Genomic DNA, 288,358 nt, shown 5'->3' on the forward strand with positions numbered 1-288,358 from the left:
TGATTTACTTGCTAAGCATACCTCTTCGTAAAAAAAACAAAAAAGCCCTAAATAACTGAACAATTAAGAGCTTACCATACTTAATCTCTTTGCGTCAACAGGTGTAAACTGGCCTAGGCAGAGTATACCCCAGGGTATACTTTGGCTAGACCAGTTTGTATTCTTTGGCTGGCGAGTTAATCTCCAGAGCCAGTTACACCAGTAGTTGTATTTAATAAAGTGGCTGCGAAATGTATGTATTATTAAAGTAAATCAAAGCTTACCTCTCATTTTTGCTGACACCACTTGGTTTTGGGCAGATGATGAGGTACATTCCAATAGGGGTGCCACACTGCCCTCATCTTCTGAATCCTCTCCTTGTACACACTGGCTTCTGGGTACAGAAAAACATTATTTTTATATATATTAATTTTTTGACTTAAAACATGAAGTAATTGTCAGTAAAGCAAAGTCTGGCTTTGAATGAGGGGAAATGATTTGAAATGATGCTGTCTTGAAGTTAATACTTCAACCTCCAAATGACTGTTCAATATGACCATCTTACTACACGGTTAACTGCCTACTGCACTGGCACAGAAACATTAAAACCTATCTTGATGTGTCACTTGTAATGTAAAGGATAACTGCCACATGCTTTGTGCCTCCACAAACCAGTCAAGTTGAACTTTACAGACATATATGTCCAGAGTCGTATCTGTATTAAAGTCTTACCCTGACCCTTTAAGTGACAACACAAGTGAGTAAAAACGAGATGTTTACGGGTTGCAGCCTTCGTGAAGCCCTTTCAGACTTAAAGGAAGGGCCTTCTGTGCTGTCCTTATTTGAATCAAACAGAGCATCAGAAAAAACTGGTATTCTATCCATCAGAAAAAGGAAGAAAAAAGTATGACTATCCATTTAAAAAATCAGTTACAAGAAAAAGATTTTGTTGAAAATAGACTATAATAATTACTTGTATTCAGACTGTCAGAACTGTACCAATAAGCTCTTTGTCCTTCTCAACTTTGGAACAACGTTGTGCTCAAAATGCCCACCAGAATAGTTTTTCATGGAATCCTCATCAGTTTCATCCACTATGCTCTCATTTGAACTACCCAGAGGCTCATAAACATCTGATATTCTATGCATCTGCAAAAACATAACAGAGTGATGTCAAGGTATGGCTATCCATCACAAAGAAAGCATTTTTAAACTACATTCTATTGCCATAAAAAATAAAAGTGTCTGAGAAATAGCAGAATGTTTTCTGTACTCCTTTTCTTTCTGACAACCTCATTGCAGTGCAGACTCAGAAGCTGGTCTTCTATACAGTCCTCACCTATTTCATCACTTAGGGGATGATCCACGAGGGGCAACTGCCATACGATTAACATCTAAATTCAGTTAAACATAACGTAAGCAGTAAGTAACATGGGTTTAATTATGACAGGTATTTTCCCAATAATATGCAGAGGTACCTACAAGTGTCACAATGCATTACTGAGGGTTAGAATGCATCAAATTCAAATGAGCCTTTTCAAACATGCAGCAGCTCAAGTAGTGTAAAAATATACCTGCAATTATCAGAGTTTAAATCATGTCATGCATTGCAGCAAGGATGTGAAAACACCTAAGCTGTGATCCATACGGAGGACCCCATGAGGGTCAAGACTAGAAACAATGTGAGTGTGTTATGTGAACTGGGCCCCACATGGTGTGTACTGGGAACATTTGTGTGTGAGGCTCACAAGAAGTTAAGGCGATAAAAGCATGAGTGTGTGATGTGAACTGGGCCCCACATGAACTGTCCTGGGAACATTTGGGTGTGATGCCCACTAGCTTCAAGAAGTGGAGTAGAGAAATGTATGAGTGTGTGATGTTAACTGGCTACATGAGGACAAGATTAGAAAGGTGTCAGTCAGAGGAACTCATTTCCTTAAAACTGAAGTCTATATCATCACCCTGAATGAAAGGCCACATCAGACAAGCAGTTTGAATTCCTCCTATCTTGGTAATGGAACTACATAGTGTGCAGACCAACAGTATCTACATTACCTGTGCATAAGCATCATCTTGGTCTGAATCCTCATGTGAAGCACCATGTATGGGGGACATCTCAGGCTCTACTGCCACAGCAGAAGCCATCTTGTTTGTTACCTGCAATTTAGATACAAACAAAAAGCATTAAGCACTGACATCCAACATGTTCTATATTTAGAAATATGCACATTACTAAAGTTTATGTGAAAACCATGTTTGAAACAGCATAAACTGAAAGCTACATGTAGAGCATCATCTTCTCCAGAGGTACCAACAAGTGTCACAGTGCGTTATAGATGGTTAGAATGCATCAAATTCAAATGAGCCTTTTCAAACATGCAGCAGTTCAAGTAGTGTGAAAATATACCTGCAATTATCAGAGTTTAAATTATGTCATGCATTGCAGCAAGGATGTGAAAACACCTAAGTTGTGATCCATACGGAGGGCCCCATGAGGGTCAAGACTAGAAACAATGTGAGTGTGTGATGTGAACTGGGCCCCACATGGTGTGTACTGGGAACATTTGTGTGTGAGGCTCACAAGAAGTTAAGGCGATAAAAGCATGAGTGTGTGATGTGAACTGGGCCCCACATGAACTGTCCTGGGAACATTTGGGTGTGATGCCCACTGGCTTCAAGAAGTGGAGTAGAGAAATGTATGAGTGTGTGATGTTAACTGGCTACATGAGGACAAGATTAGAAAGGTGTCAGTCAGAGGAACTCATTTCCTTAAAACTGAAGTCTATATCATCACCCTGAATGAAAGGCTGCATCAGACAAGCAGTTTGAATTCCTCCTATCTTGGTAATGGAACTACATAGTGTGCAGACCAACAGTATGTACATTACCTGTGCATAAGCATCATCTTGGTCTGAATCCTCATGTGAAGCACCATGTATGGGGGACATCTCAGTCTCTACTGCCACAGCAGAAGCCATCTTGTTTGTTACCTGCAATTTAGATACAAACAAAAAGCATTAAGCACTGACATCCAACATGTTCTATATTTAGAAATATGCACATTACTAGAGTTTATGTGAAAACCATGTTTGAAACAGCATAAACTGAAAGCTACATGTAGAGCATCATCTTCTCCAGAGGTACCAACAAGTGTCACAGTGCGTTACAGATGGTTAGAATGCATCAAATTCAAATGAGCCTTTTCAAACATGCAGCAGTTCAAGTAGTGTGAAAATATACCTGCAATTATCAGAGTTTAAATTATGTCATGCATTGCAGCAAGGATGTGAAAACACCTAAGTTGTGATCCATACGGAGGGCCCCATGAGGGTCAAGACTAGAAACAATGTGAGTGTGTGATGTGAACTGGGCCCCACATGGTGTGTACTGGGAACATTTGTGTGTGAGGCTCACAAGAAGTTAAGGCGATAAAAGCATGAGTGTGTGATGTGAACTGGGCCCCACATGAACTGTCCTGGGAACATTTGGGTGTGATGCCCACTGGCTTCAAGAAGTGGAGTAGAGAAATGTATGAGTGTGTGATGTTAACTGGCTACATGAGGACAAGATTAGAAAGGTGTCAGTCAGAGGAACTCATTTCCTTAAAACTGAAGTCTATATCATCACCCTGAATGAAAGGCCTGCATCAGACAAGCAGTTTGAATTCCTCCTATCTTGGTAATGGAACTACATAGTGTGCAGACCAACAGTATCTACATTACCTGTGCATAAGCATCATCTTGGTCTGAATCCTCATGTGAAGCACCATGTATGGGGGACATCTCAGGCTCTACTGCCACAGCAGAAGCCATCTTGTTTGTTACCTGCAATTTAGATACAAACAAAAAGCATTAAGCACTGACATCCAACATGTTCTATATTTAGAAATATGCACATTACTAGAGTTTATGTGAAAACCATGTTTGAAACAGCATAAACTGAAAGCTACATGTAGAGCATCATCTTCTCCAGAGGTACCAACAAGTGTCACAGTGCGTTACAGATGGTTAGAATGCATCAAATTCAAATGAGCCTTTTCAAACATGCAGCAGTTCAAGTAGTGTAAAAATATACCTGCAATTATCAGAGTTTAAATTATGTCATGCATTGCAGCAAGGATGTGAAAACACCTAAGTTGTGATCCATACGGAGGGCCCCATGAGGGTCAAGACTAGAAACAATGTGAGTGTGTGATGTGAACTGGGCCCCACATGGTGTGTACTGGGAACATTTGTGTGTGAGGCTCACAAGAAGTTAAGGCGATAAAAGCATGAGTGTGTGATGTGAACTGGGCCCCACATGAACTGTCCTGGGAACATTTGGGTGTGATGCCCACTGGCTTCAAGAAGTGGAGTAGAGAAATGTATGAGTGTGTGATGTTAACTGGCTACATGAGGACAAGATTAGAAAGGTGTCAGTCAGAGGAACTCATTTCCTTAAAACTGAAGTCTATATCATCACCCTGAATGAAAGGCCACATCAGACAAGCAGTTTGAATTCCTCCTATCTTGGTAATGGAACTACATAGTGTGCAGACCAACAGTATCTACATTACCTGTGCATAAGCATCATCTTGGTCTGAATCCTCATGTGAAGCACCATGTATGGGGGACATCTCAGGCTCTACTGCCACAGCAGAAGCCATCTTGTTTGTTACCTGCAATTTAGATACAAACAAAAAGCATTAAGCACTGACATCCAACATGTTCTATATTTAGAAATATGCACATTACTAGAGTTTATGTGAAAACCATGTTTGAAACAGCATAAACTGAAAGCTACATGTAGAGCATCATCTTCTCCAGAGGTACCAACAAGTGTCACAGTGCGTTACAGATGGTTAGAATGCATCAAATTCAAATGAGCCTTTTCAAACATGCAGCAGTTCAAGTAGTGTGAAAATATACCTGCAATTATCAGAGTTTAAATTATGTCATGCATTGCAGCAAGGATGTGAAAACACCTAAGTTGTGATCCATACGGAGGGCCCCATGAGGGTCAAGACTAGAAACAATGTGAGTGTGTGATGTGAACTGGGCCCCACATGGTGTGTACTGGGAACATTTGTGTGTGAGGCTCACAAGAAGTTAAGGCGATAAAAGCATGAGTGTGTGATGTGAACTGGGCCCCACATGAACTGTCCTGGGAACATTTGGGTGTGATGCCCACTGGCTTCAAGAAGTGGAGTAGAGAAATGTATGAGTGTGTGATGTTAACTGGCTACATGAGGACAAGATTAAAAAGGTGTCAGTCAGAGGAACTCATTTCCTTAAAACTGAAGTCTATATCATCACCCTGAATGAAAGGCTGCATCAGACAAGCAGTTTGAATTCCTCCTATCTTGGTAATGGAACTACATAGTGTGCAGACCAACAGTATCTACATTACCTGTGCATAAGCATCATCTTGGTCTGAATCCTCATGTGAAGCACCATGTATGGGGGACATCTCAGGCTCTACTGCCACAGCAGAAGCCATCTTGTTTGTTACCTGCAATTTAGATACAAACAAAAAAACTACTGAAAAGTACTGAAAGTAGAGAAATGTATGAGTGTGTGATGTTCACTGGCTCCATGAGGACAATAGTAGAAAGATGTCAGTCAGAGGAACACATTTCTTTTAAGGCCAACACTGTCTACCTCGCACCATTACCTGTGCACAAGCATCATTCTGGTTTGAATTCTCATGCAAAGCACCATCTATGGGGGACATCTCGATCTCTGCTGCCACAGGAGAAGTCTGCTTGTTTGTTTGCTGGAATTCAGATACAAACAATAAAACACTACATGCTGACAGACACAATTTGCTCTTTTTCAGAAATATGCCATTTTTTTAAAGTTTAGCTGAATGCTTATCAACAAGTCACAATGCATTATGGAGACAGACATAAAGCAGTAGCTGTCGTGCACTAGTTCACCAATTTTTACTTTTGCAACACATTTTTACACAAATTAGCAAAAACAAAGTACCATTTTACGCCAATCACCGTAGTTGTACTCAATTTCAGATCCGATTTCTATTTTTTTCACAGCAAATAGACACATATGTGGTGTGTTGTTTACTATGATTTTTTTTCATGATGCAATTTGGAGATCTGTGATTGTCATTCACTAATCTTCCAAGAGAGCCGTCTTCTTTTGATGCATCAATACTAAAAATGTAAAAGAAAAATGTTTAATTCTAAAGTGTGCACCTATTTACACTTTTGTTATCAATTCCTTTTAATATACATGTTTTAACAGTGTGACGAGAATAAGATACTATAACATACCAAGTCTCCTTGATGACAACTTATGTTACAGACTTAAACTAATTTATTAGACTAAATTAAGTCTATTCTATGTGTGATTACAAAGATTGTTCCTGTTGTCATTCATTAACCATTCAAAACCTTGTTTGAGATTGCAATCAAAACATAATTTCTGCAAAATGCAAAACTTTCTTACCCCCAGCGACATTTTTGCCATTCAAATTCAAACAGAAATGTACTCTGTTTCTCCGAGTAGTGTCTGGACCGGCATTCTTCAACTGATAAGAGTTCACCTCTGTATTCCAAGAGGAAAGCTCCTGGTTTAATGGGCTGGGTAACAAACACTCCTCTTCCTATGAGGACATAATTAAATACACATTTAATTGAAGAAACACTTAGTTGTCTAAACTTTTCTAATAAAAAAATGACCCACAGCTCATAAATACTCTCTGGCAGAAAAGTCTTCTGTTGTGTGTTGCATGTGTGAAACAGCAACATCGGAGGAATACCAGCTGGGGATTCAGCGGTTTTCCTCTGTTGTGTATGTGTGAGAGAGGCTTGTTTATATAAATACTACTGTAGATATTTTATACTGTGCAACTGTGTGGTGTAACATGCAAAGATTCACTGTCCCATACCTTTGTTACTATTAATAAATCTTTCTATAAATCCCGGCTTGTCCCTCGAAGACAGAATATATGATGTTGCATCATCAACAGGCTGTATCCTGTTCTTCCTTCTTGACATTATGGCTCTGTGAAAATAAAAGCCAAAATATTACACAGATTTTGCACAGGTATCTTATAAAGATACCTAAACTTATGAATGTATGACCAATAAAAATACAATACCACAATATTATACTATAATGAGGAATTTTCTTTAACCCCTGAAAACAGTGTGCAACGGCTGCAACTAATGATTATTTTAATAACTGAATAATTAATTATTTGCATTAAAAAAAGGAATACAGTTTTAATTTTCACTCGTGTAATAAGAAACGGAACATTAATTAAATTTCACAGTGCGAAAAAGTGCCCAAATATCCCTGAGTAAAAGTACATACATTTAATCACAAGTATTCTAATGAAACTACTCTTACAAATACAATTTATAAAAGAAATACACAAGTACATGTAATAGAGAAATGTAGTGCATTACTACCCATCACGGGAACATAGTGAAACTCAAACAAAACTGCCATGTCACTCAGCCTGCCATAATATTTTACTAGATTTTGGTAGTTTTGTAGTACAACAACATTCATACATTTGCACATGGCCACAGAACCTTACCTTAGTAGAGGACAGTGGCTCTTGAATGGACTGTGTAATGCCACACTTTCCTACCTGTGCTAGACTTGTTGATTTATTGAGATTATTTATTAGCTAGTTTATTTTTATTTATTAGTTTGTTTATTATTTATTATTATTATATTAAATTAATGTAATCTCTTGTATGAGTTTATCAGTACTTTAGTATTTTTCTAATAAATAATTTATAAATAATTTATAAATAGATATAAATAATAAATCCATAAGTAATACAGAAATAAATAAATCATTAGTTTATTATTTAATAACAAATTGTATCAAATTAATTAGGTAATTATTTAAATAATGCATTATATTAATAACTCATTTAATGAATGAATTAATTAATTTATTAATGCAATTAATTAATTAATATTCTATTAATAATTAATTTAATGTAAATAATTTTTAAAATTTATTAATATATAGTTTTATGATTACATATAAAGCATAATGAATGGGTAATACATTAATGAATGAATCCTAAATAAATAGTCAATATTTATTTAACTATATATTGATATATCATTTTAAATATAAATTTAGTAGTTTATCATTACTTTGTTATTTAATAATTATTATTTATGTATTATTCATTATTTTCAATTTATTATTGTTATTGATATTATTATCATTTATCATTATTTAGATTTTCTGCTATTATCTAGTATCTATTATTGCTATTATCTGCTATTTTAGATGCATATCTGTTGGATATATATCTGGTTCAGTGAGCTTTTGGACACTCGAATTTTCCTTTGGGGATTAATAAAGTGTTATAGGAGCAATGTGTCTGCAGTGGCCTACTAGCTGTTAGCTCATTTCTCATCAGTCTGTCCTGCAGAGATGTTTTTCAGTGTCTTCCTACTTTTAAATCTACCTTTTCTGTCCCTCTCAACCTGCTGACCAGCAGGCAGATGGGTCCTCCCACAAAAAGAGCCAGGTTCTGCTTGTGTTTTTTTCCCTGTTAAAGGGGTGTTTTCCTTGCTACTGTTGCCTTAGGGCTTGCTGTGTGGTTTCAGACATATGGGTTCTGTAAAGCATCTGGAGACAATTTGACTAATTGGTGCTATATAAATAAAATTGAACTGAATTGAATTAACAACTCATGAATGGTAGAGCTAAATGCTAGCGGACTAGCGGCTAACCGCTAGCGGGCTAGCGGTTAGCAGCTAACGGGCTAGCGGCTAACACCTAGCAGGCAAGCAGCTCCAGCTAGCAGGCTAATAGCTCAAGGGGGTAACAGTAACCACTAACTTTTAATCTAGAAAAGCCCCTGTGTGGTACTTTATTTAGCATCACCGTTGTTGTTCTTGCAAGTAACTGGGTACAGAGGACAAACATCATCAAAATGAACAAAGTTCAACTTAAACTTACCTGTTTTGCACAGCATGGCAGGCCTGGAGTCGACAGACGGAGATGACGTAGTGAGTGTCATATTGCAGGGAGGCCCCGCCCACATCTTGTTCCATTGGCTGAGATGATACACACTTCAGGAAGTGTGTGTATCTGCTGCAGTACCACGAAGTGCCACCCGGGGCTCTCACGAGCACAAAAAAAGTTACACACTTTTACACACTTTCCAGTTTTTGTTACCTTGTGGGCCATGTGAAGAAAAAGCGGGAGGCATATCAGGGGAGTCTCCTGAGCTGAAATAAATTGAAATCGGTGTGGGGCCCACCATTTTGGGCCCCACACTGTCGCTGGGCCCCTCACTGTTGGTGTGCTCCTTGCCATTGGGCCCCACCAAGTAATAAATGCAAGTGCACACACACACACACACACACACACACACACACACACACACACACACACACACACACACACACACACACACACACACACACACACACACACACACACACAATAGATAAATCAAAAAAATAAAAGTCATGTATTTTTGCAACAGCAGGTTCTACAGGGTTAAACATGTTTTGAGTAGTGCTTGAAAAACTGTAAATAATCATGAGGTTTAAGAAAATGTTCACAAGAGGTTCATTGGAGAAATACAAGAATACAGCCTAAGATTTATGGTCTATGGTCAGTGTAATTTATGGCATAAATAAACACATAAATCTGAAATAAATCCTTAAATAAATATATAGACAGAAGTTTGACTTCAGCTTGCACCTTTTCAGTCTCCTTTAAGAGGACTGTTTGGCTGTTTTTGTGTATATTTGTTTGGTTTAACGTGCTGCAGATTGAAATAAAGCTTAACAGTGATTATTATCTCTGTCCTCAGACAGCAGTTTGCGTAAAAGAGGTCTGACGTGCAACAACGGGGCACCGCAGGAGGAGTATGTGACCTCGTTTAGAGCTGAAACCGTTTTTTGTTTTCAACTGAAGCAGAAGATCCACAGACTCTGGCCACCAGAGGGCGGGCAACGGGATGAAGCTGCTGACCTGCCAAACCGACAGCAGAGTGGGCCGCCGATCCTCCACCCACAGCTGCCTCTCCACAGTCCCTGTTTACTCTGGTCGTCATAACAACTTTGTGATGACGAGGCGGGGGGTAAGAGGAGACGGGAGGGAAAAGGCCAGAGGAAGTGTGTGGGCTTCTGCACATCCAAAATGACCTCACCAAGTTTAATTATCACATCAGCCGGCCTGATATTTAAAAGATCTTCCTCCCAGCCTGGAAGCGTTGCCCCCCCGCCAGGCTCCTAAAGGTGAAACCTGCCTGCAACAGAACAGAAAGAAACTGCATCTCAAAGGAACACGGTTTTATTTCAGGACGGGTCGACTCTTAATTCATAAAAAGCTAGACTTAAATGAAATTACAATGTCCTTCACAATAAAAGTCCTCTGTGAAAGAAAACACAAACATCAGTCAGTGTTTCTTTAACCCTCATGTCGTCTTACAGGTCAAAATTGACCTGTTTTAAAAAATATTTTCACAGCGAAACTTCTGATGTCCACATTTTCAACATTTTTGGGAAATCTTTGAACATTTCTTTGGTGGAAAAAAAGAAATGTAAAAAATTTTTCTCAAGAATTTTCTAAAAACAAAACTTTTAAGGGAAACTTCCAAGGAATTATTGGGATTTTCTTCCTGAAGGTTCTGTAAATTTTCAGAAATTTTTTGCTGAATTTATTCAGACAAGGAAACAATATTTTTTGGTGCCTGTAAATGAGGACAACAGGAGGGTTAATAAATCTCTAAACTGAAGCACACAGACTCTTTTTATCTGAAAATGGTTGGAAACTGCTGTTAAAACACAAAAAACTTGACTGTATCTCCTGAGTGTCTGCAGTTTCTGCCTCCTTGTGACACTTTTTAAAATTTCCTGGTTTTGATTCCAGAAATCTACACTCCAACTGTCCAAAAACACTAAAGATTCTTCAATTTTCCTCAACAATAAACCAAATATCTGATGAAGGCACGAGCTCTTTTAATGGTCAGTCCTCCTTTCGCAAAGTTACAAAAACTAAAGATTCAAACTTCCATCGCCGCCTCGCTAGATTTTAACGTTCAGCGTTGTGCTGCCTCATATCAGAAATATTCATAGATTAATAAAATAAACACACACAAACAAATAACAGTCACAACTTTCCTCACCGAGTGGGAACATAAAGAAAAAACTCATCAGAAACACCTTCAATCAGTTGTAATCCAGAAATAATCCACTCTACAGCTGAACCTACTGACAGAAAATCAATCAGCAATAGTTGTAGTAATTAATCAGTTCTTGTTTTCCCAGTTTCATCATCATCATCTTTGGGTTTTTGACTAATCGGATGGTTCATTTTGCATCTTTGCCACCATTTCTTGGACTAAACACTCAATTATTGATCAGGAAAAACCAACATAAACACTCAAAATCTTAAAAGTAGCTCTGAGAGGATCTCATTTAATGAAATTACTGAAATAATGCTCACTAAGCTGCAGCCTTCTTCCTGTTTATTCCTTAGAAAACTCACAGTAAGGCAGCGAGTACATTCACGGTTCTCCGTTTCCACAGAGAACAAGAAAAACACGCAGCAGTCGCAGGAATAACGATCGGAAAACATGGAAAGAGTGAAGCGAGGAGTCTGGTCCTGGTTTTAGTTTTATTACCGTCAACAAATCCCATAAAAAAGAAGAAAAATCAAGTCCAACAGAACGATAATGAGCCTGAGATGTTGTTAGATGTTAAAAAGAGCCTCAGACAACGTATGATTCAGGAGAAAAACTTTTATACCTTAAAACATTTGACATTTTGGTAGAATCTATTCTTCATTCACCCCATAATTCCCAGTAATTCCCTGTAAATGTGTCGTGATTTCGCTGTTATTTTGCAGTTAAACATCGTTAATTTTTGTTTTATGAACGCATCTGTGAACCCGAATCTGTTTACCGACAAGCTGTGAAAACAATGAAGCCAATTATTAAGAATTAAATCAATAATAACAAAAAGAAACTTCACATTTGTGACCATATTTTCTTCTTAAATTGGAACTACGGCAGACGGTTACTTCTGGTCTGTTTTATGGGATTTATTGACGATAAAAAAAAATACGGAGCAACATCCAGCTTCTCCTTTTTCAGGATAATTCTGGTTAATTTCAACCAACAAAACTGCACATTGAAGGCAGATATTTAGCTCGTTAGGATACTTAGATAGTTAACAGAAGTCAGATTTACTGTCCCTCTTCTCTCCTGTTCTTTGCACACATTGAAATAGCACTATGTGGATAAATCTGAGCATTTACAGAGCAAGAATATGCACAAAAACTGTATTTTTCCCAGCACACACGTAACATGGACAGCTAATGCAGGAGTTCCTGAACTTTTCAGCCCCAAAATAAGTGAAAATTAACTCATAATAATGAACCAAATATGCCTTCTAATGTTTTTTTAATTTTATTTCACTGCTAGAAGTAATTTTGGCTTCTGCTTTGGGGAAAACGAAGCTCGATGGTCGTGAAATTCACTAAATTTGTTTTAGATCGGAATTACTGACACATTTTTTAAAAATATGCTTGAAATAAACCAGAATTCTCCTTAATTCCTCAGAATAATGCTGTAAAGCTTTGCAGTCGGTGGCTGTGTCACGTCTCCTACATGTGGAGTGACGAAGACGAACCTGTTTGACATAAAAAGGCTCCTTGAAATAATGAACTAAGATTGAGTGAATGAGAGGCTGCTGTGTCACCTGATCACTTCCCTGCTTCTTTAGAATTCCTCTGCTGACGGATAACCTAAATGAAAAACACTCAGAGTCCAAAGCGAATACTCGTCCATGCAGGAAGCCGGTGGAGAAGCACTCAGACGACACCAGCAGCAGATGGATGCTGTGGATCCAAGGTTGAAGGTGATCGTTGCCCCTCAGAGGAATTAAAGTCTGCCGGGACCAAAGTTTGTCTTTCTGTCCTCAAACAGAGAGTCCCAGGAGAGCAGAGAACAACCTCCAGCCTTCAGGTCGCAGGAATACCCAGCAGGACAGCAGTGCTTGGAGTCCGAGCAGCAGACGGCCTGAAGGAACAAACAGTTCTGCTTCATTAGAAGGTGTTTCATCAAACCAGACACTGCTGCAGGACGTCCTACCATCCTGGAACTTCTCATCAGTCCCAGGTTCATCCCTGAGTGTCCTAAAACATCAGTAGTATACTAGAATATATGCACGGATTTACATTTAAGGACAGGTACTAATACAAAGCTGCACATTTTTCCTCTGAAACCTAAATTCTTGAACTGTATTTGTGGATTTATCTGTAAGTTACAGGGTTTAGATGCTGTGTTTAAGTAAATAAGTCAAACTGCAGGCTGGCAATTGCAATTAGAATTGGTTTTAACAACAATTTTCCTGCATAAATGAATTTTAAAAGCCTCCCAAAAAGCTTTAGGCAGTTTTAAATGACAAAATTAGAGAATAAAAAATAGAAATCTATATTTTTTTTACCAGTTTTGTTAATCTATTCAAATATAACAGACATTTCTGTTGATCTAAAGTGAGAAATAACAATAAAATGCACAGATTTCTGTTAAATAAGGCGACACTGACTCATTGTCTTGACTGTACAAAGCTTCCTGTCATGTGGAGTCACTGCTCAAAGGCTAAATTCTAAGCTTTGTGGGTTTAACTCAGATTAAATATCACGTTATATTCACAAAAATCCAATCTTGTCCTGTGCGGCTGCATGTTTCCCTCCAGGCAGATGAAGACTAAGACTAATGTTTAGACGTGTAGAAGAATAACGGGGCAGAAACGTTCACTGAGCTGCATCGGATCATATGTTCACATTTTCCACATTCCAGCCGGCTGAGTCAGAAGAGAAACCATTTCAGATCACATTTCTACGGAAGACCGAGGTCATCCGGGTGGGTTACTGAGCCAAAACAAACTACGGATGCTGCACAAAAATGAAGGAAATGCAACAACGTTGTACTCTTCAACTTCTAATCATCACGCCTGAAAGCTGAGATGCAGCATTTTTCATAAGACGCAGGAGGAAATAACTTCTTTTTACAAGTTTCTATCATGCAAAAGATCTCCAGAGTGAAGCTAATGGAGACAGACATATCTAGCTTTGTGGGGAAAGATACAGACACTGAATAAAGCACCACAGTTAGCCACTAAACATGACTTCATTTTACTTTCTTATGAGGAAACAAACAGCATAATTCCCATAATGGGGCATAACTTTGTACTATAAAGCCTTTTATCTATTTTAGGTTTTTGCAAAATTCTGTTCAAAAGTTAGAGAACAGCAATCTTGAGGACTCTTTTGGCTCATTTTCAGATTCAATAAAGCCAAATCTGTGACCCAAGATGAGACACGGCTTCACCGTTTCAACCCTGAATTAAACAAAAAATGGAAACACGTTGGTTCTCCACCTCTAAAAAAGCTCAAGCAAACAGTTCAGTCATAGCCGCCAGCTCTGCGATCGCTACATTATTTTGATTATTTTAGTTATTTTTGCAGCAAAATAAGTATGTTCTAGCCTAAAAAAATGAAAACAATATAAAAAATAATATAAAAAATGCTAATTAAAACATATTAAAAGAATATCAGATCAAAATAAAAAGCGCTGGGCTCTGATTGGCTCCGCGACTGTAGCATAAGAGTGTTAAGAAAGGTTAATAACAGTGTGTGAAAGGTTTATAAGAGTGTGGGGAGGGTTTATGAAGCCTTAAAATACATACAAATAATACAATAAATAAATAAATAAAATCGCCATGGGGGGGATCTGGAACGTAACCCCCATGATAGACGAGGGACCACTGTACGTGGTTTTTGTTTCCACTGCTAAGACGTCGTTTCCCCACCTCTACAGCGCTCCTATTAAAAATGCTCAAACATGTCACGTGTTCGTATGAGACACTGAACGTACCTTGGAGGAGGGGCAGCAGCTCCACTCGGTGTCCGACACCTTACAGCAGGTGTCTCTCTTTGGGCAGTGAAACTCCCCCGTGCCGTCACATGGTACGTCCGCCTCGTCCTCAACGCCTCTGGGCTCGGACTGTACCACTCTGCTCTGAGGGAGGGGGTAGATCAGCACGCTGCTGTCGTCCTTCTTCTCACATGTTCCCGTCTGCATGTTGCAGGTGTATCCCTGAGGACAGCAGTGCTCTCTGTCAGCACAGCAGACCGCCTGAAGACAAGAAGGACCAGGACATCATTTAATATCAGCATGTTGGGTTCACAAGTAGAGGATTTCAGCAGTTTAAAGATGCTGCAAGTTATTCTGACCACTGGAACACATTTTATTTAGATTTTATCACATCATTAAGTAGTGGAAGGAGTAATTAAAGCCTTTACTTGAAGTCCCTCTCTGCTCTTGATTAAACCATCTTTGTGCATTAAAGTTAGATATTTAGATTGTGTTCCCATGAAAACGATTCCTTCTCTCGTTAAAACGGCCTAGATGTAATTCTACACAATTAGGACTGTAAATTTATTCTACAATTACAGCCATACAGTTTCAAACCAGAGACCAGTTCTGAAGAAAAGTTGACAGGATTGGTTCTTTAGATTTGGAATGTATGAAACCCTAGAAGTCTGAATCTGAAGTCAAGTTTATTTGTATAACACCCTTCATGTCCAAGACAATTCAAAGTGTTTTACATAAAACATTAAGAGCATTACAGTGAGGTGCACATAGTGAAAAGATACCGTGCAGATTTCATGCATAGGCATGTGAGAAAAGAAATGTTTTAACCTGGATTTAAAAGTGTTTACATTTGGTGAAAGCTTAACCTCCACCTGTAAGACTGTCATCAGTCTAAAAAAGAAGAAAAATGATGTATGAAAGCAAATTAAAAAAACATATAGCCATATTAACAAGGTAAAAGGCATGATTTCAGGGCCGTTAATAAAACTACACTGCAAATATACTCCATTATGAGAAAAGGTCTTGCACATAATTCCAAGCCAGAGCAGCAAATGTTGACATTTTAAAAGGATGAGACAATGAAATCATTAATAAATGAGGTTTTATAAATCTAAATTTGCAAAATAGCTAAAAATAAATGGTCATACAGCGACTATGCTACAATGCCGATAGTACAAGTCCTTCCAGCAGACTAGCGAACTAGAAAAGTAGTTTAATAACAACAACTGCATGGTCCTAAAGCAAATAACCAAGTCCTAAAGCAGCAGCAGGAACAGGAAATATCTGAGCAGAGTAAAAGTACCTCCAAAGTACTCACAGCAGTTACAGTCTAGCTCTGAAATGTTTTAGTAAAACTACAGTTCTGGGAACAAAAACGTCCAAAGTCTGCAGTTATATGAACAGATTCAGCAGCAGATCTTTAGAAAAATGTATTTAGGAAGGAAAACAAAAGTGAGAATAAAACCTAAACAAAAGCATGGTTGCATGACAGATTACAGTCAGTCCCACTGTTCTGTGTAGCATGTTTTGTATAAATTAAATATAACACCATGTGTTTTATGGAAAGAAAACGTAAACATTATGTTGTTAGTGAAGGACTTCATAAAACAGGGACTGAGGAGCTACAAAGAATTATATCATAATGGACCATTCATAACAGAAAACTGATTCTCAATCCCAAAGTAAATCTGTTAAAGGAGCTTTAATGCAACGATTAAATTAGATCAGGGGAGTCAAACTCATTCTAGTTCAGGTTCCACATTCAGCCCAATGTGATCTCCAGTGACCAGTAAAACCACAGCATAATATCCTATAAATAACCACAACTCCTAATGTTTCCTTTGTTTTACTGCAAAAATGTTCACATTTAAGGAATTATCTTTTTACAAAACATTATGAACAACCTGAAATTTCTGAAGAAAAATAAATTGAATTTTAGCAGCATTCAGCCTCAGTTTATCATTTACACATTACAACTTCCAGATCACAGTTTATCTACAAAACGGCACAAAACATTCAGTCACTGGTATCTGGAACTGACTGATGTAGTATTTTACTTTATGATCAAAATGACAAAAGTCAGATTAAAAAAAGACAAAAAAATAACAAAAACAAGACAAAATATTACATAAATGAGACACAAAATGACAAAAGAACAATGAACAATCTAGTATTTTACTTTCTGATCAAAACAACTTGTCATGGTGTAGAAATGATTTTAAATTTATAGTTTTACTAATTTACAATCTGCAGTTAATGTCTTCTCTGGAATTTTTACACTTTGAGGGCCGGATTGGACCCTCTGGAGGACCGCTTTTGGCCCGCGGGCCTCATGTTGGACACCCCTGCTTTAGAGAGTTGAATTAAATCCTGACATGAATGTGAAGTGGTTGACGTACAGACCTTTACCAGAGGGCAGCAGCCCCACTCTCCTGTCGGCAGCTTGCAGCAGGTCGTCCCTGAAGCGCAGCTGCTCTTATCGTCGCATTTAACATCGCTGACGGCGCTCGGCTCCGTCAGAGCGGTGAGTTTGGCGAACCAGGGAATCACCTGGAGGCCCTGAGAGCAGGAGGAGCGATGAGGCTGGCAGGCGTGTCCAGCGGGGCAGCAGTGGTTTCCATCTTTACAGCAGACGGCCTGATGGGAAACAAAGGAAGCATTCACACTCTCAAACACCTTCTAACTGGACTGAAGTCGGAGAATGCATTGCAAAAACTCTAAGTCTTACCAAGTCTGTTTGTCTTATTTTTAGTCAAAACGTCTCATCCCACTCCATTTAAGATAAATTCACTTAACTAGAGACATTTCAGCAGATGGAGGGACTTCTTTTAAGACAATACATCTTAAATATCTTAAGTCAAACAATCTTGAAATTATCTTGTTTTGAGTTGAATTTTACAAGAAAACTCAAAATACGTTTAATACATCTCAAATTAGGAGGTTACATGAAAGCAAAAATCTATTTTTGAGTGAAAAACTGCTACTTTTTTTTTTTTGCATATCTGACTTATTTTAAGACACCTAAGCTTGACAATCCTGATAAAACAGAGCTTAAAATAAGTTTTCCCGGCTCCTTTTAAGACCTCAATATTCTAAATATCATATCTTATTTCAATAAATCTGACCAGGCCATTTTTAACTTGTTCTATTGGCAGATTTTTTCACTTATTTCCAGGTAAATGTTCCTTGAAATCAGCTTGTTTTTCTCGTTCTGAGAGGAGCATTCTTCCAGTGTGAGCTCACGTTTGGCAGCGGGCAGCAGCCCCATTTGTGCGTCTGGTCCATGAAGCAGCAGGTCGTATCTCTGGGGCAGCTGGTCTGGGCGTCACACATGTTCTTGGCAGGTCCAGTTGGACCGGAAACAGCCCGACTGGACTCCGTCTGCAGGGCCGGGACCTTCTGCAACCAGGACAGGCTCAGGTCACCGGGTTTGTCACAAGTCTGCTCGGCCACGTTGCACTTATAGCCTTTAGGGCAGCAGTGCTCATGGTCATTGCAGCACACGGCCTGGAAAAAACAGCGATTTATCACCGACTGAAACACTTCAGCGTGTCAGATTCACAGTTCAACATTTTTAAAGTGATTTTATGCAACACAGAAGCCAAAGAATGCAACACGGTGCTGAGATATTCCTGCTCTACTTCAGTCCTTCATCTGTTATTTAAGCATCAGAGTGAACGACAGAACTTAACACAAACATGCAGTAACATCTCTGATTTTCTACTGTTCTGATCCACTTTTAACTATTAACAAGAGTTCTGCAATTAAAGCATGAAACACTGGCTGCAGGATTTTGTTAGTAAGTAAAACTAGATATAAACCAAGTAAAGCCTCTTTAATAATGACCAGAATCAACTGCATTAATGCTCATGTTAATATTACATTTTGTTTTCATGGAGCAATGTTGCAGACATTTTCTCCCCAGCTAAAGGTTGCCAAAAAAAACCCCCAAAAACAGAAATTCCTCAATTTATAACCAAGAAACATAACTATAGGCTGATGTATGTTTTTTTCCTGCTGGCTGTTTATTAAGACTGTTAAATTTTATTTTTTGATTGCATTGTGTATTTTCTGTTCTTATGTCTGTGATGGACCCTGTAAAATTGTTTGAAAAGTACTATACAAATTAACTTTATTACTATTATTGTATGTGAGAAAAAACGCATGCAGTGAACAGTGTTTTTTTCTTTAAAAAATAATTTTAAAATTGTTTTAAAAAACAACTTGATTGTCAAAATGGTTGCATTTTTTGTTTCATATCAATCCAGTGTTAAAACTATTCCAGCTAAAAAACAAAAATCATCTAACTTCTCTGCACAATAAAGTTCAGGAGTCTTGCTTCAAGAAGTCAGATTATATCGTGCAGTTTTTGTTTTTTGTCTATGAAGCACTTTGTAAAGCAGTTAGAAAAGCGCTATAGACAAGAAGTTTATTATTATTATTATTATTATTATAACAAAAGAGGTAGATGTGTGATAAGGCTTTGACAATAAAATGAAGGTAGTTAATTTTTGGGATTAAAATTGTTGCATTTTTTTGCTGAGTTTCACATCCATCTTGCATTTCAAATTATGAGAAAACATTCAGGAGTTTCGCTTCCAGGACTCTAAATGAACCTGAAATAACTGCAGCTGACAGTCGATGGGAGCAAACAGACTCTCAGCTATCAGCACTCCAGAACACGCCTGTTTCATGTGACCAACACGTGCTCAGAAAGCCCTGAGACCGCCGTGGAGAAGGAAGCTGACCTGAGGTAAAGGGCAGCAGGCCCACTGTCCAGAGTTCTTCTTACAGCAGGTGGTGCCTCCCGGACACATCGTCTGCTTGTCGCACTTCTCGTCCTTCGCCTGCGAGGTCACGGCGGACACTTTAGCCAGCCAGCGGAGGGACGGAGAGGATCCGGACGGGTCGTCGCAGGTTTCAGCCGCCAGGTTGCAGACGGTGCCGTGAGGGCAGCAGTGGATGTGATCGTCACAGCAAACAGCCTGGAGGGAAGGCAGAACGTTTTTAGGGTTATTAAAGCTGGGAAGTGCAAAACCAAGCAGGTTAACGACCTAAATGCTGACTCTTACTTTGTGTTTCATTAAAATATAATTTAAATGTTTGTTTAGTTTGATAACTGACATCCTGCAAAAAGTAAATATGACTTTAACAAGTCATTTACAGTGGTAGAAGCTTGAACTCGGAGAGCTTTAATGATAACATTACAATTTAAGCCTAAAGGGGTAAAATATTGGAGTATGTAGATCTAGTATGGAGAAAGGGATATGCGCAATAGTGATTAAGAGAAATGTGCAATGTTGTCATGTGCAATAGTGATTAAGAGAAATGTGCAATGTTGTCATGTGCAATAGTGATTAAGAGAAATGTGCAATGTTGTCATGTGCAATAGTGTCAATGGAAAATATGCAGTACAATTATGTGTTATAGTGTCAGAAGGATATATGTAGTGGAATCTTATGTTATAGTGACAGAGGGGTGAGTGTAGTATAGCAATGTGTAATACTGATAGAGGGATATGTGCAACAGCAACAAAGGGATATCTGCAATGTAATTAGGGATGTCTGATATTGGCTTTTTTGCCAATAACAGATATGCCAATATTGTCCAACTCTCAATTTCCGATATCAACCGATACTGATATATGTGGACTGTTTAAGTAATTTTCGGTAACATCACACATCTCCTGTGGTGGAATTAACACATCATGCCTACTTTTATTGTGATGATCCATTGATGCATTCTCAAATACAACAAGGCTTTGAAATGTAAACATTGTCTGTGCAAAATAAGAAAACTACTTCAACTTAAGTTATGGATAAAAATGTCCTTTTTTTTTGTTGTCTCAAACAACAGTTCACACTCTCCCTCCCTCTATGAGTCAGTAAATGTCACTGAAATCCAGGAATTATTTTATCAGCTTTCATGGTAGGCAAAAAAGACGATAATGATATTGACCAATATTACATTTTTATGTCAATATCGGGCCGATATTATTGGACATCCCAAACATAATCATGTGTAAACATTAATTAATTAGTGCTTGGTAGCTTGCCTGGTCCCCCAGCTTTAGCTGGTTTGTGTGCACTATGTGTTATTGCTTGTTGCTCATTTTTCTTCTTCGTATGTCTTTGCTCAGTTGTGATTTTATGTTATTTGTAATTTTTAAAAATGTTTTAACCTGCTAATGGGACTTCAGATGGAAATTAGCGGATGGCTACAATCTCTCGTATTTACGTGTAAATGTTCATTAATAACAACTGTCCCATTTTAAAAATAAATAAAACATGAAGACATGGACATGAACATACAGTATGTGTACATAAACATCGATGTGCAGTGTTTGCTCTGCACAGGCTTTTGTTTACTTTAAAGTTTCAAACAGCTTTTATTGTGATATTTTAAGTAGTTTCTTCTTTCAATTACTTATAATTTCATTAAGTTAAAATGACGTTACTCTCAGAGGTAAAGTGGACGAAGATTCAAAGATTTATAGAAGACGTGCCTAAAAATCATCACGACTTTCTTGACCTTATTCATGGACAAGAAAAATGCTCATATTTCTCTCCAGTGCAACATTAATGCATTTAAACCTGTGTATTACGAATATTTTATGTAAATTAAAATACTCAGCAGAGTCATTTAAAATTTTTTTTTTGAAATAGAAGAATCTGTGCAATATCAATGTCTTGCTACATATAGAATAACCCTGTTCAATATTGTTATTTTTTATATTCAAGGGAATACATGTAATATCTGCATTTCTACATATAAAAGAATCTGTACTATATCAACAGTACTACATTTGTTTGTTGTTTTTTTTCCTCTACTCTTTATTATTTGAGCTATATCCCTTTGCTGCTGTAACAATGCACATTTCCCTGCTGTGGGATTAATTAAAGGCTTAATTTATCTTAAAAATGTCAGTGGGAGTAAAAGAAAAAATAGTGATCAGAAAAAAAATGTTTAAAAAAAAAAAAAATTTAAATGGCTAAATTAAAAGAACAAAAAACAAAACTGTTGGGTAATAAAAATCACTGTCATTAGGTGTTGTTGAATTCTGAGTTTGAAGCAAAAACACTCTTTTTAAGGCCATCAGTTTTCATTATTTTAACTTGGTGTCTGAGAAATCACCCGGTCTGGTAAAGCAGACAGCTCTGGGCAGGACTGCACCTGTGAAATTTTGGCAGAAAAGTTTGTACATTATTCTCTCATGGATCATGTTATATATTTAAATAACGATATAAATATGTAATATAATCCATAAGATGCCCAAGAAAAACAGCCACAGAAGAGTGACCTGAGGCAGAGGACAGCAGGCCCAGGCTCCGGTCAGCGTCTTGCAGCAGGTCGACTTTCCGGGACACGACGTCGACTTGTCGCACTTGTTGTTGTCGCTGTGGAGGGGGAAGACGGGCGTCTTTCCGAGCCACGGCACCACGGCGTTCCCGGTGGGATCGTCGCATGTGGAGGCCGCCAGGTTACAAACGGTGCCGTGAGGGCAGCAGTGCATGTGGTCTTCACAACACACAGCCTTCAGGAAGCAGGAAAACACCAAATCTAAATTACATATTTATCATTCAGCAAATTAAATGAGTCCTAAATAGAATGTGTGAGCAGGAAAACTCACCACTATTAATGATACTAGAATACCAGACTGAACAAACATTTCCATAAATCATATTGACTCATATTTTCTACATGATTGTTACAACAAAACAAAATTCCCTGAGCCTTACAGAATCACAATTAGACAGGAGAAGCTGTTAGTTGAGATAAATGAGAGCTAAAAATTGCAGAAAAAGGATGATTTACCATCTGACAAAGATTTGTATGGAATGGAAATGTAGTCCAGTAAACACCTAAATGAAAAATATGGATGTTTTCTGTCCATTAGTCAGAAAGGCAACATGTTATACAAGCAAAATATCTTAAAACATCAAAGATAAAACCAAAAAAGATTAACTGATTCAATATTTGGCATTTTAAAATGAAAAATGAAGAAAAAATCTGTTAGAAAATCATGATGAGATGAGGGAGAGGCTGTTTGTTGAGATAATTGACAGCTAAAAAGTGCAGAAAATGGACTTAAGATCAAAAAAGAAACATATTATAACCTAAATCTACAGATCTAAATAGACAAAATGTAGTGAAATAAACATCTAAATGTGACGTTTTCTTTTCATTAGTCTGAAGACATGTTCATGGTAGAAAAAACTATGTTTTTCCTGCAGTGTCTCGACTGAAACAAAAAGCATCAAAGATAAAATCATGACATTTTTGGATTTTTAAAGTGAAAAATCATCACAAAATTGGTTAATTTATATCTTATAAGTCTGACTAATCCACTGACTTCTTCAGCTCTATTTGTTCTAAATGCTGGGTAGTTTCATCTATAACAAAACATCACATTTAATATGCTTTTTTTATGTGTCCTGCAATAAATCTTACTGACTTTTATTTCTACACAAGTGCTGCAATAAAACTAACTTCCCAGAGTCTTACAGAATCATGATTAGATGGAGGAGAGGCTGTTAGTTGAGATAAATAGAGCTAAAAAGTGCAGAAAAAAAACGATGATTTATGAACTGACATCTCATGGCAGGGTGTAACGATGAAGATGTGTATTACAGTTGAAATCTACAGACGCAAACAGACAAAATGTGGTCAAATAAACACCTAAATATGCATTCTGGATGCTTCTTTTTGTCATATGACATGGAAGCAAAATATCCTCAAAACTGATCAGTGCTTGAATAAAACATGTTTTTTTGCCTGCAGTGTCTAGTTTAAAGAGAAAGTATTAAAGCTGGAAGCGGAAAAAAGATAAAATCATGAAATATTGTGCTTTCTAAGAAAAATCCTCATAAAATTAGTTAATTAATTCATTCTAAGTCTGACCAATCCACTGACTGTTCCAACTCTACTTGTTCTCAATGCTGGGCAGTTTTATCTGTAACAAAACATTTCTACATTAAATCAGATTGACTTTTATTTCTACACAAGTGTTGCAATAAAACAAACTTCCTGGAGTCTTACAAAACACCTAAATGTGCATTTTGGATTTGGGTTTCCTTTCTATTATGTGACATTTTATGGAAGCAAAACATCCTAAAATCTCAATATTGATCAGTGCTTTAATAAAACATTTTTTTTTTGCCTGCAGTGTCTTGTTTCAACGAAAAGGGATTAAAGTTGGTACCGAAAAAAAGACAAAATTATGACATATTTTGCTTTTTAAAATGAAAAATCATCACAAAATGTGTTAATTTCATTTAAATCTACTGACTGTTTCTGCTTTATTTGGTCTTAGTCCTGGGTAGTTTAATCTATAGCAAAACATCACATTTAATAAGCTTTTTGTATGTTTTCTGCATTAAATCAGACTGACTTTTATTTCTGTTGGAATAAAACAAACTTCCCAGAGCCTTGCAGAATCATGATCAGAGCTCACTGATGGGAGGATGATTTACAGTCTGACATTTCAGTTCAAGTAAATTCTGTGCAGCTGGACAGAGAGGAAATTCTCGTTATGATTCATGTGCAGCAGTTCGTGGTACCTTCGGTAAAGGACAGCAGGCCCATTCTCCTCCTGGAGATTTGCAGCAGGTGCTTCCATCAGCGCAGGCCACAGAGTCGTTGCAGGGAACAGCGTGGACTGAAGCATAAACAGACCTTATTAGAAACTGTAAACTTTATTTAAAAGAGCATTGCACTGAATTCACAATGGAAAGTTTTCTTTAAACAAAAGGACCTAAATCAATGCAGGGAAACCAGAAATATGTTATCTTGCTTTCAGTCCACACACACAGTTATTTGTTGTTAAAATCTGGAGCCCAGTATTACCCACGATGCAACTTGATCACTCACAAATGTTGGACGTTTCTTTGTTGGAGCTTCAGAAATGGTTTTAAATTCTACACAAAGTTTTATCACAGAGGTCTGGAAAAAGAGCTTGGGTCCTTTACTCAGCTAAAAGTAAAATACTCAGCTACAAGTAAAAGTTACTCCAGTCAAAAAAGTATTAAAGTGGAGCTCAGTTTGAATGATTGAGATCAGAAAAAAATAGTTTTTTGTTTACCATGTTGATTATTTTATTCTGCAGACAATAAAAACCAGAATAAGTCCAGTGACCATTTGACAATGCTTGTTTAACAATAAACACATTAAAATTCAAAAATTAGGTATTAAACACCTAAAGTGTCTGAATTTGCATTAATTTCAACGTGTTAGTTAAAGTTGCTCTATATTAGTTAAAATTGCTCTATATTAGTTAAAGTTGCTCTATATTAGTTAAAATTGCTCTATATTAGTTAAAGTTGCTCTATATTTATTAAAGTTTCTCTACATTAGATAAAGTTGCTCTACATTAGTTTAAGTTGCTCGATATTAAAGTTGCTCAAAAATGAGTTAAAGTTGCTCTATATTAGTTAAAGTTGCTCAAATATCTTCATTGGGGGAAAAAAAAAGACTTTTCTTTCAAAAATAAGGACATTTCGAAGTGACCCCAAACTTTTGAACAGCTCCACCTGCTATTATTTACAGCTCGCTTTATGTCCCAACATGCACTGTAGATTATGGCACTTTCCAAACTATATACAGTCAGTTAAATTTGTCACAAGTGGACTCCATCCGATCAAGCTCTAGAAACACGTAACGGATAATTAAAGCAAAAAGTAGCGCATATTTAGCATCAACAACAACATGAGCTTTTGTCTTTGAGGTCAATAATTCATGATCTCAGTATAAAAATAAGCAAAAGCACTAAAACTCACAACTATTTTAGGAAGCAATTGAAAACGTTCAGTAGCTGCACCGCATTAAATAAAGGTTCTGGAGACTCAATTAAATATTTACAGAGTTCGATCACAGGAGCCTTGGATACGCTTCAGATGTGCAGAGCAGTAACTCCTGTAAACAAGTCGTGCTTTCAGAAGTTTCCCTTCATCTCACCTTTGCTCGGTGCCGTCGGCTCCGTCACAGCAGCGAACGTCTTCACGGCCGTGGAGGTTTCCTGGTGGGTCGACACACAGGTGCTGTGGATCAGGTCGCAATGGGTGCCTGCAGGGCAGCAGTGGATGTGATCTGAACAGCACACGGCCTGCAAGAAAACAAGAAAACAACCATCACTGATTCCTCTGAAGAATCCCTTCAGCAATGAGGCTGATTCTGGTTTTCTTCAAGTGTCGTGTCAGTTCTTTAACCCCAAATGACGCTGTTTTGATTTAAATAAATGTGCAAGTCATAATCTAAAGTTTCTGGGATGACGCTTTCTACTAACTGTTATTTAAATGTCTCTTTAATGTGCATCTTTGTAAAGAAAATGCATAATTATTGCTTCACTAATCAGTAGTTCTTATCGTTTGTACAAAATTATTCTGAAGCTCAAACTTAAATGGAGTCACTGTTATTTATGCAGCACATTTAAAGCAACAGATGTTGAGCTAAACTGTTTCCCAGTAGAGAAATGAGAATAATGCTGCAAATTTACTTAACAAGTTTACAGATAAAGTTTATGACCCTAGAATATTAATGTATTATATTTACCTGACTAATTTTAATATTAAGGCTTTTTTTTCGGATTTATCCTTTATATCACTGTTGCAGTCTTTTTTAAATTCTATTTTTGACAGTTGTATTGTCTGTTCTTTAACTCGACTTCCAAGAAAGCCACACACAAGAATTCCTATGCGCCTAAACTGCCTGTTTATGTGTACAAACGGCAAATAAAAATCTTGAAGACACAACGTTGTATACTAAATCAAATTACCTGACTAATAAAAAATAAAAGTTAAAAGTCTACAAAACCAAACGGACCAAGCACTTGGTATCAGTGGTGCTCCTGCACTTCATAATTACATGACCAAACAAGAAAAGCACTCAGAGCGCAGTCCTCCTCCAAGGCTGCTCATTCCCCACATGGCATTGTCAGAAATGCAGCATGTATTTATTTATTAGTTACTGATGATCAGAAATTACAGCAACATAGAATGTGTCCATTTAATATAGATGTACCCACAAACTACATGACCTTGCTCTGAGCACAGGCGTGTGTTCTGCATGTTTACGTTATGTACAGATACCGAATCACGTGATCTAAATATGTAGCAGGCGGTGGGAATTGATGGGATTCAGAAACACCCCCACAATTTAACCAGTTGTTTCTTGGATCATTTCTGATGGATAAGTCCTGATAAGTCCTCAGCGGTGGATTTGTAGTGGCATCACAATCATGTGATCATCAGCAGGCAGCTGACATAGTGTTCACTTGTTGTCATGGTTACAGTGACGCCGTGCCGCTATCTGGCAATGATACAGAAATCTTGAACAAATCTGTGGATCCAGACTATAAGCTGCATCACTGACAAAATCTAATCACTTGGTCCTTGTGTCATTTCTTATCTTCCCTGAAAATTTCATCCAAATCTGTTGGTCTGTTTTTGAGTAATGTTGCTAACGACAGACAGACAGACAGACAGACAGACAGACAGACAGACAGACAGACGCCGGTCGTCACATAACTCTGCCGCATTCCTTGGCGGAGTAACAACAGCTCTTGAGCTAAGCTGTTTCCCATTCGAGAAATGAGATCAATACTGCAAATTTAAGTACTTAACAAGTTTACTGATTAAGTTATGATCCTACAGTATTAGTTATTATATTTACCTGACTAATTTTAATACAAAGGCTAAGACACCATATTGTATACTAAACCAAATTACCAATGACTAATTAAAAATTTCATAACACTCTCTATCCCCAAGGTTCGCACTGCCTTTGGCCGGAATTCCTTTCGATTTGCTGCAGAAATCGATTGGAATTCCCTCCAAAAATCTCTGAAACTGTCATCTCTTCCATCACCTTACATCTTTAAGCAGAAGCTGCAGCAGAACATCTTGTACATCAAATCAAAAAAGGGGTTTAATTAATACTTTACCTCACACAAAAATAAAAGTTTCACCCAATTTCAATATAAAATGCTGCCTTCTATCTCTAGGTTGGCTTGACTTACGCTGGGCATCGGACAGCAGCCATATGTGCCGTTGGTCATCTGGCAGCAGGTGGTCTGATCAGGACACACCGATTTCTGATCTGGACACACAACTGACAAGACAAGAAGTCAGGAAAAAAAAACACTGATCAATAATTTATTTTTCAAAACAAAAACTCTGCATTTATTCTACCATCAAGACGTAACTAAATCAGTTAAAATGCTCACTGTCTTTGGGCGCAGCGGCGATCTTCCTCATCATCGGCACGTGACTCTCGCCAGACTTGCAGACGCCGCGCTCCAGGTCGCATATTGTGTTGCTAGGGCAACAGTGGAGATGATCGCTGCAGCACATGGCCTGCACATGATTCAAATGTCACACACAGAGGGGAGGCAAAAAATGTTTACCAAGAAAATGCATGATTATTACAACTAAAGACAAAAGGGTGTCGCTATTACCGCATCCTGAAATACTCCCAGGAAGAGTGATTTCTGCAGCAGTGAAATAAAAACTGCACAAACTGACTGAATTTTTTTATTTTAGGAAGTTTGTGCTGTTGCATCTGACTGTACATGATCTGTGCTCCAGAGTTATATTGTAGTATCTCAGCCAAAAAAAATTCAGGCGCATCGGAGAAGGACGAGCGAATCCAAAGGTTTCAATAAAAACTCCTGCAAACTAGTAAATAGTCGCCTGTTTGTTTGTTGCCTCATAAAAGTCTAGCACCGAAACACTGAGCTAATTAATGTCTACTTGCCATTTAGACAGTGTGCTGGAACATGAAATATTGTAGTATTTTCCAGCCAGTACACTTATACGTATTTACAAAGATGTAAGTAAAAATTAAGTGCTGCAGTTCCTTGAATGGCCACTAGAGGCTGACTCCAAAAGCGTCAATCCCCATAGACCTCAATGTTAAAATGACAGACTTTACAGCATAAAAAAACATGTTTACGGCCTGATACTAAGAACAGTTTTGGTTTCTATAGCTAATTTCCTTATTTATGACTACTGTAAAGTGGACAAATATTTAAGTCAACCCCTAAATTATATTGAGGTTGAAAGTTATGCAAAATTAAGGCCTCAACCACAACACTAAGCCTCACACCTGGTCTTTACAGAACCAGTATGTGACAACATGGAGAGTTCATCCATGTTTATATACATTAAATGACAATTATATGGCTTGTTACAGTAGCTATTTGTTGCCTGACAAAAGTCTAGCACCAAAACGCTGCACTAATTAGTGTGTCCTTGAGGCTTAGACACTGTGCTGTAGTGTGAAATATTGTAGTATTCTCCAGCCAGTACACTAAGACGTGCGCTTACAAAGTGGTAAAAAATTAAGTGCTGCAGTTCCTCGAATGGCCACTAGAGGCTGACCAAAAGTGAGTCAATCCCCATAGACCTCAATGTTAAATGACCAACTTCACAGCAGAAATAAACATGTTTATGAACTGATACTAAGAACAATTTTGATCTCTACAGCTAATTTCCTTATTTATGACTACTGTAAAGGGGGCAAACACTTATTTAAGTCAACCATTTGAATTATATTGAGGCTCAAAGTTATGCAAAATTAAGGCCTCAACCACAACACTATGCTTCACATCTGCTCTTTACAGAACCATTATGTGACAACACGGAGAGTTTGTCCATTTTTTTATACAGTAAATGACAATTATACGACTTGGTACAGTAGCTAGATTCTCCACTGGGTGCCTTTCAGTACTATTACAAAGATGTAATTTAAAAAAAAACCCACAATATATAGCAGTGATTTTGCTGCAACTTGTGAATGCGGGCGAGATTGTGTGTCCCGCTGTGAATGTAATTTAAGATGTGATCTCTTAGTAGCTTCTGTAATTTCGTTATCCAAGTCACGTTTATTGAAAGATTCCTCATTTAATCCTGATTCAGGTCACATGAATTACTCTACAAATCATCAAATATCTCCTCTACTGGTGGAAAAATGACACCTCTTAGTGTAATTGCTCTAAAGCTGGTGATGTAGCAATAATCTTTAATTGCCACACAAAATACTGTACAGAAAAATGCTTAGGTTTTTATTCTTATTAGCTTTTTGCATTGAATGTGCGGCTCTTGATCTGATTACTATTTTGATTAGCAAAGATAAACATTTGGAAAAGATGATTTGGATCTGATATTTCCCTACACAGCTGACTACAGTTTATGCTTTATTTCCATTTGACTACTCGACTACTGTGACTCTCTATGTAGGAATCAGTCAGTCGGCCTTATTTTGCCTGCAGCGGTTTCAAAATACAGCAGCAAGACTCCTCTCTGATAGCAAGAAGAGAGAGCACATCTCCCCAGTATAGGCTTCTCTTCGCTGGTTAGCAGGATTGATTTTAAGACTCTTTTTGGCTGGCTTAAAATCACATTTCTGCAATGCTCACATCCTTTATTTTTCTCATTTGAGTGCCTTTCATCCCACGCACCAACAAAAAAAACAATAGCGATCAAACATTTTCTGTCACTGGCCCTCAATTGTAAAATAATCTGCCACAAACGACTACATCTTCCACTACGTTGTTGTCAGGAAAATCCTCACAACGCCACCATCCTGCAGCACAAAATTAATCTGAGCCTACCACTGAATTACAACGCTTTAGTTTCATTTTATTCAGCACAGATTGCTGTGCTCCTCCAGCTAATTCTGCCAACTTCCTCTGCAAAGTTCATATGAAAGAACAAATCAAAGATAAATAAACTGTAGAGCTGTTAAACCAATTTTAAAAATATGCTTGCTCTGCTGTCTTATAATATCTGTGCATTTACTACTTTAAACACTCAAAATATTTATAGTTTTTGTGCCAATCCTTGTCTCTGCAGCCCACAAAAATAATTGCCCTTACTTGATTTTATCGTTTAATATACCTGGGTTGACATTTTTCATTTCTATGGGCTAAATCATTCACATAAAAGGCAAAAAATGTAGGGCAAATTACATCCCTTTGCTTTAATCCATACGCAGAAGGAAACCAAGAAGTCCTGAAGTTATTTATCTGCAGATCATAAAACTGGGCTTTTAAATGTTCTCGATCGATACCAGAACACATTAATTTATTCTCTAAAAGGTCTCTATTGATCCAATAAAAGGCTTTCTTGGATTCAACAAAACAAGCAAATGTATTTTTCTCATTTCTTAGTCCTGCTCTCAACACAAAAGCTTTTCCTAAAACCATTGTGTTCGCCCACTGACATTCTAACAATTACCTCCATCAGTGACAATATCTGAATACTGACTTCTAGGCTCAACTTATTGACATTTATTCTATATTTTTTTCCACACTGATGTGGAAAAATGCTATTGAATGACAAAAAAAGGTTAAAAAAAACTGTATCTTACATACATTTTGTCTAAAAAAATATATAGATTTTGGCTTCAGCAGATTTTTTTCCCCAACCAATATATAATTAGGTGGATAAAACACTAATTTAAATGTGGCATTTAGTCATTAAATACTTTTTTCATAGTATCTGCACAGCTAATTAAGTGTGCCAATACATAAGCACTGAAGCACAGTTATTATTATTTGTTAGTCTTATTATTCTTGTCATAGTTCAATTTTGGTGGCATATTTTGTCCCTTAGCTTTGAGAAAACCTGTAAAAATCTTATATCAAAATGTGGGGCTCGATCAGGAATGATGTGCTATGACTTTTGGTAGCAATTTGTCATACGTCTTTTACAGAATTTGTAAAAAACTGCGTCTAACTTCCCCATTGAAATGAATAGGAAGTGGGCCGGACAACTGCCAAAACCAGCCATCTTAGTTCTTGTAGTTCTGACATATTTTACAGTAGAAAGTTCATTTAAAGTTTAAATGGGTCACAAGGCTTGTACTACTACTCCTTTAAATTTGTGTTTTCATATCATTTATGTTTTGTTTTTTTAAAATTTTTATTTAAATTACATGTTTTTATACATATTTACATGCAACTCAAAAATGGACAAACAAGAACATACATATGACAAACACAAACAAATATACAATTTGGCAACACGACAAACTCATGGCATCATCTAAACCCACATAAAGAGGAGAGGTACATTTAAAGATAAATTAGAGAACAGCAAGAGGTTATGAAACATGTTAAAATATGCAATCCAGACTCAAATATCACTACATCTCCACTTTCAATTCAAACAAAAACATCTCCCCCAGCCTGTTAAATATGTTAACTCAAATTAAATTAAAATAAGCAATAACAGGAGCCCATAAATTCATAAAGGAACCTAACTTCAAATGGAGTTTTGCTGTTATTTTTTCCATTAAATCCACTTTCTTTAATCTCTCTCTCCAATGGTGGAGTCATTTATGGTTTTAACGCAGTCGGAGTTTAAGTTTTATAAATTTGTGGCAAATGCAGATTTTCGATCAGGTAGAGTGAGCGACTTTAAGAGTTATGTATATTTATATTGTTATTAATAAAAAATTACAGATGCAAAACTGTTACTATTATGTTCATTATTGGTTATTCTGATGATGCTTTTCAGTTAAATAAATACTAGTGTACTCTATACAATAAAAACAGTCAGACTAGTGGAGCATAACCCCAAATGTATTCAATGTACAAAGATGTAAAAAAGGAAAAGCCTCCACCGACTATTCGATTCTGTTTTACTTTATTTATAATAGTTGTATTTACCTCTGGGAACGGGCAGCAGCCATAGTCTCCGCTGGTTAGCAGGCAACATGTGTAACTATCTGGACAGATGCTTTTCCCACCAGGACACGTCACTGAACCGACAGAAGAAACTGCAGAAGTATGAAGATCAGAGAAAGTCACTGGTTATTAGCGCAGCGTTGTCTGCATAGAAACACAGCGACAACAGAGTGGCTGCAGCGACTTTTAAAATGTTACACGAATGCGCCATCATTAAATCTGACGGCGTGTTTGAAGGCGTTTATTTACACCTGGATCGGTCGCCCTCCTTCTCGCAGGCAGTTTCTCCAGCATGGGGAAGGACTCCAGCGAGGCAGACACACACTTTGAGTGAACAAGATCACACTTTGTTCCCTCTGGGCAACAGTGGCGCTTATCCTTGCAACACACCGCCTGCAGAGAGAGCAGAATCACTTCTGACAGTCAGGAACACTGCTCAGTCAAGGACACAGTTTCCTGCACATAATGGAAAAGTACAGCAACGTGAATGCAGACAGTGGAGGAGGATGACTCACGAATATCCATGGAACTGCTAGAAGATAAACATTTTAAATATAAAATACAGATTATACTCATTCATAAACTTTGGAGATAGATTACAGTCTCGCAAATGAACATAAAATAGTGAAGAAAACTAAATTACTGTCGGGTCATTGGACATAAATTATTAAAAATATGAAGCAGATGCATCTTTTTGAGTCGTTTTATTATGACTATAACCTGAGCCATGCTGGATTTTTCATATTTTTACAATGAAAACACAAAGCCTTTTGATAAAAAATGATTAAAATGTGGTTATAAACATCCACGATCAAGATAAATGCAGAAACATACACTTTCCAGTGATCTCTGCTTAATAAACTAAAATCAGCGTAATTAACTTTTTGGTAATTTGTAACCTGACATTTACACTTCAGCTGATACATGCTCATGACTAATTTGTCAATCAGGCTCTAAGAAGAAAGAAATATTTAAATGTATAACAAACAACTTAAGCCTCTAAGAGTCTCCAAGTAGTTTTCTCCTTAATTCCTAATTATAATTAAGCAATTTGGTGCAAGATGGCACCCATCTGAGTCTAATTTTACATGACTATTGCCCAGATGTGGATAAATATTACACCAAAGTTCAGGTGCCAATGCGATTATTTTTAGCCATATTGATGTTCAAGTAGCAATAACTGGAAAACTTAAAAACGTAACGGATGATTCCCAGGCAAGATCTGAAGCATCCTTTCTTATGAGTTCTGTGTGGATTAATGATGTTTTTTTCATATTTATTTGCTCTCTGTTTTTGTTTGCCTTTCAGATCGCCTATGTCTATTCCAGACCACATTCTGTACAGTTTAAACTTGAATCTGAAAAGTGATTTATCAGCCACATCCTGATGAAATGTGAATCCTGTTAAAGTGGAACAGATCCGTGCCTTCCGTAGCAGCATCAGACACTGCTTAACAGACCATGTAATGCGTTTCTCGGTGTAAAAAGCTCGGCGTTTGTGTTCAGCTGATGATTTTAGGTGAAATGGTGTTCTAGTATTAGTGTGAGCATCACCTTGGCTAATGGACAGCAGCCCCAGGAGTAGTCAGGAAGCTGGCAGCACGTGGTTTCATCCGGACACTCAGACTCCTGGTCCGGACAAATGACTGCCTTTATTCCCTCTGCGAGCTGCAGCACATCACAGCCGACGCATAGCAACGACAGGAGGCCAGAAAACAGAGGAAGAATCGCAGAGTTAGACGGGAATGAACAGCTTTCTCCCCTACAAATGTAATCACTGTAAAACATCCAATCTATTACACACTGGCAGTGTTTCAAGTTTGTAACTCATGACAACGTATTTCATCGTAAAACCACAAAAACCTTCAAAAAAACACAAAAAAAATGATTAAGCAGATCAATTGAATGATTATTCAACCAACACAAAATGAATCACAAGCTAGTTTGAAAAGCATTTATTTGTTAATGTATCTCTTTATTGTTTTATATGATTTCAATCTGAATGTTTTAGATCAGGGATGTCCAACATGAGGCCCGCGGGCCAAAAGCGGTCCTCCAGAGGGTCCAATCCGGCCCTCAAAGTGTAAAAATTCCAGAGAAGACATTAACTGCAGATTGTAAATTAGTAAAACTATACATTTAAAATAATTTCTAGACCATGACAAGTTGCTTTGATCATAAAGTAAAATACTAGATCATTGTTCTTTTGTCGTTTTGTCTCATTTTTGTAATATTTTGTCTACGTTTTTGTTGTTTTGATTCTCGCATTTGTCATTTTTGGTCTTGTTTTTGTCGTTTGGCCTTTTATTTTTGTCGCTTTGTAATGTTTTCCTCTCTTTTTGTTTTGTTTTGTGTCGTTTGTCTAATTTTTGTTGTTTTGTGTCTCGTTTCTGTCATTCTCTGTTTCATTTTTGTAATATTTTGTCTTTTTTGTTGTTTTTTGTCTTTTGTCTGACTTTTGCTTTGTTTCTCATTTTTGTCGTTTTGTGTTTCCTTTTTGTCTCGTTTGTGCTTTTTGTCTTATTTTTGTTATTTTGCATTTTGCTTTATTCGTTGTTCTGTGTATTGTTTGTCATTTAGTGTTTTTTTGTCTTGCTTGTGTTGTTTGTCTACTTTTTCGTTGTTTTGATTGTCACTTTTATCATTTTTTGTCTCATTTTTGTCGTTTGTCCATTTTTTGTCACTTTGTAACTTTTTTGTATCTTTTTGTTTTGTTCATGTCATTTGTCTAATTTTTGTCGTTTTGTGTCTCGTTTTTGTAATATTTTGTTGCATTTTTTCTGTATTTTGTTGTTTTATTGATAAAGTAAAATACTAAATCGTTGTGACTAAATGTTGTGTTCCTTTATAGACTCTCTGTGATCTGGAAGTTGTAATGTGGAAATGAAATTTAATTTATTTTTCTTAAGGAATTTCAGGTTGTTCATAATGTTTTGTAAAAAGATAATTTCGTAAATGTGAATATTTTCAGAACGTATTTTTCTGCACTACAACAAAGGAAAAATTTGGAGTTGTTGTTATTTATAGGTTATTATGCTGTGATTTTACTGGTCCGGAACACTGGAGATCAAACTGGACTGAATGTGGAACCTGAACTAGAATGAGTTTGACACCCGTGATTTAGAGCTTTGGACTGTTGGTGTGGCCAAAGAATAATTTAAAGATGCCACTTTAGGGCTTAGTTCAGCTCTTTTAACGGCATAACCTAGTAAAAAAAACTAATAGATGTAGCCCTACAAACAACATACTGCAGATTTTTCTATTTTCATGCTAAATCATACATCAAATTTTACCTTTATAGCACTTTTTAAACAAATCAAATGCAATTCAAAAGAGTTGACAGGCGACTGACAATAACAGATAAAGTGCAGGACGGAAATAGGGATGACGAGATGTTATGCTGTCATCCTGTTTAAAGAGCATGCTCAGCAGATTCCCTATCTATCTGCCTACGAGGTGATGACACAGTATATTGTGTTTAAAGGTTGTGTTTTGACACTGATGTTACATAAAAGCTACTCATTCAGTCACTGGAGGCAGTAAAGTTTACGGAAATCCCTCAAATTAGTTTGTAACAGATGTATTATGAAATGTATTCTTTTTACTGTCTTGGATATGTATTTAAAATCTTTTCGTAATCAGTGTCAAGTAATTTTCATGGCTTTACAGATGAATGTATTGAAGCCTGAACTTTGTTAGTTTAAAATATCATGGGTTAAAATCAAGTAAAAGTCGAGTTTGATCTCATGTTGGCTCTAAATGAACGCCAAACACTAAAGCTACTATAAATTATCCTCATGGGAAATTAAAATCCATAAAATTCATGATCTGATAACCATTTTGCCTAAAGAAAACACACAAAAACATTATAAAAATCCACTATGGGTCATTTTACTGTCATAAAGTAGTATAAAGAATGTATTTGTTGTTTGTTTTTGTGTATTTTTTGTCCCACAAGCTTGTTACAAATCCAAAGAGCAGCGGAACCCAACAAAGACTGGACAAATCACACATAAAGACTGTCCTCACCAACCTCTACAGATTTTTTTTTTTGTCTTTGACAGCCGAGGAGGAGGACAAACCTTGTGACTTGGCACATAAACTAGAAAATACAGCGAACAAACAGAGATAACAACCAGCTGCTTGAACTATTTGCAACAAAAAATAGCACATAAAAGGAGATAAAAAGCTTAGATCCTGGATTCAGAAGGAATGTTGAGCCGACAGAGAGAACCAGAGGCTGGTTTAACTACTGGTGCATCTCCTTAGTTTGAAATTATTTGGTAAAAATCTTTCTGAAAACAACTGACAGTTACTAGATCTTTAATTATCACACACTGCTGGAGTACTTCCATTAAAGACAGCTTATTCTGTGTGTGATTTTGAGTAAACAATAAAGAAACACAATGGTGAACAAAAGTCCAACGCAGCATAATGTATTTATGTGTTTTCTGACCTACATTCTCCAAACATTCTCATTTGCACGTCTAAAGGTTGAAGCAGAGAAAACAATGAGTGCCTGACACAGTTAACCCTCGTGTCGTCCTGTAGGTCAAAATCGACCCGTTTTAAAGTTTGAAAATGTAGGGAAAAAAACATATTTTCACAGTGAAACTTCTGATGTCCACATTTTCAACTTTTTTGGGAAATCTTTGAACATTTTTTGGTGGAAAAAAAGAAATGTTAAAAAAGTTTCTTAAGAACATTCAGGAAAAATCAACCAAAATCCAGTGAATTTCACTGGATTTGGCTTGTTTTTTTGTGAATGTTCTTAAAGAAAATATTAGAAGTTTCACTGATAAATATGGAATATTTTTAGGATTTTTTTTGGAAGATTTTTACTCACTTTTAAAAAATATTTACAAGAATTTTCTTGCCAAATTTTGGGGATTTTTTAAAAATAAAACTTTTAAGGGAAACTTTTAAGGAATTATTGGAATTTTCTTCCTGAAAGTTTTGCAAATTTTCAGAAATTTGGGGAATATTTTTTGCTGAATTTCTGGATTTTTTTCATACAAGGAAACAATATTATTTGGTGCCCGTAAATGAGGACAACAGTAGGGCTAAAAGCACCATTGATTTGAATGCAAAGGTTGACAAAAACAGCCCAAAAAGGTCAAAAAAGACAGAAAACAAAACCTAAGAACCAAAAGAGGAACGTATCTTAGTTTTACCTGAGGGACAACTGGGGCCTGTTGGGTCGGGAGTTGTGTCATCCAGGGCAGGGAGACAGTTTTATTCACACATTTCCCATGAACCAGATCGCACACCGTTCCCTGAAAGCAGCAGTGGAGGTGGTCTGAGCAGCACACGGCCTACAGGCGGTGGTGACGAGATGACAAAGTTTACTCAACCAAACTACAACGTTTTGCAAACCAGCAGAAAATGATGTGCAGAATCAATCAGTGCAGTGATGTTTTTGCAAGTTTTGGCTTCTAATAGAAATGATGTGTGAAGTTAATACATCCTTTTTTGCATTCTCATACACAACTGTGAACAAAAGTTTTCAGACATTTAGTAAAGACCATGTATATCACGGCAGTCCTATAACTCTTAGTTTTCTGGGATGGTATCATTGAAACCCATGCATCTTTGTCACAAAAAAACAGTCATGCATTTTGGTTCTTTCATAGATTTAATACAGGTCTTCTGGAAATCTGCTGGGTCAAAAATATACATACAGCAACTCAAATGGTCAGTTCTGCCATGATAGTAGACTGCTATGATATACATGGACTTTACAGCACTCGTACTGAGTGTACTGTACATAATCTACCCTCTTCTATACTCATTGTACTATCCTCTGGTAATGAAGTAGACAGGAATGGTGCAATATAGCTCAACTCATGTAATTCACCCCTTGTGCAACAGAACAACTGCAACAGTTGTGGTGAACCGGAGAGCACAAAAGGCCTGCTGCTAAAATCTGTACTGAGCCAAATCACTTGAGGAGACCTGCACACACCAAAGGCTCAAAATACAACAATATTTTTATTCTCATATTCCCTCATTGAAATAATATATCTGTCTCCATGTTTGATGTCCCACTTTCTTTGTTGGTGTTTTCCTTCTGTACTTAACTTCAGTGCAATTTGAGGTATTTTTACTTGTGTATTTACACTTTTATACTACTGTCTGTCCTTTTGCTCTCACTGTTTACCAGACAACTAGTTAATAAAAAATAAAAGACTTGATTGGTAACAAACTGTGATGCACTGTCATTGACCAACTACCACAATATAAAAACTAGCTATAACATCATCACACCCTGATACTAATGACAGGGCTCCAGACTGGGACCAAAATGGTCGCATTTGTGATCTTTTTGTGATCGCAAAAACTTGCAACTGGTCACATTTCCACTGATAATACAACTGATTAAAAATATATTAACTGATAAGGCAGAAGATATGCACGTCACAAAACGTAGCAGTATTTGGTTACGCCACCAAGTGGATCCTTTTACCATTAAATATTGGCGTAACCAGAGGAGGCGGTTACATGGACAATCAGCAGTTTAATGTCGGTGGGCAAAAAAGCATTAGTGGGTCAATATATAATTGAGGGATTTTTAAAGTCCATCGGATATATCTTCATACATTTTTATTAAAAGTAAAAAAAAAAAAAAAACAAACAAACAAACTAATGTTTTTATGTTCATTATGATCATGTCTTTACAAATTCCATAATTATTTATTGTAGAAAGAATCATTTATTAATAAAAAATGACTGGATATCACTAAAATGTCAACTAAATAACCAATTTACCAATTTAATACCAACCACCTTCTAATGAGCTAAACAATAATAAAATGAGCTGACTCACAAATAGTTTGGATTGTGTTCTTTTTATTACGTTGAGATAATCATGACAGATATTTCTTATTTGGCAATATATCAAATTTTATATGGAAAATAATAAATTGTATCTGTGTCTGAGAAATGACTTTTAACTAAGTTCCCCATTCCAAAAACCCCTCTCCAGGAAGTGTGTTAATTCCAGATCACATGACCTGCTTCATATGATGTCATTTCCTCCTGGAGAACAGACTGGCAAGACTCCAAGGTTTTCTGACTTATTTAATGGAAAGTAGTCAACAGGTTTACTACGATATCTTTAGAAATAACTTTACATTGCAATTTTACTCAATTGTCTGCAGAATATTTTAGAAGAATCTTTCTCTAAAAATGCCACGTGGTGTTTGATCGATGTTGATTTACGGCCTGAAAACAGCAAAAACATCAACTATGATAGAAAAAGTCCCGCAATTATATACTGACCCAGCAAACAATGGGTACCATAACAAAGACTTCTGTGATGGTTAATGCTTTTAGCCAGTGCTCAAACTCAACTTGGACAGCAGCTTAATAACTACATGGTCAACAAAACTAAACTGCTCATGCAGAAATTGTCACTTCTTCATTTAAAGTTGCGCTTTAGTGGAAACTGTCAGTTGCACCTCTTTCAGGTAATGGATAATTGACTGTTAACTGATAATGCTGATAATAATTTAAATAATTCATTCCTAGGACAGACGTAAAGTGAACAGTAACTCACGTGTGGCAGCAGACAGCATCCGTATCCTCCCTCGGTGTTCTTGCAGCAGGTGTTTTTGTCGCCACAAATGCCTCCATTGGGACAAACCAGCGCCGAGCTCAGGCCCAGCAGAGCCAAACACAGAATCCCCATCTGCAGCGTCTGAACACAGCAAACAGAGGAGAAAACTGTCAGCAGCGTAGTACGAAGCAAGGCGGCCTGGCAAAACAATCTTATCGCCTGGTTTCAGGGCTTTATTCTGGCTGCCAGGAACCACTACATCATTGTAAAGAAGGAAAACAAATGCAGGAATGTGCAGCAGATCTGACAGCATTCCACCTGATAAACTGGATTTCAACACTAAACAAAAGCAGCTCCTGGAAGTAAAGTTCATGTCCCTCTTATGTATGTAGAGCTCTCATATCTTCAGTACTTCATGACCTAAACAGCAGCAATATAAACACTACAAGTCTCTACATTCAAGATTTAACTAGCTTTAGTTTTTAGGGATGCAATTATTCTCATAATACACAGATGTTTTCTCTCAAGTAATCATTTAGAAACAGTGAAAGAAACAGGCCAGTACTGTTTCACTAACAGTCTAAAACCTAGATATTCTATTTTTTTTGTCATATATGACAAGGAAAAAAGCGAATTGCTCCATTTGAGAAACTGGAACCACAGAAAACTTTCGCTTAAAAATGACAGTTAACAAATTATAGAAATAGTTTTAACTAATGGTGTAGCAGATCTGGTGAGTCAGAACAAGTTGTTCATTAACTACTTTACTGCAAAAACTGCACAATTTAAGAAGACAAACAGTATCTGTTGGTGTACGGTTTAGGATATTTAATTTGCAAAAAATTATAACTGATCAGTAAAATGAATGAACAAGACATAATAAATTAAACACTCAACTGAAGTCACTTCATTGCTGTTCATGTGACTGCAGTAAGGCAGAAGATTAATGAATTTAATCTTATTGTTTCTGCATTTTACTGCTGTTATTTTGTGCTCAATATTGCTTTCACTCTTTAATTGCTGTTAAATTAAATATTATCAGAGATGTAGTCATCTACAAATGATAAAGCAGCAACGGTGAGGTTCTCCACAAGACTTTTAGGTGATAAACATTTCTGAAATCACTTTAAAGTAGCTTCAAAAGCATAAACAATTTATTACAAAGAAAGTCCTGCTGTTATTGTACCGTTAAAATATCACATTTTAATTTCAAATTGTATGCCCTGCTTTATATTTCATCATGTGTAACTTTTTTGGTTTCACATTAACAATCCTGGTTAAATCATCATTCGTGCATTGGATTCAGCATTTTATCTCTGAGAAAACAAGGCATTTGTATGTTAAAATGACTCCACAAATGGGATTCACTGAAAAAAACAACTCTAGATTAATTTTAAACCAGCTTTATGCCATCATTCCTACAGCTCGAGCACACCAGCTCACCTATGAGTCAGTGCAAATACAGTAAAACTGCATTACGCTACTCAGTGACAAGCTGTAATACCGGAATAATTCAGTCACATATATTTAAAATGGAAGATGACAACATTTTAATTTCAATGCTTAAATGCTCAGCTCTAGTACTGACCGCTTCTAGCTTATAACAAAAAAAAAAAAAACTCCACATGGACAATTTGCAATTTAAGTCACGCTCCAGTTTAGTATTTACTATGATTTAAAACATGTGATACTCCATGAGATGTCGTTAAAATAGACTGTCACACCAGAAGGACGGCATTAAACCACCGACACAACACTTTAAAACCTGGGTTAGATGCACTACATTAACATATAACCTAAACTGCTGCAAATTTACTATTAATTCTGGGTGAATTATTATTTTTATGTAATTTAAAGAGACTTCTGATCAAACAGTTGCATCAAACCACTCAGCTATTTTTACTGCAGCAGCATAAAATATTAAAACAGAACAGTCACATTTTACTAGAGAGAAATATAACATACAACAAAATAATTATGTGAAAAGAAAAATTACAAGTCAAATTTCCCTTTTTATCAGCAGGTGTAACCCTGGAAACGCAGGCCTTCAGAGTTAGCATCGGGGACAGGTAAATAACTTTGCATTTAGGCAGCACCTAATAAAAATTCAATAAAACGTGTAATAAAATTTAATTTATGAAATAAAACTGATCAGAAACAGTTGAGATAAGCTGAAAAAAGTGGACGCAGGTTTATAGAAAAATTAAAAACGCTAAAAAAAGACAAATAATGAGGAAAATAAAAGCATGTATGAGATAAAATGTATAATAAAATAGAGCATAAATCAATTAAAATTAAGCTGATAAAAGTGCAGACAAGTTTCAAAATAATTATGTGAAAAGAAAAATTACAGTCACTTTCCAGGTCATAATTTCCCTTTTTATCAGCAGGTGTAACCCTGGAAACGCAGGCCTTCAGAGTTAGCCTCGGGGACAGGTAAATAACTTTGCATTTAGGCAGCACCTAATAAAAATTCAATAAAACGTGTAATAAAATTTAATTTATGAAATAAAACTGATAAGAAACAGTAGAGATAAGCTGAATAAAGTGCACACAGCTTTCCAGAATAATTAAAATAGCTTAAAAAAAAAAGGTAGGAGATAATTAAATTAAAATTAAGTTAATAAAAGTGTAGTCAAGTTTTATTAAAGTACAGCAGTTTATGCGAGACTTCATACCACCATTGATTACTTAAAAGCAGTGGAATAACTTCAGTTTAATCTTAAATTTTTAAGATTAATAAAAAGCGAAATTGTGACCTGTTATTTGACCTGGAAAGTGACTCTAATTTTTATTTTCACATGATTATTTCCACCGTAATGTTACATGTCTCTCTAGTAAAATAACTTGTGACTGTTATATTTTACGCTGCTGCAGTGAAAGCAGCTGAGTGGTTTGTTTAGTCAGAAGTGTCTTTTAATTATATAAAAATAATTAATTCACCCAGAATTAATAGAGAATGTGCAGCAGCTTAGGATATATGTTAATGTAGTGCATCTAACCTGTGTTTTAAACTGTCGTGTTAGTGGTTTTACAACTGAATACTGATCTTCTTGTGTGACAGTCTATTTTAATGACATCTCATGGAGTACCACATGTTTTAAATCATAGTTTTAACATATATGACCGAAATATTCCAATATTATAGCTTGTCACTGTAAAATTTAGCAGGAAATAAGTCAGTTTTTGATTTTTTGAAGCTGTCCAATTTGCTCTGACGCATTTAAGAGGAATTTTTAGACAGTTGAGCACCACAGATAAGTGTCAAGTGAATTTTTTACAGCAGATATGTCATGTGAAGCAGGTGAGACAAAGGTTTAATTAACGTTAGCAGCTCCACCTGTACTTCAACCTGCTGTAATGAGTCAGAATGTCAGCTGAGAAAATGTCTGTTGAAGCTTTAAGTGTGATGTTTTGTTGCTGACCCATTTAATGAGCAATTGAAATCTCTACAAACAAGCTAACACGTTAAACAGGGTTTCTGCAGAAATCAATCAGTCAAATTTAATGCTATTTAATGTCATTTTAATGCTGTACTGTAAAATTTTAATGCCATGACCATGAACTCAACAAATTATACAGGTTTGTTGTAAAAGATGGTTTTTATATGAAAACTGTCCCTACATTTCACTATTTCTGAATCCAGAAACCACCCTTGACCACCCACAGGCTGCAGTCATTCTCTGAAATCCACATTTTCTGGACATTTCTGCTGGAATTTCCCCATTTCCCAGCTCTCCTCCACCTGGTCCAGCCTGACAGCCACTTTAATACTCCTCTTGTCTTCATTTACAGGCACCAAAAAATACTGTTTTCTTGTCTGAAAAAAATCCAAAAATTCTGCGAAAAAATTCCCCAAATTTCTGAAAATTTGCAAAACCTTCAGGAAGAAAATTCTAATAATTCCTTAAGTTTCCCTTAAAAGTTTTATTTAAAAAAAAAAAAAAAATTGGCAAGAAAATTCTTGGAAATATTTTCAAAAAATAAGTCAAAATCTTCAAAAAAATCCTAAAAATATCTAAAGTGATTACATATATATCAGTAAGACTTCAAATATTTTCTTTAAGAACATTCACATAAAAATATAAACCAAAATCCAGCGAATTTCGCTGGATTTTGGTTGAATTTTTTCTGAATGTTCTTAAGAAACATTTTTTTTTTAGCATTTCTTCTTTTCTACCAAAAAATGTTCAGAAATTTCCCAAAAATGTTGAAAATGTGGACATCAGAAAGTTCACTGTGAAAACATTTTTTCTCCATATTTTAAAACTTTAAAACGGGTCAAATTGACCCACAAGACGACACGAGGGTTAAAAACATGCAGTTTTTGGCAATTGTTCCCGACCGGCTGGAACAACGATCACAATGCTTCGGCATGTTTATGCAGATGCACAAATCTGATGAATCGCAGTCTACAATTATATATTATTATATTATTATTATCAAACATTTTCTTGAAAACTGCAGAAAGAATTCTTAATGCCACTGAGAATAAAATGTAGTGCTTTTTAATGAGATTTAAGGACTTAATTTTCGCAAAATCAATTTAATGACTATTAATGCTTTTTAATGCCCTGCAGAAACCCTGTTAAAATTAGCTTAACTATGAAGATGTCTGTACTTTACCATGTTAGCAGTAGCTTGAGATGAGTTTAGCTGTTGTCAACAAAGAGCACTGAGCTGCATACTCCTCTGACAGCCTGAAAAACAACCCAAAAATAACATTAGTCGATGTAAATATGTGGGAAAATGTCGGGTAACTTTAAAGAAAAACGTCGCATTAAAGTTTAAATACTACCTGCCGCCCGACGTCCACTGAAACGGGCGAGCTAGCAGGCTAACTTTCATTAGCTGGCTAATCCAAATAAACACTTCAGGTTAGCTATGCATGCTAGGCGGCTAACAATGAAGCTAGCCGGTTTGAATGACTTTTAGCGGATGTTTATTCGTTTATACGCAGAAAACTGGAGGGTTTTTCTTACCTCGCAGGTCTGTTGAGACGCGTCCCAGTCGTCACATATGTGTCGTGTTTAATGCAGCTTCGGAAATACAAAGCAAACACTGTCTGAGGGTATTTTTGCTCTTTTTTTTGACTCACAATTCAATAATCACATGACACGGTGACATGTGACTGCAGCTCGGTGTGTTTTTAAAGGGGAAACGCTGCAGCCGGCAGTGATGCAGCACATGCACTGCTGCACAGGCACGAACTGCATGCAAAATACACATAAATACTGTATATGTGCAGGAGTTTTAAGTGCTTTGAATTTAGTTTTCACTTAGGGATGCAATTGAGTTTTTTCATGCTAAATTATGACTCTCAGAATCAAATATTGTTCTTTTAATCTCATTACATTTATGTGACAGCTTGTAGTGCGTTGCAATATTTTTTTTTAAAAATGCACACAAATGTTCAATTTTGCTATAACTTACACCATAAAAATGTAAATACAAGCAAAACCTGAAACAATCACTCAAAAGGCTGAAAATTATGTATATTTCCTGCAAAATTTTCATGGTTCCAGCCCTTCAAATGAAAAAAAATCATTTTATTTTCCTTGTCATTGCTAAAATATTTATAATATAATATAATATAATATAATATAATATAATATAATATAATATAATATAATATAATATAATATAATATAATATAATATAATATAATATAATATAATATAATATAATATAATATAACATTACATTACATTACATTACATTACATTATATTATATTATATTATATTATATTATATTACTTAGAAATATTCCCTAAAGTCTGGACACATGGGAAATCTCATTAACTATATGTTTTTTGCCTCCACAGATTAAATATGGCTATTATAATAAATATATACATATGATTAATAATCTAATATATCTTAAATTTAATATATTAAAAAATAATATATTGAATAAAATGTTGTTAAAAATTTAATTTCTTGAAAATATGCATTTTGCCTGTGTGTCCAGACACCCTATATTATTATAATATTGATAAATCCATCCATCCATTATCTATACACCACTTAATCCTCACTAGGGTCATGGGGGGCTGGAGTCTATCCCAGCTGACTCAGGTGAAGGCAGGGGACACCCTAGACAGGTCACCAGTCTGTCACAGGGCTACATACAGAGACAAACAATCACTCTCACATTCACACCTACGGGCAATTTAGAATAATCAGTTAACCTCAGCATATTTTTGGACTGTGGGAGGAAGCCGGAGTACCTGGAGAAAACCCACGCATGCACAGGGAGAACATGCAAACTCCATGCAGAAAGATCCCGGGAAAGCCGGGACGTGAACCAGGGATCTTCTAGCTGCAAGGAGAAAGTGCTAACCACTACGCCACTGTGCAGCCCATATTGATAAATGAATACATTTATTATTTAGAATATATTTATTTCTATTTTATTTTTAAAATAACTTTATGAAGTAAATAATAACAATAAATCACTATAAAAACTGATTTGTTGTAAACTTGTACAAAATATTCTATAATTATAAAATTTGCACCAATTAATATATATTAGCACACACATAACGAAGTCTATGATAATATCATAGTCACTAGGTGTATTTTTCCTGCATCATTAGTACTTTTAACTACATATTACTGATTGTATTTCGACTCTTTTACTTGAGTGATGTTTTGCGTGCAAGACTTTTTTCTTTTGGAGTACATTTACAGCAAATCAGTTTTACTTAAACTTACTTACTTTAACGTATTTTTATTCTGACAACTCAAAATTTGTTGTATTCCTGAGTTCTAACTTATCAGTAAAGGGTTAGCAAATGATTTATTTATTATTAATAAAAACATTTGTAAGAAGATTTAATAAAACAATTTTTTAAAAATAAACTGAAATACTATATTTTACCTCCTAAATCCTGGTTTTCCTTTTAAAAGTTCCCACAAGTACCGTTAGAGTTACAATAATCATTTACAGTATAAATTCTGCATCAACTTGTTGTAGTTTAACCAATCAGAAGTTGTGATTCTATAATTATTCATTATATTAGTGGGTCATTAATTATTTAAAAAAATGTTTTATTTCTATTAATTTAAAAATTCTTTGTTGTGAAAATTAATCTTTAAGGTATGTAAAAGCTGCTAAAAATAGCTAAAATAAACATTGTTTACATTAATAATATAATGAGATTATAACTCACTGCAGGTTGCTTAAAACATCTACAGTCATGACTAAAACCTCTTCATAAATCAATATGTTTGCATGTGAGAAATATTTAAATCCAGAGCTTCATGCTTTATATTGTTGTATTCTTCCATTAAAACGTTATCAGCTGCATTAGTTTGGATGAAGAGGTTTATTATTTACGACTATGACAGTAAAACTAATGAGATATTTCAAAATAAAACCCCAAACACAGACCGTGGGAACAAATTTATTTCTATGTTGTCTCATGTACAGAAGGAATCAATTTACAGTTTACAAACAACTGACCAGGTTCATGAAGCGAATGGTTTACTGCACAGGATGAAGGCCTACAGTTCAGTCCTCCGGAAGTTACTATCAAAATCCAACAAAACGGGCCTCCGGTTTCTAAAGTGTCCTTCAGTATTCAGACAGAATACTCTCCGAAACACAAGTTCACAAAATCTAGTGAGAAATTGCACAACTCATAATAAATTCCACATCTGGTCCGGAAAAAAAAACGTACATTTACAGCAGTGGACATGACAGTTCAGCAGGAATCGTTTCATCATGGCGGGGTTTTTCTTCAGACTTAACATCACATTTTTAGCTTTGTACTGTAGGCTACTGACACAGGCCTATGAACAGCAAGCAAATGGTGAAAACATGTCAAGCGCGACTTTTATACAGCCTTCGAGATTTCCCCTCCAATGTTTTCACTTCAACCGATTATTCTGCAAAAAACGACGACAGAAAAGCCTTCAAGTTCACAGTTGCGTCATAGGCAGTGGTGATGCTAGGAACAGCGGGAGCGTGTTGGTCAGTATGTTATTGTTGTAAACATTTACGACCGGAAGTGAATTTTGTTCGAGGTGGATTACAGGGGAAGAAAAAAAAGTCAGTGTATCATCTTCAGTTCATTTGGCAACACAGTTCAATGCATTCAGCGAGTCACAATTTGTGCCAAACGTTGTTGTCTCAAAAAAGGTCTAGTTTAAAAACACCCTATTCTACATGTTACATGCACATCGTATACACATAAAATCTCATATAATTCATCATACCATTTACAAGTTTGGTGAAAAAAGAGGATAGATACAAGAAATTAAGATATCCAAGGATGTAATAGCCACAAGAAAAGTAGTCAGTTTTGGCAGGCATGCTCCCCAGAGTGACGCGTGTTGTTGTTACCACGATGCAGTGTGCTTATCAGTGCCTGCCGATGTCAACGGCGAAGTGTAGGTGACGCCTAACTGCATTTTTTAAAAAGGGACCGGCATGCCTATCACTCGATCCTTTGTGAAAGAAGGCACTTACAGGAGAGAAGTGGTACAGGCCCTGTCTGCAAACAACCCCTGTGGATCTCTTTAGGATATTCTGTTAAATAAGTAAGTCTTCAAGTAAAGTGGTGTTTTTACAGAGCCGCATCTGTTCAGACTTACCCATGTTTCTTGGCGATTGGGGGTTTAAACTACTCAGGAGCCCGGGGATCTGTAGAGGGGGGGCTTTTGGTGCCTTCAGTTTATTTCATACATTCATATGCATGCAACCTTTCTATACCAAATGGTCTTTCAAATGTCTGGGCATCTATTTACACAACAGAAATTGCAAAGTCTCTGCTGGCCGAAAAAATTCTCAACAACAGGAGAAAGGCAGAAATGCGTACTTTTGGCAGAATTGTACAGTAGATCACTGCGATAAATCAATGACAAGAAAGGATGACAGAGAGACTTGGAGATAATGCTCAACGATTCAAATCATTACTATCTGAATAAGGAAGTTACAACACATGAACACAGTACAGGAGGAAGAGGAAATCAAGTACATCCCTGAAGGAGCAAAATGCAAGTCGCACGCTGGAATTTATGGTTTGCATTATCCGTTTACAGGGGCTTATGACAAAATCAGGTATAGGTTCTGCACTTATTTGGGCTTTTCCTTCAAGGAAAACGTATCCAAGTGACAGTTTAGGACAACGGCTAGTCAAGAAAACACAAATTTCTACCATCAACATGAGCTTGTGAGTAGAATTAGTCCAGGAAATCTAATTCACCTACATACCCACCAATTCCATAAAAAATGTCATCTACTTCCAAATTCTTGGTAAGAATCAATCAATCAGTTATCAAATTATTAGTAAGTGCTCTATTCTTATATTTTGCTCTATAAAATGGCTATTTCCACAGTCAGTATATGCAATGGCTCAGACGATGGTTCAGTGATGTGACAGGTGACAAGGTTCACAATAAACTGGACAGATTTCAGTCTACAATAGATCAACTCAGCGGAAACCAGTGGGATTGACTGACAGTGAGACCACGAGAGTAATTAGTGCGACAGCACCTCACCAGAAACACAAAGGTAAAACGACAACCTGAAAATGGACCAGTGAAGCAGTGGTTGTGCTTATTCAGATCTCTCTCTCTGTGAAAACATCACTCGTCTTCCATGTTTGTCTAAATAGACTGTTCAAGGTCCAGTGCTCAGTTCAAGAAGCTCACTTCCTGGGGTGAAAGACCATCAGAGGCCTGTCCTCGATCTTCTGCCAGGGGCTCTTCTTGTTCTCGTCTTTGTCGTCGGGATCGTCCTCGGGACTGGTCATGGAGTCGCGGCGGTTCTCGCTGTTGCTGCTGCGGCTGCTGTTCACACGACTGCGTCCTCTTCTGGGGATGGTGGACCCTCTGGAGGATGGACCTTCATCCAGAAGAGGGGTGAGGGAATTCTCCTCGGGTGAGACTGGGCGTCCCTCGCTGCTGCTGGGTTCGCTGTGGTCAGGGTAGGCCAGTTTGGAGTAACTCTTTCCACCACTGCTGCTGATGCTGTGGCCCTTCCGTCCTCCTGTCCCCCAGCGTTCATCTTTTCCCTTTCGGTTGGCTCCAGCTTTTCGTTCTTGGGACTCCAGAGGTGGCTCAAGGTTGACGTCTCGTGGGACGCTGCTGGAACCTCCAAATCCACCACCACCACCGCTGAGGTCATTCCCGACATCAATGTACGAGTGGCGCACATGAGCGTTGGCACGTCCATCCAGGGAGATGAACCAGGCCCGCGGATGCTGTTTAACACCCAGTTCCAGTAGCTTCTTCTCAGTTAGAGCCTGAAGTTCCCCGTTCATCTGAGCCATGGTGGAGTCGTTGAATAGGACAGGGATGGTCACGGGTCCGCCGGAGGAGTCGGACGCCCAGCTCGGTTCCTCAGAGTCGTCGCCTTGGGATCCGCCTTGCTGTTGTTGCTGCTGCTGGCCTTGTTTCTGGGAGTGGTGGTGATGGTGCTGCTGCCCTCCACCCATCTGGGCACCGTCTTTGTCTTGTTCCTTTGAGTCCTTGCCGTCTTTGCCAGAAAACTCAGACGGCAGGCGCATGTAGTGGGCCGGGATGACCAGGGTTGGCACCATGCTCCGGTACATGTTTTCCTTCATCTGGTCGATGGAGCTGCAGAAGATGATCTGACCCGGCTGGGTGTTGAGGGATGTGGGTCTAGCAAGGCTGTCTGCTGCTGCCGCTGAATATTCCGGAGGTTTGTCGGACTGACTTGGCACATAACCTTGGAAGCGAGGTGGGGACGGGGGATCAGAGGAATATCCTCGATTGTCGTTGGCATTGTGGTGTCTGTGATAGTCAGACTCCTTTCCCTCTTTGGGGCTGTAGCTCCGGTTGTAGTCGTCATGCAGCAAAGGGTTGTCCAAGTTGTTGGTCTCGGTTGCTCGCGTAACCTTCATAGGGAAGCTTTCACCTCGTTGGGAACCTGAATTCTTTCCCTTGGCGTGTCGTAGCATGTGGGCTGGAACATGCTTGGTTAAGTCCTCCCTTGAACTCTGGTAGTCTCGAGACGGGGACATGTCAGATTTGTCATTGGAGGGGCCTGATTCAACGTGGCCGCCACAGATCAGGTTCAGGCGTGAAGTGGACGTACCCTGGTCTCTCTTAGCGCCGTTTAGATTGGACGCATGGGGCTTGCCTTGCTGTCGACGAGGTTTCAAGCACTTCCGCCTAGAAAGTAAACAGAAACTGAAGGTCAGAAATAAAACAAACGGTTGCTAACTACTTGGGGATTAGAAGAAAAGTCTAATCAACGAGAATCTAAAATCATATCCACATTCATGCACGACTGTTTGCAGGGATCACCCGCAAATCAATTCTGTTATTTTTGCTACCAATAGAAACCTAAAACTGAGACCTGCGCCTACGCTCCCCACACCTGCAGTAGTAGAGCAGCACGCAGAGCAGGATGAGCACCAGCAGTGCCAGTGAGCCCAGGATGGAGAGCAGGAACAGGGTGTGGTAGGTGGTGATGTCCCTCAAGCCTGGATGGGACAAACCCAAACCTGCAAGGTAATCAAACAAAGAAAGTCAACTCTAATTCATTTACCTCCACAGCACACTATTCTGACAGGACTACATGGGCAAAACAAAGTTGAAAATGGAAGTTCTACGAATAAACCTTCTAGGTTTCATTTGATTTGCCCAATTAAATCTGTGAAGGTTGGTTCAAGTCAAAGAGAAACAAAGACTTTCAGAATTTGGTTGAACATCTAATCTTGAATCACCTGGATTGAGGAAACTCTTACATTCATGATCTAGTATTCCATTTCCACGAGGACTTAAACATATGATGAACATATGCTTGTATTATTGAAAGCATTGTCTACCAGTTGGTCTTTCCACCGCTTTGGTCTGGACTGTTGGATGAACTGCAATGAAATTTATGAATCTGCTCCACCAGAATGTCAAAATGTTCACTCTCTGGTGGATTATCTCAATTGCTACATGGAAAATTAACAGACATTCATGGTCTTCAGAGGATAAATTCCACTGAATTACACATTCCCTGAACTTTCCTGTAGTGGCTCCATCAAGTTTGCGTTATTTTATGAAATGTACCCACAACCAATGAACGTAGTGACATTAAATTTAGCAAAAATATTCATACCCTCCCGAGGATGTTTAATTTTTCATCTGGTGCCATCATCAGGTCTGAGTTTTGGTTCACTCAATCCTTTAGTTTCTGACTAAATACCGATCAAACAGTAAACAAACACACAACAAAATAAAACACAGGCATTTTTCACCAGTGTCTGGTTAGTTTTACGTAAAAAATACTACCTACGTTTAGTCAAAGATCAGGGTTTGGTTAAAACAGAAGACCTTTGTTGTCATGGTCAGAATAATAACGTGATTACTTCAGTTTAAAAATCTAAAACAAACAACACTCTGCAATGTTATCAGCCAATGTTTTGTCAACCTGTCCATCTACCTCAACCTCCTCCCACTGAGCCTTTATGGCTTTATAAGTCACCCACTTCTGTACCCTCACTGGAGAGTACCGTCACAATGGAACATAACTTTAGGCAGTACAAGCTGTACTGAGACTTGTTTCTATTCTTCTAAGTAGTAGTCAACCCTTAAAGAATGGAAGAAGAAGCAACAGTACTTAACAACTTCATGAAAGCACCAAATAAAACAAGCCTTCATGACTTCTTTGAATTATGCGACAACATCTGTCCCACAGTACCAAGAGGAACATATGATGTTATTAAACTGAAACACCCTGAAAATATAGATATCTTCAGGGCATAATTTAAAGGAACCTTTCATGGAACTTCAACCTTTCTTTGGTCCCAACTTCAATAAACAACCAGTTCAGTCTACATTTATGTATCCCAGCTGTTTTGTTCTATGAATTATGAATTACGGTTTTATGGTTCATGACTCATTCTTCTTTCTAAAAATACCTCACAGACACATCTTATTTTATCTATCCAAATGGTTCCTTCAGTCCCATGTAGTCTAAAGCCTGGTGAAGATTAACTCTCATGTTGTCCTGCAGGTCAAAATTGACACATTTTAAAGTTTGAAAATGTGGAGAAAAAATATATTTTCATAGTGAAAACTTCTGATGTCCACATTTTCAATATTTTTGGGAAATCTTTGAACATTTTTTGGTGGAAAAAAAGAAATGTTAAGTAAAAGAAATGCTGAAAAAAAGTTTCTTTAAGAACATTCAGAAAAAAAATCAACAAAAATCCAGCGAATTTTGCTGGATTTTGGTAGATTTTTTTTGTGAATGTTCTTAAAGAAAATGTTAGAAGTTTTACTGATATATATGGAATCACTTTAGATATTTTTAGGATTTTTTTGGAAGATTTTTACTCATTTTTTGAAAATATTTACAAGAATTTTCTTGCCAAATTTGGGGCATTTTTTTAAAAATATAACTTTTAAGGGAAACTTTTAATGAATTACTGGAATTTTCCTCCTAAAGGTTTTGCAAATTTTCAGAAATTTGGGGAATTTTTTTGCTGAATTTTTGGATTTTTTTCAGACAAGGAAACAACATTTTTTTGGTGCCTGTAAATGAAGACAACAGGAGAGTTAAGCAAATAATCAGGTAACATTTCAAAAAGCAATGGCTGTTCAGCTGCATAAATTTCAATACAAAACAATAGCAACTCTGTTGGAAGTTGCAGATTTTTAAATAGGACTTTTTGAGGCGTAAAACAAACTCTCTAGAAGTGCCTTGATTTAGACCCTGATTGCTGTGATGGAAACGCTGCTATATGTTGATTCTGTTTTCTCTCTGGGCACAAAAAGGAAGGTCTGTTGGCACAACGGCAACCCTGGAAATTAAAACCAGCACAAACGCCAGGGTGATGAGATGAGAGACGAGCTGAAGTACCTGAAGATGAAGGAAATGCAGCCAACCAGTATCCCATCTGAGGAACCACCACGTTCCAGACAAACTGAGCTCCGTCCTTTTTGATGTAGCCGGTACCGTTCCGAACCCACAACCCTGGAGGAACGGAAATAACCATCAGCGTCAAAATAAAACCTCACGCCAACATTTTGGACAACATGCTTGGAAATTCTAGCAGACACGGCTTTCTATTCCAGCCAGCTGTTACGTAACGTCGTGCCAGTTCTGTTCCTCCATGATTTATGTGTTTTGCTCACCCGTTTTAGGCTGATACATCCAAGCAGGTACGCTGGTGGCCATCCTGTTCCGAGTGTCGGACGGCAGCGGCACAGAGATGTGGATGGGATCTGAGACCTGGATGGCGCTGCCGTCTTTGTCAAACAGCTGGATGCTGACGACTGCCAGCGCTGTCAAGTCTGTCCACCCTGTTTCTGCACCTGACGGGGAAAATATCAGCTTCAACTCCTCTTATTCGTGCTGTTACAGGATTTTAGGGAATAAACTAGCCCTGGTGACTGTTGTATTCCAGCCTATAATATAAAACACTCAGTATTTGAGGCTATGGCAAGCAGTACAATGAGAATTCTGACACTTATTCAGTGTAATTATTGACAGGTGGAGTGTCACATTAGACTTTTTTTGCAGGAACTACTACACTTTTTATGTATTGTAGGAATTTAGAGGTCTTGTTCAGATACTTTAGTGCCTTCTACTGCTACAACAAACAATTATTTTTACTTATCAGCAGACTATTCTTTAATAATCAATCAGTTGTTTAGCTTGTAAAATCCCAGCAAGTGTTAAAAAGTGAACAATATTATTTCATAGACATTCAGTTTACTGAACAAACAGTGGAAAAACTGGTAAATCTTCACATTTGGAGACGCTGGAGCCATCAAATCTGTATATATATTTTTAAAAATAGATAAAAACTATCAGGTATTGAATTTATAGATTTATTAATTTCAGCTCTAGTGCACTCTAACAATCAGGGAGGGATTTTGGAAAAAAAAACCAAAACAATCTCGTACCCTTATATTGGTAGAATTTCATTAATTTTCTGTAATATTTCTATAAACACACATATTTTTGGCAATTTCAGCTGCTATTTTAAGTATATTCAGCTACAATAAATGACATCAGTCCTGCTGAATGAAAGTTATCATATTTATAGAGGTGTCAGTTAAACTTCTTGGCTGCAGATTGTGTTGCTTTTGCTTTAGCCCTCCTTTTGTCCTCATTTACAGGCACCAAAAAAATATTGTTTCCTTGTCTGAAAAAAAATCCAAAAATTCAGGAAAAAAAATTCCCCAAATTTCTGAAAATTTGCAAAACCTTCAGGAAGAAAATTCCAATAATTCCTTCAAAGTTTCCCTTAAAAGTTTTATTTAAAAAAAAAAAAATCCCCCAAATTTGGCAAGAAAATTTGTGTAAATACTTTCAAAAAATGAGTAAAAATCTTCCAAAAAAATCCTAAAAATATCTAAAGTGATTCCATATATTTCAGTAAAACTTAAAATATTTTCTTTAAGAACATTCCCCAAATAATCAACCAAAATCCAATGAAATTCACTGGATTTTGGTTGATTTTTTTGTGAATGTTCTTAAGAAACATTTTGAACATTTCTTTTTTTCCACCAAAAAATGTTCAAAGATTTCCCAAAAATGTTGAAAATGTGGACATCAGAAGTTTCACTGTGAAAATATATATTTTTTCCCACATTTTCAAACTCTAAAACAGGTCAATTTGACCTGCAGGACGACACAAGGGTTAATCAGTGGGGTGTTTTCTATTTTAATCCATGGTTTAGCGGCACTAATATAAATGTGATGGACAAAATGAAGTGAAAATACACATAATGCAGTTGAGTTATTGCATTATTTGGCTTCAATCCACCAAGAACTGGGTGTGAAAGACTTTTTCTTCATTATATACAATGCAGACATTGGAAATAATGTACATAATTACACCAATATATGATTTGTTTAACATCTCCTTCTCAAATCGTGGAAATTAAGCTGCTTCTATGACACTTGCAGAACATTTTTCTGAGTGTTTCTACCAGAATTTATTCCAATTCAGCCACATGAGCAGGTCTGAGAGGCTTTTCTACATGAAAATCATATTGAAAAAACAAAGCATCGCCATGAAGAAACCAGAACAAACACACACTTTTAGCCAAACACTGATTTCTTAGACAGACCTGAGCTGTTGGTCTCTTGGCCCAGCAGAAAGGGGAAACCTCCGATTTCATACTGACTCCTGGCGGTGGTCAGGGAGGCCGACAGCGCCGTGTAGTTGGAGCTGGACGGCAGCTGAATGGACTTCCTCTGGAGCTGCACCAGCGGCTGGTTACGAGCTCCTGAAAAAGAAAGTCTGTCAACGCTGCAAACACCTAAGGAAGGTGTAAAAACGCTGCTATTTTAGTATAGAGGTAAGAGGAGGTAGCTGGGTTTGGGAAAACTGTGCTGTTGCTATGGTTTTAGCTGCAGCAAATAACATCTGAATGTTAACCAGTAGAAATCTATGGAGGACTGAACATGCAGGACTGAATCCATCATCACTCTCTGCTGGAGACAAACTAATTTAAGATGTGATGAGAAGAATAACTGAAGGGTAAAAAAAAAACAAGGTTCTCATCATCTAATGCAGGGGTGTCCAACATGCGGCCCGCGGGCCAAAAGTGGTCCTCCAGAGGGTCCAATCCGGCCCTCAAAGTGTAAAAACTCCAGAGAAGACATTAACCGCAGATTGTAAATTAGTAAAACTATAAATTTAAAATAATTTCTAGACCATGACAAGTTGTGTTGATCATAGAGTAAAATACTAGATTGTTCTTTTGCCATTTTGTGTCTCATTTTTGTAATATTTTGTCTTGTTTTTGTTGTTTTGTGTTTCCTTTTTGTCTCACTTGTGTTGTTTATCTACTTTTCTGTTGTTTTATTTCTCACTTTTGTCATTTTTGGTGTCTCGTTTATAATTTGTCCATTTTTTGTAACTTCTTCGCCAATTTTTTTGTCTCTTTTTTTTGTTTCGTTGTTTGTCTAATTTTTGTCACTTTGTGTCTCATTTTTGTCATTTTGTGTCTCGTTTTTGTAATATTTTGTCTTATTTTTGTTTTTTGTCTGATTTGTTGTTTTGTTTCTCATTTTTGTCGTTTGATTTCCTTTGTTTCTCGCTCGTGTCTTTCTTATTTTTGTCGTTTTGTTTTGCTTTATTCGTTTTTTTGTGCATTGTTTGTGTCATTGCTATGATTTTAAAATAATTTCTAGACCATGACAAGTTGTTTTGATCATAAAGTAAAATATTACATTGTTCTTTGGTCGTTTTGTGACTCATTTTTGTAATATTTTGTCTTGTTTTTGGTGTTTTTTCTCTGACTTTTGTCGTTTGTCTCATTTTTTGTTGTTTTGTGTTTCCTTTTTGTCTCGCTTGTGATTTTTGTCTTATTTTTGTCATTTTGTGTTTCGCTTTATTTGTTGTTTTGTGTATTGTTTGTGTCGTTTTATGTTTTTTTGTCTCGCTTCTGTTTGTCTACGTTTTATCATTTTGTTTGTCATTTTCGTCATTTGTGGTCTCATTTTTGTCATTTGCCCATTTTTTTGTTGCTCTGTTGCTTTTTCGTCTAATTGTTTGTCTCTTTTTTGTTTTGTTTCGTGCCATTAGTCTCATTTTTTGTCGTTTTGTGTCTCATTTTTGCTATATTTTGTCTTGTTTTTGTTGTTTTTTGTCTTTTTTTCTGACTTTTGTCGTTTTGATCATAAAGTAAAATACTTTTTTATTCATTTCCAGAATTCTAAATGTTTTTGTATTTGTCGACACTCTGTGATCTGGAAGTTGTAATGTGGAAATGATAAACTGAGGCTGAATGTTGTTGAAATTGAATTTGCTTTTCTTAATAAATTTCAGGGTGTTCATAATGTTTAGTAGAAAGATAATTCCTTAAATGTGAATATTTTCAGATGTACCTTTTCACATTAAAACAAAGGAAACATTAGGAGTTGTGGTTATTTCTAGGTTACTATGCTGTGATTTTACTGGTCACTGCAGATCAAACTGGGCTGAACTAAAATGAGTTTGACACCCCTGATCTAATGGGTCTAAACTTTGCGTTTTGGTCTGATAATCCTAAAATCAAGATACAACACTATAAATGAACATGCATGACAGATAAAACATCCAGAAAAATGACCGTTTTTCCTCACCTGGTGACCCAGACAGCACCTGCAGGACGTCATCGTACAGAATGAGAGTTCCAGGCCTCTGAGCGAGAAGGTACAAGCTGACTGATGCGTACACTAAAGGAGGAAAAGATCCAACGAAATCAGCAGATTTTACAGGTGCAGCACCGACGATGCAGAGACAGAGTTTCATTTAAGACTCCAACACTTCGGCTAGTTTATTGAATCTCTGCCTGAAGGAACAGACTCACATCCAGGCAGTAATAATGCCTCAAATGTCGGCCAAAATTGAAAACCATGAGCTCTACCGATCAGAAACACGCGGGATAAATTCAAAATACAGTATATTTCCTTCTTATTACCACCAGGTCAGAGTGAGATCTGAATGCAGTGCCACTGATGTCATTAAATCTGAATTTAATCTATAATTTTCGTAGATGCAGCTCCACAAACACATCTATTTTAATGACCGTAGCACCAGACAGTCTCTTAAATTCAGACATTTAGAAAACCTAAGATGCAACCTTTCAGAATTTGGTCAAAACAGCAGCACCAGGTTGTATTTTAATAAGAAATACGAATGATTCTTTTACCACCAGAACCATGTGAAGAGACAATAATAATGCAGTTTGATATCAGTTTCAAGATCACACCGGCCAAATATGAAAGTATGCTGGAAAATCACAAAACAGCAACATCGGAGACAATTTCGTATTATTATGTTGTAATTTTTAGTATTTCCCAGCAGAAAATAGCAAGGAGTTCTAGAATTTCATAAAATTATTGCAACCTAGACCCTGATTAATTCTAGAAAACTGATGCCAGCAGCAATACGTGCCACTAGAAACTGAATTTAAATCATTTATGTTTGAATCTGAACTGCTTAAATAACTGTACTAAAAAACTGAATTTTTATAGCAAAATATGAATAATTATAGTACAAATTGAATATCTAACACATTGCTGTAAAACTGTATGAACTGAATAACTGCACTAAAAATTTAATTGGAATTATAAAAATTTAAATTGTAAAATTGAAACTTAATTCAGTTCCTTTAAAATTTTATGAACTGTACGTTAGAAATTTTGCGAGAGGAATTCAACCTGGAGTCTGATTAGTGCTAAAAAACTCAAATGGGCAGCAATATGTGCCGCTAGAAACTGAGTTTAAACCATTAATGTTTGAATTTTGAACTGCTAAATTTGAATAACTGTACTAAAAAAATCGAACTGGAATCATAGAGTTTGAAATTGAATTTGTAAGATTGAAACTGAATTCGATGGCTGTAAAATTGTATGAACTGTACTCTAGAAATGCCATTAAATTATTGCAACCTGGGCACTAATTAGGGCCAGAAAACTGATACTGGCACCAATAAGTGCCACTAGAATCTGAATCTGAAGAATTTCTATTTGAATTTGAGGTGCTAAATTTGAATAATTATAATAAAAACTTTTTATTTGAATCACATAACTTTAAACTGAACTTGCAAGACTGAAATTGAATTTGGTTTCTCTAAAATTGTATGAACTGAATTCTAGAAAATTCCAAAATTAATGGAAGATGAACCCTGATTAGTGTCAGAAAACTGACGCCAGCAGCAACATGTGATACTAAAAACTGAATTTTAATGATTTATATTTCAATCTGAACGGCTTAAGTTGAATAATTATACTAATATAAATGAGTATGAATTGCTAAATATAAATAATTGTAATAAAAAATGGAATTTGAATAATAATTTGCAATTCAATTTATCGGAATGAAACTGAATTCAGTTGCTGTAACATTTCACAAACTGTACTCTAAATATTCGATGAAGTTAATGGATTTGAGTAATTTACATTTGGATTTCAATGACAAAATCTGAATAATTGCACAGGAAAACTGTAAGACTGAAACTGAATTTGGTTGCTGTAAAATTTCACAAACTGTATTTGCAGTTTTGACAGCAGCAAAGACTTGTCAGACTCTCTAACAACAAAAAAATGGCATCATGCTTTATTCATGTCCCTTATTCCGTTTGAAAAGTGTGGAGAGTGATTTGAATTCATGCATCTGAAGAGCCAGTGACAATCCTGAACGATCATTTCCTTTGTGTGTGTTTGTTCCTAGGAGAAAGGCTTCTCTTTTTTCTTTTCTTCACTAATGTTCCACTTAAATATGTGTTTTTAGGTTTTTTAGGTTGTTTCTCTAAAAAACTAAGAAAAAAAAGAAAATTGATGGATCATCCAATCAAAATGTACTTTTTGCTCAGATTGACGCTCGCTCTTAATATGATGATGAACTTTCTTGAGTGTTTGCTGCAGGACTGATGTCGACAGAAACAGAAAAATGATTCAGCAGCTTCCTGCAGCATTTGTAGAGGGCAGGACAACACCTTTTGATAATCACATATGAAAACATTTTGTAAATGGCATTACTGCCAACATGAGGCAAAAGAAAATATCCCCAACTTTTACTCATATATAATAAAAAAAAAAATGATTAGACTACCCTTGTTTTCTTCAATTTCCTGTTCATTTTAATGCCTGGTGCAACTAAAGGTACATTTGTTTGGACAAATATAATGATAACAACAAAAATAGCTGATGAGAGTTTAAGAGTTGATATCAGACATTTTCCATGATTTTCTTGGTTAAAACCAAAATCCCTTCAGTTCTTCCATCAGTAGCTCTAGCATTGTTCTGCCAAAAACAGTGCTTTTAGGATTCCATGTTTTCTTTTCTGTCTGTTTTAGTCACATGATCCACACAGGAGTTAGTACTGATTCATAACCATTGTTTCTGATGACTGCATCCATGCGTCTTGGATGTTCTCCACCAGCTTCTGACATTGTTCTGCTGTCACAGCAGCCCATTCCTGTTGCACTAATTCTAACTAATTTGCTTTGTTTTTGGGCTTGTGGTTCTCCATGTAGTGTTTGATGATTTTCCACAGGTTTTCAGTTGGATTTAGATCTGGTGATTGAGCAGCCAAGGCATGGTTCCAATGTTCTGGTTCTCCATCCAGGCTTTAACTGACCTTGTCTTGTTGGAAAATCCAGTCATTGGAGGCAGGAAAGAGTTTTCCACCTGATGGAAGAACACTGTTTTCAAGAGTAGCCCCAGACATGACCTGGTTCATTTGCCCTGTTCCACCCAGACTGAAACTGCCCCAGATGGTCACTGATCCACCCCCATGTTTTACTGTAGGGGCAGACAGTCTGGTTTGTAGCTTCTCCAGGCTTCCTCCTAACCAGTAATGTGGCTGGAGTGGACATCAACTGAAAACTGGATTCATCCCTGAAGAGAACCTTAGTCCAATCATCAACAGTCCAATCCCTGTGATCCCAGCAAAGAGTAACCAGCTTTCCTCTGCCTTTCCTTGATGAAGGGCTTCTTCCTGCCCTGTGGGACTTCAGACCAGCTTCAACAAGTCGCTTTCCAACTGTTCTTGCAGAACAAGTCCCATTTCTCCACAGTGTCCACTCATTTTTAAGGTTCCTGAAGGTCTGATGACGATTCCTGACAGGAATGGATGAGTGACGGTCATCTGGTGGTAGAAAGACGTTTCCTGACCAGCTAGCAGTTTGGTAGAACCATGTTGGGCTTGTTTTTTCTTGGTGGAATTAACGGCTGTCTTGGAGATCTTCAGTTTTTTCTCTACCTGTCTCTCACTCACGATGGTTGCCTTTGTAGCTTCACATAATTCTCTAGTTTTAGACGTTATATGAGAGCTGACAACTTCTGAGTTGTGCTACGGCTTGAATGTCAGCAGGAAACCACTCTAGACCTTTGGATGTGCTGCTGATGACATGAAATGGCCTCTTATAGACCCTGAAATACAATGAAGCTGAAGCAGGTCAGATAGGACACAATAACGTATTATGGAATCAGCTGCATTTATGGTCGTGTTCATTGTGTTCTTCAGGTAATAGACCTTTAGTGGTACCAGAAAACAAGGGTGGTCTAATCATTTTTTCCATGACTGTATATGATACATATTTACTCCTTCTCAGGTCTTTTACAGAGCAGTGGAATCCATAGAAGAAAATAAAAAGAGCTGTGGACTCACGTGGGATGCGGCTGGAGTGCCAGGGCACCGAGTTGGTGACGTAGTCCTGTTTGGAGGCCGTGATGATGACCCACGTTCCGGTCCGGTACTGGAAGTTGACCCTCACCACGCCATCGCTGCCGGCCCGGCTGGACGCCAGCAGGGTTTGGTTTCCGTGGACTTCCACCTGAGCGTCATCCAGCGGTGACAGGTCGCTGTTGTCAAACACCTGGACTTTTATTTGCACCTCTGGAAGAAAAAAACAAAGCAGAGATTGAGTCAAATATGGAGTTTTTCTGTTTCATACAAGTACAAATGGAATATTTTTGCGTTTTAATCATAAATCAAGTTACTGTTCTTGTTTTCACTGTTGTTCTAACTGTTCTCATTGTTGTTTTTTATTATTTAAAGTGCATATTTAAATGTCCATTTTAAAAGGGACATCAGAGACAGTCACACAGATTCAAAAAACCTGTATTTTCGGTCCACGTGATCAAATTTTAATGCGTAAAGTGATGTACATTCTTGGAATTTATACAATTTGAGTATCAACATATGGAAGAAATCAATGCTTATGTACATTTTTTGTTCAGTCATTTTTTTTAGCTGATATTCTTAAAATATTTGCAACATCTGTAACACAGCAAATTAAATTTTTATGGTATTGTGTTGTATTCATCAGTGAATTACCAATTCTGCAAGTCTAAAAACCCCAAAATATTAAATCTACAATGGTATAAAACAGATATTTTGGAGGATCAAAGCCTCAGAATCAGCTTCATCTGTGTCGCTGGGTGGAAAAACGATCCGATTCCCAAATGGAGACAGAAAAACAACAACGGGGGAAATAAAATGGTCAGAGAAATGGTGATGTGGCAGAAGAGATGCAGCTGTGCAGGTTGTTTGAAGTCTATTTACAGAAAGCAGAATTCCCCCCAGAACACAAAGGAACACTGAGTCAGAGACCAGTGATTCATCCTCATATCTGCCTTTAATTTCCTAGAAAAGCTTTGATACGGAGCTGCAGATTCAACGACAGTTTAATGAGTATGCTGGGACACGGTGACAGTCTTAATTAGTTTATGTCAAGATAATTAATCCCATCGCAGCCCAGTTCAGTCTGCAGCAGGTCAAGAGAAAAGGGATAAATATTTGATTTGGGTTAAATGGAGCGATTCAGTTAAAGAACTTCAAGAACTCAACTAAACTCAGATAACTTTCTCTTTAACAACTCATTTGTTGCATTTAGTTTGATGTTCCAGACTCCTGCAGGCTGTCTAACTCACAAAAATACATTTATTTGCGATGTTTTGGTTCCAAAACATCAATGTACTGAAGGACAAAATTTAATAACATGCAAAAAGTTACAGAAAAACGTCTGTAGGTCACAATCAGACACGTATCCCCAAGTTGTTTACATTAAAATGGTACGAATACTTAAAACCTCCTAAGGCTCAACTGCATTCATGAAAAACATCCCCAAAATCTGGCAGCAGCTACACATAGGTGAACCTACAATGTTGTTTTGGAGTTCAAGCCTTCTCCTATAGCATTAATAGGGAGTTCCAACTACTTCCTGTTTAAGATGGCCTCCCTTTTTAGCAAAATGATGAAGTTCTATCACCAAAATATTGCTGGTTAGACATTGTGCATGAGTCTGTTTGAAACTTTTGGATGTGATCTCATGAAATAAATGTGCAAAAACCTTGTTTTTCTTGACATTTGGCCTGCAAAAAACCATCTAGCTTGTTGTTTTAAACACCCAAAACCTAGATTTGAGTTCCACTTTAACCCTCATGTCGTCCTGCGGGTCAAAATTGACCCATTTTAAATTCTGAAAATGTGAAAAAAATATATATTTTCACAATGAAACTTCCACATGTTCAACATTTTTGGAATTTTTTTGAACATTTTTTGTGCAAAAAAAGAAATGCTGAAAAAAAAGTTTCTTTAAGAACATTCAGAAAAAAATCAACCAAAATCCTGTGAATTTCGCTGGATTTTGGTTGATTTTTATGTGAATGTTCTTAAAGAAAATATTAGAAGTTTTACTGATATATATGGGATCACTTTAGATATTTTTAGATTTTTTGGAAGGTTTTTACTCATTTTTTGAAAATATTTACAAGAATTTTCTTGCCAAATTTGGGGGATTTTTTAATAAAACTGTTAAGGGAAACTTTTAAGGAATTATTGGAATTTTCTTCCTGAAGGTTTTCAGAAATTTAGGGAATTTTTTTGCTGAATTTTAAGATTTTTTTCAAACAAGGAAACAATATTTTTTGGTGCCCGTAAATGAGGACAACACGAGGGTTAAAAGTGGCATCAGAGACAGTCTCACAGATTCTAAAAACCTGTATTTTCTGTCTGTGTGTTCAGGTTTTGATGCTTAAAGTGATGAAATGTGTCTCAGTGGGTGATGCTGCTGCTGGTTTGAGTCACTTCCCATAGATGTGGATTATCATCGGGATGACGGAGACGTCTGCAGCCCTCAGACACACCCTCCACAAATCCAGCCATCCTTCCTCCTTCATCCTCATGTTTTTCAGCTTCCCCCCGGAACGTTCTGTTTCTCATCTCCGCCTCTTGGACGGCGTGGATGTGGGTCACGGCGGGGATGTTTCCATGGAGACGCTCCGACTCTCCAGAAAAAGCTGCTTGTTGTGCTTCTCTGTCCCCCGAACGGCAAAACCCCTCCATGAGAGCACAACTTCTGGAAGCTGACGTTCACGTAATCAGCAGCATGTATGTATGTGTGTGTGTGTGTGTGTGTGTGTGTGTGTGTGTGTGTGTGTGTGTGTGTGTGTGTGTGTGTGTGTGTGTGTGTGTGTCCGCTGTGTGGTGATAAACGCTGTCATCCATTAACATAACTGCTCCAATAAAGGCTCTGCTGTGGGTGGATGTGAGGAGAGGATTTCCTCAGTCTGGGCTCGCCACTTGAAACACCGAAGCCTGAAGCAGCTCCATTGACAGGAACACTGAGAGGCACTGTGTCTCGGCACACAGAGTCTGGGAAAGTTTCACTCCCTCAAAGTGCTTCAGGGTTGATTCAGTGCAGTTTAACCCCATAAAAACTCAGCGCTGCCGCTTTATTAGGCCGAGATAAATCAGTACGAGTCAAATCCTCAGGCAGGAGGCTGATAGTTTAGTAGAATTTGTGCATCTGTGTGTAGTTTATGCGCTTTTCTTTACATATAATCAACATATACTGCTGTTTTTTCATTACTAATCAATAAATCAAGTCATTTCTGAATTAAATGATCAATTATTTGGTTTAAAAATTGCTAGAAATGAGTGAAAAGCTTTGGAGAACTAAAAGCAAACCCCAAGAAACTCGGTTTATTGTCGTAAAAAGGGCTAAAAGTTGTGAATTTTTGGTCTCACTCTGTAAAATGTGCAGGTTTCTTTCAACAGTAGTGGATTTGGTATGTTTTTTAAATGATTGTAGGTCAGTAAAACTCACCCGAGGTGTCTATTAATTAATGACTTTCTCATTTAAGCAGCAGCTAAGGAAGAAATTCTAGTTCTAACAGACAAAATTTCCCTAAAAGAAGTGGTTGAAGTCGTATTAAGTTCCTTTACATTAAAGTAAAAGTGGAAATTACTTACACATTTTGCTTTACATATTCTACTTTTACTTTGAAAATATTGTTAATTATAGTCAAGTAAAGGACCTGAATATGACTTAAAGCACTTGTTTAAGGGCAATTTTGCCTTTTATGACCTAATTTAATTTCACTCTCTATAGATTTTGCTCCTTAGCTGCTATTTAAATGAGAAAATCCTGAATTAATTGATGCCTCAGGTGTGTTTTGGAAACAGCGCAGCACTTCTACTGACCTGCAATCGTCATTAATCCATTACTGTTGAAAGAAAACTGCACATTTATAATAAATTGTAGCAAAATATTGGACTTCAAACTCAATCCTTAAGTATTAAGATTCCCCACTAAAGTTACATATACCACAATAAAGAAATGCAGGATGAGTATTATCACCAACATGTACTTAAAATACAAATTAGTTAAAGGGCATAGAGTGCAGGATGGTGACAACTGATGAGATTTTTAGTCATTTTTTGTCCAAACTATCTCAATCTATAGTTTTTTCTGAGCTGAATATAAGAAGAAGAAGTAAAATTGCTTTAATAATGGCTTAAAAATGTCATTTAAATCACATTTTAACAGATAAAACAGCTCTAAAATACACAGTCAAAGTAGTAGGATGAGTTTTATCAACAAAATGTGCTTCAAATATAAACAGATGATGAAAACTGATGACATTTTTAGTTATTTTTGTCCAAACTGTTGTGATATACTGTATTTTTTAACCAATTATATGCTTTTTGTTATAAAATCTGATTCTGTAGAGTAAATACTTTATTTAAGGTGCTATATAAATAAGATTCCCTACTTAAGTTAAAGTAAATATACCACAATAAAGAAACGTAAGATGAATATTATCAACAATATGTTTTTAAAATATAAACAATTAAAGTTCATAGTGTGCAGGATGGTGAAAATTAACATTTCTAGTGAATTTTTGTCCAAATTATAGTAAAATATTGTATTTTCTGAGCTGGATACATGTTTTTGTTTTGCCATGTAAGTAAAATTGCTTTAGTAATGATTCAATAATGTAATTTAAATCACATTTTAACAGGTAAAGCAGCTCTAAAAAAAAGTAGTCCAAGTAGTAGGATGAGTTTTATCAACAAAATGTACTTAAAATATAAAAAGAAGGTGAAAATTGACAATATTTTTAGTCATTTTTAGTTCAAATTTTCACATTATTTTGTATTTTTTTAACCAATTGCATGCTTTTTGTTGTAAAATCTGATCCTGCAGAGTAAATATTGTTCTCACATGAGTATAAATCAGCTAAAAAAGCTCAATATTTCCTTTTCGAAGCAGTGCAGCTGCAGGATGAAGCATCTGAATGAGTAAATGCATGAATTCCTGCAGTCTGTCTGAGCATCCAAGCATCTCTCATCAGACTCAGCATCCGTCATGCAACCTAATTACATAATGCCCTTCAAAATGCACACAGCGACATAAACACGGACGTTTAAAGGCTGCATCGCTGCTTCTCTGCTCAGAAATGACTGATAAAAGCAGAAATGTGCAGCTCGGAGGCTCGTTTTTAGGACTGGAGGCCTTCAGATCAACAATGACAGCATGAAGGCCTGACAGAGCAGCAGCGCATCTGTAGATGTGATCACCTCCAGACACCAGGGTGGCCTCCCAGCTCCAGCACAGCTCCACCACAGCTCCATCACAGCTCCACCACAGCTTCACCACAGCTCCAGCACCGAACAATCCACCGATCTGGAGCCGAACCAGCGGCAGGACCCTCAGCAGGAGCTCCACTGGACCTCCTCCCTCTGAGGATGTCTGCTTTCAGCGACGCTTTTTGTCGACAAAAGCCGTAAAAAGCTCCAACCACTCCCATCTCCTCATTGTGCTGCATCCCCCCCTGACTCACCGAAGGCTCCCTGGTCTGGAACGGATTTGCACAGCGCCTCCCGGACCGCGCACACCGACAGCAGCAGCAGCAGCAAACGGGAGAAGCGGAGGTCCAGCATCCTGCAGCTACATCTCTGGTCCAGTCCAGGCCTGTGTCCCTCCGTCCCTCCGATCAGAGTCTCCGGGTCTGAATGGAGCCGAGATGCTGCCGACGGTTCGGGCTTCGCCTTGTTTTTATTGTCTGAGCTGCTGCTGAGGAGCTGTGGCGCCTCCTGCTGGTCAGAGGAGGAACTGAGGCTCAGCTGGACTCCAGTGGGGGGAAAATAATAATAATAAACAAAATACTACTACTACTACTACTACTACTACTACTACTAATAATAATAATAATAATAATTCAAACATTTTCTGTAGTGTGGTTTTGAATTTATGAGGCTGCACACACTGATTAAACTGAAAAAACAGAGCCCATGTGCATATTTATTTTTTAATTGCTATTTTTAAAATATTTTATTATTATTATTTTAAAAATATACATATGCATAAATATAAAATATATATATGTATGTATATTGCAGATAAGATTGCCAAAAAATTTGCCCATGTGCATATATTTTTAAATATTATTTTAAAAAAATACATTTTATTATTATTTTTTAAAATATACATTATATCAAATAACAAAAAATAAATAAATAAATATGGATAAGGGCAAATTTTTTGGCAGTTTTAATCAGTGCATGCAGGCTCATAAATTCAATGGTCAGAATTTTAGATTTATACACAATAATATTTTAAAATAAATAAATAAATAACATTTAAAGTATATATATACTGACATTTAAAGTCAATTTAAAAACAAACAACAACAACAAAAAACAAATACGCATTTACCTGGGTAATTTAAATCTTAATGTTCAGATCTGCTGATATCATTTATCATATAAATAAGTTTAAAAATAATTTAAATATTAAGGCTAGGGACCTACAATAATTTTTAATGATTAGCATAAATAATAAGGCCTTACAATATTCTAAATAACAAAATCACTTGAGTAATTTAAACATTAAAGTTAAGACTCTACTGTATTAATAACTATAGGAATTTCAGGATTAATAAAGTTTCATCTTATCTCATCTTATTTTATCTTAATAAAGCACTTGTTGATATTGATAAGAGCAGAACAGTACACTGCAGAAATAAAGTAGTTTTTTTTTATGGTAAAATTCTGGCAGCTGTGGTCGCCAGAACGCTGCCGTAAAATTACAGTAAAACATTTTCCTCATTTATGGTCAAGAAATGTATTCATACTGTTGATTTTATGGTTAAAAAATGTGCATACTGTGAAAAATAAAGTTTTAACCTTAAAAAATATTTGTTTTACTTGAAAATGTACATGAAAATACTGTATAAAATATTGTTTGATTTTTTTTAATAAATATCACAGCATTTTTCCATTATCAGGACAACAGTTTGTGTATTTAACATTTATTAATATAAATACTGTAAATGCAAAAATTCGGGTTATAGCTGTCATAAATATTAAAGCATCTGTTCGTTATTAACATAAAAGTACATCAATTTGACTGGTAACAAACTGAATTTTTACATGAAATAAATACAAAGATATTGCTTGTTATTACGGCGTGTTTCCATTATCAGCACAACAGTAGGTACATTTAACCATGAAAAACTGGATTCTTTCTAAGAAATAAATGCAAAAATTCCAGCTTTGAATGTTATACACATATTAAATATTGTGCAAGAGCAGTAAAATGTTCAAACTGGATCAAACTGTTTTAGAGTTTACAGATTTTTACCGTCATGATTTGACAGTTTTGCATTTTTAGAATGTATCTTGCAAGTTTTACATATAATGTTTGTTTCATTTTTATATAAAATACCATAAAACAACCATCATAAGGTTTTTTTGTGGTGTTTTTGCTGCTTTTTGCACCAAGATCTCAGTAAAGTTGATTATAAATGAACCAAACACTCATAATATTTGTTTTTCTGGGCAGAACGGTGTTGATCTTGTTGGGTTTTTTCAAAGTAAAGCAGCTCAGTTGGAGTTAGTTTTGCTCAGACGTCCTGCTGTGGTCTGTTTCTCGCATCAGGCCTTAAATCTAAAGGAGGTTTTAGTTCTGGACTCCAGGAGGATTTTTCCCTTCAATCTCAACGGCAGCAGCTGGTCGTCATATTTATCATTTTTATTATTTAATTAAAAATTCACATTGCACAGGGATTTTTACTGCTGGCAGCGGCGGGAGGTGTTTGTAGATTTATTGTTGGAGGAAAAAAGTTACACACTTTGGCTCCATGGTTTTTCATTTTCATCACAGAAATCCAATCTCCAGCCCGTAATGGTTTTTCAGACCGACGGTCTCCTCGGAGTGGCTGCTTTGTTTTGGAGAAAAACTAAATTAAAAGTTAGAAAACTCGCTGCTCAGCTCATTTAACCTTTTGTTTAAGGTAAAGAGCAGTTTTCAACACAGTATAATTTGATTATCAGCACATTTTTAGCTGCTGAAGCAGTTTCAAGTGTTGAATTTGTCCAGCATTTTGGTTTAAAACAACAAATCTGCAAAACTTCTGTTGTTTAGTGCAAACAAACACATACTGAGATATTGCTGAGATGCTAAACCGAGATTTTAAACATATTTTAAACATTAGAATTGTCATCGAACATATCATAGTGATGCCTGTAGATGCTGAATTTTTATTTGTTGTCAATTTCATATGATTTATATGCTTTAATATTAGTCGAACAGTGCTGCTAAAGTATGAATAATTCAAAAAATTTTTAAAAAAGAAGTGAGAAAACTGAAGAAGAAAGTCACATTTTTAGAATAAAACCAACAAGAAAATGACAAAAAAAGAAGAACAAAGTACAGTAAATATGTGTTTTTCTGTCTGTGTTTCATATAATAGGTTATGTCAAGATTATTGTCACATTCAGCGATATTAAAGTCTAATTTATTAGGCAGAATGAAACAAAAAAAACACAAAACCACCAAGAAAATCATGAAAGAAGAAAAAAAGTAGTAAATATGTGTTTTGTTTGGCTTGAATATCAGGTGATCAGTGCTGCTGAAGTATGAAAAATGGTAAAATTTTTAAAAAGAAGTGAGAAAATGTAGAAGAAAGTCACATTTTTAGTATAAATCCAACAAGAAAATGACAAAAAAGAAGAAAGAAGTACCGTAAATATGTGTTTTTCTGTGTGTTTTTCGTACAATAGGGTGTGTCAGGAGATTTTTTTTTAGTATTCAGTGATATTAAAGTTCAATTTATTCGGCAGACTGAAACAAAATACTTAAAAAGACCAAGAAAGTCACAAAAACAACAAAAAAAATTGGAAGAATGTGTTTTGCTTGGCTTGATTATATAGTGAATAGTGCTGCTAAACCATCAAAAAATGGTAAAATTCAAAAAAAGAAGTGAGAAAATTAAGAAGAAAGTCTAATATTTAAAGTAGAATACAATATAAAAGAAAGAAAAATGCATCTGTCTCTACAAGTTCAAAAATATTTAGATTTTAGCTTAATAATGACTCAATTTTTAAGCTATTTCCAAGTAAAATGAACATACAATGTGAGTTCTCTGTGTAAACTAAGATCATCCCACTGTGTTTCTATGTTTAGTCCATTTAGACCAGTGGTTCCGTCATCATTTTGAGTTTGGGTCTGTTATTTCCTGTTTTATTTTGTAAAGCTTTCTGTCCCTGTGTGTCTCTTCTACTTTTACTTCCTGTTTTTGCCTCCATTTGCTTCCTCTGTGATTAATTTCACCTGTTACTCACCTGTGTCTGCTCTCCCCAGTAACTTCTCTTTATAAATTCCTGCTTGTTGCTTTATGTTTTTGGTCAGTTAGTTTTGTTGATGTACTTCCTGTTTGCCTCCATGATGCTCTCCAGCCTGCATCTTCTCCTTGGTCCTCTGGTTGGTTTGTGATTGTGGATCTGGTTTTCTTGGATTCTTCGTGTTTGGATGTATTTTTCCCTGGATTTCCGGCCGCTTTCTGTTCATCCACTTGCACCACCACAGTAAGTTTGTTCTTCTCTCTACAACCTGGTTGACATGTCTCCAAGTGGCGCCGTTGATGTGAAAAAAGTCCCAAGTAAGTAATAAACCAACCAAAGCTAGATGTGGTTTTTACCCCCAAAACATGACAGAGAAGTGAAAGAGAAAACACTATTTCCACGATGACTGGGAGGAAGAGTTCTTTTTTTACGACGGTGAAAGATAAACGCGGTGCGACTATTGCGTCGGCAAAGCGGCAAAATGTGGAGAGACTTTACTTTAGCCGCTACAAAGCTTCCATGCTAACTAGCCACCTGCTAGCTCACATAGACTGTATGCGCACTACGGACAGGAAAACCCAGGACTTAAAGGCAGCTTTGGCATCTGCTACGCGGCGAAAAGTTTCTTCGTGGAGAAAAATGTACCATTAGAAAAGCTTGTTTCAGTGAGGACTGACGGGGCTCCTCCATGACGGGTCGCCATGCAGGCTTCATTGTACGATGCAGAGGTGATCCAGACTTCCCAACATTCCTACATTACCACTGCATCATTCACCAGCAGGACATATGTATGTACAAAAGTGGCAGGATTTGATCATGTGATGACTTGTGTCGTGAAGATCATAAATGGCTCCAAAGCCAAACAACCAGGACATTGAAGGTGCTGCTGGAGGAGCTGTTAGCTGAACATGGTGACCTGTTACTACACACAGAAACCCCATGGATCAGCAGGGACCAGTTTTGCAGCGTTTTTTGTCACTGTTGGGCGAAATCGAAGAGTTGATGCAATCCAAAGGGGAAGACACCTCGCTGCTTGAGGACACTGAGTGGATTCTTGACCTCGCATTTTTAACGAACATCACTGGGAAACTGAACCATCTGAACTGTGAGCTGCAAAGTAAAGGTAAGACATGATAAGCTCTGCAATGCCAGGCTTCCCACTAACACACATTTACAGACAAAGAAAGAGGTAACATATGTTGTCATTCAAAACACCGTGCCATTACACAAAAATGTGAAAAATAATTTGTTGAAAACATGTAATGATTTGTTGTTATGATCTGTTAAAAATGTTGCAATGCTGGTGAAAAATGCTGGTGATTAGTACTAATGTGATAGGATTCATTTCAAAATGTGAAAGAGTTGATTTTTTTCTTACATAACTGATAATTTGTACAAACATGGGACAGAGTTCATGAATTGTTCAAAAATATTACAAAGGTAGTGGTTTGCACAAATGAAGCATGATTGGATGACAGTTAATGATTTCCTAAAAATGTTACAAGTGATAATTTGCACAGAAATGTAACTGGTGTGATTTTAAACAAAATGCTGCAAATATGCTGATTCATACAAAACTACCAAGAAAGATATTTACAAAAGTTTCAGAGATGGGATACCTCTGACTTTTAAATATTGGAACAGATTTCCATATATATGTGTGTGTGTGTGTGTTTCCTACCGTCGTTGTTGTGGAAATCGTTGTTAATAATTATTGTAAGGAATAACTAACATAAACGTGATCAGACAGTCTCTTTAATCAATCAATCAATCAATCTTTATTGGTCATTGCACACTTTCATATACAACGAAATTTCATTTGTGCTGCCCTGCCAATGACAGCTCCGGCTGCTGCGCAGTGCTGCATGCACCTTTCTTGAGGAAAAAAGAAAAAGGACATGTTGGGATCTGGGTAGGGATAGCAGAGGGTAAAAGAAAAAAAAAAAGGCTCGTTGTACCAAATGAAACCTCCAATGTTGGGGAAATTCAATTTGAGAAGGAACCTAAAAAAACATATTACATATTATTTTCATCATTATTATTGTTTAAAGATGATGGCGCAAGTTTACTGTTGAGGAAGTTTGTATCAAACAAGGTGTCCTTCGTACTACTCAGTATCCTTGAAGTTGCTCTCAGGTTCAAAAAAGTTGGTGACCCCTGCTTTACACAATGCTAAGCTACATGCTAAGCTAGTTAAAAAGTCACTAAAACTAAGCTGCATCAACATAAAATGAACAAATAGCTGATAAATGATAACTTAGTTTATCTTTTTTTCATGCTGCAACACTTTGTTGTGCGACAAACCAACCAAAAAACCTCCTAAATCTCAATTTATCATGCAGACCTGCGAACTGATTGGTCGATCCAACTCACCTCCCACCTGGTGGACCGCTACAGAAAGTCTAATCATATGGGAAAAGTTGCTTCATCCAATCAACACTGACTTTATTAGACCTGCTTTGATCACTTTCTGAAAACATTGCTGGAAAATGGACTTAAAGTTAGACACACCTCTCATTATCTTTCATGGTAAAACTAATTAGTTCTTTATTGCATTCTTATCTTTTTAATGTCTTTTTAATGGCTTCATAAAGAAAATGGGTTTTGGACGTTGGCCAGCAGCAGCAGGGATCAAATTAAACCAGATTAAAGCTGCTGCTGACAGATTTTAACCAGATAAATACACAGATGAATGTATGGACTCTGTGAAACTGAAACCCATAATTAAAACGATGTCTGTACATGAAATTCCTCAGATCAGGAGGCTACGTCCAACCAGGAGAGCTCAAACAATCGGCCACTGTTCTCACTTCATTTTACAGATAGAAGCATCTGATGTCCCAGAAAAGTCCAAATGTTGAGCAACAAAAAGCAGAAACATGTTTTAGAGAGTGAAGGAGGATTTAGAACATCTGGAGGAGAGGATGAACATGTTTAACATCTTGTTAGGATGGTTTTCTGACTGAACACATAGAGTTGATCCAAAGCAGATGCTGTTTGTTCAGAGAGAAATGATAACAGGGATGAAGGGAAGTTGATACAAGGAAGCTGAGGAAATGTCAAGACTGTAACTGAGAGATCACTACATTTATTACACCCACACTCTTTTAGATTATAAAAACATCTGTTGAAGTCTCATATCTACAATACTACCTGTTACTGTTTAGTTGCAATGTTAGACTGAGTTGTGCACTGTGAGGAAAAATAAATGTTTTAAATAAACTGTGGAAATATGTTGAAATATTGTGAAATACTAAAACATTCAAAAACTGTAAAAACTGTAAAATAATGATATTTTTACCTGGTGTAAATACAGTAAAACAATTTATTTTATGTCATATTTTAAAACAAATTACTATTTGTCTATATATATATACACACGCACACTATTGGAATAAAATGTTTTATTTTTAATAAGTAACAGCTTATTAAACTTGCTGAAAAATTCATGTACAACTATAATCCTATTTAAGAACTCTCAGTATCTTAGGTTTTATTGTTCAACATGTTCCTCCCAGTATGAAGGAGTCATTGTTTATAAGACAAACAAAATCAGTCCAGTAGATCTTCATCTGACCAAAAAGCATGCAAATATTATGCAGATTGTTTATTTTTACTATTCTGTCTGTGGGTGAAAACATCTACTCCACTCCAGTGTTTGATCCTCAATATGTTCCAGTACTCATTTATTTTCATTTTCAGATGTTAAAATTGCATGAAAACTATTTTAAAATTCTGAATTTAAGCCTGAAAAGAATCAACGATCAAACTTCTGTCCTGTTAGGTTTCTTTCTTGATCCAACACAGAGAAGTTTAAATGACCAACTATAAATATAACTGCAGTCACCTTCCAGATATTTCAAAGAGGCAACATTAAATTTCAATTAAAGTTCATAATTAGGTTTTTTTTAATCTCCTTTTTGCTCCCAGATATCCTCAGAAAAGGACACTTATCATTGCTATGAAACATTAGCTGCCAGACAAAGTTTTCGACTCTGTTCTAAACAATATTTGGATAAATTCATCAGTAAACACAATTTATTCAGCTTGTGTTCATGAATCAAACCTCCTCTCACATTTTTTATGACTGTTTTCTGCTATGAAGTCCAGTCTGAGGCCAAATATTCGACCTCTGACTTCAACATATTAACATACTTTGGTCATGAGGCGAAGCGTTCAAGGAAAACCCAGATGAGATCATGAGAAAGATGAGATGGTGAAGAAACAACAGAGTTAAAGCAGCATGTGGTTATAATGCAGTTGGAGTGCATCCATTTATGAACATGTAGATCACAGCAGTGGGGAGAGAATCTGAGTGTAAAGGTGCAAAAGTTACATCAGCTCTTAGAAAGCGTAAAAAAGAGACATTACTGAGAGTTTCTGCAAAATGATGGAAAACATTGCAATCAATAGATAAAAGGCGACATTTTTTTATTCAGCCTCTAGAAACAGGTGCAGTTTGGTTTAGACTTTGAAAATCCTGATTTTTAAGGAAAAATATGAAGTTTAAAAAAAATCTGCAGGTGTAATATAAGAAAATACCAAGAGGGATTATAGGAAATGTAAGCTTGATTGGTTTTCCTGATGTTTTAGGGATTAAAATTCCAGCTGCATCTGTGTATGTTGCTATTTTTAACTACATTAATCTACAGCGATGCATCATAGTCCATAAGATCGTTTGTGGCATTAAAAACTTTTCTCCAGCTCGGAAAACCAGCTTTCAGTCAAAGCATTTTCCAGCTTTAAAATACCCTCCTGGGTTTTTAAAAAAAATAGTTTATTTAGCTTAAGAAGTAGGAGAATTTTCCAAACCATTAGAGGAACACTTAATCCTTTAGTTTATCTCAGAAATTGAGAATCTCCACATCTGGTTTTCTCCTGTAATCTGAAAGGTAACTAAAGCTTTCAGACGAACCTAATGGAGCATGAAGTGGCATTAAAATTTGAAATACAAGCACCTCAAACTGTACTCAAGTGCAGTACTTGAGTAAATATTCTTATTTACATTCCACCACTGGTAGTTATTGGAGCTTGAGGCACATCGGTGACTTTGGAACCATTTTAGTGGAATTTCTCTCTTCCAAGTCATCGAACTTATAGTGCAAGAGTTAAATTAAATTAGTCTCGCTGTCACTTGCAATTTAATGCTTAATAGAACCTGTTTGGCTTATTATATTTACAGAAGTAAGAGCACAAGTAGAATCTGTTATATACTGCAGCTGCTATTTTAGCTTAACCCTCGCGGCGTCCTGTGGGTCAAACTGACCCCTTTTAAAGTTTTGAAATGTGGAAAAAAAATATTTTCACAGTGAAAACTTCCACATTTTCAACATTTTTTGGAATTTTTCAAAAAAAAAAAAATTGGTGGAAAAAAAGAAATGTTAAAAAAAGGTTTCTTCAAGAATATTCAGAAAAAAATAAAAAATATTAGAAGTTTTACTGATATATATGGAATCACTAGATATTTTTAGGATTTTTTTGGAAGATTTTTATTCATTTTTTGAAAATATTTACAATTGTTATTTTTTAATTTTTTTAGAATTTGTATTTTTTCCAAATTTGGGGATTTTAATTTTTTTTAAAAATAAAACTTTTAAGGGAAACTTTTAAGGAATTATTGGAATTTTCTTCCTGAAGATTTTGAAATTTTTTTAAATATATTTGGGGATTTTTTTTGCTGAATTTTTGGATTTTTTTCAGACAAGGGAACAATATTTTTTGGTGCTCGTAAATGAGGACAACAGGAGGGTTAATAAAAGAAACCTTATCACTGGGTTACTTTTTGAGAACATATTGTCTTATATTCCTGTTGCCCCTCTTAAAACAAGGAGGATCTTTAGTTGTTTTTACCCACATTTGGCCAAAACATCATCATGTTAGCAAATCTACCCAAATTCCAGATGTGGATGCCATCTGTCTGGATGTGGTTTCTGTGCATTAGGAGCTGTGCAGCTACTTGTGTCTGTTCTTTGCATCACTATCACGATGGCTTTCTAACCGGGTGCCTCCGAGGATTCCCGTCATGAGTCTGCTGAGCGTAAGGAACAGAGGTGAAAGGCTGGCGTTCACCTGGGCAGCAGCACTGAGGCTTTTCTATCAAACTGTCTCTTTGCAGACATCAGGATTAACCGGAGAACATTTGTCTGGTTGAAGTACTGCAGATTAAAGCAACAACAACGCAGCTCCTTCCCGCCAGTGTTCATCAGCTTATATTTAAAAAGATAAAAACAATATTTACAATACAATATGTTCCAACATGTGAATCCACTGAATAAATAAAACATTCATGTCAATTTGTGCAATAAGAGAACAGACTGGAAGCCCTGAAGTGCTCAAAAAAAAAAAAAGAAGTGCTCATGCTTGGCTGAAGTGGAAAAGTTGATAAAAACAAAATGTGACAAAGTGCAATGGAAACAGATTTAGTGGCTAAATCTTGTTTTTTATGGTCTAGTGCACTGGATAGAAGAATCCTAGTCTCTGTGTGCTCAGCTCTCAATATTCACAGAACAGCAGCAAGCAGAAACAGAATCATTTGCATTTTCTTGTGCAGAAATTCTGGAAAAAACAGGTAAAATTACACTTATACTTCCATATTTCTGAACCAATACTTCAATGTACGAGCCTGTAGACGGTCTTTAAGTCAGTCATGGATATAGCCAGATCAGAATATTTACGTTAAAAGAAGGTTTTTCCCTTCCATAATCCCTCCGGTTCATTCAGGCCGTTCTTCCTCGCGTGCTTTCAGCAGAAATGATGGGGGACAAAATCCACAGCCCAGCAGAAAATGTGTCAGCCGTTTTAGAATAAAAAGGGCTGAGTGGGGACCCACATTTCACTTTTCCCCTGGGCGCTGTGCACATTTTATTAAACCATCGGGTCAGTTTAGGACTCTGCATTACTGATGAAGTGCTGCTTTCATTTCATTGGGTTATTTAGACTCGAGTAAAACTATAAAACTGTCAAAAAAACTTGCTGTTGGTTGAACAAAAAAAATGGCACGACATTACAACTCACCCTGGATGCACATTTTAACAATCTGTAACACATAGGGATATTTTAATTTATTATAATTAGGATAATATCTTTATTTAAGGTGGCACAGTGGCTAGCACCGTTGCCTTGCAGCTAGAAGATCCCTGGTTTGCATCCCGGTTACGGTGCCTGGGATCTTTCTGCATGGAGTTTGCATATTCTCTCAGTGTAACGTTGGTTCTCTACGAGGTTAACTGGTGATTCTAAATTGTCCGTAGGTGTGAATGTGAGTGTGCTTGGTTGTTTGTCTCTAAGTGTAGCCCTGTGATAGACTGCTACCTGTCCAGGGATCTTTATTTAAAAAGCATCTTTCCAAAACAAAGTTACAATGGAAAATACACTAAATATATAAAGGAACATACTAAAATAAAACCACAGTACAAAGGATAAGAGGGGAAAGAAAACCTATATTAGGCAGCAAGTGTCCTCAAAGTTGATGTTAGAAGCAGGTAAAATGGGCAAGCGTAAGGATTTGAGCGAGTTTGACAAGACAACTGGGTCAGATCATCTCCAGAATTGCAACTTTTATGGGATGTTCCTGGTCTGCAGCGGTCAGAATCCATCAAAAGTGGTCCAAGGAGGGAACAGTGGTGAACCAGCCACAGGGTCGTGGGTGGTAAAGGTTCATATGATGCACGTAGGGAGGGAAGGCTGGCCAACAGACGAGCTACTGTTGCTCAAACTGCTGAAGAAGTTAATGCTGGTTCTGATAGAAAGGTGTCAGAATTCACAGGACATCTCAGTTTGTTGTGAAGACCAGTCAGGGTGCCCATGCTGACCCCTGTGCAGCACCGAAAGACCACCAATGAGCATCAGAACTGGACCACAGAGCAACGGAAGAAGGTGGCCTGGTCTGATGAATCACGTTTTCTTTTCCATCACGTGGATGGACAGGTCGCTTACCTGGGGAACACATGGCACCAGGATGCATTATGGGTAGAAGGCAAGCCGGTGGAGGCAGTGTGGTGTTTGGGAAACCTCGAGTCCTGCCATCCATGTGGATGTTACTTTGAGATGTACCTCCTACCTAAGCATTGTTGCAGACCATGAACACCTTTTCATGGAAGTGGTATTCCCTGATGGTTGTGGCATCTTTCAGCAGGATAATGCTCCGTGCCACAACACAAGAATGGTTCAGGAATGGTTTGAGGAGCACAACAACCATTATGAGGTGTTGACTTGGCCTCCAGATTCCCCAGATTCCAATCCAGCATCTGTGGGATATTCTGGACAAATGAGTCCCATCCATGGAGGACTTACCTCGCAACTTCCAGGACTTAAAGGATCTGCTGCTAACATCTTGGTGCCAGATACCACAGATCACCTTCAGGGTTCTAGTAGAGTCCAAATACCTCAGCACGCCTTCAGGGGTCTAGTAGAGTCCAGATACCTTCAGGGATCTAGTAGAGTCCAGATACCTTCAGGGGTCTAGTAGAGTCCAGATACCTTCAGGGGTCTAGTAGAGTCCAGATACCTTCAGGGGTCTAGTAGAGTCCAAATACCTCAGCACGCCTTCAGGGGTCTAGTAGAGTCCAGATACCTTCAGGGGCCTAGTAGAGTCCAGATACCTTCAGGGGCCTAGTAGAGTCCAGATACCTTCAGGGGCCTAGTAGAGTCCAGGCCTCGATGAGTCGGGTCTGTTTTGGCAGTAAAAGGGGACCAACACAATATTAGGCATGTGGTCATAGTGTTACGCCTGATCGGTGTATATGTAATATAATCTTAAATTTCTGTGTATGTTGCTTTAAAACTACATTTAAAGTGAGGTAACTCAATGAAGTGGCTCTAACCAGCTCAGTTGGCTCCTCTCCACACAAAGGTTGTTCTTTCAGAGTTTATGTTCATATGTGAAGGTTGGATTGAAGGCCAACTGGTAAATTTAGCGCTTCACTTTCCAGCTGAGCTTCACTATGATGGTCCGGTACAACATCTGCATCACTGCTGACTCTGCAACAATCCATCCATCAATTTCCCTATGAACAAGACGTACAAGTGGATGGCGAAGGTCACAGTCTGAATGTAACAGCATCACATCATCTGCAACAAGGAGGAACCCAACGCGGATTCCTAAACTAAACGCAAGATCCTGAGGAATACATCAAACAGGATCAGTTACGAGGGACAAAATTGGTCTTTGTACAAAGAACAAAACTCTCACCAAATCTGCTATAATATGGAGTTAAACAATTGAATCCTTTCCATCCCACAGTGATCTTTCGTTAAGTTGTGTTCGATCTTTTACCGCCTTCTTCGGCTGCTTTTTGAGACCATTTTACCCACAGCTCTGCACCTAAAAACCCTGTTTTCCGAGTGAATTTTAATCAACGCTACTTGTGAGAAAAATTTTAATCTTACTTTTTTTGAGCTCCCTTGGACGTCAACAGAGAAATTAATGAGATCGTTAAGGCGGATTCGATTCTATGGAACGTGTAGCCGAGTGCCAGATGGTGGAGGCAGAGTGGGGGCAGGAGAGAGAAGCGTTCGACTTGTATTCTCCCATTTTTCTTTGTATTTCACATAATGAGTGAAGCAGTGTGGAGGTGGGCAGATTAATGGAGCTGTAACGAGATAGTGAAGGCACATCCTGGTGCTATATTCAGGTCAGGCACAGTACAAGAGAATCAATGAAGGGAAAAGAGCCTCTGCGGTGGAAAAAAAAGGCAGTTAAGTGGCGCAAGTTAAACAGATGCCAAATTAGTTTCAGCATGCTGACACAACTGCATCAGAATTCATAGGGAAAATATTATTAGTGCTTCGGGGCAGTTCTAGTTAAGTTCTGACATGTAAAATGAAGCAGAAACGTCTCCAACTCTGCATCATTTCTTAGTCAATAAACAAACTAAAGCAGATTATTGACTCCTTTTTGCAAATTCAGGTTGCAACATAAATCTAAGCAGTGAAGCAGCATTGAAATGGCACTCAGATGGATTTAACCCTTGTGTCGTCCTGCGGGTCAAAATTGACCCATTTTAAAGTTTGAAAATGTGGAAAAAATATATATTTTCACAGTGAAACTTCTGATGTCCACATTTTCATTTTTTGGTGGAAAAAAGAAATGTTAAAAATGTTTCTTCAGAACACTCACAAAAAATCAACCAAAATCCAGCAAAATTCGCTGGATTTTGGTTGATTTTTTTTGTGAGTGTTGTTAAGAAAATAGAAGTTTTACTGATATATATGGAATCACTTTAGATATTTTTAGGATTTTTTTGGAAGATTTTTACTCATTTTTTGAAAATATTTACTAGAATTTTCTTGCCAAATTTGGGGGATTTTTTAAAAATAAAACTTTTAAGAGAAACTTTTAATGAATTATTGGAAGTTTCTTCTTGAAGGTTTTGCAATTTTTCAGAAATTTTGGGAATTTTTTTGCTGAATTTTTGGATTTTTTTCAGACAAGGAAACAATGTTTTTTGGTGCCCGTAAATGAGGAAAACAGGAGGGTTAAATGACTCATCAGAGGTTTGTGTGAAGCTCCTTCCACTGTCATGAATACAGTCTTGAGCCACCTGAGTGGGAAGTTTGTTGAATCATCAGCTAATGCAGCTCAGCTGGACTCTGCAGGCTGCGATCAGAACCAGTTTTATTACAAAGTAGGTTTTCACGTCCACGGAATTTGAGGTAGTGATTTGATGCATAGCAGTAAATGCTGACAAGTAGAGAATAAAAAAAAAATGTTAAAAGTCAAATAAACAGCAAGTGGTGCAAATCCAAAGAGTTTTAAGTAATAAAAATGTTTATAATGTGCAGGAAAGTCCAAATTAATCACTTGAATGTGCAAATTCCCACAGTATATGGTGTAAATAACTTGATCTGAAAGCTGCCATGTGTTCACACTTGTGCATGAATCTTCTTTTGTGTTTGCACCTTTAAAGAACAAAACGATTCAAAAGGAAAGCTAGTGCTGCAAGTAAAAAAAAAAAGACAGAAAAAGTTTTAAGTGATAGAAATATTTGCAATGTGCAGAAATGCGCAAATTATTCACCTAAGAATGTCCAAATTTACAGCTGGCAAGTGTTCACTTTGTCTTGCATCAACCTCCTTTTGTTTGCACCTTTTAAAGAAGGATAAAAAGATTTTAAAGCAAAGCAAATGTTAAAAATCAAATAAACAGCGAGTGGTGCAAATCCAAAGAGTTTTCGATAATAAAAAGTGACAGGAATACTTAGAATGTGCAGGAATGTGTGTAGTCTTCTACTTGAAAATGTGCAAATTTACATGGAATGTGTTCTAAATGACTTGATATGAAGGCTGGTTAGTGTTTTCTCTCTCTCTCATGCACTAAGATTCTATCGTTTGCACCTTTTTAAAGGATAAAAAAAGATGTAAAACGAGTGCTGCACGTCAAATGAACAGCAAGTGCAGCAAATCCAAGGAGTTTTAACTGATAAAAAGTGACAGCAATAATTTAAAATGTGCAGGAATATGCAAACTATTCTCTCAGATGTGCTAATTTTCATAGGATATAGTGTACACAACTTAGCTTTTTTTGCACCTTTGACTCCTCCACAGCATCCATTCACTGCTTTAAACTCCTCTGTTGCTTTGTGTTGGTTTAGTTTTAATACATCTCACTTGATTTCAGTAAATCTCTTGCAGTAGCTCCCTGTTTGTCACTCTCTGTGTACCTACGACGTGTAAATCAACCTGTAGCTGCTGTTCACCTGTAGCAGCACTCAGGTAGAAGAAAACATGGCATCAGAACGAAGTAAAGTGTCAGAAATCAGATTGTTGTTGTGAGTAAAGACGAGCTTTATCAGGGTGAAATCATGGCTGGACTGAAGGTTTCTCAGAGAGCACTGTATGGGACTCTAAAACTGGATCAGATGGATCCAAAACACAATCAAGTTGAACAACCGTCAGAGAATCGATGCTTTAAGCTTTGTCCACTGAGAGACAGAAAAGCTGAAGAACGCAATCAGTGAAAAATTCAGTCAAAACAAGTCCGTCTAGTCGTGGTTTCAGAGGACGAGGAGCTTCTCTGAATGATTTCTCTGGAGGGGAATTGAGGCCAGACGCTTGGGTGGGCTGAGACGGAGCTGGATGATGGAAAAAAAAGAGTTTTATTTACTGCTGAAAGCCTGTTTAGTGGCAACAACAGAATGCATGGAAAGAGAAATGGGTTCTACGCTCTAAAACTTAATTCACTTTCCCCCCCCCCACTTGGTTAAATGTGAGGTTGCAAAATAAAAAAGTCAGATTTATTGATTTAGATAGACATTTTCAGTTTAACATAAATTTGATGAGATGGATTGGTCATAATAATGTTGCTTTAAATTAATATTGTGTGTAATTTCAACACAAATTTGTAAGAGTTAAATACTACAATATACAAAAACACAACTGCAGTCCAATTTTGTAAGACAATCAGACAAAATGTTGTTGTTCAGTTATTTAATTTATTAAAAGCCACTACATGAATGACAACAAGATGGGAAAAAAGCAAGGAAAACTTCTGATGTCCACATTTTTGGGAAATCTTTGAACATTTTTTGGTGGAAAAAAGAAATGTTAAAAATGTTTCTTAAGAACATTCACATAAAAATCAACCAAAATCCATTTGGTTGATTTTTTTGTGAATGTTCATAAAGAAAATATCAGAAATTTTACTGATATATATGTAATCACTTTAGATATTTTTAGGATTTTTTTTGAAGATTTTTACTCATTTTGAAAATATTTGCAAGAATTTTCTTGCCAAATTTGGGGGATTTTTTAAAAAAAAAAATCAAACTTTTAAGGGAAACTTTTAAGGAATTATTGGAGTTTTCTTCCTGAAGGTTTTGCAAATTTTCAGAAATTTGGGGGATTTTTTTTTTTTTTTTTTTGCTGAATTTTTGTTTTTTTTTCAGACAAGGAAACCATATTTTTTGGTGCCAGTAAATGAGGACAACAGGAGGGTTAAAGACATGCTGTGATTGCATGGAAGATCATCCACCAGCAGGGGGCAGAGGAGGGCTTGAGAAGTGATTTTGTGCTGATGGTGACCTTTGTGTTGGTGAATTTGTGCCACCACAGAATAAACGTCTTGTGAGATTAGTGTGACGTGTCATCATCCTCCATCAGCCCCTCTGATCCTCATGCGAGTCGCAGTAATCAGTGTTTGATGAATGCGATGGGGGGAGACAGGATCGACCCCCAGCTTTCAATTTCACATCCCCCCTGAGTGTCGAAACACATGTTGAAATTCACCTGCCGGTATTGATCGAAGGGGGTTCTGCTGTTGCTCTGTTAAGATGTAAAATCAGTTACTGGAAGTAAAACTCTTCAGATGATAAAGGAGTCAACTGTGTTTGCCGCAACAAACTGCAAAAATGTTGAATATTCCTCAATGCATGATACAGATTTCAGCCTGAATCTTCATTCATTTCACTCTCTGCAGCAGAGTTTCTTTCCGTCTGCTTTCGCTTTTTTGCTCTTTTCTTTGCTTAATTGCAGGATTTTTTGAAAGAATTACACCAAAGGAAGAATTTCAAGGGTACAGGAGCAAAAGTTCTCCACTAAAACTGAAGAACGGGTCACATTTATCAAGCGACTCGCAGTCCTGCTTACAGTGAAGTGTCTTAACCTTTAAGAGCAGCTCTCAAGTGATCACAAGTGTGTTCAGTTGTTCGTCTTTAAACCCCCTCACTTTATGTTACAGATATCCTCTTTGGTTTTCAGTGGTCTGAATTCCTGATTTATTTATTTTTAGATATTAATTGGCAATTAATGAATTAACAACAAGTAGTAACAGACTGTATTGACAAGGATGAGGTTATTATCACCTGGAAATAAAAGGAAAACCAGGTATAAACACACAGAATGATATGAGACACAAATGTTGACCAAAAAGCTGTAGAAATGGAAATTAGAAAGGAAAATGAATGCCATTTGTCGTGTTTTGTAGCCCCAAAGAATGACAAAGAACTGGTGTAACATCCAATCAGAAGTGTTTGTAAAAATGGGGTATAATTTGACAGCTCAACATTTACAGCAGCTGATTTCTTGTCATCTCCAGTTATGCATTTGCTTTAGACTGATGTGTTGTTTTGTAATTGTAAAGTGTCACCTCGTTCGACATGGAGAAAGGACTGAGTTTGTCTTCACAAAGAATTTCAAACAGATGCACAAACTCTTCTAAATCAAGTCTATCGAAGTAACAAGCAGTTTTCCAAAGAGTCTGTATTTAATGAACAACCTTGTCTTAAAACAATCAGGGGTGTAGCCACCAACATACACATACAAGCTAGTCGCTAACTGTTATGCTACGAACCGGGACGAGGGGGCCTACACCCTCTAATACCTGGGACTCCATACTCCAGAGAGCACCGGACGGCGGGGGGCGTGGCCTATCTGACAGATTCTGACAGATCTGTCAGACCGGTCACATGATAAAAAAAGGACACGTTAGCACACGTCGGATGACGCTCTGAAGAAGAATGCAGATGCAGTTGAAACATGTCAGCTAAGGTAAAACCATCTTATCTTTGATTTGTTGGTGTAAAAGAAATAACGTTATCCTTGGATATTTGCTGTTATTAAATATTTAAGTTACTAGCAGGTGTAGCTAACTGATGTACAATTAGCTAACGTTAGCTTGCTAATACAACCCTGAGTCGAGAGTAAAAGAGATAAAATACTGTAAAATATGGTTGATATATATGACCTGAAACTTAATAAAAGCTGATCTTTAAGTAATTCACCACTCTATGTAGTTCTTAAAGATTAGCTGTTATTATTAAATATTTAAGTTACTAGCAGGTGTAGCTAACTGATGTACAGTTCGTTAACATTAGCATGCTAACACTGAGTCAAAAATAAAAGAGGTAAAATACTGTAAAATATGGTTGATATATATGTTCTGAAATTTAGTAAAAGCTGCTTAATTATTATTTAAACTCTTTGAAATTATTTTGGATTGAAAATAATACAGTATACTTCAAATTGCAATAGTATGCTAGTAACATTAGCCTAAATAGAGCATCATTTTAGCCTGAATCTGCACTTAAACACGTCAAAAATCAAACTAAATCTAAAACACAGGTATATTTTCCATACATTAGTAGAACAAGTACATTCATTTGATAACAATTCAATGTAAAATACAGTTAATCAACTAAAACTGTGATTTTTGTCTTTTATATTAGTAGCTTTCTGTGTACTACTAGTTTCCGTTTTTTGATAGTGCAGCATTAACCAAGTTTTCTGGAAATTTACACATTTTCTTCATTAGATACCAGTTTAGTAACAAATTTTATTAATATGTGGTATCTGCAGGTTAAGTGATGTTAAATTTAAGATTTTTAAAACCATTTTGTTGAAACTTTAAATATACAAACTGCAAAACATCCATGGCAAGCATATTTTCATGGTAAGAAATGTTTAGAAAGGTCAGGACTTTTGAATTTTAGAGGGTTTTAACGATTTGTACTTGAGTTTGTACTTCAGTTGAGTATATTTGAGCCCAAAGTCCAGTTTATCTGGTAGCCACACTAGAGTCTGTTTGGAACACGTGACTTGGGTCTAGATGAGGTCTACTTGGATGGAAAAGGAAACTGTCCCAAAATCAGAGAGTGCATTCAAATATCCTACTTTTTCAGCTGTAAAAAAGTGGTTTGTCAATATTATGCATATGTGAGTACACTGTAAAAAACATAAAAAATAATATAGTGGAAACAAAAGATGCTAGAAAAATTGACAAAAAGACTGTAACGCTTAAAGAAATGAAAATAAAAGCAAATATTTGTGAAATAATTGTTTCTTGAGTTAAAAACAGTCTAATTTGTTATATATTTTAAAGAACAAACTAATATTTGTGAAAAAAACATTTTTGATGTGGACTTTCTCTACAGCTATGGTCTTTTTCTTTATTTTACCAGACATTATCTGTAATTTTTCTAAATCTAACAATTTTTCAATACTTAATACACATATCTTCATTTTAAATAACAGCAGCTATCTGTTTACGACTGTTCAACAACAACAAAAAACTAATTACCATTTGTTAAAACCATTGAATGTACAGGAAAGAATATCATACAGTGTATGGTGGAAACAGATTTTTTTTTTCCTGTGGATGTTATTTACAAGATAGATCAAGGAATAGACAGATGTATTTTTTTAGGCTTAACATGTAAATTGATACTTCTGCCTGTGATTTTACTAGTTATTTTCTGTAACATAACTGGGTAAAATAACAATTAATAAAAATTCTAGTTAAAAAACAGTTAAAACAGATTTTTTACACTGTAGATCCTAATACTCGCATCTACTTCTTAGCATAACAGATGAGGCTTGGAGAAGTGTCTTGTTTTCCTAAAGCAGCAGTAACATAAAGCAGGACTCCATTATAAAGGCAGCTGTAGGACGAGTATCAGATGGTCTGGTTGACATATTTTCTGTGCATACGTCATGTAGATGATGGTGTAAGCATGTTTGGATTCAGAGCATTAATACGATGTGATCACTGGCCAGTGGGAGTCGGCAGATTAACTGTATCTCTAGAAACGCTCTTAGCTTAACGCTAACACCATGGAGATGGCATCTCATCCATAATATTATGATTAGCAAGCGACATACTGCATATTGTAATGTTGTGGTGACCTACATCCTCCCATTAGGTTGTTGTGATTTCCTCACTGAACAATACTTAGCCTATAATCTCTGCTTGTTTGCAATCTGAACATCTAGTTTAGTGACTGGCTGCCACCAAGCTCAGATACAGGTCACTAATATCCTTGGAATTGCTTGGATTTCTGCATAAATTGATCATGAAATGTGTTCTGATCTTCAGCTAAGTCACAATAGACAAACACAGTCTGTTTGAACTCTTACCACACAAAAAACTGAATGTTTTCATGTTTGTATAGAAGACGGCATGTAAAAATTCACAGTGCAGGGTGGAAAAAGTCTGAGAACCTTTGGATTTAATAACTGCTTGACCTATCTTTGGTAGCAATAAGCTCAACCAAACGTTTCCTGTAGTTGCACCTGCTCAACGGTCAGGAGGAATTTTGGACCATTCCTCTATACAAAACTGTTTCGGTTCAGCAACATTCTTGGGTTGTCTGGTGTGATCGCTCTGTTGAGGTCATGCCAAGCATCTCAGTCGGGTTGAGGTCAGGTCTCCAGAAGGCGTATTTTCTTCTGTTAAAGCCATTCTGTTGTTGATTTACTTCCATGATTTGGGTCATTGATGGGTTCAATCTGGAATAGATCGTATTTTTGTACCAACACAGTTTTACTGGTACAAACCTGATCCATGAAGGCCCCATAGAGGAACCCAGTGGATCCAAGAAACCCACTGCTTATGTCCCAGGACCAGATAGAACAGGACACCCATAGAGGACCCATGTTTAAGGAACATTGATCAGAACTATTTGGCAGCAGGTGCAGGTGGTTTTAATGTTGTGGCTCACTGGTGTGACAGTGGTTTTACAAAATGATGCATTCACACTCTCGATATCTCGTTTGGTGACATTTAACCCTCATGTTGTCCTGCAGGTCAAATTAACCCGTTTTAAAGTCTGAAAATATGGGAAAAAAATATATTTTCACAGTGAAACTTCTGATATCCACATTTTCAACATTTTTGGAAAATCTTTGAACATTTTATGGTGGAGAAAAGAAATATTAAAAATGTTTCTTAAGAACATTCACATAAAAAATCAACCAAAATCCAGCGAAATTCACTGGATTTTGTTTGATTTTTATGTGACTGTTCTTAAAGAAAATATCAGAAGTTTTACTGATATATATGGAATCACTTTAGATATTTTTAGGATTTTTTTGGAAGATTTTTACTCATTTTTTGAAAATATTTACAAGAATTTTCTTATCAAATTAGGGGGGGTTTTAAACAAAAATAAAACTTTTAAGAGAAACTTAAATTTTGAAAATTGAATTTTCTTCCTGAAGGTTTTGCAAAATTTCAGAAATTTAGGGAATTTTTTTGCTGAGTTTTTGAATTTTTTTCAGACAAGGAAACAATATTTTTTGGTGCCTGTAAATGAGGACAACCGGAGGGTTAAACTCTGTTACAAAGTGAATATTGAACTGAAGCTTCACTTTAGGTAAATTATATCCCAAATCAAATCACAACATCTGTCAGAAAAACCACAATTCCCAGCTGTACAACCATCAGACACGCTGTAACTGATTAAGGAGCTGATTTAACCTAATCGAGGTTCTCTTTGGAATTCAGCTCAGTTTCATAATAATATTTGGAGCAGCTTCACACGGTGCAAAACCAGCATTCTGAGGCAAACGTAAGCCGAAACCGTTCTGGCTCAAACACCAGCAGTATTTTTTTTACTTTCCAGGAAGGAAACATAATAAGTTGTTGAACAAAAGGAGGTCCTCCTTGTGTTTGTCTTTTTTTTTCTCTCTTTCTCTCTGTGGCTTTTTCAGCTCATGTGAACCTGAGTGAACCTGAGTGTTTACGCTTCCAGAGTTTCTCATTTTCAGTCCGGCTGTAAATTCACACTTGCGATGTATTCTGAAATGCGGCAGTAACTTTAACTGCAGGAGCAACGGTGCATTTTACACACAAGACACGCTCCTGATGTTGAAGTTTCTAGCATTGGCGCTGACTTCAGTAACTGCCGACCATGTTTTCTCCTCAGAACTGTCACTTTGTTCCCGGATTGTGACTCCGGTTGTCAGTTCTGGCCTCGGTTCAGGCTTCAGGTGCAGTGCGGCACATTCTTCACCGCTAATGGCTTCCTTAGCAGAAACCCTGTCCGGTTGACATTTATACACAATGACGACCCTGGTGATAATTAAAACGTGTATGCTACGGAGCCTTTTCACATCTCCTTGAGCCTCTCGGTGTGGTGCCCGCTGGGGGGGAGGTTTATTTTTAGCTCCGTGGTCTTTGATTAAAATATGACTCTCCTGGTGACCTTCACACCTGCTGCAGCTCTGCCAGGTCCACGGGAACACGAGCGCCTGATAAATAAAGGCCTGCCACCAGAAATGCTGACAAGACATAATAATTTCTCCACGAATCGGGCCGGTCCTGCATGGTCTACCTTATATATCTAACGCTGCCTCTGTGAGAAGCTCTGTCCCCTTGTTAACCATAACGGCGTCACTCTGGAGTCGCTCTGTCACTTTGCTTCACGATGAAATATCTCCTCCACGATCTGCTCCATGGATCTGAATTTTTTTACAAACGTCCAGATTCAGCAGAGGATAACAGCGACTTTGTTCAGTGATCCTGGGAATCTGCCGCTACCAGCACCACAAGGTTGATTTAAGCCTCCTGTCGTCCTGTGGGTCAAAATGACCTGTTCTAAAGTTTGAAAATGTGGAAAAAAAAAATATTTTCACAGTGAAAACTTCTACATTTTCAACATTTTTGGGAAAGTTTTAAACATTTTTTGGTGCAAAAAAGAAATGCTAAAAAAATATGTTTCTTGAAGAACATTTGGAAAAAATCAACCAACATCCAGCGGAATTCACTGGATTTTGGTTGATTTTTTCTGAATGTTCTTAAAGAAAATATTAGAAGTTTTACTGATATATATGGAATCACTTTAGATATTTTTAGGATTTTTTTTGAAGATTTTTATTCATTTTTTAAAAATATTTACACTTTACATTTCTAAAAAAATTTTTATTTCTTGACAAATTTTGGGATTTAAAAAAATTTTTTTAAAGAATTTTTAGAATTTTCTTCCTGAAGATTTTGCAGTTTTTTTTTTTTTTATAAATTTGATGAATACTTTGCTGAGTTTTTGGATTTTTTTCAGACAAGGGAACAGTTTTTTTTTTGGTGCTCGTAAATGAGAACAACAGGACGGTTAAGTGATGTTTTTGAACCGATTAGCGTCAGATTTGGTGCATTTATTCATGGTACCCAGAGGCTGAATCAGACCGAATTTCACGGGAATATCTTAAGAGCTGTTTGAAGGATTGTGCTGAAATGTTGTGAGATTTTTTTCAGATTTTAGTGACATATCTCTACAGCTTTTAGACAGATTAGTGTAAAATTTGATACAAATATTCATGGTACCCAGAGGCTGAATCTGATCAAATTTCAAGGAAATATCTTAACAGCTATCTGAGAGATTGTTCTGAAATTTTTCATGAACATCCGTTTCTATCAATTTCAGTCACATATTTCCACAGCTTTTAGACAATTACCAGATAGTTTATTTCCAATATTCATGATCCTCAGAGGCTAAATTGGACTGAATTTTAAGGAAATATCTCAGCGCCTATTTGAGGGATCACACTAAAATTTTGCGTGATCATGTGCGACATTTTATCGATTTTTAGTGACACATCACTGCAGCTTTTGAACAGCTTACCATAAATGTTGGTCCAGATATTCATGGTACCCAGAGGCTGAGTCAGCCCAAAATTCAGGAGAATACCTCAACAGCTATTTGAGGGATGGTGATGATATTTTGCATGTAGGTCCATGTGACATTTTTTCAACTTTATTGACATTTTTCCACGACTTTTAGACCGATTACCATAAAATGTGGTCCAGATATTCATGATGCCCAGAGGCTGAACTAGACTGAACTTTAAGTCACTTTTTCATGTGATATCTTCATATCTGCTGGATGGATTTTCAAAGAATTATACACAAAAAACTCATGGTTCCCTCATAATGAGTTTAAAAGACACTGGTGACCCTCTGATTTTTCCTCTTCCATCACCAGCAGGTTGACATGTATGGTTTTTAAGGAAATATCTCAACACCTATTCGATGGATTTTGCTAAAACTTTGCATTTGCTTCGACGATTTTTCCTCTAGCGCCACCACAAGGTTGACATTATTAGCTTTAAATGATATTTCTCTACAGCATTTGAATGGATTGACACACAGAGGATGGATATTACTAACTTTAACACTACCACAAGTTTGGTCCAGATATTTATGGTGTCCAGAGGCTCAATCAGACCAAATTTTAAGTAATTTTCCAGTTAAAATCTCAACATTTACTGCACAAAATTATACACAAAAAAAATCCCGATTTCCACATGATGAATTTCACCACCAGCAGGTCGACATTTATGGTTTATTAGTAATACCTCAAGAACTATTGTCCATAAACAATATGAAATTTCATGTATGTCCCCTGAAGATTACTTGTATTAATGCCTGTTAATGTAACTCGTAACATCAAAGTGTCTGATCTTTTCTATGCTTCGTCGCCTTTCTATGCAATGTCAAAGTTCAACAACGTTTTTTGTGAAGATGAAACAGAGCAGCAGAAGCACAGCAACAAAAGCGAATGGTGAAGGTGATCTTTAACAACCTCTCGCGACTTTCCATAAATTATGTAACGTGAGGTGACCCATATTTAACCCTGGAGGGAGAACATAAACGGTGGCTTTTTTTTTGTTATTTGTTGCCTGGTGACGGTGGTACAAAGTGTGATTAACACTTGAAATCCAGGCACATTACCATTCATGTATTCCCAGGCTACAGATATGCTTTTACCAATTAAATCAGAAGAAAGTGATTCTGATTCAGTCTTTGATTCGTCTGATCCAAGCCTGCCGGTGATATAGTGAACCCAGTTAAACACTATAACCACCCTCTAGGGACGCTGTAAATGCATAAATGACCTCATTTTCCCCTCCAGTGATGTGACGTCAAAGCAGTGAGCTATAGGGCTGCTATTACAGTAAAAAAGTAATGGGCCTTTCTACATATTCTGTTCACAAAGATCTGACAGCAGAAGTTTGTTGAGCACACAGAAGCAGTGAAAGGAGATGCAGTCACAATGAAGCTCAGGAAAAACAACTTAGAGGGTCAGATTTAGACCTGAGCAGCAGCTATTGGAGAGAAATGGCAGGGTTTTAGGAGAAGACTTACAAAATCTGAATGTAAAATGAAAAAAAATTATGTGCTCAAATTGAAGGACAACGCTCTTGATTAAAATTGCAAAGTAACGGCATAGACCCCTGGTAGGTCTATTAAACCTTTTAGGACTATAAAATGGTGGATTGCCAACCAGAAATTGGCAGTGTTTCATGGTGTGTACTGCCAGTAACTAATTTAACTCGTATTTAATCTAAATATATATTATGGTGAACCCACTAATGGTTCTGGTATAGTGGGTGGTGGCATGTTTTATAAAATCAGCCATCTCTGGAGGAACCAAATGATGGACCAGATTTCAGAAGTCTAGAAGCATTCCTTTAGGGCTAATCTGTTGAACTGATTGAACATGTTAGTTTTAGATAGATAGATCTAGATAGACCTACATAGATAGATAGATCTAGATGGATAGATAGAAAGATCTAGATGGATAGATAGATAGACCTACAAATAGATAGATCTACAGATAGATCTACAGATGGATAGATAGAAAGATCTAGATAGATAGATAGAAAGATCTAGATGGATAGATAGATCTAGATGGATAGATAGATAGACCTACAAATAGATAGATCTACAGATAGAGCTACAGATGGATAGATAAATGGATAGATGGATGGATCTACAGATGGATGGATCTACAGATAGATAGATAGATAGATAGATAGATAGATAGATAGATAGATAGATAGATAGATAGATAGATATGCTAACATGCTACACTAAGATGACAGGTTGTAACTGCTCAACATCACCATGTGCTAACATTTAGCTCACCGCCTCACAGAGCTGCTGTTTACTGTTATAGTCTAATATTTTTACCTTCTGATGTTTTATTTTCAGTGTCCAAGTCTATATTTACCCACAACATGTTCAACTGTGCAGCTCGCTAGCTGCCAGTGATGATACATCAGTTTACTGTCCAAAAATGTGAAATGACAAAGGGAAGGTTTCTCTACAGTTTTCTCATTTCCAAACAGCAGAAAGAGACACAGAATGCGAGTAAACAAACAGTAGACGGATGAATGGGCCCAAATATCGATCCACACGGATAGAAAGGATCATTGACAGACGATAGATGGATGAAAAGGGCGACGCAGGTCTGTAATAAAACGATGGAGCAGGCCGACCTGCAGCTTCATTACAGTAATGGCTGAATGTAGGACACAAGCACACTTTGGGCGTCCACATGAATTAAGGGCGCGGACACTTCAATCCCCGTGAGCTGTCTGTGTGTGCATGTTATTTATTTATTTCTTTATTTGCTATCCTATTTGTACAACGCTTTGTCGCTCAGCAGCATTGAAATTAAATGGACTTAATGTGGTGGTTTTGACCAACAGAAAGAGACCACAGAGAAATATTATTTACAGATATAAAATACCACTTTCTTTATCTTCTTTTATCTCGTTTTATGCTTAGTTTAACATGTATTCTTTCATATCTTTAATGTGTTTTTAACTTTATTTGGCTATCGTAATTATTTTTATTTAATTATTATTTTTGTATGTTATTATTTCGGTGTTTCCTCTAGGATTTTTTTCAGCAGCAGCGGCAGGCTCCCTGCTCCCTGACGTCACGTCATTTTCAAGGCCGCGCTCTCGTGAGTAATTAACGTCGTAGTAATCCCTCAAAGAGTAGATACTGAGTAAGATAGTTATCTGTAGTTTACCTTAGTACTCATGAGTACCCGACACAGTGCAAGACTGCTGTGAAGGTGGAGACAAGTGAAGGTGGAGTATTTGCGACGATTAAAAATAATAATAATTTGAAGGAGCGGCAGCTGGGATTTCAGCAGCGGTGGGCCGCTGCTGCTGAATGAATGTAGAGGAAACCCTGTATTTTATATATATTTGTACACATGTATTTTAGTTTTGTATTTTGATCTCATTACTGCTTTTTAAAACTATTTTATTTTTATTATTGAAAAAAAATTCTTTTATTCTCTTTTATAATTACTTATATTTATTTTATATTTTATGATTTCATTATCTTGTACTTCTATATTATAATTTTGTATTTTGCCTGTATATTTTTGCTTTTTGACATTTCAAACTCGTTTTAACTAATCTTTCTCATTTTAATTTTATTATTTCTCATTTTTCTTTTAATCTCTTTTAATTTTAGTTGCCTTGTAGTTAATAGGATTTATTGTTCACATTCTTTAAGTCTTATATTGTTCGTATTTACATATTTTAATTAATTAAAATATTATTTATTTATTTATTTGGGATTTTATTTACATATATTTTAGTTTTGTATTTGTTCTTATTACTGCTTTTCTAAAAATAAATTTTTTAAATCAGTTTCTTATTTCCTGTGAATAGTTACTTTTATTTTCTTTTATAATTATTTATATTTATTTTCTATTTATATTTTGTTTATGTTTTCATTTTCTTGTACTTCTGTATTATAATTTTGTATTTTGCTTGCAGAACTGTTTTAAGTATATTCCTACTTTTTCACATTTAAAACTTATTTTAACAAATTTTGCTAAATTTATTTTTATTTTTTCGTACTCTTCTTTTAATGTCTTTTAATTTTAGTTGTCTTGTAATTATTATCCTCATTTTCTGTCTTATATTGTTTGTATTTACATATTCTAATTAATTAAAATATAATCAATTTATTTTGGATTTTTCTTAATTCAGTTCTGTTAAGTGTGTTTAATTTTTTTTTATTTCCGATTTTATAACCTTGTTTTAACTTTTCATGTTTTTTCTAGAACTATTTAGAATTTTTTTTTATTAATTTTGTGCTTTATTTGCGTTGCTTTTATCAGTTCATTTAATTTTATTTCAGTTAATTTTATTTAGATTTATCGTTTACTTCTCAAAGTTATGTTTTGTTTAATTACATCTTATTTTAATTCTTATTTTAATATGATATGTTGCATTTGTATATTTTATTGTATGTTCTATTTATTTTTACTTTTTTTAAATATATCAGAATTTTCCATGTATTTGTTTATTCCTTGTTCCTCCTCATGTTCTGTTTGCTCCAGATTCCGTCTAATTTTGCTGTTACATGGGCAGCACTCGGCGGTTACAACACAATGGCAGCTATTACAGCACAAAGATTGCAATTTTGGTTCTGTGTTGTTATCATGTTACACAACCGACGCCTCGGTGCCCATAAACGTCAGGAGTGTAAAATGATGATGTCACTAAAACTGCACAAACCAGATGAGTTATACCCAAATATGATTGTCAGGAAGTAATCCGCTAAGCAGCAACGGAAATTAAATGCTGTCTATATTCCATCCTCTGCTGGAGAACACTACATTATTTTATTTTTTTGTTGTTGTAATAATCACGACACAGTAATCCGGTGCTCCTGCATAGTGGCTCTCCACAGTGGAAATGTCACGGATGTTTTGTATGAGGACGAGAAACACTAACAAGGCTACTTATCGGTGTAAAAAAAAAAAAAAAAAAAGCAAAAACAGCAGTATGGATTTGTAAATGAGCACACTCGTGTCTTATAAAGGTTAGCGGCGCGAGTTAGCACAAAGGCCGCCTTTGTTGGGCGACCTGATTAACATGCACCGAGTCGTGCCACATTTGGAAGGTGCTACTACATCCAGGCCTGTCAGAAAATCAATACGCCATCTTCCGAAGGCTTCGCCAATAACTCACGCAGGCTCTGTCACAAACCCAGTCCAAGGACTGACTCTTGAAATTGTTCACCACATGAAATATCTTTGGGGGTTTTTTTGTTTGTTTGGTTTTTTTTGGGCGTGCTGGAGAAGCTGGAAACATTCACATCATAAATATACAGAATGTCGTCCCGCCTCAGTACATAAGCAGAACCAGTGTTCCTGCACTGGAAAAATGCCCTTCTCAAAACAAGAAAAAAGACCTTATTTCATGGATCTTTTACCTGGAAATAAGTGAAAAATCTGCCAATAGAACAAGTGAAAAATGGCTTGGTCAGATTTCTTGAAATAAGATGTGATATTTAGAACATTGAGATCTTAAAATTAGCTGGAAAAACTTATTTTAAGCTCTATTTTAGGTGTCAAGCTTAGATGTCTTAAAATAAACCAGACATGCTTAAAAAAAATGCAGTTTTTCAGTCAAAAATAGATTTTTGCTTTCATGAAACCTCCTAATTTGAGATGTATTAAACTTATTTTGAGTTTTCTTGTAAAATACAACTCAAAACGATAATTTCAAGATTGACTAACAAGCTATTTAAGATGCATTGTATTAACCCTCCTGTTGTCCTCATTTACAGGCACCAAAAAATATTGTTTCCTTGTTTGAAAAAAATCCAAAAAATCTGCCAAAAAATGCCCCAAATTTCTGAAAATTTGCAAAACCTTCAGGAAGGAAATTCCAATAATTCCTTCAAAGTTTCCCTTAAATGTTTTATTTAAAAAAAAAAAAATGCCCCAAATTTGGCAAGAAAATTCTTGTAAATATTTTCAAAAAAATGAGTAAAAATCTTCCAAAAAATCCTAAAAATATCTAAAGTGATTCCATATATATCAGTAAAACTTCTATTTTCTTTAATAACATTCACATAAAAATAGATTTTTATGTGAATATTCTTAAGCAACATTTTTAACATTTCTTTTTTCCCACCAAAAAATGTTCAAAGATTTCCCAAAACTGTTGAAAATGTGGACATCAGAAGTTTCACCGTGAAAATATATTTTTTTTCCCCACATTTTCAAACTTTAAAATGGGTCAATTTTGACCCGCAGGACGACATGAGGGTTAAAACAAGTCCCTCCATCTGCTGAAATGTCTCTTGTTCAGTGAATTTATCTTAAATCAAGTGAGATGAGACATTGTGAGTAAATATAAGACAAACAGACTTGGTAAGATTTACAGTTTTTGCAGTGTGGTCCCCTGCAGCACGCCGGCGTTGTTTCTTCCTCACACACCCGGCTGCAGATTGTCGGAGTGTGTTTTAGGCCGCTTTGTGTTTGTTATTGTTGGGAGAGCTCTCCAAGCGTTTGCTCTGAATGCAGCAGCGAGACACCGTGCACAGATGTGGCAAAAACTCAAAACAAGAATCAGCACGAGCGTACAGCACCTAACAGACACACAGACACAGACACACACACACACACACACACACGTTCAAACACACACACACACACACACACACACCTCACACACACACACACACGTTCAAACACACACACACACACACACACACACACTCCAACACAGCGAGCGCTTAAATATGAAGCCTTTTTCTAGGTCACCGACTCGCTGAGTGACTTGACAAGTTTTCGTCTCTCGGAAAAGCTTTTGAAGTTTCTGCAGTGATTGGATGAATGAATTTTGTGATATTTCTTCTCTGACAACTGGAGTATTTAAGAGCCGCTTTGAAATTTGACAAAATAATTTAAACTCAAGGTCTGCGTCCTCGCTTGTTCTGGAGCTTTCGACTGTTTTCGTTTTTGAAATTTAGGTTTCATTTCCGGACACTTCCCTCATCTATGCTGCGACGGCTTCGTTGAAGTTTAATTAAGGTTGACATTTGGACGAAACCGACGCAATACCCATTTGTTCTCCAGCTTTCCATTACTTTCAGTCATTCTTGCTTAAAAAGTAAGCTTGACATTTAATTTTTGACCTGAACTCAAGGGCCGCTTACTCGCTTATTCTGAAACTTCTTGGCAAGTTGAGAGTAATGTTCAAACTCTTTTAATCTGAGCATTTGAACTTTATTCTAGACCTACCGAAGCATCACTTGGCCAAAAAATGTCCACGGTGTTCTGGAGCTTTCAACTATTTTGCATGGTCTTCATCAGCAGATTGTGTTTGCTCATACAAGGTAGATGTGTATACTTTACATTAGCCTTATCTAGGAATGCTGCCTCAAAAATTAAGCTTAATATTTCATTTTTCACCTTGGAACATTTCAACTCAAGGTCCACTTGCTCACTTTTTTCTACAACTTTCAACCACTTTGCATGGTCTTCATGTGAAGATTAAGAATAATGTTCAAATTTGCTAATAATCTGAGCACTTAAAAGTTTTTTCTAGACCTTTGAAGCATCACTTGGCTGCAAAATATCCACACTGTTCTGGAGCTTTCAACCATTTCACATGGTCTTCATCAGCAGATTGTGTTTGCTCATGAAAGTGGAACACACACTTTTGTTGTTGTTGTTCTGGATGATTTTAAGCACTTTTTTGACCATTTATATTGGTTTTAAACTGGAATTTGTTTTGATTACTGTTGATCTTGGAAACAGCAGGTGATGAAACAGTTTGAAGTTAATGTCTGCTTACTGGCTTTAAAAAAAAGAAGTCCAACATTCTCTTAAAGAGCCTTTAGTCTTTGCTGGCTATAAAATTTGACTTGAATGTTCGTTCTTGACTTCAGAAGCAGCAGTTGATGAAACTATGAGTGGATTTCCATTGTAGGAACTTGCTTGTTGTTTTAGGATGACCTGAACCTTTGAGTGTTCTGATTCTGATGACAATCTTCTGTAAAACCTTTTTTAGAGCCATTTGAGGGGAAGAAAAAACAAAGATGTACCTGGAAACGTACTTCTGAACAACCTTTAAAAAAACTGGCACCGTTTTTCCAGTAGTCTCGATGTCTTCACTGAGTTGCAGTTTCCTCCTTGGTATCATCATCAATATTGTTCAGTTTCCTGTGCTGCTGATAGAACTAGAGTTACGTCCATCATTGTTTTGAGGCCCTTTTAGTTAATGTTCCAGTTCAGTCTGTTGGATCCTACACCACAGTGGAAACATAAAAACTGAAACGGTTGATTCGAGGAGGTTGTTCCTGTAAAAATTCATACTATCCGCAGTAAAAAGCCGCCTCATTTCTGCTCCAGGTCTACTTTCTCTCTCGGTCTCGGACTTTAGACGATATCACGTGGTCCTTGTGAGCATCGTCTAATGTTTTATGTCTTTCTAGCTACGTGTCGCTAGAGGCTCCTATAACTGTCATACGTGGTGGTTATTTGATGGAATCCAAATGTCTTAGGAATGTTCTTCATGAAATTGGAATGTTAACTGAAATAATAAAGGCCATAAAACTGGGCATTAACTGTGGACTCTCAAGGAGACAAGCCCTCGACATTATACAATAATGCAGCTGTTACCTTATTAAGGCTCATTCAGGCTTTCTATAAGTCTGCAACTGTCTGCGTGACTTAAATTTCATCATCCAGCTTTCCAGAGAGTCTGCATGCAAGTTAAAATTTGTGCAAGCGAGTGGACTATACATGTGCCAGGACAACAAATTGTACTCAAACTGAATAATCTGATTTGAGGAGAGGCTGCAATGAGATTCTTATTCATCTGCACTTTCAATTTCCAGTATTAATAGAGTTACAGTTGAAGCGCTGGACTAGGGCTGAAACGATTCCTCGAGTTATTCGAGTAATTCGATTACTAAAATTCCTCGAGGTAAAATTCTCTGAATCGAGGCTTTGTTTAATCAAGTACATGCTAGACCCCAGGTCACGAAATGACGGACTGAAGCCGGACCCAGACTTCATTCCATACAAACCGGGTCCCTAAATTTGATGGGACGCTTCTATTTTAACCAGCGCAGCTTTTCTATTGTTTACGGCAGGAGAACCAACCAGTCTGTGGTCTAAACGGTCGTCTAAACTAGCCGTCGGTGAACTAAAACCAGGACAGATTCAGCTGCTGCACAGATTATTTCTGCCTCAAATGCTTTCAGAAATACTTTTCCCTGAAGTATTTTTGAAATAAAAAAAGTTTGTGTCCGAGCTGCTGTGTTTATCCAACACATCTGCCGGACTGTCCAGCTGAAAGCTCGGTCATGTGACCACGTAGTTTCCCGCTGAAGTTCCAGCGCTGTCATGTGACAATGTTGTGTCCCACTAGTGACCGCTCACCATGCGTGCGATTTTCAGATGCAGCACGTTTACATGCTGGGAAACGCATCTAGTGGACACGTACCTTCATTGTATGTTTTCTGCAAGTATTCAGGCACCGTGCCGGAATTCTGGCGTGCATCGCCGGCATTTGGCTCGAAAAAAATAACGGATTGTTATTGGACTACATTGCCAATCTACCAGTGGAATGAGAGGAACGCAGCTTTTGCTCTCAACCAAACTAATATCACTAGAAAATGGGAAGTAGAGTGGGTGTCCAGGACGGTTATTTCTGTTGCACAGCGCTCACTTCCGCTTTTGATGCTGTAACGCTTATGCCTAGTGCGGAATCCGATTACTTGATTAATCGCCAGAATAATCAATAGAATACTGGATTACTAAAATAATCGATAGCTGCAGCCCTATGCTGGACACTGGAGGAGCTTTCATTTGCTTTTCATGAAGGTGCTCAAACACTGACTTCTCCAGATAGCCTGTGCTATGTCCACCCACAGCCCAGGTGGTTAGCAGCTGATATTTCCTGTTAAAAAAAAAAAAAAAAAAAAAAGTCACAGCCAGCCTTTCAAAAAACACCCACAGGAGCCCAATGTTTTTTTTCTGTGTTCAATTTAAGGGGCAATATGACCGTCTGCTGCAGATGGATGGCCACCTATTGTAGAATGAATAGAACCACTTTCAATGTCAGGTTTAGCCATGCGGAAACCATGCGTTGGCCTTTAGACCCTCATCTCTTCAGCTTTGATTGGGTTTTAGTGCCGCCAGACGGATTTCAAATATCATCAACTAATTTCCAAACGATGATCCTGAAATCTTCAGGAAGCCAGAAAATGTGGACCTCCAGGGCATTCGCACCCCAAACACTCCAATCCAGCCTCGTAAAAACATTTTCTGTCACTTCTTTGGCACCAGCAAGTAATTTTGTTGTAACTTTTCCTACTGCAGAGGATCATCTCAGCGGAGTTCGCCTAATTACAGCAACACATAAAAAGATAATTACAAGCTATTCCAAATGCATTTAATGAGACACATAAAAATTATCTGAAATGTGAAGAGGTTGAGGGGAGAGAAAACAAGCCTTAAGAGCGTCAGGAAACCCCAGAGAAAATTCAACAGATCTGCTTCAATCTGCTGATGAAGCCGGTGTGATTTGGTCAAAAGCAGGAGCGTGGCAACAGTTCAAGCAGAGCACTGATGTCAGCTCGCATTAGCTAATTGGCGTCAGCTGTTTCATTCATGCTTTGCAATCACTTCACAGCTGCAGCTCCCACATGACTAATAACCACGCAGACGTACAGCACAACACCACCTAATGCTACCAGTCCAAACATGATTCTGCTGTGACACATGGGAGTTTCATCTTAGTGTATTTAATCTAGCAGCTCTAAATGTGTCACTATCTGCTGTAAACGTTCCGCCATCGACTGACTGACCTTTGACTGAACAAGTTGACCTTGGAGGACGCCGCTTGGACTGATTCTCTGCTTGCATCGAAATCTTTACAATGACATTTGCTGATTATTTTTTAGAATACTGAATAGAGCAGGGGCGTCAAACTCATTTTAGTTCAGGTTCCACATTCAGCCCAGTTTGATCTCCAGTGATCCGGACCAGTAAAATCACAACACAATAACCTATAAATAACCACAACTGCAATTTTTTCCTTTGTTTTAGTGCACAAAAGTCCATTCTGAAAATGTTCACAGTTAAGGAATTATCTTTGTACAAAACATTATGAACTAGAAATTTCTTAAGAAAAGTAAGTTCAATTTCAACAACATTCAGCCTCAGTTTATCATTTCCACATTACAACTTCCAGATCACAGAGTGTCTACAAAGGAACACAACATTTAGTCACAGCTATCTGGAACTGAACGATGCAGTATTTTACTTTATGATCAAAACGACAAAAGTCAGACAAAATCAACAAACACAAGACAAAAATTACAAAAATGAGACGCAAAATGACAAAAATGAGACAAATAACATGATACAAAACAAAAAAGCGACAAAAAATTGGACGAACGACAAAAATGAGAAAGTTACAAAGATGACAAAAGCGAGAAACAAAATGGCAAAACAGTAGACAAACAACAGAAGCGAGACAAAAAAACATAAAAGGACACAAACAATACACAAAACAACAAATAAATCAAGACAAAATGAGAAAAATAAGAAAAAAAACACAAGTGAGACAAAAAGGAAACACAAAATGACAAAAAACGAGAAACAAAAGGAAAAATATGAGACAAACGACAGAAGTCAGAGAAAAAAACAAAAACAAGACAAAATATTACAAAAATGAGACACAAAATGACCAAAGAACAATCTAGTATTTTACTAAGTTTACTTTAACTTGTCATGGTCTAGAAATTATTTTAAAATCATAGTTTTACTAATTTACATTCTGCAGTTAATGTCTTCTCTGTATTTGTTAAACTTTACAGTCGTCGCACGGGCCGGATTGGACCCTCTCCTGGGCCGATTTTGGCCCGCGGGCTGCATGTTGGACACCCCTGGAATAGAGTGTTTTGTCTATAAAATGTCAGAAAACATCACAGGAGCCCAAGGTTAAGATAGAAGATAAAACTAGTTGAGCAGCCCTGAGATTTTTGTTGTTTTGGCTTGAAGGGGTTCATTTCTTCATTTATTTCGTCGTGTTTAAACGCTTCCCACCCCTAAGAGCCTCCTGGGCTCACCACGAGGCGGGTCTGCAGACGTTCATCATGGAAATGCACTCACATGAAGACAGGAGCATATTTATCAGCACCCGTACGAGCCACGGAGCGCATGTCGATTACATAAACGTGCTTGTGCCCAGCATGCGACGGATGCCCGATTCGTCATCCTCCATGCGTCTGGAATGACCTCTTGCCACCGAGCTGCACACGCATCCAGGATTGGGTCGAGCTGCCGAGTGCCGGGGATGTCTCGCTCCTTGATTGAAGATAAATTGTGTTTCAGATTAGACTGGAAAGAAGAGGAGGAGGGTGGGGGCGGACTACAGTCTGTGGCCAACTCCTCCAGCTGCAGGAAAAAGGAATTAAATAGTGTCTTACACAACCGTCTTAAATAAACTCAGGTGGCCCCTTGCAGAAAATCCACATCACGACCAAAACGAGTGCTTCTGTCGAAGCAGGCGGCGACACCTGTCAGGTTGAAATTCATCACCACCTGAATGCTGGTCCCGTTGACAGGTGGTTCACGGTCCTTCGGTACACCGTGTCCAATAGGGCTCACACTAATAAGTGGAAACGGAAAACCGCATAAACCCAGTTGGATATGGTCTCCCCTGTTGCCGCTACTGACACTTCAGGAGATGGCACACTCAGGGGAAGGCGCTGTCACCTTGGATTAAAGCATCTTTCCAATAATGCCTCCTTGCACGTCACCGGGTCTAAAGAAAGCTTTGGTACATGGAGCGTTTTGTGCAGTCGAAGCCCCAGCAGTGTGGATATTAGCCGTCTATATTAGATGTCGGATAGAGTGCAAAATATTCATTTGGATCAAAACCAAGTGGGACGGGGGGAAGGAGGGAGTCCTGATCAATTAAAACCCAAACCAGACCAGCTACTGTCAGTTATTTTCATTAGTGATTCTTCTGTTGTATTGTTCCACCTATAAACTGTCAATCAATAATATGGAATCCAGAGAAATGTCTAGAAAAACCTGGTTCCATCCAACCAACCATCCTAATAGATGGGAGAATATTTGGCTTTTTTTCCATTTTAACCCTCGTGTCATCCTACGGGTCAAAATTTTTCTGTTTTAAAGTTTGAAAATGTGAAAAAAAATAAAAATTTTCACAGTGAAACTTCTGATGTCCACATTTTCAACATTTTTGGGAAATCTTTGAACATTTTTTGGTGGAACAAAAGAAATGTTAAAAATGTTTCTCAAGAATATTCACCAAAAAATCAGCCAAAATCCAGCGAATTTGACTGGATTTTGCTCTTAATGTTCTTAAAGAAAACATACGTTTTACTGGTATATATGGAATCACTTTAGATATTTTTACTCCTTTTTTGGAAGACTTTTACTCATTTTTTGAAAATATTTACAAGAATTTTTTTGCCAAATTTGGGGGATTTTTTTTTTTTTTTTTAAATAAAACTTTTAAGGGAAACTTCTAAGGAATTATTGGAATTTTCTTCGTGAAGGTTTTGCAAATTTTCAGAAATTTTGGGAATTTTTTTGCTGAATTTTTGGATTTTTTTCAGACAAGGAAACATATTTTTTGGCGCCCATAAATGAGGACAACAGGAGAGTTAATAACCTAAACCTGCATTTTCCAGCTGGTTTGGCTCATGATTCCCTAAAATGAAGCAATGTGAGAACAAACCGTTCAGTCAAAGCAAGAGATGTCCTCAAATCTTGTTCCACTTGAAGGATCTTTGCATCCCAAAGAGCCTAAACCTGCAATAATCAGTGGTTTTCGGCTGATACTGAATGATGTGAGTGTAATCAGAAAGAAGTGGTTTGTAGCAGTGAATCTGATGAGAATTACCTCAAGAGGGCAGCTCTGTTTGTGTCTAAAGAGTGTTCTTGAGCTTCTTATTTGGTTTTGCAATCCACAGTTTCACGTTTTGGTTTGTGCTCACTACAATTTCAGCTGCTATTTTCAGTGAAAAAGCTCTGATTAACTCGGCTTACTGGAGCGTTTGGGTTCTTCAACCTGCAATAACTGAGTTTTTGGCCCCTTGAAGGCAACAGATTCAGCTTCAACTTCATGAATATTATGAACTTCTTCACAAACGGTTCATTTACCGCACTGAGCAGATACAGAGCAAAATTTCCCTTCATTTGGAGTTGTGTCTATGTCCACTAGATTAATTTAAGTCCAATATTGCGCCAATTCAGATGTTGTCAGCAGCTGATTAAATGGCCGTTCTCATCGCTCATTTCCATTCATATAAAACGTCAGGAACCTCCTCCACCTTTTATTGGCTCAGTTGATGCATTTTTATCCATTAAATAATGAAAAACTGCAATTTTGCAAAGGAAAGTGAAGGTGGTGGAAGTGTAAGTTAATGGACTTTGACCAAGAAGATTTATGAACAATTCCTATCTTGGACCATTTATAGTGGTTCAATTATGTATTTTTTTGAGTTCTATTCATTTTTTCTTTTGCTTTACTTGTCTTTTAAGTTGGTGTTTGGTGACATTTTGACACCAAAATGACCTGATTAGATTTAGAGGATCATGGTTTGTGTTAAAATCACCCTGTTGCTTTGTTTACCGCAAATTGCAGAACTCTATTTTACATGTTTCCAGGGTTATGACTCCATCAGATATTTTACACGCACTCTGAATATTTTATTATCAGTGGAGTTACTTTTTTTTGATCAGTAATCAGAATTGAAAATAATGTGCCCAAGGAGCCAATATTCACCCTCTTTTAGCGCTGTTTTTGGTCTCCACCACCTCCTGAGGGAAATATCTGGCTCTTTAGCTCATAAATACTCCACAATCTTCAGTTATTTTTCTGTGAAACACTGAACAAAAACTGGACAATGAAAGAAAAGCAGCAGAATCAGGCGATACAGTTTTAAAATATGTCTTTGTTTTTTTCTTTATCTCACCCTCAGATTTACTTTAAGACCCTAAGTTGAGTAACGTTGAAGATTCAGATATTACATTTTTGTTGCTTTACCTCTTATGGACTTCATTTGACACATTATACATATTCAAATATTGAGACAGCATTCAAAATTAACACAAATGTCTCAAACTTTATGTGAACTATTGCGTTTAGAGCTTGGTTCTGCTGCCCCCATGTGGCCAAAAAAAATAAGCTGTTTTTGATTTAAAGCAGCTAAAATGTCTATAAATGTAAGATTAATGTGAAATATCTATTTTCAAACTCAACTGAATGATAATTAAAATAAGCATGAGTGTTTTCTGTTTGTTTTTTTATCTCGTGACCCATCAGTTTTACTTTAAGATGCCAAGTTGAGGAAAGTTGGAGATTTTTGATGAATGGCGTTACATTTATACATCATGCATATAAAATATTGATTTTCGATATTAGCAGCGACACTACAAATTAATACAAATGCTACAAACTTTGAGGCGATAGTATGTACAATGTTGTTTAGAGCTTTGTTCTGCTGCCCCCATGTGGCCAAAAAGTCATCTGTCGTTGGTTTAAAGCAGCTGAAATGTCCGTAAAATCTAACAGATTTCGAAATATCTATATTTTTTTAGCACCTTTTGTTCCCTCAGATTTACCTGGGACACCGAAGTCACAAGGAAAATTGGAATTCAGGTCATAATTTTTTGTCAACCCACCCCTTTCACATTACAATTATATATTATACATATAAAAATGTTGATTATAGCTGTTACAGACCTTACTCCAAATTAACTGCAAACATCAGTGAGGTGTTATGTTTCGTCAAGGTCAGAAAATCAGCGTTTGCATTTTTAATGAAGCAAAATGTCAACAGAATTACGCATAATTTGAAATATGTTTTTTTTTTAATTCTAATGATCCCTAATATTTGCTCTGCGACCCCACAGAAGGCCGCCTCCCTCATCTTGGAAACCACTAATTAAAATGTTAATCCCTCATTAAAACTGTTACATGAATCTTCTGCTTTCAGACTAGAATCATTCCTCCAGTGCTAATCTACACATCATTTTTCAAGCTTTTTAAAACAATTTTTTTTAGTTTAACCCTCGTGTTGTCCTGCGGGTCAAAATTGACCCATTTAAAGTTTGAAAATGTGGGAAAAAATATATATTTTCACATTTTCTGATGTGGACATCAGAAGTTTCACTGTGAAAATATATTTTTCCCCACATTTTCAAACTTTAAAACGGGTCAATTTTGACCCGCAGGACAACACGAGGGTTAAAAAAGGCTCCTGAGGACGTTTAACTTCATTGACACTCTGGGACCATCTGTCCATCGCAGCCATCAGACAAATCTGTTCCACTGTGCGCGGCTCTAGCACTAATTCAGCTGAAAACGGGGCCACATGTTTAAAGGGTTCCCTCCTTAGCAGCGATGCGCACGGATCCTCCCCTTCCAAAATAAAATCACGGAGCTTTTAACTTTCTCTCCGCAGCCACGTCCGGATCGCGGCGGGATTAGGGGTCTGGATGCGGAGCAGCGGTTGCATAATTAACTCCGAGTTATTCCTCAATCGCGCCGGATCCTCCCGACCAGGACAAGTGGCACAACGTGGACGGCGCGTCGAGAGGACGGTTAGTCTGCGGCACGGCGTCGGGGGGAGAGGAAGAAGAAGAAGAGGAGGAGGACGGAGAGGAGGAGGTGGAGAGGAGCTGGATCCGAGGCTCCGGGTGACAGAACCACGCGTGGAACAGAAAGAGGAGTCCTGGTCCGGTGCCAGAGCTGAAGGTGGAACGGCTGCGTCCGAGGCGGTTTGGTGCGCAACGCTCCAAGGTGGATTCGGTTTCCAGTCCGGTAACACAAACCGACCCGCACGGCGCATCACCTGAACACCGGCTCCAACGTTCTCTGCGTTAAATCCTCTTTATTAACGGAACAGGAGCTCCTCTACCAACCGGACAGCTCGGCGTTTGGATTTTTTTTATCGCGACTTTTTCCTGTTTCTTCCACATTTTAACTCCCAATCTCAAGGGAGACAAAAAAGAAGAAGACAAAAAGACTCTTACCAAGTGATATTTATTGACAGAGAATTATGTGAAGATTTAAAGCTCTGGAAATGCGGCGCAAATGCTTTTATCTGCTCGAGGTAAGTTCTGCGTCTTTGCGCTTCGTTCGTGGATTTAATTAAAATCGCTGAAGATGTGTGTTTGTTATCGCGGATTGTGGCGGAGTGTAATCTAAAAGAAGGGATTTGACTGTCATCCCATCCAGATGTCAGTTTTTCGGGGGGATATTTGTCACAGCTGTGTTAAAAATCTGCAGTTCATGCAAGAGAAACAGAAAACTCAGGTGTGGAGCAGAACGGGAGAGACTCGGAGATGATTCTCCTCCTCCCTGCACCTCCAGACTACATGAATTTACATGATATTGGTTTAAATAAGAGCCAGAGCTGCCAGTTGTCTGTTTACCTGTAAACACTGAAACTTGAACCAGGACTCTGGGTTTAGATGCCTGGAGAAAAACGATCCAGAGTCAGGAACTGGAGCCTCAAGGGCAGGAGAAAACAAGCCCAGAATTGGGGCACAGTGGAGATTAAAATGAGTGTAAAGGCAGCAACCCCCCCCCACTTGGTCTAATGCTTGACAAGAAGTTAACCAACTGCCGTTTGAATTCCACGTCTCTGTGGTGTCATAAGGCTGATGTGCTCCTGCAGAGGCAACAGTAAGGAGGTGTGATTTATGGTTGTTCCAGCAGAGCAGCCTGAGGTGAATTACTTCATCTGTCTGCCAGAGTCTCATTGTGAGAGCAAAGCCGGAGCACTAAGAATAGTCAAGAATCAGCTGAAGCCTCCTCTGAAATCCCCCCACACCCACCCACCCACCAACCCTGCTTTACTATTCGTGTCCCCATTGTTGTGATTTAAGACCCCACAGCAAACTCACATGTTCATATCCCGGAGTGCAGCTTCGGTTTCCGTCTGGGAGAAGATCCACTCAGACACACAGCAGAGATGTTCTGCAGTGAGGAAAAGTCACGCAGAAGTGCAAAAGCAGCGTAATGTGTATTTATCAGTGGATTATAATAACCACTCTATGGATATGTGCTTAATCTGAGCAAAGGTGGAGGTAAATTTACTTTATTTACGGCTGAGTGGCTCCTAATCGATCATCTGTTGGTTATATTGTGTTTTATTAACTGGAATATGGAGCCTCAAGTACATATGAGTAGAATCACAAAGTAGTATACTTGATTCCATGTAGTAGCTGTGAAGTAGGTATGTGGCAAATTTCCTCTGATTCATTAATAATGCACCGTTTGAATAAAAAAAGCACCAATTTCCCTCCTGTTAACATTGGAAATCTGAATTTGTCAAGAATTTTCAGCTATAAATTCTAATTTAAGCTGCTTTACTTAGAGAGAATAACTGGAATAGAAGCTCTAAAGTAGCTCAAAACTGTAGTTACGACTTGACTACTGCTTTTAATGTCATTTTATGTTTACTTCATTGCCTCTCAAAGGGAAATATTAATGTTTCTAACCAACATTTCTCAGTTGTGCAGCAGCTATGTTGCAAATATGATCAAATTTATTAAAAATGCATTGTCATCTTTAATGTATTTCCATAAAAAGTGAAAAACTAGGCCATGTATGTCCAATATTTCCACCTGCTTTAATAGGAAATCTACTATTATAATCAAATTTGAAACTATAAACACATAAAATGCTTTACTAACAGAGTGAATAACTGTTATAGAATCACTTAAAGTCAAATTAAATTCCTCAAAACTGTGGATAAGTGCAGCACTGTTTTTTTTTAGCTACTTTATGTTTATTGCCGCTCATAAAGGAAATATTATGGTTTCTACTCCACATTTTTCAGATTTACAGCAGCTACATAATCTATATGATCAGATTTATTAGTGATGCATTGTCTTTTTTGAATGTATTTTTGTTAAAACGGCAAAATCAGGCCTTTTAGTACCAATATTCCCACCTGCTTTCATAGCAAATCTACTTCTGTCAAGAATTTTTAGCTGTAAACAGATTTAAACTGGTTCACTGATGGAGTAAAGAACTGTTCTGGAAACACAGAAACTCAAGAAAAGTACCTCAGAACTGTAGTTAAGATCTGAAAACTGCTTTTAAAGCTACTTCATGTCTGCTCCACTGCCACTTAAAGGGAAATATTCTCATTTGTACCCCACATTTCTCAGTTGTACAGCAGCTATGTTGCAAATATGATCAGATTTATTGATCATGCATTGTTATTTGTATATTTACATTTTTAACTGTTAAATCAGGGCAAGTAAATCTACTTAGAATCAGCATTTGTGGCTGTAAACAGATCTGAACTACTTCACGAATTGGGTAACAAAATCAAATGAAGCCTGTAAAGTATCTTAAAACTGTACTTGAGACTTTCGTTCACATTCCATTATGTGTTATTTTAATTTTCACCCTACATTTGTAGTTAGCTCAGTTGCACATATGTTCAGATTTATTGATCATGCGTTGTCTTTTTTTTAATGTGTTTTCATAAAAATTTAAAAATCCGGCCATTTACTACTAATATTCCCACCTGATTTCACAGCAAACCTTCTCTTTTCACACAACACATCTGAGCTGCTTCACTAATAGATTGAAGAACCGCTATAGAACCACTTAAGTACTCATAAGTTGTAGTTAAATGCAGTCCTTGAGCGCCACTTTTCAAAGCTACTTCACTTCTACTCCTTCACATCTCGAAGGGAAATATTATGTTTTACACCTGACATTTATCAGTTATGTTGCAATAAGGTCAGAATTATTGCTGATGCATTGGGATTTTTGATGCATTTTTCTAAAACGTATAAAAAGCACCAATATTACCACCAGCTTTTACAGCAAATCCATTTACATTGAGAGTTTTTAGTTGTAAACAGACCTGAATAGACGAAAGAACTGAAATAAAATGCATGAAGTGAAGTAAAATACCTCCAAACTGTAGTTAAGTGCAGTTTTTGCTTTTTAAATGTAACCCTTTAACACACTAATGTACATTTAGTTACTACTGTTGTGTTGCTAATATGATCACATTCATTCATGATGCATTGTCATTTTATGGATTTATTTTCCCAGAAGTGTAAAATCAGGCTGTGTAGAACCAGTGTTTGTAATATTTTCAGCTACAACTGCTTTATTCTTTCGTGTATCAGCAAGCAGAAGGGAAAATATGAGCAAACTGTGGTCGCAGTTGAGGTTAACCCTCCTGTTGTCCTCATTTACAGGCACCAAAAAATATTGTTTCCTCGTCTGAAAACCCCCCACAAATTCAGCCAAAAAAATTCCACAAATTTCTGAAAATTTGTAAAACCTTCAGGAAGAAAATTCCAATAATTCCTTCAAAGTTTCCCTTGAAAGTTTTTTTTTTTTTTTAAAAATCCCCCAAATTTGGCAAGAAAATTCTTTTAAATATTTTCAAAAAATGAGTAAAAATCTTCCAAAAAATGAGTAAAAATGTCTAAAGCGATTCCATATATATCAGTAAAACTTCTAATATTTTCTTGAAGAATATTCACATAAAAATCAACCAAAATCCAGCAAAATTCGCTGGATTTTGCTTGATTTTTTTTGTGAATATTCTTAAGAAACATCTTTAACATTTCTTTTTTCCCACCAAAAAATGTTCAAAGACTTCCCAAAAATGTTGAAAATGTGGACATCAGAAGTTTCACTGTGAAAATCTCTATATATTTTCCACATTTTCAAACTTTAAAACGGGTCAGTTTTGACCTGCAGGACGACTCGAGGGCTAACAAGAGTCTGTCTGCATCCTGTCTAGTCCGTCCTGCACCAGATCCCAGCCAACGGACGCAATTCTGGATATTCTAGGGGACAATATTCAGAAATAGATAATAGAGTGTAGAACAGAAATAGAAAAACTCAAGTACAGTACTGCAATATTATAGCAAAGTACAGTTCTTGCTTTTTAAAGCTGCTTTATGACATTTATATGTTCAGATACATTGACGACGCAGTTATTTTTACATTTATTGTCATAAAAAATGAAAAATCCGATCGTTTAGTACTGATATTTCCACCTGCTTTCATTTCAAAACAACTTAGGTCAAGAATTTTCTCCGATATCAAACTTCACGTCTGCTTTCAGCCACAGCAGGGAACATGTCAGTAGGTGAACCACACCTCTGACCTGTTGCTGCTGCACCAACACTTGTGCATTTTCCTCATGCCAGCGTTTACAAGAGAGCGTCTGATTGTTGTCTAGACTGTCCTGCAACAAATACATGCTAATGGCCGTTGTTGAGCTGCAAACAGACAAAAAACCGCTTCACTAGTTTCACCGCAGGAAACTCAAATGTGCAGATAAGTTATATAATGAAGGGAAAAAACTGTCAGAAATAGAATGGTGCTAAATATAAAATGTGGAAAGTGTTTGATCACACAGACATCTGCACATACGACACCTCAGATCTGATTAAAACCAGAATATGTCACAAGAGGGATTCACATAGGCTGCTGATACTCAGACAATAGGGGCCGTGAGCTACAAAAAACAAAGTGAGAGACTTTAATATGCTCGGTATACGCACAGAGTGAGTCTGCCAGAGCGGCATGTAGAACACAGAAACGACTTAGATCAGCAGCAACTCGTTTTAAGCTTTGTGTTCGTCCTCTGGGAGAATCCTGCCGTTTGTGCTTACCCGCCTGGGAAGCCTTCATCTCCTCTGAGCTCCTCTGTTTCTTCATGGATTCCTCATGTGGTGACGTGACGCTAGAAGAAGTAACTAGAAGTGGAGTCAAGTTAAATAAAGACAGATTTATAGATTTGTTTTCTTTTTGCAGCTCAACCTCAAGTAACTGCAATAAAACAGAATAAGAATAATGCTGATATAAGGTCCTTTAATGCGTACAGCACTGTAAAAGGCTGTCATGGCATCTTCTCTTACATTAAATACACTTTAGTGATATTTCAGCATGTTTTTTTAGGTACATTTTCGCATTTATCTGGATGCCAGTGTCTACTGTTTGTTTACATGTGACACAAGATGCTCATTAAATAAAACTAAAGTCTATTTTATACAAATACAGGACTTGAAATAATTAGCAACTTATACAGTACAAGAGAAAGATAATATACTTTGACATAGATAAATAACTGAATCACTTAATTCAGTGGAAGTACCAGCAGTGACTGCACTGGTGCAAGATAGCATTTAGTGTTAACTAAAGGTAATTTTAACTTTTTATGTTTTTGAAAAGTAAAATCATCATCTTTGGGGTTTTTTTTACTAAAATAATTCCTGACTTATACAGGTGCATTTTTGTATTGTTGCATTGCTACTATTACTGAACTTCTTTCTGTAGCACCCCGTGTCTACAGTTTGTCTGAACAAATTGATCATGAACTGAAATTAAAATCTATGGTATACAAATACAGGTCCCAAAATTATTAGCTCTATGCTCTAAAATGCCCTGTTTTTCCATATAGATAAATAAGTTAATGTAACAGTGTATATGTGATAAATAATTCAACTTGCTGTAATTTGGTTTTATTTACTGTTGTTGGCTCAGTGGCGCCCTCTCTGGAGCTGTAGTGTAAAACTGGTGTTGGTGGCACTGTCAGTTCCTGAGAGGCGTGCATGAGGTAGGTCAGAGAGCACAGCACGGGATCAGAAATGGCTGCTTTCTTCTTGTTCTTTTGTTTATTTTATGAGTATATGTACACTATGAACTATCTGGATGTTGACTGGAGTGTGTTGACGTATATTTAATGTTTTTATTAAAATATGTAATTAGGGAGTTTGAGACACTCCATGAGCTAGCTACCTAGCGAGCATTAGCCTAATGAACGTGCTGCTCCCCTGAGCCCACTGACCAGAAGTTTTCTTACATTTACCAGAATAAACGGCACAAAGAAGATGTTTCAACCTTACGACTATATAAAAATTACACAACGCAGAGTGGAAGGGTTCTGAACCAGCTAGTGATGGTGTGACTGCACGGTTACATCACTTATGTCTTTGCATTTAACCCTTGTGTCGTCCTGCGGGTCAAAATTGACCCGTTTTAAAGTTTAACAATGTGGAAAAAATATATATATTTTCACAGTAAAACTTCTGATGTCCACATTTTCAACATTTTTGAGAAATCTTTGAACATTTTTTGATGGAAGAAAAGAAATCTTAAAAATGTTTCTTAAGAACATTCACAAAAAAATCAACCAAAATCCAGCTAATTTCGCTGAATTTTGGATGATTTTTATGTGAATGTTCTTAAGAGAATATTAGAAGTTTTACTGATATATATGTTATCACTTTAGATATTCTTAGGATTTTTTGGAAGATTTTTACTCATTTTTTGAAAATATTTACAAGAATTTTATTGCCAGATTTGGGGGATTTTTTTTTCTAAAACCTTTAAGGGAAACTTTTAAGGAATTATTAGAATTTTCTTCCTGAAGGTTCTGTAAATTTTCAGAAATTTGAGGAATTTTTTTGCTGAATTTTTGGATTTTTTTCAGACAAGGAAACAATATTTTTTGGTGCCCGTAAATGAGGACAACAGCAGGGTTAATAGAACAAGTACTAGCAGTGACTGAACTGGTGCTAGTTAAAGCTAGCAGATAGCGTTAGCCAAACCTAATTTTACTTTTGTTGTTTTTCAAAAAGTAAAATTATTGTCATATTTTGTTTTTCCTCAAATAATGCCCAGCTTTAAACTGTATGGTTACATTTCTACATTGTTGCCTTGCTATGGTTGTCTAACTTTTTTTCTGCAGCACCCCCTTGTGTGTGGACGCTGGTGTCTGCAGTTAATTTACATGTGAAATTAAGAAGCACATTAACTAAAACTAAAGTCTTATAAAGTACACGAGGTCCTCAGTTTATGACGTCCTTATGCCGTTTCGCCATTACGTCGGAACTGATTACGTGTGGGTCCTCGGTTTTACGTACGGCGTTTCGTCGTTACATCGGAACTGGTTCAGTGGAACTAGTTGATGAGCAGAGCGGATAAATATGTCGTCACGCGGCGGGTGGAACGGAGTGAATGAATACTGTATGTGCAGTAGTCAGGCGGTGCTATAATACATCTTTGTTTACGTTTGCTGCCACATTGGATTATGCTACATTAGCTAACGTCATTATGGCTCCCAAGCGTAAGTCAGACGTACAGTTTACATTTTTGCTGGTATTTTCCTATTGAGTTGTGTTTCAGTGTGAGCTAATGACTGTTTTCGTTACTGTAGTTGTACAAATATGTAAACTGATTGATATCGTGATGCACGTAACGGCTTTGTTTACATTTTCACTGGAGTTCCGACTTAAGGCGAAAATCAACTTACATCACGCCCGTAGGAACGGAACTCTGACTTAAGTCGAGGACCCCCTGTTCTTAGTTTCTTTTATCACTCAAATGATAGCTTATATCTGTAAGGGCTCGTTTTTACATTTTTCTGTTGCTATTGTTGCTTTACCTCTCTGCGCAGCGCCCCCTAGTGTCTGGATGCAGGTATCTACAGTTAATTTACATGTTAAACTAACTAGCACATTCACTTAACTAAAGTCTTATACAAGTACTTAGTTTCTTTTATCATTCAAGTGATATTTTTTATCTGTAAAGGCTAATTTTTAAATTCTGTTGCTATTGTTGCTTTATCTCTCTGTGCAGCGCCCCCTAGTCTCTGGACGCTGGTGTCTACAGTTTGTTTACATGTGACACAAGTTGCTCATTGGCTAAAACTATAGCAAACAAACTTGTTAGCCAAGTACATTAAAGGCCATTTTCAAATCTCTCTAGCCCCCTAATATAAATTACTAGAAAAATACATATGATAAAATGTTTTTTATTAACTTTTCTCCAACAATTGTGTTTTTAATGTCCTATATTTTCATGCGGATACCTAAACAGAGTCATTCATCTCTATTCATTTAGTTGTACTTCTGTCTTTTCCAATTTAAGGAAGTTATTACATATTAAATTTGTAAAATCAAGAATATTTAGGGCCAAAACTGCTGCAGCCAGGAGTCACATTAAAACTCTGAGAACTTCTTCCTCCTTGATTAAACACCGACTGTGTTTCAGCTCCCTGCTGTTTATATTACAGCCGTCAGTGGTTAATTACATGGAAGACAGTGGGTACAGTAGGTAAAACTGCCCAGAAGTCACTGAGCGAGAAACAGACGCAGCAAACCAAATCTGGGACGCTGTTTTAAATGATGTAACTTTATCCACTGCTGGTATTTTACGCTGTTGTGACCATCAGATAGAACCGTGTCCTTAACACCAGAATGGAACATTTAACCCTCCTGTTGTCCTCGTTTACAGGCACCAAAAAATATTGTTTCCTTTCTGAAAAAAAATCCCAAAATTCAGCCAAAAAAATTCCACAAATTTCAGAAAATTTACAAAACCTTCAGGAAGAAAATTCCAATAATTCCGTAAAAGTTTCCCTTAAAAGTTTTATTTTAAAAAAGTCCCCCAAATTTGGCAAGAAAATTCTTGTAAACATTTTCAAAAAATGAGTAAAAATCTTCCAAAAAATCCTAAAAATATCTAAAGTGATTACATATATATCAGTAAAATTTCTAATATTTTCTTTAAGAACATTCACAAAAAAATCTACCAAAATCCAGCGAAATTTGCTGGATTTTGGTTGATTTTTTTCTGAATGTTCTTAACGAAACTTCTTTTTAACATTTCTTTTTTCCCCACCAAAAAATGTTCAAAAATCTCTCAAGAATGTTGAAAATGTGGAAGTTTTCAGTGTGAAAATGTATTTTATTCCACATTTTCAAACTTTAAAATGGGTCTTTTTGACCTGCAGTACGACATGAGGGTTAATGACACAGAAACATGAGGAATTTAAAGCAAGTTTTTCCTCCCTTTTTCAGTCTTAAAAAAAGGGCGACATGTTTACCGCTTTACATCCTGCATTATTCATAGGAATGTTTTATTTAAGGAGGAAACCAGACGTTGGCTTTATAGGTAATTGTAGCTGCCCTATCGCCTCCACAGGGAACCGTCCACACTCAAGGAGGCTTACGCCGACTATAACCTAGTTTGGGGTCAATTAAGGAGGTGCAAACAAAAACAAAACTAATGACATTTTAGGGATTATTCTATGGCCTCACAAACATTACACTCCTATACAACTAAACTGCATTCTCATTTGTGTTTTGAAATTAGAATGCAGTCTGATATATATAGCAGAAAAAGGCTCCCAGGTTGGAAGAGATGCAAAGTCTTTGTAAGAATGGAGGCATAATTCAGCCACATTTAGTTTCACCCAGGAGACTGAGGTTCACATCCCATGTGGGACTATTATTCTTGGACTTAAAGGTCCCATATGGTGAAAATCCATTCTTATTAAAAACTTGGAAGTGTACAATGAACGCTGTGAGAATTTAAAAATGCTCTCTGCTGCCATTCCTCCAGCACCCCTCATCTGTAGAGCCTCACAGCTTTACGAGCCAGTCAGAATTTATTCAGTTTCTACAGAATATGTGCATAATCAATAGCTGTCAAGCTAGAAATATGAATAGGTGAGCCATTCTGAATGAGCAGCTGCCTCTCAGTCCACCAGCTTTATTTACTTTCCAGAACTGCTTCTGCTAACTCTGAAATGTCTTAGTCGAGGAAAACACATGAAATCTGCTGCTGGGTCAATACGTAATTGAGGAACTTTTGAAGTATGTGGGATATATCTTTATACATTTTTATTAAAAGTAAAAAAAAATGTTTTTTTATGTTCACAATGATCATGTCTTTACAAATTCCATCATTATTTATTATGGAAACACTCACTTATTAATAAAAATGACTGGATATGACTAAAATGTCAACTAAATAACAGTCTCAATTTAATACTCACCGTAAACTCACCGTAAACACAAGTTAAAAACAGCGTCTGTTCTGTGAATTCAGTGGTATTTCCATGTAAAACGATCGCTCAGAGGCAAAGTTAGAAGCCCTAAAAAAGTCTGTCACACATTCATTCACACCTCAGTCAGCTGTTTTGCTCTGCACATGCAATCTCAGACGCAGAGAGAGTTTTCTTCCTGAAGGGGGCGGGGCCAACAGCAGCTCGATTGTTTGTAAAACACAAAAACAGCTTTTATTTAGAATAAGACAAAAACCAGGGCTACAGTCACGTTAAAAGGAACCATCTTTACAGTATTTTGAACGAAAAAACTAAAAGACACATCCTGGGGACATGAAACTTTTATTAACCTGCCAAAAACAGGCACATTATTGGATCTTTATGTTTCATTTTCACAAATTTTTTACTTTTTCAGCTATTGTTTGGTTAGATTTAGGCCACAAAACACCTCAATTACCACACTTTGGTTGACACTTTCACAAAGTTAACTACTTATTAGAAGCTTGGTTAAATTTAAGCACCAAAACTACACGTCTGCTAGATGAAAGATGTTTAGCATGTTTGAAGCTTCTCCTTCATTCTCTTGATTGTAAAGGGTAATGAGTCCCACCACATCTATTATATGATTGGTTGGCTGAAAAAGGAGCCTCAGAAAAGCAATAAAATAAACACCAAAGACATGCTGATTAGATAGTTGTTTGTGATGCGTGACAAACGGCAGAAAACAAGTTTCCCTCATAACGAGATGTTGTTTAGTTGTGTGTGAACATCATTTTGTGGCCTGACGGACGCTGCATGTGTGCCAGCAGTGATTCCGTGGTTTCCGGATGTAACCAGCGCAACATGTAGCACAATATTTTTCTTTTTGCGTCGCCAGCCTCCCTGGTTTGGAGAGTCTCCAACATAGCCGCTGGGCCAGGCCGGAGGAAATCCAGTCGAGATCAAAGTGTGTGAATGAAATATTAATCCGAACACCGAATTCCACTTTGCTGTCATTTAACAGAAGCGTAAATACAGGTCCTCTTGTTTTCTATTTTGGTGGAGCAGATGTAATCCTGTGTTGTCGTCATGGCAGGAAACATGCCAAACCAGACTGTCTGTCACTTGAGACCCAGCACATAGAGTCTACTGTAGTTTCATAATTATGTGCATTATTCAATGTTTACTCCTTTTTCTGCACAGTTGCAAAGTAGGCTAACGGCAACTGCACAGCTGGAAATACTTTGAATGCAACATTGCAATCCTTTAAGAAGCCATTTCTGTGTATGTGTGAACATGAAAGAGTGTTGGTGTGGGGGGGGCGAGTGATTACAGACTACAAAGAGCTCCACATTAGGAGGCGAGTGGAACTGTTAATGCATGCATCTGCTCAAGGGCACTGAGGGTCTTTGAGTTTGATGCATCTTCATGTACTATACATGAAGGAATGAAAGGAGCACAGGATTCTGTAGCAGGACATAATGTTAATATTTGATTTGCTGATTAAACCTGACCTCTGTGCCTCTCCTCTGTTTGCAGGTGTGTGCCATCGTAAGCGTCCTGCCGTCGGCCTCTTTAGCAGATCTGACATGTGAAGCTCTGCTCATGCTGTCGGGGAACGTCTCATGTAAGTTGAGGACAAACATCATATGGATTTCTTTTACAGCGCCGCATCTACAGCAGCCGCTACAAGCTCTTAAAGGGCGCTTATTCCCTAGCACAGTCCAACCTGTGTACTCAACCTGTTCCACTGTTAGTACACTCGCGGTGTCGGATTGATTTTCAGTCTTTTCCATCTCACGGCCATAACCACTAAATGTCAAACCCTCATCCTCAGTCACAGCTTTCCCCCTGTGGGGTATCAGCAAAGCGTCTTATCGTATTGCCCCTGCTCCTTGTACACCTCACCAGTACAGTGATAGTTGGAGATTCAACACTTAAAACCGCAGCACACACCCAGAGAACACACAGCCATGCATAAATACGCAGGGATGATGCGCTTGTTGTTTGTCCCGGGCTAGACTCATAAAGATGCCTCAGGTAGCTCTTAAAGAGTTATAATAATAATGCTCTGTTGGGATCCTGTCACCCTGCTCTGTAGGCCTTTAAATTTCAGTCCAACCAAGTTTCAGGAAGTGTCAAGAAGTTCTACAGCTAATGGGTATTTTTATTCAGGTTTTTTAGGAAATCAGTTCAGTGTTAAGAAAAGAGTTCATCATCGTCTCATTTTGTACAAACAGTCAATAGTCCAAACCTTTATTAAGCTGTAAAAACTAGCAAATTCTAACACTGGAGAAGCTAAAACCACAGAATTTCTGGTGGTTTTGTTTGACTGAAACATGAATAAATGAGTTAAATAACTGCTCAGCAAGTTGAAAATTTAGAAATGTACATACTGCAGGTACGTCTGTAACACTGGAGTATACTTTCCAACTCCACAAGTATACAAACTTCACAATAAACCCAAAATTAATGTCCACGTGCGCACTACAAAAGCAGTAGTTTTTATAAATGCCAATCTACCACACATGTATAAAACAGAAAAAACTAAAAAAACAAGTAACACGCTGTTTCCACGTAGCTTTGTTCATGGATGCGAGTCAACTAGAAGTCCATTAATTCCTATGGGAACCTCCACTATCTCCACGTTTCCCTTATCTGGTTTTTCTGGTCCACAAGTACATTAAAATAAAAGAGCCTAAGTAACTTGGAAAACCTACTTAGCAGTTGCTAGACCTAGTTGGCAGACTTTGTAGATGTGTAACTTTAAAAACTAGCTAGTTTACCACACAATAGCTGTGTAATGTGCAGAATGCATGCATAATGAATCACATATCCACAAACAAAATATCTCACAAAACTGGCTCCACACCTGGCAGGCCAACCTCCTAGTTTACCATCATGCATCATCGGTGCATATTCCATAAAACTGCATCGTAAAAAGGGATAAAATTAGCCTCGCTAAATGGCTGCAGTGAAGTCTACAAGTGTTTACATGCACCAAACACTAGGGGGCGGAGTTCGCATAGTAGACAGAATTACAAATACCAAACTAGAAAAGCGCTCAGAGAGCACAGTACTCCACCAAGATGTTGCACTCAGCACATGCATGTGTTCTGAATGTGTACGTTATGTACAGATACCGAATCACGTGGCCTAAATATGTAGCAGGTGGTGGGAACTGATGGGACTCAGAAACACCCCCACAATTTAAACAGTTGTTCCTTGGATCATTTCCAATAAGTCCTCAGTGGTGGATTTGTAGTAGGATCACAATCATGTGATCTCCAGCAGGCAGCTGATGTAGTGTTCACTTGTTGTCATGGTTACATTGACATCGTGCCGCTATCTGGCAATGATACAGGAATCTTTAACAAATCCGTAGATCCAGACTATAAGCTGCATCACTGCCAAAATCTAATGAGATGTTTCCTGTGTCACTTCTGAACTTCCCTGAAAATTTCATCCAAATCCGTTCTTCCGTTTTTGAGTAATGTTGTCCACACACAGACAGACAGACAGACAGACAGACAGACAGACAGACAGACAGACAGACAGACAGACAGACAGACAGACAGACAGACAGACAGACAGACAGACAGACAGACAGACAGACAGACAGACAGACAGACAGACAGACAGACAGACAGATTCACGTACGGCGATCGTCACAGAACTCCGCCGCATTCCTTGGCGAAGTAACAAAGCTTTGTGGAGACGATGTGTTAAACTTTACGTATATGCGATTACTCAAGGGTCTAGCAGGGTCCAGATAATGTAAATTTAGTTATCGGCCGAAGTCTGCAAAAGTCCCCGTATACCCCTTAGCATAACAAGGATGATAGCGTGCATGCTCAGTCGTCATGTGAATGCTTAAAGCACATACATACAACCTGTTGTGTATGTACGCAACAGTGTCTTCAAAGCAAACCTCTATAAAAGCAGTTTAATACCAACAGCTAGGCGTCCATGGTTGTCAACAGAGTATAATCAAGGCTTAAGGAACAGCATCTGTCTGCTTGCTGTGGAAGTTATTTATAGCACAATTGATTTACAGATGTTTACAGCTTCCCTGACTTTGCTAAAATGTAATAAACACTTCAACGTCCCAAACAGGGAGTAATCAACTGAGCAGCTAACCCAACACTGAATTAAACAAGAATTCCAAATTCTCTTTGCTGTTAATATTTCCACGCAACATGTGGTGTCACAATAATTTGTCCCATTTGTTTTTTAAATACTATTTCCAGCCCTCACACTCTGAAGCCCTTCAGTTGTGATGTTAGTTAAGTCTAAGAGGGCCCTATAAATCTGAGAGTCGTAATGCCTCCACATGTCCAGACTTTCCCACGTTTCATTCTGCTCAATCTGCAAAACTAATGTTGACATCAGACACCAGGAAACAGCAGATAGTAAATAAACCTCCATTTGCAGTGCAATGTTTCTGTATTGTGTAATGCTGTTAATTAAAGGGAATAAAATGACAACAAAATGGCAGGACCAACTGTATATTTAGGTATATAGAATGAAAACAAAGTGATCATTTTAAGATGTTTTGAAAGAGAGATGAGATGTGCAGTAGCTATACGAAAGCGTTAAATGGCTTTCTTACTGTTTGTCAGAAGCATGCTAGCAGTTTCCCCGTTTCCAGTCTTTATGCTAAGCTAAGCTAACTGATTGCTGGCCGTAGGCTTTATTTTTAGTGTAAAGACATCAGAATGGTATCAATGTTCTGATCCAACTCTTATCTAGAAAGTAAATACCCATATTTCCCAATGTCAAACACTCTTATTATCATTGTTTTCCTCCCTGTGAGGAGCTTTATTCTGTCACCAGGCCTTTAAAATAGGTGGTTTTAAGCACATGAACTTATAACCAGTGTTTTTATTTTCTTCTTAAGATGACAGTCTCTGCACATCTTTTATTTTCTCTTGGATCCATTAATTTTCTCACCCTTTAAAGGTGTGAAAACCCTGGTTAATAAAAGAAAAAAAAAACTAATGAAAGCTTCAGAATAAAGTGTCAACTTTGCCCCCCAGAACATCCTTATTTCCGGATGTTTTGTATCTGTGTGTTCTTGAGTTATTACAGAAATAATGGCCTGCCCCCGGGGGCATGTCTGGATTCATATTTGCTGCTACCATCCTGTTATTGCTCGGGGAAAGGTCTGTCACCAGTGTTTACTGTTGCCCTTTAATGCTCACCCTTTGTAGCTGTTAAGCTGAATCTAATGAGATTTTCATAGCCTCTACTAAACCGGGCAAACAGAGATTGAGGTTATTGATGAAGCTGTCTCTCTGGATTGCAGTACAGTCCTTGGCCGCCTCCTGGAACCAGACCCTGAGCAATGCCACGAGCCAATGGAGCGGTGAGTTGGACACGTTGCTCTTCTCAAATGTGTAAAAACTGACTCCCCACACACAAAGTAGAGTTGTTGTGGAAAACCCCACGTGGGGAACAAGTTAGATGTGAACACAGATTATAAGGACTAACATCAAAGACAAGAACAATGCTGGAAATAGACTTGGAGTCGTGCCACTGGAGACGACGCTCGGCTCAGCTCGCCAAAGCGCAGGAGTAATCATTAAAACCTGAGCACACAAACAGCTTATTCAGCTCCACAATTTATTGCCCAGATCACTGGAGCATTGTCAGAATTTCAGGCCGGCTATATGTAGTCCTGCGCCACGCCGGGAATGTGTGCTCGTCTGCGTCTGACATTTCTGTCCGCCACGTTTCAGGCTCGGGAATCTACTGCGACACCTCCATCGACGGCATCGGCACCTGCTGGCCCAGGAGCAGCGCCGGCCAGATGGTGTCACGACCCTGTCCGGAGATGTTTTACGGTGTCCGGTACAACACCACGAGTAAGTCCACACACGCCGTCAGCTCCTGCCAGCAACAACCACACACAATAGATTAAAAAAAGATTTAATTTCATCCCCCCCTCCCACCTATCTTCCTCCCTCTACTCAACTTCCCCTCGGGCAAATCCTGTTTACATAATTGTGTATACAGAAATTAGCATGAGCATACAAATTAGCGAGAGACACAAAAAGTGTAAAAAGGAAAAACAAACACGTGTACACAAAATAGGACTACTGCAGACAATAAAGCATGAAGAGCCAGAAGAAAAGGAGTTCAAAACAAGCACCTGCTGTGATAATGGTGTTTATATCTCAGATTAAATGGTGAAAAAAGCAAAGATAATCTCATAAAATGACACTTAAATCACTGCTGTGTGAAAACATTAAGCACATTAACTGTATGGGATCCCTCAAGTCGATTGTTTTCTTCGTTTTGTGTGTTAAAAAAATTCCATATTGCAGCAGCTCACATTCAAATAGCCTCAGATGCGACTTTAAAATGGCATAAGCTGCTTGCATATAAACTAAATTTAATACATTATAGAGTTTTTTATATTGTAAGAGATCCGAGCAGTGGGGGATTAAAATGATGGAAACACTGTTAGACATCCACGTGTTACAGCAGGAACAGGAGAAAAATGTAATTATCAGTGTTCATACTTACTTAATTTCCAGTAAAATGTACACTTTGAAGCTTGATCTGGGTCTCAGAATCACAAAGCTTCACCTGTGGTCACGGGCAGTGTCTCCGTATGTGTTTCGGTTGTGGTTTTTGTAAAAGTAATAAAGTGGTTCAGGTTTCTGCTCTGGTGCCGAACTGTTGTTGAACTCGTCCGTACAAAAAAACCTAAAATCTCTTCTGAAGTAAATTGCTGCAGACAGATGTGCTCTGTAAATTACATCCCGTGCACTCTTTTAGGAGAAAATCTGCTCCCAACAAGGCAAAAATAAATAATTTATATATGTGGCATGGCTGTATGTCTGCTGATCGGTACATTACCCGGCAGCAGCAGCCACGGCTTGAAACCGAAGCCGATGCACAAGTACCTTAAAGTGCGCAATGCCACTAGATATCAATAGACTAAAAGCTTAAAAGCGTTTTGTTTGCCGGACTCCCAGTGTGCTGCACAACAGGTATGTGTCCCTATCGATGACAGAACAGGTAACAAACTGCTGTTTTGCTGTTTACACACTCTCCTACTAAGCAAAGAATAATTACTGTGCTGTTATAATGCACCATTTGTCAAGATTCCATTCAAACTACAGCGGGTGTTTGAAACCGAGGAGAAATAACAACCAGTTAAATTAGGAGGAAAGCATTCCTTTCAAACAATAGCAGTCCTAGTAGTGAGATTTACTGTAGTACAAAGCTGGCACTGTTTCCTTAGAGAGTAAAAATCTCTGCAGCAGCTGATGACGACAAAATAAGGCAGAAGTAACGTGGTCAGATTACTTCAGTCATGTGGAAACGGGCCAGTTTTGCAAAGTCAAATGTTGAACAGACCAGCTGAGAACGAAACAGCAGGGAAATGGGACTAATCTGTGGCTCTTTACATGCAGATGTTACCACCCATTCCCTTCTAATGCTCAGCAAAAAAAAAAACAGCTAACATTAGCGCCTCTCTTTCCAGTAGGGAAGTCATAATACCAGAAATTTATTACTTGGTACCACAACTACTGAAATGACACAATTCTATTCAAATAATAATAATGCAGTTAATTCATTTTAAAATTTATCTTTCGTTAAGAAAGAACAGTGTAAGTAATGTAATGTTAGCCACTCTGTTAGCTTAACCAACATTATGTGTCACATTATCTGCCACGTTAATTCAGACAACATAATGCTAGCATAAACAAGAAAACATTAACCCGCACCTTACTCTAAGCAAGATTACATTAGCTGCTGTGTTAGCCTAAACAAGAAAACATTAGCCTGCACCAAGATTACATTAGCCTCTATATTAGCCTAAACAAGATAATGCTAGCATAAGCAAAACAAAGATTGTCCCTATGTCAAAAAATATTGCTAGCTGCTTTATTAGCATAAGCAAGATAATGCTAGCTCCTATGTTAGCGCAGATTAGCCACTCAGCCTAAAAAAACTGTTAGCTGCTACACTGACCCATACAATATAGCATTAGCTTCTACGTTAGCCTAAGCAAGATTTTGCTAGCTGTTTCATTAGTACAAGCAAGATAATGTTCGATCTTATGTTAGCCTAAACAAGATAATGTTTTCCATTATGTTTGCCTGAACATGATAATGTTAGCCCCTGCATTAGCCTTAACAAGATGCTGTTTGCCGCTACGGTTTTTCTAAACAAGATATCTGCCACTGTATTAGCCTAAATTAGATAATGTTAGCCACTATGTTAGTCTAAACAAGGTAATGTTACCATTATATTGGGTATTCAACAAGATTATGTTAGCCACTCTGTTAGCCTAAAAAAAGTGTTAGCTGCTACACTGAACCAAACAATATAGCATTAGCTCCTGCATTAGCCTAAGTAAGACATTGCTAGCTGTGTCATTAGCATAGGCAAGACAATGTTAGCTCCTATGTTAGCCTAAGCAAGATATTGCTAGATGCCACAATAGCCTAAACAAGATGCCTCACATTATATTAGCCTAAATAAGATGTTAGCTGCTATGTTAGTCTAAATAAGGTAAAGTTGCCCAAAATATTTGCTTAAACAAGATTATATTAGCCACTCAGCCTAGAAAAGTGTTAACTGCTACACTGGCCCAAACAAGATAGCACTAGCTGCTACATTAGCCTGGAAAAGATTATTTTAGCCCCTACCTATGTATCAGCAAAATAACATTAGCGCTATGTTGACCTAAGCAAGATATCATTAGCCACTATGTTAGCCTAAATAAGGTGGTTAACCTTTGTGAATGTGGTTTGTGGAGCATTGCTACATTAAATGCAGAGGTCACAGTTCATAGATGGTAACGGTAGCATTTTTAAAGTGGACATTTTGACAACAATTTACATAAAATTCAGCAGTACCGACTGAAACGCCTCCTTTTGTTGTAAATGACAGCGTTAGCATTCAGGCTTTTTGTTGTGTGTAATTTGTGCCTGATCATACTTTAATCAGAATATCTCAGTATGTGATGTGTATTGTGTGAGTTGCTGCAGTTGTACTTTGCACCGTTGTTCCACATGTACCTCCTGTACTTTTAATATTTTCAGTCCTGCAGAAGAACAAGTTCTAAAATGTTGACATCAACTTGGTATCAGTTATTGTGACATCCTGACTTTGCAGTGTCACCTTGCATGGCAGGACAATGTCAGGCGTTGTCATTTTAAGCCTGGATTTACTGGGACACTGACATCAATAGATTCCAAGTACGCACCATCCGTCCTCAAATATTTTCAGTTGTAGCATTGCCCTACTATTTGCTCTTGTTGCATGGCTGCTCCTGTAATTACTTTACAATGTTTACAACATGTAAAAGCATAACAGCCGTGGGGAAACAAGAGAAATCACTAAGAGTCACCTAAAAACACACAGATAAATAACTAAATATCATCACACAGTAACTTAATGAAGCTTTATATGTTTACAGTACTATTAAAAAGTGGATTTTGATGACTGTGAGCACAAGAAGAGTCTAACTGTGGGATTTTAAATTAGGTACTGTGCTCCTATAAAGCGTTTTCAGCAAAATCATAAATAATTTATTTTAATGAAAACATTTACACAATGCTGATGAGAGCAAGTCAAGTTCTGTGTACAGAAAATTCCCCAACACCAACAGCCTTCCTGGCAGCGATCCTTATCAAGTCTGGATGTGGTCCGTGATGCGTATCTATGTAGGACACTGCAGCACTGTGAAGGTAACACACACGCCACCGACAAACAAACCTACAGTGAGCACAATTAACTTCATTTATGGGACGAAAGCCGACATGTTTCTTGGTTCAGTTAAAGTCTAAACCCACCGCAGGAGACACTCGAGAGAGAGAAAGTGAGCCGAGGCTGTAATTCAGCAGCGGTAATTTGACACTGTGAGGTTCATTTCACCTTTAGGATTAACATAATCTCCATTCAAGCATAGCCTAAAAGCCTTAAAAACCACTGTCCATCAGCTGACTGTGCCAGCGAAGGTCAGCGCCTGAGTGAGTGTTTGTGAATGAAGCTGAAAGCCAGCGAGGATGACACGACAATAGAACAAAGGCCGCTTTAAATTTAAGCCGTATTTTTAGCATTGATTCATTATTAATAACCTTTTTTAATGTCAGCAGCACATTCAGTGACACACCTGAGCTGTTGAGCGTCATCCCATGATCTAAGCGGTTCGTTTTCTCCGCGCAAAGTATTGTTCGGTTCAGAGACAAACAATCAGGGCGACCTTACAGCGTCGGTTAATGACGTGCTAATTCTCTATTACCATTCGAGGTCCTTGTGAGCTGAATGTGGCGGTTTGTTGTGATGCTGTAACATCGAGGACACAAACTCAAGGCTGCAAGACTTTTATTTCACAGTGATGTTATTCAGAAAGCACACAAAACTCTGAACGGATCTGAAGAAGTTCAGTGCAGAAGCCGCACAGCGTTGTTTTAATATATAACCCTGCAAAACTCATTTCCATAATTTGTACAACATTATATCTGATCATTGGCTTCGGCTGAACACCGAAGACTTGTAGTAAATGGAGAGTCGGGTTATTTCCTACTTTTTGCACCAACTTATGCAACATTTTCAGCCTTTTCTGCATCACTTTATGTTGGAAATGTCTTTTTTTATGTCAAGAAAAACACAAAATTCAGCCACCAGGTAGCAATTCAGAACATAATGGACCAGAGCGCTCAGTCCTTATGTATTGTTTTCCAAGATTTATTCTCCTCTCGCTCAGCTTTTCTCATTTAATGCTATTTTTATGATATTATTTTTACTTGAGGGAACGAATGCATGTTCACATTTTCACTTTCAGCAATAATAGTGGAGTGATAATACTGTAGCTGATTTTTTTTCTTAATGGCATCAACTCATATCATTTAAAAGCATAAAGTCTCACAATTCCAATACTTTTAACTGTTTATCATTACAAATCCTATATGAGCTTGTAACCCCTCATCATTTACATCCCTTTTTACTTAAAAAGACTAAAACTTTGCATATATTTAATTAGTTGTGCCACCATAGACAACAGAAGAGGTTACACAATACCATTTTTGCTGTGTTCACACTCATATTACAATGTAAACAACTGTTTAAACTTGTGTATTTGTATCTTTAAACTGCTAAAAGTATTGGAATTGTGAGAATTTATGCTTTTAAATGATATGAGTTGATGCCATTAAGAAAAAATGGTATTTAGTAACCTTTTCTGTCGTCTATGGTGGCACAACTAAATATTTGCACAGTTTTAGTCTTTCTAAGTAAAAAGGGATGTAAATGCGACAGAGTTAAAAGTTCATATAGGATTTGTACTGATTTACGTGTAACCTGGTGCTGTTTTAGCAGATAGAATTGTCTGATAAAATCACTGTGCAACTTCAGTTTGGCCAGTGAACACATGATTCTGGCCAAAATGTCACTATTTCTTTGATGAGTATTGAGATCATGATTATTTATTGATTATTTCAAGTTTTGCTTGCAGTAAGACAGCCCTACTAGTTTTTTTCAGCAAATTTACCATTTTAATTATAGTGCTCACCTCCTTCAAATTTACCACAAATACACACTTAGCTCTGTCTAATACTGTGATTGGTTTAAAGAAATACAAACGAGCAAGAGTTTTTTTGTACTATAGTAGAATCATAATGAAGTGGAGTCAGACCATTCTGCATAACAGAATGGTTCCCCTTAAAATACGGTTCTTCTTAACCTGAATTCAGTGCATCTTCTTGAGAAAAAAATATCTATAATATTGCACTCAAAACATTGCTGAAAATCTGCTTCTTGATGAACACTGTACACAGAGAAGCTTCTAGTCTCCACTCAGTTACTGCAGCAGCTCATAAAAGTGTTTGAATAAAAGTTATCCACTTTACAGTCCCCTAAAACAGCCAGAATATCCAGACTAGTAACCTATCACACAGAAAATTTCAAGTTTTGTTGGCAGTAAGACAGCCCTGCTAGTGTTTTTTTAGTAGATTTGCCATTTTAATGACGGTGCTCACCTCCTTTTACACAAATTTATCAGAAAAACATGCTTAACTCTGCCCAATAGGACTGCAATTGGTTTAAAAAAAATACAAACAAGCCAGGATGTTTTTCTTCTAAAACAGAATGATGAGGTGGAATCAGACCATTCTACAGAAGAAAGTGATGTGAGATTACATTAAAATTAACACTAGTAGGATAATGAAGTGCAGTCAGACCATTCTACGGAACAGAATAGTTCCCCTAAAATATGCTTTTTCATCACCTGAATTCAGTGCGTCTCCTAGAGACAAAACGAGAGCCTCAGTTATTATCATTCATTTTAACATCATTATTACTATTTATTGATTTAGATTTGGTTTATGGCGGTAGATTGCAGGTATAAGTCTTCCATTAGTTGCACATTTCACGCAGCTTTCACCTCCCTTTCTGCTATCGAAGTCCTACAAGTTTTCAAAATCTCCTAAAACAACCACATCCTTCAGACCAGCAACCCACTGAACATTAGTGTATGGAAAAGTTTGCCTGCAGTTTGGCAGCCATGCTAGTTTTGAAATATTTTTTCAATGAATTTTCCATTTTTATGGCAGTGCTCACTACGTGTCGACAAATTTACCACCAAAAAACACACGCAACTCTGCTCAATAAGACTGATTGGTTTAAAGTACAAACCAGGGCGTTTTTCTGCTATTGGTGAGTGATAATGAGATACAGTCAAGAACTCAATGGTGCAAGATTTCATTTAAATAAACAGAGCACTTTATTCACTTCCATATTGTGCCGAATCCTGCTAATGTACCAATTTTTGCGAAATTCGCTGGATTTTGGTTGATTTTTTTGTGAATGTTCTTCAGAAACATTTTTAACATTTCTTTTTTCCACAAAGAATGTTCAAAGATTTCCCAAAAATGTTGAAAATGTGGACATCAGAAGTTTCACTGTGAAAATATATTTTCCTCCACATTTTCAAACTTTAAAACGGGTCAATTTTGACCCACAGGACGACACGGGGATTAAATAAAACGTTCTAATGTCCGATTTCCCCAAGTTGAGACCAAGTAATTTAATTTACATGGACTGTTTTGTAGGAATGAAGCCTTTTAAGAGTTAACATCGAAGTCAGTCATGTTCATTTAACTGTGGGAAGCCAACACTGATCGTGAATATTATCTGATTAGTTGTGCAGCTCTGCCAGCCGAGGATTAGTGCTCCTTCAGGTGCTCCACATTAATTTACAGCGTGATGTCTGACACTAATTTCAACACATTCCAGCGACGAAATGAGGCGACGCCGGTCAACCGCGAGCACATGTTAGATGCTGTGATTGGGATTTGGTGTTTCTGCAGGAAACACTTTGTCAGCTTTTATAGCTGAGAGACTGGCTGTTTTGTGGAGGTGTTGAAAAGTGTTGCCTGCAATTTAAGAGAGCCTGACATGCCTGAGCGCTGTGATTTTATTTATTTATTTTTATGGTCTGAACCAAACTAGTCACCAAAGAATGTGGCCGTACAGGCTGAACAGGCTGTACCTAATGTGTTTCCACTCCATTTCACCGCTGACTGATTTGCTGCCACCAAGAGACAAGGTCTTTATCAGTTCCTGCTGTTCAATGCGCCGTACAGACAGAGCCTTTTAAAGCGTTTTCACACGAGCGCTGTTTTACTGGAACTTTGGGTGTTATCCTTCATGAGAAAATGTCTTACAGAGGAGTTTTTAGAAGCAAAGTTAAAGGGATTTCTGCTCTTAAAAGATCAGCTTGTACAATCTTTGGTTTTCTCAGATCGTCCTCCGATACGGTCCAGTGCAGCCGCGAGAGGCTTTTGCATAAGCTGCAGAATTCACTACACTTTCTTCACGCTTTAGAGAGAGTTTTTATGGTTTGTCTCGGCTCACAGTGAAGGAGAGACAGATGTGTGGTCTGTTTAAACGTCTTTCTGGGGATTTGAGCACAGAGAAAAATGAGAAAAGTTAAAACCATGCAAAAATCGTGCACTAATAGGGGCTTTTATTTGAGTTCTGCAGCAGCCAAACTGTCTTTTAGTCCATTCTGCACTTCTGTAGCTTCAAACTGAAACATGTGACAATGAATTACGTAGAGAGACAGAAGCAATGTATTTGGAAAACAGATCTGTTAAGGTGGTGAACGATGGTGAATAAATACTATTTATTGTGGTGTCTGTGAAATTTCAGATTGATATGTCAAGAACTCGTAGATATATTTCTGTTTAAATTGCCTGTAGAACCACTTTTAGAAGATTTTTGCCCTTTGAAATGCGTTTGAACTAGAATATCTCAGGAATTATTGAAGATAAAAGCTGCCTGGAATCTTCACTGTTATTTCTCATCATTTCATTGATTTAGAGTCCAAAATATTGTCATTTATTTGGGAAAATTTATCATTATAGGGGATCAATAATGATGATTAATTACCATTTATTATCAGAACTATTCTATAAAGCATTGTTCGATCAATATAGTTTTGCAACCACAATTACAAAACAGATTAATAACTTGATAATTAAAGGATATTTATTAGAAGAAGAGAGAAAAGCGAGCGAACAACATATGTATTTGCGTCTTCATGTACAGCTTTTGTTTTTCATGTGCTTTTATAGTGCAGCTCTGCAATAACAACCAGACATGATGGGAAACATTCTTTGACTATAGGGGAAAAAAAGGGGTCCTGAAGAGATCCCATATTTATCATACTTGTAAAATGACATACAGAGTAGTTTTTAGCTTTTTAGGAATTCCCCTTTTCCCTGTTTCTCATAAAACTCAGCAAATCTGCATCGTGTTTCATTTTTATCTTCTTCCATACGATGAAATGCTGCTTCTTACATATTAAAAATGCATTTGCTGCATCTAAATCGGAGTCATAAAGGTGAATATAAATCAGTTTCAGTAGAAAAAGAACAGGAAGACAATGAAAAATACATGATAATATTTCAGACTCTAAATCAATGACATAGTAGGAAATAACAGTGAACATTGTAAGCTTTTATCTTTAATAATTCCTGAGATATTGTGGTTCAAACTAATTTCAAAGGGCAAAAAACCTGCTAAAAGTGGGTTAAACAAATGATCTCTCAGACTTTTTGACATATCAATCTAAAATTTCACAGATACCATTTAAACATCCATAGTTTTAAAGACATAAATACATGTTATTCTCTCCCTTTCCTCTATTCTGTTTTGAAATTTTTTTTAATTTTCAAGTTATTAATTTAGCTGTTCTGTTTTGTAATCCTGTTACAATTGTGGTTGCAAAGCTATCTTGATCCAACAATGTTTTATAGAATAGTTCTGATAATAAATAGTAATTAATCGCCATCATTGACCCCCCTGTAAAGATAATCTTTTCCAAACAAATGACAACATTTCAGACCCTAAATCAACAACATGATGAGAAATCACAGTGAAGATTCCAGGCAGCTTTTATGATTAATAATTCCTGCGATATTGTAGTTCAAACTAATTTCAAAGGGCCAAAATCCTGCTAAAAGTGGGTTGACGGGCCATTTAAACACAGATTTTTTGATATATCAATCTAAATTTGGTGCACTGGAATGGAAATAAATGACAGGAAGCATAAAGAAAAGCAGTTTAGAAGCATAAAACAACAAAAGAACGCAATGTCATTGCAAAAGAAATGGGGAAAAAGGAACAAGATTGCACTGTAGCCATCAGAGCAGATTATTCCAGGTGAGCTAGTTTGTACAAAGAGTGCAAACAGCAGCTATAAGTGTCACAGTTGGTCTGAACTGCCAGCTGATAACACCACGAGAACAACAACACGCTTGATGTGTGGCAGGGAAGGCCCATAAAAAGCCTCCTAATTGATGACAAGGAGACGCAGCGCAGAGAGCGTGGGAAAAACGAATCGGTCGCCCCAGACAGGAATTAAACCCACGACTTCAACATCAGGAGCGACACAGCCGAGCCAACAAGCCACCGCTCGCAAACAACACACGCAAGAGGTTCATGTTCGGGGGGACAGAGGGACGATTGTGGCACATTGTGATTGTCCTAAGGCTCGTAATTACCGAAAATGTCAGAGTATATTTGAGGGAAAACAACACGGTGGTCCAACGGGGGCCACTGATCTGTTTGTTTACCCAGAAATACCTCTGATCTCACAAAGTTTGAGCTGAAGAGTTAAAAAAGTTCTTCACTGAGACTTTAACCCTCGTGTCATCCTGCGGGTCAAAATTGACCTGTTTTAAAGTTTGAAAATGTGGAGAAATGAATATATTTTCACAGTGAAATTTCTGATGTCCACATTTTCAACATTTTTGGGAAATCTTTGAACTTTTTTTGGTGGAAAAAAGAAATTTTAAAAATTCACATAAAAATCAACCAAAATCCAGAAGAAAATATTAGAAGTTTTACTGATATATATGGAATCACTTTAGATATTTTTAGGATTTTTTTGGAAGATTTTTACTCATTTTTTGAAAATATTCACAAGAATTTTCTTGCCAAAGGACAAAAAGTTAGTGAATGTAGCACAATCCAAGGTGGCGTACAACCAGAGAATGGAAACAAAGCCATGTAAAGGCTGGGTCATGCTTTCCACATGAACGAGCCACGCGGAATGAGAGGTTTGGAGTTTGGAGTGTGACTTTATACTCCATGGGGCGTCTGCTTCCAAACACCAGGGGGCAGTGTATCGCAAACACATGCCTACCTAGTCTACTCTAGTACTAAACTGGTGTAGAAGAAGTTTGCCATTGTTTACACCACTAACAACATGGCATTTTAGGGAATAGTTGCATTTCAGCAGTTTGTTTTAATTTCACACCATGAATTGTTTATTACCCGGTTACCACGGTGATCTCTGTGTGATGAATCGTATAAATGCCTGAATTTCTGAACTTCTGCTGCTAGGAGCTCCTGCTCTTCCACCAGCTATCCGTGTGTCCCCGTCTGCATAGTAAGGAAAATTTGGAGGTGTGCGACGCGTAAATTTTCTGCTTGAGAAGGTCCGTGTGAGGGGGAGTGGCTGCTAAAATGACGTAATTTGTCCACACGGAGCCGCATGGATGCAGCAAGCATAAAACAAGCTTTATAGCGCCGTGACGACCTATTCATCCGCTCCACTCATCAACTAGTTCCATGTAACCAGTTCTAACAAAACGCCGTATGTTAAACCGAAGACCGACCCATAACCAGTTCCGACGTAGCGAAGAAACGCCGTACGTTAAACCGAAGACCGACCCATAACCAATTCTGACGTAGCGATGAAACGCCGTACGTTAAACCGAAGACCGACCCATAACCAATTCTGACGTAGCGATGAAACGCCGTATGTTAAACCGAAGACCGGCCCATAACCAGTTCCGACGTAGCGATGACACATCGTACGTTAAACTGAAGACCGACCCATAACCAATTCTGACGTAGCGATGAAACGCTGTACGTTAAACCGAAGACCGGCCCATAACCAGTTCCGACGTAGCGATGACACATCGTACGTTAAACTGAAGACTGACCCATAACCAGTTCTGACGTAGCGAAGAAACGCCGTACGTTAAACCGAAGACCGACCCATAACCAGTTCCGACGTAGCGAAGAAACGCCGTACGTTAAACCGAAGACCGACCCATAACCAATTCTGACGTAGCGATGAAACGCCGTACGTTAAACCGAAGACCGACCCATAATCAATTCTGACGTAGCGATGAAACGCCGTATGTTAAACCGAAGACCGGCCCATAACCAGTTCCGACGTAGCGATGACACACCGTACGTTAAACTGAAGACCGACCCATAACCAATTCTGACGTAGCGATGAAACGCTGTACGTTAAACCGAAGTCCGGCCCATAACCAGTTCTGACGTAGCGATGAAACGCCGTACGTTAAACTGAAGACCGGCCCATAACCAGTTCTGACGTAGCGATGAAACGCCGTACGTTAAACTGAAGACCGGCCCATAACCAGTTCCGACGTAGCGACCAAACGCCGTACATTTAACTGAAGACCGGTCCATAACCAGTTCCGACGTAACGCCGTGGGTCGATGACGTCATAAACCGAGGACCCCCTGTAGTGGTTAATTTGCGTGTGGTTGCTAATCAGTAACAGATGGTAATACAACAAAGAACAATAGGTGGTTGAATCCAGAGGTCTGGCAGGCAACAAAAGGTAAGAGCGGCATCTGACAGACAGTAGCAAATAACAAAAGATTAAAGAATTGTGGATAACGGTGGGAAATGGAATGAAGGAGTGATACTAGATGGTATCTGTAGCAAAAGGTGTGTGTTATTTTATTCATCGATATATTTACACTTTCTGGCTAAAATATTATAAAAATGGCCAGTTGACCCACTTTTAGCACTTTTTTTGCATATTGAAATTTTGAGGCTGCGTTTAAACGACAATATCTCAGGATCTGTTAAAGATAAAAACCTGAAATTTTCACAGTTTTTTTCTTATAATGGCACTAATTCAGAATCTGCAATATTGGATGAATAGCTCAAATAATGTCTGTTTATGGGTGAGTTGAAATATCAAACAACAATGAACTCATCATGAAAAATCACATCTTTGAGCTCACATTAGACTTAAAAACTGATTATATAGAAGTCAACTAGTGTCCAATATTGCAGTCTCTGAATTAATGATGTGTTAAGAAATAACATTGAAAATTTGAGGCTTTTTTCTTGAATAGTTCCTGAGATATTGTGGTGCAAACAGCCTCGAATTTCAATGTGTGAATAAAAAAACGTGGGCAACTTTTTAGAAGATTTTATCCCAGAAAGTACTTAATACATCATTCTAAAATATACTCCTGCATCTTTATGTATTTTAGCATAAATTATGGATGTTTAAAATAGTATCTGTGAAATATATATATATATCAAAAACTAACAAAGAATTACTTTTTTTCAGAAACCCTCACACAAGTACATTAAATAATTCTTTAAATTTTACTTATTGAAAGCATTCATTCCCAATAACATACATCTATTCTATGTATATATATTTTTAGTAGTAAAAGCAATGAGAGCAGGTTTCATCTCTAATCACAGTACGGTCTCAGACGGGGCAGTGAGTGGTATTAGGGCAGTAATAAGTGGCTTTAGGTGAAGACAAGGGCAGAACAGTGAGTCTTGAGTGGGCACTTAAAAGCCTGAGTGGTTGTAGCTGCTGTCCTCAGATCCAGAGGGAGATTATTCCAGAGGTCAGGTTGACGAGTGCAGGAGTCATCGTCAGCGTTCGACTGAGTGCAGAAGAGAAACTAAAGATCTGGGACACTTTGCAGCCCCAGCCGGAGAAAAGACAAATCCACGAACAGAGCTGCAGGCAAGAAAAAAGGATCTTAAATGTAGTTAAAGGGCCTCGAACTGGACTCACAACCTAAAATACTAACTCCGCTGACAACAAACAAGGCCTCGTTTTGACCCACTTTACATGAGAAGTCTAAAAGTTTCCCCGGAGCAGATTACTCAGGTTAGCGCAGGACGATGAACAGCAGCTAACAGAATAAATCTGACAAGTATTGTGTCTGAGCCGTGAATAGAAACAGCACTTCCATGAATCAGGACGAAGGTACCGGGCTGGATTTCCAAAATTAGATCGTGACAAATCCTCGACTTAAGTTGCTGAGCCAGACTGAAGCGGCGGGTTTGTGTTGGTTCTGCTCGCTGCGTCTTTTTTAATTATCAAACTGATCGTATTAACCGGCTGCAGTTTTAACCCCTTCACGGTTCGCTGTGCATTTACAGGAAGATGCTTTGGGAGCAAACGGTGGGCAAACGCTGCTGTGGAGGGATTAAAGGCTTTTTCACACCGGTTTCATGAAGCAAACTTTGCACAACCTAGAGCCTCACAAACCCACTGAACTCTGAACAGTTTGTCTCATTTTTACTCACTGTGGGCTCATTTTTCACCGCAATATAAAGTCCTGCACCTTTAACCCTCCTGTTGTCTTCATTTACAGGCACCAAAAAATATTGTTTCCTTTTCTGAAAAAAATCTAAAAATTCTGCAAAAAAATTCCCCAAATTTCTGAAAATTTGCAAAACCTTCAGGAAGGAAATTCAAATAATTCCTTAAAAGTTTCCCTTTAAAGTTTAATTTAAAAAAATCTCCCAAATTTGGCAAGAAATTCTTGTAAATATTTTTTTTAAAACATGAGTAAAAATCTTCCAAAACATCCTAAAAGTATCTAAAATGATTCCATATATATCAGTAGAACTTCTAATATTTTCCTTAAGAATATTCACAAAAAATCCATTTTTTGTAAATATTCTTAAGAAACATTTTTAACATTTCTTATTTTCCACCAAAAAATGTTCAGAGATTTCCCAAAAATGTTGAAAATGTGGGCATCAGAAGTTTCACTGTGAAAATATATTTTTTTCTCCACATTTTCAAACTTAAAACAGGTCAATTTTGACCTGCAGGGCAATATGAGGGTTAAACCCGTTAGCAGGTTTTGGGATCCAGAGGGTTAACGTGGAAAAACCCGTCTAGTTGAGTAGCTTTTGGAAAAGGGAAACTCCAGAGTTCTCAGGTATTTGTTTTCTTTCTGTCTATTCTGAGGTGTTTCCAAGTGTCTTGATGTTTTCCTGGAAATCACCACGTATTCTTCAACTCGATTGATTTCCTTTTACCTTGAGGGTTTACTGTCAGAGCTCGTCTGATGATGTTCACCATCGTCTTCCTCTTCCACCTTTGTCTGCTCTATGTAGTTGTTGTGTTCGAGTCTGCAGCTTTTTACTGCTGCTGGATCTTAAAGTTCCTCTCTGGTTGTTGATTAAACCCCTAAAAGCTCATCTCTGGGCATCAAAGTTACACATTTAGAAGATTTTTTTTCCATTAAAACAATCCATTCCTGCTTTAAAGTGGCTTATATGCAACCCCACCTCACCTCCAGCTCTGCTAAAACACTGTAAAGCTTATGTAATTGGTTTAGGTTCGTTATGAATAAAATCCCACAAAAAACTGTGATTAGTACAGAGCAGTTTCAAGGTAGAAATGTTCAGTCATAGCTGTTATTTCAGTCACAATGAGTCTCCTGGCAAATAAAAAACTGTTAATTTGACATTTTAACAAGCTGAAAAAGCTCATTTTTCACCAGATAAAACCATGTGAGACGCTTAGACATGGAAATTCAGCCTCAATTATCTAGTACTCACACCGAAGATGCTCTGATTTAATCTTCCAGAATGAGTCATATTTTACAAGGCAAATCTGCTTTATTTGCAGAGCAGATTTCAAACACGGCATCACATGTAGAATGTAAGAAAAAAGCGAAAAAAAATGGGACTCTAGGAATATAAAATGACAAAAATAACAGAACACAGAAATAAACTTTAAAATGCTCCAAAAGGCAGCCAAGAAAATGAGGAAAACTGCAACTTATTATGGTTTTTCTTTGTTCATTTAGTTACCTTAAAAATTTTAAATGTAGATTAGTTCATAAGCAGCATATATACACTCACGGTGCAGTTTATTAGGAACAGATACATGCATGAAAGCTAGTGCAATCCAATACATAAAAAGTCCCACTGGCCCACAAAAACATCTATAAAAAATCCTTTATTCCCATTGAACAAAATGAAATAAGACACTGAACAGTACTTTTTTTGTTGTTTTTATCGGCTGCTGTTTCTTATAGATGTCTGTACTTTGTGTGCTTGTGTCTTAAGTGTGTTTTTATATGTGTTGTTATTTTATTGTTGGAACCTGTCAAAGGAGAATTTCTATCTATCTATCTATCTATCTATCTATCTATCTATCTATCTATCTATCTATCTATCTATCTATCTATCTATCTATCTATCTATCTATCTATCTATCTATCTATCTATCTATCTATCTATCTATCTATCTATCTATCTATCTATCTATCTATCTATCTATCTATCTATCTGATGCTAGATTTCTGGACAGAATTATATTAATAAGAATTTCTAATATTTTGTCCACCCTAATAATATACATCAGGGAGGCAAAATATTGAGAATATAAACTTTGTGAAAGTAGAATTTATTTAATGTACATAAAAATAGAATATATCTAAGTATATTTAAGTGTATTGGAGTATAAAGTTACTATGAAAGTAACTGAGTAAGTGTATGTTACTGACTTTCCTCTGCCGATGATAAGAAGGAAGATTAGTGCTGCTTTTCTAAACTCAATCCGCTGTCGGAGCTTTAGTTAACAAGCAACTCTCAGGCCCGCTTGTCATAGAAAACTCAGTTTCATTATTTATGATTTATTACAGCCGATATCAAATTCCACTGGTGTTTTGCGAAGCCAGATGGAGCGTAAACATGACAAGAGAAGATTAGTTTCCATTTAATTCCCATTTGGTGCGTCAAAAAGCCATTTTTGCTGAATATTCACAATGTTCCCCTGCAGGCGGTGGAGATGAAACTTGAAAACATTGTTAAGAAGACAGCTGTGTTGTGGATTTATTTGTTTTTTTTCTTCTTACTCTTCGTGACGGTGACACTACAATCAGGAGGGATGATTTTGATGGACTGGTCCGAACCGTTCAGTGTTTTTTTTCTTTCTGTTTGCCTCGTGCTGCTGATGAAATGGCATCCTGGTCCAGCTGGGTGATATCAGACCATGAAGCCTGAAGGCCATCATGTCACTTCATTACATGTCACACTCTCTGATGATAACATAATATAAAAACTATGTCGGATTGTGCAATTTTAATCATTTACAGCTGTCAGATTGGGTAACAAATACTTGCTGGAATGTCGCATTATGATTTAATCAGAAGAAAACAGCTGTGATGTTTGCAGCTCTGCAGGATTTCTTCTGTTTTTCCTTTTTCTCCATTTTTTTTTTGCGTTTGACATTTAGTATGTCTGAAACATTACATCTCTTTGTTTCTACTCAATAAATATGACATTAGAGTGTCTTATTTTAGTTTTTTTGTTTGGAGACTAGAAGCTTCTCCGAGCACAGATGGATCCATGTGAGGCGTTTAGGGAACATCTGTAAATTGTAGCTTCGGAAAACAACCTGGGTGACACCCTCCACCTTTAAACTCTCTGCATAACAGCAAAGTGTAAAACAAAATTGTAAAAAACTACGGAATACGGTGAAAACAATGACAGTCTCTCTGTAAAATTATGATATTTTTACCTGAATTAAATACGACAAAACTGTAATTTCATGGCAACACATCTTAAAAGAACAAGTTACTATTCAGAAAAGTACAGATTTTTGTGATGTGGATGTTATTTACAGTTTCGGCGAGTTCTTTCACAATCTACATGTAAATTAATACTTTTTTCTATGCTATAGATCTAATGAGCTTAGCTTGATTAGCTGTGGTTAGCCTAGCTTAGAACAAACACTGGAAACAACCAGTCGCTACTTACTCGTACCTTATATGCTCATTCTTATCATCTTGGTAGTTTCTCTGTGCTATTTGACATAGACAGGCTGACTGTTTTCACCTGTTTTCAGTATTTGTGCTAAGCTAAGCTATGGCTAGCCTACCTTAGCAGAAAGACTGGACACAGCCATTCTCTACTCTACTAGTACTCTGAAACTCAGTGTTATCGTGGCGATTTCTGTCAGAAACAAGAACTTTTTACACCTGTCTTTATGCTAAGCTAAGCTAACTGCCTACTAGATGGAGTCACAGTGGAAATAAATGTAATAAGAAAGCAGTTAGAGCTGCAAAGATTAATTGATTAGTTGTAAGTTAGAAAATTAATCATTAACTATTTTTGCTCAATGATTGAATAATTTCATAAGAAAAAAGCCTAAATTTTCTCTAGCTTCTTAAATTCTAATATTTTCTAGTGTCTTCACCCTCCTAGAGAAAAATCTTTTAGCTATGGCTAGCTTAGCTTAGAACAAAGACTATAAACAACCAATCTCTGCTTTCTAGTACCTCATAAGCTCATTGTTCTTATCTTGGTTGTTGACAGAGGCAGGCTAACTGTTTTTACCCATTTCTGGTCTTTGTCCCGAGCTAAGCTATGGTCTTTATGCTAAGTTTATGCTACGTTATGGTTAGCTTTTGCTCTGCTGGTTGACAGATTCAGGTTAACTGTTTTTACATGTTTTCAGTCTTTATGCTAAGCTAAGCTAGCTGTATCTAAGCTAAGCTAACTGCCCACTGATGCAGCCTTGGTAGACACAAATGAAGCATATAGACTATTTTGCTCATTGAGTACTCGTTTTAAGTAATTGGTGAGCTTAGCTTGGTTAGCTATGGTTAGCCTAGCTTGGAACTGGAAACAGCTATTCTCTACGTACTGGTACTGTGAAGCTCATTCTTATCATCGTGGTGATTTCTCTTTGCTGGTTGACATAGACAGACTACCCATTTTCACCTGTTTTCAGTCTTTATGCTAAGCTAGGCTAACTGTAGCTAAGCTAAGCTAAGCTAACTGCCTACTGGTCGCTGCCGCAGTAAATGTAACACTTTACCAGAAAGCAAATAGACTGTTTTGCTCATTGATTAGTCGTTTTGAGTAATATTATAAGAAAAAAAGTCTAAATCATCAGATTCAGACTTCCTAAACGTGAATATTTTCAGTTTTTTTGCTCCTCTGTGACTGTAAACTGATTATCTTTGGGTTGTGGACAGAACAAGACATTTGAGGCCACACTGATTGACATTTTTAATTATTCTGTGACATATTATAGAGAAAAATCCTAATTACTTGGCTCCTTCAATCCTCTTACTTGCAAAGAATGTAATGCATGTTTTTGTTGAATGAGCTTGAGCACGGTGCAGAATTCGTTTAGTATTCATTTATGAATTCACGTGGCTGTGCAGACGGCTCGCATAAAAGATAAAAAAGACAAAAGGATGTAATGAGAAAAGTGTGTGTCGAGAACAGACATGAGTATTTTCCCTCAAATGATCCTCCAATCAGTGAGACAGCTCATTAATCCATTAGTTCTGACTGTTCCATTGATCTTTCATTATTTTCCTAATTGATTCATAGGTTTGAGTTATTCTCTAATTCAAGCTTCTCAAATTGTAGCTTTTTCTGGTTTATTTCCTCCTCTACATCAGTAAACTGATTATCTTTGGGTTGGGGATGAAATGAGACATTTCAAGATGTCATCTTTGGCTTTGGGAAACACTGATCGACATTTTTCATGTTTTCTGACATTTTATCGAGCAGAAATAGCAATTAGTTGCAGCCCTGGAAGCAAATAACTGCATTTCCCACATTTATTAATCATGTCTGTACAGTTAAATTAGCTATGAAGGAATAAATAGAAAAGATTGCTCAAAAGAATAATCCAATAATATGTCTAAAACTGCCAATAATGGCAACAACCGACAAAAAAGAACCTCAGAAACAGTGGAGAAAACATTTAAAAAAAAGGTTAAATTGTTCACCTTCCTGTTGGGGTTTGGCGCTCAGAAATATGGCAAAAATTATGATATACAGGAAAAAGTAATTTAATTTTTATAGTCAAACATTGTTTTAAAAAATAGTACCATTTCTAAAAATATGCAGTTTTTTGCAGTCAACATGTAAATTAATGCATTTTCTATGTTTTTACTGGATAATATGCATGACTTAACAAACCAGGGTAGTAAAATATATATATTTACCACTTAATAAACATAACTTTTCTTCAAATAAATGCAAACACCTGCAAAATTATGATATTTTTGCTGATTTAAATACAGTAAAAAATAATGTAATTTCAAACATTGTTTAAAAAAAGTATTACCATTTCTGAAAATACAGTTGTGTTTATTCCAGTCAGTGTGTAAATTAATCGACTTTTTTCTCTATTTTTACTCAATACTATGCATAATATAACAAGTCAGGGTAAATATGTTAAATAAGTTTTGAAAAGCATAATTTACCACTTAATAAACATAACTTTTCTTTCGAATAGCTGCAAATATCTATAAATAATTTACATTTTTCTGATTTAGATACAGTAAGAAATAGTTATATATATTAATAATAATTGTCCAAATGTTAAAATTCTAAATTGTAATTAAAATGATCAAGATAAATGAACAGAAAATGAGAAAATACTCAAATTTAAGAAACAGGAACTGGAATTTATTTATTTTATAAACTGTGCTTGCTTTCAAACATTGTCTCGCTTGCAAAAATACACTAATATGGATGTAAACCTTCATCAATGTCATTTATTTGTTAACTAAATTAAATATTTGAACTGTATCTGAACTACAGTTTACATATGTATGTAAAATACTATGAAAATACTACATATTGTACTATACAGTGCAGTAAATTTAGAAGAATGAGAATCCAGAAATAAATGGAAAAAAAAAAATCTTTTAACCCAAAAAGGCCACATTTTTCTGCTTCCTGTTGAGACTTTGCCCCTAGAAAGAGTCTAATTGAAGCGACTGACACATGCTAATCATGCTAATGCAAGATATTGAACTCTTTTGAGCTGAAATAATAGTCCTGCCTCAGTTCTTTGTAGAAGAATGAAAAGACGAAAATGGAAAACAGTGAGGAAAAATATCACAAAACCCTAAAAGGCCAAATATTTCAACTTCCTCTTGAGACTTTGCCCCTAGGAAGGAGTCTAATTGAAGGGATTGACACATGCTGATCATTCCAATGCAAGATATTTAACTCATTTGAGCTTCTGGTTGATGGATAACGACAGGAATTTAAATAATAATAATTCTCCCTCAGTTCTACACAGAAGAATGTGAAGAAGAAGCTGGAAAACAGTGAGGAAAAACATCTTAAAACCCAAAAAGGCCAAATTTTTCACCCTCCTCTGAGATGTGGCCCCCAGAAAGGAGCCTAATTGAAGCAATCAACACATGCTAATCATTCCAGGCTGCTTAATATCTTTGCTGCTCTCTCTGATGATCTCAGCTTGTTGTCAAACATATGCACCGAGGGGATGACAGACGTCTGGAAGGCGTTGTCCAGACCGCTCAGCCGCCGACTCCTGACAGGTTGCCCTCGGCGATGCACGCCCTCCTCTCGCTGGGTGACTCAGCCTGGAATAGTTGCCTTTGTTGCTGCATGTCTTGCCCCACCCGGAAACCCCTCCACCGCTCGTCGCCAAAGCCTGACTTTCCCTTAACGGTCCCCAGAGGGAGGCTGGTGGATTTGTGGCCTCTGCTGTGTTTATGTGGCGTCGCTGTGAGCTCCGTCATGGAGGAACTAGTTTTATTTAGGGAAGTGCTGGTAGCCAGTGAAGAGGCAGAACCCCCCAAAGTATGCAATGCATCTTTTTGGGAAATACACTGAATACTTTTTTTTGCTTTTTGAGAGGCTTTATATCACTCTCAGGTGATAAATATGAGACTAGAGCTAAGCTGTAAGTTAGCTTAGCTTAGCACAAAGCCCGTCTCTACCTACTAGTACCTCTTAAACTTATTCATATCATTTTAGTGATTTTGCTCTGGTTGACAGGCTAACTGTTTCCACCTGTTTTCAGTCTTTATGCTAAGCTAAGCTAAGTAAGGTTTCTGCTAAGTAAGGTTTTTGCCTAGCATCTTCTTATCATCTTGGTGAATTCTCTCTGGTTGACACACTAATTGCTTTCACCTGTTTTCAGCCTTTGTGCTAAGCTATGGTTAGCTTAGCACAAAGACTAGAAACAGCCTTTCTCTACCGACTCGTACCCCTGAAGATCATTATTATCTTCTCAGTTAGTTTTCTCGACTGGTTGAAAGAAACAAGCAAACTGTTTTCAGTGTTTGTGCTAGGCTAAGCAATGATTACCTTAGCGTAACTTAACACAAAGCCTGTTAGCAGCCAGTCTGTACCTACTGGTACCTCTGAAGCTCATTCTTATCATCTTGATGAATTCTGTCTGGTTGACAGGCTAATTGCTATCACCTGTTTTCAGTCTTTGTGCTAAGCTATGGACTAGCTTAGCTTAGCTTAGTGCAAATACTGGAAACAGCCCTTCTCTACCTACTAGTGCCCCTGAAGCTCATTCTAATCATTTTGGTGATTTCTCTCTGCTGCTTGACAGAATGAGCTAACTATTTTCACCGATTTCCGGTCTTTGTTCCAAGCTAAGCTGTGGTTAGCTTAGCTTAGCATAATGACTGGAAACAGACTGTCTCTACCTACTAATATCTCTCCAGCTCTTTCTTATCATTTTGGTGATTTCTCTCTGGTTGATAAGCTAACTGTTTCCTCCAGTTTTCATCTTTATGCTAAGCCAAGCTATGGCTACCTTAACTTAGATGTGGCTAGCCTAGCTTAGCACAAAGACTGTAAACAACCAATCTCTGCTTATTAGTACTTGCTAAGCTCATTCTTATCATTTTCCTGATTTCTCTTACCCAGGCTAACTGTTTTCACCTGTTTTCAGTCTTTGTGCTAAGCTAAGCTATGGTTAACTTAGCTTACCACAAAAACAGGAAACAGCCATTCTCTACCTACTAGTACCACTTAAACGTATTCTTATCATCTTGGTTATTTCTCTCTGCTGTTTGACAGAAACAACAACTGCTTCCACCTGTTTTCAGTCTTTATGCTAAGCTAACTGCAACCACAGTGGAAACAAATGTAATAAGAAAGCAAATAGAGCTGCAAAGATTATTTGATTAGTTGTAAGTTATAAAATTAATCATAAGCTGCTCATTTTTTGATTAATTTCTTAAGAAAAAAATCTAGCTTCTTAAATTAGCACATTTTCTATTTTTCTTCGCCCTGCTAGCTAAAATCTTCTCACTGTGGACAAAACGACACATTTGAGGATGTTATCTTAGACTTTAGGAAACAGTGATTGATATATATATAAATAAACATTTATATATATATCAAATAACAAATTTTACAGAGCAAAATAATAAGTTACATCTGGAAGTCCTGTTACGTCCAAAGAACGCATCTTTTTGTTGAATGAGCTCGAGGACGGCGCTGCATTCATTGCATATTAATTTAAAAATGCACGTGGGTGTACAGATGGGTCACATAAAAGATAAAGAAGGGATGTGATATGTCCGGACCAAACATGCATATTTTTCCCTGAAATTATCCTGCAGCCAGTAAGACATGGAAGGTAGATTATTCTTCTCTCGTCAGACGTTTGCTTCAAAGCAGATTTCTGCAAACCCTAGAGGTGCAGAACAACCAGCTGAGAGCCAGAACACACAGCCAGCGTGAAAACTGGCATCTGTTCGCCTCCAGTGCAGACGGCCTGCAAAAGTTTCCAGTTTGGACGAATTTAACAAGTTTTTGCTTATAATGAAAATGAGGTGTCAGCTGACTTTTCCACGTATGTTTTCAAAGCGGCACATTCACCTGAATGCTGGTGACTATTTCAGAGAACAAGTGTTGGGAGAATGTGGAAAGCTGCAGGATACAGTCGGTGTCTGGTTCAATGCAGGACGGCTGGATTTATGAGCTGTCGGTGAACAGATTTGTTTGTGGAAGAGACTCAGGATTAATTTCCCCTCTTCCCAGTGAAGGATGAAGTATTCACATCCTTTAAAAGTACGACTACTTCACTGTTACATGCTGCATTTAAGCTAGAAGTCCTCGTAGTATGAAAACGCAGCTCATTAGATCATATGTAAACAGCATTTTATGGTCGTAGTCTGTCTTTTTGTACAACGTTAAAACTACGTTGTATTTTTATTATGAATTTTTCTCAATAAAGCAAACATTTTCGCTAGCAGTCGATATAGTTTTTAGTTCATATCGTTGCCCAAGTGTTGAAATTACTGATATAAATAAGATAAACAAGCATAAAACAAGCAAAGGGAGCAGAAATAGTCTTTTTTTTTGGCATTTTTACATTGTTTCAAATATGGTCATCTTCAAACACTCTCTTAGTTGCAAAAATAAATATATATGTCAATTTCGGTGCTCTCCTCATAATTTAATCACTTGTTCCTTGGATCATTTCTGACGGATAAGTCCTGATAAGTCCTCAGCGGTGGATTTGTAGTAGGATCACAGTCATGTGATCATCAGCAGGCAGCTGACATAGTCTTCACTTGTTGTCGTGGTTACAGTGATGCCGTGCCGCTATCTGGCAGTGATACAGAAATCTGTAACAAATCCGTGGATCCAGACTATAAGCCGCATCACTGCCAAAATCTAATGAGGTGGTCCTTGTGTCATTTCTGACCTTCCCTGAAAATGTCATCCAAATCCGTTAGTCTGTTTTTGAGTAATGTTGCTAACAGACAGACAGACAGACAGACAGACCAACGCCGATCATCACAAAATTCTGCTGAAGCTCTGCCTCCTTAGCAGAGTAGTAAATGTATTTTTGCAAGAAAGACGAGACCTGTCTCATGAAATAGGTGTGCGAAGATTCGTTTCAAATTGCAGCGTTTTATTACAATAGTTTGTGATAATTGATATTCTGTAAATAGATCATAAAAGATGTTAATTGCATTTACTGTTAGGTAGTTTAATCTGGAACAAAGCGTGATTTTGTTGTACGTGTTTGTGACATTTTGCAGGCCTCTAAAGCTTTCGTTTAAGCTGAGTCTAAATTCTGTTTCTTTACTGGATCCACTCTGATATCCTCTCTGCATGGATATTCTTAATATATTGCAGGATACTGTACAAAACAAAAGAAATTAAACTTTGTTTTCTAACTGCAAAGCTATTCTGCTGTTAGCAAGTCCTTTGCAAAGTTTCAGGCCTAAAATATGTCTGAAAAATGAAGGAAGACTAAATAATAAATCATAATATGTGGTCTGGAAAGTCTCATAGTATGTTGCTTAATGTTACTCAAGGAAGCCGACGAATTAGAAAATGGTGTGCCACAGGGGTCAATCCTGGGTCCTCTCTTTTTTGTGGTTTGCTGCATAATTTGTAGATGTTTTTTCGACAAATGACGATTTTCTTTTTATTTGCCCCGGACTTTAACTCATCCTAAATCTGCGTTATGATGATTTAAATTCAGAAAATGTCACATACATGGTGATCTCCACCTCTACTGGTGACTTTTCCAATTAAAACTTTAAATTTAACTCACATCACTCTGAGTCATATAGAGCAGACTGTCCTTTAAAGACACCTCCAGTCAAACCCACATTTTAAAAAGAAACATCTTGTTAACGTGTCTATATGGTGAAAGATGCATCAGGACAGTCTTTAAACACAAATTCAGACGTACAGGTTTGATTCGTAGCACATATCCACACATTCTAGAGGAAACGATGGTACAGAGTTACATCGAAGCCATTTTAATGCTAGATGGGATTATTTTCATGGAAAATACATCTGAAAATATAACTTTGATATGCAGAGATGAGTTTTTGGAGGTTAAATCAACAACTAGAGAGGAACTTTAATATCCACTGGACATAGAAGAACAGCAGTGATAATCTCGGACACAGGAACTACCAGCAACAGACGATGATGCTGAAAAAGACCAACCAGAGTGGCTTTGATGAAGGGAAAGAAGGGAAAAGGAAAGGTTACCATCCAAAGAACACAATGTAGAGTTACATCTAAGCCATTTTGAGGCAAAAAGGGATTATTTTTGAGGGGAAACTTCTAAATGTGCAACTTTCAGATGAGTTTTAGGGGTTAAATCAACAGCCAGAGAGGAACTTTAATATCCACTGGACAGATAAGAACAGCAGTAACAATCTCGGATGCAGTAGCTACTAGCAGATGATGATGATAGTGAAAAAGACCAACCAGAGAGGCTTTGATGAAGGGAAACGGAAAACTTACCATCCAAAGAACACAATGTAGAGTTACATCTAAGCCATTTTAAGGCATAGAGGGATTATGTTTGTGGAAAAAACTTCTAAATATGCAACTGAGATTAGTTTTTAGAGGTTCAATCAACAACTGGAGAGTAACTTTAAGATTCAACAATTTAAAGTTCAACCTGGTTTCCTATATAGAATTAAGAGCTGCTTTCATGTCTATACTTCAATATTGCACCACTTCAGGGTTTTTTAATACAAAAATCCACGTCTCATTGTTCTTTGCGCCACAAGGTTACATAAACCTTTACAAAGCTTCACTTCTCCAGCTGCCTCTCAACATGCCTCACGTCTCTTTTCCATCTTCACACTGCAGAACTTCATCAGCTGCTTCACCTTGGATGCCGCTGACATATCACAAGCCTTGGCAGCGCTGATTTATTTTTTTTTAAAGAACAGTGCAGCTTTTTTTAATGATCTGCAAAACCGCCCTCACGCTGAAGTCCTTCACGGAGTTTTACGACTCTGTATCGACGTGTCCTCGTCGTGTTAATTCTGTTCTCGTGTCGTGTTGCTTCTTGAGATCTCGATGTCGGCGTGACTACCTGATAAAATAAAGATTTAATCTGGTCTGATGTACTGAAGTGTTACGCCAGTGTGACTAAATGTGCTAAATATTTTTGAAATAATTAGTTTTGTCTACGTTAGATACAGTAAAAATAGTACAACTGTATCATAAAACACTGCAAAAGGATGAATTACTTAAGATATAATCTGTAAAAATACAGATTTTTGATGTGGACACTTAGATATTATCTGTAATTTAATCAAAAATCTAAGAAATAACATTTTAAAAAATATATTCACCATTTTTCAGTCCTTCATAAACATAATTTTTCTTTCAGATAATGGCAAGTATCTTTAAAATAATTAGATTTTTGCTGATTTAAATACAGTAATAACTGTAATTTTACAGTCAAACATTTCTTAAATGACAGATTTTTTTATGCCATTGTAATGTTTCAGTTTTTGCCATTTTTGAAAGCTTTTTTTTAAGGGTTATATATAGGGCTATATTTTTCTTATTTTCTGTCATTTCAGAAGACAGATCAAATCTGTAAATCAATCATTTAGCTTTTTAAAAATATCATTTTTCAGTCAATAATATACATAAGTTTGCTTTTACATAATGGCAAATATCTGTAAAATAATTGTATTTTTGCTGATTTAAATACAGTGAAAACTGTGTAATTTTACAGCCAAACATACTACAGATTTTTTTATGTCATTATAATTTTTAACTTTTTTAAAAAACTTTTTTTAAGGGTTATATTTTTGTTATTATCTGTAATTTTAGAAAAACAAGGGCAAATCATAAAATTTAAAAAATATCATTTTTCAATTAATAATATGCATAGATTTTCTTTTAGATAATGGCAAATATCTGTAAAATAATTCTGTCTTTTCTTATTCAAATACTGTAAAAAATATGCAATTTTATAGTCAAACATTTTAAAAGAATGAATTTTTTCACTGGATATCTGTAATTTAATAAAACGGGAAATCTGTAGAATATATGTTATATTTACCATTTTTGCGATTCTTAATATACATTTTTTTCGTTAAAATAACGGCAAAAATATATAAAACACTGATATTTTTCCTGATTTAAATACAGTGAAATCTGTGTAATTTTTACAGTCAAATATTGTAATTTTTTTTCTATTTTTCTAATTGTCTGTAATTTCAGAAAACAAGTCAGATCTGTAAAATAAGCATTTAAAATGTACATACCATTTTTCAATTCTTAATATATATTTTTTTCTTTCAAATAATGGCAAATAAATGTAAAATAATGATATTTTTCCTAATTTAAATACAGTAAAACTGTAACTTTACAGTCAAATGTTGTAAAATGGTGTTTTTTTGGATTTGGCCTATTTTTCTTAATTTTTGTAAGAAAATAGGACAAATCTGTAAAATAATCATTTAAAAATATTTACCGTTTTTCAATTCTTGTTAATCCAGAATTTGCTTTCAAATAATGGCAAATGAATGTAATATAATTTTATTTTTTGCTGTTTTAAATCTAGTAAAAACCATAAAAAGGTGAAATTTTAGCATTAAATGATAAAATTCATGAAATTCCCTGGATTTGGTTGATTTTTTCGTGAATGTTCTTAAGAAACATTTTCAACATTTCTTTTTTTTCCACCAAAAAATGTTCAAAGATTTCCCAAAAATGTTGAAAATGTGGACATCCAAAGTTTCACTGTGAAAATATTTTTTTTTCCCACATTTTCAAACTTTACACGGGGTCAATTTTGACCCGCAGGACGACACGAGGGTTAAATAAAGATTTAATAATAGTAATAACACTGACGTCCATTTGCAGCAGCTTTTCTGAGCCACTGACCTGTAAACGCGTCGGGTTGCAGCTCAGTTTGTTTTGCTGCACAGTAGAAAAAGAAGCAGCGGTTTGATCTTAGTGCAAATAATATTTTCCTTTTCTTCCCTGTGATGCTGGTTTTAATTAGAGTCCTGATCCACATCCACAGAGGAAGAGGAAGATGCTGCTGAGCTGCAGCCGCTGGTCTGATGTATTGAAGTGCTAAGCCAGTGTGACTAAATTTGGGTCAGCATATTTGCTTGTGTGGTGTGTCCAATCACAGTGGCGTTTCTGCTCTGTTCTGCTGTTTTTAAGCCACAGAGAGCAGCCTCTTGCCGATGTTTGTTACCAGGCGGCATGTTTGCCCGGCCTGTCGTGTTTGGAAATAAAATAAAAAGAGGACGGTCTGGCCGCAGGGCTTGGAGGGCTGCCTGTGTTCCATCCACATGTACCTCCAGCTCCTGTTTCCACTGGGAGGATTTAGCACCTGGCTCGGACCACTCGCCGCTTTTAACACCCATTCACGAGCAACAATGGTCCCCCGGTCGCTAAGCAAAGATCAAACTGATGTGTAGCGTGCGTCCCTCCCAACTATGAAATCCAGAGTGAGCCCGCCTAAGATGCTGCAGAGACGAAGCCTGTCTGTCGATATTAAAACTCCTGGCAAATGTCCCGTTTGGCAGCAGCCGCCATGCCAGATCAGCCGTTATTTTAGGGACCTTGAGCTCGTGACCCGTGCAAAAGGCGTTTCTTTTTTTTTTTTACGATGCTGTCAGCGGCTCGTTCGCTGCACCCCAACGAGACTGCAGGAGAATGTTAATAAAGAGGAACCGCTGCAGTCGAAGGTGTAGCAGAACCAAGAATCATGGTGGGAGTCTAGTGCTACGTACAGTCATGGAAAAAATGATTATACTATTCTTGTTTTCTTCAGTGTCTTGTTCGTTTTAATGCCTGGTACAACTAAATGTCCATCTGTTTGGGCCAATACAATGATAGAAACAAAAATAGCTAAGAGTTTAATTTCAGAGCTGATATCAGACATTTTCCATGATTTTCTTGGTTAAAACCAAAATCCCTTCAGTTCTTCCATCAGTAGCTATAGCACTGTTCTGCCAAAAACAGCTTCTAGGATTCCATGTTTTCTTTTCTGTCTGTTTTAGTCCCATAATCCACACAGGAGTCAGTACTGATTCATAACCATTGTTTCTGATGACTGCATCCATGCGTCTTGGATGTTCTCCACCAGCTTCTGACATTGTTCTGCTGTCACAGCAGCCCATTCCTGTTGCACTGATTCTAACTAATTTGCTTTGTTTTGGGGCTTGTGGCTCTCCATTTGGCTTTTGATGATTTTCCACTGGTTTTCAGTTGGATTTAGATCTGGTGATTGAGCAGCCAAGGCATGGTTCCAATGTTCTGGTTCTCCATCCAGGCTTTAACTGACCTTGGCGTGTGGTAAGGGGCATCGTCTTGTTGGAAAATCCAGTCATTGGAGGCAGGAAAGAGTTTTCCACCTGATGGAAGAACACTGTTTTCAAGAGTAGCCCCAGACATGACCTGGTTCATTGGTCCTGTTCCACCCAGACTGAAACTACCCCAGATGGTCACTGATCCACCCCCATGTTTTACTGTAGGGGCAGACAGTCTGGTTTGTAGCTTCTCCAGGCTTCTTCCTAACCAGTAAGTTGGCTGGAGTGGACATCAACTGAAAACTGGATTCATCCCTGAAGAGAACCTTAGTCCAATCATCAACAGTCCAATCCTTGTTATCCCAGCAAAGAGTAACCGGCTTTCCTCTGCCTTTCCTTGATGAAGGGCTTCTTCCTGCCCTGTGTGACTTCAGACCAGCTTCAACAAGTCACTTTCCAACTGTCTTTGCCCAACAAGTCCCATTTCTCCACAGTGTCCACTCATTTTTAAGGTTCCTGAAGGTCTGAGGGCGATTCCTGACAGGAATGGATGAATGACGGTCATCTGGTGGGTAGAAAGACGTTTCCTGACCAGCTAGCAGTTTGGTAGAACCATGTTGGGCTGATTTTTCTTGGTGGAATTAACGGCTGTCTTGGAGATCTTCAGTTTTTTCTCTACCTGTCTCTCACTCCTGATGTCTGCCTTTGTAGCTTCACATAATTCTCTAGTTTTAGACGTTATATGAGAGCTGACAACTTCTGAGTTGTGCTACGGCTTGAATGTCAGCAGGAAACCACTCTAGACCTTTACATGTGCTGCTGATGACATGAAATGGCCTCTTATAGACCCTGAAATACAATGAAGCTGAAGCATGTCAAATAGGACGTAAAGTATGATGGAATCAGCTGCATTTATGGTCGTGTTCATTGTATTCTTCAGGTAATAGACCTTTAGTGGTACCAGGCATCGAAATGAACAAGAAAACAAGGGTGGTCTAATAGTTTTTTTGATGACTGTAGGGGCTGCAGAAAGTCTACAGCAAATTTAATAAAGTGAGAAAGAGATCCTTCCAAGAAACCTCGGGATCTGGCCTCAGTGTGCCGACTCAACCGCACGAGCACATTTCCCTCATTTACTGTAGGATTGAGTTGCTGTTTTGTATTATTAGTTTGACATTTCGGAAGAAGCATTCGTTTTCTCACCGGTACGAGACGAGAAACTTGCCATCTTTCTCACGTCTGTTCGTTACCGCTCCAGAGCATATAAATGAGTTCACACGGCCCTGATTAAGCCAGTGAGCTGCAGGTAAATCCCTCCGAATATTGGAGTTTTAAATGTGGCGACATTCCCCTGCTGTGTTTTACACCAACCAGATGAGATTGGTTTGCCAGAGCTTGAAACAGCAGCTTGGAACATGATGGAAAAATCGAGGAAGCGTCCAAGAAAGTTTCTAAAGCTCCAGATAAAACAGAAACCCAACATTTAGACACCCAATTTGTACATTATCAGCTCATTAGATCTGAGCCAGTAGGAGCCTCAGTGGGCACTTCATGGTCTATTGTGAACATTTATAAAGGAAAAGAAACCTCCATAACATCTGCAACCTCTTGCAGTTGTGTGAAAAAGTAAAATCTCTGAACATAAAACTGAGCTTTGGAATGTGTGAAAACACCTCAGAACCTGCCACATGGTTAAAAGACATGTTGTCTTTATAAAAAAAATTACCAAAAGTGTACAGTTTACCAATGCTAGAAACTGTGCAATCAAGAAGAATTCGTGTTTTAAACTTTCCGACACTTCTGAACTAATCATCTATGAATCGTGTGCAGATCTAAGCTAAAAACTAGGATATTCTCATTTTTAAAAAATCCTCAAAAATAAGTAATTTGCTCTAACAAGATTCTGTCAAAAACAAAAAATTCTTAACGCCTCTTTGGAGCTGTGAGTGACTCGGCTGTAACCAAAAGTTGTGTGACAAAAATTCAGGAAATACTCGGCTGAACTGCAGGATGTGTTTTTAACAGCGAGAAGACGAGGACGGAAAAAGTAGAAAAATATCTGTAGTTTATAGAGAAGGCCTTTGTTCCCCATTTTTGTTTACACTGTCAGGCTGTTGGGAAAGTTTTTTACATGTTGACTCCAGATTTTTTCAGTTTTTGTAAAATAATTACAGGAATCAAACTCTTTGATTTTTCTTTTTATTAGAATAAACTTGGACTTCTTCATTTTTGTTGCACAGTGCAATATGAAATTAAGCAGCAAGCCAGGCTGTACATTTCCGAAAAAAAAAGAAAAAAAATTTGTCAGAAATGTGCAAATGTGAAATATAAAAATGTAGCAGAAAGGTCATCTATACAAGTGTATCTATAAAACACAGTGATGCAGCTTATTTGATGTATGAATCGTGTCAAAACAGTAGATGTTGCCCTTCTGGATTTTGCACATTGCTGAATGTAAATAAAAATGTAATGACTTAAAGTCGTGCAAAACTTTAAATGTGTAGGTTGAGTTCATACTAAGTGCATAAGGTGATTTATGGTTGTGGTTATAACTTATTTTGGTGCTGGACTTTATATTGCAGTGAAAAATGAGTAAAAATGTGACCGGAGCAAAAACACCCAGAAACCGGGATCCATTTCCTGAACCTAGAGCAAGTTTGGTGCCTAAACTTAACCAAACACCGACTGAAAACTCGAGTAGAAACAGACTGAAAAACATCAAAGTTTAGCATAGAAGCTGTGGGAAGCATCTTGCCTGACTGTCCTTAAAGTGAAAAAATACACCAACCAGCACCTGTAAAGCTCATTATCTCCTGGTGACATCAAAGTGCTAATGGGCAAATCTCACTAATCGGCAGCTGCCTTGGCAACACCCGCGAGTGGATTTTTCAAGCTGATGAGACCAGTGTGTTATTTAAATGAATGAGAAGAACCATGACTGTGAATGTTTTAATCAGTGGGACAAAAACCTGCTTGTATAGAATCTCCAGTCAAATATTAAAATGAGTAACGTTTAAACAATTTGGTAAATTTGCACCAAAATAAGATTTAATTAACCCTCCTGTTGTCTTCATTTACGGGCACCAAAAAATATTGTTTCCTTGTCTGAAAAAAATCCAAAAATTCAGCAAAAAAAATCCTCAAATTTCTAAAAATTTGCAAAACCTTCAGCAAGAAAATTCCAATAATTCCTTAAAAGTTTCCCTTGAAAGTTTTATTTTAAAAAAATCCACCAAATTTGGCAAGAAAATTCTTGTAAATATTTTCCAAAAAATTCATAAAAATCTTCCAAAAAAATCCTAAAAATATCAAGTGATTACATATATATCACTAAAACTTGTAACATTTTCTTTAAGAACATTCACATAAAAATCAACCAAAATCCAGTGTAATGCGTTGGATTTTGGTTGATTTTTTTGTGAATGTTCTTAAGAAACATTTTAAACTTTTCTTTTTTCCACAAAAAAATGTTCAAAGATTTCCCAAAAATGTTGAAAATGTGGACATCAGAAGTTTCACTGAGAAAATAGTTTTTTTCCACATTTTCAAACTTTAAAACGGGTCAATTTTGACCCGCAGGACGACATGAGGGTTAACGATGGACTGATGTGGGTTTTTCTGGGTCGATAACGTTTATTGGCGATCAAGAAATGCCGATATTTGGAACTGATATGCATTGATTGTAATGTTTAAACTGTTTTCATAACTAGGTTTCTTCATTAATAAGAGTGACTACAACTGAATATGTAAAATAGAAATCGGAGTGATCAAATCAGGACGCTCTGCTCTGTTTATCGACTGAGACTGATCAGTTTGTCTCCTGCTATCCTCCTCTGTTTTATAACTTTTATTGTCCACTAAAGTCCATATCTTGAAGCATTATTATCAAGAAAAGCCCTCAGAGAGTGCAGTACTCTGCCAAGGCTGCTCAGTCTTTGTATCATTCCTGACAGATGAAATCTTTGATAATAAATGACTTCATGCTGAGCACATGCGTGTGTTCTGCATGTGTACGTTGTGTACGGATACCGACTCACGTGACCTACATATGTAGCGGGTGGTGGGAATTGATGTGACTCAGAAACACCCCCATAATTTAATCAGTTGTTCCTTGGATCATTTCTGATGGATAAGTCCTGATAAGTCCTCAGTGATGGATTTGTAGTAGGATCACAATCGTGATCATCAGCAGACAGCTGATGAAGTGTTCACTTGTTGTCATGGTTACAGTGATGCCATGCTGCTATCTGGCAATGATACAGTAATGTTTAACTAATCCATGGATCCAGACTATAAGGTGCATAACTGCCAAAATATAATCATTTGGTCCTTGTGTCATTTCTGACCTTCCCTGAAAATTTCGGCCAAATCTGTTAGTCTGTTTATGAGTAATGTTGCTAACAGACAGACAAATATATGCCGATGGTCACATGACTCTGCTGCGTTACTTGGTGGAGTAATTATTGTTTGCCAGACTCTCTCAGGTTAATTTGTGGCTGCCTGCTAACTTAGCCGCTAGCTGTTAGCATAGCCTTAGCCACAGTGACAGAAGCTAATTTCCTGGTTTGTGAGACATTTCTGAGACTACAAAGTCCAGAAACCTGAAGTAGTGTATTTAATTTACCACTAAATGGTCAATCAAAGTACAGATAATCAGCACGATTGGCTGGAAAGCAGATGATTGGCCCTGCTGTTTTTTCCCAGCCTTTATGCTAAGCTAACTGCAGCTCACAGACAACACAGTGCTCCCAAACACAAAATGTAAAAGCTGAAACCAACACAAACCTCAGAACAACAACATTCTGCTGCAATATCTGCCGTCTCTGGGCTTTAAATCCATCTTCATTTGCTTCAGCTATAAAACTCCTTCCACCGTTTCTCCTGCACACGCCAAAACAATTAGTCGAGGCTGCTTTAATTCCCTTATTACACAAGGAATGCCTTGACTGTTGGGGGATGTACTGAGGAGGTTTAACTGCCATGAATCAGTCGGTGGTCCGGTGCCAGGAAGGATCCCTCTCAAGGTCACGCTGCTTAATTTGAAAGCGCTGCCACTTATACCTTTAAGCTTTTGGCTGTGGATCACTGCGATGTGTCACTGTGGGCAAATTCTTCTTCTTCTTCTTCAGTTCCTTTGTTTCCTAACGCACGCTCTCGTAATAAGGTGATTTCATTCCTTCGACTGTAATAAATTTGCACTGTGAGTGTCGGAGGACCTGCAGGGAAGCTGCGCTCGCATGCGGCGTCATGTGCTGTAAATGTGATCTGAATAACGGAGAAGACAATTACAGGAGCTTTGGGGGGGAATGTGCATTTGATAGGGGAAGTTTGACATCAAACAGAGAGAAAACACTGCAACTAAACTGTCGCCTGTGTGCTCAAATCTGAATAAATCCTCTTTTCAGGAATAAAATCTATCAGTTAAATGTGTTTTAACCCTCATGTCGTCCTGCGGGTCAAAATTGATCCGTTTTAAAGTTTGAAAATGTGGGAAAAAATAGATTTTCTCAGTGAAACTTCTGGTGTCCACATTTTCAGGAAATTTTTGAACATTTTTTGGTGGAAAAAAGAAATGCTAAAAAAAATGTTTCTTAGGAACATTCATAAAAAAAATCAAGCAAAATCCAGTGAATTTTGCTGGACTTTGGTTGATTTTTATGTGAATGTTCTTAAAGAAAATATTAGAAGTTTTACTGATATATATGGAATCACTTTAGATATTTTTAGGATTTTTTTGGAAGATTTTTATGAATTTTTTGAAAATATTTACAAAAATTTTCTTGCTAAATTTGGGGGATTTTTTAAAAAAATGAAACTTCAGGGAAACTTTTAAGGAATTATTGGAATTTACTTCCTGAAGGTTTTGCAAATTTTCATAAATTTGAGGAATTCTTTTGCTGAATTTTTGGATTTTTTTCAGACAAGGAAACAATATTTTTTGGTGCCTGTAAATGAGAACAACAGGAGGGTTAATTAAATCTTATTCTGGTGCAGATTTACCAAATTGTTTAAATGTTACTCATTTTAATATTTGACAGGAGAGTCTATACAAGCAGTTTCATGTCCCACTGATTAAAACATTCACAGTCATGCTTCTTCTTATTCATTTAAATAAGAGTCTGGTCAACATCAAACAGAGAGAAAGCACTGCGAGTAAACTGTTGTCTGTGTGCTCAAATCTGAATAAATCCTCTTTTCAGGAATAAAATCTATCAGTTACACGTGTTTTAAACGCTCAGTCCATAATAAAACTTTATCTGTCTTAACTTTTAGCTCCCCGACAGACAGATTTTAAAGCTCTCCAGGTTATTACGTCAGGGATTTGGGGAATATCGCCATCTAGGTAATCTTGATTAGGGCTGACAGTCCCTTTACACTGTCAACATCCTATTTTTAACCAGCTCATTGCACATTATTGCCCTCAGGGAACCTCAATCCCATTTTATCTGCAGCCCTCCCTGAACATTTCTGATTATTAAAACATGCATTTAAGGTTATCAGCATCCATCTCCGGCTGCACGGATCTGGATTCACCCCATACATGTTTACCCGTTTCTCTTTGCTTTCATCCATTTGGAGTCTTTAGAAACCAAAACAGCTTAAATCTCTGAAATAGACGCCACAGAGTTGCAAAATTCGAAAAAATGAAATTAAAAAATGTTAAAAACTGTGAAAATCTGCTGCAAGAGTGCCAGAAAAATATGTTTAAAGAAATGAATACAGTATAAAGTTGTTATTTACTTGGAAATCACAGTTTGCATGAACTAATGAATCCATTTTACACTCTAATATTCTATAAATAATTAAAAGAGCAGCTGTTTTCCAGAGATTACAAGTCAAGTTACCTTTACACCAAACAAACAAACAAACAATAACTAAATAAATAAAAGCTAATTTCTAAATGTTGTTATCTGAGAAACACTAAGAATTTCTGAAAATATTGTAAAACAGAGGAGGAAATCACACACAAATCATTGCTAGTTGTTTTATTCTGTATTTATCTGTAAAATTTCTGCTTTAATCTGTGACAGAAATGTTTTACTTTACATAACATTCTGTAAAATTCAAGTTTTTGAAAGTGAATTTATGCACAATATTAAATTTATAATCCATTAAATTGACTCTAACAGCTTTTATTGCCATCATTCTAACATAATTTAAAAATATTTCACTGTATATATATTGTTGAGAATAATGTAACATTTTTCAGTTTTTAATTTAGATAATTTTTCTATCAAATACAGACAAATATATGTAAAATTATGATTTTTAAATAAAGTAAAAAAATAATGATTTTTTGTGGTCAAACTATTTAAAAGAATGAATTACTATTTGTCAAAATACAGATTGTTAATGTGGACTTTATTTATAGTTTTTTTAAACAGTCAACATGCAAATTTATACTTTATAAAATCATTTTCTCTAGATGTCTGCAATTTTACACAACATAAATATGTAACAAAACGTATTTAAAAAAATATGTGTAAAAATACAAATTTATTGTCAGTAATTACCGTTTACCTTGTAAATTAATACATTATTTGTGATTTTACTAGATGTTATCTGTAACTTAACAAAACAAAGAAAATCTGTAAAATAGGAAATAAAAATTTGTTAATCATTTTTTCAGTTCCTGATATAAATACATCATCTTTCAAATAATAGTAAATGTATGCTTTTAAAAAATAGATTTTTTTCTGATTTAAATAAAGTCAAAACTTAGATTTTTAAAGTTGTCATTAATTACAGTTTTTGTGTAAATTAATGCATTTTTCTGCAATTTCTCTAATCATTATCTGTAAATTAATACTTTTTTGGTGATTTTGCTATATAGTTCCTTATATAAATACATTTTCTTTCAAATAATAATAAATGTACGTTTTTTTTAAATGCCTTTTTTGCTAATTTAAATAAAGTCAAAAGCATTGCAAAAAACTATTTTTAAAGTTGTCATTAATTACAGTTTTTGTGTAAATTAATACTTTTTGCTGCAGTTTTTATTATCATCTGTTTTTTAAATAAATAGGGAAAATCTGTAAAATAGTAGGAACCCATCATCTAAAAAAATACAGTTAATGAATGTGAAAAATGCTTAAAAAACAAACCAGGAAGGAGCCTGACTGTTTCTGGATGTTGACATCTTTCCACCTTGAACTGAAATCTAATTTTTTGTAAAATAATAATTTAATATAACAAATCCAGGTAAAGAAGTGAAAAATGTGTGTGTTATAATGCTGAAAAACAAACCAGGAAGGAGCCTGACTGTTTCCGCATGTCGGCATCTTTCCACCTTGACCTGAAATCTGACTTTCTTAATAAAACCAGTGAAATGTGTCCCAGTAGAAGGTGTTTATGGACCCGAGGAGACGACCCTCCTCAGGTCACGGTCAGATCTGTCCCAGTACCTGAGAAGTGTTTTGAAACGGGACCAGCGCTTTACTGGCCGACACATCTGGACGTGATCCCACTGCTGATGCCGACAGGAAGCCTGACCTGGAGACCAAATCATCTCCCAGACCTGCTCTGAATCTTTGATGTGGCAGCAGCTCCAGTCACAGCAGTCTGCTAACAAGCCGATGTGTCGGTCGGGAGGCAGAACCGAGTCGTGGTTGAATCAGCAGCTCACCTGTTCTCCTGCAGACAGCTGCTGGCATCATCTACAGACCGTCGCTGCCTTCCACTTTAACCCTCCTGTTGTCCTCATTTACGGGCACCAAAAAATATTGTTTCCTTGTCTGAAAAAAATCCAAAAATTCAGCAAAAAAATTCACCAAATTTCTGAAAATTTGCAAAACCTTCACGAAGAAAATTCCAATAATTCCTTAAAAGTTTCCCTTGAAATTTTTATTTTTTAAGAATACCTCAAATTTGGCAAGAAAATTCTTGTAAATATTTTCCAAAAATGAGTAAAAATCTTCCAAAAAACTCCTAAAAATATCTAAAGTGATTCCATATATATCAGTAAAACTTCTGATATTTTCTTTAAGAACATTCACATAAAAATCAACCAAAATCCAGTGAAATTCGCTGAATTTTGGTTGATTTTTATGTGAATGTTCTTAAGAAACATTTTTAACATTTCTTTTTTCCGCCAAAAAATGTTCAAAGATTTCCCAAAAATGTTGAAAATGTGGACATCAGAAGTTTCACTGTGAAAATAGATTTTTTTTCCCACATTTTCAAACTTTAAACCGGGTCAATTTGACTCGCAGGACAACATGAAGGTTAAATTGCCTCATTTGCAGAAGTGCAGCTCCGCTCTGGTTCCCTGACAGACTCCATTGGCTTCATCTCAGCAGATGACTGATGTGAAACGACAAATGTGAAATCTGTTACAGATTATTTAATTTCTGTCCTGTGCTCTGATGCAGCAGCCCGGCGTGGAAAAATGTGATTTTCCTCCTCATTTGTCAGCACCTTCACTCCGACCCGTCGCTTCTCGGGTCGCATCATCCAGCAGTGAGGAAAATAAACGCCCTCATTTAACCCTCCCAGCCCCAAACACTTTCTGGATGTTTTTATTTGCTCCTTTTGTTTTTACCTCAATATAAAGTCCTGAACCTCTATGGAAACAGAACATCTGTGACTAGATGGAGAGAGAACTTCTGTGCAGTCATGTTGCTATAAAGCAGGAATGTCAAACTTATTTTAGTTCAGGTTCCACGTTCAGCCCAGTTTGATCTCAAGTGACCAGTAAAATCACAGAATAATAACCTATAAATAACTCCACATTTTTCCTTTGTTTAGTGCAAAAAAAACTATTCTGAAAATGTTCACATTTAAGGAATTATCTTTGTAGAAAACATCATGAACAACCTGAAATTTCTTAAGAAAAACAAGCTCAGTTCCAACAACATTCAGCCTCAGTTTATCATTTCCACATTACAACTTCCAGATCACAGAGTGTCTACAAAGAAACACAACATTTAGCCACAGCTATCTGGAACTGAATGATGTAGTATTTTACTTTATGATCAAAGAGTCAGACAAAAAAAAGACAAAAAACAACAAAAACAAGACAAAATATTACAAAGATGAGACACAAAATGACAAAAACAAGATATAAAATGAAAAAATGAGACAAAAGACACGAAACAAAACAATAAAGACACAAAAAATTAGACAAAAAAGTTACAAAGCCACAAAAAATGGACAAACGACAAAAACAAGACAAAAAATTACACAAATGAGTCCAAAAATGACAAAAGCAAAACACAAAATGACAAAAATAAGACAAAAAACACAAGCGAGACAAAAAGGAAACACAAAACGAAAAAAATGAGAAACAAAACAACAAAAAACATGAGACAAACCACAAAAGTCGGACAAAAAGCATCAAAAACAAGAAACAATGTCACAAAAACTAGATACAAAGTCACAAAAGAACAATCTAGTATTTTACTTTCTGATCAAAACAACTTTTCATAGTCTAGAAATTACTTTAAATTTATAGTTTTACACCCTTGCACTAAACCATGAAAATAGAACAAGCAAAATTACAATTTCTTCGATTATTTATCTATAAAAATGTCATTTTTCCAAGTGTCCACAGGCATAACCAATACCTGAAAAAATACATAAAGGCTCTACGCACGATAGATATTTTATTATTTACATTTTTTTTTTGTTTCCATAATCTGTTTTTCTACGCTGCCTGTGATATTGCTAGTTATTTATGCTCTTACAAAAGAGAGAGAAAGTCTCCAAATAATTTTATTTTTTTTATTTTTATTTTTTTTTTTAAACAAAATGACAATAATGGTATAAAAACATATTGATTCTTATATGGGTCATTTTTGAGCCAATTCTACAGGAGTGTAGGTCCCATCACTGGAGCATCTGAGTGTTAAGAATGTTAAAAAACATTTTTAGAAGGTTATACTGCTGAAAGATGAATGAGAAAGGAGCTTTATTGTTTCTAGATGACTCACAGAAGGTAAAAAATCTGACTATTTTTTCAGTTTTCACAGTTTCTGGCTCTGAAAAATGGTGCAATTTGGGTGATTCTTTTCAAACGATGACACATCTTTGAGAGGGTTCAAAGATAAAAATGTTAAAAACATCTTTTTATGCATCAGTCCTTCATCTTTCAGGAGCTTCTATGTTAATGTGGATGTTGAAATGTTGGAGAAACTCCAGCTGAAGGCAGGTCGCTGGTTAATAACCGGAGTTCCTGAATGTAAAGAATACTAGGAGTTCTTGTGCAGAGGCGTGGCAGACTGTCTGACAGCAAACGTGTGAAAAATCACAGCTTGTTTTACTACCTCTAATGATATCTCTCCCTGTTAGTCTCAAAACGCAAGAAAAGGTCACGGCAAAGCTGCGAATCGAGCGGGAATCCTATATTTCCGTGAAAAAGCGTCGAAGAGAAGTGATTCTGCCTGAAAAATGAGAATAAAACATGAGGAAAAAATCAAAAAAGAGTCTCTTCGCCTTTCGGTAACGACTCTCTCGTTGTCTTTGTCTTTGTCTGTGCAGATAATGTCTACAGGAAGTGTCTGGCCAACGGGACCTGGGCGCTGAAGGGGAACTACTCCATGTGTAAGGCCATCCTTCACGAGGAGGTGAAGACACATTGATTGTTGTTTTTTTGTGAAGCAACATCGGTAAAGTCAGCGGTGGAGGAAGCCGTTTGTTTCTTATAGCATCTATAGCAGGGGAGTCAAACTCATCTCAGTTCAGGTTCCACATTCAGCACAGTTTGATCTCCGGTGACCAGTAAAATCACAGCATAATAACCTAGAAATAACCACATTTTTCTTTTGTTTTAGTGCAAAAAAGTACATTCTGAAAATGTTCACATTTAAGGAATTATCTTTTTACAAAACATTGTGAACAAACTGAAATTTCTGAAGAAAAATAAGTGAAATTTCAACAATATTTAGCTTTAGTTTATCATTTCCACATTACAACTTCCAGATCACAGAGTGTCTACAAAGGAACACAACATTTAGTCATCTGGAACTGAACTATGTAGTATTTTACTTTATGATCAAAATGACAAAAGTCAGACAAAAAAAAGACAAAAAAACAACAAAATATTACAAAAAACAAGACACAAAGCAACAAAGAAATAGACAAACGACACAAGGGAGACAAAAAAAGACAAAAGCGAGAAGGAAAACGACAAAAACGACACGCAAAAAAATAAAGCGAAACAAAATTACAAAAGACAAAAAACTCAAGTGAGACACAAAGGAAACACAAAATGACAAAAACAAGAAAAAGACAAAAGTCAGACCAAAAAACAACAAAAACAAGACAAAATATTACAAAAATGAGACAAAATGACAAAAGAACAATCTAGTATTTTACTTTCTGAACAAAACAACTTGTCATGGTCTAGAAATGATTTTATATTTATAGTTTTACTAATTTACAATCTGCAGTTTATGTCTTCTCTGTGATTTTTACACTTTGAGGGCCGGATTGGACCCTCTGGAGGGCCGCCTTTGGCCCACGGGCCTCATGTTGGACATCTCTGATCTGTAGTGATTTAGGGTTAGGAGCTGAAAGAAAAACTAAAAATATAATCAGCCCGAGAGCATCACCAGAAGGGATCTGGAAGCACAAAGGATCTTTTTGCTTGATGGTTTGGTTCGTAGGCGGAGGCTTGAAATCTGCTTCCCAACCTGCAGCTGTTTCATCCTACCAGCGCAGGAAAGTCTTTCATTCTTTCTAATTCCTCCAATCCTGCGGCATGAAAACACAGTCGCTGCTCCAGATTTTTATCCATTCACATCGGCCGGTTGTTTGTTTGTTTATTTACTTGCTTATTTATTTACTGGAAGCCCTCACCTGGGCGGCCCGCGTTGTGATTGTGATTGCGATGGGCGCTGGCGTTAATTAGGATTGAGATAAAGCGGCGGGACGGAACATGCTGACCCAAATCAGCTGGTAAACAATTAGAGAAGTTTTCTGTATGTAGAGGAAAAAAAGAGATGAAATGACAAAACGGCAACATGCGCTTCAGCGTGTTCGTTCTGCTTTGTCTGGCCATCTGCTCACGCTAAATATTCAGCACTGGAAGTTCTGTATAAATTAATAAATTATGACCTGCGTTTATGGTTTCTGTCATGTCAGCAGTCTGAATCTGTATTCTGCATTTCAAAGGAAATACAGAAGAATACTCATCGATTTCAAGTCTTTCTTCTCTCTGCTGCACAAGATGTTAAGCATTAAATCGACTCGAAAGTCACACCACCGTTCAAAAGTTTGGGGTCAACCAGGCAATTTCATGTTTTCCATGGAAACTCCCTCTTTTATTCATGTGCTAACATAACTGCTACAAGGCTTTTCATCGAAAACAAGAATTTCTTTCAAAAATAAGGACATTTCTAAGTGACCCCAAACTTTTGAACTGTAGTGTTAAAGAGTTGAATTTGCTCCATATTAGATGAAGTTGCTCTATATTAGTTAAAGTTGCTCTATATTAAAGTTGCTCTATATTAGTTAAAGTTGCTCTATATTAAAGTTGCTCTATATTAGTTAAAGTTGCTCTATATTAAAGTTGCTCTATATTAGTTAAAGTTGCTCTATATTAGTTAAAGTTGCTCTATATTAGTTACAGTTGCTCTGTATCCGTTAAAGTTGCTCTATATTAGTTAAAGTTGCTCTATATTAGTTAAAGTTGCTCTATATTAGTTAAAGTTGCTCTATATTAGTTAAAGTTGCTCTATATTAGTTACAGTTGCTCTGTATCCGTTAAAGTTGCTCTATAGTAGAAAAAGTTACTCTATATTAGATAAAGTTGCTCTATATCCATTAAAGTTGCTCTATATTAGATAAAGTTGCTCTATATCCGTTAAAGTTGCTCTAAATGAGATAAAGTTGGCACACACTACTATTCCAAAGTTTGGGGTCATCCAGACAATTTCCTGTTTTCCAGTAAAACTCCCACTTTTATCCATGAGCTAACATAACTGCACAAGGGTTTTCTAATCATCAATGAGCCTTTCAACACCATTAGCTAACACAATGTAGCATTAGAACACAGGAGTGATGGTTGCTGGAAAAAACCACCACCGAGGACTTATCAGGACTTATCCATCATAAATGATCCAAGGAACAGCTGATTAAATTGTGGGGGTGTTTCTGAGTCCCATCAGTTCCTGCCACCCGCTACATATTTAGGTCACGTGATTCGGTATTTGTACATAACGTACACATGCAGAACACACACTTGTGCTCAGCGTGAGGTCATTTAGTTTGTGGGTTCATCTATATTAAACGGACACATTCTATGTTGCCATGATTTCTGATCATCAATAACTAATAAACAAATGCTGCATTAATTTAAAAAAACGATGCATTTCTGACATATAGAGGAATGAGCAGCCTTGGAAGAGGACTGCGCTCTCGGAATGCTTTTCTAGTATTTAGACCGGGAAAACTCATTCATTGGGAGGCATGTGCCGCCAACGATGACGTCAGATATCTGCCGAAATGGAACTCAGATGAAAGTTTGCAAAACTATCACCGTCAGTGCAGCTTTTCACAAAATCAAACATTATTATTTATTGTGTCTTTTTCTATTCAGGGGCACAAAACAAACATTAATGAGCACAGCTAAACAATTCACTGAAAAAAAATCAGACGTGTAGGCGACGAATCAGACGCCTGAGAGAAGATTGTTGTTCTCCAGTTCCAATTTAATCTAAACCCTTCTGTGGAGGAAGTTGGCAGTGGGCACAGTCATTGAGATGATATTGATTAAATGTTGATTCCATGCTACTTTCTATTTCAACACATAAATTGCGAGAGCTTTGAGCTCGTAACAACCTTCCTGCCGATGATTCATATTCCAGTATGTTGGATTCATTCAAAGTAAAACCAAAAGGTTTGTTTTTATTGGTTTATAAAGCTTTGAAAGAACAATATTCATCAGAGGAATGAATTTACTGTCAATTTTGTTAATTCAGTAGTAGCTGGAAGTAAGAAAAATCTAAAACATCACCGGTTTTATCTCTGTGGTGAAGGCATGTATTAGGTTAGCGGCTACAGTCATTTGTACTTTATAGATCTGTGAAGATGAGAAAACAGTGTTTGGACTGAAAGCCTTCATTTTTTTCCCAGACTTTCTCTGAGTCTGAAATCTAATCGATGCCTGCAGAAAATGGATATAGAGTGTCTGACCTTTTAAAAATGTGTGTTTGATTTTTTCTCTTTCGTTCGTAGCCATGAAATAAATCACCAGGTGGCAGCAGCAGAGTGATTGACATCTGGGGAGAAAAAAAGGAGGAGTTGAAGTGGTTTCTCTTTAAAGTTCAGCCAGTATTGAACCGGAAATCCAGCGATTTGGTCAAGCAGAAAGACTGATTAGACAGAGGAAAAGAAGAAGCCCTCATTTCCTTTGGGTTCTTATTGAAAGTTAGTGACTTTAGAAAGTTTGGTTTCGACACATTTGCTGTTTTTTCCGAGGCTGGTGGTGAATCTTCTTGTTGTCCAACTCCTCCTCTTCTTTTAAGATTAACTCAATGCTCTGCTGTGCATTTTAAATCCTCCCGTTTACTTGATTAATGCCATCCAGCCCTGCACCAGTCAGTGTCTGTTGCAGCAGTGATTCAGGTTTTTCAGGTCTATGTTAATGCACATACGCTATATTGCCAAAAGTATTTGTTCACCCATCCAAATAATCAGAATCAGGTGTTCCAATCACTTCCATGGCCACAGGTGTATAAAATCCAGCACCTAGGCTGCAGACTGCTTTTACAAACATTTGTAAAAGAATGGCTCGCTCTCAGGAGCTCAGTGAATTCCAGCGTGGAACTGTGATAGGATGCCACCTGTGCAACAAATCCAGTCGTGACATTTCCTGGCTCCTAAATATTCCACAGTCAACTGTCAGCTGTATTATAAGAAAGTGGAAGTGTGTGGGAACGACAGCAACTCAGCCACCAAGTGGTAGGACACGTAAACTGATGGATGCTGAGGAGCATAGTGCCAAGAGGTGGCCAACTTTCTGCAGAGTCAATCACTACAGACCTTCAAACTTCAAACAAAAGACCATGACAATCAAAAAAAGGAAGGAAAACGCACAAAGGGACAAAGTAAAGCAATTAGATGAACATGGGGAAAGTGATGTCTTTTTAAAAATAGAAAAATTATTAACAAAGCCAAAGAGCATGACAATCGAAAAGGAGGGAAAATGCACAAAGGAGCAAAGTAAAACAGTTAGATAAACACAAGGAAATGGATCCTTAATTGTCAGAGAAAAACAACAACCAAAACCAAAGACCATGATAATAAAAAATAAGGGAAAATGCACAAATGGATGAGCTGAAACAATTAGATGAACACGAGGGAAGGTATCTCTATTTATTAAAGAAAAACTACAAATAAAACCAAAGACCATGATAATAAAAAAGGAGGGAAAATGCAAAAGTTCAGTTTGTTGATTCCAGCCTTTTCCTCTAAGTTTGTTAAATACCTGCAGCATCAAACAGCAAAAGGATCTATATGAGCATCAAAAATACCACAAAATTTAAATGATCCCCGTCATGGAGACAGGATGGATCAGGATCTTCACATAACAGCCGTCCTAGAGTTTAGTTTTTAGCTCCATTACAAAAGTATTTTTATTTTGCTGTTGATAAAGTAGAAGTTAGATTATTATCACACATTAACAGAATTTCCAGTTCGTGATTTGGACAGTTCAATGAGCCTTTAATTTAGATTCATACATCCCTGAATGTTCTGTTGAAGCTCACATGTATGACAGATATAACACGTGTGCTGCAGCTCTCTCCATCTGTGTGGTGGGTTTGTCTGAATGAAGCTGTGAAGATCATGAAAAGAGACTCATGTCCTAATAAATGCTGGATGCCGTCACTTAAACAGATTGATGAGGCAGCAAATGTATACATCCCATGTCTGTAAAACAGCCTTCAGATGATGATTAGAACACTTTCTATGAGCAACGAGGGCAGAAAACCAGCAAATTCCACAGAATCCACATATTTCACCTCACGACTAATGATTCCTAGTGTCATTACTCATCATTTCTTCTGTTATGCTTTTAAATTTTTTTAATTGCAGTGCGACTCTGTAGAAAATGACGAACAAATTCTGCTGTTGTAGAAGGGTTGTGTTTGTCCTGGTAGTTTGCTGCTTGTGTTTGTTTTATTTACGGAGACAAAACACCAGCAGGACAAAAACTCCCATGTGATTGCACCGTGTTTAATTAAAGTTTACTTCCCTTTATTATTTCATTTCTCTTGCTCGACACGCACGCAACAAATCAAACACAGTTTATTCAACAGCTACACCTTCTTTAAACAAATGCGCTCTAATGCGGCAGTAAATCTTCCCGTCATGAAGGTCGTTAATCAGATTCATGGTCATTCTGCAGGAAGCGCTTCGGATGCAAGCCTGTTGTGTTGTTTTGCCAACCTTTATTGATATAAATGCGGTTGACACAATAACAGAAACACCCAGGGGTGGAGTCCTATTTATTGATGTATGTATATGTAATTACGAGAGCGGGGTTGGTTCCCATGGCGACAAGTTTGCGTACGTTACTCAAGACAAACTGACCACATGATCAAATTTTAAACTGACGTCATGAATAGAACATCAGGTCTTCCTGCGGTAACTCATTTATTTACAGAGGAAACCGCTTGATGCTTCCATCTAATGGATTCTGTACATCTGGTCTCAGTAGCTTGTTGTCAAAGACTGCAAGCCAATGATCTAATGACCACATTTCTGTAAAAAATGGGTTACAACCCATCTGATATTAGTGTTAAATGATCTATACAGGCAAAAACATGGGATTTAAATAACTATAAAGTCATTTTATAGCATTATTGTTACATTTTTAACTGTTCTAATGAAGCGTGTTTTACAGCCATTGTATCTTTGCAAAAAAAAACAACAATATTAAATTCATTGTTTTGCTTAAAGGCAACTTTTAAGGTGGAATGTTTTCCTGGATTCTGCAGATGGAAGACTGTACGCTCTTATAGAAATGTGTGAATTACTGAACAAGTCTACTCTGTTTACATCTGCTGTGGGAATGTCGGCGACAAAATGACCACAAGACACACAAGTTTTTCTTAAAGAGATAAAAATCAACCACAGTGAGATCAGAATGGTTACAAGGAGACGTAAAACAAACAGTAATACACAAATTAACAAAAAGAAAAAGCAAAAATACCCCAAGAAGATGCAAAATTAATGAAAAAGCACCAGAAAGACACAAAATGACCACAAAGAGAGAAAAACTACCATGAAAATACACAAAATTACCAAATAGAAATGAAAAATTACACTTAAGACACACAAAATGACCAAAAAAGAATGAATGGATGGTCAAAATGATCCCTAAAGTGACTACGAAAAAAGTAAAAAGATGCCACAAAAAAGCACAAAATTCCCAGATAGAAATGAAAAATTACCATTAGAAGACACAAAATGTATACAGAGACATAAACAACTATGAAAATAATGCACAAAATGACCTTAATAAAAGGAAAAACTACCACAAAACACACAAAGTTACATGATGGAAGTGAAAAGTTACCATTAACTTACCATGAAGACACACAAACTGGACACAAAGAAAGGTAAAACTACTGCAAAAATACACAAAATTACCAAATAAAAATGAAAAATTACTGTTAAGAGACACACAATGACCACAAAGTAGGAAAAACTATCACAATAATACACAAAATGTCCACAAAGAAAGAAAAACTAACTTGAAAATAGCACAAAATGACCACAAAGAAAGGAAAAGCTGGCCCAGTAGTACATAGAATGACAAGAAATAAAGGTAAAACTATCATAAAATACACAAAATAATCAGATAGAAATAAAAAACTACCATGAAAACATGCAAACTGAACACAAAGAAAGGAAAAACTACAACAAAAATACACACAGTGACCACAAAAAAGCTAAAACTACTGCAAAAATACCCAAAATATCCAGATATAAATGAAATAATACAGTTAAGAGACACAAATTAACTACAATACGACAACTAGGACCATTTTCTTTTCCTGGCTTTCTTCCTTTACATTTGCTTTAGATGTAATTGGACCTTCTAGCATTTACCAAAAGTGAATAAATATGAATCTAAACCTCTAAACCGTATAAAACGATCATTTATTGCTGATTTTTTTGTGCTAAACAGCTTCAGTTTTCCCTAGATGTCTCTAATAGCCTCATGTAGATTACATCAGACGTTATTATCTTCTTTCCTCACACAGATAGAAAGAAAAAAGCTTTTGATTTGGATGCAACAGAACTAATCTGTGAGACTAAACCTTCAGTTTGATGGCAGCGGCTGATATTCTGCAGATGAAATGTGTCCTGATGGAGATAATGGACTCGTTCCTGCTGCTACTCTCAGTCAAATGAGTCCATTTTGTTATTGGAAAGTTGTGTTTTCAGCTTGTTTATGATCTAAAAGTACATTTGAAGCGTGCAAACCTCTTTACGCCGTGAAGGGATCATTCACTGGACGAATGATTGGAGCTTTTTACTGCACAATTTCTACAACAAAACTGTCCTTTTGTTTGCAGAAAGGCGGCGTTATTTCCTCTGCAGACCAGAAAAAATGTCTGTGATCTTCCCCTAAACCCAAACAAGTAGCTTTTGTTCCTCTATGACTTTAATAACTTCGAACTACAGAGATGTGAGATCAGGAAAGAACTCATGACTCGTTTTGTAAAAAATCATGAAATCCAGTCTCACAAATGTCTACCTGGCAGGTTTAAAGGCACATTAGTGTTAAAAATGCTAAACTTACATCATTTATTAGGACTAGAAGCTGTTAAAATGGAAAGAAATTGCCTAATAATCAGCTTTCTGACGGTCCTTGAACTACTCATCTGTGACATTTCATTCTGTGAGAAAAATAAACCAAATCTAAGCTAAAAAACATCCTAATTTAATCCAGTTAAGCTTATTTTATGGGATTACATTTAAAAAATCACCTGAAATAAATCTATTAATCAATAACTAACTGGATTCTGTAAAAAAAAATAAATAAATAAAAATAAAAAATTATAAATAAAAATACGTACATATTAGTTGATTTCTGGGCTGAAATACAGATGTGAGGTGCTTGTGCATCTATTCTGCTGTATTTCATTTATGGTGCATTCTAGGAGTCAGAATGACTGGAAGAGCAGCACTCTGAATCATGACCGTGACCTTTCTCTAACCTCAGACAAGTAGTTTTTGTTGCTTAGACTAATCTGAACTTGGACCACAGAGGTGTCAAATCAGAAAAGACCTCCTATGGTTTGATCTGTAATGACCAGATGAGATCCACACAAATATCTGCATTTAACTTTTACCCTCATGTCGTCCTGCAGGTCAGATTGACCCATTTTAAAGTTTGAAAATGTGGGGAAAAAAATATTTTCACAGTGAAACTTCTCATGTCCACATTTTCAACATTTTTGGGAAATCTTTGAACATTTTTTGGGGGAATTAAAGAAATGTAAAAAATGTTTCTTAAGAATATTCACACAAAAGAATCAACCAAAATCCAGCAAAATTCGCTGGATTTTGGTTGATTTTTATGTGAATGTTCCTAAAGAAAATATTAAAAGTTTTTTGATATATATGGAATCACTTTAGATATTTTTAGGATTTTTTGGAAGATTTTTACTCATTTTTTGAAAATATTTCCAAGAATTTTCTTGCCAAATTTTGGGGATTTTTTTTTTTTTTTTTTTTTTAAATAAAACTTTTAAGGGAAACTTTTAAGGAATTATTGGAAATTTTTTTGAAAGTTTTGCAAATTTTCAGAAATTTGGGAAATTTTTTTGCAGAACTTCTGCTGTTCGTCCACTGCAGACGTACAAAGAGTTAAAGATTTGAGCCGCTGCACCAAAATGTGTTGAATGAACCAAATGACGTGGGTCGGGGTGGGTGGGGTGGGGATTAAACGTGCCCACATTTAATCTCGGCGTAGACACCAGTAGGTTACATAAATCCACTTACAGCACAGATTACTGCTGGTAGTCGGGGCAGAAATCCGATCACAATGGATATCCAAATGGCAGACAGTGGTCTTAGGCAGCGAGTTACTGGAAGATGTGTCTCTGTTGGGTGTAAAATCTTCTCAGGAGGCCTCATGTGGAGAGCGTGAACGTTCAAAAGCCTGCCGGTGTTCATGTTTCACAGCCAGGAGTGAAGCCAGAGGGGCGGCACGATCCGAGCCCACCCTGGAAACTGATTGATCTTCTTACATCAGTGGATCATCTGCATGGATCATTTAACAGCTCAATTAGTGCACAATGCAAGATCACTTCATATCTTCCTTATGGAAGACGCCAAAACAGCACACACTGATCGCAAATAAGATAAAAAAACAACCGCAATTAGAAGCAGAATAATTGAAAGAGAGGTAAATAAACAAAAAACTGTCACAAATAGATGAAAAAGATGCAAAATTACCACAAAAGAGACATACAATGACCTAAAATGCACAAAATGACTGCAATGAGACATCAAAGAAACACAGAAAGACACAAAATAACCACAAAAAATATATAAAATGACAACAAAGTGACATCACACAACCACATAAATGCACAAAATGACCCTAAATGACTGCAAAGAGATGCAAAAATACAATAAGGAAACACAAAATGACAAGAAAGAGATGAAAAATAACCGTAAACACACAGGAAACGAACACGAGATGCAGAATGACAGCGGAGAAACATGAAAACAGGCCTGAGAGACACACAAAAGGAGTTTTTTGTGTGTTTGTTGTCTGGCTGTGCTGCTTTCAGGGAACCATTTTCTGCGATATCTGAAGTTCATTTTGTGATTTGGTTTTATTCCGACTCTCCTGCTGTGATCGTGAGCAGCCTGTTCCCGATCAAACACTCGGTGGGAGTCGGCCCAGAAAATTGAAAAATAAAAGCGGATTTTTTCATCTGTTAAATGTCTTCTCCTATCAGGAAAGGATTTCTGTAAACCAGAAGCACCAAAAAGCTTCATCTCATGTTTATTTCTCTCTCTCTCTGTTTCTTTCTTCCTGCAGAAAAAAGGCAAGATGCACTACCAAATCGCTGTGATCATAAACTTCCTGGGTCACTGCATCTCCATGGTGGCTCTGCTCGTCGCCTTCTTCCTCTTCTTGTGCTTGAGGTAAGCGTCGGACTGCCGATAATCCCCGAGACATCCGTGATGTGACAGAGACGTCAGTGTTCTCCCAGATCCCGAGAGGTTCAAAGCGCCTCTCGTTCTTATTCACAAACCGTTTGGTCATGGGATGAAACCTTCGCCTATCTCAATCCCGCAGATGTAAAAGGGGTTTAGACAAAAACTAGGCCACGTTTCCCCCTCCACAAATGGGAATAATAGACCCGTTTCCGGGAGGGAAACCAAAGCACGGTCCTGCTGGAGGCCTGCTGGGACGAACCGGCGGAGGTGGGGAGCGTTTCTCTGACAAACTGGAAGAAGCCGAGCGTTAACGAGAGAAAGGTCTTAGCGCCCTCGACTGTTATCGATCGCCGGGACACCTCCGGGGAGTGAGAAAAGCGTGAAAGGGCATCGAGAGACGTAATAAGTAGAAGCTCTTATGGACGGCGGTTATGCAGAAGCTGTTAGTCGGCCGCAGCGGTTTGGACGGCAGGGAGGACAAGTGGCAGCTAAAAATGGCATCAAGCTGCAGGAGGAGTCCCACGTTTTCACTACTCACCTCCCCGACTGGAATGAAACCGACAAGCATTTAAGGGAATGATGGAGAGGAAGGCTGGCAGAGAAGGAAAAGCAGCAGAAAGAAGAGCGTTAAAATATACAGTGACAACAAAGTGACATCAAACCACCACATAAATACACAAAATAACCCCAAAATACACTAAATGACTGCAAAGAGACACAAAACAACAGCAGAGACATCAAACGAATACACAAAGCTACAAAATGTTGAAAATGTGACACAAATTTATACAAAATAATGACAAAGAAATCGAAAATAACCATAAAAAATATTCAAAATGACTTCAGAGACACAAAGTTACACTAAATGACTGCAAAGAAATGCAAATATACCAGAAGGAAATACAAAATGACCATAAAAATTACGCAAAACTACACAAAATGACTACAAAGAGACCGAAAACAACCCTGTAATACACAAATTATTGCAAATTAAGGCAAAGAGACACCAAAGAAACCAAAAAACCCTCAAAAAATGACAACAAAGGGACCTCAAACAACCACATACATACACAAAATGACCCCAAAATACACTAAATGACTGCAAATAGATGCAAAAATACGATAAGGAAATGGAAAATGAACTCAGCGAAACACAAAATAACAAGAAAGAGATGAAAAAGAGCCATAAACACACACAAAATGAACACAAGATGCTAAATGACAACAAAGAAATACAAATATACCAGAAGGAAATACAAAATGACCGTAAAAATCACACAAAACTACACAAAACGACAACAAAGAGACCGAAAACAACCCTGTAATATACAAAATTATTACAACAAAGTGGAAAATAGCCATAAAATGACACAGAATGACCCAAAATACACAAAATGACCCCAAAATACACTAAATGACTGCAAATAGATGCAAAAATACGATAAGGAAATGGAAAATGAACTCAGCGAAACACAAAATGAACACAAGATGCTAAATGACAACAAAGAAATGCAAACTGATGACAGAAATACGCAAAATGACCACAAAGAGACACAAAATTACACAAAACTACACAAAATGACGACAGAGACCGAAAACAGCCCAGTAATATACTGAAATATTACAACAAAGTGGAAGAATCGAGAAGCATTTAAGGGAATGATGTCGCTGGCACCGCTGTCTTTTTTAGAGGGAAGGAAAAGCAGCAGAAAGAGGAACGAGGCGTAAAGTTCATCTTAAAACGGTGAAATGGCAGCTGGAGCAGGTTTAGCCTCGTAAGTCTGACGTGTTTCTGAGGGAAAGCTCAGTAAATTATCATTTCAAGCTTTTCTTTTAACCCTGAAACCCACTGGCAGGTTTGAAAGGTGTGTTTTCTTTTGAAAAATCATCAAAAATACACCTCTTATCACAGCCAGAAACTAAAAAAATTACAAATCCTCATCTCTCCAACAGTTCCTGAACCACTCATCTAAACCCCAAAGCCCACTAGTGTGTTTAAAAGGCATCTTATATTGAAAACTGCAAAAATTGCACCGTTTATCACAGCCAGAATGTTATCCTTTCAAATATTGCAAAAATTCCAACATTTATCAGAAACAGTAAGTGTCAAAATAGAAAAAAGCAACAGATTTTCAGCTTTCCAGCGGTCCCTGAACTACTCATCCGTGACTTTTAAACCCGGTAATATTTCCCAGTCGTGTTAACCCTCTGATCGGCAAAACTACCAGGTATGAAATGCATGTTGTTGTTTAAAATATTACAAATTATTTTAGTGTTAATCACCGTCGGAAACTGTTAAAACGGACTGATTTGTCAGCTTACTGACAGCAAGTAATTAATCACTGGCAACGCAATCTTTTATTAAACTCTCTGTATTCTGCATTTACTATTTAAAAATTTGCACTTTTTATTAGTCAAATTCTGAAAATAAATAAATAAAAATCTAAATCTAAAAAAGTTATTAGCGTAACTAAGAAAAACAGTCATTTAACAAAAATTCTGGACATTTTGTTGAACTGCAGGCTGTTAACCCAGAAAAGATAGAAAATATGTGGCAGCAAATTAAACATTTCACTAAAAAATTATCTATAGTATCTGGAATCACTATTTTTTAACAGTATTGGTAACACCTATACTTGGCACTTGGAAAAAATGTAGGTTTTCTTTCTTTCTTTTTTTTTTTTTTTTACAGAATAATTTAGTAAAATAATCAAGAAATTCAACTTTTGTTTTCTTTCTTTTTTATGGTTTATGGCATTATAACTGATATTCTGCAAAAACAGTTTTTTAAACAGAGCAGAGAAGAGACAAGAATGGAAATATAATAAAAATGTCAGCAGTAGAGCCACCATTTCTTTACAGTACAGGAAACACTAGTTCTACATACGGATTCCAGGTTTTTATATGTTTTCTTTCATTATTATTATTATTTCTGGCATGATAGCTGTGTAGTTCTGCACAGAAGTTCCTTTACTTCTGGTCATGGTTATTCTGTTTATAGGACTTTATTTTGCAGAAAAATGAGCCCATAATGGAGGTAAAAATGTGACAGGAGCAAAAAGAAACAGAAAACCTGCTTTGGGTTGAGAGGGTTAATGTCATCTTCAAAGACCCCCATTACAGAAGCGCAGGAGTCTCCTAGATAATCTAAGGAGGACGTCTGCAGCGGTGAGGTTTAAATATATCTTAATGCCCTATGATTTATTGTATATTGTGCTTCTTTCCATTTATCTCCTCTTTAACTCACCGACCGGCTTAAATATCAGAAGCAATTTACGGTTTAGAAAAGACAGAGCGGATCCGAGGAGGGGCTGAGCAGCCTGACCTGTGGATAAATTAGCCCAGCGTTGGACCTGAATAGACTCGAACAGAGAGAGAACTCCATCAGCAGCAGCATCAGCACGGTGAGCTATCAATCAGTTCAATCAATTAACCGTTTCCTTCCCGGAGGTCCCTGCTCTGAGACCGCTGCACCGTCATTAAAACACAATTTGCCACCATTTTTTGGAGGCTGCTGAGTGCAGCACATTCAGTAAAGAGGCCTCCTGGTGCTGCTGGGACTGAAATGGATGCAGCGCTGAGGTGCTTATTTTCTGTTGCATCAAACTTGGTGCAGTTGAAGTTATCTGTGTCACTAAAATACTCTTTAATTCACAGTTTTGATCAGGCGAAAATCAAAAAGCAGTATTTTCTAGTTTCACCCGGGCCTGGTTGTGAAGACACAGAAACATAATCTATTTAAACATTCTATCTGAGCTTCTCCGTAAAGCCCAGTGGGGTTCTTTTTGACTTCACACAAATGTGGCGCCGTTACAGAGAGAATTTGAAGATGTTTTCTTTTTCAGGTGGAAATTTTAAAAACAAGAAAAGCACTCAGAGAGCACAGTACTCCTCCAAGGCTGCACATTCCCCCATGTGGCATTGTCAGAAATACAGCATTTTTTTGTAGGAATGCACCGTTTTTATTATTGTTATTATTATTATTGATGATCAGAAATCACTGCAACATAGAATGTGTCCATTTAATATTGATGTACCCACAATACAATGACCTTACGCTGAGCACAGGCGTGTTCTGCATGTGTACCTTTATGTATGGATACTGAATTGCGTGACCTAAATATGCGTAAATTCCTCTTATAAAGGTCTGTTGATCAGTTCATCCCTTTTTGCAAGGCTTTGTTTTGTTAGTGTTAAAATAACCGTTCTCTCCATGCTTTTATTTTGAAGGCATACTTTTTTAATGTTATGGGCTTTTATTTTGTCACCATTCAAGCGACAGAAGAAGTGTTCATCTAAGAAGCAGTTTCTTGACATGGGGTAGATGCTGGTGAAAAGTCCGAAAATTCACGTAAGAATGGAAGGAAAACTCAGAAACACCCCCACAATTTAATGAATTATTTCTAGTTTAATTTCTGACGGATAAGTCCCGGTAAGTTGTAGTAGGATTGCAATCATGTGATCGTCAGCAGGCAGCTGATGTAGTGTTCACTTGTTGTCATGGTTACAGTGATGCTGTGCCGCTATCTGGCAATGATACAGAAATCTTTAACAAATCTGTGGATCCAGACTATAAGCTGCATCACTGCCAAAATCTAATCAGTTGATCCTTGTGTCATTTCTGACCTTCCCTGATAATTTCATCCAAATCCGTTGGTCCATTTTTGAGTGATAAGGTAAAGTAAATAAAGTGCTAACAGACAGACAGACAGACAGACAGACAGACAGACAGACGTACGCCAATCATCACATAACTCCGCCCTGTTCCTCGGCAGAGTAAAAACAGTCTAAAACTTAACCCTGCAACACTATAATCATTAATAAGAGCAGTGCCTACGTGGAGTATACACCATAAAAATAGACCAATCTTCTATGAATACTTCCACAGCCCTTTAACACAGAAGTGAATTATTAAACCACCACTCTAGATTAACCTGCCAGCCTTTATCTGCCTGTATTAGCTGACTGACTTAATCTGCTTTGATTTCAAATATCTAATTCACCAAGAGAGCGTCGCCATTTTCAGTGATTAGGTTGCTGCCTGGAGATTGTTGTTTCGTGATTAAAGAGACAGGAGCTAAAATGGAGCGTTTCAGCCTTAGAATGAGAAGAGATGCTGCAGTAATGTACAATACGGCAAAAATAATGTGTTTTTTGAACAATTACGCATGTTAGTACGGTCTAGTAGACCCAAAACAACGAAATGATAAACCTGTACATGTATGAAATATGGGACCTTTAACCCTCATGTCGTCCTGCGGGTCAAAATGACCTGTTTTAAAGTTTGAAAATGTAGGGAAAAAAATTTTTCTCAGTGAAACTTCTGATGTCCACATTTTCAACATTTTTGGGAAATCTTTGAACATTTTTTGGTGGATAAAAAAAATGTTAAAAATGTTTCTTAAGAACATTCACAAAAAAAATCAACCAACATCCAGCAAATATCACTGGATTTTGGTTGATTTTTATGTGAATGTTCTTAAAGAAAATATTAGAAGTTTTACTGATATATATGTAATCACTTTAGATATTTTTAGGATGTTTTTAGAAGATTTTTACTCATTTTTTGAAAATATTTACAACAATTTCTTACCAAATTTGGGGGATTTTTTATTTTATTTTTATTTTTTTTTTAAATAAAACTTTTCAGCGAAACTTTTAAGGAATTATTGGAATTTTCTCCCTGAAGGTTTTGCAAATTTTCAGATATCTGGGGAATTTTTTTGCGGAATTTTGTTTTTTTTTTCAGACAAGGAAACATTTTTTGGTGGCCGTAAATGAGGACAACAGGAGGGTTAACGTCCTATTTCCACCCAGTTTGCAAGAATTTACCAATTAAAAAACTCTTTCTTGTTAAAGTGACAACAGATTTCCTCAAAGTAATGTCTGATAATTAAAAATATAAAACTTGAAATAAATTATTGGGTAAGTATTCACCTCCTTCAAATCAGTATTTAGTAGATGCATTTTGTTGTGCAGGTACAGCATTGAGCCTGTATAGATGTTTCTCATTTAGCCTGCACATGTGGACGCTGCATTTTTACCCCATTCTTCTTTGCAAAAATGTGCACAAACAGCATTAGTTTGTCCTCCAGGAATTCCTGATGCATCCATTTTACCCCCTGCCTTTACAAGCCTCTCAGGACCTGCAGCAAAGAAACATCGCCACATAATGATGCTGCCACCACCATGCTTCACAGTGTGGATGGTCTGTTTGGGATAATGTGCAAAAATAGCATTGACCAAAGAACCGTCTTCCGGTTGACTTTAATGCCTTGTGGTGAACTGTAGTCCAGATTAATGTGAGCTTTTTTCAACCGTAGCTTCCTCTTTGCCACTCTCCCATAAAGTTTTGACCTGGAAGAACAATCAACCCTATCAGAGGAAGTCATAGGTGTCTTGGTGGCCTCCCTCGCTAGTCTCTTTCTAGCAGTTTTTAAGAACAACCGCTCTAGGCAGATTGACGCATGCGCCATATTCCTTTCATTTCTTATTGATGGATTTAACTGTACTCCAGGAGATATTCAGTGACCTGGAAGTCTGGCATCCATCCCCTGACTAATGCTTCTCCATGACCTTTTTCATGGAGTGTTCTGTAGTCTTCATGGTGTAGTTCTGTCCAGGAGATCTGATCCACCAGTGACTTGACCTTCCAGATACAGGAGTCTTTATACTACAATCACTGAGACGCATCCACTGTACTCAGATGATATTTATTTCACTAACTGTGTGACCTCTAGACCCAGTTTGTTGCATCCATGATAATTTAGATGAGTCACTTTAAATGGGGTGTAAATTATTCAGTCAGCTACTATTGGAAATCTGTTTTCACTTTGACATGAAAGAGTCTTTTTTGGTGAATTCTGTTCATAAAAGCCTCATTAAATTGACCCTGATTCAATGCTATAAAGCAGGGGTGTCCAACATGCGGCCCGCGGGCCAAAACCGGTCCTCCAGAGGGTCCAGTCCGGCCTTCAAAGTGTAAAAATTCCAGAGAAGACATTAACTGCAGATTGTAAATTAGTAAAACTATAAATTTAAAATAATTTCTAGACCATGACAAGTTGTTTTGATCAGAAAGTAAAATACTAGATTGTTCATTGTTCTTTTGTCATTTTTTTGTCTCATTTTTTGCATATTTTGTCTTGTTTTTGTAATTTTTTTTGTCTGACTTGTCGTTTGTCTCGTTTTTGGTGTTCTGTTTCTCGCTTTTGTCATTTTTTGTCTCATTTGTGACATTTGTTCATTTTTTGTCGCTTTAACTTTTGTCACATTTTTTGTCTCGTGTTTTGTTTCATGTCATTTGTCTCATTTTTGTAATTTTGTGTCTCATTTTTGTAATATTTTGTGTTGTTTTTGTTGTTTTTTTCTTTTTTGTCTGACTTTTGTCGTTTGTGTCACGTTTTTGTCGTTTTCTGTTTTTTTTTTGTCTCGCTTGCATTCTGTGTTTATTACTTTGTCATTTTGTTTCTTGTTCTTGTCATTTTTGGTCTTGTTTGTGTCATTTCTGTAATTTTTTTGTCTTGTTTTTCTTGTTTGTCCATTTTTTTGTCACTTTGTAATTTTTTTGTCAAATTTTTTGTCCCTTTTTTGTTTTGTTTTGTGTGGTTTGTCGCATTTTTTGTCATTTTGTTTCTTGCTTTTATCATTTTGTGTCTCATTTTTGTAATATTTTGTCTTGTTTTTGTTGTATTTTGTCTTTTTTTTGTCAGACTTTTGTCATTTTGATCAAAAAGTAAAATACTATAGTGTTCAGTTCCAGATAGCTGTGACTAAATGTTTTGTTTCTTTGTAGACACTCTGTGATCTGGAAGTTGTAATGTGGAAATGATAAACTGAGGTTGAATGTTGTTGAAATTTGATTTATTTGTCTTTTTTTTGAAAATTTAAGGTAGTTTATAAGGTTTTATAAAAAGATAGTTCCTTAAATGTGAACTTTTTTGCACTGAAACAAAGGAAACATTTGGAGTTGTGATTATTTATAAGTTATTATGCTGTGATTTTACTCTTCCGGATCACTTAAGCTCAAATTGGGCTGAATGTGGGACCTGAACTAAGATGAGTTTGACACCCCTGCTATAAAGCAACAAAAAGGGAAAACTTCCAAGTGAGAGAAATCTTTCCTCATGCCAACCTAAAACCTCTCCATTTCGCACTTCCCTGTAAAGTTTGAATCCTTCCCCTCACTTCAAAACGCACAGTTTCCTCCTGCGGTGACACACAGTGTGATCAGAGCTGATACTGCAAACGCTCCTTTTAATCCTGAACATATTGAAACAGATCCGCAGCGGTAAGACGAGATGCTTATCTAGTGGAGGGCAAACAGTGGCCCTGCAGCGGAACCGTTTACTCGGAGTCTTTTACGTTTACATGGACAACGTATGCACCATCTTCTCAGGAAATCTACTTGTAAACACAAAGCTCAAGTGAGTCCCAGCAAACATGACATGTGTCTTGCTCAAGGACACAGAAGCAGCCGGGAATCAAACCGCTCTGTTAGTGAACACGCCGCTCTACCTGCTGAGCCGCCGCCGCCCCAGTTTGCTTGATGCCTATAAATACTGACGTGATGATATCTGTGGAGCCGTCTTTGCAGTTCACTCATTCATCCACAAACTGACCCAGAATCGGAAAGTGAACTCATTCAGACTCCTGAATGTTTCATCAGGTTGCTAAAAAATGTAGCGTTAGCGGGGAAGAGTCTGTGACAGAATCCTAAATCTGCTGTTTGGAGGGTTTCACCAGATTTACAAATGTTTACTCACAGACATCAACCCGACTGCCTCCTGCTGAAGACAACATCTTCTTGTCTTTCACTTAATTGAACTACAGCAACAGGATCAATATTTTCTCCAAATTAAAAGACGGGTCATACCCATTTTACACAGGGGGGCTCAGCGGCAGTAACTTCATTAATTATTGATTCCTCTGACGTTTCATTGTCATCTTCCCTAAATGCTTCTCTGTTGCAGCTGCTCTAATATCTCTGCAGTGACGTTAATAAGAACAGAGCCGTCGTAGCTCAGGATGAATCCACCAGAGCTGTCGCTGCATTTCTAATTTCAGCTAAAGTCCAAATATCCTCTGGAGTTTCCTCTGGAGAATCTCTTTTTCTGTTTTCCAGTGTGTCAAGTGGATTAATATAGCAAGTTTCGCTGCTTAACTGCAATAATATTTGCTGTAGTGGTGTGAACTGATCCAATCATTTAATTAAATAAAACACAAGCCAACAGACTTTCAGCCTTAGAACAAATAGACGCTTTACTATAGTTTTTGTACAGCAGGACTATCACTGTTTTCTAAATGTTGAACTAAATCCAACAAGTAATGGTAGAAATAACTATAAGCCTCTATATTTGGGGTGTTATTATTATCCTTGGGAAGTTTTACTGCTTCAGATTCATTTGAAAAGTGGTTTCACTCAAATTTCCCAAAGATCCAGACAGAAAAATACAAAATAGAAATTAGAATCCAGCTTCTCCCCGGTGGTGTCTTTTGTTTAGATATTAAAATAGGCTACAAAGCGCCTTTTTAACCTTAGAAAAGTTCTACACAGTGTTTTACATGTCTTATTTACACACACAAATCAACTGAGGGTTCAGTGTCTTTCCAATGAGCACTTTGCTAATGGAGAGGCTGGGGACTGAGCTACCAGCCTTGCAAACGGTGAACAAAACATTTCAACACCTGAGACAAGGTGGCCCCAATTGGACTTTTTGCAGACATCTTACTGAAACTTCACCTAAACAATGGAGGTGAAGGGAATTTAGTAAAATGGCAGTTTGAAAATTCAGCTGCAACATTACTTTCTGTTGCATCCATTATGAGCCAATAGCCATTATCATTGCATATCATTCCATACTTATGGGCCAGTAGGGATCTTGGTTAACTTCTAGGAGGCTCAGTTAGCCATTATCATCTATTTATAATAATAATAATAATAATAATAATAATAATAATAATAATAATAATAATAATAATAATAAATTTTATTTATAAAGCGCTTTTCCAAAAACTCAAAGACGCTGTACATAAAATACAATAAGATAAAACAAAACAGTTAATTAAAATCAGTAGATAGTAAAACAAGTTCAAGATAAAATACAGAATCACTTAAGGAAAGCAGATCTAAAAAGGTGAGTCTTTAAAAGGGATTTAAATGTGGTGAGGAGTCTGCATTTTGAGTTTTTGAGGCTTAAATTTGTGGATTTCAGGCAAAGGCCTTGAGGCTGGAGCCGCTGGAGATTCAATCATCAACCTTGTGATACGTTACTGGACAACCCACTCTATTACCTGAGCCATAGTGGTCCCAATTGGATTTTTTAAAGACATCTTACTTTATTTCACCAAAACAATGGATGTAAGCGGAGTCTAGTTTGGTACAACATTAAGAAATGACATTTTGAAAAAATTCCAATATTTCTCATGTTATTAGCCCAATAAATGGTCATTATCATTGCATATCGTTCCATACACATGGGCCAGTAGGGTCCTCCTCCACCTTGTATGAGGCTCAATAGACCATTATCATCCATTTCTGCTGGTAGATCCATGATTTTGCACTTACAAAGACAAGAACGGGTCTGCATTTTTTGGGGTGTTTGAGGCCTACATTGGTGGACTTGAGGCTGGAGCCGCTAAGGATACAATGATCAACCTTGTGATATGTTACTAGACAACCCGCTCCATCACCTGAGCCACAGTGGCCCCAGTTGGATTTTTTTAAAGACATCTTACTTTATTTCATCAAAAAAAGTGGATTTAAATGGAGTTTAGTTTGGTACAACATTAAAAAATGACATATTTAATATTCAGCTTACACATCACTTTCTGGTGCATCCATTATGAGCCAATTAAATATCCATTATCACTGCATATCATTCTATACTTATGGGCCAGTGGGACTTTCTTCAACTTGTAGGAGGCTCAGTAGATCACTATCATTCATTTAGTGGGGCTAGACCCATGATTTTTACTTACAAGGAGGAAAAAGACTGAAGCTTTTTAGTTTGAAGGCCTAAGACAGTGGACTTGGGATTGAACCATCAACGTTGCGTTACATTACTGGATGACCCACTCCACCACATGAGCTCTGATGACCCCAACTGAATTTATTAAAGACACCTGACTGAAATTTCACCACAGTAGTAGATGCAAATGGAATTTAAAGGTCAATTAAATGGTCATTATCACAGCATATCATTCCATACATATGGGCCATCAGCTTGTCCTCCAGCTCAGTAGACCATTATCATCCATTTAATGGTAGCAGAGTCATGATTTTGCTCTTCCAAAGATGAGAAGGAGTCTGCGTTTTGAGTTTGGAGGCACAAGTCAGTGGACTTTGAGCCAGAGGCCTTGAGCTTGAGTCCCATTTGGGACCGTAATTATGGTTATTACTTTTTTCCTCCAGGACTTTCACTTCAAAGCAAAGTTTCAGCCCCAAAACTATTTGATTAGGTTTAGAAAAGTATCGTGTTTGTGGTTAAAATACACCCCGTTGCTCCATTTTGGACGTTTCTAGAGTGATGGCCTCCACCAGAGACTTTACAGGCACTTATTCACTGCAAGACTGCAACAAGTCACCACCATTATCAGGGTTTCTTTCTGTTTGTCAGTGATGGATGATGATAATGCACCTACTGAGCTGACTAGAAAGTGGAGGAGGTCATTACTGGCCCAGATGTATGGGAACGATGTGTGATAACGGCAATTTGTTGAGCTGATAACATCTGAGCAATGTCCAGAGACAAAGCTACAGTGCCTCTGAAGAACACAGTTTTTATTTGAGCTACTCTCACTGAGGAAGAAAAGTCTTTATTTCTACTGTCTGTGCGCCCCGACCTCACTGGACAAGGACTCTCCCTCCTCACAAATCCCAATTTAACTCCTGCTGAAAGACGCTATAAATACACTTGCCTTGCCTTGACAATATGTCGCGGCTGAGCTCTTAAACCGTTCTTCCAGAGGTTGGTTGAGCAGAGGAACACCAACAGACTGAGCTGAAAGCACAAAGAAGCAGCGCCAGTGATAGAAGTGAGCAACTGCAAACTTTTGACCTGAACTGTGGAAAAAATTCAAATCAGCAAAGTGATTCGTAAGAACAAAGGAGCATCTTTTGTGCTCACGTTTCATTTCATGTATATTGAAGCTTCAAAGTGGTTTCAGTATCTGAGGATTTCACCGACACCTGAAATTTAAAATGCATGAAAATGAACGGGAGCCCTGGAGGCTCAAATAACTCGTCATTTTGCACATCTGCATGCAGTGGTGCTTTAAGTTTCAGAGATCTGAACCTAGCAGGAGTTCACCTTCACCTTCTTCACTGATGCTGTCAGCTCAGGAAAATAACACACTCGCAGCGATGCGCTTTTACACACACAAACAAGGTATTTGCCAACAGATATGCAAACACACACTTCTGAGCCGTGGTATCGCTGCATTAGCTGCAACAACACACGCTAATGAATTCAGTATTTTATCATGGGAGTTGTTACCTATCTGCTCCGTGGCACGAAAGGCCTTTTTTTCTCTGCTGCTTTCTGCAATAGTGTGGTTTTACGAGAGACGGTTATCAGCTCTCAACCTGGAGAAGCATGGGATGGAGCTTTATCTGGGCTGTACTCCTGTTCAGCACCAGAGTACGAGGCGACAGTCATCATGGCTGCAGGCCTCGTGGAGACAAACCGCCTCGCCACGATAAGGTGGTGATCATAGCTGGCTGCTGCTAATCACATCCTATTGGATGCATTTATTTATACGCCTCCGGGTGCAGCAAGAGATGTGAAAAATATTTAACAGGAGGAGCGAAAAAAGTGCAAAATGCTCTGATGTTTTGGGCTTTTTCTGATAAAGATACTGCATTTCATTTATGAAACTGTTTTTCCAAGTTTTGTGTCATTTCTGTTTATTAATAACCCTAAAAAGATATTAAATTAACATTTGAAACTGCAAACTTTTTCTCTCAACTCCACTGTTTGAGCCGTTTGCAGTAATGCACAATGAAATGAACACAACTTGGCAGAGCTTTTTTTTTTGCTTTAAAGTTTTAGATCCTCATCAATCACGTAACACCATCAGGGAGGCACCTCCTCTTTCCAAATTCATTCTGCAGCAGGAAAGCAAATCCAAAGATCCTGCAAACACCAGCCAGAGTTAGAAATTAAGAACCTTCAGCCAAGAGAGAACAAGCAACATATGGTATTATATACTAGGACATAAAAAAACAGATTTGCTTAACAAAAATGGAGGAGAAAACCATGATAAACTGTACGTAGCATTTACGGTATAAAGTGAGTACATTCAATATTGCATCACCTCTTGAGAATTGCATTATTTCTTTCTAAGTTTTTCCTTTTATGAACGATCCAAAACAGATTCTCAGTAGAAACTCAATGCAACTAAAGCAGCTGCATGAATGTGGTTATAAATGACCAGCGAATACCAGACCTTCCTCAGTTTTTAACCGATGGACTGTGAATGTCTGCATCATGGCTCCACATGGAAACAAACTGCCAGAGAATCTAAAAAATCTGAATGAGAGACTTAATGAAATACATAAAAAGGGATGCAGGATGATTGGTGAGAAACTCAAATCAGTGGAAACCCAGTGGCAGCAGTAATCAGGAGGTATAGACGGAACAACATTACCACTAATCAGAGATCCTCCTAAAGTTATACCACAGACTGTGCACTATTTTCACAGTTTAGCTCTGAAAAATGGACAGACAGCTGCTTGAGACTTGGTTATTAATGGAAATTAGGCTTTCTGTGACAGTTTGGACAATGTGAAGGACAGTATTTAATGTCAACCTCTGCGAATGGCATCCAAGAAAAACACTTTTGCTTGATGTTCGGTACAAAACTGCAACATTAAACTTTGCTAAAGACCAAGAAAACAAGCCTGGTGAATGTTGTGAGCACATTATTTGTTCAGATAAATCATTCCAGCTAAAATAGGGTCCAGCATGTTTGGCATGAACCAGCCACAACCACCACAGTTGATACAGGGTCCTGACAGTGAAGCACGGAGGTAGAAGTGTGATGATACTGGGTATTAGATAGACAACATTTATACCAAAATACGTCTGAAAAGATGATTCCCAGTCTGCAGAAGAGGAATGTTCCATCATGATAGTGATTCACTGCCAAAATCACACAAGAAAAAACCTAAAACTGTGACCTGCTAAGTAAATTTGTTGAATTATGTTCCTGCTGTGGAGCCCTGCATGTTTCATACCGTAAATCTCAACTGATAGTTTTTAATTTCACATCAGACCAAATGCCCTTTTGTTCAACTTAGAAGTAATGCAATTACTGTACACTGTCTTTTTGAATCACTTGACATTTAGGTGACGTTCCACAGGGTGCAGTCGCTTCTGTTGCATATTTTAGAACAGAATACGGAGTTCAAAGTAACATGTATAGTGTTGTACGTTAGCACTACTGAACAAGAAACATAAAGACACATTTCCATGTCACAACAGATCTTCAACAGGGACCTGACTGCAGGAGTATTCAGCCTTCTCTCCTAATTAAAACCCATCAGGCCACGCTGACCCCACCGACAGGATGCTAACAGAAGAGAGGTCACATAGCGGAATGAATACGACTGTTTGAAAAAAATAAAAGGTCCTCGCTGTGCTTCAGGCTCACCAGCCGCTGCCTTTGTGATTCTAATGGCAGCTCCAGTAGCACTGTGACACACTGGAAGGAAATTAGCAGCCTGTTTGTGGGACAATGCAGCTTAATAAGCATAAATTCATATAGTTTCTGCCGCCTTAAGGTTGCTTTCCCTGTGAACTTCTGTGTGATATTCTAATTACCTTGAACTGTAGTTATGTTCAGCTTACTGCACCGGAAAAAATGCTCCTCTCAAAACAAGAAAAAAATACTAATTTCAAGGAACTTTTACCTTGAAATAAGTGAAAAAATCTGCCAATAGAACAAGTGAAAAATGACTTGGTAGATTTCTTGAAATAAGATGTGATATTTAGAATATTGAGATCTTAAATTTAGCTGGTAAAACTTATTTTAAGCTCTATTTTACCAGGATTGTCAAGCTTAGGTGTCTAAAAATAAGCCAGATATGTTAAAAAAAAAAAAGAAGAAGCAATTTTTCACTCAAAAATAGATTTTTGCTTTCATGTAACCTCCTAATTTGAAATCTATTAACCCTCCTGTTGTCCTCATTTATGGGCACCAAAAAATATTGTTTCCTTGTCTGAAAAAAATCCAAAAAATCAGCAAAAAAATTCCCCAAATTTCTGAACATTTTCAAAAACCTTCAGGAAGAAAATTCCAATAATTCCTTAAACGTTTCCCTCAAAAGTTTTATTAAAAAAAAAAAAAAATCCCCCACATTTGGCAAGAAAATTCCTTTAGAAATTTTCAAAAAATGAATAAAAATCTTACCAAAAAAATCCTAAAAATATCTAAAGTGATTACATATATGTCAGTAAAACTTCTATTTTTTTCTTTAAGAACATTCACATAAAGATCAACCAAAATCCAGTGAAATTCACTGGATTTTGGTTGATTTTTGTGTGAATGTTCTTCAGAAACATATTAACATTTCTTTTTTCTACCAAAAAATGTTCAAAAATTTCCCGAAAATGTTGACAATAGAAGTTTCACTGTGAAAATATATTTTTCCCCACATTTTCAAACTTTAAAACGGGTCAATTTGACCCACAGAACGACACGAGGGTTAAACTTATTTTGAGTTTTCTTGTAAAATTCAACTTAGAACAAGATAATTTCAAGATTGTTTGACTTAACAAGATATTTAAGATGCATTGTCTTAAAACAAGTCCCTCCATCTGCTGAAATTAAGTGAATTTATCTTAAATCTAGTGGGATTAGACATTTTGACTAAAAATAAGACAAATAAACTTGGTAAGATTTAGAGTTTTTGCAGTGTGTGTTAATGAAGCCGTTGCTGGTTGATAAACAGACAATTAGACAATGAAGCTGGAAACTTGCTGCTCAGTCAGCACGAAGGCAAAGCAAGTGATGCCTATTAACAATTGATGCTCGCTGAAAAATAAATCCCGTCGTCCACGGCTGGCGGAGGAGGAAGCAGGCCCTCGCCGGCTGAAAACGCCGTCAGCTGGTGACAGCAAACCAGGCTGTCGCTACGGTGACCGAGGCTGGTTTGCTCTGTCCATTCGGGTGTGTGTTTCTATTTTCGAGCGCTCGCTGCGAGGCACACGGGCAGATTTTAATTGTATCCTAAGGTCGATTAACTTTACGGCTTTAAAAAAACATCAGAGGCACAGGACATGACATGAGCACGAGTGCACACAGCAGGAATGAAATGTTGCTTCATGTTATGTTTGCGTTGAGAAGCACCAAGGGAGTCAGAGGAAATGTTGTTCACCATCCATTATTCACCGCCTTATTTTCTGCTTTGCCCTCATCACATGATTTCATTGTTGAGAAATAACTCACAGCTAAGTTTGACCCTCGTGTCGTCCTGCAGGTCAGATTGACCCATTTTAAGGTTTGAAAATGTGGGGGAAAAAAAACATATTTTACAGTGAAACTTCTGATGTCCACATTTCCAACATTTTTGGGAAATTTTCGAACATTTTTCTGTGGAAAAAAAGAAATGTTAAAAAAAATGTTTCTTTAACCCTTCATTTACGGGCACCAAAAAAATAGTTCCCTTGTCTGAAAACAAATGCAGAAACTCAAGCAAAATATTCCCCAAATTTATAAAAATTTGCAAAATCTTCAGGAAGAAAATTCAAAAAATTCCTTAAAAGCTTCCCTTAAAAGTTTTATTTTTAAAAAAATCCTCAAATTTGGCAAGAAAAAATACATGACAAAATGTAAATATTTTCCAAAAATTAATAAAACTCTTCCAAAAAAATCCTAAAAATATCTAAAGTGATTCCATATATATCAGTAAAACTTCTAATATTTTCTTTAAGAACATTCACATAAAAATCAACCAAAATCCAGTGAAATTCGCTGAATTTTAGTTGATTTTTTTTTTGTGAATGTTCTTAAGAAGCATTTTTAATATTTCTTTTTTCCACCAAAAAATGTTCAAAGTTTTCCCAAAAATGTTGAAAATGTGGACATCAGAAGTTTCACTGTGAAAATATATATTTTCTTCCACATTTTCAAACTTTAAACCGGGTCATTTTTGACCCGCAGGACGACATGAGGGTTAAGAACATTCACAAAAAAAAATCTATTTCACACAAGCATTCACATAAAAATTATTTTTATGTGAATGTTCTTAAAGAAAATATTAGAAGTTTTTACTGATATATATATATATATATATATATATATATATATATATATATATATATATATATATATATATATATATATATATATATATATAAAAATCACAAGATGTTTTTAGGATTTTTTGGAAGATTTTTACTCATTTTTGAAAATTTTTCTTGCAAAACTTGTTTTTTTAACTTTTTTTTTTTTTAAATAAAATTATTATTAAGGAAAACTTTCAAGGAATTATTGGAATTTTTTTCTCAAGTTTTTACAAATTTTCAGAAATTTGGGGATTTTTTTGCTAAAATTTTGGATTTTTTTCAGACAAGGAAACAATATTTTTGGAGCCCATAAACGAAGACAACAGGAGGATTAATGCCCTTTCTTAAACTCAGCAGGAGGAGAAATTTACATCAAGCATTTCCCTCCATGTTTGCTTTTATGTTAAGTTCTATCTTCCATCTTTCTTCTCAGTATGGGATCTTTTTTCTCCGGAGCACAGCAGGAGAAACGTTGGAAAAGCCATATAAACATGTTAGCAGTTGACTTTATCCTCCTTTGTTCTGTTTTTCTTCCCGCAGGAGCATCCGCTGCCTGAGAAACATCATCCACTGGAACCTCATCACCGCCTTCATCCTGAGAAACGCCACCTGGTTCATCGTCCAGCTGACCATGAGCCCCGAAGTGCACGAAAGTAACGTGGTAGGCCTCACTTTATGGGTTGATCTTTGCAACAAGAAGCTCCGAAACTTTTAAATTTAGACAGTATTTATATATAGTATATATATATATTTTTTTTCCACATTTTCAAACTTTAAAACGGGTTAATTTGACCCGCAGGACGACACGGGGGTTAAAAACCAAAACTAAATATTTTGGAGTCATTTTTTAACATCTACATCGTCAGTAGAAGTCGATATTATATTGTTGTTCTGAGTAAAAGACAGAAGAGCATTGACCTTGTCTTTCCATATAGTTTCCTCCGTCTCCCAGTCTTAGCGTTAAGCCGTCTTTTCCCGACACCAGTGTTATCCGGAGATCTCAGGGGATTTAGAAACCACGGCTATATGTCTGTGTTAAGGCAACGTGATTGCAGATCAGGAAAGTCTGTGTTTTATATGACATTATTGACATATTTCTTACATATGATATTACATGCTTCTGTGAATGAGTCTCCATTTTGTGGAATTTGCACCCAAAATGATGTCTGGACCGTCCTTTATGATTCCCAACCGTCTCTATAATACTGGGGCGGGAAAGAGGCAGAAGAAAAGTGCAGAGAAAACAAAAAACCTTCCAAAAAATGATAAGATGCTAATTTGCACATAAGACAAGACTTTATTAAATTTACAGGATTACAGCAGCATAGGGGATACTTGTATACTTATAAATATAGGAACCTCAATTTTAATTTAAAAAACTAACAAAAAATAAGTATAAGTACTGTAGAAATTCAGTTACTCCACTGTTCCTTTAAATATGGAAAATACCTATATTGCACAGGGTTATTCTAAATGTACAAAGACAGTGGTGCTGCTCAGATTTATTCCATAAGTAGAAAAATACTGATAATAAAATGCTCATATTGCACATATTCTATTTATATGTGGGAAAAGTATTATATTGTACAGAGTATTTTCATGTACAAATTATTCATAACTCATATGTTTAATCACCACACTATGTCTATGTTTGGCTAAATATGATAAATATGGCAGTTTATGTTAGAATTTTTAGTTTGCAAATTACTGCCGTGGCACATTCACACAGGATTAAGATGACAGATGACCTCTGCAATTATTCCAAATTACTACATGTCCCCAGGTCACACTAGTCCTGTGTGAATAGGGCTTTAGTTGGATAAAACACGTCCTTTGATTGATTAAAATACTCCATTAAAACATGATAAATTGTTCTTTTTCCATCCAATTTAATCAGCATTGTAATACAGTGCAGAAAAACTGACGAAGGCAAAAAACATTTCTTCTGTGGTGCCAGTAGAGAATCTGTTGAAGAGTTTGTAAAACTAAGAATGATTGGTGTCAAGTAGCGGGAAATTGGTCGCCATAAACCAGGAGGGTCAAACTCATTCTAGTTCAGGTTCCTCATTCAGCCCAGTTTGATCTGAAGTTACCAGTAAAATCAGAGTATATAACCTATAAATAACCACAACTCCACATTTTTCCTGTGTTTTAGTGTGAAAAAGTTCACATTTAAGGAATTATGTTTATACAAAATATTATGAACACACTGAAATTTCTGAAGAAAAATGAGTTCGATTTCAGCGATATTATGCCTCACTTTACACTTTGAGGGCCGGATTGGACCCTCTGGAGGGCCGGTTTTGGCCCACGGGCCTCATGTTGGACACCCCTGCCATAAAACCATCAGAATACTTTGAATACTAATCATAGATTCTCCATGTCTTGAACCCTCGTGTCGTCCTGCGGATCAAATTGACCCATTTTAAAGTTTGAAAATGTGGGAAAAAAACATATTTTCACAGTGAAAATTTCCACATTTTCAACATTTTTGGGAAATCTGTGAACATTCTTTTGTGGAATGTAAAAAAAATGTTTTTTTAAGAACATTCACAAAAAAATCAACCAAAATCCAGTGAATTTTGCTGGATTTTGGTTGATTTTTTTGTGAATGTTCTTAAGAAACATTTTTAACATTTCTTTATTTTTCCACCAAAAAGCGTTTGAAAACTTCCCAAAATGTTGAAAATGTGGACATCAGAAGCTTCATCGTAAAAATCTATTTTTTTTCACATTTTCAAACTTTTAAACGGCTCAATTTGACCCGCAGGACGACATGAGGGTTATAAACCACTTCTGGTGTTCTTTTTGCAGATTTGGTGTCGCCTCGTCACCGCCTCCTTCAACTATTTCCACTCCACCAACTTCTTCTGGATGTTCGGAGAAGGCTGCTACCTCCACACCGCCATCGTTCTCACCTACTCCACCGACAAGCTCCGCAAGTGGATGTTCATCTGCATCGGCTGGTGTACGTAGACCCTGGTGTTCCTCAACACGCATGATTAACGCAGTAACAGTCACGTGAACACCTGAAAAACCAGATGAGAACTTTGGTTTTGACCAAGATCTGAGTGCTCGTTAGCTTAGCTTAGCATAAACCCTTTCTCAAAATGTCAGACTGTTTGTTGAACACCCGGGCTGAGTAAATTCAATTTCAACTTAATTTGAAAAACCCTCAATCAGTTCTGAATAAAGTGAATGGAAGGTCAAGTACAAATTTAGCTAAAATGTTAATTTGACATCTCCGATTGTGACGCAAAAGCCCAAAGACAGTTAGCAAACATTAGCATGAAGAGTTGGAGGTAAACAGCTGGAGTAGTTCTGTCCAAAGTTTAAAAATCTACATACTAACACCTCTTTTTCTCATTTTGTCTCACCGTTTTTAACCCTCTGAACCCCGAAACCAATCAGTAGGTCTGAAAGGCAATGTTGGTTTGAAAAAATATGCACAATTACACTATTTAAATAGATAATATAATATGTAAAAATATGTAAAAATAGAGAATTTTCAACTTTTTTAACAAAAAGTGAAGTATTTATGTGAAAGAATCGTTGCATTTTCAATTTTTAGTATGGGTACATGAGGAAAATGAACCACAGCTGAGAATTTTTTAAAAATCACTTAATTTGATTGTTTTTTTTAAATTGCCAACAATAAGCCGTTCTCACCACATCCTGTACAACAATAAATTACAAATTAAAGCATTTATAAGGGTCTGAAACTTTAAAAACAAAGAAAACATAGAAATTTCCAACAGAAAGTTAACTCCTCTCAAAGAATGGTTGGATTTTTCAGCTTTCAGACGATCCCTGAATGAACCCATCAAGAAAATGAACCACATCTAAGATTAAAACTGTGATATTTCATCAAATATTTCTAAACATTTTTACCTAAAAAGGTTAAAAAAAAAAAAAAGTTATTTATATCTGGTCCTGTGTAGCAGAAAGAATTTAGAAATGTCTTTGGTGCAGATATAATGCCATAAATCATTAAAAAAGAAAAAAAAGAAAGTTAAATTTAACACGTGGCCTCATGTGTTACCAGCTACAGTTTTAGACTCTGATAAATCATGTAATTCTGGTAATTTTTAAAAAGACAGCCAAACCAGATGCTATATTCTGGGGTTCAGAGGTTTTTAACAGTGAGAAAACATGAGGTGTTAGTTGGTGCATTTTTAAACTTTGGACAGAACCAGAACCACTGTAGCTGGTAACACATGAGGCCAAGTGGAAAAATGTCGTACATGTTAAATTTAACTTTCATTTTTTTCTTTTTTGGATGATTTTCGGCATTATAACTGCACCAAAGACATTTCTAAATTCTCTCTGCTTCCAGTCATGCTTGTGTTTTTTCCAAAGAGATGCATGAAGTTTAAAATCCAGTTATTCTTTGAGATGATTAGTTCACTTTCTATTAAAAAATTCTTTCTGTTTTTGCAGTTTCTTGCGCTGATAAACCTCCTTATTAAACTGTATTGCATATTAGCTGTGTTTTAAATGTTTCTCAGAACATTTTGCTCTCATAGTTCCAGTCAGTTTGAATTCCTTTAATCCCAGAAGAAGAGCTGGAAGATCAGACAGAGTTTTGTCCAACAATGGCTGGGAGTTGACTGGATGGAGACGGCAGGATGTGGAGTGGCAGCTGGGAAACGTGTTGATGTGGAGTTCACTAACACCCTGTTTCACTCTGTCAAACTCCACTATGTGCTGCTGAGATTAGGAGCATTGTGCCAGCTGGATTACATTTCCCCGAGGGCCGGCAGGAAGCGGCTGCGTGAAGCGGAGATGGCAGCGCATCTCAAAGAAAAATAAATAAGATCACATTCTCTCTGCTCCGCTTAGCTTCCACTCTTCAGATGTTATTATGGAGCCGGCGAGGTGTGGCTGAGAGGTGAAAACAACAAGAAATACACTATACTGCCAAAAGTATTCGCTCACCTGCCTTGACTGGCATATGAACCTAAGTGACATCCCATTGCTAATCCATAGGGTTCAACATGACGTCAGTCCACCCTTTGTAGCTATAACAGCTTCAACTCTTCTGGGAAGGCTGTCCACAAGGTTTAGGAGTGTGTTTATGTGAATTTTTGACCAATCTTCCAGAAGCACATTTGTGAGGTCACACACTGATGTTGGACCAGAAGGTCTGGCTCTCAGTCTCCACTCTAATTCATCCCAAAGGTGTTCTATGGGGTTGAGGTCAGGACTCTGTGCAGGCCAGTCAAGTTCATCCACACCAGACTCTGTCATCCATGTCTTTATAGACCTTGCTTTGTGCACTGGTGCACAGTCATGTTGGAAGAGGAAGGACCAGCTCCAAACTGTTCCCACAAAGTTGGGAGCATGGAATTGTCCAAAATGTCTTGGTATGCTGAAGCATTCAGAGTTCCTTTCACTGGAACTAAGGGTCCAAGCCCAGCTCCTGAAAAACACCCCCACACCATAATCCCCCCTCCACCAAACTTTACACTTGGTACAATGCAGTCCAACAAGTATCATTCTCCTGGCAACCACCAAACCCAGACTGGTCCATCAGATTGCCAGATGGAGAAGCATGATTGGTCACTCCAGAGAAGGCGTCTCCACTGCTCTAGATTCCAGTGGTGGCTGCTTTACACCACTGCATCCCATGCTTTGCATTGCACTTGGTGATGTATGGCTTGGATGCAGCTGCTCGGCCATGGAAACCCATTCCATGAAGCTCTCTGCTGAAGCACTGTTCTGGAGCTAATCTGAAGGCCACATGAAGTTTGAAGGTCTGTAGCGATTGACTCTGCAGAAAGTTGGCCACCTCTTGGCACTATGCTCCTCAGCATCCATCAGTTTACGTGTCCTACCACTTGGTGGCTGAGTTGCTGTCGTTCCTACACACTTCCACGTTCTTATAATACAGCTGACAGTTGACTGTGGAATATTTAGGAGCGAGGAAATGTCAGGACTGGATTTGTTGCACAGGTGGCATCCTATCACAGTTCCATGCTGGAATTCACTGAGCTCCTGAGAGCGAGCCATTCTTTCACAAATGTTTGTAAAAGCAGTCTGCATGCCTAGGTGCTGGATTTTATACACCTGTGGCCATGGAAGTGATTGGAACACCTGATTCTGATTATTTGGATGGGTGAGCCAATACTTCTGGCAATATAGTGTATGACGTTTCTGAACTAATCCGGGGTCACAGGATTAGATTCTCCTCAAGTTTAGCATCAAAGCGCTACTGAAGTGAAAGTTTCCAGAGATGTGAGATTGTGGAGGCCTCTGATGCTGCTGTTGGTATCGTTTCGATGTGAGTAATGGCTGTTTGTCTGCTTTATTAAACTCCTACAAGTCAGTAAATCTGCGGATCGCTCTGCATTACCGTCAGCCGGGGTCCAGCCTTTCATTCATTCACAAAGGGACATTCAGACGGTGACACGTCTTGGCTTGCATCTGTGGATCACGGCACACGAGCAGCGATTGCTTTTGACAGAGCTTGGCAGGCACTGGTGCTGTGCAGAGAAAAAATCAAAACACATACAGGGATTTCATACTCTGGCATGAAATCCCCGGGGTCATATTTAGTGAGTTGAATAGCAGAGAAAAATGAAAGAAGAATCCGTCACTTTGTCTGTTTTCTTTTCTTTTTGTGCCTCACAGGTATACCGTTCCCCATAATCGTGGCGTGGGCCATCGGAAAGCTCTACTACGACAACGAGAAGTAAGACCTTTGTTGACTTTACAGATATTCAGGACAAACTGTATCACATTAAGGCAAACTCATTTAGTTCAGGTTCCACATTCAGCCCAGTTTGATCTCTGGTGTTCCGGACCAGTAAAATCACAGCATAATAACCTATAAATAACCACAACTCCTAATTTTTCCTTTGTTTTAGTGCAAAAAAGTACATTCTGAATATGTTCAGATTTTAGGAATTATCTTTTTACAAAACATCATGAACAACCTGAAATTTCTTAAGAAAAACAAGTTCAGTTTCAACAACATTCAGCCTCAGTTTATCATTTCCACATTACAACTTCCAGATCACAGTGTGTCTACAAAGGAACACAACATTTAGTCACAGCTATCTGGAACTGAATGATGTAGTATATTACTTTAACCCTCCTGTTGTCTTCATTTACAGGCACCAAAAAATATTGTTTTCTTGTCTGAAAAAAATTTTTAAAATTCAGCAAAAAAAATTCCCCAAATTTCTCAAAATTTGCAAAACCATCAGGAAGAAAATTCCAATAATTCCTTAAAAGTTTCCCTTCAAAAATGTATTTTAAAAAAATCCCCCAAATTTGGCAAGAAAATTCTTGTAAATCCTTTCAAGAAATGAGTAAAAATCTTCCAAAAAAATCCTAAAAATATCTAAAGTGATTCCATATATGTCAGTAAAACATCTAATATTTTCTTAAGAACATTCACAATAAAATCTGCCAAAATATGAGCAAAAATTTGCTGGATTTTGGATGATTTTTTTGTGAATGTTCTTAAGAAAAAAAATTTTAACATTTCTTTTTTTTTCTCACTAAGAAATGTTCAAAAATTTTCCAAAATGTTGAAAATGTGGACATCAGAAGTTCCACTGTGAAAATAATTTTTTTTTTTTTATTTTCAAACTTTAAACTGGGTCAATTTGACCCGCAGGACGACACGAGGGTTAAAAAAGACAAAAAAACAACAAAAACAAGACAAAATATTAGAAAAATGACACACAAACAACCAAAGCGAAAAACAAATTGAAAAAAAAATGCAAGCGAGACAAAAAAGAAAGAGAAAACAACAAAAACAAGAAACAAAATGACAAAAATGTGACACAAACGATAAGTCAGACAAAAAAAGACAAAAAGCAACAAAAAAAGACAAAATATTAGAAAAATGACACAAGCAACAAAAGCGAGAAATAAAATGACAAAAAAATGAGATAAACAACACGAAACAAAACAAAAAAGTTACAAAGTGACAAAAAATGGTCAAACAAGACAAAAAAATGACAAAACTGCGAAACACAACGATACACAAAACAATGAATAAAGCAAAACACAAAATGACAAAAACGATACAAAAAACACAAGCGAGACAAAAAAGAAAGAGAAAACGACAAAAACGAGAAACGAAACGACAAAAACGTGACACAAATGATAAAAATCTGACAAAAAAAGACAAAAAGCAACAAAAAAAGACAAAATATTACAGAACAATGAACAATCTAGTATTTTACTTTCTGATCCAAACAACTTGTCAGGGTCTAGAAATGATTTTAAATTTATAGTTTTACTAATTTACAATCTGCAGTTAATGTCTCCTCTGTAGTTTTTCCACTTTGAGGGCCGGATTGGACCCTCTGGAGGACCGCTTTTGGCCCGCGGGCCGCATATTGGACACCCCTGCATTAAGGAGATGAATGTCTATTAATAACCCGCTCTAATCACATTTGCATGGTACAATAATCTTAATTACACCTTCGCCCTGCCGCCCTCTGATTGGAAGCTCTTGCATTCTTTTTGCACTCATTAAAAAGGTGAAAACTGATTCAGCTCTGCAGAAATAAATGGCAAAGTTTGTCTTTTTTCCAACTGTCTGCAAACCCGGTGAAACGACAGAAAGCGGAGCGTCGAGAGCCTCGTATCTTATTCTGCTGTGCCGAAGAAACTGTTAAAAGCTGTGACTGACGTGTTCCTGTTTATTCTGATTTAATCCCACACACAGACCAACATCCTGCTGCTGCACAAACTCACACAAGCGCCAAACATTTCAGAATCAAATTTAATGGCCCAGTAGGTTGACACATACAAGAGATGTGGTTCCAGTTGCCTTTAGTTGCAGAGAACAGGATACAGATACAGAAAAACAGACAGAAGCGACCTGAAAACTGCATTTTTACATTTCTGCTGCCATGACTTCACTAACACAGCAGAGAAACATTTTCATTCATATAGAGTCGTGTTTTTGTCCACATGAGCAACGTAAGACCAATATTCACCTTCTATTAGCTCTGTTCCGGGTCTCCACTAACTCCTGAGGAACTTATCTGTTCCCCCAGCTGTGTAGGAGTCTCTTTTTTCTCTAACAGCTCCCTGCTGTGGCTGAAAACAATGTCACAGGAGCTCTGACAGTGAAGCAAATCAGTGGAAACAATGATGAAAGGTGCTGAAAGTCTCTATAGCAGCCGAGAACCCTGGTTTTCACCCACAAAATGTCTCGCAGAAGAGACACAATACAATGGCAGAAATGCAAAACCAACACAAACAGATGCAAAATGACTGCCAAGAAACCAAAAATTAACCACAAACTGACGCAAAAACAACTGAAAAGATGCAAAATGACTACAAAGAGACTCAAACTTACCACAATGAAACAAAACCTGACCACAAACACATGCAGAACAACTACAAAGAGATGGAAAATGACCATAAAGAAACAAAAATTGACCTCAAACTGATGTAAAACGACTTAAAAGATGCAAACTGGCTACAAAGACAGTCAAAATTACCACAAAGAAACAAATATTGACCACCAACAGATGTAACTACAGCCACAGAGGGATTAAAATGACCGAAAAGAAACAGTTAGACCACAAAAAGACACAAGACAACTACAAAAACAACTGCAAAGACAACAAAATGACCAAAAAGAAAGGAATCACCTCAAACTGATGCAAAAACTACTTCAAAGATGCAAAATGACTACAAACAAATTCAAAATGACCACAAAGAAACAAATATTGATCACCAGCAGATGTAAAACCAATTACAAAGAGATGCAAAATGATCGAAAAGAAACACAAAATGACCACAAACTGATGCAGAATGACTAAAAATAGGTTCAAAATGACCACAAAGAAACAAAACTTGACTACAAAAGGATGTAAAACAACCACAAAAAATGCAATATGACCAAAAAGAAACACAAAATGATCACAAAGAGAGCAAAACAACGACAAAATAATAGATATCGACTACAGATACACAACAAAGGGCGGCAAAGCTACTTTAAACAAATACAACCAGATGCAAAACTGAGGCAAAACAGACTTAAAACAATTTTTAAAAACTGCTAATTAGATACAAGGAGGTAAAAATCAGCATGAAATAGTTTCAGATGCAGCCACAGCTAGAACTACAACAACAGCAGCTGTAGAAAGACACAAAATGACATGAAAACATCTGTCAAGAGGCACATAAAGTCCAGATTTAGACACAAAACGGCTAAAAACAAATACGAAATGATGACAAAGAGATGCTAATAAAAGGAAAGTGGCTGCAAGGAGACTCAAAACAAACACAAAAAGCTGCAAAAAGAGACATAAAACAATTAAAATGAACAAAAAGATGCCAAACAAATTCTAAGAGATGCAAAACTATGAGCAAATCTTCAAGAAAAACAGTCAGTTTGTGGATGTTTTGTGTCTCTTTTACACTTTCATGCATGATTTTTTATTTTTTTTATGATTCTTTCATGCACACATACAGTCATTGTTAATAAATAAATATTCAGTGCAGCTTCAAGTGTCTATAAACAGGTCAGGAATGTAAAGCAGGGAATGCAAGAATCCACATTATTTATTATTATTATTGTTGTTATTATTGTTATTATTCTGCAGCTGAAAGCAGCAAATCCTCTCTTAAATCTGATTTAAGCGACTTTTGATGAAAACTGCAGCAGCCGACTGAGATGAAACTTTATATCTGCGACTTGTTTTGAAATATTTACGTCCTCAGCAGGAACCTGGAGGCTGGAAGAATAAGACGAGATAGCAGAGAGGAAATATCGAGGGATGAGTTTGTGTTATTTTTATGTGGGTTATTGGCAATATATGAAATATCAAACTACAGAAAAGCACTGAACTCTGATTTAGTTTCGACAGGTGAGGATTGCATTTTACTGCAGCTGACTGGTTTATTCTCTATTTTATGTGTAGAAAACAACATAATTCCTGCAGAGGTAATCACGCTGTATATATTCACACAGTGAGCTCTGAATGATTTTTGTTGTTTTTTAATTTCTGCCTGAGAAAACATCCCAGAATCAGTGGGTTCCAGCTGCAGATCTGCGAGGCCAACGGGAGCAACCTTGGGCTCTGAGATAAGAAATGTGTGGGGGGGGATTCTGAAGCCCAATAAATCAGCAGGTCAGACTGAGATCTGACAAAGTGACATTTTTACTTCCAGCTGGTGAAATATTTCATTTGGGATTTGAATGTTTGGAGATAAATTAAGCAGAACAGTACAGATCTGTAGGAGAGATCCATCTCCACGTTTGGTTTGTTTTTACTAAACACATCTAAATATTCCCATTAGGGATGAGTTATGCAAATGAGCACACATGGACATGAAATATTCATTCATTTATTCCTTCATTCCACCTAATCAACTCTGTAAATTAGAATCAGTGATGCAAAAGCTATTGAACCTGTTTTAAAAACTCTCAGCTGCAATTCTGCATCCGGTTTTATCATAGAAGTAGCAGCTGCAGAGACACAAAGCAACCAAAAATGACTGCATGAATCACTGCAAAGGAGGGAAAAGGAGCATGAGAAAACTCAAAACAACTAAAGGGAGTGTCCAAAGACATAAATTAGCAACAAGGAGATAAAAAAAAAACCTAAAGCACAGAGGCATAAAATAACCACAAAAGGATGCACAAAAAATACATGAAGTTGACCACAAACTACAGAGAGATGCAAAATGAGTGTGAAGAGATATACATTTTACAGAAAACTGCTAAAAGAAGACAAAGAAACTTGCTACAAAACATCAGAAAAAGGTGCTCAGGGCTGCAGAAAGATGAAAAATGGAGGCAGATGTCTACCAAGAAACACAAAATGATGACGATGAAATGCCAAACAAATACAAAGAGGTGCAAATAAATTACAAAAGGACACAAAAAGATGCAAATTAATACAAGATGCAAAACAGCCACAACAAAGGAATGCAGGACCATAAAGAGATGCAAAGTGACCTAAACAGACTCAAATCAACCAGGAACAGATGCACAACTATTGCAAGAGACGTAAACATTCAAAAAAAAAGATGCAAAATGAAAACAAAGACATACAATAAATACAGAAACATGCAAAATGACTTCAAAAAGACTCAGAACAAATATGAATACATGCAGAATGTCTGCAAAAAAGCACAGAATGTCCACAACGAGAAACAAAACAAGATTCCGTACAAACGTAACGGGATGCAAATCAGTTTCAAAGAGACACAAAACACATTTGGAAACATGGAAAACTAATGCAAAAGCACAAAGAGAAGCAAAATGAACACAAGAAGACTCCAAACAAATCCGAAAATGTGCACAATATCTGCCAAGATGCACAAAATATCCTCAGAGACACAAAACAAAAACAACAAAATGGCGACAACGAGATACCAAACAAATGCACAGAGATGCAAATCAGCTACAAAGAGTCTAAAGGCAAATATAAAAAGATGCAAAACCAGTGCAAAGAAACGTAAAAAGATGCTAAATGAATACAGGAAGATGGAAAAAGGCTTCAGACTGTTTTAAAACTACCCAAAAAAAGATCCCAACAAAGACAGAAAGATGCAAAATGACAACAAAGAGACTCAAAACAAATACAAAAACCTGCAGATTGTCTGCAATAATGCACAAAATGTCCACAAGGAGACACAAAACAATCCCAGAATGACGACTAAGATGCCAAACAAACACAAGAAGAAGCAAACCAACTTGTACAGGATGATTAATTTTAGTATTTAAGAGGTTAAAGTTTTGAGAGCAGCTATTTCTTGCCACTGGCTAAATCTGTCTGTACTTCATATTTTGGGTAAATCACTGAGTGGAAAACATGTTCAAACCGCTGAGCACAGATTGGTGAATTAAAGCGACAGGGAGGAGACAAACGAGGACAGAAATACACCCGAATGTCGACGCTAATCGTGACTGATGGCCTCTGCTGCCGTTTCAGGTGCTGGTTCGGGAAGCGAGCCGGCGTCTACACCGACTACATCTACCAGGGGCCCATGATCCTGGTGCTGGTGGTAAGAATCGCTCTGATTTTTTTATCCCGCCGTAGCACAACCTGTCTGCTGATACAATTAGTCTTCATTATGGCTTTAAGTTTCCTGGCAGGCGTGGAAAGCTGGAGAGCTCAACACATTCTTCACATTAGCAGTGATAAATGCTTTTCTATGGAGCTTAAATCTCTGCAACTTGGCAACTTCTGGGATCCAATATGAGGCTTCGGGCTGAGAAACAAGAATGAAATACAGATATATGTTCGGTCTTGTCTGACTTAAGTCAAACACCGCTTCATTTCCACACCCGGAGGGAACGTTTTAATAAGATCATTTCATTACTTCATCAGCTCTCACTGAGGATCTCTCTCATCTCATACGGTTTGGGTTTAAATTCCAGTTTAAGAGGGAAATAAAACGTTAAAGTGGACACAAACTGGACCTCCTCAGTAGCAAAACCACAGTGGAAACAATGATGAAAGGTGCTGAAAATCTAAAAGCAGCTGAGAACCCTGGTTTTCACCTGCAAAATGTCTCACAAAAGAGACACAATACCATGGCAGAAATGCAAAATTACCACGAACACATGCAAAATGACAGAAAAGATACAAAGATAGACCTCAAACTGATACAAAATGATCACAAAGAAACAAATATAGACCTAAAACAGATGCAAAACGGCTACAAAAATATACAAAATGACAGAAATGACACAAAGATAGAACTCAAACTGATGCAAAACAGCTACACAATGATGCAAAATGAGTGAAAAGGAAGAAAGATAGACCTCAAACTGATGCAAAACGACAACAAAGAGATGCAAAATGACTGAAAAGAGACATAGAATGACCACAAAGAGACACAGGAAACAGCTGAAAAATGCAAAATAATGACAAAAAGATGCAAAATGACCAAAAAAAGGCAAAAAACAATTACACAGATGCAAAACTGCAAAATGACAACAAAGAAACACAGAATCACCACAAAAAGTACAGAATGACCACAAACATTTGCAAAGAGATGCAAAATGACCACAAAGAAACAAAGATAGACTTCAAATTGATGCAAAACAACTACATAACACTACAAAATGACCACAAAGAAACACATATTGGCCACCATCAGATGTAAAACAACCACAAAGAGACACTAAATGACCACAGCATCGACCTCCTCAGTATTCAGACGACGCTGTGTTGCTGCAACTCTCAATGTTCTCAAACATCCTGCAGATTTTTACAGATTGCTCAGAGACTCGGTCCGGCTTCTCTCAGAAAGCTTTAGTCATCTCTCGCCTGGCCGAGCTCCAGAAACACTGCTCTGAGTCCAGACGTGGAATTAAATAAGAACGTCTACTCGACTGCTGCGCTGAAATACAGATTTGAGTTCCGTTTGCATCCATCTCTCTTTATTAGGAGGGAAATATTGCAGCTTTTAGTCCACTTTAATCAACTCTACAGCAGAGACTCTTCATTCATCACAGTGTTTGCTGTGTGTTTAGTTTGTGTGGAGAACGTTAGAGTAACGCATGGCAGCTGCACAGTTTCATTTACCTTTCTGGCATTTGCAATTTATCATCTTATATTTTAAAGGAGTCGCACACTGTTATAAGTAGTTAAATACTCATATCATGTAGATTCACCATTTTTTTCAGTACTGGCAACACGTGTGGACGTGTTGATTCCATTATTTTCTTTTTAATTTTGTAAAATTTAAAAGAAAATGAGCATCATGCATGATTTATTGACAGTTCTTCTTTCATCAGCTTCGTCTCAAACACGATCAATGCCAGCTGACATTAAAGAATAATTACTTCAAATGAACAGTTCCTGAAGAATTGTATCCATTTTTCTGTTGTAGATGCCAAAATTTTGTTGTTTCTTCCTCTTTTTTTTGAGATTTTTGAGCCTCTGGCAAACAGCTGGTTTAGTTTCACACTTATGTGGCCCATGGAATGAACAAAGAGTCACAGAAATACATGAATAAAGACACATAGAAATACAAAAAAAATAGACTAAATAAGAGGTGATGGATGGAAATGGTGAAATAATTTCAAGACGTGTGTTTATTTATGTCATTTTCCATTGCTAAATTCACTTATTTTGGTCTTTGATTATTTAAAATTCTTTGTTTTCCATAATATGCTAAACAAAACGAGACATTTTAAGTTGTCTCCTTCACCTGTTTAGTAAAAAGAGACATTTGTCACCATTTTTGGACAAATTGGACCAAACAGATGTATGATTACATGAGAAAACAGGCTCCAAGTTAACCCTCCTGTTGTCCTCATTTACGGGCAGCAAAAAATATTGTTCCTTCGTCTGAAAAAAAATCCGAAAATTTAGCAAAAAAAAATTCCCCAAATTTATAAAAATTTGCAAAATCTTCTGGAAGAAAATTGTAAAAATTCCTTTAAAATTTACCTTAACATTTTCATTTTAAAAAATCCCCAAATTTGGCAAGAAACAAAAATTTAAAACTAAAAGAAAAAAATTGTAAATATTTTCAAAAAATGAATAAAAATCTTCCAAAAAAATGCTAAAAATATCTAAAGTGATTCCATATATATCAGTAAAAGTTCTAATATTTTCTTGAAGAACATTCAGAAAAAAATCAACCAAAATCCAGTGAAATTTGCTGGATTTTGGTTGATTTTTTTCTGAATGTTCTTAAAGAAACACTTTTGTTTTACATTTCTATTTTTTCCACCAAAAAATGTTCAAAAATTTCCCAAAAAATGTTGAACGTGGAAGTTTTCACTGTGAAAATACATATTTTTTCCACATTTTCAAACTTTAAAACGGGTCAATTTTGACCCGCAGGACAACATGAGGGTTAATAAAAGAATTTGTTTATTGGACTCTTCCAGTTAAAACAGAGTGCAACACATAGAGATCAAACACATCTGAGCCCCTATAGAGGACAGAAAGGCAGTGAGGAAGCATTGCTGCTGCTGTGTTGGAATCCTACAATAGTTTACAGTCTGAATCTGAGACTTTGTGCTTTCAAACAACGCTGCTCTCAGAAATGGGACCCAAGAGCAAAGCTAAAGAGTCTTTTCTCAGAAGAACAAGGTTACAAAAACCCGAGCAGGCAAAGTAGAAAAGAAACGAGCTGAGGCAAAAATCCCAAACCACAGGCGAGGTCAAAAACAGCATCAGGATCAAAACATGCTGCAGAGATCAGAGAGCTGGAGAGAGGAAGATGGTGGAGAGATGAGGATAAATACTGTAACAACTGCATGAAGAGGCTGCAGGTGATGCAGGAGGCCAAACATCAGACGGATCATTGGACACAAACACCAGAATGGATCTAAGGAGACGGACAATTAGAAAAGATCAGGCCTGATGTCAGTTAAAGTGCAGGTTTAAAGTCTGCGATTCTGCAGAAAGAGTTAGCTTGTTAGCATATTTAGATAGTGTGTAAGATTGACTGATATGCACAGGATTAGCATTACATCACATTTAAGGAGCCAAAATTGTGCACAAACACCAGAACAAACAGCTTGTGCACCTTGAGGAGATATTTACTGAGCATCTCTAAACGAAAACTGTAATGGATAATACAAAAAGATGCTAAAACAATGCAAAGACGAGATGCAAAATGACCACAAAGACATTAAAAACAAATACAGCGAGATGCAAAAATACTGCAAAAATATGCAGAATGTCTACAAAGAGACACAAAATTACTACTAAGAGACTAAAACAAATACAGAGAAATGCAAAAATACTGCAAAATATCTGCAAAGAGACTTAAAATGACCACAAACAGACGAAAAACAAATAGAGAGATGCAAAAATATTGCAAAAATATGTAGAATGTCTGCAAAGAGACATACAATTACTGCAAAGTAAAAACAAACATAGAGATGCAAAAATACTGCAAAAAACATGCAGAATGCCTGCAGAGACATAAAATTACTACTAAGAGACTAAAACAAACAGAAATGCAAAGCTAATGCAAAGAAATATTATTTACAATATTTAAAAGATGTATAATGAAAACAAGTAGACATAAATATGCCATACATGGTTTTAAAACCACCACAAAGAGAAACCAGTAGCTACACAGACTCAATAAGCTAACTGATAATAGAAAATAGCGTCATCGTTGTAGCCGCAGCCCTGATGAAGAATTTATAAAATCTGGTGCACAGTGTGGTGTTAGATCAGCAAACATTAGTGGATTTACAAGAGAAATCTACAATAAACGGGGCGACTCAGTGGATGAACTGGTTGTTCTGTTAACGCCGTCAGTAGCAGTAAATCCCAGTTTCATTCCCAGCTGGCTGGAAATTTACTGCTTGTCATTCCTGCTTTCTTTCCACATATTTTCCTCTGTATCTATGGTGCCTATAGGAAAATACCAAAAATACCATTTAAAGATAAGATATGATAAGATAAGCCTTTATTAGTCCCACAGTGGGGACATTTGCAGCAAAGATAGTGCAAACATGTAAGGAATGTAGAGGAAAAGAAGTACTAGTTGTAAAAATAACTACTGTAAGAACAATTATTGCACATCTACTTTTTGGAAGATTTTTACTCATTTTTTGAAAATATTTACAAGAATTTTCTTGCTAAATTTGGGGCATTTTTTTAATTTTTTTTTTTTTTTTTTTTAATAAAACTTTTCAGGGAAACTTTTAACCCTCGTGTCGTCCTGTGAGTCAAATTGACCCGTTTGAAAGTTCGAAAATGTGGAGAAAAAATAGATTTTCACAATGAAAACTTCCACATTTTCAACATTTTTTGGGAAATTTTCAAACATTTTTTGGTGGAAAAAAAGAAATGTTCAAAGTGTTTCTTAAGAACATTCACAAAAAATCATCCAAAATCCAGCGAAATTCACTGGATTTTGGATGATTTTTATGTGAATGTTCTTAAAGAAAATATTAGAAGCTTTACGGATATATATTTAATCATTTTAGATATTTTTAGGATTTTTTTGAAGATTTTCACTCATTTGTTGAAAATATTTACAAGAATTTTCTTCTCAAATTTGGGGGATGTTTTTAAAATAAACCTTTTAAGGGAAACTTTTAAGGAATTATTGGAATTTTCTTCCTGAAGGTTTTTGCAAATTTTCAGAAATCTGGAGAATTTTTTTGCTGAATTTTTGGATTTTTTTCAGACAAAGAAACACTATTTTTTGGTGCCCATAAATGAAGACAACAGGAGGGTTAAATGCTGACAGCTACAGAGCTATTAGTTTGTAAAATCAGACATCAGTTTGGTCTCAGGGTAACAGTGTTTTGTGCTTTTCTCTGTTTTTCTGAAGCTTTCCAAATCAAACAATCCTTCAGGTAATCAAGAAAAACAAGCAGCTAAATCCATAAAGTCAACAATCATCAGCTGCAGCCTGAATAAACAAAGATCTCACACACCAGTGCATGAATAATAATAATAATAATAATAATCCAGTAATTCTCTCCTAGTGGCTCTACTGCTGCTTTATCACAGACTTTAGGAGGATTTTCAGTGCAGGACTTTGACATGGAGTGTTTTTACAGTCTGGTATTAGTGAGTTTTACTAAAATTAAGGATCTAAATCATTTTAAAAGATTGTTTTTATGTCTTGCAATCTTGAGTTTTTATTTAGGTTGTGGAAATGTGTCCCTTAGAGGACGTTTTAGAGTTTAGGACTTCTGGAAATGTTTCTGTTTTAGTTAGAAATCTCCAGGATTTGATTTGGATTTGGACAGAAACTCTAAAGATGTTGTTCATCACTTTCCTGTCACCATTTTCCAGAAGAAAACGATGAATTCATTCATTCAACCTTTATTTTATTTAAACTCTGAGTACGTTGAGCTATGCAGGCCTTATTTATAAACTAAAATATGCAATAAACTTGTACAGCTATAAAATATTGAGAGGGAAAGTTAGTCAAATTAAAACCCTAATTAGCAAATTAAAATTTTAAAAAAACAATAAATCAACTAAAACCCGAGCTGCTGGAAATTGAATTGGATGAAATTAAAAATCTGAGTTACCAAAAAGATATAAATGAGTCCAGCTTCAGGTTGTTTTGCAAGTTAATGAAGACTAGCAGCTAAAATGTCTGGATGAGCAGCGTCTGTGTTTTACTTGAATTTACCGACTTTTTTGAGAGCTATGATATGAACAGGCTGCCTAGAATAACTATTTTTTGCTCCTTGCTGTTATGCAAGTCATTCTTCGAATTTTCCTTTGAGATTCTGCTTCTCTGATGGATTTGAGATGTTTCTGAGTGCTACTCCTCCTGAATTTGCACCCAAAATGCTCCAAAATCTCACTTATAATTGCCTTTGGAGCCTCCACAGTGAGAAAGAGGCAGAAGAAAAAGACAAATAAATCTGAAACAAAACCATGTGTTTGACCAAATGTGTGGTGAAATTTTAACTCAGCATTTATTATAAATAACCAGGGATTCCCAGGAAACTCACTTAAAGTCGTGTTATTTCATCAAAATCACTTTATTCTACATGTCTCATTTAATAATTTGCCAAAAGTAAACAGTTTGCATTAGATTTTCTTTTTTAAAAAATGAAAAAAGATATTTGCTTTCTGAAGTCGTGAATGAGATTCAGCCACAATGAATGAGATTTTTTGGCTGAACTGCAAGCTGTGTACAGGAAAAAAAACAATATAAATAGTTAAATGTCTAAATTCTAAATATTTAAATATCTATACTATATATTCAGCTGAACTGCAGGCTGTGTACAGGAAAAACAAATATCTATGCCAGGGATCCCCAGGTAATTCAATTAAAATCATGATATCAGACATCAAAATTGCTTTATTCTACATGCCTTATTTAAAAATCTACCCAGTTTGCATTCGATTTTCGAAAAGAAAAGAAAAAAAAATGCTCTGAAGTCCATTAGTAGCTCAACTTGTCATGTTGTCAGAGATTTTTCAGTTGAGCTGCAGGCTGTGTAGACAAAATACAGTCTAAATTGTAAATAGTTAAATATCTATACCATATAGTCGACTGAAGTGCAGGCTGTGTACAGGAAAAACAAGGATCTTTATTATGTGGTGGAACTTTTACTTAACTAATTCCAGCAGATTCAAACAGAAAACCTCAGCGGTTACTAGAAATTGCCAGGGATCTCCAGGTAATGCTGCTCATGTGTGAAGTGAGATTTCATGTGGACACTTTGACCACCTCCTCTGCTAAATCTCCCCTGACTGTTCATTTTTCCACTCAGTTTCAGCAGCTTGGTTCCTGTCGACTCCCCAGCATCAGACTGACCTTTCCACCCTCTTTCCAAACAACACGTTCCCTTATCTCTGCTCTCCTTCGCTGATAAAATCCTCTCTTTAAGAGGCACTTTTCTGCACTGGTTCTTGCCTCCTTCTCCTCCCTGCAGCCCACATCTGCCTCCTCCAATATCCCTCTGCCGCTCACCCTGAAAACGCTCCGGTCTTGCTTACAATAGCGCATTCTCTCGGGCTTTTATCTCTTTGCCAAGCTCTTGATCCTGCAGCAGCGTCGTTGTCGGGTGTCCGGAGCGTTTTTGTGGTTTTCTCCTGACAGGCTGCTGCTGGACGTGAACTCTCCGTGCCTCGCCATCAGCGGCTTTCAGCGTCAGCAGTACAGCTCCGCCTGGCTGCAGCCAACGAACGCGGGATGTTATTAGAAACGTTAACACAAGCAGTAATGCATGAGGTTTAGCGGAGGGTTTCTTGAAAGACCGCCAAACATCTGCTGGGGCCAAGGTTGGGTCGAGCGGCCCTGGAAAGTATTCCGACGTCTATTTTTGCTGCTGCGTTGCATCATTCACACCTATTGATTTTGTCACTCGTCACACAGCGGAGGAATAATCTCGAGGAGCATTTCAGATACACAACATACATACATTTCCCCCCCTCTCTGTCAGTAAATCCCCCTGTTTAGCTGAGCCTTAAATAGCTCAGTGCCTCATTTCCATAGAACTGCAGCGTCGTCCAGTAGCTGCTAATGCCGGCTGACATGAACCTCAACACCATCAACCGTAGTTTATTTTAAGTCCTGCTGCCATATAGAATCCAGGGAGAAATAATCCTATAGGTCCTTTTAGTTGTAAGTAAAAAAAAAAAAATATATATATATATATATACACATATATATATATATATATATATATATAGATAGACAGACAGACAGACAGACAGACAGACAGACAGACAGACAGACAGACAGACAGACAGACAGACAGACAGACAGACAGACAGACAGACAGACAGACAGACAGACAGACAGACAGACAGACAGACAGATAGATAGACAGATAGACAGATAGACAGATAGATAGATGCTAAATCACTGATGCATGAACAAAGCAGCATTTTATTGTCAGAGCTGGTCAAGGTCAAGCTAATTTTACACGCTCATGTATATTCATCAGGTATTTCATCATATTTTAGAAGCTCATTGCAAGCTTTGTATGTAAATTATTAATGGTGTGATGCTCACAACAATCCAGCATGACAAAAAGGTGTGCTATCTTTAAAAGAAATTGCTAAAACAGAACAGGTTTTTCATTTCCCACCAGTGTTTGGCCTATTTCTCTCTAAAAACATAACCAAATCTAACCTTAAAATCTTAGTTTTTTGTAAAAATTACTTTATTCCATATGTCTCATTTAAAAGAAGGCCAAAAATAAACCATTGGCACCAGATTTATCTATTTTTCCTGAACGATGTTGCTCTTTTCTGAATGCTAACCATGCTGAATTTGCACCCTAAATGCTCCTAAATTGAATTTATAGATGACATTGGAACGTCCACAGTGAGAACGAGGCAGAACAAAACAAAAAAAAAATGCAAAAAATAAGAATAAAACAACACCAAGTCATGTGTGTTTGGAAAAATATGTGGTGAAATTTTAACATTGCTAATTATTAGTACTCCTACTTAATATAAATTACTAGTAATTCAATTAAAATGGTGTTATTTCAGCAACGAGTGACAGTCACATAAAAAAAGATTTTTTGGTTGAACTGCAGGCTGTGTGTACACAGAGCAATATGGAAACAAAATTTAAAATAAGTATTAAAATATCCAGTATGTAGATCCACTCTTTCTTTTTCAGTATTGGTAAGACTTTAAAGAAAAATGTTGTACATAAGGATTCCAGGTTTTTCAATTTCTGTAAAATAATGAACAAAAATCCAATTGTAATTTTACTTTTTTATGATTTATGCCATTATAACTGTGCCATAATAACCAGAAGACATTTCTGTTGAATTGTTCTGTTTCCATTGAGGTGCAGGGCTTTATATTGCGGTGAAAAATGAGCCCACAAGGAGCAGAAACACACCGAGAAGACGTCTTCATTAAGCACATCACAACACTGTCCTACAAGGGGGGAAAGTGCAGGAATAACAGCAGCAGTTGAGCTCCAAAAGAGCTGTTTAATTAAGGAGTCATTGATCATCTTCAGTCGTCAATAGTAGAGCTGATCGCCAGTCGACACAACTCTGGAACACAGATGAGGCAGTTTTGGCTTCTAGGTCTGTTTTCTAGTTAATGCAGATTTTAGAAGCTGTTATTTTCAGTTATTACACATTTCTAAGGCTGAAAATGGTGTAATAGGCTGTATGTACAGAAGAAAAATTAACAAATACTTTTTGAATTTCCAATTAAAGGAGGGCCTCGACTTACGTCTGAGTTCCCTTCCTTCTGATCTACGTAAGTCGATTTTCACCGCAAGTCGGAACTTCGGTGAAAATGTAAACAAAGCCGTTCCGTACATCACGATATGATCAGTTCATCAGAAAAGTCATGAATACCAACGACTTCCATGCATGTATGAATCATTTTACTAGAAGATAACAGAATATTTTAACAGACTGATATTGTTGTTGATGTTGAGGTTTCAATGTTTATTGTTCAGTTCCAGATTTACCTAATGTCAGTGAACGTGCCATGTTTAGTTAGCTCACCTCTGATTGGCTGAGAGTCAGCAGTAGAGAGAGCTGGGAACGGCAGCTAATTCTGGAGCTAAGTTATGGGGTTTTTCTAGTTATTCTGGCGTTGGCTACGGTCCACAGTAGCCTGTGTGAAGGTTCAATAAACCAGCAGAGAACCAGATAAAGTCTCACTCATTCATCACAGAGGGTCACTACAATATGTTGACCTGTTTTTACAACTGGACCCATGTTGGTCGGTGTTTCTTCCTGTTCCCAGCATTTTATTTTATTACTCTGCCAACGAACGGCAGAGTTATGTGACGATCGGCGTACGCCTGTCTGTCTGTCTGTCTGTCTGTCTGTCTGTCTGTCTGTCTGTCTGTCTGTCTGTCTGTCTGTCTGTCTGTCTGTGTGAAACAGTCAAAAACGTACTAACGAATTTGGATGAAATTTTCAGAGAAGGTCAGAAATGACACAAGGACCAAGTGATTAGATTTTGGCAGTGATGCGGCTTATAGTCTGGATCTACAGCTTTGTTAAAGATTTCCCATTGGGAGATATAGCAGCCGGCACGGCGTCACTGTAACCATGATGTGAACACTGTGTCAGTTACCTGCTGACGATCACATGATTGCATCCTACTACAAACTGACTGATTTATCAGTTGGAAATCATACAAGGAACAAATGATTAAACTGTGGGATGTTTCTGAGTCCCATCAATTCCTGCCGCCTGCTACATATGTAGGTCATGTATGCAGCAAACCTCAGCCAGACATGTTAAGTTCAGCCATCAGCTTTATTTTGAACACAAATTCACCTTTCTGTGCTTCACTCATTCCTTCACAGTAAGAGCTTGTCTCCATTGCAGCTGCTTCTAAGTTTAGACATCCTTTGCTAGACAGCAACAGTTGGAACCGTTTTCTTTCATCTTGATGTGAATTTTCGGACTTTTCGGCAGCGTCTTCGTCATGTCAAGAAACCGCTTCTTAGATATACACTTCCTGTGCTGCTGGAATGGTGACAAAATAAAAGCCTGCAACATTAAAAATACATCTTCAAGATAAAAGCATGGATGGAACGGTTATTTTAATGCTAGCAAAACAAAGGCTTGCCAAAAGTGATGAACTGATCAACAGACTATTATATGAGTAATTTACACGCAATTCGGTATGAATACATAACATGCACATGCATAACACATGCTTGTGCTCAGCACAAGGTCATTTTGTATTAAAGATTTCATCCATTGGAAATGATATGTCACCTGAACAGCCTTGGAGGAGTACTGCGCTCTCTGAGTGCTTTTCTAGTTCTATCTAATTTCACTTCCATGGAGACGACTTTCCTTTTCTTCGAAGCATCAGAAGAGTCTGACTTAGGCTTGGGAGCCATAATGAAGGACAAAAAGTTAGAGAATGTAGCACAATCCAAGGTGGCGTACAACCAGAGAATGGAAACAAAGCCGTCTGATAGCGCAGTGACGGAGTACTCGTCTGTTCCCCTAGCCAACTACTTTGATGTAACAATGAAATGCCGTACGTCATAAACCGAGGACCCGCCCATAACCTGTGGGCAAAACGCCATAGGTCGTATGCTACAGCACACTTCTGCCTTGAAAATGCAACTCTGACCAGCTTTGGCCCTTGTCAAAGTCACTCAGAACCTTACGTTGCCTATTTTTCCTGCTTCTACCACCCTGCTGGTGCCGTTATAACAAGATCATCCCTCTTATTCACTTCCCCTGTCAGTGGTTTTAATCTTGTGGCTGACTGAATGTACTTTATTAATAATTCAAATAACATAAATGATTCAAATTGAACTAACTGTACATTAAATATGCATATTACACAGGTTAAAGTGTGCTACATTGCTGAGATAATTCTATATATGCAGATGACTCAGTGATTTAACTTCATGAACAACAGTGTCCCCTAAACTCATGCCAAGCTTGCAAAACAAAAGTAAAGAATAAAGAAATTTAAAATCAAAAGGTTTTGGAGGATACCACATATGTCAGGTTGGATGATGGTGAAATTTATTCCAAATTATTCACACAAAATTCAGAATATTTACAGTTGGATGTTGGGTTTGAATCCAAAACAACAAAATTGGGCTTAAATGCAAAACTATAAATCAGTTATGGGAGGTGAAAGGCTCATGTTGGAGTCTTTCTGTGTAATCAAAGAGAGAAATTGTCATTAAAGAGAAAAATACAAGAGAAGTGTTTGTTAAAAGGTTAACACTTGATTAGAGCTAGATTAAAACAAACCAGCATTTCTCTGACTTCCACAGACACTCTAAAACCTTCATTAAGATTCTCACGTTGCTGTGTTTGATTTTCTCCACAGATCAACTTCATTTTCCTCTTCAACATCGTGAGAATCCTGATGACCAAACTTCGAGCCTCGACCACCTCAGAGACCATCCAGTACAGGTGAGTTCTCTGTTTCCTGCTGCACCTGCAAGAAGAAGCTCAGAATATGTTAACCCTCTGAACCCTAAGTAGTTTCTGGACATTGTTTTTGCTCATGTCACCTTTTTTCCTCACTGTGGGCTCATTTTTCACCTCTGGAAGCAGAGCAAACATAGCTAGAAATACAGAGGACTAAAAAATGTCTTCTGTGCATTCTGACAGTAATAGAACCATAAATCATTCGCAGTTGCACTGAAAAAGGCAGAATTTTTAGTTTTTCACTGAATCTAGTTGAAGGAAACACTTTATTTCTTGCAAATTTTAAAAATAGTTTCAATGAAATATCACAGGTTTAAGTTTTTTGGTAGAACAGTGCTTTGAAATTGAAAGTCTGCAGATTCTTTAAGTTTTTGCTGTTTCCAGCTTTGATAAATGATGGAATTTTGGCTTCATAAAAACTGCCTGCAGTTCAGCCAAATTCAGCTTAGAAGTCCCTGAATTTTTGCCACATGAATGCTGCTCTCTGCTCAATCACTAATGGCTTCAAAGTTGTGCTGAGGAAGGCAGAATTTTTTGTTTTTCACCGAATCTGGTTAGAGGAAACGCTTTATTTTTCTGCAAATTTTAAAATTTTTAAAGTGATTTCAATGAAATCTCACAATTTTAAGCTCACATTTCGTAAGTTTTTTGGTAGAATGGTGATTTGAAATTGACAACCTGCAGATTCTTTCAGTCTTTGCTGTTTCTGGCTCAGTTAAATGGTCTAATTTAGCTGTTCAACCCAGCCGGTGGGTTTTGGGGGTTCAGATGGTTAAATCGTTCATGTTTAATGCCTGACCGGTGGAGTGTGGTGGAGGGAACCCAAACGGGCCTTTGACCCTCAGCCCTGCCGCCTGCTGAGCCTCCATGTGACTGTTCTTCATGACTATCTGATCTCCTGGTCTGCAGGAAAGCCGTGAAGGCCACGCTGGTGCTGCTTCCTCTGCTGGGAATCACCTACATGCTGTTTTTCGTGAACCCGGGCGAAGACGAGATCTCTCAGATCGTCTTCATTTACTTCAACTCCTTCCTGGAGTCCTTCCAGGTGAGATTCATCCCACAGACGCAGCAGATTGTTGTCGCTGCGAGGGCGGACGCTGTGGTTTTTTACTCATAATTATAATGAATGGACAGAAAAATACTCTGCAGCTCTCTGGAGATTATTGAATGAATGATAAGCTGCTGTTTGTGCGATTAATCCTCCTGTTGTCCTCATTTACGGGCACCAAACAGATTGTTTACTTGTCTGAAAAAAATCCAAAAATTCTGCAAAACAATTCCCCAAATTTCTCAAAATTTGCAAAACCTTCAGGAAGAAAATTCCAATAATTCCTTAAAAGTTTCCCCTGAAATTTTTATTTTTAAAAAATCCTCATAATTTGGCAAGAAAATTCTTGTAAATCTTTTCCAAAAATGAGTAAAAATCTTCCAAAAAATCCTAAAAATATCTAAAATGATTCCATTCATATCAGTAAAACTTCTAATATTTTCTTTAAGAACATTCACAAAAAAATCAACCAAAACCAGCAAAATTTGCTGGATTTTGGTTGCTTTTTTGTGAATGTTCTTAAAGAAACATTGTTTTAACATTTCTTTTTTTTTCTACAAAAATTTTTGAATATATGGAAGTTTTCACTGTGAAAATAGTTTTTTTTCCCCACATTTTCCAACTTTGAAATGGGCCAATTTTGACCCGCAGGACGACACGAGGGTTAAAAGTTTCCCATAAAAGTTCCCCCAAATTTGGCAAGAAAATTCTTGTAAATCCTTTCAAAAAATGAGTAAAAATCTTCCTAAAAATCCTAAAAATATCTAAAGTCATTACATATATATCAGTAAAACTTCTAATATTTTCTTTAAGAACATTCAGGTGATTTTTATGTGAATGTTCTTAAAGAAACATTTTTAACATTTCTCTTTTTCCACCAAAAAATGTTCAAAGATTTCCCAAAAATGTTGAAAATGTGGACATCAGAAGTTTCACTGTGAAAATACATATTTTTTTCCACATTTTCAAACTTTAATACGGGTCACTTTTGACCTGCAGGACGACACGAGGGTTAAAACAGGGTCAGTTGATGTTTTCATTTTTTTATCTCCTCCTCCTCTCACAGGGCTTCTTTGTGTCGGTGTTTTACTGCTTCCTAAACAGCGAGGTAAGCACTTCCACATCATCTTATTGATTCCACATTTTACCCTCCACTCCTGCCTCAGATTTTTGTGAATATTCTTCCTCTCCAGGGCTCCTCTGCTCTCCCTTTTGGTGGCCGTCGCTGTTTGAGTGATGAAGCTCGCAGCTCTTATATTTAGGGCACAATTAAGACTTGCCATGAACCCACATAAGTGACATCACTCTGTACGCTTTATGACAATGTCAGGCCCGATTTGGTTTCAGGGAGAAATCCAGGGTGAAACCCTCTCAGAATAGCACACAAGTATTAATATGCATGCAGGGAGGGATGCTGCTGTATGTTTAATGTGAGGTGGTTTATTATTAATATTAGTGGTAGTACATTTATTAGGATTCATTTGTGTGTGGTCTAGGAGCAGCATTTTCAAGGGTTTTTCCTCAGATTTGTTTGTTTTTTGAGCACAGAGACAATTACAGTGCCACAATTAGAGATGTTAAAGTTAGAAAATTAGATTTAAAAAGACACATTGGTAGAAATATGGATCACTCTGTCTCAAATCATCACATTTTTAGGAACAAATTCTGCACAATTTGCCTTCAATTTCTAGAAAATGTCATATATGTTGTTTTTGTGTGTGGTCTAGGAGTGGTATTTTCAAAGGTTTTTGTTTGTTTTTTTTAGCACGGACACGAATACTATGCTACAAATAGAGACGTTAAAGAGAAATTAGCTTTAAAAAAGACGCATGAATACACATTGTTCAAAATATGGATCATTCTATCTCAAATCATCACATTTTTAGGAACAATTTCTGCTCAATCATCTCTAGTTAGCCTCTAATTTCAGAAAAAATATATATATTTTGTGTGTCGTCTAGGAGCAGCATTTTCAAGGGTTTTTCCTCGGTTTTGTTTGTTTTTTGAGCATGGAGACAATTATTGTGCCACAATTAGAGCAGTTAAAGAGGAATTAGATTTTTAAAAGACTTATGAATACGCATTGATAGAAATATGGATCATTCTATCTCAAATCATCACATTTTTAAGAACAATTTCTGCTCAATCATTTCTAATTTGCCTCAAATTTCTAGAAAATATATGTTTTTGTGTGTGGTCTAGGAGCAGTATTTTCAAGGGTTTTTGTTTGTTTTCTTGGACACGGAGAAGATTATTGTGCCACAATTAGAGACAACTTTTTTCTTGACTGTTTTCCATCAGTCAGTTTGTCCTCTTGGTCAGCAGTAACAGCAGCTAAATATCTAGCTTCTACTGCTGAGAAAAAGATCACATTAGCATGGATTAGCAACCCTGTTACTGTGATTAGAGTAGGGTTAGCAAACAACACAGAAAACACAGAATAAAACCACAGATGTGTAAGCTGAGCCAAGTCAACTCAACTCAGCTTTATTATTTGTCCCTTGAAGGGCGATTTGTTTTGCAGCAGTTTACAGAAGCATTCCAGTCAGCAAACAATAAAAACAAGCAAATTTAAAAAGTTAAAACTACATAAAACAGTAAAAATGCGGTAAAAACAGTAAAAACTCAATAAAAACCATAAATAATAAAATAAATGAAGACAATAAATATCACACGAAGCGTAAGATTGACATGGAAACTAGCAGCAATCTTGGTCATTCATGTAGTCAAGTATAATTCAGGGCAAACAGTCGGCAGCAGCAAGACAGAATAAAGTCAAGTAAACACAGGATAAAGTGCATCGCAGAACATGATAAAGTACAGCAGCAAAAAAAACCACAGTTTATTACCTCGTCTTCTCGGCGTTTATAACTATCAAACCAATCAAGCCTTTGATAGTTTATTACTTATTATTGATGCCTATGTAGTAGAAAATTGTAAAAGAGAAGGTTAATTTTTCAAAAATTTTGCAGCCTAAATGTCCTCCAATTGTGGAATCAGTCCATCCATCATCCATCCATCCATCATCCATCCATCCATGCATCCATCCATCCATGCATCCATCCATTATCCATCCATCCATCCATCCATCCACCCATCCATCCATCCATCCATCATCCAGCCATCCATCCATCATCCATCCATCATTCATACATCCATCCACCCATCCATCCATCCATCCATCATCAATCATCCATCCATCCATCCATCATCCATCCATCCATTATCCATCCATCATCAATCATCCATCCATCCATTATCCATCCATCCATCCATCCATCCATCCATCATCCATCCATCCATCCATCCATAGTCTTCCACTTATCCGGAGTTGGGTCGTGGAGGCAGCAGATGAAGCAGGTCATTCCAGACGTTCCTCTTCCCAGCAACACTTTCCAGCTCTTCCTGGGGGATCCCGAGGCGTTCCCAGGCCAGATGAGATATACAATCCCTCTAGTGAGTTCTGGGTCTACCCCAGGGTCTCCTCCCAGGTTAAAACCTCCAAAGGAAGTCTCCCTGGAGTCGACTGAATCAGATGTCCAAACCACCTCAACTGGTTCCTTTCTACTCCGAGCTCCCTCAGAATGTCTGATCTTCTCCCCCTATCTCTAAGGCTGAGTCCAGCCACCCTACAGAGGAAGCTCATTTCAGCCGCTCGTATCCGCGATCTTGTTCTTTGGGTCACTACCCAGAACTCATGACCATAGGTGAGGGTTGGAACGTAGATGGACGGTAAATCGAGAGCTTCTCCTTGTGGCTCAGCTCCCTCTTCACCACGACGGTTCCGTAAAACGCCTTCATTACTGCTGCCGCTGCACCAATCCACCTGTCCATCTCACGCTCCATTCTCCCATCACTCGTGAACAAGATCCTGAGATCCTTGAACTCCTTCGCTTGGAGAAGCAACTCCCCCCCAATTCTGAAGTGACCCACAAATTCATGCACTTTCCAATCACCGTTCATCTCTCCGTGCATCAGGAGAACAAACAGTGAAAGTAGCTGCTGTTACTTCAAAGTGTTGTCCAGATTAACGGCCCTATTATGCTCCCCAAGGTCCCAATCAATACCTTTATTGCTAAACAGACCATAAATGCACCACCTGAGCCTCAAACCGAACCTGCCGGATCATAATCTGATGCGTCGCTCTGACAGATCCGGTTTAGCTGCAGCACATCCCAGCATAATCACCACCTTACGAGCGATCCCTTGACCTGCATGTGGAGGTAACATCAGCTTCTGGGATCTCTGGCCGCATGACGAATGAACATCTCATCAGGAAGCGTGTTGCGAAGGCTTAACCAGCATGTGAAGCTTCCAGAGGATATTGATTTAGTGTTAAGTTACAGGCCGAGGGAAGCAATGAAAAAGATGAACAAAGGATCCCCGCGGTCACGCTCACCAGAACAGGAAAACATTTAGCAGCGAAACATGTGTAGAGGATTAAATGATGTTTCTCGGAGCCAAACGTAATGCCGGTTGGTGCCTATGAACCGTAAAACATTACAGTGTGATAAAATGAGACTTTTGTTGGTGGATCATGTTTTTAGGTTAACGTGTTCTCTGGTCACTGAGCTGGACGCAGGAGGAGATTGATTTTAGGACGCAGGGAGGAGGAGGAACCCGCTTTAATCACCATTAAAATGATTTATCACACATTGTTAGCGCAGATTTCATTGACCAAATGTATGAAATATATGAACCGAGAGCCGTAAATTCACTGTGAGGCTGATTTATGTGGCGGCCAATTTGTGCCAAGAAAAACATACGGAAAGAAAAACAATAAAACATGTTATTGTCACATTTACAGCATATTTTTAAAGCAATATTATGAGATAAGTATTTACTTGTAAAATCAAAGAGTAAGACATAGTTTATTTACTCTGTCAAGGAATGTGGCGGAGTTACGTGACGATCGGCGTCCGTTTTTCTGTCTGTTATTCCATCTGTGCACGTTACTCAAAATTGAACAAACAGATTTGGATGAAATTTTCAGGGAAGATCAGAAATGACACAAGGACCAAGTGATTAGATTTTGGCAGTGATGCAGCTTATAGTCTGGATCCACGGATTTGTTAAAGATTTCTGTATCATTGCCAGATAGCAGCACGGTGTCACTGTAACCATGACAACAAGTGAACACTACATCAGCTGTCTGCTGATGATCACATGATTGTGATCCTACTACAAATCCACTGCTGAGGACTTATCAGGATCTCTATGTTTGCATGTTTTAACTGTCAAAGCACTTTCTGAATGCTGTTCTCAGGGGTGCAATATAAATAAAGTTATTATATTATTATTATTTTAATGTTTATTGGTTTTGTCAGTATAAGCGCAATCTCAATAGGAAGCATGCATTAAACTAAATGAATAAAAAACACATGCTAATAAAAAATATATATATAAATATAAATAATTACATATAAAAAGAGACTAATTGAAAATAAAATATTGATAAAAAAAGAAAAAAATCCCACCCCGTAGTGATAAATAAATAAACAGCCCTCCAGACATCTGTTACACAGTTTAACTTATTATTATTACATCAGGCGCATAAAGGCGTCTTATTATTTAACAGCAAACAAAGACGTATCCAAAACAATATGTGAGTAAACATGGTTGGTGAGCCATCATTCAGCTGACAGAGTTTTATTTTTTTCTTGCGTTGACAGGTGCGCTCGGCTGTGAGGAAGCGTTTCCACCGGTGGCAGGAGCAGCACTCGATCCGAGCCAGGATGACCCAGGCCATGTCCATCCCCACTTCACCTTCACGGGTCAGCTTCCACAGCATCAAGCAGTCCACGTCGCTCTGAGAGGAAGAGGAGGAGGAGGAGAAACAACAACAAAAAAGAAAAAACTCCAGCTGTCATTGTCATCGTTTCCTGCCACATCACTGGAGTTCACTCAGACACTTTTCTTCTGAGCCGGGGCAAAAGGCTTGGAGAGCCGGAGAGACGCTGCATCCGTCTCCGGAGCCTCAGGAGGGACGATATGTGGACTTTCAGGAGAAAATGGACGACGAAGGGCGGGGTGGGGAGGGAGGGAAGGACACTGCAGACTTTGTGAAATGTGAGGTTAGTGAATCAAAAGACGACCAAGCTGATGTGTGGATGTGAATGTACAGCACTCTGCCATAGAAGGTTGTTCTGTATTCCTGCTGGCACACTTTTGTCTGTTTCTGTTGTCGTTGCTTTCATCATCATCATCATCATCATCATCATCATCATCATCATCAGTGAGCTGGCGCCGCTGGACCACACTGAACTGGATTCACCTCCCAGCGGACTCCCAGTCGCTCCAGGCGCAGTGACTAAGTTATTGCAGATTTTGTTCTCAGCTTTGTTTCTTTCTTTTTTTTTAAATTCTTTACTTTTTGCCGTCACAAACAGTCGTCTGGTGTTCGTTAATTTGGTGTCGTGCTCTCGTCCTCTGTTCTCAGCTTGGTGCAAGTCGTGCTGCTTTCATCGAACTTTCCAGGAGGTTAAACACATTCCATGATTCTACCTGAAGAGTTTTGTTCCAGAATAACGCCTCGGATTCAGTTACAGACCGCTGGGTGAGAACACAGCTCTCATATCTCACCGTTCTCATGGAGTTTGGACAGATATTATAGGTTTGTTTATTATTTATCATGAAATATTAACATGCTAAAACCACAAATTGTCAAAGTTAGGTTCATGTTGTTGCACAGATCAAGCAAATGAGCCGATATGTGCTCATGAGAGATCTTTAAGGCAGCTGGGGTTCAGTTTAGAAGGAGTTTTTGGACAAGAAACTCAACTAAAATGACAAACCCTCACAAAAATAAAGCCACCTGACTAATATTGTGTAGGTTCAAAGAGCTCAGACCTGTCATACCTCTGTAGATCCTTTGGTTCCATTGGATGACCTCAGTCTAATTAATATGTTATTTATATTTCATTCAAGAAACCGTGCATATCCTCACAGTCATTTTCCGCTATTATGGCTTATTAAAACACTTACCTGCTATACTTAATAAATATTTACATGAGATAACTCTTGCTAAAACCACAAATTGTCAAAGTTAGGTTCACGTTGTTGCACAGATCAAGCAAATGACTTAAAATATGCTAATGAGAGATCTTTAAGGCAGCTGGGGTTCAGTTTAGACGAGGTTTTTTGACAAGAAACTCAACTAAAATGACAAATACTAGCAAAAATAAAGGCACCTGACTAATATTTTGCAGTTCTAAACAGCTCAGACCTGTCACACCTCTGTAGATCCTTTGGTTCTATTGAATGGCCTCAGTCTAATTAATATGTTCTTTATATTTTAGTAGAGAAACCTTGCATATCACCATACCTCAGCTATTGTGACTTTTGAAACACTTTTTATGTGGAGGTTACTTGCTATATTTAGTCTATATACTATAAAATGAAAGTTAAAACCACATCCTCGTTCCTACATTTCTCACAGATGCTCAGTGGAGTTGGGTTTGAATCAACGCCTCGAGCTCTTGGTCGTGATCCTCGAGCCATTCCTGAGCTGGTTGTGTTGTGGTGAAGCTGCATTGTCCTGCTGGAGGAAGCAGCTGTCATTAGTTGTGTGCTTGTTCTGCAGCAATGTCGAGGTCAAAGTTATTTATGAAGCACATTTGAAACAGCAAGGCTTGAACCAAAGGGTTGTACAGCTAAAAATAGCAGCTCATAAGACAGAAACACAATAACTAAAAGATAAATGTGAATAAAAACACGATGAAAGTTGAAGTTGGGTCTTCAACTCGGCCTCCAGACTGTTGCAGTCCTCAGTGCAGGTACATTACCAACATATCTGGTAGCTACGCCTTTGGTTCTATCTCAGTAACCTGAATATCTTTGGAATTTTGGACAAAACCTTGAGCTCTGAGCACTTCTGATGAGGGTTTTTCAATATTTTCTGACGTTTAACAGACCAAACACGTAGTCAGTGGATCAAGAAAATTAAAATATCTGTTGAATAGTTGCAGCTCCAGTTGAATGTAAGTCAAATATTTGCTTTCCTCTTAGCTCTTAACTCCAGGGGGAAATACTGGCTGTCTCTTTAGCCGCTAAACACTCTTCATCTCAGACTGTCTGGTGGCTTTTCAGAGCTTTTTAAGCAGCGAGACTGAACCAAAATGTTAAAGCTGGAAGACCAAAACAATGAAGGGAAACATGCTAAAAAAAAAAGTACTGTCGCATTAAGAGGAACTGCAGCATCACTGACCTTCTTTCCCACCTGTTTGACTCGTTGTTTGAGCTTTAAAGAGCCCATATTACGTATTTTTTCTCTTTTCTTTCATGTGTTACAGCTTATTTGTGCATGTAAAAGACTCACAAACTTACAAAACTCTACCTTTTACATGCCTGAAACACCTCATTTGGAGTCCAGGCTTTTCTTTTGTTACTTAATGATGTCATCACATAACACATTTGCATAACACCTGCCTACTTTGGCTCCGATGCAGTCCGACATATTTCCCGCAAAGTTCAGACATTATCAGTGAATGTCAGTCCTTACTTATGGGCCAGTTGGGAGCTTCTGCATCATCTACTAGAGCAAATTATCATTCAATCTGATTATTTATAAACAGGAAGTAACTTTGATAATGTTGGCAACCTCTTGTGGAATAAATGGGTATAAAATCTTCAGTAGAGATTCGAAATAAACTGGCCAAAATTCAGAACATTTGGTAGCAGCAAGGTGTATTTTAAGCTACTTTTTATAAATGTAAACATGTAGTATTGGTTTAATTTAATCAAAACTCCAACTCAAAAACAGCAACTGAGAGATAAAATGAGATTTTCGTCAAAAAAGGGACTTTGTACATCCTCCGTGAGGAGAAAAACAACGTATTATTTGACCTTAAAAGCATGTAAACATGTTTTAATTGACACAAAAATGCAAATTATAAACTTGTAAAAATGCATGATATGGGCTCTAAGTCAAGTTTAACCTACCATCTCTTTCCTTATGAATCTGTACAAGAAGATCATGAGTTGGGATTATGTTTGAGTTAGTAAGTAAAGATTTATTTATGTTGCATCTTCAGAAACTGCTTCAAATATTAGTTTTACAGAGATTCCTTCGTTGTTATTTTGGAACAAAACTCTGCGGCTGAACAAAGAGACTTAATCTTGTTACCTCTCTACCAGCAAAGCCAGACGAGGACTCATCCGATCAGGAACTCGTTCACATCAAGTGACTTTCTGTGAGTTCGGCAATAACTCCGTTTTACTGGTTACCTGTAAATACATGAAAATACCAGAGCGGAGCCGAGGCGTCACAAATAGAAACCAAAAAACACACTAACCACACACTGTAAATCATATGGGCACATTATCCATGTGATCAGCGATTCACAGTCCACATTCCTTCTATACCAGTTTGCCTAGCACCTGTGCATTTCTATGAACTGCTCTTTATGTCACGTTGTATATGAACCTCTTCTTTTTGTCACCCTGAAATTCTCATTTTTTTAAACATCTTTTTTCTTATTCTCTCCCTCGCAAGTGATGTGTGAGCTCTGGTTGTGATGAAAAAAAGTCACATTATTTAAAATATTTGAATTTCACATCATCATCCATCGTGACTGAGCTGCTGCTTCAACTGGAGGTTAAAATTTGGAATCTCATGTAGTTATATCATGCACTTTTGTAATGTAAAGTTCTGTTTTTCCAACCAAAAGTTGAACATCAGCAGGAATAAGTAGCATAGTTTAAAAAGCCGACAGAGAGAGACAGTTCTTCATGGTTTCAATCAGCATCACGGTGTAACTCACAGTGTTATTTATTGTTATTTATTTCTGATATTGTTATTTTCATACTTGAAAAAAAAAAGATGTTAAGACATGATAATAAACTGTGTGTTGCATTTGACTGAATGAAAAATTTAATGACTGGCTGAGAAGTCGAGTTTATTTATAGAGTTTTATACTCAAGACAAAACAATTTTGTACTACCGTTCAAAAGTTAAGAGTTTAAAAGTTTAATTTAAAATAAGGACATTTCTAAGTGACCCCAAACTTTTGAATAGTAGTGTTGCTCTATATTAGTTAAAGTTTCTCTATATTAATTAAAGTTGCTCTATATTAGATAAAGTTGCTCTATAATAGTTAAAGTTGCTCGAAATGAGTTAAACTTGACCTACACTATCGTTCAATAGTTTAGGGTCACCCAGACAATTCCTTGTTTTCCATGAAAACTCCCACTTTTATCCATGTGCTAACATAACTGCACAAGGGTTTTCTAATCATCAATGAGCCTTTCAACACCATTAGCTAACACAATGTAGCATTAGAACACAGGAGTGATGGTTGCTGGAAATGTTCCTCTGTACCTCTATGGAGATATTCCATTAAAAATCAGTCGTTTCCAGCTACAATAGTCATTTATCACATTAACAATGTCTACACTGGATTTATCATTCATTTAATGCTATATTCACTGAAAATGAACTGGTTTTCTTTCAAAAATAAGGACATTTCTAAGTGACTCCAAACTTTTGAACGGTAGTGTGTATATAAAAATCAAATAAAATACAGATTCTGCCGCTACCCGTCAGATCACAGAGTCATTTGTCTCCACGGTCCCCCGAGACAACAAGAAATACACTTTCAGCATCGTGTGATCCTCTTAAGCCTTGTGTGTGCTCGTCTCTGAGGGCAACGAAGACCAACATCGGCTTTTAAATAAGATCCTTCCACCCGAGCGAGCATCCACCGTTCTCCTCCTGCTTTTCCTCTGCAAAGAGGAAGAAACGGGGCCAAGGCGAGCTGCAAAGAATCCAGTGTGACAGTATTCATGACCATTTCCCGTGGATCACGACATGTGCTGTGATTTAGGGCTCTTGGCACTTCCTTAAAGCTTAACGGGATGTGAGCTTCTACGTGAACACTTGAAGAAAACAAGAAGGTTAGTCGTCGCCCGAGGAGCAGCTGGAGGGGAAAAACTCTTACTGCCATCATTTTTAACAATCACTTTTTTCTTCTTTTAGCTCTGGGAGAGTTGCTCATCTTCCACAGTTACTGATTAGACTTAAGTCAGGATGATTCAGCTCCTCTCCTCATTAGTGGCTCTGCTGATTCCATCTGAGTGGAGCAGCTCCAGCGTTACTACCGGTGGAGTAAAGAGGCTGCAGGCAGCTTTCACTGCTTCACGTTGGTCTGGGTGGAAACCTGAGGCGCTGATTTCAAGCTAAGAAGACCAGACACCTTTCTGAATGAATGTGCAGAGAGATGGAAGCGCAGTTTCACTGGTCACTATGCAGAACAGCTGCACTGATGCTTCAAGGTTTGGTGGCTTTGCCTAAGAAATCAGGGATTTATGCAAAGAATGCACCAAGAATTTGACTGAAACTGCAAATAAAACACACTAAAGAAGGAAAGCAGAGGTTTAAACTAGCTCTGTATTAGTTAAAGTTGCTCTATATTAGATAAAGTTGCTCTATATTAGTTAACGTTGCTCTAAAGTTGCTCACACTAAAGAAGGAAAACAGAGGCTTAAACTATGCACAGCTATAGAAATGTGTAAAAATATATGTTTCTATACATTTATAGGTTGAACTTCTTCACAACAGAAGTGTGTTTTTACCCAAAGAGCCAAAGCTGAATGTATTTTAAAGAGTTTTGGGTGTAATCTCATCAAAATCTTCTACAAAAACAAAGATATACACACAAAAAAAAATGATTAAAAAATACAAAACAATACACAAATAAACAGTGAACCGCCCCTCTTTGCAGATAACAGATGGTTATTCATATTCATTATCTGATTAAATACGTCTTTTTCTTCACTAAGTCTGCACAGTTTATTCTTCAGTAGGATTTTCTGTTGAATATAATCCTTTTACAACAGGATTATATATAAAAACATCATTTTAATGACTAATTGATTGCAGTTAATGAAGTGTTCTCGCTCAACAATGTGAGAAAGATGATTATCTAAATGTGAAACTGCTAGATAACTTTTATTTTCTGAGATTTTAATATTATATTTTGAAATATCATTTTGGACAGTTTTTGAGTCATTTTTGGACAAATTCCAAGTAATTTTGGGCATTTTGGGAAGTTTTAAAGTAGATTTGGACAATAATCAGTCAGTTTGGACACATTTTTTTACTTATTTTGGACAAACTATGAGTCTTTTTTGACCAGCTAATGTTGTTTTAGACCATTTCTGAGTCATTTTTTGTACAAATTCTGAGTCCGTATTTATTTAGAAGTTAATTGGTGGGGTTTCTTGCTTTCCACTGAGTCCTAATGTTGTACAGAGGGATGCAGCTGAGCTAAATAAAGAGAAACAACAAAGCGATGACATAAAGACGACATGAAGGTAAGTCAGCGCAGAAACATTCAGTCTGATGAAGTCGGCCTCAGGAAAGGAAGACAGAGTTTGTTCTCAGAGCCTCAGATTTAACAACAGCAGAGTTTCAGCAGCAGGAAACTGAATCAGAACTTTATGCTGCAAAGAGCCCACAGCTGAGGAAGAAGAAGAGCAGGAAGTTGGACCAGCAGAAATCTGGATGCAGAGACGGTAAACGGATGAAGCTCCTGCCGCCAAACAGCAGCTATTAAAGCCCAGATAACGACGTGTCTGCATCCTTCACTGCAGCTCGCCTCAGCAGAGAAGGGAAATCGATCCATCAGAGCGTCCCCTCGCCTCCCCTGTTTAAAACCTCTAACAGCTGACTCTGGGTCAGTCGATACAAACTCATTATGTGCAGCCGGACGTCACTCCGACTCACAACTCCATCACCAGAGTCTCTGAAGACTCCAGGAAGTTAAATAGGAGACGTAGACGACATCAGGGGGCGCCTGGAGGGAGATAATAGGAATGAAATCAGCTAAATGTGATCATCTGAAACACAGAAACATGGAGTTAGCCAATAAGGCCGCTGCCATGGCAACCGCTGTGTTTCTAAGTGGTCAGCTGATAACGAGGTTAAAGGAACCAGATTAAATGAACTGCAGATTAACTCTTCTAGCTCCACCGGCTAATTAACCACTGAAACAGGTTCATCGGTTATTTTCATCTGTTTATTTAAGCTTCTGTGTGTAAATACATGAAGCTGCATTTTCTAAATTACATGATCTGACGCATGATGTTGCTGAACTGTGTTTCTAGAACTGATTATAAGCTAGAAAATGTCCGTAAAGGGAGTAAAATAACTCATTTTTCTGCAGAATTCTACATAAAATCAATGATTTTTCAAGCCTTTTTTTAACAAGTGTATAATATTTTGGACAATTATTTGGTCACTTTAAACAGGGTTTTGTTATTTGGGACAAATTTTAAGTGATATCTTAAGATTTATTGACATTTTTGGACTTTTTTCCATTTTGGGTTCGAACAACTTGTTTTATTTCATTATATACTACTGTGAGTTCAACCGTCCCTCATTCAGAATCTCTTTAGTGCACGAAGCTCATCACCTGATCTGTAAACTTCTTCTGTCTCCACCTGCTGTATTAGGAACGACCTGAGGAATGGAAATCGATGCAGCGCTGCCTGATAAAATATGCAGAGCTGCACTTTTATTGTTTAATAAGCAGGAGTTACAGGTTCATTTAGTTCAACATGATTCACCGCTTTCATTATTCTGACGTCCTGTTGCATTAATTTCACAACATTCTGGGATTCTTGGCTGAAGACAACGTTCCAGAATCCATCAACATTCTAGAATCTAACAACATTCTAGAATCCATCAGTATTCCAGAATCTTCCAACATCATTCTGGAATCTTGAAATGACAACATCCTAGAATCCTCGAGTACCTGAATACTTGAATCCATCAACATTCTAGAATCCTTTAACATTCTGCAAATCATACGTCATTCTAGAATCCCACCACAATGTTCTTGATCCATTTACATTCTGGAATCTTGGCCAGAAACAACATTATAGAGTCCTGAGACAAAATCTACAATCCAACAACAAGTCTTTGTTAATGTAAATCGTACATCCACACAACATGCCAAAAAATCTTCAAGATTAAACTCTGAAGTAGTAAAACATGGAATATTATTGGTAATTTGAGGAATGACAGTGATAAAACACTTTGTAAAAATTCTAATATGTCATCAAAATCATGAAAGAAGCAATAAGTTGCTGTACTAAAGTACAATTTTGATGTATTTGTGTTTTACTTAAGTATATAAATCTAAGGATGTGTTATACTTCTAGTCCACCTTTGTACTTCATGACATTTATCCGACAGCTTTCGGTACCAACTACATTACTAATTAAATGTTATTAATACCAAATCCAAATAAATTCTGTTATTATTTTCCATTTTTTACAGTATATGAAGCTGAATCAGCTGCAATATTAGATTGATGATTAAGTATATTTCGTCTTCAGTTCCAGTCAGCTGATGTCTGTGATGTCTCAGCTCTATCTAGTGGTGATTTACTGCAACTACACCTACATTTAAATGGCTTTTCCTCTCATAAGGTCAAAGGAATCCAGCAGAGGATCCACTAAGATTTAACAGGAGATGAAAGAGGATTAACTGAAGGGGAAGCTGTCATTGATCAGACAGGGAGGACAACACTTTTTGCTTTGCTTTCAAAAAGTTAACAGGTGAAAGTGGGTTTAATGGAGGTTAAATGTTTTATGTCATTTTGTGTCTGTTCTTGTGGTTTTATGTTGAATGTTTTGTTCATTTCATATCATCAGCTTGTCATTCTTGTTTTTGACTCCAAAGAAGCATCAGATTTTACAGTTTTCATCTGTATTTTGTGAAAGTTAACACTACTGGTAGAATTAGGCTGTATTCAACAGTAATTTATTGGTCTGTAGGGTTTTATAGTGTACTGTAAGACACTTTAATGTGATTATTTCAGTAACTATATAAACTTCAGAAGGTATTTGGATCTTTTACTTATTGCATTTGTTTGGCAGCTTATGTTTCTGCTTTTTAAATCTGATGTGTATATTCTCCTTCTCGGCTTGTATTTCTTTGCTTAAATTGGGCCAAAAAAAATAGAAATTTAAAAAACACTGTACAATTTAAGAGAAGGTCTAAAATAACAGCAAGAATATTCTGAAAAATGTCACATAAAACTGAATTTGTGAGAACAAAATCAATTTTAAGCTCTTATTTTCATTTATTTGTGTATTAGTAAGCTGTTACTCATCTTTCCACGTTCAGCTGACTGCTGTTTTTGGTGCTTTATCAGGTTTCAGGCAGTTTTGTCCTCGAAAAAATGAACAAGTGATCCCAGAGAAGCTGCTGGTTTTAGCCTCCTTTAACAGCAGGTACAAAAGCTGTTTAGGAGAAATTCCATTTACCAGCTCTCATAAAATCTGCGGTGCAGTCAGGCAGATTATGGACGCCGACTGTAAGTTTAACTCTTGTAGTAACATTTGTGGAAGTTAAATCACCTTTAAATGACTTCATTTTTCATTTAATAAATATAATAGACATGTCTTCAGTGGTGGAACGTGTTCATTTACACAAATATACAGTAACAGAGTTTAACTGGTGAACAGAACTGCCAGTACCTTATGGCAATTAAACAAAAAAACTATAAAACAATATAACATTTTAATCCGTATTGATATAGCTCAAATACAAGTCAGTAGATGTGTACTATAAAATGTATTTTAAAGAATTATGTCTTATTTTGTTTTGGCTGTTTAGTATAACACCAACATTATTGATGATAACAGAATTTAAAATTATATATATATATATATATACTTTTTTGTCATAGCTGTGTTTATAATGGATCTCTAGCCTCTAATTCATCCTGGTTTAAAGGTTATAAATATCATGATGACAAATTAAAAAAAGAAAAATAACATAAATAAAATTGAAAATATAATTATAACCTTCATTAACTGATAATCTGGTGCAAATTTTTTTTAAAATACAAATATTAAAAATTACAGATAAAATATTTTCCATAATTAAACATTTAAAAAATACAATTAAACAAGAAGAATATTAAACATTTTTTAAAAATGCAAAACATTTAATTAGATTATTAAACCTTTAAAAAGACAAAACATTTAATTAAAAAATTAAATGTTTAATTAGAAAATTACATCTTAAATTTCTTAAATCTTTTTAATAAAACTTTTTAAGTTTCATTGTATTAATTTTTTTTCCTTTGATTTAATTGCTTTTTGTTATGTAGTTTATTTCTTTAATCTTCTTTTTCTGTCAAGATTTTAACCCCAACCTTAAAAATGAAATAAACCCTTAAATCACAATGAAAATACTTCTGTTGTCACAATCATGAGTTAGTCAATTATTCAGTTTATCAATTCAACTTTATTTGTTTAGCACCTTTTACACAGATGACAAAACTAAACAAGCAAAGAGAAAAAACTATGATTAAAACTATGATTAAAACTCAATTAACATATTTTTTAAAAAAAGATTTAACATGGTAATAAAATATGTTGTGTCCAGGGGATGGAGGGAGTTTATTGAAGTCTTCTTGGGCTCACATGGGAAATCATTTAAAATATAAACTTGATATTCAGTCTAAGGAAACTGCAGAGTGACAGAAGAACCAACAATATCTCCTGTTTTCTCCTTTAATGAGTCGACTCTTCTTGTGCTTTCAGACCAAAGAACTACAGACTCTTCACAACCTGCTCAAACTCTTGGTACAGGACCTCACCACACGGGTCAAGAAGGTTTCTGTCTCATTTCTACTCTGAAGCTCACCTTCTCCTGCTCAAACTGCTGACAAATGTTTCTGCTGCTCTAAAGTCTGGTCTCCAGAACTTCCTAAAAACTCTCAATGCCTCTTCTGCTGCAGGTTGCTTTGTAGAACTGTTCCAGAAAACCTCACTAAACCACATGGAGGGGCCTCAAGATAGTCGTCCAAATGAAACCATACAAAAACCAAACTAGCACAACCCAAAGGCTAAAGTCTCCTGCAGCCTACCAGAGAACCTCTGAGAACAGAGAGAACCCAACCAGTAGGTCACAGTTTATCATCATCTAATCATCTCCTGAAGTCCATATGGTGAGAGACATCAGTATCTGGTTGTTCATTTACCAGAGGATGCTTATAATCATGCTGATGTGGTCTGTACTCTACAGTATTTTAGTGACTCAATAAATGCCTAAGTTGTTTTTTTTAAATGCTTTTTAGTTTTTAATAAACATTTAATAGCCTATATGTAATCAATAAATGGCCTTTGTCTATCTTAAGAAAAACTCACTCAGAACTCTGATATGTTAACAGTACTAAATAAATCAATAAATACATGCATACACACATAAATAAGTTAATACATTAACTGTGTTAAGGTAAGATTTAGATTTTTTAAAAAGTTGTTTATGTTTTTGCAGAATCCAGTATTGCTCACTGGTTGGTCATTACATTTTGTTAGTTTGATTTCACTGTTTAAAATGATGCCACCTCTTTTCAGACAGAACCTGTGATAATAAAACAATACAAAAGTTTTAGTTCCGTGTTAATAAAGTACTTAAAGCTTTAAGTATGGCTAAATGCTTTTTTCAGAATTAAATATATCACTCCTTAGGTGGTAGTGGCCCCAAGTTCAGTAAAGTTGGAAAGATATTCACAGATTCGTACTTCCAGCATCAATAACTCATTAGATATAGGTTGTCAAAACATAAACGGTGCCTCTTTCCCATTGTTGTAAGGCAGACAATGTGCTACAAGCCCAGTTTTATCAAAAGTAGCTGTCTTTCAAGCTACAGGAATAACATTGGTGTCTATGGAGTGAACAGGGTCCGTCTGCAATTTGCAAAACCGCTGCAACAGTAAAGAGAGACAAATATTCAATAACTTCACTCTTATACATTGTAGTGTCACTAAAATCACTGCAGCCTTCAACTGGCTCCTGTTGACAAAGTGTTTTAACAGAAATGTAAATGCTGTAATTTGATTCTTTTAATGAACCATGTAACTTGAATGGATGTGATGCTGGTGTGACCACAGTGCACATGTCTGATGTTGCTCACAGTGGTCCAAGGGACGCTCAGGGAGTTTGTGTGTTTGCTCACACTCAGACTGAAAAATTACAGGGAACATTGAATACAGGTTAATGGATTTAAGAGTGGTACATCAACTGAGGCCAATACAGCAGAAAATATGTGTAAATACTGCTTATTTCAGGGACATTTCAATTACCTGTCCGTTTACACACTTTCTCTAAATGTTTGCAAGGTATCGCTTTAATTCAGAGCTGATTCCAGTCATGTTTTATTCACTGTGGATGTGACTGACAGGTCAGACTCTCTCAGTGTAATATTAAATCCTGGATGTTTGTATTGCTTGAACAATACTAATTGATATTTCCATCCGGGAATGTTTAATAACCAGCAGTCCCAGATCAACATTTCATTATTTGTTGGTTTGTTTTTTTTTAACAAAAGTAGGGATAATGGTTAAAAAACAAGCCTGGATTTTTGAATCTGTCAGTCCAATCATGTTTGAAAATAATATGAGAGTTAAACAAAAATGCTGAAATGTCTGTTGTTAAAGTTGAGATATTTTTCTGTCACGTGGAGAATTTTATTAGAGAGATCTCTTAGTTTAAGCAGGATATTTGCAGCAGTAACATTACTGTGTGTATCGATGCTTCCCATATAGAACATGGCCTCTGATGAAGAGAGTAACGATCAAAATCTACCAACAAGAAGCAGAGAAGCAATGAAACACATTTTATTGTGAGCTGTTGTAGTTAATAAATTATTACTAGGCCTTGGACATAATTTCTAGTTGATTTGTGTCTTTTAAAGTCATTCAGTGTTGGTTTATTGTGCCTCCTTGCTCATTATTTCTGTCTCTATGTAGTGAAATTGCGTGTCTGTGGGGTCATTTTGCCTCTGTGTCTCTTCGTGGTTGTTTTGTGTCCATCTATTCATTTTGGATTATTTTTCTCATGGATTTCAGTCTCTTGTGGTCATTCTGCGTGGTTGTCTTGTGTCTCTTTGCGGTTATTTTGCGGCCTACCTAGCAGAATTGGTCTGATTATTATTAGCTATTTATTTGGCGTGTTGTGTTATGAGACTTTTTGGGTGAACTTTACGGGTGTGTCTTTTTTCCTGGACTATTTAAAGGGTCAGTGATAAAAATGACCCTTACATAAATTCATGAAAACAAGCATTTCCCTTACATACATACAGTAAATCTCACTGTAAACTCACTGATATCAATGTGGAACATCGTCTAAGCACACAAACAAAGATGGATGACCTAACTTTGCAGAGAGCCCAGTGTCACACATCTTTATTTTCATTGTACTCTGAAATAACTCGAAAATAGTACAAATGCAAGGTCAGAATCTAAAGATTTCTGTGCTTTGCTAAGACCTTAACGTGTCAATAAACCAACAACGCCTCTGTTTCCGTCCACGCTCCGACGCTTCCCTGCACATATGCACCACCAGCTTCAGCCTAAACTCCATTCTTATGAAGGATTTGCCTGCCATTGTGTCTCCTGTCCTGCTTTTTAGGAGAGTCCCACACCGGTCACATCCCACCCCAGCAGTTTAGCATTAAGATGCAAGAAATAAGATCAAATTAAATATGTTTAACAAACTCATGTGCAGCCGGGAGCACTGTCTGTGTGTGTTTTGTGCTGTGCTTTTGGAATCAGAGGCTTATTTCTTGGCAAAGTGTCCAAAACAACGCATTAAAATATTGAGACAGTCTAGTTAGTTGGAGTGAAAACACATCAGGCTGCAGTGTGAGTAGCTAGCATGCCTGCGGTGTAAACAACACTCGTGTTATGGCGCAGCAAAAGCAGCCGTTTATTCGTGATGGGGAAGTTGTGGGACTCAAGAAAACATTCAGATGAAAACAATATTTTTGGATATGTGAAGTTTCATGCTATGAACTTTCGTCCACATTTCCGCTGTACGGGTATTTGCGAAGACCGGCAGCCGCGGAAGCCAATAGGAAGCCGCGAATCGGAGCCTCGACCAATAGCAGCGCGGGGGAGGGATGTTATCAAGTCGTAAACGGTTAGTAACAGGACAAGCAGGTAAGTAAGATTTTGTCTTGTTATTTTCTCAAATTTCACCAACGCGCCGCTTGTCAGGAAAAAACAATGATTCGGTTGAACCCTCGGCTGTTTAATTTGAGCAGGTTGGATTTTTTTAAGTGCACTTTTCTGCCAAACGTGCATAAAAAAACGGCAGTCATTGAGAAGTCAGTGCGGGATCGGGAAGCAAACAAGCTAGCGAGCGTTAGCTTAGCCTGCTAGCTCAGCGGGCTGCTATTGGCCAAACATTAGCCCGGCTAACGTTAGCTGCTCAACTAGCGCTCACTGAAACTACTGTTAATTGTGTCTCAAAAAAACACCGGCGACACATTCTTCCGCACGGTGCTCAATAAAGAAGCTGCTTTTATAACTTGCTTTTGAATTTCCAACCCCCGTATTGTGATTATTCAACATCTAAAACTTTTTCATTATAAATTTTGCAGTGATAACGTTAGTATTGGGAACGTTAGCCTGCTAGCGTTAGCTTGCCAGCTGGACGTCAAGAAGCCCAGAGAGCCGCAGCTCTGCCAACACAGTTAAGAACTTTATTCTCTGACCCTGGCTGTGTGTTCAAATGTCTACACAGTGTTTAACTAGTCAAATCACAGCTATTTATACGGCACATTTTAAACAGCAGTCGTTGTGCCGAAGTGATTTTCAGTGGAAAAATAAGATAAATATTTAAATTTACCCAGCAAGTTTAAATACTAAGGTTAAGATACTAAGTACTGTTTGTCAGGTAAATTTACCTGACTAATGTAAATATTCAGGTTAAGACCCTACACACCTTATTAATCATGGAAATTATGCAGATTATTATTTTGTGATTATTTTATTTAACCAAATAAAACCCCGTGAGATCAGGATCTCTTTCTCAATGGTGTTTTAACCTTAGTATTTAAACTAGCAGAATAATTTTGAATATTTATTGTATTTTTCTATTGAAAATCACTTTGGTTCTACGGCTGTTGTTTAAAATAAAATGTACCATATAAACACCTGTGACTTGACTAGTTAAACACTATTTAGACATTTCTGCACAAAGCCAGGCTCAGTTAACAGAAAATGTAAAAATTTAAAGTTAAATAGCTATATAATTTAGTCAAGTGCATTTGTATTTAACATGATATCATCGTGTTTTCACCATAATATTTAACCTTAATATGTAAAATGCTCAGGTTAATGTGTATATTGAATAATACTGTGAGTCTTAACCAGAATATTTGAATTAGTATTAAGAATACTTAGTACTGAACTAGTCAGGCAAATTAGCATAATTAAGAATACTGTGGGGTCTTAACGTTATTGTTTAACAAAATAATAATAATACTACAGTATTGTTTGTCAGGTAAATATACCTGACTAAGGGAAATATTCAGATTAAGACCCTACACACCTTATTAATCATGGAAATTAAGCAAATTATTTTAAATAAAAACGTTAAGACCCCACAGTATTCTTAATACTAATTCAAATATTATGGTTAAGACTTACAAAACTATTAAATATGCAAATGAACCTGCTTATTTAAAATATTAAGGTTGAATATTATGGTTAAAACACAATGATATCATATGAAATACAAATTTACCTGGCAAAATTATGTATTTATTTACTTAAATTTTTACATTAACTATTAATTGAGCCTGGCTTTGTGCTGAAATGTCAGAATAGTGTTAACAAGTCAAATCACAGGTATATATATATATACACGACACATTTTCAACAGCAGCCGTTGAGCCAAAGTGATTTTCAGTAGAAAAATGAGATAAATATTTAAATTTATCCAGCAAGTTTAAATACTATAATTCAGACTCTACAGTACTGTTTGTCAGGTAAATTTACCTGACTAATTCAAATGTTATGGTTAAAACTTACAATATTATTAAATAAGCAAATTTACCTCCGTATTTTAAATATTATGGTTAATATCCTAAAAGATTATTTACAAGTTTACCTGAATAATTTAACTATTGTAATTAAAAGGATTCAAGGATTCAGCCCACGTATTCACGAGATGACACGAAATTAGTACTCTGGTCTCAGTTATAAGCAATAGAAATAAAGAAAAATAAGGGAAATTACAAAGCATTATAAAAAACTTCATATGAAATACAAACTTACCTGACTAAATTATACAATTATTTAACTTTAATTTGTTTTTTTATTGTCTGAGCCTGGCTCTGTGCTGAAATCTTTAAATAGGATTCAACAAGTCCAGTCAAGTCATTTATATAGCACGTTTAACACAAATTACCCGATTAAGAAGTAAAAGTAAGACCCTCCAATATGATATATGATGCAGATAAACCTGATTAAATTAAATATTTAGGTTAAGACCCTACAATATTATATTTAATAGAGCTGCAATAGTTAATTGATTAATCGATTAGCTGTCAGCTCTTCAATTTATCACCTACTATTGTGATAATCAGGGTAATCACTTTGAGTAATTTTTGTAAGAAAAACAGTCAATATTGTCTGATTTGAGCTTCTTAACTCTGAATTTTTTCTTTGGGTTTTGGACAAAAAAACCCAACTATTTGTCATATTGTGCTGATGTTTTTCAGTATTTTCCAACTCTTTTTTTAACAACTAATCAATCAGTCGAGAAAACAACTGGCAGATTAATAAACAGTAAAAATAATCATTAGCCAAATCCCTTATGTTCACTACAAATTAACCTGCCTAACTTAAATGTTAAGGTTAGAAACCCACGACATTATATACTTTATGTATTCTCTCATTTATCTACTTAACTGTTATGTAAATATAGGCTGGAAAATTTCCAAAACATAATAATCTTTCAAGAATTTTGCTCAAGATTAATAAAGTTCCATCTGATCTTATCATATCTTATTTTAAATTACCTGAGTAATTTAAAAATAAAAGTTCAAAGCTTACAAAATTACACACGGGAACCCGACAAATCCAAAATTTCCCAATGAATAAACATATTGACTGATAGGGGTAAAAGAGGAGGGGAGAGAGGCAACAAACGAGGAGGACAGAAATACCTGCAGATAAAGAGAGGAGAGAGAAGACACAAAGTTAATAACATGCAGTATTACATATAAATATATGAAGGAAATGACAAGAATCATAGTAAACACAGGTGAGTGCAACCATATGAAGAAGACAGCAAAAATAAGAGATACTGGCTAATCTAAAAAGACGTAGCACCATAAAAACAAAGGAGTAAAAGAGAAAATGAGTAAAATTAGGCAACAGATCAGTACAAACAGAGTGGATATGACTTCAGAAAGAACTAAAAGCAGGAGAAAACTAAACTTTTTCTGTTTTTTCTTTGTTGTTTTTTTTAGGTTTGCTGACACTCCCACACGTGGTAACTGGAATTATGGCCCCTTGGATTACTGAACGGAGTATTTCACCAATGGAGTTAAAGGTATACCTAAACAATAATGATTATAATGTACCTTTTATTTTAGCATCTTTCTCACTAAGGCCGAGATGATGATCTTGACCAGCCCGGGTTGTGAGTAGTGGCCAAACAAAAAGGATTTTATCATGGATACAGATGCCATTTTGAGCTCACCACAGAGGGAAAGCAGCTCTGTTGCCTGGGAAGGAGCCTCAGGAGGGGCATACTGGCTGGAAACATCCCTGTGGAGGTATCTCAGACACCTGGGAGGAGGCCCAGGATGAGCTGGATGGATTACTTTCGCCCTAAAATCCACCAGGAGCATCCAGGAGGAGCTGAATGATCCGAGTTGGAAGCTAGAAGTGAAGCATCTTGACATGTGGCCCCGTGACCCAGAGCAGGATAAGAAGATGGATGTTTTTACCAGTTACAAGAGTCATGGATAAACGCAGCTCATCATCGTCAGAAACGTTCGCTATTTCATCCTGAGATTCGTCGCTTTCCTCCTGAATTTGGTTCAATTTTAAGAACAGGCGGATAGACAGTTGCTCTCTCTCTGATTCACACATGCACACACACTCACACTGATAATTACTCATTTATGATGCATGTCTTCTCTGCCAGTCTGATAATGCACAGAGGCCATGCAAGACCTGTTGCAGATAAGTGTGGTGCATTCATTTCCATTATTTAACAGTGAAAGCGGTTAACGTCGGTGTAAGTCACAAACTGTCGCTGATCGGAGGGACCGAGTCCATTTAAATTCACACGACTTAGAGTTTCTAAACAACGATGACAAATGATGGGATGTAACTTGACATTGTAAACATCCCACATGCAACAAGCCTGTCCTGGGAAAATCTTGTAGTGCACAGGAAGTGATAAACAGTTGTTTGCGTAAATGTCATAGGAAATAAACAGGAAGAGCTACAGAAGTCACTGCAGGAAAAAATACAAGTTTGTGAGTAACTCCAGAAACATAAACGTCCTCAGGAAAAAAATAACATAAAAATACTATAACTTAAATCTGCACAATGTAGTATAATTTAATAATATAAATATTAGACTTTATATAACCGAACAAAACCTAAAAGAACTGGCTGAGTTCCAGTTATTTAAGATAAATCTGTGCCACGTGTAGCGGCTGAAAACAGACTCTTATTGTGTAAATACGTGTATTTAGTTCTTAATTTTAAGCTAAAATTTTAGGACTTAGTTCTCTTATCAGCCAATGCACACAAGAATCGATAGCTAAATGCTAATTCAAGGTAGCAGACATCATTAAACCGGATTTATGTGTAATTTAGGTACAAAATACAAAAGCCACATAACAATATTAACTTTTTATTGTTTAGAAATTATTACAGCTTGTTTTAAAATGTGCCAGCATTAGCAAAAAGGCTAGTTTTCAGCTCTTGAAAAGATAAAGCTATCGTATTTCTAGTCCTGTTAACTACTATTCGGGCGGGTAGTTTCCTGTTTGAATATATATTTTTGCCTTTTTTAATGTAAAACTCTGTCCTGGCATTTAGGCGTTTGACATAAATAGCGGCTTCTTTTATATTATAAGGGTGTTTTGTTGAGAAAAATACGACACTGAGCCCTGCTTAATGCTTAGTCTGTGTCAAAAATGTTTTATTTAGCTGCAGTTTGTCATGTTATACTGCCTTAAAAAATATTATAGTGTCCTGCAACAGTATGTTAACCGCAGACTGAAACAGATAGTGTTAAAGATCAAAACACGGCACTGAGTCTAAAGTAGTAACTGTCTTTAGCTTGTATTTCATGCTATTTATGTGCACATGGCGTGTCCATATATTTATATATATACTATTTATGTGCATCCCTGTGTACTGTGATGTAATGCTGCTGTTAACATACTTTGTAATGGGCCCTGCATTGTATTTATGCTACGTTACATCATCATCTAGCACAATGCAACCAACAATTGCCTCAAATTACCAATTACCAACCTCTGACACAGACTAAACCGCAGGGTTAAATAAATAATAGTACTTGACTCGGCTTTTAAAGGGTTAATTTCAGTGATCAGTGTGGGTGTGGTAGATTTGATGTCATGTTTGTTTGGTCCTAGTTGTTCTTGCTCAGAATCTGGTGTTTTATTCCATCTGTAGAGAAGTGCGCCTTCAAGTGGCCACTGGCTGAACCTCCACAAACGCTGCTTTAGTAGTGGGTGTTCCACTTCCTGTTTCAAGTGACATGAGAAACAGGCAGTTATTGATTGGGAGGTTCAGTGTTATCAAAGAGAGATTTAATACAAACAGGAAGCATGACAGGTAATTGCGAGCACTGGTAAATAATTAGTCGTGTTAAAGAGCGAGTCAAACGTGTTGTCTGATGATATGTTAATTATTAATTTGAATATTTTGTTCATGGGTGCCTTTTGTGGATAGAAACAGGCGACCTTAAAGTAGGCCAGGGCGATAAAATAATAAGAAAGCAAGATGTACCAGCGATAAACTCATCGTCCATAGCAACAAGAAAATTGTTCGACAGAATGTGGATATCAAATCCCCTTAAAACGCATAACAAAAACCATCTCTGCCCTACAAGCAATTCATGTTTAAGTGTATAAATATATTTATTTGTGTCTGTTTTTCATAGCTGTCAACATTAAAATGATCTTCTTGATAAATAGGATAAAGTGGTTAAATTCAAATTAAACCGTTTTCCTTCTCATCAGGTTTTCAGTTACATCACCCAGCTGCATGTTAGAATCATTTATTTGTGTGTTATTGTTTTGGTAATTTTTTACTTTGCATATACCTTAAAAAATAGGCTTAAATTCAAAATAAGGTGATTGAACTCAAATTAAACCTGTTTACTCCTATCATACATAACCAATAATTATCAATAATTAATCGTGATATATATGTTGGCTGTATTAATTAGCCCTATCTTAAAACATGAAGGATGTTTCCTGGTTTAGAAGACGCATAAGTAGCAACACCAGTGGACTGTACAGAGTGTCAAACTGACCACATATTTAACTTTGTGTTTTTGTCGGTTTGCTCAGAGCAGTGGTTGGTCGCTGACATTTACTGGCACGTCTCAGTGATACAAACACTGATCTTGTCTGGTCTTTAGCTGGAACTTTCCAGAAATCAAGATTATGAAATACAGTTACCACTCTTGTACACACTGAGCTCAGAGGCGCCAGGCTGCCTTCAAAAATCACAAATGCTTTTGTAAACATCAGGAAGACATTGTGGCAGGCTAACGTTGGATGTGGATATTTTTGTCACTTCTCCATTTTGAATTATGTGGGTAACTTATTTATCAGTTCAAGTTATTTCCTGTGTGCCATAGTAAATAGGCAAAAATTCAAATTAAACCTTTTACTTCTGGTCTTTACCAAATATAAGTCATTAAACATGATCAATAACTATCAATAATGACAGAAACCAAGAACAAATTTTCCTGTTTTATGGCCCAGCCAGACCTTAAAGTAGGAAAAACATCAGCAGCAGGAACAGTGTTTGGAATGCCAGGATCTGACCAGATGTTTATCTTTGGCTTCTTGTTAGTTTGTTTAGTACAGCGGCTGATTTTTACTGACATATATCTTCTCTGGTTTTCGGCTGGAGCTTTCTAGAATTCAAGATTATGAAATACTGTCACTACTTCGGTAGACAGTCAGCATAGAGGCACCAGGTTACCTTTTAAATCTACAAATGCTTTAGTAAATGTTAGGAAGACGTTTTGGGTGATTGCGTAATTTATTTATTACTGTGCTTGTCAGTTACAGTTAGAATCTGTATACTGTAATAAATAGGCAAAAATAGGTCATTAAATATTGTCAATATTCATTCTTATAGACTAAAATCAAACATTTTATTTTGATATTTTTTTAGCACAGCATTATCTGAAGTGAAGCCGTGTTCTTATCCTTATGTATTTTTATTTATGTGGCTAGTTTATTTATTTTTGGTGCTTTTTAGTTAGTTACTTCTTGCATACCATAATAAATAGACAGAAGTGGGTAAATTAAATTAAACCATTTTACTTCCAGTCTTCATCAAAATAGGTCATTAATTATTATCAGTAATTCGCGATATTAACTGAAATGTAAAAAAATCCATGATAAATTTATCAGCTATATCGCACAGCCCTGTCTTAGTTGATGCTAGGTTGTCATCCTTATTTATTTTTACGTATATGGTGAATTTATTTGTTTTTTTCCTGTATGTTATAATCAGTAGGCAAAAGTGGCTAAATTCTAATTAATTAAACCTTTTTGCTTCCGGTCTTCATTAAATCATTAAATAACATCAATAATTATAGATATGAAGTATTTAATCATGATAAATTTATCAGCCATATCGTTCAGCCCTATCCTAATTAAATGCTGTATTGTCACCTTTTTAAAAACTTTTATTTACATGGCTAATTTGTTTGTGTTTTCTAGTTCAAATTACTTCCTGTATATCATAATAAGTAGTTCGATGTTGATTCAATTCTAATTAAACCAATTTACTGCTGGTCTTTACCAAAAATAATATCATTAATTATCAGCTCTTACAATATATTTTTTTTATTAATGTTTCCAATTTATGTATTTATGTGTGCTTTTAAGTTCAAGATGCTTCCTGTATACCATAATAAACAGGCAACAGTGGTTAAATTCTAATTAAATGTATTCAGTTCTGGTCTCTATCAAAAATAGCTCAATTAATATTATCAATAATTAACAATGTTGATTTAAATAAATACATTTAATCATGATAAATTTCTCAGCTATATCCTATTTGGTGCTGTATTGTTATCCTTATTTATTTTATTTATGTAGCCAATTTATCCATTTGTTGGTTTTCTAGTCTAAGGTACTTCCTGTTTACCATAATAAATAGGCAAAAGTGGTCTAATTAAACCTGTTTACTTCTGGTCGATATCAAAAAAATATGTCAAGTCAATATTTGTATTATCAATAATTATCTGTCAACATTATTTTTTATGTGGCTAATATACTTATGATTTTTAGTTGAAGTTACTTTCTGTATACCACAATAAATAGACCAAAGTAGTTCAATTCTAATTACGCAGATTTACTTCTGGTCTTTATCAAAAGATAGGTGGTTAAATACTATCAATGATTATCAGTTCTCATCCGTATTTGTTTTACATTTATATGGATAATTTATTTATTTGTGTGTGCATTTTAGTTCAAGTTACTTCCTGTATGTCATAATGAAAGTAGTTCAGCTGAAACTGAAATTAAACATTTTATTGTGATAAATTTTTAAAGCACAGTCCTATCTGAAGCAAGGATGTGTTTGTATCCTTGTTTATTTTTATTTATGTGGCTAATGTGTTTTTTTTATTTTGTAGTTCAAGTGACTTCCTGTGTACCATAATACATAGACAAAAGTGGCTTAATTCTAATAATTTATATATATTTACTTCTGGTATTTATCAAAAATAGGTTGTTAAACATTATCATAAATGATCAGTTCTTATTCTTATTTATGGTGTATCCTTTTTTTACTAGTTTAAGTTACTTCCTGTAAACTATAATAAACAGGCATTAATTCTAATTACACCTATTCTGGTCTCTATCAAAAATACGTCCTTAAATATTACCAATAATCATCAGTTCTTATTTTTATTATTTATTAGTATGTGCTTTTTAGTTCAATTACTTCCTGTACACTATAATAAACAAGCTGTAGTGCCTAAATTATAAATATTATTTCCGTTTTTTAAAAAATAGGTCATTAAATATTGTCAATAATCATCAATTCTTATTTGTATTTATTTTTGGTGTGTGCTTTTTACCTCAAATTACTTCCTGTATACTATCATAAACAGGCATTAATTCTAATTAAACCTGTTCACTTCCGGTCTCTATCAAAATAGGTCATTAAATATCAATAATTATCAGTTTTTATTTATTTTTGCTTTATTGGTGTGTGCTTTTTAGCTTAAGTTACTTCCTGTGTACTATAATAAACAGGCATTAATTCTAATTAAACCTATTTACCTCTGGTTTCTATCAGAAATAGGTCATTAAATATTATCAATAATTATCCGTTCTTATTTTTTATCTTTTTTTTTTTATTTATTGGTGTGTGCTTTTTAGCTCAAGTTACTTCCTGTATACTATAATAAACAGGCAGTAGTGACTAAATTCTAATTAAATCTATTTACTTCCGGTTTTAATCAAAATAGCTCCATTAATAACGTCAATAATTATCGATACCAATTAAAATAAATATATTTAATCTTGATAAATCCCCCCAGTTATATCGCCCAGCCCTTCCTTTAAAACATGAGGCATATTTTCTGGTAGATCGGACGCTGAGCAGCAGCAGCAGTAATATTTCCAGTTTAACCAGCGGCTCCATTTACAGCCGCGCTGGGTGAACAACAAAGTGCAAAAAGTGACATTGCGCTATCTTTTTGGAAGACAATGCCCTCCTGTGGTATCTTCTTTTGAGCTTTTATGTCGTTTCTTATCTGCCCTTTACTCTAGTGGTGAGTATGAGAAATGTCTCCCGCCTACCAAGCGCGCGCGCACACACTCACTCGCACACACATACACACAGCACTTCTATGTTTGTCAGACTCAAATCCGAGGGAGAGGAGCTAGCCGCCATTTTCTAAGCGTCTCTCCCTAAAACGAGAGAAAAAGCCTCGCGTCAAACTGCCATCGGGATTACCTCTCGCTTACTGGGAATCGGACTTTCTGCCACAGGATTGCCGTGAAATCGCCTACATTTGAAGTAATTCGGCGTGGGAAGGACTGTTCCACGGCCTTGTCTTATATTCGCGGTGGCGGCGAGGCGAGCTAGCAGCCGAGCAAGGTGTAGATCGTTGATTCGCCCATTGCTCGAATCCGGAACGAAGCCGAGCGAGCGAGCGGCGCCGCGAACCGGGCCCCTTTTCCGCACCCTCGGCTGCATTTTTCCCCCCCTCTCGGACTAATTAATGGCAGAGTGATCGAGTCGGAGGTTTTTTTCGCGCGTGTGTGCCAGCACCCTTTTGGTTTTTTCCACTAAAACTGCAGGGGATTGTTGCCGAAATTCCCTCGGATAGTGCAACCTCGTCACGTGGTAGGTTCCTCCTTTTTCTTTGTTAGCGAGCTAGCTAGACTGCCAGGGTCTACTCCCAACTTCTCAGCTTTTGACATATCTGCATTAACATTACGTGCCGTGTGATCGCCCGCCAGCCTGCGAGGAAGCCCCACGGAGGGACCGCCGTGGATTTAAAACGGGCTGCGTGTATTTATTTCCTAATTACAATGCATACCGTGTCTCCGCTCTGCAATGGGTCGTAAAAGCGTTGTTTAAAATAAGTTGTGATCCTTACCAGTGAGTGTGTCTCCCTATTATGAGTGCACTGCCTCTTGTTTGGACTGTGATGCTATTGCAGCTTTTATTTTTAGCATTTAGTACACGTTACTTTGGGCGTTATTGACTTTAAACTAGCACAGTGCTGCGCGTAGGCTGCGTAGTCACTGACTTAAAATGTTTACTTGCCTAACGAGGTTTACGTAAAGAAGAAGAAGCGGCTGTTTTTCTTCTCCCCCTTCTCTTTTATTTTTTTGCTAAACAGAAAACAGCTAAGTTAACCAAACCGAAAGCAACATAAATCTCGCAGATAGTGTGTGGTTGGAGGGGCAGGCAGCGTTTCCACTGCAGCTGGCTGCTAGCTTTGCCGAGCAGGTTGTGTTTCTTGCATCAGCAGCTTTTCCTGAGCTAACGTTAGCCACAAGCGAAGCGCATTAATTTGCACGCAGTGTATATGTAGTGTGACACAGATATTTATCACCCTTTTCTTGTTAGTTTTGTGCTCGGATATGTGTGTGTGTTCTATTGTAATCGTTTGGTTTCTGGCACGTCTCAATGATACAAACACTGATCCTGTGCTGTATTTTTCCGCTCATAACCTTATTACTCAGTGATCACGGAGGCGCCAGGCTGCCTTTTTAAACCTACAAATGCTTTTTGTAAACATCAGGAAGACATTTTGGTGATTACGTTATGGTTGGCTAACGTTGGATGTGGACATTTTTTTGTCGCATCTCTAGCCAGACAGTTTACAGACATGCTGCCGTTCCGATGCGTGTATGTTGCTGTTGTGTGTTCGCCCCGGCTGGGTATTTAATTTACCCCCGTGTGGCATGAACTCGTTCGGTGTGTTTGGAGCGGAATGGGCGGTTTTAGGTAGATGAATTGCATTGCATAATCTGCTTCTGAAATACCAACATGGCGTAGTGCGCGCTGACTAGAAACTGCGGTGAAATACTGAGCCCCCATTCATCTCACCCTGCAGACGGTACACGGAGATGCAGCTCGCTTTTATCTCCCGTATCATTTGAAGGGAGGCTTTTGGAAACTTTAATCTGGATATACAGCCAGTGGGTATGATAGATGTGTTAACCGTGACAGCAAGGCTTCACCGTGATAACGCCATTGGTGCTCTGTGTACACGTTTGATGTGAGGATCATTTTGTGGCAGTTTTAATGGGAAAGGTTTAATGGTTTCAGCTGGAAATGACACAGGGACCCAGTCAGGATGACATCATGTGCTTTGAGCTAATGCTGGGGCCTAAATCCACCTACTTACACCGCCTGTGAGGAACCCTGCTGCATACAGACTTGCCAGGGCACATGTAGGGCAGTGGGGTTTGAGCAATTTGCATTGGCCTTTCCTGTTTCTTTCCCTCATCGGGAAAAAAAAGTTCCAGAGCTTATTCTTTAAAGAGGAGCCTTGTAAGTAAACGACAATGAAGGCTTGTTCACACAAGCATGGGTGTAGTGGGAATTATTTATTGGCTTGGGATTTAGCTCAGATGTCTGCTGTTATTCCATCTGTATCGTTAGCATCCCACTCCCCAAGGTCAGTGCATATCATTCATTTCTCTGTATTTATTGGAAGTGGGCTCTATGGACGAATGCCTTATTGGTGATTACAGTGGAATCAAATGACATTTCTGGAAATTTGAGCTTAGAGAATGGCCAGAAAGATTAAGAGTATGTTTGACCGTCTCGGATGTAATTCTCGTTCACCGTTTTTTCTCTGGTTTCTTTTAAGGATCATTTTTAGCAGCACTTGCAGCCAGTGGGTCAACAAAATGTCAATGAGTCACCAGTACATTTGATTAGGCCTTTAACTCGGTTTGTCATAGTCATTTACTTTTGCTTTTGTACTGAGTCAGTGAGTTGCACTTAGGATATTGAGCCCCAGTTTTACTGCATTTACATTGAATGTATTCAGTGGTAACTATTTACGAAATGCTGCTTTGTTTTTAGCTGCTGGTTAGTAATTTTCCATGCACTCTAAAGCCTTACAGAACCTGTACTACAAGTATTTCAGTTGTATGTTTTGCTGTATATGGATACAGCCTGTGATCATATCGTCTTCTGTTCATGAAGAATGTATGAAGTATGGAGTATGAAGAAATAGGGGGGAAAATAGCATTTATTGATGTCAAAGCATGTTTTCCTGTCTACAGCCTTGTCCGTACCACTGAGACTGAACTGTTGTGTTTTATTTCTAGTTATCCTTATCAGACGTTACCATCATTCACTGATTTGATTTGTGTCTAAATGCTTACGACTGCTCTAATACAAATTACACTTTGGTTGCTGGAGCTGCTGGTTTCAGTATTAAATCAGTATTTTAACGTGTGAAAGGTAGTCTCTGTTTGTTTATTGTATGTGTTGTCCATTCCTGTACAAGGCTGTGAATGTCACCTGTGACCTGATGATGGGAAAATATCTCCACCCAAGCCCCTCCCACTTAAAAACATAATTTGTGGTTGTAATGTCTTTTATGTATGCTTGAGTTCATCAGAGTGCTTTAATTAACTTTATTTGTTGTCTCCCCCTCCTTTATTTCCTCCGTGTTGTCTCCAGGCTGTCCTCAGGTGGGGCAGTAAGCGGGTGGTGTGGAGCAGGCCGCGGTGCCCGTCCCTCTGCACTGCATGGCTGCGATGGCGCCCGCTCTCACCGACGCCCCAGCCGAAGCTCACCACATCCGCTTCAAACTGGCTGCCCCATCCTCAAGTCTCTCACCGGCCAGTGCAGAGAACAACGGTAACGCCAGCAACATCCTCATCCATAGCAGCGGCCCCGCTAAGTGCAAGGCCACCTCCGAAGAGTGCCCTCTCGACTTCTGCGGCGGCGACCAGGAACAGCAGCAACAGCAGCCCCAAGCCGACTCTGTGTCCCAGGCTTCGGCCCTGGGCAAACTCCAGCCACTGGTGGCTTCTTATCTATGCTCTGATGTGACACCTGTTTCTTCAACTAAGGAGTCAATCAAGCTGCAAGGAGTCCTCATCAAACAGTCTGTGTTGAAAAGCCACAGAATACTGCCCAGCTCCCTGCTCAACGGCGGAGGAGACTTCCTCTTGAGGAAGAGGCAGGCGATTGAACTCTCTGGCGGCCAGCTCAAAAGCCTCATGAGTGGCAGCACCAACGGAAGTGGCCAGCCCATGGCACCTGTCAACGGCCTGGCCAAGAAGCTGGCCACTATGTCTGGCTCTGGCTGTGTGGTCGCAGTGAACGGTGACAAGCCCTCTGCTGCCACAGACTCTCAGTCCCAGAACCTACCCTTGGACTCTGAGACCTTGACAGCGACCTTATCAGGGCATATCCCGGTAAAAGGAACCCTTAAACAGAAGCATTCCTCTGGGGTTTCTCAAAATACAGATGGAAAAAACCTTGAACCACCAGTGCTCCAGTCAGTTGCACTTTCCCCCTTTACCCACAACAACCCTAACCCCACTGAACAAGTGAGTTTGGAGGAGGCTGATTCACAAACGCCTACTAGTCAGCCACAGGGTTCTGATAGGGAGAGACCAGGCAGCAGCCAGCAGGGATCCCCGCCTTGCACCCCTGCACCTCAGCCTCCTCTGCCCTGTACTTCTTCCTCGGACAGCCTCGATGCTCACGTTAGAGAACGCACCCTTCTCAACAGCAGCCGCCAAGCTGAGATCGAAAACCGGCTACGGCGCCTGCGCAAACGTCTTCAGGTGGTACAGGCTAAGCAGGTGGAGCGGCACATCCAGCAACAGCTGGGTGGCTTCTTGGACTCAGCTCTCAACAGGCTACTAGCTGGTAACCGCAAATCGGAGGCGGCGACCCCCACGGCCACATGGAGGACTGGACGCCACTCCTCGTCAAACAACAGAGACGGCCTGAGTCGCTTCCTGAAAAGCGGCTCCATGCCCTTGGAACTGGAGAGGCTGTATTTGAGCGGATCGGCCAACCTTCATTCTGCAGAAAGCGCCTTTGACTCAGATGTAACAGAAAGTAGCTCTGGAGGGGACTCTGACCTGGAGGAGGAGGAGCTGTCCAGAGTGGACATTGAGCAGCGACATGTCAAAATGTAAGTAATGGTGTCCTCATCCACTGAGACGAGCCTTTTTATCAGCTGTATAACACATTGTGAAGGTTCAAGTTGAATGTTGGAAGCAGCATTTATGTGAAAAATGGTTTCAAAGTTAACCGTTGAAGTTGGATTCATTAGAAGTTGACTTGATCTTGTTCTGCTAAAATAGCACCATGGTCAAGTAACTCACATTACTCTCACATTTCATGGTGCTGAGAGCTGCTCAACTGCCCAGTGAAAGTCCCTGTATTTTCCAGGCTCTGCAATATGCTACTCAGGCATAGCAGGTGCTAATGACAATTATAACTGGCTGCTCTGCCTCAGTAGTGGTTGGGTCAAACTCCAGGGAGGGGTAGAGATACAATTCGCCCAGAGAGCATGTGTAGTTGTGTGGGTGGTATCCTGTGGAGAACGCACAGGCTCGAATGGACTGAAAAGTAAAAAGCTCTCTCGTCATACAGTGCTTCCTCCTGAGAGAACCAAGGCTGAAACTGAACGTTCTGTTTATCTGCAGAGCGAACAAGTGAGCGCCCACAGAGCCGGTCGCTGTTTTGATTTAAACTGAAACCTAGAAGGAACATGGAGTTGGGGGGCCGGTGGTGGTTTTTTGCAAAAGGTGCAGGTTTTATGTTTTTACATGCTGCCTGTTGTGATGTCAGGTTTTCCTCAGCAGGGGCTTGCAAATGTATTCCATGGGAAGTTCACATCGGTGTACACATTTCTGTGTCATTAGTGTTGGGAAGGGGGAGGAAAAAAAAGTGCAGCAGGTGGTTCAGCAGTGTTAATGGACTTACTGACCTGTTTAGGATTGGGTAGATTATTAACAAAGTGGCTAAGAACACAGATTTTTATTGTCCTTTGCTGTGTTGACTTTAGACCTTTGACCTAGATATCTTCATAACCTAACAGGAAGCGTGTGTGTGTGTTGCATTCAGGACCAACAAGGACAAAAAACCTGCTTGTAATGTACAAAGGAAGTATTAGAGCAGTTCATGTGCACATTCATGGCATGTCACATTCTAGGAGAATGCGTTGTGTTGTGGACATTATTGTGGAGAGTGATTTATTGATTAAATCATAAGTATAATTGTCCAAACACAGCCAGCAAATAATAGTTTTAGTTGGAAAATTCCCACTTCATGTGTTCTTTTATTCTTAAACTGAATTTCTTCAGGTGTCTCAGAACATTTAAATCTCAAATTTGCAACCTTTTCAAGCTCATAACAAAAGATAAAGGCCAAAACTAGTGAGATTTTTTAGTGGTTTTGTATTCAGACTTTAAAAATCCTAAGTAATATTATAGATAATGATGGTTAATGTGAAGAAGCACGGAGGAAAAGGAATGTAAATCTGACAGCTGGGCAGTAGATATGTAGTGTGTGGCAAGGTTGTTTTCACCATGTTATTACCTAATTATAAAATTTAACATTTAGAAAATTAAAGCCAATCAGATGTTACAGTTGCATGACCATATTTAGATTAAAACTCCCCAGCATGTTTACTAAAAGGAAACACTTAAAGTTTGCTGTTAAGGGTGTGCAAAATTAATTAAAGATTGATATATTAATTATATCCACTTCAATCACAGCAGCCAAGATCAAAAACAGTATATTTTTGGACATGTAATTTAATTTTTTTTTGCCTCTTATCTCACTGCAAGAACTCCACTATTGAATATCTCAAGTGTGATTTAGTATTTTTTATTCTGGAATCAGTTGATTTGTCGTGTCATTAGAAGTGAGCAATGATGTTACATGAAATGTGTATCTCCACAGTTATAATAATTAATTTTATTTAATTATCTTTTAGTCGTGAAGGCAGGGAGGGGTTTGTGACATGGAAGTTGGAGTTGCTTTCCACAGATATTAATTCGTTCAATTCTTCAGGCAATTTTTAATCAGACATAGTGATTTGTAATAACGGATGAGTTTGTCAGGAGGTCAGGGGCTATATCAGGGTCATGGTGACAGAAATGGGAAGTTAGATACCAGATAATTGCATTTCCTAAATATAAATGCAAGACAAAAGAATTTAAGGTTAACATTTGGATTAGTTAAGGTCCATCCAGTTGTTTATGACTTAGAGTGATTCATATCTAAGGGTTGGATTTAACCTTTGTTACAGAACCACTTCAGCACATACACTTGTGTTGTACATTATTAAGCATGATTTAGTTTCATGCACACGCATAATTGTGTTTTCATGCTCTGATCAAAACAAGTGGCTCCTCTTCAGAGAGCACCTGAAAGACATTAGGTTAGTATTTAGATCAACAGTAGGGTTTGGGCAGCTGCTTCAGTACAATGTTAATGACTCATACCTAGCTCATTACAGGCATCACAGATTTCCTTCTCTAAACGGGCCCATCATCCTCGAATAAATAATCGGACAAAATTCCTAGTAGCTCATCTTTTCCTCGTCTGCTTCGGTCTGATCTGCAGTTAATCTTCTGCTACAGCAAACTTGATGCATCTTGTTCCTGCTTTACCATGAAAGCCTGTCAGCAGCCAGCCATTATAAAGGCTTTATTGTGAGGCAGCAACAGCTTCTTGCAACCTTAGTCACTGCTAACAAGTGGTAACTCCTCTTTGTGCTTTAAAATAGGTCTCCGTAAACACACACTTTTTCCACTGCCTTTTTTCCAGTTAATTAAATGCTGTTAAATAGCTTATTTCAACCTGTTTGGCAGCAAGTATGATCAGTCTATAGACACAAAAAGCAATGAACTTACAGGACATTTTTCTGTCTTCTCACTGTTTCATGAACAAAAATGTCTTTCACGCTTGAGTAAATAAAAATCCAATTTACAAAAGTGGTTGAAGATTTTATGTTTAGCTTTGTAGCCTTGACTAAAATCTCTTTATAGACACCAAAAATTCCTCCACTTTTGTTTCTGTACAATATTTACCTAAGTCTTAATTTCTTCGTTAAAAAAACCCAAAAGTGATTAATCAGTAGCTGTAGATGCTGACCCACATAAAAGCCTGCTGAAGCAAGTGTTGAGCCTGTTCTGTAGTTGTGTACATCTCTGCAGGAGTTGCATGAAGCAAACCAATGTCATTTTTCACTCATAATTATAGCTTCAATATGAGAGCAACTAGTTCAACCATGTTTTGTGAGAGCAGGAGAGTGCTGTTGGACTGTATTGCTTGCAGAATTATGCATTTTGAGCACAACAAACAGGCTCAACGAGCTACTTTAATGTGCTCAGATGCTCTTAAATAAGCCAGATTTTGAAGTTGTGTATTGCTGTCAAAGAATCATCCGTCACTTAAAGGTTTTACAAATGTTTGCCCAGTGGCAGCACATGTAAGCTTAATAATTCCTTGTACACTGAGTGAAAGCTACCTTGGGAATTCAAAACTGTCCATGTGTAATGCCTTCATAAGCAGCTGCACATTGTGTAGTCATTCATCCACCAAGTTAAGAACTGGTTCTCAGCTCCCAGAAGCCTTACCTTGCTGTGAACATGTTAGTCCTGCAGGAAGTGAGGTGTGTGTAAAGAGCCATAAAGCCACATTTTCACAACTGACACTTTGTCTCTGTTACCAATTACTGGCTTACAGCAGTACACCAGTAAACACTACAGACAATGTGATGTTTTCTTCATGTAGCAGCACCTCAATTATTTAACGTCAGCAGTGTGGACAATAACCTATTTGGGTTGTTTGTTTGGATGCATTGCATTGCTTCCAACTAATCCTGTCATCTCCGTCTATACTGTAGACATGGTTTCCCGTATCTTAGAGGATTGGGGCCCAGCCAACATCTGTTGCTGTGCTTATGCTGCAGGGCCTTTCTGCTCCAGCCAGTGTGTCTGTCTGTGAATGTGACGTCCATAACGGCCTCCACCAGGGTGTGGGTGCTGCTGGTTTCTGCAATGAATGTTAGTGCCAGTCTGCTGTTTTATATACGAGGTGCTGAATGAATTGGATGCATTAGGTGAGGCATGTTACTTTGAGCACGGGTTGTTCTGTGTTAAGAAGCGAGTGGGCACCAATTCTTGTTTCTGAGGCAACAATAATGCTCATCAGGAAATCTCAGATCTTACATAATGGCTCATAGACAGAACAGTGAAAATGTTTGAAATTTTGTAATCTGACCAGCTCCAAAACATTCCCCAGGTTTTGCAGATTATTATCTGTCAGATGATAAAAGTACAGCTAGATGATCCGGAGTACATGTTGCCCGTGTGATCTTCATGCAGCAGGACGTTTAAAATGCCTGTCTGCCTGCTGCTCGGGAGTTAGGGTGACTAGGTTGGCTGAGACTACAGCGTGCCTTTCATGCTCATAGCTCAGCATTACTCTGCAGTCTGAGTGGCTCAGCTATGTTTTTCCTTCTTTTCATTGCCCTGTGCATGTGTATTCACGTATGTATGTAAGCGCCTGTATAGGTTTCTGTCCTGCTTAACACATCTGGACGCGTTTAGCTCGACCCAAGTTCCTCAACACGAACCCACAGGCGTTACATAACCCCCCTCTTTTATGTAATGACTGCTGCAGCTCTCTGGCTGAATTTGCCCTCTCTAGTTTTTCCTGCCCCACACCCTGTCCTGTTGGCCTGCCTCATTCACAATCCCAGCTCCCGAGCAGTTTCTTCCTGTTAAAAGATGAGTTTAAACAGCTGTCCTGTGAAACTCCAGCCAGCTTTCCTGACACGTCAGAGTAAACCCATAAAATAAGAGCATTTTTAATCCCTAAATGTTTCAGTGTTGGGACAATTTTCAGCTCTTTAAATGTGTTTGAAAATCCTTGACTCTAGAGAACAAAGAAATTCAAATGACAGCTGCTGCTTTGATTTCTCTTGCTCTTGTTTCAGACCATGAATGATGACTGACTGGTTTGTGAGGCGTAATTGCAAAGTGGTTTTGTTTCGCTTCATATGGAACGGCAGAGTGTCTGCAGGTCTTTGTTTTGCTGTACCTCTATTCATTACAATGTTACCCTGAAAGATTTTTGTACAAGGAGGGCTTGTTTTAAAAGTATGAACGTTGGTTTGATAACAGACAAATTATGGCCTTATTAGTTGTGTGTTTGACTGGGGATAGGTGTTTTTTTTTTTGTATGTGTTTGGAGTTGATATTGGGCAAGCTTTCTTTCGCTGCACGGGTGCAAGTCCAGCTCTGATTAAAAATGTTTGGAAGTTCAATAACTGCATTTAATAAACATAGCTGGCTCTGCAATGTTGCTTTAACTGCCTCGTATAATCTTGTATTTACAAGATCTCCAGAGAAGTTTTGAAGGGTGCAGCCTTTCACTGTTGTGGCAGAAAAGTTCTTGAGAGCTAGCTTGAAATGTTTGGAGACCCTTACCCCTCTCTTCAATGCCAGCCTCAGCAAATTGGGGAATTTCAAATCAAACAGCAGCTCTTTTAAAGTCGTGGCACATCTGCAGAACTTAAGCGTAACAAGGAAATTACTGTTCGACCATGCCGGAAATCAGAAGTGTTTATAGTTGTTCCAAGCGGCCACACAGGAAGGTGGGGTAAAAAATAAGCCAACGCAGGGATTTACGAGCGCTGATATTGTTCAAAAGCAAGAATAGGTGCTCATTTTCAGACAGTCTTTCCTTGGTTGCATTGATGAGGTTGCATTTAGTTGTACACATGAAAGTTAGCTAAAGAAAGAAGCACAATGCCCGGCTTCTCACTCACCTTCATACAGCTGGCCAATAATTGTGGCACCAAGTGGGTGCAGATGTCTGCTGGTCGGTTACAGAAAGTTCCAGATAATGGCGGACACCCTGTATCCGATGTCTGATCGGTGTTGGAGGGGGAGGAGGGGGCTTCCCGTAACTATCCGATCATCTCGCATGGAGTTTGGACACACCATCAATGCAGCCGGAGTTAGGAGAAAGTACAGATCCAGGCTGCACTTTGAACTGTAACTCAGACCTGTAGTTTTTGTGCGTCTGCATGTCAGAGAAAGCAGCTGATCGCAGGTGATGTTCACAGCCTGCAGTGGAAATAACCTGGGATTTGCTGCATGTTTTGTTCTATTTCAAGCCAGAATAATTCACTAAATTTATGTATTCTCTGATATATCTTTGTGTGTCCTTGGTGTTTTCTCACACAGTGTTTTAAGCATTGTTGTGCATGCAGAAAAAGATTGCTTTCTGGTATTATTTTATGCAGTTCTAATTGATATTCAAATGGAGTTTGGAGCATATTGTTAAAGTTTGATATGATGGTTAAATAAGCAGAGCAGAAAATGCGCTTCGTATCACTGCGCAATGTCAAAATATGTTGCATGTTTAGGGGGTGACTATGCAGAACAGTAAAAACAATGAGTCTGTTACCTTATTTGACAGAAATCCTTGCATTTTTCTGTTATTTCTCATAATTTTATAAACAAGCATATGTTACGCTTGAGTAAATGGAATCCCATTCAACAAAACTGGTTAAAAATTGCATTGCTGCTTTTCTTGTCAGTTCTTATCATTGTGTTGTTTGTGGTTTTCCTTTGGGGATAACTGAAACCTCTTTGTGAGGCGCCAAAAAATACCGTATGCAGGAAGAAGCCTTCATGTCAGTAAATTCTGATAAAACATGGTTTGCATGTGTGTTAAAACAGAACCGCTTTCACTCAGGAGAATTGCGCATATTCACTATAATAAACATGCTTGTGGTGTTGTGATTAAATGATAAACAAAAAGTGGCAGAGAAGATACTGTTAAGTGTACATGATAATCACGCAGCCAAACAGAAAGTTAATCCACCAGCAAATTCTATGTCCACATGGAGAGGAAGTGCACCCCCTCCCTCCAGTATTATCAAGCGCATACTATGGAGTGTGGCGAGAGATGATTAAAGTAGCGCAGATTTAGCCAGATGACTGACTGCACAGCACATACATGTAGCATGTCAGCATCCAGAAGAGAGCTGGTTGTTGAAGGATGAAGGAGCGTCATGTAGAACATCAGGTGCATCAGAGCCCTGCAAGTTTTCAGCGGCGAGCTTTGGCCACGCTGTTGGTTTTGGAGAGGTCGTTATGGTATAGCGGTGCCTGGCAACATGCAACATATGTGCTGCATCCAGAGAAGCGCCACAATGGAGAATGTGCTGACGGCCAGAAAACGGCTGCTGTAGTGATTGCCACTGGTGCTTTTGTGTGTGGGAGTAGGGGGAGGAAAATGTGTCCTGGTTAGAAGGGGGGGTGGAGATTCTCATGGCAGGAGGGGGAGTTTTCTTAATGCTCCTCCTCCGTCACTCTGACGATTGAGGTCATTGGACTTCTAATGGCCTCTGTGTGTTTGTGTTTTACTAAACTGCAGTTTTAGCTCTTCCTGCATCTCTTTCACTGTAATGTGTGACACTGGTCGTCCATTAGACCCTGAGAACTGCTGAGTTGGTGCTGGTGTAAGTCGATCCTTATGAGATGGGATCCACTGAGCTGAACCTTTCTCAATCATGTCTGTGTTGCTTCTTTGTGACTTTTTAGCACCGCTTTGCTTGCCTCTGTAGGCCAGCCAGGGCATGTCTGGTCTTGCCTCGCTGGTTTGATTGTTTTGTAGAATACATCTTGCCACAATGAGAATAAACCTCCTTGAGATCGTTTAGCAGTTCGCCCTCAGGGTTGTTACACCTGCCCGTCCTCCCTGTTGGCGGATCAGTTGTCCACCCACCACATGGCGCTCAATCTCAGAGCGATTTGTGAGATGTTCGGTGCAACAGAGTTTTGCGCCACTGGTGTTGTGTTGAGAGGAGCCTCCACAGGGACTGGTGGAGGCATTGATCTGATGCACTATCCATGGGCGTGTTCAGGAGCGTTGCGGTGTTTGTGAACATCCACCACCTGGTGTGTTAGAACAGTGCATGTTTGTTTATCTGTGCAGAACAGGATCGAGTCTGTAGAAGAGGAAATGCGACTAGCAGGAAGTGCTGCAGCTGTATTTGCAGCAGCCTGCTTGGTTCTGTTTTGGAGCGAACGCGCCATCAGTGGGCAAATGTGGCAGCAGTGTGAAGGCAGGGATCATGTTTGATTGCACTGATTGGTGGCTGATGTCTGCGTCAGAGCCACAAGAACTCTCCTTCCACTCAGCTCCACAGTAAGACAGGATTCCTGGTTGGATTATTGGTTATCCCAGTGTCTGCTGCACTGTTCCCTGACCCAGCCCCACCCCCTCCAGCACCCTCTGGCCTGTACATTGCTTATAAAGCCCGTCTGTTCCTCTCCAGACTGCCAGAGCTTCCAAGCCCTTGTTGCACCCGTTTTTACTCCCCTCTTCCTTCCCTTCCCTTCCCCTTCTCCCTCTCTCAGCAGTAGCCCTTCTTGACTTCCTCCGTCCTGGTGGAGCTCTGGAAATTGAAAACAGAGATGGGGTGTGTGGAGGAGAAAGCACAGAGGAGTGCAACGTCTATCTTTGTCTGCCATCTGAGTCATTATTTTCATTGTTCAGTCACTGCGGCCTGTATTTTGATGAAACTGCGCCCTCTGTGGTCGCTGCTGCTCAGTGCATGAGCAGACATTTTCCTCTCATGTCTGCCTTTGAAATGCCCATTCTGTGTGTCATACTGGTAAAATGGAGTACTCTGCTCTCTGTTGGCACTCATTCTGTGCAATGGAATATATTGATGTAATGGAAATTCCAATTTTTCACTGCATCCACTTTTAAAATGCATACCGTATCATATTATTTTTTGACTATAATGCTTTTCCAGGCTGCCTGCAGCTGCCATTGCTGGGAGCTTTCTATAATGCTGATTCACTGACCTCTGCAGTCTGACAGGGGAAATGCTCTATATGTCTAGCTTTAATGTTTTATTAGTACTTCAGTATAACACATGAACACATGGGCTTTCTTTTTGGGAAAACGAATCACTACATTTGTAGGATTTCTGTTGGACTATCTCACCCAGAATCTCTCCTTTTAAAACAATCACTCACGCCGTCTTTTTACCCCCAGATGGAAGCGGGCAGAGAGCCGCTACACCGTGGAGAGAGCTGCTATAATCAGCCACTGGAACTGGCTCCAGGCCCACATCTCGGACCTGGAGTACCGCATCCGACAGCAGACCGACATCTACAGACAGATCCGCGCCAGCAAGGTCAGTCACTCCCATTTGTTAGAAAAGTCTGTGCAGTTTATGTGAAGAAAAAGACATTAAGCTCGTCTTTCGGCGGCTGTAAAAATCAAGGAAGATGCTTTTAAATGTTCCCTCTGAAGCCGTGTGGTGATGAAGAAGCCGCTCTTGCCTATGGGACTCAGTCTTGTTTCTCTATAATGCAGTTTTACTGGTACTTTATGTTTCGGATAGAAGTGTAACATGTATTTCTTGATTTGACAGGGCTCAGTAGAGTTGGGAGGTGTCGCCCCCAGTGCTGTGCTCGCCGGTGGGACAGAAGTGAAGACTGAGCCTGTAAATACTCAGGTAAGCCAAGCAGAGTGCTGCATTTTGCCTCCTGGTGCTTCAAATGTAAAGCAAAATCTGTTTAACCTTGTGCTTACGTCTGGCTCTCACGTTCTGTATCTCACTGAGCAATCCCAGTCGGTGAGTCTCAGCAGGATTTCTCAGATTTTTTGTGATAATTAAGAAGGAAATGTCTCAGTTTGCCTGTCTGTATATGGTGATACATTGCAATCATGATTAAAAATTGCGAGGCCGTCCGGGGAAAGGATGCCCTCGCTTAAGTAACTAACAAATTACAGCAAGACTGAGCCTCCAGAAACATTCAGCTGTAATTTAGGTTTGCACTGGATTAACTCTTGAAGCTTCTCAAAAGAACATGCCGACAATAATAATGATTACACAAGAGAGAAATCGGTTTCTAAATGCATGAAGTTTGCAGTTTAATTTTTGATTTGAGTACTGGATGTTATATTAGTGGGTAAATGTATAATGTTGTGTTGGTGTTGATTCGTGATAATCAGTGAAATATTCAGCTTGTTTGTTCTTGCAAATCAAAGCAAAGGTAGAAATGAAATGGTAAGTGTCCACAGGAAATTGTTTCTTTTCATCCGTCCCTCAGGTCTGAATGAATTGGACAAAAAATGGAGCTGTGTAATAAGCTTCTTCTACATTCATATCCAAATATTTGCCAAATAATTTATCACACGATGAATCTGTCTCTTTAGATTTGTTTGAATTATAGCAGATCTACGACTGTGTGGCCTCTAATCATGTTGGTTTACATTTGGTCGACTGCATTGTGATTAGCTGTACTGTCAGCTCTCTCTTTAACCTTGCTAAATGATCTCTTTGCTGAGAATAATCTGCTTTCTGCGTTAAACTGCTGAATTAAAATGACAGAATTGTGGATCCGCGCAAGTGTAGTTAGTGAAATGAACAAAAGGCTTAAGTTTTAAATGAAAACCACAAAACTGGGTACGTTTGTGTGTAAAACCTTGTGAGGAAATGGCGCCAAGCTATGCATCTTGATGACAGCACAGGTTTTTAAAAGCTTTGGAAGAGCCCGGCCCTTTTTCACAAATCTGGACTGAATAATTCAAGGCCACGGGACCGGGATGATTCAGTTTGTCTATTATGTAGTTTCCTTAAATATCCTGTGCTGGTTAAGTGCTGTTGGTCTTGTGTTCGTGCGCCAGTTATCGCGAGGTGTCGTCTCACTGTTTTGTTTTTTTTTTTTTTTTTTTTTTTTTGTCTTATCTGTTGATGCAGGATGTTGGTTCAGAACGGCTGGAGCACACAGGCGCCGCCCACATCACCAACACAGAGCAGTCGGGCCCTTGGAAAGGTCAAAACGGGCAGCCAGTTAACGGCGTCCTCAGCAGGTACAGCCTGGCAATGATTACCTCATTCCAAGTTCCCAGAAAGGCAGCAGAGGCTCTGATAAACACAACAAGGGAGTTCTTGATAATAATGGATTTTTGGGTGGGGGTTTGCTGTTAAGAGACGCCGATGTTACTCAGAGCTGCAATGATTAGTCGCTTAACAGAGACCTTTTTATCAGCAGACATTTGGGTTTATCATAGCTGGGAAAGAATAGGTGTAATTGATACATTAAACACAACTGCATTCCATTCAGATTAGCAGGTTTTAGGATTCTTGGTTCACTATTGTCTTACTAGGACACTACATGGAATTTTTTTCACTATGAAAAATGTCTACAAGCAAAAAAAAAAAACCAAAACTGCAGATTTACAAATTTCGCCTCCACAAATGTGAGGATTTAATATTAACAATAATTCTTTATGGCTGTGTGAAATAATAACCGGCATATTTTGCTATTTTCCTCACGTCACAGACAAAATGATCAACTGTCTGAACTCTAAGCAGTGTCTGGATGTTCTATTTTTCTCCTGTCAAGGTTTTATTCACTGGTGCGTCTTTTATTTTTTAATTTTTTTCCTGCAATATAAAGTCCTGCACCTCTACAGAAACAGCACAACCATGGCTAGAAGCAGAGAGAACTCAAAAAAATGTCTTGTTCTGTGCAGTATATCAATTGAAATTGAAAAAAAAATCTTGCAATCAACATGTGTTTTCTAACAAAAGTGTTACCAATATTGAAAAGAAAGATATTTTTACTACTTCTACAAACTTGTTTTCACGCTACTCTTGAAGACATTTCACCTGCAGAATGTACTGTTTTAGCCAAGCTGTAGATCTAATTTGTTTCACTGCTTGTTTCCTCTCTGCTTTAAGTAAACACTGCCTGCAGTTAAGCCTAGCAGTCCCTTTTTGTGAACAGAATCTGGTAGAACCAGGTGATAAATAATCTGAAATATCATAATTTTAAACTTATACGTTAAACAAGCAGTTCAAGGACTGTCGGAAAGCTAAAAAAATCAAACAATTGGTTCAGTTTTTACAGTTTCTGCCTCTGATAAATGGTGTAATATTGACTTTTTCACAATATAGCTTTTGAGAAAACATGCCTTTCAGATCTACTGGCAGTTTTTGGAAATCAGAGGATTAATTGAGAAAATAATTGTTGCTTTTTCATCCTAAACCAACAATACGTTATGAAGATTTCACCATTAAATGTCACAAATATTAACATTCTGCTCGACTGTCTTTTCTCCTCCTCAATATTTATCTTCTCCAGAAAGTAAAAGCTTTTGTTGTGGTTCCATTGGAGGCTGTGAATCTGAGCCTTCCTCACTGTGTTGCTTTGTTGTTTGTCTCACTGAGAATTTGCTCTTCTATATACTATAGTAGCCAAGCTGCTATTGTTTTATTTAGCTCTAAATCTGTCTAATTTGTTTCAATACTTGTTTCCTCTCTGCTTTATGTAAATACTGCCTGCAGTTCAGCCTAGCAGTCCCTGAATTTTTTTTGCCACATTTACAATCATGACTTCTCAGTTGCAACAATAGACATTTTTGTTTTTGTGAACAGAATCTGGTAGAACAAGGTGATAAATAATCTGAAGTGTCATAATTTTAAACTTGTATGTTAAACAAGCAGTTCAAGGTTTGTCGAAAATCGAACAACTGGTTCAGTTTTTACAATGTCTGCCTCTGATAAATGGTGTAATATTGACTTTTTTTTTTTTTTTAATGTGTCTTTTGAGAAAACATGCCTTTCAGACCTATGGTAAGTTCTGGGAAAATCTGAGGATTAATTGAGAAAATAATCGTTGCTTTTGCATCCTAAACCAGGAATAAGCATGAGGATTTTCCAATTAAATATCACAAATATTAATATTCTGCGCGACTGTCTTTGCTCCTCCTCAATATTTATCTTCTCCAGAAAGCAAAAGGTTTATTTTTTTAGTTTTCGTTCCATCGGAGGCTGTAAATCTGAGCCTTCCTTGCTGTGTTGTTGTGTTTGTGACAGGATGGCGGAGAGTGCGGACACCAAGCACCAGCAGCCGTCGGCCTACGACAGCACATGCGTGGCCGCTCGTACACGACCACTAGTCAGCTGCCGACGACGGCGGCTCATTCAGCCCAACACTGTGCCCAACCTCAACGGCAAGGTGAGTTTTGCGCTCTGTGAGGTTTCCGTTTAAAAAGCGCTTTGATGCTGAGATCTTGGTGGAAGATGTCCAACATTTGGTTCCACATTTAGATGCAATGAATGGACTTTTATTCTGAGATGACTCTTGTGTGCTTCAGGCTGAATTTAACAATTAGTTCTCTGATCTGTAATCTAAGAAATGAATAAACAAGGGATGGCCGACTTACTTATGTTAAAATAGAGCATCTTTCTGCGACGTCAAAGAACAAAGAGGAGTAATCGCCCTTGTGACAACTCACAAGTTTTAGTTGAGCAAAATAGAAACATGGGCCAATTGTTTGTGCTTTTCCCCCAAAACGCTAAGACATAGTGTGACTTTTACTGCTCTAAATGTGTTATTATGAGGCTCTAAAGTCTGTGTAAAAATGTTAAAAATGTGTTCTGAGGCCAAATTTGTTTATTAATTCAGTAATATTAGAAAGCCCTGAGGTTGGTCTGATGAAGATGCTGGTTTCCAGTTGGCACATCAGCCCAAATAAATAAATCACTTTAGATCTGAAATCACAAACACACACTGTAGATGCGGATTGTCTTTGTTTCTGCTGTGGACTCGTTTATCCAAACACACAAGGCAACTTAAACTCACTGGTTCTGCCAATGACGGCACCAGATGTCAGCGGAACAGGAGGAAGACGGTTGCTTTGGCCTCATTCACTAGTGACAGATTATCCTTAAATCCCAGTTTTCTCTGTTGGAATTTGTGGAACTGCCCAGAGTGAAATGTCACTGCAGAATCGGCTCTTTTCTCACCTCATCATTCTTAGGATTTGAGGAAAATATCAAACGAATAGTGGGATTTTATTCGTGATAATACATATTTTTAAGTGAATAGCAGTTTCTGGGCTCTGGATATTCGGCCCCAATTAATGACGAATATCCGAATATTTGAGTTTGCTTCGTAATGTCCGGGGGGGGGGGTAGAATCCAGATATTTGGATCTCAAATACTCGGATACCACTGTCAGGACCGAATATTCGGGTCCAGCCCTAGTATTTACTGTATAATAGATTAAAAAACATACAATGGAGCGTAAACATGAGTAACCATCAAATGTGTCCGTCACACAATGAGGACGACATAAATTCATAAAATTATTCACAACAGGTTAAACTCTGACTCAGATGTGCTATAAAATGTACAGAGCTTTGCCGTTCAATAATCGTACTGCTTGAACGACATCAATATGCATCATAAATAACCCCTGAAAGTTCCTCAAATTAAATAAGTTACAGCAATAGTTTAATTATTTAGTAGCGTCATTCATTTTGTATAACCTAAATTGCAGCGATTCGCTACCTGCAGTGTTTTTAAATTTCTTTTTCAAATTGTTCAGTCCTAGTTGTGGTTATGCTGTCCTGATGCTAATGTGCTCAAGTTTGTTTAATGTTATAATTTTAGGTGAAAAGTGTGATTCCAGTGCATCATTAAACCATGATTTGCACGCAGAAATAGTACAGATAAACAGTCGAACACAGTCCCTTCTCGTGTTTTCATTGATCGCTGTCTGACGTTTGTAGTGTGTTGAGGAACAAATGGCTTTTAAAATTTTTATTGAGGAACTCGCATCGTTTTATAATGCCATCACTTTCCTGTTTTTTATTTACTCTTAACATTTAAATACAAAGATAAAGTCACATCATTTCATTAGCATTTGTAATAAATCAGTTTGCAGTCGAATACCAAGCAGAACTAACATTTCTGAAAAGACGCAGGTATATCAAAAAGGACAACAGAACAGCATGGTTTCTGGTGTGACTCACTGAACTCCTGCGGTGTGTTCAGTCGCAGAAAACGTCTAAAATCTACTTGTTCTTCGCTGATTAATAAGTGTATAATAGCCGTATCTGTGCATAAGTTTAAGTGAATGTTGTCAGTTTGGCCGTAATGATTCAGCGAGCCTTCGTTTGTCCACCTGCAGGCCCAGAGGAGCAGCTGTGTCCAGTGTAGCTGCCGGGTGAACCCCAGCTGTGTGATGTGTGGTGGCTGGTCCACCCCCAGAGAGGACCCTCAGTATGAGCAGCCCACCCTGGAGCGCCTGTCAAGACTGGATCTTGGCGTCCACCCCATCCTCTCCTTCCCTGACGGTGAGTGCTGGGCTCCTCGCTCAAAGGAGAGCTCAAGTTTACGCAGCCATTTCCTACTTTACATCCAGAGGGGAAGACAAACAGGGAGTGGCCGTAGAGACGAGGCAGCGCAGGAAGTTCCTCCAGAACAATTTCAGTCGTTTAGACAATCTTTTCTATCTCTAATGTGCATTGTAATTCCTCTGAATAAGTGTTGTTTTCTGAGGCTTTGCTCCCTGTTTTCATTACTGCTGTGCTTTTTATATTTCCTTGTGTAATGCGGGATTCACTCGGATCAAGCCATCTGTGTAATTATCGAGGAATTTGTTGTCTTTTATCGCAAATACAAAACAGGAACTACACACATAATTAAGACAAATGGTATTTACAACCGAGAGACGGCGGTACATTTAGTATAAGCTCGTACAGTGGATTGCCTGCGGCTCTTTACGCATCGTGCATGCCTTTGTGTGCTGCTAAAGTACAGATGGCAGATCAGTAAGAGTCCAGCTGGTTAAATCTCCTCATTTAGTGTGTCTCTCTCCTGTGTCTCCCTCAGACGTTTGTATAGGTCTACGTCTGCAGCAGGTGATGAAGACCCAGTGGCAGACCAAGTCGCTGGAGAGGAGCAAACCACTGAAGAAGCTCTCGCTCAAACACAAGCTGTCCTCGTCCAAAGAGAAGCACAAGTTCACCAACTCGCTCATGGCAGTCAGTAAGTACAAAAAACCATCTGAGGCACAGATTTATTCCCTTTAGCAAAGTCATACCTGCAGAGGTGTGCTCTAAACGTGGACAAGTCCCTGAAATTATCTGATTAAATATAGTTTCACCTTCAAAACGTGGTGAAATAGAAGAATCTCTACTGTACGAAAAGGAAGTTGTGAAAGCTCATTCTGACACAGTAACTGTATACTACTGCAGCTTATTTAATTCCAGCTGTTTTTACTTCACACTGCACTTTCTCCACAGTGAGCGATTCATTTCATAATGCCACAGGGAGAGACAGTTCCCAGAAGGGAATCTGCTTCATGAGAAACACAGCAAAAAGAGATGTTACTGAGAATAAGTTGCTTCATTATTTAGGTGACAGAAATTTGGCAGCTGTTTTCATAGAGCCAAATATTTGCCAAATAATTTACAGTTGAACATAGAGAGCTCTCAACTTAGATATTTAAAATAATAATAATAATAAAAAAATGAGATGTTGGATGCAATAAAGTACTAGAGACCACCGTATGTTCTCAGATATTCAGATAAGCTAAAGTCTGACTTAAAAGGTTTAAAGCACTCAGTAAAGTTGGATTTTTGGACTTAACATATAATTTGTATTTATTGTTTTTATCCACTGGGTGAGTCTGATTTTAGCTCCTTATTATAAATGTTTGTCGCAGTTTTTTCTGATTTTATTTAGAAATGCCACCCATGTGTGCAGAATCACGTGTGAGAGGAATGTCAGCTGCAAATACATTATAAATACATTCACGATTTATTTGTTTTTTGTCAAAAAGGCACAATGACATGGTATCATTTAACCCACAGTCACTTCCCTGACGATATTTTTTACCAACAGAATTCTCAGAATTTAGTGTAACCAGTTAAATTCCAATCTGCTTGACATTTTCTCCCCCAAACCTCCTCAGAGATATTAAACTCTCCCTTCCTTTCCATGTTTCTTTCTTATATATAGTATATTTTCAGAGTCTTTTTTGCATGTCATGGATTTTCACAGCGACAAGATTATCGTCCTTAAGCAGTTTCCCTTCGGGTATCAGTAGAATATTTCTGATTCTGTTGCGATTCCTGTTTGACCTGTTTTTAAAGCTACACCCAGGTTGTGGTTAAAAAGGCGTCTATAGAAATCATTAGTTTTTTCTTTCCTGATTCCACTTTCTCAAATGTGAGGATTTCTTTTCCTGTTTGTCATGTGACGGTAACCTGAAAGAGGCTTGAATGCATTTTATAATCAGTGACTTAAATGTTGGGTTACAGATGCACATTTTTGATTAATTTAACTGTTTTTATTGCAGGACTGGGCCACTATAAGAACCGCGCTGAGAAGCCGAGGACGGTGGACAGCAGCGTTGGCGGCGGTGGCGGCAGCAGCAGTGCAGTTCTGAACACGGCGAGGCTGGAAGGCCAGGCGCTGTGTAAAACGGAGCGTCTGCAGACCGTCACCACGCCTCTCGGGCCCTACGACAAGAACTACAGTCGCAAGAGATTAAGAGAGCACTCGCTGGACAGGGCTGACTGTGAGTCTCTAATAAACATTATAGAAATACACCAACCACAGCATCCTTTTAGTGTTACTATACTGAAGGTTCCTGGTGCGTTTTCATCCTCCAGCCTCTCCGAAACTGTTCCTGGACTCGAGCAGCTCCTGCCCGACTCTGGCCAACATGCACTCGTCCCTCCACAGCCCCCTGACTCGCCAGCTGTCCACGTCCTCAGAGAACTCCACGCCGCTGGGCCCCGGCAGCCAGAGCGTCCCCAGCACACCTGTAAGTTCCACCATTTACCACAACATTCTAACATTTACTGATTCAAACTTTATGATCTGTTTATCAAACTTTCTCGTGTTTATGAAAGCTTCTGCGTGAGATCTTTTTAAACCGGGGTGTTGCTCAGCTTCATCTGATGTGATCAAACTCAGATTTTTATTGCAAAGCTGCAGTTATGTCTTTGACTGTGTGGAAATCTGGAGTTGTCACATGATTGTGTTAAAGGCACTAAAATGTCTTGATACCAGAGCTGAAGAAAATATCAATTAGCATCCGCTTGAGGACTCTCAGCTACCAGTTCTGATGTGAATCTTGGAACATAAATAATATTAAAATGTCAAACAGAATCACTGCAGCAGAGACGTGGTTTTACAACTATGTATATCGGATACGGCCAGAACAAGCAATGAAGGTGTTTTAAAATGACTAAACACAAATTATATGCTGCTGAACAAAATTAGGAAACGGCAAGCAAGATTTTCTGGACACATAATGAGGAAAGAGACCCAGGAATATATCGTCACAACTGGAAAAATGAATGGGAAGAGAGGACGAGGCAGACAGAATGAAAATGATGGATGGGCAGTTGATTGATTGATTGACTAGAACTCAGCAAATAATCGACTTCTAAAAAAAAACAACACCTTTTGAAACGACACAGTTAGCAACTCACAGGCTGCAAATTAGGATATACGTTTGACCAGAAGTTTAAACTGTCTTGGCAGTGGTTTTACTGCTTCATATTGTCCCTTTCAAGAGAGTATAGATTTTAAATTTATTACATGGTCAATTTTGATCTGAAACTTCACTTAAAAAATGCTGAATCAAATCACAATATCTTCTAGAAAAGCCACAATTAGATATTTAAGTTGCTCTACAATCAAGAAAACATTAAATTTATCAAGAATCTTCAGTGTAAAGGTGCACAAAAATATCTATTCTGTATGTTTTTGGTACATTAGACCCGAAAAAGCGCATAAATAACGAAAACCTCTAAAAATGTCTTGGTATCACAGTTCAGGCTGCATACTGTCAGTAACTCTGAGCAGCGAATAGAAGGTAAATGCAACAATAAATGTCCCTTATGACGACTGCAACATATTTAAATGAAGCTTTTAGTTTCAGCTTTAGACCTACCAGCAGTAATACTACCTTCTCCCTCTGTCTGTCAACACTCAGGACTCTGCAGCCATGTTGTTTGAACGGTATTGAATTGTCAGACCCAGCAGGGCTCCACATGGTGGGCGCTTAATTGACCCCTACAGTTTCAGGTCGAGGCTGCAGGAGAACGTGTAGCATGTCGGCTCACATGAAACATCTGTGAATTATGCAGATGTGGCCCCTTTTAGATCGCCTATGGATGTACAGATATACATAAAATGAGACAGATTATTTAGAAAATCCATCAGTGTCGGTGGTCTGTGAGCCATTAGCAGGTCGTGTTTTGCTACGAAGATGTAAAGCAGAACTTTAATTGATACCTAATTTTTCGGGGCATTGAATTTGGGGCAAAAATATCATCTGTGCCTGAATTTCCTTCTGTTGAAAGTTTCTCTGGTGCAGTTTTGATTTCCAACATTGCTTTACATAAAACACAATGGACCTTGATTTGTCTTACAGACTGACCAGTGTGTGTTTTCTTTGTTTATTTCCGACTGGTTTTTGTTGATATTTTTGCAAATATTTTCTCTTGAGATTTACTTTTCTGTCTGGATGTTTCCATAAGTTGATCCCTTTAAACATCCGAAGTGGTTGACGCGTGTGCTGATGTGAATTACCATGATTCATTTAGCAAGATTCAGGCTGTGTTTCAACATCTGCATGACCGTGTAGTACGCCAGAAAAATATTTAGCATGTTTCAGTATGTAAATCCAGTATATCAGAAATACTTAGATCTCCTACTACATCAAGCTAGCTGCTTTTCTAACCCACAATCCTCCTGAGAAAGTATAAACAAGCTTTAGCCGCCAATAGCGCACAAGCAGATGATGGTTAATTTCACACTATAAACTGTGATGGTCAAAGTTTAAAGTGCATTAGGTGCAAAGTAGTTTGTCCCAGTTAGGAATGGCCTGTTTGGGCACCTCACGATTCGATAACCATTACGATTCAGAGGCTACGATTCGATAATTGACGCGTCTTTAATTTATGTATATTGATGCGTTTTTCACAACACACATTTCTTTTTGCCTTCAACAGCGAGGCCATGACTTTTGTTTTGGATTGGTTGTAGAGTATCGGGATGGCCGTGTTGGTGAAATAGCGTCAGGATGGGATGGTGTATCTGCGCTCCAATGTATACAGCAGTGCTTGAAATCCCTGATTTTCCATGACAGAATAAGGATGCAAATGCTTGGCAATAAATGCCACGATGGCCTTCGTAATTTGCTTTGCCTTTTCCGATGAGGGTGGCAGCTTTCTATTTGCTTCCTCAATTTTACTTTGGTCGGTAGCGCCGCTAGTAGCCGCAGCAACAGCAGCCTGCCGTCTCCCCAATTCCTCCGTTGGGTTGTTGTGTTGCCAACGTATTTTATTTTAGCGTGACACAGCTTACATATAACGTGGCTCTTGTCCAGTTCGCTTCTGCCGTCGACGTTGTAGAAGCCGAAGTGTTTCCACTCATCTGTTTTTAAACTAGAAGGAAGTGTTTGGATCTTACGATGAGGTGGGTGGAGGTCAGCCGGGTTTGTTTTACTCTTAGCGTGTCGCTGTGTCCGCTGCAGATGCTCATCCCAAAGTGTCCCAGAGAAGACATGTACCGCACTTCTTAGTTCTTTATTTAGAACCTTCTGTATTACTTTAAGATTTAAATAATCAAAATTTGGACGTTTATGAATCGATTCAGATTCAATTCAATTCAATTTTATTTATATAGCGCCAATTACAGTCAAATTGTCTCGAGACGCTTTACAGAACCCATATGCCTGACCCCCAGAGCAAGCCAAAAGGCGACAGTGGCAAGGAAAACACCCTTTTAACAGGGAATTCGTCCACGTCTGAATCATGATGCATCTAAAATTTGGAAATTTCCCCCATCCCCAGCTGTATGTATACTGCATGAAACGTACCTATTTTGGAAAGTAGAAGGAAAATGTGATTTTGATGTTGACATTTTTCTGTTACTGGTCTGTCTAATATCCTTCTTTTTTCAAACATTAAAATGTTCAAAATCTGTTATAAAGTGAGAAGTAAACATTTCAAACATTAGATCATTCCCAAAATATAATACAAACAATAATATAAGTTATTCTTCGTAACCAAAATGTCAGAAAAACACATTGATTCTCATTTTTGATCCACCTATAGAAGAGTGTTTGGTCCAGTCACTGGAGCATCTAAGGGTTAAATGCTAACCCTGCTAGCATGCTAACAACAACCAAGCTGTTCTGGGTGTTTTTCCCCTCGAAGATCTCGTCATAGATAGACTTTCTGACGGTAATTATTCAGTCACTAAACATGCAGCGGAGTTTCAGTCACAGCTGACGTCCTCCATAGCGATAAAAACAAGCGGTGGAGGTGAGAACCAGAAATCGAAACTTGATTTGTTTGCGGTTTCTGGTGGAGCAGAAAAAGTGGCAGGAAACAAACAGTGACTCCAGCAGCTGAGACTTCAGAGCTCTTTCTCTTCAGCCGCCTCTTTGCCTTTTTAACTAATCTGGCCCAAAGCTCCAGTATTTAAATGGTGCCTGCTGGTCTTTCTGACTCTGAAGTGGACAGAAATGTTTATTAAACTGCTTTTCACTTAGAGATTCCCTCCTCAGATCAACAAGGAAACTCCTGAAGCATAATGTGCAGACATAGTGTATGTTTTTCTCCATTTTTCTTCTGAAATTGGCTCATAATTTGACTCAGTATTTCAGCTGCGACAATAACGACGACGGATTATTCTCAGCTTTACCTTCGATACGTTTCTGCCTCTGTGAAGATCTTACTGTGTCGGATCACTGTGAGCTCATGCTTGAGGTATTATTTGCAGTTTTTTCTTTGTGCGATCGTGTTTTGTTGACACTTTCCTTTGTTCTCCAGCAGCAGCCAATCAAGAGGAGGCGAGGCGAGAGCTCCTTCGACATCAACAACATCGTGATCCCCATGTCTGTGGCCGCCACCACCAGAGTGGAGAAGCTGCAATACAAGGAGATCCTCACACCCAGGTACATGAAGCACCACGACAAGCTCAGGTTTGTCCTTTTTGAGCCAGTTATCGTCTTTTAAAGCTGATTTTTTTTACTTGTTTTGCACAGTTGGCGCTCTGTGGACATCCTCTCACAGCCCATAACTGAAGACGAGAACGAACGGGAGGTGAGTCTGACGTCTCCTGTTTGTTTTTGACATTTAAACCAATCAGTTTAGTGGCTGATGTTAGTCGAGCAGATGCAGATCATCATGTTTCAGTTTGAACACATGGCGATGAGCGAACGCTGACACCTGGTGGCTGAACGTCAAACTGCTCCAAGGTTATCTTTTTCTACTGGCTGCAGTTTAATGACCTTTCAGACAGAAGTAGGGCAGCTAGAAATTATTTATGAACGCAGAATTTCCATTTTTCATCCATAAAAACTTTAGAAGTGGCTCCCATTTTTCTAAATTGATGCATTCAGATTCTTTGTCCTGTCTGAACAACCTCATACTGATATGCAAAGATGAGAAATCCAGTTAATTATCACATTTTTAAAAGAGAAATGTCTACAAAGCTTCAGAATTCTGCCTTTAATGTAGTTTATAAAGATGTAAAATGTGTCTCTTAATCAGCTGCAATATCAGTTAAAAATATATAAGTTTCAGAATTTTACATTTAACCAGCAAATTAGCACATTTACAAGACGTGTGTCATAATTTTAGATTTAAATTCTTTCTTTTAGTCTGCTAAAAGCTCTAATGTTGATTATAAACATTTTTTGCCCTTGATTTAAGAAGATATTTGAAACAAGGTTAATTAAACATGCAAATTATTACATTAACAAGGCAAGATTTACACTTCTTATAATTTATAAAGACGTTTAATATGATTAACACAGATATTTCTAACAAGGCTGCAAATTATTACATTTAACAAGGCAGAATGTCTGCAAAGCTTCAGAATTTTTGCCTTTAGTTTATATAGATGTAAAATGTGCCAATTCATCTGCTGCAAGCTGCAATATCAGTTTAAAATATTTATTTAGGCAGATATTTGGCATAAATAACAAAACACAGCTTCAGAATTTTACATGTAATGTAGTTATAAAGATGTGTCACGACTCGGCTGCAAAAACATTTTAACTAAGAAAAGAAAACCAGCAAATATTTGAAACAAGGTTCATTAAACCTGCAAATTATTACATTTAACAAGGCAGGATTTCTGTTTTCTTAAATTTATAAAGACATTTAATTTGTCTTCTGTTCAACATTACATACAAAACTGCAGGTGATTAACACAGATATTTATAATAAGGCTGCAAGTTACTACGTTTATTAAGGCAGAGTATCTGCAAAGCTTCAGAATTTACATTTCCTTTATTTATAAAAATGTAAAATCTGTCTTATGTCCTAAACAACATTACATTTTTAACCCTGGAAGACCAAAAAAAAAAAGCAAATATAGAAAAAAGAGCAAAAAGAACTCAAAACATATAAACACAAATATAGAAAAAGAGCAAAAAATGAAAACAAAAAAATAAACCTCTCTCTCTCTCTCTCTCTCTCTCTCTCTCTCTCTCTCTCTCTCTCTCTCTCTCTCTCTCTCTCTCTCTCTCTCTCTCTCTCTCTCTCTCTCTCTCTCTCTATATATATATATATATATATATATATATATATATATATATATATATATAAAAATAAAAAAACAAAATAGTAATAAAAGAAATAAAACTGATGTGTTTTTGTAACAGTGGCTTTTACAGGATTAAACAAAAATTCCAAATTGCAGGTGATTAACACAGATATTTATCTATAACTAGGCTGAAAAAACAAGGCTTCAAAATATTTAATGAATGAATAAAGATATAATATAATTAAAATATCATCTTCCACAAGCTGAAATGTTAAATGTTTTTCCTCGGGGATCTAAGCTGATATTTAGATCAAAGCTTAGAAATTATCACCTGTAACACGGATGAGTGTGAATTTTAGATTTAATTTAGTTTATAAATGTGTGAAATAAATCTATCAGTCGACCACAAGCTGGAATGTTAATTAGTGAAACATTCTGCAGGTGACTTCTGAAGATATTTAGAGCGAGGTGAAGAAAAGCAGCCAATTATCACATTTTTAAAGCAGGTTGTCTTTGGAATATTTAATTTATAAAGATGTGAACCGTGTCTTCTGGTGAGCTGTAGTTATATTTAGTTCTATTTGGAAGTGATTTAAGCAGATATGTGTGGAAAAAAAGCAAAGAAAACCAGTAAATTAAGTTTCAAAATGCAGAATTATTTAACCACATGCTGTCATGTTAGTTTTACATCGATAAATAGATCTGTAGATGATTTAAGCAGATAACTGGAATGGAGCTCAGAAAATTATCACATTTTTCAAACACAGTGGACATCAAATTGATTATTTTCTAACTGGTTAACCCTTAAACCTGTGTTCAGGTGCGTTTGATTAATGAAACATACTAGAAGTTACTGATAAATGTAGCTGGATAATTCTGACAAATGTGAAAAAAAATGTCCAAAATATAAATGAAGTTGTTAAATATATGGGTCCATTGATGCCTTTTCATACCTAAAATAAATAGAATTGTTTCTGTGTGATGTTAAACGTGAGAAACATGAGTTAAACGTTAACCCTGTAAGACCCAAACATAGGAAAAAATGAACAAAAAAATAACTAAAATAATGAAATAAAATTATATATACATAGAAACAGAACTATAGAAAAAAATCACAAAAAATAAAACTAAAAAATATAAATAATAATAATGATAATATATAAACCCAAATATAGAAGCAAATGAGCAAAAAACAAAGATATATATATTTAAAAACAAATATTGAGAAAACAAAGAAATGAGACTCTGTTGGACTGTACTGTTGACTGTTTGTTGTGTTTGCAGCTGGAGGATCTGTCAGACGCTGCCTTCATCCAGCTCCATCAGCCCTACGAGGACCAGGAACGAACCCGCTGGACCTGGATGGCTCTGGCTCCAGCTAAGAGGAGGGGCAGCAGGTCGGTACCAGAACCAGAACCAGAACCAGGACAGTGCCATGCCATGTCTCCCTGCTGTCACTGCTGGGAGTGTGTGTCTGTGCTGGGAGTGTGTGTCTGTGTGTGTATGTATGTGTGTGTGTGTGTGTCTGTGTATGTATGCGTGTGTGTGGACGTGTGTGCGTGCTTCTGCAGTTGTGTCCATATATGTATATATGGAGGGAGGGAGGGAGGGACGGGTTTTCTCGTTTTTAATGTTTTTCGTGTTGTAAAGCACTTTGCGTTGCATTTTTAACTGTATGAAAAGTGCTCTATAAATAAAGTTTGATTAGATTTTGTGCTGCTGGTCTGATGATGTGATGCTTAACGTGTCTCCTCAGGTCGTACAAGTCGGTGGACGGTCGGACCACGCCGCTGCTGTGTGGGACCAACCCTCCCACCCCTCAGCCGGCGTCCCCGGACCCCGGCCAGTGCCCCATGCTGCACGACTACGGCCACGTGCCGTCGCCCATGAGCCCGGCCAGCCCCGACACCGCCTCCAACCCCCACACGCCCTGCTCCAGAGACTCCCACCGGCTGCTGTCCAGCGAGGACACCAGGTGCTCCACGCCAGACTTCACCTTCGAAGAACGAGTGAGTAGAAGGATCCAGAACCTGCTTCTAGTGTCATTTATGCAGAGTTAGGGCCTGAACTGTCTGTAAAATGACTGTTAGGACCTTAAAACGTACCTAATGAACATCTGGAGAACGCTTCAGATTTGTTTTCTTGTTTTTAAAGTCTTTAGAATGTTTAGGAGGAGTCCTTGTTTCTTTTTTTTGGTGGTTTTCATGATAAATTAGCCACTCCAGCGAGATAAAGTTCAGAAGCTCCACCAAAGTCTTCACATTTATGTTCTTCTACCAAAAAAGACCTGATACACTCAGTATTTTGTAGGGAGAGGTAAAGAAAAACTGTCCTTTTTCTGGTGTTTTAAATAGTTTATCTTTGCTTTAACTGCAGTATTTGAGTTGTGCTGATCAACGTTAAATCAAATGTAGGCGCTAATTAAAGCTGAAAAATACTCCATGTGTCAACAGCTGGGATGTAAAAAAACCTGAAACTTATCAATGTTTGAGTAAAAATGTTTCGTAAATGTTGAGTCTATAAAAGTTCTAAAATTTACCTTCATTAAACCTAAAGCAGAAACCCAGGAGATGATGATTGTTTCATATGATTTAAGTTGTTTTGGACAGATATTGGGCAGATAGTTATTTCTCGACTCACAAAAACAACAAAATGACAAAAATGAGACACACAATGACAGAAAAGACACAAAATGACAAAAACAAGACAAAAACGGGATGTAAAACAACAAAAACAAGAAAGAAAATGACAAGATACAAAACGAGAAAAAAGGACAGAAACAAGACAAAATGACAAAAACAAGACTCAGAACGACAGAAACGAAACAGAAAATGACAAAAACAAGACAAAATTGCAAAAACAAAACATAAAATTACAAAAACAAGATACAAAACGAGACACAAAATGACAGAAGCAAGACAAAATGATAAAAACAACATGAAATGACAAAAATTACGCACAGCTATTGATGTAAGAACTTCAGTGACTTTGGTTATCAGTAAAAATCATGGAAAATGTGTAGATATCAGCTCTTAAACTCTTATCAGCTATTTTTGTTGCTATCATTGTATTTGTCCAAATGTACCTTTAGTTGTACCAGATATTAAAATGAACAAGAAACTGAAGAAACTAACGGTGGTCTGATCATGTTTTCCATGACTGTATTTTCTCCTGCAACCTTGAGAACCTTTATTGTAACGTTCTTGTTGTTCTGTGACGTGTCCAGACGGTGGCGCCGTGGGAGAGTCGCAGCTTCCCCCTGCCAGAGGACCCGGCCCCGGAGCCCGAGGCCGACGGCGACCTCCACATCAGGCCCCGAATGCGCAGCATCTCAGGTTGCCGAGCGACGGCCTACGGACGCCTGGACTCGGACGACACGGAGCCGCCCGGCGACGACGACCAGAAACCCAAGAGCTCCGCCCACCGATGAATGACGGCCGACCCCGACACAAACACATCCTCTCTGGCATTAACGAGCAGAACCTCAGCAGAAGAGATGAAATGGGTTCCTGTTGTTTGATATTCAAACATCAGTCTAATACTTTCACAGTTTTTAGTGAACATTACGGAGATAGAAGCCTTTCCCTACACTTGTTTTTGTCACAGGAAAAAACAAAAAAAAACACATAAATGTAAAAAAAAAGTATAAAAGAACACGTTACAAAAAATGATTTGTGTAGTAGGCTAAACAATGTACATGGGGGCTTAGTGGTGTTTCATATGTGGCGTACACTCGTAGCGCACTATGTAGCGGACTCCAAAAACATGGCCAAAGGGTGTTTTTCTATCGACTAGTTTGCTTGTAATTCCCATGTACATTTTTAGTGGAGTGACAAATAACAAAACAAGAAGAAAAAAAAAGGCCCCTCCTCACCCCTCCTCACCCACATACAACAGGTACATTAGCGATGCCGTTCCCTCCGTCTCCTCTAGAGGTCGCCTCAAACCACCAGAGCACTTCTCCAACTGCCAAGTCTAGTTTGTTTGTTTGTTTCGGCTTTCTTTGTTTGTTTTTCCTCCATTCCTGACCTGTTTTTGTTTATCTTGTTCAGCATCTTTTTTTTCTTTTTTCTAAAGATAGTAAATCATTCCTTGACAGTCTCTTTGGAGAAACTCTTCCTCCTCCTGAGTATGTTTGTTTTAAGGCGGCGCTGGTTAAAGCGGGGCGTAAATCTGAGCAGGAAGCTGCTGACAAACAGTCCGATCGCCACTTCCACGGGGTAAGAAAGAGAATAAATTGCAGCTGATTTCAACCCTTAACCGAGGCAGAAGAAGCACGATAACTCCCCTCCTCCTCCTTGAACCCCCTCCTTGCTCCTCTTGGGTTAGTTTTAAGCGGGGTGTAAATCTGAGCACCTGCCCAACAGGAAGTTGCTGCTGCTGCATGCCGACAAACAGGCCGAGTCTGATCACGACTTCACTGGATGAAAAAGAAAATAAATCGCAGTTGATTTCACTCGTTAACTGGCAGAAGAAACACGAGAACTCCCCTCCTTCCTCCTCCTCTTCCTCCTCTTCCAGCTCCACAGGTTTTAAACATTTCAGATGTAGCAGCTCTCACCTAGAAGCCACCCCGAGCTCAGGTTCTTCAAGGGAATCATTTCTGCCGTTCACTGGTTTCAATCACATTTAACTGGTTTTCCTGCCCTCCCTTTCCCGTCTCCCCCGTTCCCTCCTCCTCCACCTTAAGTAACTAATTGCTATGCAAAAAAAATCTATGGTTGGTTTTTTTTCATTTTACACCTCTTTTTATGCCACAGCCATTCAGTCACTGTTCTTTTTGTTTTTTCTTTTGTAGTTAAAGCGAGATGTGAACGTACCTGTTCGATTGTTGCAGCAGTTATAACCTAATCAAAAAGCAGAATTGGTTTTTCTTTTTTGTAAATAGTACCATTAAAACATTTATGTTTAACTTGGCGCCGCTTCGTTCTGGTCTCAAGTCATTTATGGTGGGGAAAAAAAATATAACGCTGTGGACCCTGTGTAGCTTAACCCTGTAAGACCCGAATATAGTAAAAAAAAAAACTTAAAAACACAACTTATATATACACATTACCAGCCTAATTTTGACTGGTAGTGTGTGTACATATATATATATATATATATATATATATATATATATATATATATATATATATATATATATATATATATATATATATATATATATATATATATAAAAGATAAGATAAAGTTCTTTATTTCTCCCCACTCCAGGGGAAATTTACATTGTTACAGCAGCTTTATTTACAATATATACAAGGGTGAAAAAACATTTTAACAGAAAAAAGTGCAGAGATGTGCAGTGCAAGAATGTCAGTGCAAATGTTATGGTTTGGGGTGGTAATGATATAGTCCAGTTTATGTTAACATCTGCCAGTGATGCTGATGTTGTAAAGTCTTATAGCAGATGGGATGAAGGACCTGCGATAGCGCTCTTTCTTGCAGGGTGGATGTCTCAGTCTGCTGCTGAAGGAGCTGCTTAAAGACCCCACAGTGTCATGCAGTGGGTGAGAGGGATTGTCCATGATGGATGTGAGCTTTGACAACATCCTCCTCTCACCCACCTCCTCTATGGAGTCCAGGGAACAGTCCAGGACAGAACCAGCCCTCCTGACCAGTCTGTTTAGTCTCTTTCTGTCCCTTTCAGTGCTCCCTGCTCCCCAGCAGACCACTGCATAGAAGATAGCAGACGCTACCACAGAGTCATAAAATGTCCTGAGCAGAGTCCTGCACACTCCAAAGGACCTCAGTCTCCTCAGCAGGTGGAGACGACTTTGGTCCTTCTTGTACAGGACCTCTGTATTGTGTGTCCAGTCCAGTTTATTATTGAGGTGAACACCCAGGTATTTGTATGTGTCCATCATGTCAATGTCCAAACCCTGGATGTTCACCCGTGCAGTCCGGGGTGTCCTCCTCCTGCGGAAGTCCACGATCATCTCCTTCGTCTTACTGGCGTTGAGCTGCAGATGGTTTCGCTCACACCAGTCCACAAAGTCAGAGATGACCATCCTGTACTCCCGCTCATCCCCCTCAGATACACACCCAACAATGGCTGTATCATCGGAGAACTTCTGGAGGTGACAGCTCCCAGAGTTGTAGTGGAAGTCCGATGTGTACAGGGTGAAGAGAAAGGGGGAGAGCACTGTCCCCTGTGGGGCCCCCATGCTGCTGACTACCACATCAGACACACAGTCCTGAAGCCTCACGTACTGTGGTCTGTTGGTGAGGTAGTCGATGGTCCAAGCAGCCAGGTGACAGTCTACTCCCGCTCCTTCAAGCTTCACCCTAAGCAGAGAAGGCTGGATGGTGTTGAAAGCACTGGAGAAGTCAAAGAACATGACCCTCACAGTGCTGCTGGGTTTCTCCAGGTGAGTCAGTGATCTGTGCAGCAGGTAGATCACTGCATCATCCACTCCAATGTTCGTATATATATATATATATATATGTATGTATGTATATGTATATATATACACATATATATACACACACTATATCTATATATATATATATATATGTATGTATGTATGTATGTATATGTATGTGTGTGTATATATATATATATATATATATATATATATATATATATATATGTATGTATGTATGTATGTATATGTATGTGTGTATATATATATATATATATATATATATATATATATATATATATATATATATATATATATATATATATATATATATATATATATATATATATATATATATGTATGTATGAAAAAATAAAACGGATGTATTTTTGCAGCAGTGGGTTTTACAGGGTTAAAGGTGTTTTTACTGTTGGATCATAATCCTGAACCTTTAATTAGAATATCACAGTTGTTTTTTGTGCAGTAAAACAAACAAAAGTTACTTTTATTTTACAATAATTTGACTTAACAGGTTCAGTATTTTTTAAACGTGACTCATGGATATGAAAAAAAATAGATTTTTTTGGTTTATTTTTAAACGAGAGAATAAAGTGATTTTGATAAAATATCTTGATTTGGTTAATTTTTCTAAAGAACTGCACAAGAAACAGTTTTAAATCAGTTAGTGCTTCTGATAAATGTAATTCTGTCACATTTCTTTAAAAAAACAGCAGGTTTAAAGGTTTGGGGGGTGAATAAGGGGATTTATTTGGGAGTGATTCGGGACACATGATTCTGTCGTGTTTCAATCCTCCACACCGACTGTGACTTCATAGTATTTATTTTCAAATACACATATACAGCAACAAGAATCATCATAAACCAGTTATTGATAAAATGCACAATAACGAGAACGATCACATTTCCACAACTATACAGCGTCAGAAGTAAACCCAAAGAAGAAGAACAAATCAAAGATGACGAGTTTTGTTACTGCAGAAAAACCCGGGGATTGACGCCCGGCCCTCGGTTCCGTCCTGCACTAAGACCAGCGTGGTTCTATTGGAGCATAAGAAGTCGGCATGCAGAGAACGTTGCAAGCACCCTTAAAGAGTTAGACCCTTCATCGCACGTTTTCTTTTAAAATCCTACATGGGTGCATCCCTCCAGAACGTCTATAACAGGATAAACAGAAAACACTTGGTGAAAAAAGAGGCAACAAGCAAACAGCATCTCTTCCATGAGGAGCATGCAAGAAGCTGTTTCACTCTTTAGTGCGAAGAACCAATCACTGGGTGAACTTCAATGGAAACGTGTTCTTGGTAATTCATCTCCAGCTGATAGAAAATACACGGAAAAGAACCTAAACTGAAAAGGTAAAGAACCGGGCTTCAACAGGAAATAAAACACACGGACAAAAGCATGTGGACACGCCGCTAGCATCACTTCGTCCTGTAGTCTAGTGGGGAAAATCTAACACCTGGGTTCCCAACCTGAGGGTCGAGGCCCTACTGGGGGCCAGGAGACGATTATTTACGCCACATAGCGTCACGTCTTCTTACTTTTTGTTGCCTTTCGTTTGATCTTTTCATCCCTTGGCTGGCCGCTACATCGGTACATTAGTTAGTTGCAAACCAAAGAAAGTCCCTAAAATCCCTGCAGTAGCCATTAGCATGCCAGAGCTAGCCACTAGTATCCCTACATCAGCGACTAGCATCCTTAAGCTAGTAAAAGCCATCACTATGCCAATCACTACCATCCCTACACTAGTCAGTAGCATCTCAAAGCTAGTACCCAACATTCCTGTTTAGCCAGACGCATTCCTAGGCTAGAGACTACCATTCCTAAGCTGGTGGCTAGCATCACAATGCTAGCCACTAGCATTGTTATGCTACCAACCTGTATACCTATGCTAACGACTAGCATTCCTAAGCTACCCTTGACCATCCCATCCCTGTGCAAGTCACTAGCATGCCAGGGCTAGCCAATAATATCTCTGGACTTGTGATTAGCATCCTTAAGCTAGCAAACAGAAACCCTAGATTAGTCAATAGCAGCCTTAGCTTAGTCACTAGTCGGCCATGGCTAGCCGCTACTATCACTAGGCTAGTGACTAGCATCCTTAGGTTAGCAAATAGAATCACTACACCAGTCAGTAGCATTCCTAGCCCAGAGATCCGTGTACTATCCTTGAGACTAGCATCACTTAGCTAGCCACTAGCATCTCTACACTGGTCACCAGCATTTTTAGGCTAACAACTCGCATACCAATGATTGTAACTAGCATTTCTAGCCTAGGAATCCTAGGTACAAGCATTGGTATGTGCCCATTTCTACGTTTGTAACTAGCATTTCTTGCCTGGGAATGCCAGTGGCTAGTATAGAAATGGTAGTGATTGGTGTTCAGATGCTAGTGGCTCGGCTCTGGATGGTAGTTACTCGTTTAAGAATGGAAAAGGTGGAGCTTCCAGAGAACCTACCGCCTCTGAGCACCTTTAGGATGATCTGGAGCTTTGACTGAGAACTTCACTGTTGCTTCTTCAGCAACAACAACATTAGTTTTAGTAACAATTCCACTGGCATCTAACATTCATGTGTCCACATACTTTTGCCGTGTAGCGTTCTTTGTAACTTTACAGGGAATTCGAGCGTTTCATGAATCTTTACGTCTGAGTGCCGAGGTACAGGTGCACATTTAGTAATAATAATAAATTGCCTAAAGCTCATGAACTCGTTGCTGTACAGTTTCTCTCGTTACTCACTTCAGCAGAGATCCCTCCTCTCCACCATCCATCCAACATCCATCCATCCATCCATCTGCTTTGCAACACAGTCATAGTCTGGCTGAGTACGTTTTGAACAGGGTTAGGGCTCGACCTTTAAAACGAGACCATGTAACTTCTGAGAGGAGAAACGGGTTTTACACATAAGTCTGATTCATTAACAGTCAAACATCCTTAAAGTGTTAAAATCAGGATCGTTAAGTCTGACTTAGGTTAGCAAATTTCTATCTAGCTTAGCATTTTAGCTACACAATAACTTAAAATTGTGTCTGTTTAGCAAAAGTTACACAGTCTCGCTTTAAAACTTCATAATAACTGCGATGAGCATTATTCTACCTACCGTTTAGGTGCAGTTTAAATACTGTAATCAGTGATGAACTCACTCCGTCTCTACTCCTGAAAATTACACTTTAAATGTCGTTAAGGTTAATTTTCCTCCTCATATGTCAAGCTGTAGCGCATTTACAATAGAGCAGTGAAAAAAAAATCAACACTGACAGTAGCAGGCACGATACAAATGTTTCTTCATATCAAATACATGTCATATCCACAGAGTACAATTATAAAACTGTGCCCAACACAAATCAAAGTTTCTACTCTAGCTGTTCTGTTTTTTTAATCCGGGTTGTCGCCTACAGTGCAGGAGGTGTGTCGAAAATAAGACGACTGAGAGACCGAAGGAACCTCGAGAACGGCGACCGATTTAGCTGCTGAGAGTCCGACGTGATCTTTTCCTCCATGACATGAGTCTTTTATGGGACTCGGTCATCTAGACCATGCTAATTAACACGATTTGTTTGATTTGAGTTTGTTTGTTCAACTTTGCTTCTTTACGTTTCTTCCCTTTAGCCAGGACTATAACCTTTTCGGGGCTCGTCCAGGATCTAAGACCAGGATGTCGCATCCGAAGCAAGAAACACACCCCTAGACTTCACTAGTTGCATCCACAGGCTAGCAATTACCATCCCTGAACTAGCTACTAGCATCTGTATACTAGTCACTAGCATCCCTAGGCTAGTCAGCAGCATCCCAGAGCTAGCAACCAGCATCACTAGACTAGTCATGAGCATCTGTAGGTTAGCCACTAGCATCCCTAGGCTAGTCAGCAGTATCCCAGAGCTAGCAACCAGCATCACTAGTCATGAGCATTCGTAAGCTAGCCAATAACATATGTACACTAGTCACTAGCATCTATACACTATTCAACAGCATCCCTAGGCTATACGCATATTAGCATCACTACCTAAGTCACTCTTATCCCATAATTAGTCACCAGCTCCTTTAGGCTAGTAGCTAGCATCTCTACACTGGTTACTTGCATTACTACGCTAGTCACTAGTGTCTGAAAATTTGCCATTCGTGTCACTAGGCTGGTTAGTAACATCCTAAAGTTAGCTATTAGCATCTCTAGACTAGGGGCTAGCAACTAGCTATCGGCATTACTACGCTAGTCAATAGTGTTACTAGGCTAGTCACTAGCTTCCCAAAACAAGCCAATAATGTCACTAGGCTAGTCATTAGCACCCC

The 288,358-nt window shown here is 37.5% G+C and overlaps 4 protein-coding genes and 1 long non-coding RNA gene across 18 annotated transcripts in view; 2 read left to right on the forward strand and 3 right to left on the reverse strand.

The window, feature by feature from the left end:
• Window positions 1-2,139, reverse strand: part of LOC129347418 (uncharacterized) — a 6,343-nt gene extending 4,204 nt beyond the window's left edge. For both annotated transcript variants that reach the window (XR_008599519.1, XR_008599518.1), the window contains exons 1-2: window positions 2,035-2,139; window positions 264-373 (exon numbers count right to left, since the gene is read on the reverse strand). This is a non-coding gene — a long non-coding RNA (uncharacterized LOC129347418). The remainder of the gene's footprint in view (window positions 1-263; window positions 374-2,034) is intronic.
• Window positions 2,140-10,250: 8,111 nt separating this feature from the next.
• On the reverse strand, window positions 10,251-45,235 carry LOC111570774 (progranulin). 3 transcript variants are annotated; one of them, XM_055004680.1, is made up of 18 exons: window positions 45,083-45,235; window positions 44,727-44,800; window positions 40,101-40,241; window positions 37,717-37,857; window positions 34,097-34,210; window positions 32,795-32,936; window positions 32,526-32,635; window positions 28,077-28,206; window positions 27,870-27,961; window positions 25,811-25,958; window positions 24,418-24,515; window positions 22,158-22,391; window positions 21,992-22,030; window positions 19,606-19,842; window positions 18,101-18,256; window positions 17,261-17,494; window positions 14,858-15,118; window positions 10,251-12,997 (listed from the first exon to the last, which is right to left on the reverse strand). In XM_055004680.1, the coding sequence occupies exons 2-18, from the start codon at window positions 44,727-44,729 to the stop codon at window positions 12,860-12,862; spliced, it is 2,418 nt and encodes an 805-aa protein (XP_054860655.1). In that variant the 5' UTR covers window positions 44,730-44,800; window positions 45,083-45,235; the 3' UTR covers window positions 10,251-12,859. The 3 variants fall into 3 exon arrangements, with proteins under 3 accessions (XP_054860655.1, XP_023129477.2, XP_023129478.2); XM_023273709.3 differs by having other exon boundaries at window positions 18,101-18,364; XM_023273710.3 differs by lacking the exon at window positions 21,992-22,030 and having other exon boundaries at window positions 18,101-18,364.
• A 2,259-nt stretch (window positions 45,236-47,494) lies between these two features.
• Window positions 47,495-67,899, reverse strand: LOC111570785 (protein FAM171A2). 2 transcript variants are annotated; one of them, XM_035949719.2, is made up of 8 exons: window positions 67,652-67,899; window positions 62,190-62,417; window positions 58,157-58,249; window positions 56,155-56,313; window positions 54,208-54,387; window positions 53,933-54,046; window positions 51,434-51,581; window positions 47,495-51,246 (listed from the first exon to the last, which is right to left on the reverse strand). In XM_035949719.2, exons 1-8 carry the CDS (start codon window positions 67,749-67,751, stop codon window positions 49,758-49,760), a joined length of 2,511 nt encoding a protein of 836 aa, XP_035805612.1. In that variant the 5' UTR covers window positions 67,752-67,899; the 3' UTR covers window positions 47,495-49,757. The 2 variants fall into 2 exon arrangements, with proteins under 2 accessions (XP_035805612.1, XP_023129492.1); XM_023273724.3 differs by having other exon boundaries at window positions 51,455-51,581; window positions 67,652-67,878.
• A 40,825-nt stretch (window positions 67,900-108,724) lies between these two features.
• On the forward strand, window positions 108,725-229,599 carry LOC111584347 (corticotropin-releasing factor receptor 1). Of its 6 annotated transcripts, XR_008599525.1 has the most exons (16): window positions 108,725-108,864; window positions 120,118-120,205; window positions 123,887-123,946; window positions 124,320-124,445; window positions 165,444-165,529; window positions 175,978-176,084; window positions 193,931-194,051; window positions 196,205-196,358; window positions 200,024-200,084; window positions 206,311-206,383; window positions 218,590-218,675; window positions 219,603-219,738; window positions 220,808-220,849; window positions 225,414-226,055; window positions 226,181-226,297; window positions 227,180-229,599. XR_008599525.1 is itself a non-coding variant. In XM_023293484.3 (14 exons), exons 1-14 carry the CDS (start codon window positions 108,835-108,837, stop codon window positions 225,552-225,554), a joined length of 1,311 nt encoding a protein of 436 aa, XP_023149252.1. In that variant the 5' UTR covers window positions 108,725-108,834; the 3' UTR covers window positions 225,555-229,599. The 6 variants fall into 6 exon arrangements, 2 of the variants coding, with proteins under 2 accessions (XP_023149252.1, XP_054860658.1); XR_008599522.1 differs by having other exon boundaries at window positions 225,414-226,354; XR_008599524.1 differs by having other exon boundaries at window positions 225,414-226,297.
• Window positions 229,600-243,025: 13,426 nt separating this feature from the next.
• Window positions 243,026-282,600, forward strand: kansl1a (KAT8 regulatory NSL complex subunit 1a). Of its 5 annotated transcripts, XR_008599476.1 has the most exons (16): window positions 249,662-250,157; window positions 252,966-254,439; window positions 263,349-263,490; window positions 263,731-263,814; window positions 265,063-265,175; window positions 267,187-267,328; window positions 269,288-269,453; window positions 269,992-270,147; window positions 271,463-271,684; window positions 271,779-271,933; window positions 275,961-276,085; window positions 276,176-276,233; window positions 278,968-279,080; window positions 279,440-279,692; window positions 280,910-281,837; window positions 282,013-282,600. XR_008599476.1 is itself a non-coding variant. In XM_023293479.3 (15 exons), exons 2-15 carry the CDS (start codon window positions 253,034-253,036, stop codon window positions 281,111-281,113), a joined length of 3,339 nt encoding a protein of 1,112 aa, XP_023149247.1. In that variant the 5' UTR covers window positions 243,026-243,108; window positions 252,966-253,033; the 3' UTR covers window positions 281,114-282,600. The 5 variants fall into 5 exon arrangements, 4 of the variants coding, with proteins under 4 accessions (XP_023149247.1, XP_023149246.1, XP_023149251.1 ...); XM_023293479.3 differs by lacking the exon at window positions 249,662-250,157 and adding an exon at window positions 243,026-243,108 and having other exon boundaries at window positions 280,910-282,600; XM_023293478.3 differs by having other exon boundaries at window positions 280,910-282,600.
• Window positions 282,601-288,358: the final 5,758 nt, after the last annotated feature.

Source organism: Amphiprion ocellaris, chromosome 18 (genome assembly GCF_022539595.1).
Source record: "Amphiprion ocellaris isolate individual 3 ecotype Okinawa chromosome 18, ASM2253959v1, whole genome shotgun sequence".
Classification (NCBI taxonomy): Eukaryota; Metazoa; Chordata; class Actinopteri; family Pomacentridae; genus Amphiprion; species Amphiprion ocellaris.

Excerpts from the sequence above, each read along its gene's own strand:
- LOC111584347 (XM_023293484.3), top strand. The coding sequence starts at position 108,835 with ATGCGGCGCAAATGCTTTTATCTGCTCGAG. Across the intron at positions 165,530-175,977 it reads AGGCCATCCTTCACGAGGAG|AAAAAAGGCAAGATGCACTA; the intron begins GTGAAGACACAT and ends TTCTTCCTGCAG. Across the intron at positions 194,052-196,204 it reads AAGTGCACGAAAGTAACGTG|ATTTGGTGTCGCCTCGTCAC; the intron begins GTAGGCCTCACT and ends TTCTTTTTGCAG.
- LOC111570774 (XM_023273709.3), bottom strand. Across the intron at positions 27,962-28,076 it reads CGCCGCTGCGCCCAAAGACA|TTGTGTGTCCAGATCAGAAA; the intron begins GTGAGCATTTTA and ends TTGTCTTGTCAG. Across the intron at positions 19,843-21,991 it reads TGTCTGCTTTACCAGACCGG|GCTGTTTGCTGTGACGATCA; the intron begins GTGATTTCTCAG and ends CCTTCCCTCCAG.
- kansl1a (XM_023293479.3), top strand. The coding sequence starts at position 253,034 with ATGGCTGCGATGGCGCCCGCTCTCACCGACGCCCCAGCCGAAGCTCAC. Across the intron at positions 263,491-263,730 it reads GACAGATCCGCGCCAGCAAG|GGCTCAGTAGAGTTGGGAGG; the intron begins GTCAGTCACTCC and ends TTGATTTGACAG. Across the intron at positions 271,685-271,778 it reads CTCGCTGGACAGGGCTGACT|CCTCTCCGAAACTGTTCCTG; the intron begins GTGAGTCTCTAA and ends TTCATCCTCCAG.
- LOC111570785 (XM_035949719.2), bottom strand. The coding sequence starts at position 67,751 with ATGCTGGACCTCCGCTTCTCCCGTTTGCTGCTGCTGCTGCTGTCGGTG. Across the intron at positions 62,418-67,651 it reads TCCAGACCAGGGAGCCTTCG|AGGTGCAAATAAAAGTCCAG; the intron begins GTGAGTCAGGGG and ends TTTTTCTTCCAG. Across the intron at positions 51,582-53,932 it reads TGCATTTCCTTCATCTTCAG|GTTTGGGTTTGTCCCATCCA; the intron begins GTACTTCAGCTC and ends ATTACCTTGCAG.